At 47.3% G+C, this 246,378-nt stretch overlaps 8 protein-coding genes, 1 non-coding gene and 1 pseudogene across 20 annotated transcripts; 6 read left to right on the plus strand and 4 right to left on the minus strand.

Annotated features, from left to right (window-relative positions):
• Window positions 1-9,508: 9,508 nt before the first annotated feature.
• LOC103299570 (histone H1.8) lies at window positions 9,509-17,138 on the minus strand. The gene is made up of 5 exons (XM_028127685.2): window positions 17,039-17,138; window positions 13,146-13,405; window positions 11,307-11,547; window positions 10,184-10,248; window positions 9,509-9,850 (listed from the first exon to the last, which is right to left on the minus strand). Exons 1-5 carry the CDS (start codon window positions 17,136-17,138, stop codon window positions 9,599-9,601), a joined length of 918 nt encoding a protein of 305 aa, XP_027983486.2. The 3' UTR covers window positions 9,509-9,598.
• A 6,287-nt stretch (window positions 17,139-23,425) lies between these two features.
• Window positions 23,426-29,708, minus strand: RHO (rhodopsin). The gene is made up of 5 exons (XM_008152292.3): window positions 29,348-29,708; window positions 27,558-27,726; window positions 26,081-26,246; window positions 25,735-25,974; window positions 23,426-24,897 (listed from the first exon to the last, which is right to left on the minus strand). The coding sequence occupies exons 1-5, from the start codon at window positions 29,706-29,708 to the stop codon at window positions 24,787-24,789; spliced, it is 1,047 nt and encodes a 348-aa protein (XP_008150514.1). The 3' UTR covers window positions 23,426-24,786.
• Window positions 27,694-109,635, minus strand: IFT122 (intraflagellar transport 122). 3 transcript variants are annotated; one of them, XR_008558854.1, is made up of 31 exons: window positions 109,578-109,635; window positions 97,108-97,174; window positions 94,842-94,926; window positions 89,459-89,537; window positions 86,743-86,819; window positions 84,045-84,111; window positions 82,812-82,958; window positions 81,614-81,790; window positions 79,618-79,693; window positions 77,582-77,773; window positions 77,282-77,420; window positions 75,878-76,080; window positions 74,622-74,759; window positions 73,132-73,296; window positions 70,852-71,049; window positions 65,638-65,778; window positions 60,926-60,979; window positions 57,933-58,094; window positions 53,704-53,870; window positions 50,835-51,006; window positions 49,198-49,300; window positions 47,130-47,270; window positions 45,888-45,982; window positions 43,130-43,230; window positions 41,021-41,186; window positions 40,029-40,140; window positions 39,243-39,368; window positions 38,211-38,290; window positions 37,717-37,881; window positions 37,106-37,262; window positions 27,694-27,726 (listed from the first exon to the last, which is right to left on the minus strand). XR_008558854.1 is itself a non-coding variant. In XM_008152287.3 (30 exons), the coding sequence occupies exons 1-30, from the start codon at window positions 109,616-109,618 to the stop codon at window positions 37,173-37,175; spliced, it is 3,726 nt and encodes a 1,241-aa protein (XP_008150509.2). In that variant the 5' UTR covers window positions 109,619-109,635; the 3' UTR covers window positions 36,817-37,172. The 3 variants fall into 3 exon arrangements, 1 of the variants encoding a protein (XP_008150509.2); XR_008558853.1 differs by lacking the exon at window positions 27,694-27,726 and adding an exon at window positions 36,817-36,936; XM_008152287.3 differs by lacking the exon at window positions 27,694-27,726 and having other exon boundaries at window positions 36,817-37,262.
• A 327-nt stretch (window positions 109,636-109,962) lies between these two features.
• MBD4 (methyl-CpG binding domain 4, DNA glycosylase) lies at window positions 109,963-119,869 on the plus strand. Its single transcript, XM_054729640.1, has 8 exons — window positions 109,963-110,202; window positions 111,895-112,115; window positions 112,543-113,393; window positions 116,015-116,089; window positions 116,166-116,300; window positions 117,734-117,883; window positions 118,357-118,460; window positions 119,558-119,869. The coding sequence occupies exons 1-8, from the start codon at window positions 110,110-110,112 to the stop codon at window positions 119,633-119,635; spliced, it is 1,707 nt and encodes a 568-aa protein (XP_054585615.1). The 5' UTR covers window positions 109,963-110,109; the 3' UTR covers window positions 119,636-119,869.
• A 3,839-nt stretch (window positions 119,870-123,708) lies between these two features.
• On the plus strand, window positions 123,709-150,214 carry EFCAB12 (EF-hand calcium binding domain 12). The gene is made up of 9 exons (XM_054729794.1): window positions 123,709-123,856; window positions 130,750-131,210; window positions 132,490-132,672; window positions 135,941-136,097; window positions 139,567-139,763; window positions 142,239-142,452; window positions 145,758-145,914; window positions 148,322-148,369; window positions 149,701-150,214. Exons 1-9 carry the CDS (start codon window positions 123,793-123,795, stop codon window positions 150,014-150,016), a joined length of 1,797 nt encoding a protein of 598 aa, XP_054585769.1. The 5' UTR covers window positions 123,709-123,792; the 3' UTR covers window positions 150,017-150,214.
• A 2,360-nt stretch (window positions 150,215-152,574) lies between these two features.
• On the plus strand, window positions 152,575-157,481 carry RPL32 (ribosomal protein L32). Of its 5 annotated transcripts, none has more exons than XM_008152272.3 (4): window positions 152,575-152,679; window positions 153,873-153,973; window positions 154,568-154,749; window positions 157,300-157,481. In XM_008152272.3, exons 2-4 carry the CDS (start codon window positions 153,878-153,880, stop codon window positions 157,427-157,429), a joined length of 408 nt encoding a protein of 135 aa, XP_008150494.1. In that variant the 5' UTR covers window positions 152,575-152,679; window positions 153,873-153,877; the 3' UTR covers window positions 157,430-157,481. The 5 variants fall into 5 exon arrangements, with proteins under 5 accessions (XP_008150494.1, XP_027983429.1, XP_054585687.1 ...); XM_028127628.2 differs by having other exon boundaries at window positions 152,636-152,679; window positions 153,854-153,973; XM_054729712.1 differs by lacking the exon at window positions 152,575-152,679 and adding an exon at window positions 152,761-152,838.
• On the plus strand, window positions 153,721-153,810 carry MIR2683 (microRNA mir-2683). The gene has a single exon (NR_129044.2). It is a non-coding gene; the product is annotated as a microRNA mir-2683 (primary transcript).
• A 1,152-nt stretch (window positions 157,482-158,633) lies between the features above and the next one.
• Window positions 158,634-184,038, minus strand: CAND2 (cullin associated and neddylation dissociated 2 (putative)). Of its 3 annotated transcripts, none has more exons than XM_054729870.1 (15): window positions 183,931-184,038; window positions 178,829-178,972; window positions 176,955-177,109; window positions 176,206-176,329; window positions 173,937-174,202; window positions 172,173-172,278; window positions 171,851-171,993; window positions 169,695-169,987; window positions 168,739-168,880; window positions 166,912-168,414; window positions 165,306-165,401; window positions 163,807-163,976; window positions 163,370-163,534; window positions 161,122-161,229; window positions 158,634-159,166 (listed from the first exon to the last, which is right to left on the minus strand). In XM_054729870.1, exons 1-15 carry the CDS (start codon window positions 183,996-183,998, stop codon window positions 158,939-158,941), a joined length of 3,711 nt encoding a protein of 1,236 aa, XP_054585845.1. In that variant the 5' UTR covers window positions 183,999-184,038; the 3' UTR covers window positions 158,634-158,938. The 3 variants fall into 3 exon arrangements, with proteins under 3 accessions (XP_054585845.1, XP_054585843.1, XP_054585844.1); XM_054729868.1 differs by having other exon boundaries at window positions 169,695-169,983; window positions 171,847-171,993; window positions 183,931-184,014; XM_054729869.1 differs by lacking the exons at window positions 176,206-176,329; window positions 176,955-177,109 and having other exon boundaries at window positions 163,807-163,904; window positions 183,931-184,014.
• A 4,917-nt stretch (window positions 184,039-188,955) lies between these two features.
• TMEM40 (transmembrane protein 40) lies at window positions 188,956-218,646 on the plus strand. Of its 4 annotated transcripts, none has more exons than XM_054729871.1 (12): window positions 188,956-189,090; window positions 204,969-205,049; window positions 205,647-205,784; window positions 208,623-208,712; window positions 209,844-209,897; window positions 212,735-212,770; window positions 213,148-213,180; window positions 213,551-213,601; window positions 216,508-216,579; window positions 216,667-216,741; window positions 217,248-217,310; window positions 218,043-218,646. In XM_054729871.1, exons 2-12 carry the CDS (start codon window positions 204,977-204,979, stop codon window positions 218,060-218,062), a joined length of 705 nt encoding a protein of 234 aa, XP_054585846.1. In that variant the 5' UTR covers window positions 188,956-189,090; window positions 204,969-204,976; the 3' UTR covers window positions 218,063-218,646. The 4 variants fall into 4 exon arrangements, with proteins under 4 accessions (XP_054585846.1, XP_027983381.2, XP_027983388.2 ...); XM_028127580.2 differs by lacking the exon at window positions 188,956-189,090 and adding an exon at window positions 189,101-189,243; XM_028127587.2 differs by lacking the exons at window positions 188,956-189,090; window positions 208,623-208,712 and adding an exon at window positions 189,101-189,243.
• LOC103299549 (ATP-dependent RNA helicase DDX54-like) lies at window positions 191,065-194,855 on the plus strand (annotated as a pseudogene).
• Window positions 218,647-246,378: the final 27,732 nt, after the last annotated feature.

Raw genomic sequence — 246,378 nt, forward strand, 5'->3', positions numbered from 1 at the left:
CAATACAGGAGCACCCAAATACATAAAAAAAAACTTCTGGAGGATATCAAGGGAGAGATTGACAGCAATACAATCATAGTAGGGGACTTTAATACCCCACTATCACCATTGGACAAATCCTCTAAACAAAAAAAATCAGCAAAGAAAGATCAATCCTAAGTGACTCACTAGATCAGATGGAATTATTTGACATCTTCAGAACATTTTACCCCAAAGCCACAGAATATACATTATTCTCAAGTGCACATGGGTCATTTTCAAAGATAGGCCATATATTAGGTCACAGGCAAAGTCTCTTCAAATTCAAGAAGATAGAAATCATATCAAGCATCTTCTCAGATCACAGTGGCATAAAACTGGAAATCAACTACAATAAATACAATCCAAAAAAATCAAACACCTGGAGACTAAGTAGCATGCTATTAAACAATGACTGGGTTACCAGAGAGATCAAAGAAGAAATAAAAAACATCATGGCAACAAACGACAATGAAAACACAACAATCCAAAATCTATGAGACACAGCAAAAGCAGTCTTGAGAGGGAAGTTCATAGCTCTACAAGCCTACTGCAAAAAACAAGAAACAATGTTAACAATGTTAACCCTATAACTCAAAAAGTTAGAGAGCAACAAGAAAAGCCCAGTGTAAGCAGAAGGAAGGAAATAATAAAGATCAGAGCTGAGATAAATGACATAGAGACCAAAAAAACAATACAAAAGATCAACAAAACCAAGAGCTGGTTCTTCGAAAGGATAAACAAGATTGATGAACCTCTAGCCAGGCTCACCAAGAAGCAAAGAGAGAGGACCCAAATAAACAAAATCAGAAATGAAAGAGGAGAAATAACAGCAGACACCACAGAAATACAAAGGATTGTTAGAAAAATACTATGAACAACACTATTCCAACAAACTGGACAACCTGGAGGAAATGGACATATTCCTAGAAAAGTACAACCTTCCAAAACTCAATCAGGAAGAATCTAAACATCTCAATAGGCCAAGAACTATGGAAGAAATTGAAGCAGTCATCAAAAAGCTTCCAGCAAACAAAAGTGGCGGACCATATGGCTTCACAGGGGAGTTTTACCAAACATTCAAGGAAGAACTAAAACCTATCCTCCTCAGACTATTCCAAAAAATTCAAGAGGAAGGAACACTTCCAAGCTCATTCTATGAAGCCAGCATCACCCTAATACCAAAACCAGATAAAGACAACACAATGAAAGAGAATCACAGGTCAATATCCCTCATGAACATAGATGCCAAAATCCTCAACAAAATTCTGGCAAATCAGATCCAGTAGTACATCAGAAAGATCATACACTATGACCAAGTAGGATTTATACCAGGGATGCAAGGATGGTACAATATCTGCAAATCAATAAACATGATACATCACATAAACAAATTGAGAGATAAAAATCACATAGTCATATCAATTGATGCAGAAAAAGCATTTGACAAAATCCAACACCCTTTCTTGATAAAAACTCCCAGCAAGGTGGGAATAGAAGGATCATACCTCAACATAATAAAAGCCATATATGACAAACCCACAGCCAACATCATACTCAATGGGCAAAAACTAAAACCATTTCCCCTAAGAACAGGAACAAGACAGGGATGCCCACTCTCACCACTCCTGCTCGACATAGTACTGGAAGTATTAGCCATTGCGATTAGACAAGAAGAAGAAATAAAAGGCATCCAAATTGGAAAAGAAGAAGTAAAACTGTCCTTATTTGCAAATGACATGATATTGTACATAAAAACCCTAAAGACTCCATCAAAAAATTATTAGACTTAATAAATGAATTCGGCAATGTAGCAGGATACAAAATTAATGCCAAGAAATCTATGGCATTTCTATACACCAATAGTGAACTTTCAGAAAGAAAGACTAAAAAAGCAATCCCATTTACCATCACACCAAAAAAAATTAAGATACCTAGGAATAAACTTAACTAAGGAGGTAAAAGACCTATACGCGGAAAACTACAGGACACTGAAAAAAGAGATAGATACCAAAGAAGACATAAACAGATGGAAGAACATACCATGTTCATGGATTGGTAGAATCAACATCATTAAAATGTCCATACTACCCAAAGCAATCTATAGATTCAATGCACTCCCCATTAAAATACCAATGGTATATTTCACAGACCCAGAAAGAACTCTGCAAAAATTCATCTAGAATAAAAAAAAAGACCCCGAATAGCCACAGCAATCCTGAGAAAGAAGAACAAAGTAGGTGGGATCTCAATACCAGATTTCAAGCTGTATTACAAAGCCACTGTTCTCAAAACAGCCTGGTATTGGCACAAGAACAGACATATAGACCAATGGAATAGAATAGAGAACCCAGATATCGACCCAAACCACTATGCTCAATTAATATTTGACAAAGGAGGTATGAACACACAATGGAGTCAAGACAGTCTCTTCAATAAATGGTGTTGGGAAAATTGGACAGATACATGCAAAACAATGAAACTAGACCACCAACTTTAACATACACAAAAATAAACTCAAAACGGATGGATTTAAACATTAGACAGGAAACCATAAAAATACTAGAGGAATCCACAGGCAGTGAAATCTCAGACATATGCCGAAGCAATTTCTTCACCGATACTGCTCCTCGGGCAATGGAAACTAAAGAGAAAATAAACAAATGGGACTACAACAAAATAAAAAGCTTTTGCACAGCAAAAGAAACAAAACAACAAGAAAGCCCACTGTATGGGAGAACATATTTGCCAATGTTATCACCGATAAAGGTTTAATCTCCAACATTTACAGGGAACCCATACAACATAACAAAAGGAAGATAAACGATCCAATAAAAAAATGGGCAACGGACCTAAATAGATACTTTTCGAAAGAGAGAAGGAAGGCCAAGAGACATATGAAAACATGCTCAAAGTCACTAATTATCAGAGAGATGCAAATCAAAACGATAATGCAGTACCATCTCACACCTGTCAGAATGGCTATCATAAACAAATCAACAAACGACAAGTGCTGGAAAGGATGTGGAGAAAAAGGAACCCTTGTGCCCTGCTGGTGGGAATGCAGACTGGTGCAGCCACTGTGGAGAACAGTATGGAGTTTCCTCAAAACACTAAAAATGGAACTTCCATTTGACCCAGTAGTCCCACTTCTAGGAATGTATCCTAAGAAACTAGAAACACCAATCAGAAAGGATATATGCACCCCTATGTTCATAGCAGCACAATTTATAATAGCTAAGATTTGGAAATAGCCTAAGTGCCCATCAGCAGATGAGTGGATTAGAAAACTATGGTACATCTACACAATGGAATACTATGCTGCTGTAAAAAAGAAGGAATTCTTACCATTTGCAGCAGCATGGATGGAACTGGAGAGCATTATGCTAAGTGAAATAAGCCAGGCAATGAAAGAAAAATACCACATGATCTCACTCATTTATGAAAAATAAAGAACATTATAACCTGATGAACAAAAAGATAGATACAGAGGCAGTGAAGCATCAAACAGACTGTCAAATTACAGCGGGAAGGCTGGGGAGTGTTGGGGAGTGGGGGGGAAGAGATCAACTGAAGGACTTGTTTGCGTGCATATAAGCACAACCAATGGACACAAGACACTGCGGGGGTGGGGATGAGGGCATGTGCCAGGGGGTAGGGGAGGCTGGGGGAAGGTCAATGGGGAAACAAAGGAGACATATGTACTACTATATATAATACTTTAAACAATAAAATAAAATTTTAAAAATAAAATAAAATGATTTGTTCCAACTATGAAAAAAATCTTAGAATGATATTTGAAATAGGTATGCTCTGAGTTCTGTCAACACAATAAACATTCAAACCTGTAAAAAAAAAAAAGAAAGAAAATTGGACATACACATGCAAAAAAATGAAACTAGACCACCAACTTATACATACACAAGAATAAACTCAAAATAGATAAAAGACTTAAATGTAAATCATGAAATCATAAAAATCTTAGAAGAAACCATAGGCAGCAAAAATCTCAGACATCTCTCATAGCAATATGTTTACAGATACATCTCCTAGGGCAATGGAAACTAAGGAGAAAATAAACAATGGGACTACATCAAAATAAAAAGCTTCTGCACAGCAAAAGAAACCATCAACAAAATGAGAAGGGAGTCCACTCTATGGGAGAACATATTTGGCAATGAGACATCTGATAAAGGTTTAATATCCAAAATATATAAGGAACTCATACAACTTAACAAAAGGAAGACAAACAATCCAATTTAAAAATGGGCAAAAGGACCTAAATAGACACTTCTCCAAAGCAGACATACAGATGGCCAAGAGACATATGAAAACATGCTCATAGTCACTGATCATCAGAGAGATGCAAATTAAAATGTCAATGAGGTATCACCTCACATCTGTCAGAATGGCTATCATCAACAAATCAACAAATGACAACTGCTGGCGAGGATGTGGAGAAAAGGGAACCCTAGTACACTGCTGGTGGGAATGCAGACTGGTGCAGCCATTATGGAAAACAGTATGGAGTTTCCTCAAAAAAATTAAACATGGAACTGCCATTTGACCCAGTGATCCCACTTCTAGGAATATGAAACCTGAAACACCAATCAGAAAGAATGTATGCACCCCTGTGTTCATAGCAGCATAATAACAGCCCAAGTGCCCATCAGTAGATGAGTGGATAAAAAAGCTGTGGTACATTTACACCATGGAATACAATGCAGCAGTAAAAAAGAAGGATCTCTTACCCTTGAGACAGCATGCAGGGACTTGGAGAGTATTATGCTAAGTGAAATAAGCCAGTCAGAGAAAGATAAGTAGCACATATCTCACTTATATGTGGAATCTAATGAACAAAATAAACTGATTAACAAAATACACCCAGAGACATAGAAGGATAGAACAGACTGTGGAATCTCAGAGGGAAAGTGGAGGAGGGTGGGTGGGAAGAGATCAACCAAATTACTTGTTTGCAAGTATGCATAACCCATAGACCCAGACAATAGGGTGGTGAAGGCCTGGGTGGGGGAGGGGGTGAGCTAGAAGGGGTCAGTGGGGGGAGGGACATATGTAATACTTTCAACAATAAAGATTTGATTTAAAAATAAAAAAGGATTATAGCCCTAGCTGGTGAGTTCAGTGGTTAGAGCATTCACCCATGCACCAAGGGCACATGCCTGGGATCAATCCTCAACCCTGGTTTGGGTGCATGCGGGAGACAACCCATCAATTTTCCTCTCTCACATCAATATTTCTCTCTCTCTCATCAATGGCTCCCCACCCCCTCCTGCCCTCCCGTTCACTCTCCCTTTCAATCAATTGGGGGGGGGGGAATCCTTGGGTGAGGATTCATACAAATAAATAAATAATCCTATCTAATAAAGAGGGAATATGCTAATTGACCCTCACGCAGTTGCAAAGATGGCGGCACCCACAGCCAATAAGGAGGGAATATGCTAATTGACTGTCCCACCCTCAAAGATGGCGGCACCCACAGCCAATAAGGAGGGAATATGCTAATTGACTGCCCCACCCCCAAAGATGGCGGCACCCACAGCCAATAAGGAGGGAATATGCTAATTGCCCTGCCCTCAAAGATGGCAGCTCCCACAGCCAATAAGGAAAAAATATGCTAATTGACTGCCACGCCCTCAAAGATGGCGGCACCCACAGCCAATAAGGAGGGAATTGCTAATTGACTGCCATGCCCTCAAAGATGGTGGTGCCCACAGCCACAAGATGGCAGCGCCCAGTCTCCTCAGCCCCCCAGCTGCCCAGGGCCGGCCTGAGGCACAAGCAAGCCTCAGATGGTGGCTGCCCAGCCACCCAGAGCTGCCCAAGGCTCAGGTAACTAGGGCCAGCCAAGGCTTGCACTGCTGGCAGTGGCAGCAGCAGTGGTGTGATGGGGCGTCGCCTTCCCCTGATCACCGGGTCTCCTCCCACCCCTGAAGGCTCCCAGACTGTGAGAGGGGGCAGGCTGTGCTGAGGGACCCCTCTCCAGTGCATGGATTTTCATGCACCAGGTCTGTAGTTTTAAATAAAGTAAAATAAAAAGGATTATACACCATGGCCAAGTGGGATGCAAGGATGGTTCAACACCAGTAAATCAATCAATCAATCAACATGATACATCACATTAACAAAATAAAACAATCATATGATCATAGGTGCAGAAAAAGCATTGGACAAAGTTCAACATTCTTTTATGATAAAAACTCTCAACAAAGTGGGTATAGGAGGAATATGTCTCAACTTAATACTGTATATGACAAACTCACTAATATCACACTCAAAGGTGAAAAGCTGAAAGCTCTTCTTCTAAGATCAGGTACAAGACAAGGGTGCCCACTATCTCCTCTTCTGTTCAACATGGTATTGGAAGTCCCAGGCACAGCAATTGAACAAGAAATAAAAGGCATTTAAATCAGAAAGGAAGAAGTAAAACACTAATTATTTGCAGATAACATGATACCACATATAAAAACCCTAAAGGCCACCAAAAAACTGTTAGAACAAATAAATGAATTCAGTAAAGTTGCAGGATACCAAACCAATATGCAGATCAGTATTTGCTGCATTTCTATACACCAATAATAAATTATCAAAAGGAGAAATTAAGAAAACCATCCCATTTATTAGTACAATTGTATCAGAAGCACAAAATACCTAGGAATAAATTTAACCAAAGAGGTGAAAGACCTATACTCTGAAAAGAATAAGACATTGAAAAAAGAAACTAAAGAAGATACAAATAAATGGAAGGATCTATTTTGTTCGTGGTTTAGAATGATTATTGTTTAAATGTCCTCATTATCTAAAGCAATCAATATACAGATTCAATGCCATCCCTATTAAAATATCAATGGCATTCTTCTCAGAATTAGAATCCTAAAATTCATATGAAACCACAAAAGACCCCAAATAGCTGAAGAAATCTTGAAGAAGAACAAAATAAAAGGTATCCCATGACCTGATATCAAACTATATTACATAGCTACAATAACCAAAACAGCATGGTACCTTGGGGTGATAGACACACAATACAACATACAGATGATGTACTATAGAGTTGTATACCTAAAACCTGTATAATTTTATTAACCAATGTCACCACAATTAATTAAATAATAAAAAACAGCATGGGCCCTAGCCGGTTTGGCTCAGTGGATAGAGCGTCGGCCTGTGGAGTGCCGGTTCCCAGGTTTGATTCCCGTCAAGGGCACATGCCTAGGTTGCAGGTTAGGTCCCTGGTAGGGGGCATGCAGGAGGCAGCCGATCAATGACTCTCATCATTGATGTTTCTCTCTCTCTCTCTCCTCCCTTCCTCTCAGACATCAATAAAAATATATTTAAAACAACAACAACAAAAAAAAAAAAACCCAGCATGGAACTTGCATAAAAACAGATATATTATGAAATAGAATAGAGAGCCCAGAAATAAATCCTTGTTTATATGGTCAATTAATCTGTGACAAAGGAGGCAAGGATATACAATGGAGTCAAGACAGTTTCTTCGATAAGTGGTGCTAGGAAAACAGCAAATACATGCAAAAAATGAAAGTGAACCACTTTCTTCCACTATATACGAAAATAAACTAAAAATGGGTTAAAGACTTAAATGTAAGACCTGAAACTATGAACCTCCTAGAAGAAAACACAGGCAGTAAGCTCTGACGTCTCCTTTAGCAGTATCTTTGTGGAGATGTCTCCTTGGGCAAGGGCAACAACAACAGAAAAAACAAACAATAGCTCTATATCAAACTAAAAGTTTTGGAACAGAAAAGGAAAGCATCGACACAGTGAAAAGACAACCTACTAAACTGGATAAGATACTTGCAAATAATATAGTACATCCAATAAAGGGTTTGTATCCAAAATAGATAAAGAACTCATACAACTTAACGCCAAAACCCCCCAAACAATCCAATTAAAAACTCGGCAGAGGACCTGAATAGACATTTCTCCATCGAGGACGGAGAGCTAGCCAATAGACATACAAAAAGATGGGCACCATCACTAATTATCAGGGAAATGCACATTAAAACCACAATGAGATATCCATCACCTCACACCTGTCAGAATGGCTATCATCAATACGTCAACAAATGAGTGATGGTGAGGAGAAAAGGGAACCCTCGTACCCTGCTGGTGGGATTGTATATTGATGCAGCCACTATGAAAAAATCGGTATGGTGATTCCTTAAAGACCTTAAAAATACGGGTGCAATGTGACCCAGCAATTCCACTTGTGGGTATTTATCCGAAGGAAAAACAACACTAATTCAAAAAGATGTCTGCACCCCTATCCTATGTTCATTGCCAACATTCTTTACAGTAGCCAAGATATGGAAGCCGCCTAGGGGTCCATCGATAAGACGAAAGGATAAAGAAGATGTGGTACATATACACAATGGAATATTACTCAGCCATAAAACAGAATGAAATCTTACCATTTATGACAACACGGATGGGCCTAGAGGGTATTGTGCTAAGTGAAATAAGTCAGAGAACGACAAATACTGTATGATTTCACTTAGATGTGGAATCTAAAAACAAACAAACAAACCCCCACACAAATGACTAAACAAAACAGAAACAGACCCATAGATACCGAGGACAAGCTGATGGATGCCAAAGGGGAATGGGGTGAGGGAATGGGGATTTAAACAAACACACAGGAAGTAGAAGCTTCCAGTGTCCTAAGGCCTGGGCCCTTACTGTCAATGTCCACGGTGCCATATCGGTCAAGCAATCACCGAGCCCAGAGTCAAGGGCCAGGACACGGCCTCTACCTCTCCCTGGGAAGAGTGCCACAGCCATTCTTAAAGCGCCCCAGGCTTCACGTCCCATTGCTGCTCCTCCTTCTCCTCCTCCGTGGGCTGCAGCCACACCGGCCTCCCCGCAGCTCCTGAGGCCTGCTCAGCAAGTTCCCACCTCAGGGCCTCACACCTTCTCTTCCTTCTGCTGATAGAGTGGTGGCGCTCAGTAACTAGTTGTGGAATGGTCTCTAACTCCTCTCAGCCGCTCTCCTCTCTCCTCTTCACAGCCAGAGGGCCTTTTCTAAACATACACACCATCGTTTCCCCTGCCTATGACCTCCCTGGCTCCCCACGACCCCTGAGAGAAGGTCTACCTTCCCCAGTCTGCATGCCCACTCCACCCCCATGCTGCTCTCAAAGCCACAAATCTCCCTCTTCCCCCCACACCACAGGCTGGGGCCCTCTCCCTGCAATGCCCTTCCTCTCATCTGTCTGGCTACTCCTGCTCATCCTTTAAGACCAAAAGCTGCCTCCTCCAGGCAGCAGTCCCAGATCTCAGGCTGTGTTAAAACACCTCTGCTGTGCTCTCAGATCCCTGCACCAGCCCTTTCCATTGTACGGTCTGTCTCCCCCCAGGGCGGGAGCTTCTACCTGGGCCCTGGCCCTGAATGGCCAGATCCTTAGGCCTCAGCCTTCTTCCACACCAATTTGTGAGGGAGAAAAAAAAATTCTTTATTGATAAATAGGTTACAGTAAAATAAAGTGATGTTTTTTGGGGGAATAAAAACTCTGAGTCTTAGTGTCTCTCCACCCCGCCTCTAGCTCTTGGCCTCTGCCTTCACACTGGTCTCTTGGGATGAGGAGGCCGTGGTAGGCATGCCAGGCCTTCTGGGGCCCCTGGGGACCTCCGTCTTCCTCTTCAGTGGCCCAGGCACCACCTTGGACTCGCTGTCCTTAGGAGCAGCCGCAGCTTTGGCTTTCGACCCTTTCCTGGCACCCTGGGCAGTGGCCTCTTTAAGGACCTTGTTCCCCGTCTTCTTTTTGGCTGGGGAAGTCACACCGCTTTCACTCTGTAAGAGAGCAAACCCAGGAGCAAGGCAACCAGGCTGGTGGGGCGGGGCACACAGCTCGGAGCCGCCAGCGCGCACGCGCGGTTGAAATCCCAGCTCTGGGTGGCTTTGGCCAAGAGACCTCACCTCTCTGAGACTCCGTCTCTTTCCTGTGAAATAGGGATGGTGGTCCTCGGGGCGCTGGCGGGCCCGGCAGGAGGGCAGACTGCCCTGGGCTTTGTAGGAAAACAAGTGACCCCCTTCCCCAGCTGACTTCCAGGGGCTGGGGAGGGGCCCGAACTCTGGCCTGTGCAGGGGGCAGACCCAGAGCAGGGGGGCCACACAGGCACCTACCTTGGGGACGGTGGGTTTAGAAGTCTGAGTCCCAGCTTTGGCGTTCCTGGGGGCCTTGGCGTCTGCTGGAAAGTGGGGAGAGTATGTGGGAAGGAGCCCTCCCAGGAGGAGCTGCTGGTGGGCAGGAAGGCTCAGGGGCCCCAGAGCCCTGGTCCTGCCCGGGCCCCACTCCTCACTCTGCCACTGACTGACTTGGGGCAAGTGGCTGAGCCTCACTCAGCGCCTGGCTGCCCTGGTCTGCAAACTGGGAATGGCAGCATCTCCCTAAGGCAGGGGTCCTCACACTTTTTAAACAGGGGGCCAGTTCACTGTCCCTCAGACCGTTGGAGGGCCGGACTATAGTTTTAAAAAAAACAAACTATGAACAAATTCCTATGCACACTGCTAAGTCAGCTGCTAAGCAGGACAGGCAGCGGCGGCAAAAACACCCGGCGGGCCGGATAAATGTCCTCGGCGGATCGCATGTGGCCCGCGGGCCGTAGTTTGAGGACCCCTGCCCTAAGGCATCGTCGGAGAACGAACTGGACCGTGGGTGACCATCCCCCACTCTCAGCCTTGCCCCCTCTTGCCTCTTTCCCTTGCTCTGACCCCAATGCTCTGTGCCCACCCACAACCAAGGGCCTAACAGGCTTATCAGCCTCTAGTCTTCAGTCCATCTCCCACGTGGCGGCCGAGATACACTTAAAATACCTCAGCCCCTAGCTGCTCCCGGTTCAGAGTCTTTCCATGGCTCCTCATGGTTCTCCAGATCAAGTCCAGACTCCGGGCTGCCCTTCCCAGCCTCCCCCTGCTGCTGCCCCTCTATGCCGCTCTCCCCCCGAATTGCAGACAGAACCATTTTCACTTCTTCAAGTGCTTTACCTTCTTCATGTCTCCAGGCCTTTGCATAGGCTGCTCTTCTGCCTAGGACACCTGCTCCAGGGAGCCTTCCCTGACTCCTCTTAGGGATGAGTCAGGCTCCTCCCCCCACCCCCCAATCAGCTTCCATGACTTCCGTGTGTCCAGGTGGAGCCTGATGCTCAGGGTGCACGTGCCAGATAGGAAATCTCCTCCCCAGAGCCAGCGCCTCCACCCTGACATCCAGTGGCTGCCCACACCCTCCTCTCGCCTCTCACACACCTACCTGAGCTGTCCTTTTTGCCTTTGACCTTTAACTTCCCATGGGGCCCGCTGGCACCAGGAGGGGCCTTTGTGGCCTTGTCTGCCTGTTGGGGGGCCTTCCTGGCCTTGCCCCCTCTTGCCTCTTCGCCCTTGGTCTGGCCATCTTTCTTGGGGGCCTCCTCCTTGGCCTCCCTAGGTCTCCGGGGGGCCGACACGGTGGCTGTCTTTCTGGGCTTGATTTTTTTTTTTTGCTTGGGAACTAACTGGCGGAGGAGAGAATGGGGTGGGGTTGAGAGCGGAGGTTCTGGGGGCTCGTGTCCCTACTCCCAACGTGAAGCTCAGGGAAGAAGGCCCCCTTCAAAAAGAGGGGAGACGAAGGAGGTGGTCAGGGCACGGGGAGAAGACACACAACCGCCTGCCGCCAGGAGCGCATTCAGGCCTCTCTTTGCCCTGAGTCTCCCATTCTCACCCAAGCTGCCCTGCCTGCTTCCTGGGTGCCCCCTCCCCCCAATCTGGAAGCGTCAAAGCCAGGCTACTGGGAGCAAGTGATGCACACTGAGCCCCGACTCCATCCTGAGAGGCTAAGCTGTGAACCTCCTTTGGCATCCTCCCTGCCCAAGTGGTCCATGACTCGCCCTCCCTCTCCCCAACAAAGCCTGCCCCATCGCACACTGCCACGTCTCCAAACTCCCCACCTCGCCCGCTATGCCCGCCCGTGGAACATGGACTTCACGGCTCCCCCAGCCCTCCCAGCTGTGCATCTTGGCAGAGTCTTCTCGGCCCCAACTCCCTTCAGTCTTCCCATCTTTACAAGGGAGCCATCGGAGAGCGTGCGCGCATCAGGGGGTGCAAGGGCCCCTGGCAAAAATGTGGTCCTTGCCTTCTAGAGTCTACTTGTGACGATGCTGCCCCCTAACCCCCAGCCTCCTGGCTCCCCAGTTCCCACCCAGACCAGAAACAACCCCCACTCCCAGCACACTACGCATCCCCACCTCGGAGTGCCCTAGGCCCCTCCCACCCCCTCAGCCCACTTTCCGGATTAGCTCCTAGGCCCTGCAGCCTAGCCCAGCCACTAGTACCCCAGCACCCCTCTCTTCCTCCTCATCCATCCCACCCTAGCACCGGGTCTTGCCATGGCTGTCCAAGCTCTGGCCCACGTCCGGGTGTTCTACAGGGATGGGACTTCCTGTGCTCAGCCACCATTACCACAGGGACTGGAACGCAGCAGGCTGAGAACGTTCCATGGCAACTGTCAGAGCAACTGCTCCCTGCTGGGGCGCAGCAAGGACCAGGCAGACCCATGCCTGGGTCCCTGAGATTTCCCTGGTGGCAGCTGGCAGGCATGGTGCTGGGGTTCAATTTTGTGACCAATCTGACCCCCTCTGGAACCCTCCCCTTTGAAAGGGGAGGATGTGGTGCTCAGGCAGGTGCCAGCCTCGGTCTGGAGCCAGAGAGCATGGGGGGTAAACCTGACCCTGCGACCTGGGGCCCAAGGTGGGGCTGCCTCGTCGGTGGTGAGGGAGTTCCAGGAAAGGGTCATGGGCAGAAGGGAACACACCTGACAGGGATGAAGGTGGACGCAGCGGGGTGGCCAGAGCTGTGTGGGGGCTCCGACGGGGCTCACACACCAGCCCTCCTGGAGAAGAGGGGAGTCCCCAAGAACACACAGGAAAAAGGAGAGAAGACAGGGAGACAGGGGAACCGGCAGGGAGCAGCACACAGAGGTCAGGAAGAGAGAGCTGGAGCTGAAGCTTAAACCCTGGCCGGCACACAGAGGTCAGGAAGAGAGAGCTGGAGCTGAAGCTTAAACCCTGGCCGAGTCTCCGTCACCCTGTGGCTCCCCCGCCCCCAGCAGGCTCACTTTGAAGCTGCCAGTGGCCCCCCTGGCCCTGGAGTTGACGGGCCTGATGAGGAGGCCGCGCTGCATGCCGGTGTCCAGGGCCCGCTTCAGCAGGTACTTGAGCCGGATGGCGTCCACCGTAGGGTACTTCTGCAGGATGTACACCTTGATGGCCATCACCGAGGTGCCCTGGCGCTGCTCGCCCGCCTGCAGCGCCTCCAGCACCATGCGCAGCATGGGGGGGTTGCGGCGTGGTGGTGGGACGGCATGCTGGCGCGGGCCTGCGGGTGGACAGCAGGACATCACCCAGAGCCAAAACCACCTTCAGGCCCAATGGACCATCAGCATGGCTGGTGAAGCCCACACCAGGCACCAGCCAGGCCCCACGGTGGGCGGGCAAAGGGCCTAGGGGATCCAATGTACCCCCAGTGAATGCCTGTGGGCACCCCAAAGACAGGGCACACTGCTTGGCCGGCGCTGTCTCCTAGGCCCGTCATGGGACTGGGCACACACCGTGGAGGCTCGTGGAAAGCGTGAAATGTTCCTTTTAAAAAAACAACCCAACAAACAAAATGGGTCCAGAGACAGGAAACATGCAATAGACTGACGAACCTCAAAGAAAAGTGGGGGGAAGAGATTAACCAAAGAACTTATATGCATATATGCGTAACCCATGGACACAGACAACAGTGTGGTGAAGGCCTGGGAGGGGCTGGGAGTGGGGAGGAGGGGGGTCAGTGGGGGGGAAATAGGGGACGTCTGTAATACTTCCAACAACAGAGATAACTTTATAAGCAAATAAACAAACAACCCGAAACCGGGTCAAGTGTCTAGATCTAACTGCAGCCAGGGCGCCCAGGGCTCTGTGGAAGGGCCACCGGATGAGGTCAGCAAAACCAGGCTGCGAGGACCTCTGCCGGACACCAAGCCCCGCTTCGTCTGCACGTCCACCAGGAGGAAGACAGAAAGGGGGAGTGGCCCCCAGAGATGAGATTCTGGAGAAACCTTTCAACCAAATGCCAGGTGGGGTCCTTGCTCGGACTCGGAACATGATTCAGACGAGCCAGCGGGGGAAAGGCAAGGCAACTAGCTAAACGTGAATACCGGGAATATTTGATGACGTTAAGGATGATATTGTTCCGGGTATGCTAATGGTATTGGAATTATTTTGTAAGAGGTTCTTATTTTTTAAAGATACTGGTGTTTACAGATGAAATGGTGGCTCTGGCACTTGCCTCGAAATAGCCCCGTACACGAAACAAGAGTGGCCATCCACTAATGACTATTGAGGTTGGATGATGGGTGCTGGAGGTGGGATTGGGGTGGGGGTGGGGGGGGTCACTCTACCACTCTACTTTTATGTTCATTTGAAAGTTTTCATAATAAAAAAGTTACAAAAGAATTCCACTGCTAAATATATACCCGAGAGAAATGAAAACATATGTCCACACAAACATTTTTACACACAATGTTCATAGCGGCGGTATTTATAATCGCACAAAAGTAGAAACAACGCACATGTCCATAAACTAATGGGTGGGTAAACAAAATGGATAAAGTGGAATATCACCCAGCCGAAAGGAGGAGTGAAGTGCTTCCGTGAACACACTATGCCGAGTGAAAGAAGTCAGTCACACAAAAACCACAGTGTAGCACTTCATGCATGTGAGCTGTTCTGAATGGGCAAATCACAGGAACAGAAAGAAGATGAGTGATTGCCAGGTGAGGGGGTGGATGGGAGCAACTGCTATGGGTGCAGGTTTTCTTTCCAGGTGATGAAAACATTCTAAAATCGACTGTGGAAATGGACCCACAGCTGTGCATATACGAAAAGCCACCGTACACTTTAAATGGGTGAACTGGGTGGTGTGTGAATCATTGACATATCTCGGTAAGCTTTTACAAAGAAAAGTTGCAAAAAGAATAGGATCAAGGGCTGAGCAGGGAGAACGTGTGAGAAGTTGTCGGTCACTATAAGGCACATAAAAGTGGTTTAAATGGGGGGTCAATTGGGGGGAAAGGAGACGTGTAATACTTTAAACAATAATTTTAAAAAGTGGTTTAAATAGAAATTCTGATTTAAATATTAGGTGATTAGGAATGTTACTTTCTAATCAACTTGCAAAAATTAAAGACCTCAGAAAGGAATCAATTGGCTAAAATATATATATTTTAAAAACACATTTTAAAGTAGGAAAAAAAAACCTCTAGATCATGAGCAAGATTGTAGAGACCTAATCCATCTGGACCACTGCTGTCTCCTGGCCGGGAAGAGCCCAGTGTCTGGGAATATTCGCTTTGGGGCCAGAGCCTGTGAATTGGTGGAGTCCTGGGTCAGTCACCCAGGCCTTGGGAGCTTTACCCTCCCCTCTGGGCCTCAGTCTTCCCATCTGGACCGCGGGAATGGGGCCTTTAAGGAGGCCGAAGCCCTCCCGGCTGCAGTGTTCGACGGTTTCCAACAGGGTCCTCAGCCTGGCCTGGGCTGACACATGCCTTAGTGTCCCCTCTCCTGCCTCTCCCAAACCATGCCCAGCCCAGGGAGCCACGTCCAAGTCTCCTCCCTCCCAGACCTCCAGCGGGATTCAGCTCCTCATTTGGCAGCTATTCAATACAGCAATGTTCAGAATCACACCTCCCCCACACCTGGCCTCGACTTTTCCCTCCAGGAACGGCACCTCCCCCCATACCTCCCATACACCCAACAAGAACCCAGGGACACCCTGGACCTCCCCTCCCCTTCACCACCATTTCCACTCCCCGCCTCCCCCCCCTCCATTCTGGCCTCTCCTCTCCCTCACCCCCCCCCCCCCCCCACCGCCCTACCTTAGGGCCCTTGCCTCCTTCCTGCTGCCTTATTTCCCTGCCAACCCCTTCTCCTCACTGCATCTCACATCCCTCACCTGCACATTACCTTCAGTCTAAGGGACTGACTCACTGACCACAGCCGCGTCTGATTGGCCCCACCCACCCTCACAGGTGTTCTCCCCATCTCTGCCCCTAGCCAGAGGGAAAACTTGCAACTCCCCAAATGCTCCACCAGCACCCCCACCTCCGGGCCTTTGCCTACGTTCCTTCAGTGTGGACGGCCCTCCTCCTTAGTCACCCAGGCAGCTTTCGCTCATCCTTTAAGGCTCAAACGGCACTGTGGTTTGAACACCTGCCCTGGCCTCCCAGCCGGAGGGAGCAGCTCTTCCCTGTGCTCTCGCGGCACCTGGAACCCCCTCTCCTCCAAAGGAGCCTTTGCAAACACTCAGGGAGATTCCCCTGCCTCACCCTCTCTCCTCTGGGTGAGACTGACCCTCCCTCCGGGGGTCACCTCCTCCAGGGGTCACCTCCTCCGGGGGTCACCTCCTCCAGGGTGCAGGGGTGCCCTCCCAGCGGAGTTAGGTGACCTCCCTGGGCTCCTGCAGCCCTCTGGGTCCCCACAATTAATATGCATGCCACATCATCCAACGGCATCGATTAACGAGGCAGGTTTGCCCGTCAGACTGGGAGCTACTGTAGGGAATGAACTAGGTCTGTCTCCGTGGACCCCGTACCCTGAGAAACCCCGAAGCGTTGTTTGTTGAAAACTGAGATTCAGCCCTAAATCCACAGCCCAGCCCTGCATCAAACACTCGCTTCTCCCGCCCCTTCCACTAGCTGCAGAGGGCTGCCAGCGCTCCCCTGGGAAGAAATGGGCTCCAGCTGGGGAGGCCTGCTCTGCCCGCTTCCCCTGAGCCCGGCAGCCTCAGCTCTCAGGTCCTGCCTGGCTCCTGCCACCGCTGGCAGCTGACAAAGGGGCAGTTGAACTCAGCGGCCTCTATGGTGGGTGCTGGGGCCAGGCTGGAGAGGAGGAGGGGGTGGGGGACGGTTTGGGACACCCAGGGAATGGTCTTGCTGGAAAGAGGGGGGAGCTGCCTCCCTTTGCTCACCTGGCTTTAGAGCCCCAGACCACCCGGAGGTGGAGGTCATGGAGGTCAGCGAGGCCGAGGAGATCAAGGTGTCACTGGAGGCCAAGCTCCCGGGAGCCATTGCGAGGCTGGCACAGACGCAGAGATGAGGCCGCCTGCCCGCCTGCTTGTCTTATACACCAGTGGCCTGGCCCCGTGACTCCAATTAGCCCCTGATTGGGCTGGGAGGCTCTGAGATCCTGATTGGGGCAGGGGGGCTAGCATGGGGCACTGTAACCCTGCCTAGGGCATGACACCCCAGCTTAGTCATCCACCCCGTGTGAAGTTGGAGGAGTTATTGGCTTCTCTGAGTGTCAGCCCCCCTGGTGAAATGATGGGGGCTGAGAGCCTTGTTCCCTCCTGCACCCTCTGCCCACCAGGGGCTGGAGACGCTGATGGGGAATTGGGCACAGCTGGGTTGTGTAGGCGAGGCCCTCCGATCCTACCGCCCAGGTGTCCCACCCTGTTCCCTGGCTGCTGCTTGCCTCGGTTTCTCAAGAAATAGCAGTTGGAGGCCAACGAATGGGGTTTGCCTGAAGCAGACACACCTAGGTCAACCTGTGGCCACTCTTATTTTTAAAATTTATTTTATTTTTTTGAGAGAGTGTAAGGGAGGAGGAGAAAAAGAGAGAAATATCGATGTGAGAGAGACACAGCAATTGGTTGCCTCCTGCACACATCCAGAAGGGGCAAGGACCAAAGTATAGAACTGAACCCAAGACCCTTCAGTCCATGGGCCAACGCTCTAACCACTGAGAAACCAGTGGGGGCCTTTATTTTTTTTAAGAAAGAAATCTTTCCCCAGCTGGTGTTGCTCAGTGGTTGGTCACCCACCCATGAACCAAGAGGTCACCAGTTCGATTCCCAGTCAGGGCACATGCCTGGGTTATGGGCTCTATTCCCGGCAGGGGACGGGGGTGCAGGAGGCAGCCGATTGATATTTCACTCTCATCGATGTTTCTATCTCTCTATCCCTCTCCCTTCCTCTCTCTAAAATCAATAAAGACATTTTTTTTAAATAGAAGGAAATTTTTATGGAATTAAAGAGCAATTTTAAAATAAAATTGCTTTCTAATCAACTTGTAATTTTAAAATAAAATTGCTTAGCAAAAGTCTATAAAAATTAACAATGGCCATTGGGAAAGTGGACAAAAATATAAAAAATATAAACAGGCAATTCACAAAATGATTTATAAACACAGGGAAATACCCTCAACCTCCTTGGCATTCTGGAAAATTCAAATTGAAACAATGATATTATTTTCCCATAAAAATGACAAAAATTGAAGACAAAGTGTTGGCAAAGAGGCAGGGAGCTGGATGCAGAGGCTCTCGCTGCCCCTGCCAGGGGTGTAAATTGGGGTGCAGCCAACTTTGAAAAGGTTTTCCCTTAAGCCCAGCAACTCCCCTTCTCCTAGAAGTGCATTAGTTAGGGGAAAAAAAAGTGAAATAGAACTAACTTCCAAGTGAATCACTTGGGGCCTGGCTAAATTACTCCCTTACTGTAGAATACTCTGCAGCCACTTAAAGTGATGAGCTGGGTTACAACAAAGATGAGGTTGTATTTCTCACCCAGTAGAATAACAAATATTTAAATGGCTATCAACGCTGAGTGCCCAGGACACGAAGAAAGGCGTAACCATTAGGAGGGTAAGTCGGAGCCGCTTTAGAAAGCAATTTGGTAGCATTTAACATAACTAAGGATGGACTCCTGCCACATCCCACCCTGTCACTCTAGGTATAAATCAAATAAATTCTTACGTTCTACACAAGGGTGCTTACTGCAATCTTAGCAAAACTTCAAAGCAGCCTCAATGCCCACCAGGAGGACGGTGGAACAGTACAGAGCAGTGAAATGAAGGCGCCAGAATATATCTGAGGAATATACTCTTCACTTCTAAGACAGAACTCTGTGTGTGTGTGTGTGTGTGTGTGTGTGTGTGTGTGTGTGTTAAAGGCACAAAAGGTTTGAAAGAATTTATACTAAGGTAATAGCAGGGATTACCTCTGAGGAGGGCATAGGATTCGGATGGAATGGGTTTAAAAGAGATTTAAAATTTTATCTATATATATAGTCTATTTTTGGAATTTTCCCAGGGGACTCTCCATTGCCAGGAGGCAGCAGTGGTCATCAAAGTGCCCTATAGTGAAATCAGATGTCACTCCCCTGTCTAGCACTCCTCATGGCTCCCCACTGCCCGGGTTGAACGTTTGACCTCTTCAGTCTGGCTTTTGGAGCCTTCTTGCCCCACAGACCTGCCACACAGTTGCTCTTGGAATGGGCTAGGTGCTGAGATCTGGGTTTTGCTCTGTGTTTCCTCCATGTGTCTGTGTTAGATTGATGTAGAAGGGACCCCAATTTTTCACCCCTGCCCATATAATTTGCAATGTGACTCTGCAGGTCCTCCCGTACTCCTTAAATCTGTGCTAGCCTTTGTGACTTTCTTTGACCAATAGAATGTGGTGGAAGTGATGTTATGCTCATCCCACTGGCATATGAACAAGCCCTGGCCAGCTTGATGGATGCAGAGAAGCTCATACACCTATCACCCAGCCAACTAATCAACCCTCCAATTAATCACACATACTTGAATCTGCCTAGTGGAGATTAACTAAGCTTGGTCTGGGCAAGCAGAACTGCCCAGCTGACCCACAGAGTTGCAAGCAGCAATACATGGTGTGTTGTTTTAAGCCATGTGGCTTAGGAGCTGTTTGTCATGCAGCATAAGCTAACTGATACAATCTGCCTAGAAGAATCTTCCTTACCCCGACCTACCTTCTCTGGACTGATTTCTACTCATCCTTTTGGCCTCAGTGTAGATGCCACTTCCTCAGAAAAGCCCTCCCCGACTCCCTTGTAGGTTATGGGCCCCTCCTCTGGTTGCCCAGCAGTCCCTGAACTTGCTGTCTGGGAGCCTCCAGCATCCTGAGTTACAACTCTGCCTTACCTGTCTCCTGCACTAGCCCTTGAGCTTGGTGGGGGAGGGGGGTATTGAAGGGGAGGGAACAGGGCTATGTCTGTCTTGTTCCTGGTGGTATCCTTGGTACCCAGCACAGCGCCTGGCACACAGTAGGTGCTCAGCACCCATTGTTGTAGAAGCCCCGGTGTCAGAGCCCAGTTTTGGCTCCGTGCAGGAAGGCTGAAAACCAGGTGTGGGAACCATGCTAGAACATTAGATACAAGTATGAGGCAAAGAGGCATATGGAAGCTGGCGCAAACGGGGGCAGCAGTTTTGATCACATTGTGGGGAATTTCCAAGAATTGAGAAATAGAAAAAGACTCAGCAATACAAACATTCCCACAAGCTTAATCCGAAACCCTGCTCCCGGTCTGTGCCAGGATAGAGGTTTGCATTTGGAGGGAAGAAGTTCTAAAATGTGCTGCGTGATCTAAAAATTCTCCTAGAGGATTGCCTTTTACAGGAAATGATCACTGTGAGGATCAGCCTGCGGAGAGGAGCGGCGGCGTGGTGTACTGATATGACTCCTTTACTGAGGCTTGCACGGAGTTTAAGTTTTGCCGAAAATATTTTTAGCATCTTGGAGCATTGAACAGGGTCCACCTGCACGAGAGCTTCTGAAGGTTACAGCTCTCAACTTTCTGAAGTAGTGACAGGGTGTCTGTTTTGTGTAACTCTAGATTCTGTAGCGTCAGGATATCTGTGACTTTAGGTCAATAAATGCACAGAGGGCAGCGTAGAAATAAAAGTAGCTGCCAAGTTCAATATCTATGTTAATATTTTATAGCCACTACTTTATTTACACATGAAGAAGCAGAAGTTCAGAGAGGACCTGTGCCAGATCTCCCCGAGTCCAGGCCCTGAGCTGCAACCTGGAAGCTCTGTGTCCGGTAAGAAACCAGCTGTGGCTCCAAAGTAACAGTGGCTCAGACAAGAAGCCATGAGACCATTTCTCACAAAGCTCCTGGAGAATACATTGTGCGGGGCTGGAGGGCAGCCTGGGAGACCTTGTCTTGAGGCTCTGCTGGTCTCTGCCCACAGATTCTACCTCCTGATCCGAGAGCGCTGCTGCCACTCTGGTCATCATGACCACACTCCTGCCTTCAGACAGGAAAGGAAGGAAGGGAGTGGGGGATGCCTCAACTCTCTGAAATGTAAGACCCAGGGATTACAAACATCACTTCCGATTATGCTCCATTGGCCAGACCTGATGTCATGCCACTGCAGGTGCGAGGGAAGCTGGGAGATGCAGCCTGGTGCTGGGTGGCCAGGTGCCAGCTAGAACTTGGGTGATATTACTAAGAGAAAGGAAGGGAATGAATATTGAAGCCGTTAGCTCTTGCTTCCCTTTTCCTGAGGCCCCTCCATTATTTTAATCTCTTCAATGCCTATCCCGACCACCGCAGGGGCTGCTCCTTTGAACTTGGTTTACGTCTCTGGGAAGGGAACTCACATTTATTGAATGTCTAGTATGCACGGCATCTTTTATATCAATAATCTCATTTGTCCCTTTAGACAAATCTACCAACTGGGACAATTCTCCCCTTTAAAGCTGAGGGGTCTGAGGCCTAGTGAGGTTCAGAGACTTGGTCCAAAGTCACACTGCTGGAAAGGACACCCACCATCTCCCTGGGGGAACCTTGGGGTGTCAGGAATGCACATCTCTACTGGGGACAGGGGGACCGGCTGCCATTAGGCCCTGCTGCCTCGGGGGCTGGGGTGGGGTTCATACAATCTCTTCCCGGAGGCAGGATCAGGGATGAGAGGGCTCTGTGGCCCTGAGGCTGGCCAGGTCACAGCCCAGGGACTTGGTCCCTCCGATCCATCTCTGGAGCCCCTGGCACGTCCTGGCCTAGGATCCGCTTCCTTAGATTGGGTTGAGTGGAGACGTGATTGTATACAACAGGCGTTCCATAAACCTGTGGGCTGCAAGGAGCCTAGAGATGAGGTGGATAATACCCTCCTCTCAGGCTAAGTCAGCAGCTCTTTGCCTTCCTATGCAAGTGCCCCATACATAGCTGTCAAATCAGTTGTAAATTAAAGAAATAAAGAGGCTTTCCTCTCTACCAGGAAAAACCACAGAATGTTCTGGTTTTAGAGTAATTTTTTCCTCTGGATGTGAGGCTGAGACAAACATACCACTCTTCAGAATAAGTGAAGTGGGGTGGGGGAATAAGGGGAAAGGGCAGCCTGTAAGACAAGGCAGCTGAAATGCCACTGTCCCTCCCACTGCCATGCCTGGCCCAACACAGCACCTGACACGGAGAGTAACCTGCAGGTCCAACCATGGGAACCTTCTTTCTTGTGTCCCAGTGTGGGAAGGGGGCCTGATCTAGCCAAATATCAGTGACTCCGAGTCCATCCTCTTTGGGCCGCTGTCTCTCTGCCCACCCTGCCTCCCACCCTCTTCCTTCTGGTACCAGACCCCCAGGTTTCCTTTGGGCACCTTTCTGTTCCCTTTCTCAGACCATCTGGTTTATGTGGGGTTAATATTGGGCTGCAGGGGCAATCAGGTGACCTAGGCTTGGCCAATGAGGGCCTTACCTGGGGAATTCGCTGGAACTGGTGGGAAAGAGAAGCCCACTTTCTGCAGGGCTTGCTGGGCCTGAAACAACTGGCTGCCATTTCTTCCCACCTCTTGGAACAGTCAGCCTATGCATGAAGCCAACGCAGAGAAAAGTGTAGCCAGAAGAGACACAGGAGCCCGATAACATAATCTGAGCAACTGTCTGCAGCTGTTCCTAAAGCCCCGGGCTTTTCGTGTATGGCAACCAATAATTTTTCCCTTTACTTTCAGCCCTAACGGGAATTTCTGGTCACTTGCAGCCAAAAGAATCCTGACTGACATCACCCAAGGAGACAGAGTAAAGAGGGACAAGGACAGAGGTCCCAACTATTACCTGCCCCAGCCCCACCATGGCACTAAGACTCTCTCCATCTCAGGCTCCTGCCACCCTTTCCCTCCTTGGAGGATGAGGGTAACTCTTGGGAGCAATATCTCCATCCTGTTTCCCTTGCAGATGGAGTGCCCAGCAAAGTGAACTCTGAGCTGAGTCCCCAATAATGTCAATAGTCTCCCACAGTGCAGACTGGCCACTGTAGTCTATTATCTCATCTAATCCCCTCAAGGTCTGTTTTAACATCCTCTTTTGCAGACAAAAAGGCTCGGAGAGGTGACGAAACTTGCTTGCAGTTTCACAGGTCACCTGGGTCTCTGTGACTCCAAAGTTGGGACTTTTCCCATTCGTGGGATGGCTCCCTCCATCCTCACCCAGCCCCCACACCCCTAGGAGGCTCTGCTGATTGCCCAATCCAGGCATCCCGGGTCAGGGACCAGGTGGATGCTGCCCAGTTTCAATCCATCCTGCAGAAAAAACCACCACCATTAACACCAAGTACAGGAGCTGAGCTTTTAATGCCCCAATTTGCCTTAGTCTCCAGGCAGGGTTGGGGAGAGATAGAGCTTCCAGCTTTGGTTATGCGAAGAAGGAGGGGTCAGTTCCTGAGGCAGCTCAATTCTGATGCCCCAGCTTCACAGCAAGGACTCTCCAGAATGGAGAATGGACAGGAGCTGCCAAAGATGGGCTCATCAGGAAGGGAGTTGGAATCTGGGACCTGTGAACGGCCCCAGGGAAGGTGGCCCAAACAAATGTCCCACTCTTTGTTTCTCAGCTCTTCAAGACAAGGGTGACATCGGAGACTCAGCTCCTTATTAAATGTGGGCAGGTGAGCATGGCTTCTAGAAGCTCCATCCTGGCCCAGATATGCCGTGGCCCGAGGGCTGGGTGGGAGAGCACGTGGTTGCCAGAGCTGAGAGAAAGGCCTGTCTCTTCACAGGCTGCACTGGGGAGGGGAGGCACTGGGGCTGGGGCTCCAGGCCAGAGGTTAGACTCCGGACCTTGGTCCCAGACTCCAGTCCGATGTTGTTTCATCAGGTCTGATGACTGCATTCTACATTCACTCAACTGTCCCTACCTCCAGCCCAACCCCCAAATGTGGTCTGGCCTTGACGCCTGGCTAATTTTTAAAAAAAAACCTGCGGAAGCTGGATACTGGGGGTCTGTCCAATCTCAAAATGGTCACTATGAAGAGGAAATGATAATAGCAATTAATTAATTACATTAATTGGTGTCATTCATAACGTTAACTACAATCTGTACAGCTCCTTTACAAAGTGCTTTAATACACACACACACACACACACACACACACACACACACACACACCTCATTTGATCTTCACAGCAGCCATGAATGGCAGGACCAGGGACTCGGGATTCCCATTTTACAGGGAAAGAAGGTGAGGCCCAGGGAGGAAAACAACTGCTCAAGGTCGTCAGCCATGGAACTGCTGCTGCTGAGGTGGTTTTCAGAGGATAGATATACTCTCCCTGCCCGTCCATCTCTGCATTCATTCCCCCATTCATTCCTTCCTCCCTCCATCTAGCGTTTATTTAGCACCTACTGTGTGCCCCACTCTGTGCTAGATACTTCTCCCTAAGCTGGGACACGTTTCCAGACAGCAAGAGTTCTTCTGTTCCTGAGAGATGAGTTGTGGGGAGGAGGGGTACGATCCCACTGGCCCCTGGGAACTCAGGACTCCAGATCAAGCCGTCCTCGTGATGAGTGGAGAGCCTCGTTAATTTTTTTTTAACTCATGGAGCCTGTGAGACCTGGTCTGACAGGCACAGATCCTGGTGGGGCAGCTGTTGCGGGGGGTGGGTGGGGGACGGGAGACTCCTACAGTCGGCAGCAGAGTCCTTGGCAGGGCTTAGGCTGGTGCCACCTGGCTGGTCTCCGTCTTGGAGGCAGTGGTGGATGCTTCGTCATCACCCAGTGGGCTCTTGCCACAGCAGAGGGTGGTGAGCATGCAGTTCCGGAACTGGAAGGCAAGGGGCATGAGTCAGAGTCAGGGTCCATCCACTCAAAGTGTGTGTAGCAAGCTGGTGTGGTTGGCAAGATTTGCCTATAAACCCTTCCCGCTCTGCCCCTCACAGCCTTCACTCCCGGGTCAGATCTGGCTCTCTGGAGGGGATTTACTAAACATATGTGACCCCACCCAGAGATGCCGGGGACTAAACGCAAGGGGTCTTTGTCACTAATGACATTCCGTGATGCCCTCTGTGTGCCAAGGGCTGTCTGTAAATTATCTCATTTAACTCAAGAGTTTGAAATTTTGCCCCTTCTATGGATGAAAAGCCCGAAGCCCAGAGAACGGAAGTGACGCAGTGCCCAAGGTCACACAGCTAGAAAACAGCAGAGCTGGGACTTGGATCCAATATGCCTGACTCGAGGGCACGTTTTCCCCACTGGATCATGGATTCTGCAGAGAAACCACTGGCCTATGTTAAAGGACCACTTTATCCTTCTATCCCTCAGAATAAGACTTTTTAGCTCTTTTTTTTCTCCTTGATGGAGACTGGTACCATCCCATTCTCAGGCTTGGGATTTTGAGCACTTTACTTTTAAAGCGGGCCTTCACCACCATCTGCCGTGAGCCAGCCCCAGAATCACCCGGAGGACTTGTTCGAAATGCAGGTCGGGGTGGGGCCCAGGAGCCTGCATTTCTCCGAGACGCCTCTGATGCCCTGAGGGAGACCAACGCCCAGTCCAGGTTTGCAGATGGGAAGACTGAGACCCAGTCAAGGGTGTGGCTTGTCTTGCACAGGCAGTGCCTGCGGCTTGGGGACCCGGACCCTCCTGCCCCGCCCCCTGGCACCTGCTTGTTCATCATGATATAGATGACCGGGTTGTAGATGGAGGATGACTTGGCAAAGAATGCCGGGATGGTCATGAAGATAGGGCCAAAGTTAGAGCCCTGGTGGGTAAAGATGTAGAATGCCACGCTGGCATAGGGCAGCCAACAGATCAGGAACGCAACGACCATGATGATGACCATGCGCGTGACTTCCTTCTCGGCCTTCTGGGTGGTGGCTGACTCCTGCTGCTGGGCAGCGGCCTGCAGGGACACAGGGCCCGGTGTGCAGACTGCAGCAACTCTGGGCCAGGGGCCGGGCTCCACCCTCTCAGTGCGTGTGTCCCCAGCACCCAGCACTGGACCGTACCTCCTTCACGGTGAAGACCAGCTGCCCGTAGCAGAAGAAGATGACAACCATGGGGATGGTGAAGTGGACCACGAACATGTAGATGACGAAGGACTCGTTGTTGACCTCCGGTTTGAGCGTGTAGTAGTCAATCCCACACGAGCACTGCATGCCCTCTGGGATGTACCTGATGGCCGGTGGAGAACGGGACAGGAGGGGGCATAATGGAGACCCACATATGAGGAACTTGGGAACAGGTGCCAGCTGACCGGAGTGACCTGCCGTGGCTGGCCTTGCTCTGGGCCTCACTTTCCCTCTCTGTAAAATGGAGATAATAAAATGTCTGCTTGGCTGTGTCTATGAGAATCAAATCAATTGAGAGAAGGGACTCAAATGCGCCGTGTGAAAACAGTGTTGTTTCACTGTTTGTTTGGTGGCTGTGTTATTGGAGCACGACCCAGTCTCCTGCCCGTCTCTCCCCTGGCTTGTGCATACCACTGGCCTGTGCAGGGTTTCTCCCCGGACCCGCCGCCCCATAGCGGCCCAGGCCTCAGGCTATGCAAGGCAGAGGTTGGTGGGGAGAAGGGAAATACTCCTCTCCTCTGTATTTGAGATAGTTTGTACAACCCGGGGTCTTACTGAATAACAGGATGAGAGTATTTGCTAGCCCAAAGATGGGCAAACAGGGTCACTAAGAGATACTTGCACAAAAGAGGAGAGGGAGAATGAGGGGCCTCTGGGGCATGTGGTTAGAAATTTTTTCAGTGATTCTAGAGGACGGTGATATTGCACCGACCTCAAAAAACATGGTGTGTCTCTTGGCTGTGCTCACGAGGATGTAACTGGACCAGACTGGACCAGACAAAGAGGCTGGAGCGGGGGTGGGCTTGAATTCAGCAATGGGCAGAAAATGACCTCAGATTAGGGGTCATGATTGGACTGGGAGCCCTGCAGGGAGCTTTTATAGAGTCTGAGGAGGAAAGGGAAGAGGGGATTTCCTGGAAGCAGGGGAACATGAAGCCTCTGGACACGCAAAGTCACCAGTCAAGTTTCCCAAACTGCCTCCCCTTTTCCACATCTCTCATCTCAGCCCCATTTGGAGACAATGACCTGCAGACAGCACAGGACCCGGGTCCCAGGGGTTACAGTGTCACCACCTGCACTAGGAAGGCTCAGCCCCCCCAGGTGCTGAGGCCCAAGGTCAAAGGAAGCTGCCCACAGGGCACTGGACCAAAGAGGATTGGAATGTGGCCCGGGCTTAGTTGAGGATTAGGGGCAGAGCCAAGGTGAAGGGCTGGACTTTTTGGGTTCTCCTTCAGATGGGGACTCAGGAGGTGGAACCAGCCCCATAGCAACATTAGGGTCTGATCCTTTTTCCCTCTGCCCTAAACCCCAGTCCCAGAAAGTTACCAGCTCAGTGCCTGGAACCAGACAGCCCCAGGGTTGCGTGTGCCTGGGAGACCCCTGGAGACCCGGCCCTCCTGCCCAGTGCCATTACCTGGACCAGCCGGCTAGTGGGGGTGCAGCGCAGGCCAGTGCCATGACCCACGTGAAGGCGAGGCCCATGATGGCGTGGTTCTCCCCAAAGCGGAAGTTGCTCATGGGCTTGCATACCACCACGTACCGCTCGATGGCCAGGACCACCAAGGACCACAGGGCAACTTCACCTGCAAGGCAGTCAGCTGTCGGTCAGCATGCTGGACTCCACTATCTAAGGAGGAAGCTAGGAAGGCAACCTGGGGTAGGCTAGGATGAGGCCTCAGGGTGGAGCGGGGTCAGACATGGAGAACTGGGAGGGGTGCAGGGCAGAGGGACTGGTATGCCGGGCGAGTGGAGTAACTCTTAGTTTAGTTCAGTTAGAGCTCTGGGCTCATGAGGGACACAGAAATCAGATTAGGGAGCAGGGGTGGACTGGAAGCCCTGCAGGGAGTTTTCACAGGAGAATGTGTCCTTCATGGGCAACAGGCCGAGTCCCTGTTGAGAGGCGTCGCAGAGGCAGGGGAACCTTCCTCCCTCCAGAGCAGGGGCCCCTCCCCTCTAGGAAAACAAAATAACCTGGGCATGTGCGACCCTCTCTCAGGAGCCAGGAAGATGAATGATGTTTGGCTCAGAGGACTAAGGAGGAAGATGGAGTTCAGACATCATGCTGCACACCACCACAGAAATTCAGGAAGGAGGGTCATAGAATTTATCAACCAAACTGGGCCATTTCTGAGAGTGAAAGGGAACACTATTGTAAACTGGGACTGACCCTGCAGAGAAGTGTCTGCCTGCCTTGCCCCTGCCTTCGGGCCTGAGACCGAATGATCTGTGGTCACTGAAGTTGACACCCAGTGACAGCCAGAGATTCGGGGGAATAGGGCCGAGGCAGCAACCTGGACACAACAGGGCGAGAGAAGACAGGCAGCAGAGCATCCTTGTGGTTGGTGTTATGTCCCAGGGGCAGGGGCAGGGGCAGGGTCGGGGACGTTCCTGGATCTGAGCCAGGAGACCTAGGGTCTCTGGTCACTGCCCTGCACATCCTTAAATGAGTCTTCCCCTCTCCATGCCTCAGTTTTCTCATCTGCTAAATGGGATCTATTGTCTCTGCAGCACTCCTGTCAGTTTTCCAATCAAACAAACTTTTAAAAGCACCTTCCAAAGCTACAGACCACACAGGTCTCATGCCTCCTCTGGGAGGAGGGTTTTTCGGAAGCAGATGAGCTCAACACAAAAAGCATTCGTGCGTGGCAGAGAGGCTGGAGGTGGGTTGGGGAGGGACTCAGCCCATGGCTCAGCGCAGGTAAAGTCCAATGGCTGGAGGACTGAGAATCTGCGTCCCACCCTGAGCTGGGAGCCCTGAGCACAGGGACCTATCTTGTCCATCTCTCTCCCCAATGCCTGGCATGGGTCTGACCCAGGGCGTCGCTTCTGAGGGGAACTGAATGTGCTTGCGGGGCCCACAGAAGTGGGCTTGGAGCACAGCTTTGCCCCTGCTGCAAAGTGACTGCTGCCGAGACGTGACCCCTGCAAGGCCCTTGACTTCTCACACTGTTTCCTCGCTGTAAAGCAAGACAATGGCACCACTCCAAGTGAGATTAAACAGTGCTCAATGCTTGCCTTTCCCATTCGGCAGCCTAGCTCACCATCACCGAAGTGTTTGTTGATTAAGTGAGAACTTTAGATGATGCCAATGATTGCAGAGGGCAGAAGGCCTCTTAACCCCCATCTCTAAGCCTGGAACTGTCCCCAGACACCTCCATACCCCTGGCTCCTGTACCCCCTGCCCATCCGCACCACAACTCATACCGCCCAGCGTGGCAAAGAAGCCCTCCAAATTGCATCCCGTGGCCCCGAAGACAAAGTATCCATGCATAGAGGTGTAGAGGGTGGTGGTGAAGCCTCCAAAGACCATGAAGAGGTTGGCCACGGCCAGATTGAGCAGGATGTAGTTGAGAGGCGTGCGCAGCTTCTTGTGCTGGACGGTGACATAGAGCGTGAGGAAGTTGATGGGGAATCCGAGCACGATCAGCAGAAACATGTAGGCAGCCAGCATGGAGAACTGCCAGGGCTCGGCCAGGTAGTACTGCGGGTACTCGAAGGGGCTGCGCACCACGCCCGTCTTGTTGGAGAAGGGCACATAGAAGTTGGGGCCCTCTGTGCCGTTCATGGCGGAGGTCCCTGTGGCTGCCCCGTGGGCAGCTCTGACCCAAGAATGCTGCGGGGGCCTGAGCTTGGCCACACAGGGCTCTGGCTGGACAACTCCAGGTCCTGACCCCCCCAGGCCCTTATAAAGTGACCTCCCCTCCCTAAGCTCCTGGCTGAATCAGCACCTGGGAGATTGAGGGCGTTATTAATCATATTAATCCTGGAGTAGGTGCTCACTAACTATTTGTGGAAGGGCAACGGGGGCCTAATTGGCTTCCCAAGAGGGGCCAAGGTGACTCCAGGTGGAAGCCTGGGGTTGGGGAGGGGAGGTGCTGGGGACCCTGGGGAAGCACAGGATGCCTGTCCCCACTCTTCTGCCCCAGGAATCTCTGCCCATCTCAGCCTGATGGCCTCGGCCTGACATTGGGACCTCAGACTCCCAGCCCATTCCTCTCTGGCTTGGTGTGAGCTGACCTGGTCTTCCACTGCCTGGACCGTGAGCTCCCAGTGGGCAGAGGCTCTGGTTACTCTCCCAGTCTCTCAGCCCCTCACTCAGCCCCTGTACTCCTTCCCCACCCAATCACCTCCTGGCCCATCCAGGTGCTGGACACACACTAGCCCATCTTGCCAGATTTTGAGCTTCATGAGGGCAGAGGTCACATCCTGCCAAATGCGCAGCCTGGCATAGCCCAGGAGCTCAATTGAATGGGAATTCACTCACTCACTTGTTTATTTGTGTGCAGGTCACTGGGGAAATACAGATCGAGAAAGAAGGAGCTTACAGGCTGAGGAGGACTCTGATGTGGGAAGAACAGACCCCAGCCCAGAGAGGGGAGGTGCCTGCTTTGCAGAGGCGTCCAGGGAGGTGATATCACGTTTGGGTCTTTGAGGGAGGGGAGCACTTTGCCAAGTTGGGAGATAGCACACACTGAAGACAAAGGCTAGGCAGAGGCCTGAGGCACATCTGGGCTGTGGCTGCACATGGGCTGGGGCCAGTTCTGATACCAAGCTGAGGAACCTGGCTTTATCTGGAGGGCAGTGGGCAGTGGCTTGGGCAGATCTCAGGGACACAAAGGTGACACGAATGCCCCCATAGAAGGATCGGAGGGAGTCGAGATGGAGAAGGGAAGGGCTTGAAGCAGGAAGGGACAAAGGCTCTCAGGGATGCTGAAGCAAGGCCTTGCATCCAGGAGGCAGACCGTGTACCAAGCCCTGTGCTGGGCACCAGATCATTGCCGTGAGCGAGGCAGGTGCAGTCCTGGCCTCCTGGGGACTCCAGTGTGAAGGGGAGGCAGACCCTGGAAACAGGACTGGTTGGATACCGTGGCACACGGGCATGTCCGGGGATTCTGGTCAGCCTGGGCTAGGACAGTGGGCTTCGGATACCATGGAACCCCACAAGGGTGGATCCTGAAATAGCAGGATGAGTTTTGGGGCCAAATGGAGGCCTGATATTGACAGGCTCCCCTCACCTGTGACAGGAATGCGATGACACCTCCTAGGAATAAAGGGGGTAGCTGGGAGTGCCTGGCATGCAGGGTGCTTGTCCAGCCACAAATGTGCATCGACCAAGTTGCTTGGTTCTGGGAGACACAGTGGACAAGGAGGACCAAGCCGCTGCCTGCAGGAAGCATTTCATTACAAACAAGTAATGAAGCAAAATATATAGGAAAAGTTCAGATCATGATCCACTCTAAGACACTGTTATCTAGAGCAGCCCAGGGAAAGTCTCGGAGAAGGTGAAGTTTGAGCTGAGAACTCAGTGATGGAAGGAGCCAACCCTGCCAAGATCTGGGGGCTGGGGATGTTTAGGCAGAGGAAACAGCAAGTGCAAAGGCCCTGTGGCTGGAAATTGAAGGCCAGCGGGGAAGTGTCCCTGTCTCTGAGACTTCTATCCCTGAGCTTTCTGACATCCAGTCTCTCTTCCTACCTGGGCTTCCTAGACCTGTCTGCTAAAAAAAAAGTGCCCCCCTTCCCTCAAGCCCACCTGGGGCTCCAGACCCCTGCCTATCCAGGCAGTGTCAGACCCTGCACTCGAAGGGCTGATGAAATGTGTGTTGGTGGAATGAACAGAGGGTGGCATGGCAGGGTGGGTGGAGTGTGACCTCTTGTAGTTTAAGGCGCTTGGCCCAGTGATTAGGCCCAACGCTAATGAGGTCAAGGTGGAGGGTTTGATTCTGACACAGCCTGGCCCCTGGTAGGAGGAGCCCTGGATTCCCTGAGTCAACACCAGCCCCCATACAGCCCCACCCTGGCAGGGCTGAGCCCGCGACCTCAGCACCTTCCTGTCCCTTCCTATGCTTATGACAGCCTGGAAGCTTCTAATTCATGTTCTGTTCATGTGCTTTTGGTCCATCTCCCAGGCTGTCATGTGGGCGGGGTCTCTCCTCACCACAGGGACCTCAGAGCCCAGACTGGTGCCCAGCATGTGGCAGGAGCAGAATCATTTTCCTGGAACTAGAAAGAGCTGGGGTTCCTGTCTGTGTTGTTCACTGATGTGTCCCCAGGGTCTGGCACAGAGTAGGTGCTCAACAACCATTTGTGAAAAGAGTGAATGTATCTACAGTAGTTACCTCAGGAAGTACTTGCCCTCTCTAAGTCTCAGGTTCCTCCTCTGTAAGGGTTTAACAATCCCACCCTCACAGGGCGAGGTGAAGGGGAATTAAAGGCCATCACTGAGGTGATGGTGCTCTGTATTCCATAAGGCATGGCAAAGAATTAAAAAAAAAAACACTAAACAAAAACCACACACACACAAAATGCTCTTTGTTCAGAGCCACGGGCTCAGGGGGTGAGCTGAAAGGTCACTAGAAGTCACTTACCCTGACCCAGCAGTGAGTTGCCCAGGTCATGTGACAAAGCAGTGACAACCCCAGCTATAACCTGCCTGGCACAGACAGCTCACAGGAAAGATCTGCCAGTCCTTTACACCATGGTATAAATTACCAAAAAAAGGTTGTACTGAGTAGTGAAAAGGGGGCAGCAGTGGTGGCCCTGAGGGCAGGGGATGTCACTGGCTCTGTGTCACCAGGGGAGCCTGGGAAGTTCACTTCCTCCCCTCGGTTTGCTGAATTCCAAAGACATGGAAACCTCAGGGATCCACACCTGACTACAGGGTAAGCCTGAGCTGCTTTCTTCCCCACCAGGGCCTGCATCATGGCCCTTCGGACCTCACAACTTAGGCTTCATGATCCTCCCTCGTTGGGCACGGCCCCTTTATACCGACCCTTTCATCCAGACTGAGGCTCTGCAGCCACACAGCCAGGGTGCAGCCCCATCTCCTTCCTTCCCTGTGCCTATTTCCTACTCTGGTGCCTGCCAGTAATCAGTGAGTGTTGGAAAAAGTGTGATTCTCTTCTGAATCTCACTCAGGTCTCAGCTCATAGCTCACATCCTTGGAGAGCCCCCATACCCCAAGTGTACAAACCAGGTCCCATCCCACCCCACCCCCCATTTGTTTTCTATTCACTACTTATCACTATCAGCAACAGTCCTATTTGTCTTCTCACTGACTCTCTCTAGAACACAGGGTTGCTGCATTCTGAGATTACAGTCCAGAGTACATGCTCAATAAAAATATTTGTTGAATAAGTGAACAACTACTCCTGGCCCCTGTGGGGAGGCCTCAATCCCCTCTGAACACTGAGGAAACAGGCTCAGAGAGTTGAGGTTCCTCAGCAGAGCTGGAATTGAACCTGGGCCATCTAGCCCAGCGGTCGCCAACCGGTGGTCCGCGGGCCACTGTTGGTCCGTGAGGTCTGAAAGGTTGGTGACAGCTGATCGAACCCCTCAGCCAGAGCTCTTTTGTCTCTGTGCCAGGCAGTCGGAGAGGGTCACAGAGCACACCAGTGGCCGAGCCTGAGTGTGGTGACTTTCTGAGCCACTGCCCCTTTGGTCTCTCTCAGCCAGGCTGAGAACAAGCTGTGAGGAGCTGTAAGTGGTGGGAACGGGGGCCTGGGGTTGGCTGTCTCAGAAGACAGACGCAGCCACCTCAAGGCTTCCCAGCCCTGCCCCTCTGGGAGCCCAGGAGCAGGGCTTCACTGGGGCATGGATTAGGGTTTAGCTGGAGGGGCACAAATAGCTCCTGAGCCTCTGCATCAAGGTGCTGCTTGATCAGCAGCAGCTTCCTCTTCCTTCCTGCTTCCCCTCACTGGCTTAGTCCCACCTGACTGTGTCACCAGGCTGGGTGAGGCTTTAGACTGAGCTGAGAATGTCAAGGGGGAAGAAGGGAAGGGACAAACTGACTCTCCTCCTCTTCCTTCCTCTTTCCCTCCCATCTCCTCTTCCTTCTTCCTCCCTCTCTCTCTCTTTTCCTCCTACCCCAACATTTGCCAAACACCTCTGGGCACCAGGGCTGGGTGCTCGGGACACTGATATGAGTCCCACATGGTCCCTGCCCTCAGGGAGCTCCTGGTCTCAGGCGGCAGCAAACAAGGCAAAAACTAATAACCATGAGAGGTGGGAATTTGTTCTCAGCCTCAAGTGGGGGCTCAGAGTAGCAAGATGTGGACCAGGAGGGAGCCAGAGAGACCCCCCAACCTAGACAGCCAAGGCCAAGGGAGGCAAGGTCCGGCTGGTGTGAAGATGCTGAGGCCCCAGGATGCGTGGCAGGGGAAGGGAGGACTAGGAGTTGGGTGCTAGCTGGCTGGCAGCAGGGGGCACTGATAATTGCAAGCAGGGGAGAGGTGTCATCAGGTTCCCATTTTAGGAAGATGTTCTGGAGTCTGGGTGGAGGAATATCAGGGAGTACTAGGATAACAGCCTGGCCCAGGGTGAGCCCCTCACCCAGTGGTAGCCTCCTACTTGTTCCAAGGGCAGGGCTGGCACAAGTAGGAGGTCACCTGGTATTTGCAGTTGGCAGCAACCTTAGAGAAGGGGCACCTGTTCACCTATTTGAGAGTCACAAGAGGCTCCTGGCTTTGGTAGCATTGCTGGGGATAGATGGAGACACCCAGCTGGTTGAGGCCGGGCTAGAGCCAGGTCCACTTAAAGTCTGGCCTGGGGCTCTTTCTGGGCCACCCATTGCACCCCTTCCCCACTTTCTCCTTTCAATATGGGGCCCTAGCTGGTTTGGCTCAGTAGAGAGAGCGTCAGCCTGCGGACTGAAGGGTCCCAGGTTCGATTCAGGTCAAGGGCACATGCCTGGGTTGCAGGCTTGATCCCTAGTAGGGGACGTACAGGAGGCAGCCAATCAATGATTCTCCCTCATTATTGATGTTTCTCTTTCCCTCTCCCGTCCTCTCTGATATCAATATAGATATATTTTTTTAAAAAGAGAGAGAATATGGGAACAATGTTGAGGACTGGAGACAAGCGGTCAAGACAAAGTCGTAAGCTCAACCTCTTCCAAGCTGTGCAGCCTCTGGCAGACACTCCTCCCCCTCCAGGCCTCAGTCTCCTCTTAATGAAATGGGCACCTCAGGAACCCTGTGAGGCCTCTCTCATCTTAGTATGTGAGGGGTTGTCAGGGTCAACGATGGAGACTGAGGCCTGAACCTCAGTGTCAGAGCTGGAGGGGGCACTTTTGTACACATCAGGAAACTGAGCCTTGGAGAGAAAATTGGACCTGGTCAAGACCCCTCCAGGTTGGGAAAGGAGAGCAGTTAAAACAGAGTGCTTACATGTAAAGGCTGGGTGTGAATGCTGTCTTGGCTCAATAAATATTCCTTAAGTGAAAGAAAACATTACTGAACCTCAGTTTCGTCATCAGTAAAAGGAGAATCCTTAGAGGTTAGTAAGGATTAAATAAGATGATGCGTGGAAAGTGCTTAGCACAGGGACTGACACTCAGTAAGCACTTGATTTAATGGGAGTTACAGTGATTGTTTCTCAGACTCAGGCCTCCAAAGCTCAGCTTTGTGGCAGCAGGACCTGGCACGGCAGACACGTGTTATTCAGCTGAGAGGATGCATGCTAAAGTCTCAGTCTGGGCCCCCTCCCTCTCCCTTCAGCCATGGACCATCTGATCTGACACTGTGATTGACACCTGCCTGTTGGGTGGTTGAGGCTGTTTTCTTCCTCTCCCCTCTTTTTCCCAGCTATATGCAAATGATTTCAGTTCAAGTAATGCGCTAATGGAAATCCTAATGCATTAATAAATGTTTAGTGAGAGAGAGCATGCATGATCATAAGTAATTACACACTCAACGGAGGAGTTCTGTTGGCACAATTGTCTGGCTCCTTTTCTTCATTTTCCTCCATTATCTCCAAAGAGAGATGCAGAGGGAGGCAGGGAGGAAGGGTGGGGCAGGGGTCCAGCTCCTGCACTCACCCCTTGCTGGCCTCTGCAGCTGCTCCCCTCTTCATCCCTCCAATGGGGACCAGTGTTGTGCTCTGTATCAATATCTAATCAAGAGGGTGGTTTTCGACATGTTCCCTTTCTCCTGCTGTCAGGACTTTACAGGATGTGCTTGCTCACTCTCTCCTGGGCAGGCAGAGTGGAAGGTGAAGGGAGTGGGGCCTCCAGGATGGACAGCTCAAGGACTTCCCATCAGGGCGGGGTGAGCTCCGTGGGTCCCAGCATCTCCAACCATCCCCGTGGCTGTATAATGGAAATCATAACCCTTCCTCACAGAGATGCTGTGAGAACTGAGACAACATATGAAACACACCTGGCACAGAAAAAGTCCCCTGTAAGTATCAGCTCTCCCTCCCCAGCTTCCCATCTGCTACCCACCCATGCCCTTGAGCTATAAATCGGACATTGTTGATGCTCAGGGGAAGGGACCTTAGTGGGATCTCAAGTGGAACCCACTCGCTTTAGGACCTGGATGGAGGGAAGGGAAAAGCCTCAGGTTGGGTTGGAGCCCATGTGGGGCTGGGGGAAAGGTGGTGGAGGGGGCCTGGCCCCAGCTGGGAAGTATAACCTCCAGGGAGGGCCCTCTTTGCCATCTTCTTTGGAGCCAGGTATCTTATTTTCTTGTCAAGATGGAGCCCCATTAAACCAAAATATATGAATAAATAAACCCTGTTCCCCTACTCACTACCATATTGCCATTTCGATTAGATTAAATTTTAAAAGAACACAAATATAATGTTCCTCTTGGATCAAATTAGAAACAGGTGCACTTTTGCATAAGGAAATTAAATTGCAGACAATATGAAGATTTGCTAAAATGCAGACACTGATGAAAATAAGTAGCCCCTTTATTTGTAATTATTGAGGCAATCTGTTTGCAAAGTGTACATGTTAATGGTCTGACAGATCTCTGGACTCCAGCAGGCTGCCATGAACAACTCAGAAAACTGTGCTGAAAGTAACAGATTTTTTTTTTAGAAAATATATGTACATTCTCTTATCCATCTCCTGGTGCTATTTACAAGGTATGAAATGCCATAAATAGGAATTCCGTGGTTACACAAGGCCCCTCCCTAAAATATAAACTTCATCTGGGCAGAACACACATTCTAACAATTTACCTCTTTCTTCTTTCTACTGCCAACTACAAGGTGGCCCAAAGGGAATGGGTGGTCCCCAGGGTGCAGGTCACGGGCTGGGGTCGTCAATATGTCTCCGGCAGTAGGGGCAGTGGGTGTGCTGAAGTACCAGCAGCTCATAGTCCTCCGAGTGGAACATCTGAGGAGAGACGGCCGTGACTCTGGGCAGCCGCTCTAGGTGTGCATCAGCCCTGAGCCTGGCAAAGACTGTTGCCCTTCCATGGGAAGTGGCTTGGCAGTGCGTCAGGTTAGAACACCTTTGTCCAAGGACTGGGAGGAAGGGGTAGGGTCTGTGGCCCCATTTTTTCTAAATGAAGTTCAAAGGTGAATCACACTTTCCCGGCCCTCCCGGATTAAGGGTACATGCAGACAGCCCAGGGTTAGGGCATGATTGTTCCTGACAGCACACGGGATGCAACCCAAAGGAGGGAGGACAGCTGAGTCTCTTCTCCCAACTAGGCCTTGGTTGCTCAGAGATCACTTACACTCCTCCCAGATGCCCGGCCTCCCCAAGGGGAAATTTGGGAAATGGAAAAGCAACAGAAAGAAGAAACTGGACACCATACATGAGCTGCAGGCAGTGGGCATAGTACCTGGAAGCAGGAGGGACACATGGTGATGGAGGCGTCAGGCAGAAATGAGCGGAAGTATTGCCACTGCAGGGGCGGGGGCCAGCGCTTGATAAGGACTTCCCGACGACTCATGGAACGCAGCACCGACCGATTCACTACCACGGGCACGAACTCCGAGCCACCTTGCTGCAGGGCAGGTAGGAAGCAAGGGGGCACTGGTGCCCTCAGTCACAGTAACACATTTATGTGGGCCATGATCCCAGAATCTTTGGGAGTGGCCAGGAAGGACCCCAGAGATTTCCCCTGCCAAGTACCTTGACAGAACCCTGCCAGGTCATGTAGCCCCTGTTGGCCATCTCTACTGACAGAAAGCCCACCACCTCCCCGTCCCTGGCAGCCCTGACAGGAAGTAGTTCTCCCTCACACCAAGGAATGTATACAGAAGAGACCTAAGACCACCCTCCCAATAGGCTTTGCTGGCTTCAGCAGCCTATCACTCAAAGAGGCACCCTCACCTCAAAACTCAGCTTTGCCGTGAATGGGTCATCATCTCCCATGGAATTCATGGTCTCGTCCAGTCTCAGAGTCTGGGAATCTGGAGGAGTCTGGTCAAGGATAGAACCTGAGGCCGAATAGGAAACAGGTCCCACCCTCCACCCAACATGCTGAGACTCACAGGAGCTCCATCCAGGCCTCATGTGTCTCCCTACAGCTCTGGGGAAGAGCGGCAGGGTTGGCGAGACAGGTTTCCAGATGGAGAAATGTAGGAAACACAGACCTGGTCAGGCCCCCATGCTCAGGTGGGAAAGGAGGAAAAATGGCTCTGCTGCCCCACAGGGACCATGCCATGGCTCACATGGGCCTGCCAGCCAGCAGCACCATGTGAACAGAGGCCTGAGGGCCTGCTGTGTGTGGCTGTAGAAATGATGGGCCAGCAAACTGGTATTTCTTAAAGAAACATTCAGCAGTAGCCGGGTGGTTTGCAGGCCATATTTCTGAGATGGCCTTGAAGGTCATGTTTCATGGAGAAGGGGGTGAGAGCTCCTGCAGATCCTGAGGCTGGACAGATTAGGCTGAAGGTCCCCAGGGAGCTGCCACCTCTGCCAGGAGGAGCTGATGTGAGGCCAGGGCAGCGGGACTCGCACGTGAAAGGCCCCCCAGACTGGAGGCTGCTGGTGCTGAGTCAGGTACAGGATGTGGCCTCACACAGCAGCAATAATCCAGCCTAAGCAGATGTATATGTGCAGAGGACTGGTGTGTGATCATAGTTTCTGTCTCCCTTCTTGAGCTCTCCTCTGTCTTCTGCTTTTCAAAATGTGGTTCATGGCCCAGTGGCATTGGCATTACCTGGAAGCTTGTAGAAACACAGGCCCCAGGTGAGGCCTGTTCATGCCGCCATGTGGGCCTCTCCACTCACTCAGCAATTGCCTGCCATGTCCTTGTCCTACCTGGCCCAGCCGTCCTCCAAGGCCCTCTTGCCTTCTCCTCACACCCAGGCCCTGAGCTCAGCTGGCACACACAGGGGTCAAGCCCGATGCCCAGGATACTGTTGCCCGTGATCTCCTGCCATTTGTTCTCACGCTTGTGTCTTGGTGCCTCCAGGTCAATGAGGGAGACAGCTTCTTCATCAGTGATCCCCTCCTCTAGGTAGAACTCGACCAGGTGCAGCACCTCTGGAAGACACAGGGCACGGGGAGGAGCTGGGGGATGGCACCCTGTGGAAAGCTGGGGGCTGGATACTCTCACCAGGCAGTATGAGAGAGGTGGGAGGACCACAGTTTCTTCCTCACCCAGCAGCAGGCTTCTCTGAAATCAAGTAGACAAGCTGAGCAGCAGGGACACTCCTCCTGCCTGCCCAATGTCCGGGAGCAGGGGTGTGGTGTGGTGGTGGGGGGGGGTGTCTGTGTGTATGGGGATAAGAACTGGGCCTTTAGTCCCTCCTTCTTCCCCCCAATAGCTGGATGGGCTCCTCTCTGAGGGAAGAGGCAAGGCCTCTGCCCAGCTACTGGGAAGGGGCTTCTGATCCTATGTCAACATAGAAGGAACTGGGACTTGAGAGTCCATCTCAGCCTCCGAGACCAAATGCCCGACCAGCAGCCTCTATTCCTGGGGCTTTTATGTTACGCAAAGCCTGACACAGGTTCTGAGGAATGGGTGCTTCAGGTTTGCGCAGCACTGTGCGTCCTGTCTCTGGGAACCCTGACTGACTCTAAGTGTCAGGCAGGGTGGCTGTCACACTGTCCCCAATTTACAAATCAGGACACATGTGACCAACAAGAAGTGGACTGAGCCCAGCCATTCACTGGTACCCCTTCCACATGTGCCAGACTCACCATAGGAAGAGGCAGAGAAGACGAAGGGCTGGCGGCAATTGATGCAAACATTGCCCAGGTTGTTTAGCAACGGGTTGTTGGTAGAACAGCGGTAGCACAAGGGCACCAGCTCCTGCAAAAAAACAAGCACCACGGACTGGGCCTAGCTGCTAAGAGGAAAGGCCACCTGGGTGGGTGGGGGCCCTGGGCCTGGGGCTCTGTGCTATGTGAAGCAGAGTAAGAGCCTACAGAGACACTGGAGGCCTCGTCATTTGGGGCCTGGACACTTCCTTCACAGGCAGGACTCAGCAGCTCTGTTCTCCCGGCAGGAATGCCAATAACCATGGCCACATTCACCGGCCACTTACTATGATCCAGGTACTGTGCTAAGCATATCACCCACACTGGCTCTTTCACCCTTAGAGCCACTATGGGAAAGCTATTATGTGTGCCCCTATTTGATAGAGAAGGAAACCCAGGCTTAGAAAGATTGAGACATAGCTAGGAAATGGTGGGGCTTGGATCTGAAGCCATGTCTATCTGATGCCAGTCTCTACTATGAGCTTAAAGAGGGGATTGTGAAAGAGACAGTAGTTAGCTGGGTTGGAGGAAAGAGGGCTGGGCATAGACATGGGGTGGATTTACTGAAGAGCAATAACCTGGTTCCAGAAGGAAGGTGGGCTAGGACTTGGGCTCCTAGGATGAGGTGAAGGCAGAGCCACCTGGTCATGGAGGTGTGGAGGGAGGCTAGAGACAGAGGAGGGCCACAGCAGAAATGGAGCCTCGAGAGGGCTAGGAAGAAGATGGGGCACGGCTGTGGGATTCAGGGGAGCTGAGGGTTGCAACTGGAGCACAAAGGGCTGAGTGGAGAACAGAGGGACAGAGAGGAAAGAGCAGGAGTTGGCAAGCCAGGGCTTAGGCAGGGGAAGGGACACAAACACCTGAGCGCATGCGTCAGAAGATGTCCAAAGATGCTGCAAAAGAGAAGGAGCCTGAGGGGGCTGTGCCCTCACCTCGTTGTCATGGAAGGGTTTGGAGCGGACGGTCAGGCTGTCCAGCTCAATGGACTTCTGGAACCTGGCAGGGACATAGAGGCTCCGCAGCTGGTCATAGGCGTGCCGGGCCAGTTTGTAGGCACCCAGGGCCCTGCTTTGCTTGGCCAGAGTGAAGAGTGTTCTCCTGTCAATTACAGGGTTAAGGACAACAAAGCCTGGGGCCTGAGAGTTGGCACCGCCTACCCTCAGAATGAGCCCAGTGCCAGAACATAGCTCATGCTGGTGCCAGGAGGGCACCAGCAGGAGCTTGAGGAGTACTTTGTTCTTTTATGGGATGTAAGTGTATTTCTCAGATATCAAGGCCCAGAGATTTTTTTCAGAGATAAAGACAGTGCAGTTTCCATTATTTTAACCTTGCTTAGGTTCTCTGGGCCTGCTTTGGCTCATCTTGTACCCTGACGAGGACAAAATGGCTCTCCCCACCTTGCCAGCCTGTCAGCCAAGCCCTCCTACTCCAGTCCTGCCATGTAGAACCTGGTCCCAGACTGCCTGAGGAGCTGCCCTCAGGTCCAGCTTACAGAGGCCACTGGGTGCAGCACACTTCTCTCTGCCTCCCCTCCCCAAGGGCCAGGGTGATTTCTGAGTGGCAGCCTCCCTTGCTCTCTGCGGCCTTCCTCTGAGCTCCTCAGACTGAGGCTGACAAGACTGTGTTCAATCTCAGGTTAGCTCAAATGTTGGATAAACTCAGACCCAGCCTGACCTTCTTCCCCAGACCACCTGTGAACACCTTAACCCACTTCCCCAGCCAGTCCCATGCCTCCTCCCCACTCTCCTACCCCTGACGTTCCTGCTCCCCACACCCCAAGTGTGGCTCCTTCCACTCCAGCAGTTATATGGCGTAAGTTTCCTTGTCTGTGTCTTCACTGTGACTCCTCAAAGTCTGGGACTGTCTGGAGCTATTCCCAGGTCCCCAATGAACAGCACAGGGTGAAGCTCAGGGCAGGGCTTCAACAAACTCTGCTGACGTGAATGGAGTTGCTGGAATGGGTGCAAGTGCTCAGACCCAAGCAGGTGTGTCCTTGGCCAGGCATTTGCATGGGGTTTCCGTCACTGAGGCAAGGCTTGATTTGTGGGAGTTTCTTCTGAAATGTAAATGTTGGGCCTTGAACCCTTTAGAAACACCTGATTAGCACCTCTGAGTCCTCTCCTGGGAGGGCTTTTTCTTTATAGAAGGAATGCCCTGTTGGAGCTGGAAAGGGGCTGAGAGAATGGCGAGATTTCCAACAGGAGGGGATATTTATGTCCTTTATGACTTTCTGGACCTTAAAGATTTTAGTCATTCATTGCCTAGTAGTTTCTGGAAGCATAGGCCCTCTGCCTCTTCTCTGCTGATATCCCTCCCTGTGGCTTGCACCAGCCAGAGGAGGGAGGAGGCCCCAAGGCCACTGCCTCTCCAGCCTGGCTCCCTAGGGCTTCAGCAGGCTTCAGCTCCTTTGGCACATCATGCTCACTTCACCACCTGGCCTTTCCATGTGCTAGATACTCTCCTGGAACATCTATTCTACTGTCATCCCTGGTTACCTCAGCCTGTAGGATGAATATCACCTCCTCCAGGCAGTCTTCCTTGGCCAAGACCCCAGCTGCATTCCACCCTTGGAAACAGCATGCATCCCACTGAACCAGGCCCTGACAGGTTCCACCTCTCCCACTAGACGGCAGCTTTGTTGCCTACTGCCTGGCAAGGGGCTTGGGTCACAACAGGTGCTCCATCCACCGGCCTCCCTAGGGAAGTGTCTAAAATTCCAAACCCAAAGGCCTGGTGCTTCCTATATTGCAGTCACATCCACATTTGTGGGTTCCGGGAGGGTCTGGAGCGTGTGCTGGCTGGAGACTCAGTGCTGGGTCTAGCACAGAGAACCCTGTAAACTAATCTCTTGGCACTAGCCCCTCGGCTTCCCTGGCTGGGCCTCTTCTACAGCAAACAGCAGCGGCTGGGCAAGCTTTCTGCCTTCCCTGAGGGCTGCTGGAGAGAGGGAAGCTTCTGCCAGCAAAGTGCTCTGGAAAGAACTTCTCAGGGCCATTAGACAAGAGGGGTGGGACAGAGGGTGGGGGTAAGAGAGAGGATACACTTTAGAGATGCCCAAGGGGGTGTCCTTGGTCAGGCTGTGCAGCAGGAACCTGGAGATGTTGAAGAGGGTTTCAGGACGATGGGAACTGAACGGCTCCTCCTACAGTAAGAAAAGTAAACAGGGATTGAATTCCTCAAATGAGCCACTGCTGGGCCAGGCTGAAAAGCAGATGCCAATAATTCTAAGATACTTTAGTAAATGAGCAGATCTGCTTAATGAGCACCTACTGTGTGCAGGGCATTTTATAGCTACTGTCTTACATGGTCTTTAACGCAGTCCTGTGAGGGATGTATTTTCATTCATCCTCACTGTACTAACAAGCAAACCAAGGCCCAGGGAGATGATCTGCCGAGGTCACCCGGCTAGAAAGGAGCAGAGCTGGGATTCAAACCCAGATCTGATTCCAAAGCCCAAGCATGTCTCCCGAGTGGCACTGCTTCTGGGGTACGTAATGATTCTATTTCCCTGAGCTCAAGCTATCTCAAATTAGCTCAAAAAGTGAAGATATTTATGCAATTTAGGACATGACCATGCTATAAACCTGCAGGGAAGTAGTTAACCCACAGCATAAAATCGCAGACCTCTGCTCTGCTCTCCAACAGCGGCCTGCCCGTTCACTGCCCACCAATACGCACATGTGGTGGAGCCCCTCAGCTGCGCATCCCTGTGCCCCGCACCTGGCATGGGCCCTAAAAGATGAGGCACTCAACACACATTAACTGAATGAAGACCTAGGGGCTGCCAGAAGCTCAGAACAGCAGACCAGAGGGAATTTTCTATCAGAAAGGGTCCATAAAAAGTTAAGAATACCACTTTGAAGGAATCTGGCACAGTGTGTGCAAATTGAGACTGCTTTAGATGAGAATGCCTAATTCAGGCCAGTTACCCCTCCCCTCTCAAGCGCTTAAATGGCAATAAACTGACATTTCCTTAAAGGTCTTGCTAGACCACTCTCATCATGGAGCCATCAGGACTTAGGCCCTAATTGGTCTAAATTCACTAGGACTCACTTTACACCACTTCAGTTCAGAGCCCAGCATTCTCTCTCCAGTTCTCACTTAAATGTCTATAGGCTCTGTTAGTTCCAAGAACCCAAGAAAACCTGAGACTGCATCCTTTTCTGGGTGACAGCCAGGGAGAAGCCTGCCTCTGGTTACACTGCACTAGGTGTGGAAGCTAAGAAATGTCCCAGAAAAAACAGGGGTTGGGGGAGTTCCTCAGGATTAGCACCTCTCCTCTGGGAAGGAAGCCATTATGCCAGGAAAGGTCTGCTGCTTCCCTTCCCAGTCTGCTCGGCATCAGAGCTGCTCTGCTGGGACCTGACTGCCAAACCTTAAAATACCACCTACCTCCATGCCTTTGTACATGCTGTGACCTCGGCCAGGAATGCTCTTCCTCCTCCTCTGCACTTGCCCCATCCTTACTTACCTCCCTCCTCTGGGCTTCACCTTCTCCAGGAAATCCCTTGAGGGAACTTTACTACAACTTCTTGTTACTAGACTATGAACTCCTCAGAGACAGGGACAATGTGTTGTTCACCACTATGTCCCGAGGCCTCAGAACAGGGCCTGTCACACAGTAGGAATTTATTGAATGAAGGAATGGCCTAATGAAGAAGCCTCAACTGGAGTGCACGCCAAGGTCCCCAGCTGGTATGAAGTTCCACAGCTCACAGATGTGCATACGTCCTGCACACAGGCTCAGCTGTTACGGAGAAGACACACCCCGTGCTCATGCCCCGAGGTGTAGAGGAAGAAGAAGAGCAAAAAGAAAGAGCTGGGCTCAAAGTGACTCAGGCAAACTGATACTGAGCTGGGGCCTTGACTTTTGAGCCTAAGTTGAGTTTGGGGTCAACTTTCCACCTGGGCACCTCTTTGCCCCTCTTTTGTGCTAAACTCTTGACACATTATTTCCCTCTGGGGAAAGTCTGGCAAGAAAGACTCTTCTGATAGGCTCTGCCTGAGCCAGCTGTCAAGCCTGCATCTCATCTCCTCCCCACTCCAGGGGCAGTGGTCTCAAGGGACCTCGTCTGCCCTTGCAGTCCTTTCAGAGCCCCTCGTCTCAGGTGCTCACCTGGAAAGAAGCCACTTCCCTGATTTCAGAGAGGAAGGGAGAGGAAGAGAGAGATAGAAACATCAATGATGATAGAGAATCATTGATTGGCTGCCTCCTGTACGTTCCACACTGGGAATGGAGCCCACAACCCAGGCATATGCCCTTACCAGGAATTGAACTGTGACCTGCTGGTTCATAGGTCGACGCTCAACCACTGAGCCATGCCGGCCTGGCAACCCTCATGTTTTATAGAGAAGGAAACTGAAGGCCATAGAGGGAAAGTAAATTGCTCAAGGTCACATAGCAAGCCAGTTGCAGAGCTAGGGAGGGACCTCAGGCCTTTGTTAGAACTGGGCCTTCACCCATCTAGGAGAGAGCCCCATGGACTGTTCACCCCTCATCATTTTAGACAGCCCTTTGTCTGGCTAACCTAGGGTCTGTCCGAGTCATCCAAACCTGAAGCAAGCAACTAGAAAGGCCCAATTTAGCTCTGGCTGACTAATTCAGAAGCCCGAAGCTTGATACATGTCAAACAAGCAGCCAATCAAAGAAAATCAAAGTTCCACACTTTGTTTCTCAGGAGAAGAGCAGGATTTCTCAGCAGGTCACCCTGCCCAGTGGGTTTACTTAAGACAAGTCCAGTGCCCCTATCTCAGTAGGCAGTGCCCCTAGCTTAGGCACCCATTTCCGGGCCATCTTACCGTGTACCGGTGAATGGCATGGTAGCAGTGGTACAGCTCAGCCAAGTGCTGGAAGTGGTGAAACTTGCTGAGCATCATGTCCTTCTGGGCAGGATCTTCGGTGTGCAGTGGGAGGGGAGAAGGGGAAGAAGGAGAAGGCGTGTCAAACCAGTTTAGAAGGAAGAGCTAGGCAATGGCACTGTTGCCAGTTGCCAGTTCTCCCCCAACACCAGGACTACGCCGGGAAGAGTGGCAAAGAGGTGCAATGAATGGAAAAGGTGCTCTGCTTAGAAGCTGGGGCCATCCCAAGACAAGGCAGAGCACTGTCTCAGTGTGGCAGAGCACATGGCCAGGGAAAGTCTGTGGATATTTCTCGCAGGTTCTCCCAGAGCCCACACTATACTCTCTCAGGTCATTCCACTGAAAGAGCACCAGCTAGGGCAAGAGCGTGATCACTGGCCCTCAGACATACCAGAGGAGCCTGGCAGGGAGGGTGGGCAAGGGCCAATTTTATTCATGCTCACCTCAAGCCTCTTTCCACTGTGCTGTTCCTTATTAAAATCACAGACCACTGGCCAGAACAGAAAAATACCAACCTACACCCCGGCTTGACAGTTATCAAACTGTAACCATGGCTTCTGTGAGGCTCACAGCAGCCTTAGGAAGGAAGGGCAGGATTACCCCCTTGCTAGAGACAGGACATATAGCTGAGGAAGGAATTGTGACTGGTTAGGAGTCACCTAGCTGCCTCCAATTCCAGTGTTTTTCCCATTCCTGAATACTGGCCTCGGTCTAGTAGAGAACTCCCTCAGTGGGAAGTCTTGTGAATGAAAGCAACATTGAAACTATTTTTCTGCTTGGGATGAGTGAGAATCTGGAGTGTGTTATTGTAAAGTGATCTCTTCTTCATCTTTTCATTTAATTAAAAACATTTTTAAAACTGGAGCTCACCCAGGTCCAGTTATGGGCTCCCAGGTAGCTGGGGAGAGACATGTTCTGAATTAGCAACACAGGGTATGACCCCCCCCCCCCCCCCCCCCCCCGCATCTGTAACCCCAGGATGGTCCTCATACCATCTTTAAGCTTATGGGCAAACTGGAAAAAGATGACACATCAGATTAGGGCACTGCAAGGCAGGGTTACGGACAATACACCCAATAAACAAGCCCAAGGCTTTAATTAAAACGTCCCAGCTCTTTCGATGTTTATCTTGGTGCCAGAGCGGGGCTGGGGAAAACAAGGGCCTGGCTGTTGTTTACTTACCTTGAGCTATATTGAGGCACTGCATGGACAGCATCCAGTAATAATAGGCAGCATCATTAAATCTGTTTTCTACCACAGCGTTGTTTGAGAGCTGCTCCAACACTCTGACCGCTTCCCCCTGCCGCCCGGCCTTGTGGAACGCTGGAGGGGCACAAAAACACATACAATTCAGGGCATTGGAGGGAATTTTGCAGGGTTTGCAAGGGGCTGCTGAGAAGTAGGACATTCATCAGAGCATCTGCAGCACTTCGTTGCTGGGATGCGCCTCTCAGGCCGAAGGCTATAAATAACCTAGGCTATATCTTGAAAAAAACTACAGTGAGATATGCTCCCTTTTGGCTGGGAAAAGGCAACCAACTTTGTAAAGGCATGGCAGCAAGAAAAACTTGAGGGACCAAATTGCAGGGCAAAGTCTAAAGATAAAACTGTTCTTCATCAGTGAGGTTTTGCCCCTATCCCACTCCAGGGGAAAGCCTTGTGATTTCTGAGGTGACACTAACAGGACCTGACACTTGAATGGGTTTGGTGGTTTAAAAAGTGCTTTTGTTGCTGATTACTTCACTGGGTCATCACAACAGACTTATGAAGACTTTTTTTAATGGGCTCTGCAAGGTGGAGGTAAAGCAGCATGCCAAGGTCACAGAACCAAGCGCAACTCAAGTCCTCGGTCAGTCTTCGACTGAGTGCTTTTTGATGACAACCTTGAAAAAATTTTGGCTTGGTTCTATCAACCAAACATTTGTGAAAATAAGCCAAAAAAATCTCTAAATTGTTCCTATTCTATTTAAGAGAAATCTCTTGTACATACTGTACAAGAGGGCTGCCAGGGAAGCACTTCTAGTTGTGACACTTGCCCACATATGGGCTCTCAGATTATCCAAATCCTCAGCTTCAGAGAAGGAAAAGGTCTGGCCTTTGTTCCATTCTCATCTGCAATCTCTCCTCTGAGTACCAAGTTACTATGGCGATGGATTCTTGGAAGGGCAGACACAGACAGATGGATAGGTTGATATGTTTTGCCCAAACATGCAGATACTTTAACAACTGGGTTCTCTGGAAAAGCTGACGCAGTAGAGAAGACGCTGTCTTTCAAAGGGGGCTTTACCAAGCTGAGGAGATTCAACAGGGAGACATTTGTTCCAAAACGTGTCCGGAGGTGGCAACCATATAGACGTGTAAATGAGATGCTATGGAATAGGACACACCCAACTTCAATTAGAAGACTTCCCGAAGAGGCAGCAAAACCTAGCAGAAGAATCGGGTTCCCCAGTCAGCCCGCCAGATCTAGTCCAATTCGGGCTTTGTCGCTCTCTGGCTTTGTGACTTTGCAGGGCACAGCTAGTTTCTGTGTCTCTGCAGGGCTGCTGCCGAGATTCAAGGTTATGTAGTTATATGCCCAGCCAGTGCCTGACATAGAAGGAAACCATATTTTTAAATTATTACTACCAATTAAAGTTCTATACTCTCTTTCACTTCTATTTCAGATACTGCCATACCTAGTATGCAGCCTACTTTACCTGTGGAAATGCTGAGAAGCTGAGGATACCCCATTTATCTGAGCCAGAAATAGAACCCATTTCCATCCATGGCAGGGGAAAGTGTCAGGTGAGACTGTGCCAGACACTGTGCGAATCCTCTCATTTTGTCCTCGCCCCAACCTGGCTTGAATTCTTTCTCTGTCACTTCCTTGCTGTGACACTTCAGGCAAAATCCCTGTACCACTTCCAACCTCAGTTTTCTCATCTACAAAACGGCACCTACATCATAGGGCTTGTGAGGATTAAATGGGAAGATACATTTGAGTGCATGGTGTTTTGCTCAGAGAGGAGATAGGACCTGTGTAAGGTCCGAAGGCAGGTGAGTGATGGACCCAAATGTGTCTGACTCCAGAGCCCATGTTCTTTCCCACTGCGCCCCAGTCTTACATCACTAAACACATCACATGCCCAGATAAAGTCGTACATCTTTGTAGTCTACAAAGGGAGGGGCTTGGAAGCCTTCCTGAAATGTGTATCTGGGCAGTGCCTTCTCTTGCTCCTTCTACAAGGTGCCAGTCTGTGTCACCTACCTTTTTGGGCTTCCTCAAAACGATCGTTCTCTGCCAACCACTGAGCGTAGGGCATGTAGATGTCTTCTTTAAACTCAGGATGCTTCTCGCCCAGAGCAAAAGCCTGGAGGAAGGAACCAATGCATTTGTAATAAAAGAGGCCCTGCAGCCCCCTTGAAAACATGGCACTTGGCTGAATCCATCAGGGATGTCATATTTTGCCAGCTTGACAACTCAGAGGGGGAGAGTGCTTTCCCCCCACAACCCCCAGAACTGCAAAAACAAATCAGCTCTTTGAAAACAAAGGCAATTAACAGCTATATGCAAGCGACTGGATTCAATAACAACAGTCTGTTTCTGGACCACAGAAGCAGCACAGAATCGGAAACATTTTATTTTGAGGGTTTGCGTGGGCTCCTGTACTGCTGCAAACAGATTTCTTTTAATTGCAGGCGACACCTAAGGAAACAGAATTGACATTATCATCATCCTGTGTATTAGCTGTCAAAGATGATGATGGACTGGTGCTGTATGGGACCTGGTGACTGCTTCATCTAAGTCGCAGAACCACCTGTCAGGCAGGAGAATTGGAAATGAGTCACAGGGGAAAGTATGTGGAAACAGGGAGAAAGTTTGCCTGATACACAGCCAGGACTGAGTCGTTCCAAGATGTTGTAATTTATGCTGCCTGAGAAATCTCCTGATAAACTTATCTTGAAACGCCATTATTACCTCTGTCCCTGGCTCCACCTTTTCTCATAAGTGACCATGTCACCTCACCAAATGGAGCCACTCAGAGGGCAGACAGGAGTGAGACAACTCATACCCAGAAAAGTCCTACACTCTGGCTCTGTAAACTAGAACATGGTGGGCAGGGTAAGGACCAAGGGTGCAGTCTCTAATACTTTCATGGGTGAATTTCAATCCAGGACACAGGTAGCCAGTGAGCTAGAGGGTGAGTTCAAGATACAGAGGGGGCAGCACATCACTGCTTCTGCATCCTCATCCCAGTCAGCTTCCTATTGGCCTGGCTAATTCTTCTCACCTGCCTTTCATGCAAGAGGAGCCTAGGTCTTTAACCCTTTGCACTCGCTTGCTTTTTTCTCGATTCCTGCTACCGATGCTAATCGTGTCGAGTCACACTCGACATCCGAGTGCAAAAGGTTAAGTGGGGCCAGGTAGGCAAGAAGGAGGAGGAGGAACTGACCTCTGAAATGGCTCTGGCAACCTGCACCTGGAAAGTATGGGTGACCTTTTCTGCCACCCAGTAGGTTTTAAATGTCACACAGGTGTCTCTCCATGTCAGACATGTGTCAGCCTGTGGTGCTGGTCAGAGACAGCTCAGACCAACAGCAGGCAATGGGGGCTGCCACACTAACTCTCACACGCCCAGTCTCTATCACAGGGCTGGTACAGAGCCAGCAGTCCATAAAGATGCTCTGAATGAATAAATGAGCAAACAAATGGAAAGCTAGTATCAAAAGGCCCGCCAAAATACTCTGGCTTGGAGAATTCAAGGTTAAGTCTCCTGACTGCCAGGCTAATAATGTTCATTCTCACAATGAGGGCAGCTGCTTTCCATCTAAACCCCAAAAAGTCCCCTGTGGCCCAGGGCTCAGACAGGACCCCCTAACCCATGAAGCATATGACACTCTCACCTCATCCCAGTGCTGGGTCTCCACATGAAGCTGAACCAAGGACTTCAGGTCACCAATCTTCAGGTAGGTCTCGGCAGCATAGCCAGGGTTATCCAGCTTCTTGAAGTAATGAGCGCACATCAGCAGGGGCTCCCGCTCAGCCTTGTCCAGCTTGCGGGCAATGTCAATTAACCTGGAAAGGCAGGCACACAGGGATGGACTCCTGTGAAAGGAGCCTGAGGCAAGGAAGCGGATCTTCTTGAGGGCAGGCTCCATATCACTTCATGTTGATGTCCAGTGCTCAATATAGTATCACGGCCCCTGGTGCTTGAGGGGGTTATTAAATGAGTGAATACACACCCAGAAACAGTGCCCAGTGACAGGGAGAGGTTGCCTGCTAAAGGACACTGCTCCCCCATCCCCTGTCCCCCCATCATGAGCCTTTCATAGGAGTTACTAATCTATCCAGCAGGAGCATAGGGAGAGAAACGAGCATCTACTGATCACCTACTGTATCAAGAACAGTGCCATGAGTTTTCACATGTGTGATCTCATTGAATCTCCACCACCCTAAGAGGTGGTACTGTTTTCCCATTTTACAGATGGGTAGACTACAGGCTAGGGAGGAAGGTGAAGCAACCTGACCAAAACTCTGCAGCCAGGAAGTGGCAAAGGGCTCTTCCCACCACTGTTTTGAGAATTCTCATGGGAAAGTAGAGGCAGAGGCATGAAAATTCTTCAGTGACAGAATCTCTAGAGGAAGAGGCTTGTGTGGGGCCTGCTCTGAGCTCTGGAAAAGAGGTCTGCAGGAAATCCTGACTGTGCCTCTCTTCCTGGCCAGGGTGCCATCCATTAGTGAGGGGCCACAGGGACCACTTGCTCAACACTTCTTCCCAGTAGTGACTGGCTCTCCCACTGCTTGTGGAGACGTAGGGGCTGAATGAAATGTGCTTGTTCCCTCTGGTCAGGCCAGGATTTAGGGTAAAACCAGCTTTCCCAGGGGAAATGGGTCCTACCCAGCTTGCTCTTTGTGAGAAAGAAAGGGGAAGCAGCTGTGACAGATCCCTGTTTCAGAGACAGGCAAGCTCAGGGAGGCCTGTCAATCTGTACTTAGAATAATAATGGATCTAAAAATAACACTGCTCAGGGGAGAAACAACACATTTTAGGGAAAGGTGGCACAGGCAACCCCTTAGAGCTCCCTAGCCCCACCCGTCAAACCAAATGTCCCCGGAGGAGAGGCACCTTTTACAGCCAGACCTGGAAAAGGGCAGAACATGCTGAATGTCTCTTTCCTGAAATAATCCAAGTCTCCTCAAGGTAACCCTAGTACATATCAGTTGCAAAAGAAAGTGACATGAAAAACTAGAGGGAGAGAGGGACTTAAATCTGCCTGGCTCTCTCCTGTACCATCCCTTTTGTAAAAAGAATAATTTTGGGGGTGAGGGGAATCTGTGCCTCTTTCTTCAAGAAACTTTATTCTTGGACACACGTCAACCACATAGTGGGGTTCATAGGGATGATCTCGTTATTTACCAGCCCCTCTCCCTCCCCAGGTTCTATCTATGAACTACAGTGTGGCTTCCAGAACAACCAACAGTTTTTAAAGTTCAGACTCACCTGACCTCAGAAACTGCTCCCTCACCTGCTTTCCCTTAACAGCCATGGCAGTGTGTGCACATATATGTACACATGAGTATACACATGTATGTACACACATGCACGTGTATGAGAATGAGGCCCACTTTTTCTGACCTTCCCCTGGAGGTCTGATGCTCTAAGAGTCCCAAGACTGAATCCATCCCCTTTCCAGCAGCCCCACCCAAGCCTGTTCCTCTTCTGTTCTCTACCTTGGCAAGTGGCATTACTGACTACCAGTCCCAGATCTCAGAATCAGCCTACAATTCCCTTGCCTGGCCCCACCCCCAACACCCCTAATTCAGTTGGGTCTTGTCAGTTCTGCCTACTCCATGCCTCTCATTCATTCCCTCAGCCAGCATATTTCTCCCTGGCCTACTACAGTGACCACTTATCTGGTCTCTCTTCCTCTGGTTTTCCCTCCACTCTACACCCACTGCCTGAGTGGGCTCCTGACAGACCAGTTCTGATCAGGGGTCCTCACTACTTACTGACAAATCTAAATGCCTCAGTCTGGCACCCAAGGCCCTCCCAGAGTGGCCAGCACAGATCCTTCTGCCCACAGCCAGCTGTCCTTCACTCTCCCGCTCCTACACCTTTTATTCTGATCACAGCCAACCCATTGTGCTGTGCTTCTGGCCTGCACATCCTGCCCCTTCCTCCTATCTCTGCCTCTTGAAATTCGTCCAAGATCCTTCATGCAAAGACTACTCCTAGGAGAAGACATCCATGGTTCCTCCTATGAGAATTCATGTCTCCTTCCCTGATATGCTAGCAAGTTTTCTTCTCGTTTTCAGTTCCTACCATTATAGGTATTATGGGCATTGAAGTCAGCCAAATAAGTTTGAATGAAGCTCAGCTCCACAATTTCCCAGTTATTTGGTCCCTGAGCCTCGGTTTCCTCATTTGGAAGAGGGGCATGGAAACACCCACGCTTAGGGTGTCAGTGAGAACCAAATGTCTGCAAGGTATTACAGCGCCTGGCTCGTAGGGAAAGCTCAGGGAAGGGCAATTCCAATGCTTGCGTGTCTCCTCCTCCTCACTCCCTTCTATTCTTTCCCCCAGAAATTTGCTAAGCTCCTCAAAGACAGAAAATGCCTTATCCAATCTCTGTGTCTCAAAAACCTAATCACTATCACATTCGAATTAAATCTTTAGAGAAACACTATTTTTTTCCTTGTCAGTCAAAACCAAGAGCTAACAAGATACAACATGCTGCCAAATGCTTCTTGGGGCAGGGACTGAAAACCTACATGTCAATCCAGCCATGGTCACCGCTGATCTCTATGGCCTTGACATGCTCTCCAGCTGAGATGTACATCTCCACAGCGGCTTTGGGCTCATTGATGTTTCTAGCCCAGTCAGCCTGTTTGGTGATTAGCATCTTTGTTTCTTTGGGGTCTCCAGATCCAAGGAAATCCTGAGGAAGCACAACAAACAAAAACACTCTGAATTAGAACTTCCTGCTGCCAGCATTACATCAGGCTGCTGAAAGCTGGAGCAAGGAAGGGCTTGTTTGGCTGAAGCAGGCGATCAGGATGCAAGTGTGAGCCCATCCCTACAGAGCTGACTGAGGGGCAGTCCCAGGTGTCCGGGAGGAGTGCTCACAGGCAGCCCCACAGGTGCCTCTGGCGGGTACTGGGACAGTGTCAAGGACTATGGCCTTCAATGTTTCCTGTCCTGCCCACTAACGCATATTTGTTCTCTAGCTAAACAACTCTTTCCGGACTCTTTGCAGTACTGTACACAAACTCTGAAGTGTGGCAAACTTATAAGGTTTCTCTCTCTCTCTCTCTCTCTCTCTCTCTCTCTCTCTCTCTCTCTCTCTCTTTCCGTGTGTGTTTGATATATGTGTGACTACTTCAATATAGTGACTCTACAACCTGGTTGCACAATTTCAAATATTCTAACTTACAATCTCTATTTAGATAATAGGGAGAATGCCACATGCCCCAGAGTGAGGCTGAGCATAGTCCCCTAAACTTAAACAGACAAAATGATTTAGAGTCTAGAATAGCCCCTTTGTGCCCTCCTCCCCATCACCACACACAGGAAGTACTATTCACATCAGTTTTCTGATTCTATTCATGTTCTGTTGCCTGAACTTAGGGCATCTCCCATTGGCTTTGCCCCCAGGTGTTTGCCTAGGGCAGATAAGGAGTACAAATGTTACTGGTTAATTACTTCTCAACTGGACAGTATCAATTGTCTGGAGAACAGGTCTGCTGGGGGCTAAGGGGGCTCTGAGGCAGGGGAAGAGGCCTGGAGAGAATCCGTGAAGGAAGAGAGGCCTGTGGATTTGCAGGCTCACAGGGTCAAGTCTCAGGGCCTATGTGCCTTCTACCACAACAGGGGGCCTCTAAAGGGCCATGCCCAGCTTCCCTAGGTTGGCCCTAGGATGCATGAGAAACAGCCTCAGAAAATCACCTCTTTTCAGGATACAGTTACCTAAAATACATACGTGGGTGTTTGCCATAGTTGAGGTTTGGTGCTGACATTTTAAAAGGTGGGGCTTTTCAAAAAAGGAAATTGAGAGCTCTGAGCGCCCAGATCTGCATAACTAGTAAGAAGCGGTTTGTCTTAGGAATAATGTACCCTGCAGAGAGTGCACTGTCAACCTCACAAAGTCTAAAAAAAGCACTCCTTTCCCCACGATTAGCACTCACTTGTCAGGAAAGTACAGTCAATGTATGCTAAAATCCTACTTGAACAATTAGCTCTATTTTTTTCTCCATTTGCTTTCAGGGTAATTGTGTAGCCCCTAAAATAATATATTAGATTGGCCTAAGACAACCAACTGTTTTAAAAGGGGGAAAGAGCACCATTATTCTGACGCTGGGGGTCCAATAAAAGATAGGCTAACCTCACTGGCCTTTGGTCCTTCTGGAGTTCACAGAGGAGAAGGGGTTTGGAAAGCAGCTACTATCTGAAGATGCCTAGTTTGGGCCACTACAGACATAGTCTTTACTCTTGGCAACTACTGCAGTGTGTACTCTTTATGCCAATGCAAAGCTGGAAACTCTGCTAACCTGGTTGGTTAAATGAGGTTAGCAGCTGGGGAAAACAGGTAAAGAGAACAGAAAACAGGTAAAGAGAACAGAAAAAGTGAGTACTCAGTGGACTCAGGGTGACTATAGTAAGAAGGTTCAGAGACCAAAAGCAAACCATAAATTTGGATCATCAATAAGGAGACCAGCCAGGGACACAGTTCATAAGCTTAAAGGGACCTCCTCTAGCCCAACAGGCCAGTCCCAAGAGATCTGACCTAATTGAAGCTGACTCTAACTGGTTCCTTGAAGGATCAACAAACTGGGTTTTCAAAGTTTCTTTGGTTTCATGAAGCTAATCTACACATTATCTGGGGCCATGGCAAAGACTCTGCCCTGGAGTGGACAGAAAGAGGCTGTGCTGAGTGATGAATGAGACTAAACAGTGTTCTCATGCTTGGTGATTTTGATAAGGACACACTACATAAGAGTTAAGAGCATTATAATTCCCTTTATCACCATATAAACATGTCACTTATCCGGAAAGCATATAATTTATTTGTACATGGGAATGTAATTTAAAAATTTTCTGAAAACCAGATTGAATCTTGGGAAGCAATTTTCAAATAAACAAAAACATGCCATGTTAATAAGTACTGTATCCCTCCCCACCCCAGACATAATGTGTATATACACACTTTCTCAAATTCAAACTACTGGGGGGTGGGGGAGGGGAGGGATTGAAACAGAACCAACCTACTTGGAATTGTGACCAAAAACTACAACCAAAAACAACCCCCAGAGTATTTACCTTCATAGAGAAGCAGACCAGATGGAGTGTGTAAATAGGCTGCATTTCTGGGTGGGAGACTGTGGATGCACGAAGCCCACCCAAAGTGTGAGGAGGAGCCTCGGTATAGGAGCAGGAGGGGGGCTGACCAGGGAGAGGTCTGAAGAACAGCCACTCTGTGGTCAGGGTTGGCCCATCTCATTTTCCTAACCTTTCTACAGCTTGGCCTTGGTAAAGGGTTTTCTCAGACATTATTTTGTGCAATTCTCAGAACTAAGCTGAGATGCAACTGTCACCTCCAAGAAGAAAATGGAGGCTTAGCAAAGGGAAAAGCCTGGACACCAAGGTGAGAAAGCACTGTCTGCTACACCACAGCTGCTTGCTGGAAGGTTCCAGAAGTTCTGAAGAACACCGAGAGCCAGCTCTCCTAATGCTTAAATTCCACCTCTAGGATTCAATCCTTTAGTTTAAGGTTTTGGCCTTGGTTTAGATATTGTTATCCCCAGAAAGAGACACACTGATTTAGGTGTTCTCGGTATGAATGCAGTGTTAAATTGTGTGTCTCTGTGTGTGTAGTGGCAGTATGGGGGGTTAAAAAAGTTGAAAACGGCAAAGTGGGGGAACCTGAAGCATTTGGATATGAGGGATAGAGTGAAGGAACCACCACCAAGGTGAAGAGACAGGCTGGGGACCAGGTGTTTGTCCACCTACTGATGACCAGAAACACCTGGGCCAGATCACAGTGACCCAGACATAACCTTTGGCTCCAGAAACTCATACATAGTGGAAGATAAAAGAGTGCAGCCTTAAAGAAAAGAGCAGGAAAAAACGGGGATGATTTTTCACCTTGAACTTGTGAGCTAGATAATTTTCATTAATAGCCACTAATTGGTTATGGCTGATGACTCACTAACATTCTGAAGCTCCTGACACTACCGGGAAAGGCAGGTTAACAAAGGCACCTCCATGGAAGGAAGAGCCTGATTGCTCTATGTGCCCAAGGCTCTTTTCACCTTGCATTAGGCTATACTGCAAGTGTCCTGAAGGTCTGGGCTCCTCAATGGTACTCATGCTCACACAAGCCATGAGAAGCCTGCTCCAGGAAGATCTCCCTCATGTATCCACATCTGTTGGGCCCCTCCAAATGCAAGGGGAAATCTCTACTGTCAACCATGCAGATGATGTGGGAGCCATGCTGTACCAGCCCAGGTGAAGGCACACCATGCTAGCACCAGAGGGCAGGGGTTTTGTCAATGTCTCCAAGGCCCAGTGCAAATGCCAGTACCAGACAGACAGCAGGCGTTGAGGGAACCTTGGCTGGGGTAAATCACACTCTGCTATATGTAGAACCATTCATGCCTGAGGACACTGCTTCTTGGTGGCTTCCAATAAAGTTTTGGGAGAAGTTGTGAGAGAGAGCCCTGACCCTGAATGAAGGGGCACTGCTGGTTCATCTAGCTCTGTCATTGTCAAAGGTCTGAACTGTCATATTCTGTTCCTTTGATGTCACCCGGAGGGTCAGTTTTAGGTCAGCCTCAACCAGTCGCCACTGATGGTTCCTTTGCTTACCCGTTTGCCCACACTCTTTCTGAGGCCATTGCTGTTTTCTGTCTGCACTGCCTCTTGGGGCCAAACAACTGGACACACGGTGTCAGGACACTGGTGGGTTCCACCTGGCAGCGTGGGCCAGGATATGGGGAATTACCTTGGCATACTCAAACATGCGGAGGTCAGTGTACATGTCGAGTGCGAGGTTCTCGTGTCCACTCCTCTTGTACAGTTTGGCGGCCTCGTGGAACTTCCCCTGGTAGGCAAACACATCTGCCAGAAACAGGTCATTGTTGGTCTCTCCCTGCTTCTTCCTCTCCTGGAAAAATTAGAAGCACAGGAAATGGCCTCTGCAGCCATGGCAGGAAGCAGCCTTTACAAAGGTTAGATGTTGCTATTTCAAGTTAAGCCCCTGGGCCTTCCTACTGGAATCTACACTTGGCTCCTGGGTTGTTGTATCTCTCACCTAGGTTTCTGGTGGGAATGCTTGACAACAAAAGCAGACCTCTCCCCCACTATGAGTGAAGGTCAAAAGAGATGCAAACTTCTATTTGTTTAATAGAAATTCCTCAGGGCTGCTTTCTTATACATTCTTCCAAGGAAATAACTACTTAGGATGGTGTGTACTGCCCATTCTTTGGAGACCTCCAAGCTCCCAAGATCTCTCAAGTCCCCAGGCTTGATTTGGCTGAATTGTGACTCATGATGATGGTAGACAAGGAGAAAGTTTAGGGTTTCTTCCCCAGAATAAAACCAACAAAATAAAAATATAATTAGTCTCACTATGTCCCTGTCTCTAAAGTGAAGGTGAGCACTCGTTAGGTACTTCCCATATGGACCCAAGGGTGGGCGGTGCTACCCAAGTGTCACACTGAGGGAAGCTGAGATTCAGAAGAGTGGCAGATCGAGGGCATACAGAGCTGGCATTTGGACTCGGTCTGTCTGACTCTAGATGCTCTTTGTACCACAGAAACAAGTGATGTTCTCCAACACTCTGCTATGTGTTTACACACACACACACACACACACACACACACACACACAGTAGTACAGTAGTGCTGAGGATGGAGAGAAATAACTGCGCACTCCTTTCTCCTGTGTTAGGGAACATTCATTAGTTTGCAGCTTAAGTATTTGTAAACACTCAATAGCACCCAATCGCTCATCCCCCGCAGTTTCCTTTTGCTTGTTTTCTAGCAAGTGTATCACAGTAGAAGAAGAGACATTGAGTCAAACTCCCAGACAAGCTGGTGAAAGTTTTAACAGCTGGAGGCAACATCCTTCCCCACTGACAGAATTAATTTAAAAAAACAAAAAGAAACTACACATTTTAGGATAACCAACCAAATAAACTAACCCCTAATTGTAGGAAATGATTAAAATCTTGCAGTGAGATAAAGAAATAGGTTTTTACTAGGCATGGCATTTAGGCCATATCCATTCTAGATCACAGAATATCACCATGATCAAGAAATATGGTTTACGAATGTTCACTACGTGTAGTCACATGGGCAGATTCTCTTCCTCCTGTTATCAGTACAGTTACATCTCACCTATCCGAAAGGAGCCTAGTAAGGACCCTTGGTTCTCTGGAATAATACCAAATGCAAGCACCTAAGACCTCAGAGCAGCTAAAATGGATCCTCACTCAGTGGTACTTGACTCTTTCTCATGAGACAATTCTTACAAGTTTCCTTTAACCGATGGTCTTAGGCTCTACAGCAGCGGTTCTCAACCTGTGGGTCGCCTAAGACCATCAGAAAACACAGATATTTACATTACGATTCATAACAGTAGCAAAATTACAGTTATGAAGTAGCAATGAAAATAATTTTATGGTTGGGGGTCACCACAGCATGAGGAACTGTATTAAAGGGTCGCGGCATTAGAAAGGTTGAGAACCACTGGTCTAGAGTAAAGACAGTTTGGGAAATAGAACTGGCTTTGAATTCTAACTGAACTTTTGTCTGTGGACCCTTGGGACATGACCTAGCCTTTCTTAGCCTTTGTGTCCTTATTTATCCAATAGGTATACTAGTAAAAACAATGTCTGACTGAGTTGTGAGGATTTAAAATTGCATACACATCAATCATGATCATGCGGTGGCAGAGCAGGCATTCAGTAAATGGCAACAATTGTCAGGGTTAGCAGGTCTCTTCCACTCAGCTCTGCCCACTGGGATCAGCACAGGCTTGGCCCACAACAGGTGTTTATTATGCTAAACTGAATCAAAGGGACAAGACATTTGCTGATTTCCTCACTGCTTCCATATGGAAATTCAAATTTATCTCACATTCCCATAGCCTCACAATAAATCTGTTCCGAGAAAAATATGTATGCCTTTTTACAGACACCCAGCAAATGGTGCTCGTAGAACCAGCCTCTTTCCCCCTCTCTGGTTTGGTTGATGAGGCTGGTTTTCTTAGCTAGGAATGGTGAGCTAGAGGGAGGGCTCCAGAGCCTTTGGGTGCCCAGTTCAGACCTCCCTTCCCAGGACCCAATGCTATGAGTGGGATGTAGATCATATGCATTTGGGAAACGCCTCCTACATTGGCATGTTATTGAAGCCCTAGAGCAGGGGTGGGGAACCTTTTTTTCTGCCAAGGGCCATTTGGATATTTATAACATCATTCTCAGGCCATACAAAATTATCAGCCTAAAAATTAGCCTGCTATATTTGGTCAAACATTTAATTAACTCACCCCTAATGCCTTGGCAGGGCCAGACCAAATGATTTTGCAGGCCTTATATGGCTGGATGTTTCCCACCCCTGCCCTAGAGGATGGTAACCAGTTAACAATCACTGCAAGGATGAAAAACAGTTACTGAAAATCTATGTAATCCTCCCAGCAACCCTGCAAGGTAGGTCTCCTCCCATCTTACAGAAAAGAAACCAAAGCTCAGAGAGCTTAGGAATCCATCTACCTCTCCTACCTACCCAGTAACAGACTGCACTCCTTGCCCCCAGGTGCTGTCTCCCCCCACCACATGGCATTCTGTACACCAAAGGCAATGCTGTGGCCCTAATACTCAGACACCAGCAGGCTCTGTTCACATGTCCTCAAGGCTTTTTCCTCTTGAAGAGCTGCTTGTAAACCACTGACAGCAAGTCTGTGCTTTCTTGAGAATAAAGAACACTTCATCTTTACCTCAATGCTGTTGATGAGCTCTAAATATCGGAGGTCTCGTACTCTGATGAAGGCCTACAGAGGAAGAAATAAAATAATAAAATCAGCTGCTTTCTGGGCTTCAAAAGTGGGTGATTGGCTGGGGGTGGGAAGTCAAGCTTTAGAAAGTGAGCCAATAAGGAGGGAAAAGAAGCAAGCATTGATTAATCACTGAGTGTTCAGGAGGGTTCTACCACCCATTGAGGCTCAGCTTTATCCCTGGGATTAGTCCATACAAAGAAGCCCTGGTTGCATCAATCACTTTGGGATTAGGTGAAACAAAACTATAATACTGCAGTCTGAGATGGTGCCTGCTTAGAGAAACCTCTGCAAAATGGAAGAACAAGCCAGTCTGACACTCTGAGGCAGTGGCATCTGAGTGGGAGTGGGAAAGACGTACTGATTCAGGAGAGACTGCACGTACATCTTGGTAACTTGGACAGAAAACAGGAGACAGCTATGCTTACCAACAGTGCATAAACACAGGGCATCCAGAGCCTACAGTACCACCATGAAGGAAGAAAAGGAAGAGAAATTTGAGAAGGAATAAAGATGGTTTCTAGAAGGAAGGGGGAGGTAGGGAATGAATCACTCCCAAGTCCCTGGAAGGCAAACTCTTGCGTAAATCCTAAACGTGTAGCTCTTGCCTTGGACTCACAGTAAAGCCAGAGACTTTAACCCATGGGAAGTTTCCAGGCATCCATCTTCATGCAGACTGAAGCCTCTTTAGTTGCTTTCAGATTCTGCATGGGGTTTAGAGGAGCATGACCCACCATGTCAGGCTGATCTTCATGTGGCTTTGCTGTCAACATTCACACTCAGCTGTGCTTCTTTACATTGTCCCATTTGAAATGGGCTGACACACACCTAGAAGAGGCAGCAGGTCCAGGATGCCTTAGAATATGAAATGCGGAACAATACTCCTGGCTACTTGTAGCCTCTACTTAGCTGCATGACATCCTCCATCTTAAAAAGACTTGTGGAAATGAGCAAGTCACCCAGCCTCTGGCTGCCCACAGATGACCACAATGTACTGTCAACTTTTCGGCCCACAGGACCAAGCATCCTGTTGGGTTGGGGACCGAGAGGTGAATATAATTTGGCTCCTGTCCCCCTTCCCAATTCGGGGGTTCATATTCTAAAGGGGGGGGAAGGCAGATTAAATAGATCAATAAATCTCCCTGAGCTAAGAGCTATACAAGATGAACTAGATGCCCTGGAGAACAGAGATTCACTGTCTAAGCATGGGCAATAGCAGGAGGCAGGATTAAGTAAAGCATCACAGTAGACCCTGGCAAATGGGTATTCCTGAAAGGGTAAGGCAGTTATCACATGAGCAAATGGATGGAGAGCTAAGAGCACCTGTATTCTTAACTGGAGGTCTTATATTAGTAAGCCATCTTTGAGGTCTGGGCTTCCTTAAAGCAACACAAAGGGAAACCTGGAATGCCTGGCAAGTAGCAGGGAGGTAAGGAGGAGCTTTCTAGGTCTCAGGCCTAGCTTGCTTTCTAGTTGGGAGGCCCTGGACCTACTTCTTCCCCACCACTGAGAGGAATCTGTTTCTGAGTTCCTTCGGCCCTAACATTCTGCAGTGTCAGGGGTGCCCTGGTCGGAGTGGTCAGAATCACAAGGCCTGTGAATAACCTCAGGGGAAGGAAATGTGGGAACAGAAAAGCTTTGCAGTTCTGCTCAGGGCAGAGGTTCTGGGTGCTAAATAGCTCTCCTCTGCCATCTAGTGGGGACAGCAGTCTATCACCGGAATCATTCACCTCCAAGGGTGCCTGAGTGACTTGGCAAAACAGAAAAGAAAGGCTGGGGATTAGGAATTTGGGTAAAGTGATCAAGTTATAGTCTATGGTCAAAATCTATGGCTTTAATACAATAACTCCTATTCTCAGGAGTGTTGGGGGCGGGGTGTGATACAGATTGGGGGCAGGTATTAAGCAAATGGGAGTTCATTCCAGTTTAGTTTTCATCCATTCATACATTTGCTGAGCACTTAACACAGTTTTAGGCACTTCTGTCTAATTTCATTCCACGATGAAAATAAATAAAACATATTCTAGGAATCCTTTGTTATTCTTCATCCCTCCTGGCATTTCAAGGTGAGGCAGGAGAGGGAAGCTCCCTCCATGGAAATATTTCCTCCCTCTGGAGTCTTAAAGCCCTCTACTACTACCACTTTTATGACACAGTAGATCCAAAGCTATAATATACTAGAGGCCCAGTGCATGAAAATTCATGCACGGGAGGGGGGTCTCTCAGCCCTGTCTGCCCCCTCTCACAGTCTGGAAGCCCTCAGGGGCGGGAGGCAACCCGGTGATCAGGGGAAGGTGATGCCCCATCACACCTCTGCTGCTGCTGCCACTGCTGGCAGCACAAGCCTCCACTGGCCCTGGTTACCTGAGCCTCAGGCGGCCCTGGGTGGCTGGGCAGCTGCCATCCAAGGCTTGCCTGCACCTCGGGCCAGCTCTGGGTGGCTGGGCAGGCAATATCTGAGGCTTGCCTGTGCCTCGAGCCGGCCCTGAGTGGCTGGGGGGCTGAGGGGACTGGGGGACTCCGGAGGCAGGCGCCCCAGTGGCGCTGAGAGGACTGGGCACCGCCATCTTGTGGCTGTGGGTGCCACCATCTTTGAGGACATGGCAGTCAATTAGTATATTCCCTCCTTATTGGCTGTGGGCACCGCCATCTTTGCAACGGCATGAGGGTCAATTAGCATATTCCCTCTTTATTAGATAGGATATGATTATTATGTAATTACTAGAGGCCCAGTGCATGAAATCGTGCATGGGTGGGATCCCTCAGGGTGGCCTGCGGGGATCGGACCAAAACCCGCAGTCCAACGCTGCCTGCAGCTCCTACTTGCTGCTCCCGCTCATGTCTGCCCCACTGTGCCTGCCTCGGGCTCACGCCCAATCAGTCCTGATCAGGAGAGGTTCACACTGCAACAGCAGCAGCACATGCCAGTCATGAGCCCTGTGTCTGGCACCCTCCAGAGGGGAGTTGCCTGCAGGATCGGGCTGAAACTGGCTCTCAACATCCTCGAGGGGTCCTGGATTATGAGAGGGTGTAGGGCAGGCCAAGGGAGGGCAGGACAAGGGGCCCTTCCGGTGCACAATCAGGGCCAGGGAAGGACTGCGGGAGGGCTCCAGGGCATGTTGGGGGCCCGCCCCCCTCCCCCCCTCCCGGTCTCGCCCAGTCCCGATCGGGGCGACTGGGGCTGATTGGGGCCAATCAGGGCCAGCCGGCCAGCCGGGGAGGGATCACGGGAGGGCTCCAGGGTGTGTCTGGCTCATTTCACTCAGTCCCAATTGGCCAGACCCCAGCAGTAAGCTAACCTACCAGTTGGAGCATCTGCCCCCCTGGTGGTCAGTGCATATCATAGCAACTGGTCAACCAGTCAACTATCTGCCCCCTGGTGTTCAGTGTACGTCATAGCAAGCAGTTGAGCGGCCTTAGCATATCATTAGCATATTGCACTTTGATTGGTTGAACAGTCAACTGGTCACTGGACAACCAAACACTTAGCATATTAGGCTTTTATTATATAGGATAATTGTACTTGCTTTAATAACAGCTAGCATTTGTACAAACATTGCTAGTTTTAGAATCCTTTTTACAATGTGACAGTTAACCCTTTGCACTCGCTTGCTTTTTTCTCGATTCCTTTATTCTAATGCTAACCGTGTCGAGTCACAAAAGGTTAAGGCTGATGACACTGTGTCAGGCAGGGATGGCAGTTAGTGTCTTCACCCTCCCCACTGTAGAAAAGACTGAGGCTGAGAGAAATGGCTTGCCAAGGGTCTTCCAGCCTGCACATGGCCAAGCTGGTTCTCAACCAGGCTTCTGAACCCTAGTCTGGTCACGGTCCACTCTCTTTTCATGCTTAGAAGTCTTGACCTAGCATGGAGATGGCATCACATACTTCTGCAATTTCTTCCCTTTCAGCTCAATAGTATACACAAAATGAGTATCTGATTAATTGGCTATGGGAAAATAGAGACAGAAGGGAGACGTGGGGGAGAGAGTTGAAGGCCATTCCTTTCCCCCACACCTCAGGAGACATAGCTGGGTTCTTCCTAATAATGTGTGTCAAATGTTTTCAGCTATTTCTGTTATTTTAATAGACTGAGCCAGGACATGACACTATGAATCAAGGTCATGAATTATGCCATGAAGGTATGTGGGGAGTGACATTGCTGTCAGAATCAGAGAGCTCGACCATCTTGTCTAACATACTTAGCAGTGTGCCAAGAAAAACAGTATTGTGTAATAAATTACCTAATACCAATAAGTGCTTATGCCAATAACAAAAGCTACCATTTATGGAGTGCCTAGTATGTGCCAGGCTTTTAGCTAGGTGCTTTACATAAATGATAGCTAATAAGAGTGACAGCTAGAATCTATCAGATGCTTCTCCTGTGTCAAGCTTTATAGGCATTATCACATTAGATCCTTATAACTTTTGAAGATGGGGCGTATCATCACCCTAATTTTACCAATGAGCAACCTTAGGAAGGCTGTTACCTGCTCAGGCTTATGGTTAGAAGGTGGCTGAGCCAGGTCAGTCTAATTCCAGCACCCACTGCAGTATGCTTTTGCCTCTCCCTATGTCACCTGGAATGGACCCTCTTCTGCCTCCTCAAAGGACCCTCCAAGGACCAGATTCTTGCTCATTCTGACTAGATGCTTACCTTCTTTGCTGTTTCAAACTCTAATCCTTCTAAAGCTTCCATGGCCAGCTCACGCCAATCAATGTCTGTCACACCCAAGCAAGCAATCTGGTAGGCTTCTTTGAACATTTTCCTCTCCAGGTACTGGTACATGGGAGCAGACTGCAGGATTGAAGGAAAGAAGATTATTTTCAAAGCAAGGGAAAGAGATTCATACAAAGCCTGACTCCATATGTGTGCATTGACTTAATTACAAAAGCCTGCAGAGCAATGCTGCAATGGTTAATCAGTACCCTTTTCAGCCACACCCCAGTTCACCCTACATGCCTTCCACTCTGCCACCTCCTTTCATAGCTGAGCCATGCTCAGCAGCACAAACCTCTTGCCCATCCTCCCCTCCTCCACCGGCTTTCCCCACCTCCAGACCTGTCTCTCTACAGATTTCTCCATCATCTGGAATGCCTTTGCCCCTCTTCACCCTCTGGAAAGTATCGATTTGGCTTTCGAGACCCTGTTCAAGTGTCACTTCTTCTGGAAAGTCTTCACTGACCCTTCAAGTAATATCGTGAATGGTTCCTAATAACTTCTATTTGTAGGCTTTTGGATCTGTCCCAACAGTCCTGTGCCATAGGTATTATCACTCCTGGATTATAGCCTGAGACTGAAACTCAGGGAGGGCAACTGATTTGTCTAAGGGCACATACTAGTAGTGGCATATAGAAGATCTTGGGGCTGGAGCCTGGATGACCTCTTGGGTATGTGTGTGTATGTGTCTGTATACATGAGAACAAGTCTGAGTTGGGCCTGAGTGTCTTTCATAACTAAAGGCCCTCCCTTGTTTTAGGCCAGTCAGTGGGCTGAGGGAACTGCGTCTTTCCTTCTGGATTCCTAGGCAGTGGAAATCAATCAGTCAGTACCTCTGTGCTAATGGTTCCCAAATGTGGAGCTGAAAGTGCTGTTTTCTCCATTTGAGGCCTTAATCTTTGAAATTTCCTGTCCCATTTTTTGGCTTTAGCGTTGAAGGAAATTTCTTTTTAAGCCATTCCATCCTCTCACAGCAAGATGTGCCTGCTGCTGAGCACTCATCTTTCCTACTGTACCCTCCCTTCAGGTGGCAGTAGGGTATGGACACAGGAACAGTTGAGCTAGAACCCAGGCCTAGCTCAGCCACATCCTAGATGTGTGAATTTTGGGGTCAATTAACTTCTGTTTAGCTCACAGGCTACCATGGACAAACAAGAGAAGTACTTTGAAAATTGATAAAGTGCTGGGCAAAAAATGAGCATGCTCATTGCATCCATAGTATTTTCTCAGCACCAGCTCCTCCCCTTCTCACAAATCCTCCAGACTTGTATCCACCCCCAACGTTCCCTGTTTGAAATACCCTCGCTGTTCCTCTCTGCCTTTCCAAACCTTTCAGGGCTCAGATCAAGTGTCACCACCACCTGGAAGCTTTCTCAAACTCCCCATTCACAATGAGCTTTCCTTTCTGAACTCCTTTAGTGAGCACCTTCTGTTCCAATTTAGTTCTGTTTTGTAATGTTTAATATTTTAAGACTGTTGTTAATAATAAATAACAATAATAATAATAATAATAATAATAATAATAGGATTTGGACCAGACAAAACCTGAAAGAGGGATATATTTAACCTCATTGCACAGAAAACAAAAAGTGAACGGAGTTGCTCAAGGTCACAGCTAGTGTCAGAAAGCCAGTACTCCTTTCCCTAAACTCCTCTCCCTTTCACCATGCTGAAAGCCCCATGAGGGTTGGGCTTGCCTGGGAGGCACAATCTGAGAGTGGGAGTTTTAAAAATACCCTAACTGAACAAATGCCCTCTGAGCTCTATTTTATCTTGCTATCGCATTCCAAGCATGAAGTCACCACCCGCCCTGAGAAGCCCGACTAGGGCCTGCCGCCCTACTTGGCAGCCCTGACAAACCATTTCTTGCACAAGATGATGTAAATTTCGAAAGGAAACCAGAAATCCCCAGAGTGGGTCTGATGCTTTCTCCCTCCCCGCTAGGCCAAAACCACAGGATGGCTGGAGGCAGAAACGACAGATAAATAGCCTTTGTTTTGAGGCTGCCTTTCCTAACCCTTGGCAGTTCTGACCTGCTGCATCAGCAGGATGGCCTTGGTGCAGCCATTGGGGAGGGGGGAATCTGGCTTCTGAATCTTTAGAGCTTGACAGAGGAAGTCCCGGGCTGCCCCTCCAGCTCCTCTTGTCCCGCCAAAGTCAGGAGCAGCAAACTGCGTTTATCTTGAGGTCAGCATGGCAGTCTTGGTAGAAAAAACTTTCAATCAGCCTAGCATGTTTGGCATGATTGAGGAAGACTGTGTTTCTGATGGAAGTGGTGCATGAGTTTGGGATGGGGAGCAGATGAGGACTGCAAGGAAACAGTCCACAGGGGCTGTTCTTACCCCTCTTTCTGCTGCCACTTCCACCCACTTCTCTCCCTTCTTTCTCCGGTTTCTTTCTCTTTCCTTTTCCTCGGTCTGAATTCCACTAATATTTATTGAATAACTGCTCTGTGTTAGGTACTAATAATCCCTGCATCAATGAGTAACATCATCAACTATGAGGAAGAAATGAAGTCCAGTTCCACCCTTTACAAGAAGCCAAGCCAGGGCAAGGTGTGTGGAGGGAATATAGATTAATGTAGCCTAGCTGAAAGGCAATCTGGAAACATGTCTAAAAATCTTTCAAATGTAGCATAATTAGCCCTTGGCCCAGCAATTTCACTTCTAGGAATTTATATCAAGGAGCTAAGATGGGATAGGTGCAAAGACTTAGCTATTTATAAGAGCAAAAAGCTGCAAACAGCACAAATTTCTAACTACAGGGACTGGGTTCAGTAAGTTGTGGAAGATCAGGACAAAAAATAATCACTAAAAAGAGTACGGGGTGGAGGTGAGGCAGCAGGGAGGAAGGTGTGGCCATAACAAAAGGTAAGCCCAACACCAGGATCTCATGCACTGTTGGTGTGAATGTACCAACCTATACAGGTGATAAATTTGTACTGCAGCATTGCAAAACTGTTACCAGTGAGGGAAGCTGGGCAAATTGTACAAAGTATCTCTGTATGATATCTTACAATTATATTTGAATCTACAATCATTTTAGCTAGAGAAGGACATTTATTAACATGGAGCCATGTTTCTAGTATATTACAGAGTGCTAGTTGATAGCCAACAATTCATACAAAGTGATGGGTCTGCAATATGTAAATGTTAGGTTAAATCAGAAGATGGAGATAAAGGAAGGTAATTAAGTCTCTTATTTATAGTCCACATTCAGTAAAATAAGTGCAGTAAATCTGAGGTTTCATCTACAGGAGCAATATTTATAGATAATAAAAGTCAAAACAACATTATTCACAGTACGATTCCTCTTTTTAAATTTTATATATAACTAGAGGCCCGGTGCACGAAATTCATGCACGGGGGGGGATGTCCCTCAGCCCAGCCTGCACCCTCTCCAATCTGGGACATCCCTCTCACAATCTAGGACTGCTGGCTCCCAACCGCTCGCCCGCCTCGGCCTGATTGCCCCTAACCGCTTCTGTCTGCCAGCCTGATCACCCCCTAACTGCTTCCCGGCTGGCCCGATTGCCCTTAACTGTGCTCCCCTGCTGTCCTGGTCACCCCTAACTGCCCTCCCCTGCCAGTCTGGTCGCCACTAACTGCCCTCCCCTGCCAGCCTTGTTGCCCCCAACTGCCCTCCCCTGCAGGCCTGGTCCCCCCCGCAACTGCCCTCCCCTACAGGCCTGGTCACCCCCAACTACCCTCCCCTGCAGGCCTGGTCCCCCCCAACTGCCCTCCCCTGCAGGCCTGCCCCCCCAATTGCCCTCCCCTGCAGGCCTGGACCCCCCCAACTGCCCTCTCCTGCAGGCTTGGGTTCCCCCCCCAGTTGTCTTCCCCTGCAGGCTTGGTCCCCCCAATTGCCCTCCCCTGCAGGCCTGGTCTCTCCCAACTGCCCTCCTCTGCTGGCCTGGTCACCCCTAACTGCCCTCCCTGCTGGCCTGATTGCCCCCAACTGTCCTCCCCTGCAGGCCTGGTCCCCCCCAACTGCCCTCCCCTGCAGGCCTGGTCCCCCCCAATTGCCCTCCCCTGAAGGCCCGGGTCCCTCCCAACTGCCCTCCCTTGCTGGCCTGGTCTCCCCAAACTACCCTCCTCTGCTGGCCTGGTCACCCCCAACTGCCCTCCTCTGCTGGCCTGGTCACCCCTAACTGCCCTCTTCTGCTGGCCTGGTCACCCCTAACTGCCCACAACTGCCCTCCCCTGCAGGCTATCTTGTGGTGGCCATCTTGTGTCCACATGGGGCAGCCATCTTTGATCACATGGGGGTGGCCATCTTGTGTCTTGGAGTGATGGTCAATTTGCATATTACTCTTTTATTAGATAGGACTAGAGGCCCAGTGCACGAAATTTGTGCATGGGTAGGGTCCCTAGGCCTGGCCGGCGATCAGGGCCAATCTGTGGGGCGACCGGTGGGGCGATCAGGGGACCCCTGCTGGCACCCGCCTTGGCTGGCCTGGGGCCTGTGGCTGGGGGCAGCTTCTGCATTGAGCATCTGCACCTTGGTGGTCAGTATGCATCATAGTGACCAGTCATTCCATCGATCGTTCTGCCATTCGGTCGATTGAATATTAGGCTTTTATTATATAGGATCTTATACTCCTAATTATATATATTATGCATACATTACACATAAAAATAGAAAAGGTCTGGGTGGATATTTTCCAAAACGTTTAAGAGTGATTCTCTCTTCAGGGTGGGATTCTGAGGGCTAGTCTCCTTGGTGCTTATCTTTATTTTATGACAGTTCTGCAGTGGGAATGGCTTACATTCCCACCTCCCATTGCTATTCTGGCCTCCTACTAGTGTGAGGGACTTGTGCAGATAGTCCCATGCTCCCTTTTTGGCTCACTGACCTCAGCTCCCACACCCCATTCCACCTATATTATCTTTCTCTCACACACACCATCCCCTTCATATGCCTGTGCATACACCCTGCTGGACTCCCAGCTTTGCTGGCTTACTCTACTCTGCCCCAAGCACAGCTCTCAGTAAAACACAACTCTGTCTTCTGGTAGACAACCCTGCATACCCCTCCCTGTCCCTACTAGGAATTGGGGATCAACTAGGAAGTGGGGATCAGAAAGAATGGAGGTTCAGTGATGCTGAGCTTTTTTGCTACTACTGAGAGCTGACAGACATCCCAGGTTACCTGTGGCACCTCCACAGCTGATATGGAGAAGGCATGCAGGCAGAAGATCTTGGAACCATTGTAGCCTACCACAAAGCCCTGCAGCTTCTGCTGGTGCACAGGGAAGGTGCTAGCTTTGATGTTGAGGTAGCCTCCTCCCGAGAAGCAGAGCATGTCCTCACACTGGGTGTTCCAGGCCACACTGTTGGCATTCGGTTCCTGAGGGACAGGGATGGTGAGAACACTGTAACTATCATCCTAGGCTTTGGCACAATTCCTACATTCAGTCAAGTTCTCTTTTTAAAGCCTGAATCACATTAAATTGCTAACAGTGGGCTAGAGGGAAAGGGAAGAAAAGGGGATTGGAAGAAATGGATAGGGGGATAGAGGCAAGCACTCCTATGCACTTTTGTATGTTGGAATTTTTGAATAAGCAAGCATTACTTTTGAATAAAAATTATTATTCCCAAATATTAATCATTACATAAAAAGTGAGAAAATCAGCAAAGTAGATTCTACTTCTGTATGGAAGAATGTTTAAAGGAATATATTCCAAAGAATTAATAGTAGTTGTCTTTCAGTGGGTGCTTTAATATTTTCTGTTTTTTATTTGCCTGAAATTTTCTTTTGGTTATGAATATTTATTTTTTTATAATAAGAAAAAGAACAGTGAGCTATTTTAAAATTAAAACATAATATATTGTCTCTAAATTTATAATCTGCACACTACAAAAATACAATCACCCTGGGAGGTACTCCCTTGTCCCACCTCCTCTCAAAGATTTCTGCTCAGCTCTAGAGACTCAGGGACCAGCAGAAGTTCATATCTTTCTGCCTAGAATATTTAACAATGTCTAAATCTTTTATAAAGAGCATAGATTATTTTTATAATGAGAAAGAAAACATACAGCTATTTGCATTTGCAGGGGTTGGGGCAGTGGAGAGAAGAAAAAATAGCTGGGAATGTTTATGACCCCTAGCAAGGGCTGAGAATTACCTTTCCCAGCCTACTACAGAAAACCCTCAGTGGGGACAGGGAAGGACACACACCTTTCCACCCCTATATGGCTCTAGGCTGGACACAGATTCACACCTGGGAACTGCTAACCTACCTACAGGGGGTTGTGTTGAGGCTGGGGAGATGAGAAGTAACACTGAAGGCCCTATCTTGTGGCAGGCACTATGGTGTCTTACTTAGTCCTGTAGCAATCCTATGAGGGGGAATTTATTAGTTCTATTTTAGAGGTAAGGAGAAATTGAGACTCAGAGAGGTTCACTAACTTGCTTGAGAGATGAAGGCAGAGCTGGATCCCAGATCTGTCTGAAGGCAAAGCTTATGCTCTTTCTTTCCCCTAAATCACTCTGCCTCCCCAGTTATGAGTGAAATGTTATCAACTGGGAGTCACCGGGGCTAGTGGTAGCCAGGTACCTCCTTTCAAATGACCGAGGTAGCTCCCTACCGCAGCACCCTTCCACCCTGCTGATTCTATCGCTGAGGACAGGGAGGAGACATCAATCTACCCATTATACTGGGAAACCTTTGGTGGTTGAGAAAGCCAATCAGGGGAGGTTTTAGCTTTGGGGGAACTCACTTCAGGCAAATAGGCCCTGACCACTTACAAAGCCCTAAAGAGGCAAAGAGCAGCACCAAGTCCACTAGAAAGCCAACCAGGCACTGGGCATAGAGCCTTTGGGCTCTCTTCTCCGATGACATACTTCCTCCAGCCACAGGATCAAATGATGTGTAAACAACGCCTATCCGCAGAACAGTTCACATTTTGCTGGCTGTTCTAGCATCCTTGTGAAATAGCAGGGAGGGCTTCCCCCATGTCTCCCCTTCCTTCAGATGGCAAAACTCATCCTGTTTCCTTACTGTGTCTTAGATCATTCAAAGATGCAGGCAGCTTCCAGGAGGTGAGCAGCAGACTTTTTCAAAATAATCATCATCACTTTAACCCATACACTGATAGCCTGCAACATGCCACACTTAGATTTATTATTATTCATTTACTGCTCTCAGTAATCTTGTAAGAAAATGTTACTTGCCTATCTTACTTGCAACAAAACCAAAGTTCAGAGAGACTCACTCTGCTCCTGCAGCTTATGTGTGGGAGGGGCTGGCTGTGTCTGGGGCCTCTTAAGACTCTGCACCCCTGCTTAGACCCTACACCCTTACACCTCACTGCTCCTTCCAGAGACCCACCTGGAAGCCAGAGCATAAGCACCTCCTATAAGGGCTGGGAAGCTAGAGGAGGGTCTCTAATAACAGGATCATGTCCTGGACACTCCCTGGGACTTCACCTGAAAAAGCAACTCCTTGGTGTGAATGTCATAGACCAAGCATGTATCGTTTTCATCCACCACGGCCAGCTTTTTTCGGGAGGCGCTCATGTCTAAGCAGCGCACGGCTGTGGCCTGTTTCAGTAGGACAATGGCAAAGAGATTGTCCACGAAGATCTTCAGAATCTGGCAAAATTTCAGAGAAAAAGTGTAAGTTACCATGGCAACAAGACCCTGGAATACTGCCAGGCTGTTGGAACCCATGTGTTCTAAAAAAACAACTCCCACTAACTTCACTAGAGGCTCTGTGTAGAGAAAAGGACTCATCAAAAGAAAGGGATCAGGGCTTATCCTTAGGAGAACAGAGTGTAGTTCATCTGAGGTCACCAAAGTAATGACATGTTGGCCCCAAGACATGACAAACTTACTTGAAAGTCTGCTTGACTGGGGATTTGTTAATGACATTACCCAACTGCAGGGTTAGGAAACACAATTCAGCAGAGGTCTGAGTAACTAACACAGGAAGAGGCTACTGTAAACATTGACAAGACATCTGGTATAACCACTGCAAAATGATGATGATGATGATGATGATGATGATGATGATGGTAAAAGCAATCAGTCATTGACTATTTTTGATAGTTCTGTAAAATATTATCATTTGTAAAACCTGAGCCTCAGAGAGGTAAAGTCATCTGCATAGAGTCACACAGCTAGTGAGTAGCTAAACACAAACATGACCCCAGGTCAACCTACCTCCAAAGTCCATGCCTTCAGGCCTCACACTGGAAGTGACATTGTGACAAAAAACACATTCCTCCCCTTTGGTATTGCTATTCTATGGTCCCTGCTAACGCATACTCCATACTCCCATCCTCAGGAAAGGCCTGATAAACCTCCACCACAAGCCAGCCATCTGCTAGACAGCTTGGCTCTCAGGCTAATGCAGTTACATTTTTACTTTCAAATTTCCATGAAGCCCACTTAGAACTTTTCTTATTTTGAGCAAAGAACACATACAGAAAACTGTTCAACTTTGTATAACCTAGATTTTCCACATCTATTTGAACAAAGGGCCCATTTTTCTTATAATATCTAGTAATAGCCTACAGACCAGTACCTTCTAGGACACAAGCTAGAACACACTGCCTTAATCCATTCACTGCTCTAAGAGGGATCTGACCTAAGGAATGATCTCTGCCTCCCTCTCTACCAAGCTACAGAAACTGCTCCTCTAACAAATCTCCCACCATCTGGGTGACTTTTAAGCCCACTAATCTACTCAACTCTTGGCCCAGGGGTGCCGTGCCAACTCTGCCAGAAGGGGCATGCTATGAGTCTGAGGACCTTCTTTGGCCTGAGGCTATCCTTATAAAAGGTAGCTCTAATGTGCCCATGAAGGGAAGAAGCCTTTCTTGCCCTGAAAACCTATCTCAGGGTCATAACTTGACTGTTTGCCTGCATCTGCATGCAGATAGTCAGACTGATGGACAACCCGAAAGAGCACTCACCTGTCCATTCTTCAGGCCCACCAACAGACCTTCCCTTCCTGGAGGGCCACCAATCACCTTGATGTAGCGAATGAGAGATTCCATCTGCCACTCACGCTCTTTCACTCCACTGAAGGACAGGCACTGCAGCCGTTTCTCCTAGAAAGCAATCCCCCTACCTCTGCATGGGTATTCAACAGAGAAAGTGTTCCCTAGCCCTCCAAAGGAGGTCTTCCTGCCTCTGAGGGATGAAAAACACTTTATATTCAGGATCTATCTAACCTAGTCCCCATGACTGGTATCGTTAATCCTTCATGAAAGTCTTCCCATGGCCTGACCGGTTTGGCTCAGAGGATTGAGCATCGGCCTGCGGACTGAGGGGTCCCAGGTTCGATTACAGTCAAGGGCATATAGCTGGGTTGGGGGCACAACCCCAGTGGGAGGTGTGCAGGAGGCAGCTGATCGATGTTTCTCTCTCATCGATGTTTCTAACTCTCTCTCCCTCTCCCTTCCTCTCTGTAAAAAATCAATAAAATATATTTTTTTAAAAAAGAAAGTCTTCCCATGGATCCTTGCTCAGCCTCAGATCTTCCGTGCAGACTCTAAGCAGCCAAAAGCACACCTGTTTGCCACTTCTATACTATAAACCTGTGGTACCCCTAAACTGCTTAAAGTTCTAAACTTTTAGAGATGTTTTAATAATATTTTATATCTATAGTGATTCCTAAAGGAATCCATTTTATCACTTCCAATAGGCCTAGTTTCATGAAACAAAATCCACCTCTACTTCCAAGAAAGATGCTGGGTTGGCCTTCTCTCAAAGTCTTTCCAAACTTCTCTTGGCATTGACCTAGACATTTTCTAGGAAGCTCTAAGTTGAGAAATTTTTTTCTGTGGGGAAAAAAAATCTATCAGAAAGTAAAAACTCCCTTTACTGTTTTGAATTAAAATACATTGTTTTTTTGTTTAACTGAAGGATATAATAAATTTTTATGTGTATATGTTTACCAAAAAAAATCAATCTTCATTTTGTGGGATATCAATTTAGGCTTTAAGTCATTAAAATATACATAATCCCAGTATAACGAAGTACTTTGCAATACAAAAAAGAAGTTGTCTCCTGTTTGTGGCCCATGACTTTCTAGTAGAATCTGACCATATAGATGTCAACAAAATAAAAGCAATAACCAATTCCTAGTGACCAAAAAACCCTGAGTTGGGTACCTTCTCCTCGGAGGAAGCATAAGGTGGATTCAGTCTGAGCTGCTGCTGCTTACCTGGCAGAGGATGATGTGATCAGAGCACACCACCAGGAGGTTGCATTCAAACTTTTTGACAATCTTCTCCTTTACCCGGTAACGCATGTCTGATGAATCATCTGAATACAACTCATAGATGAGGATTTTTTCTGGCAGTTGGATAGCTAATCGATTTTTGTAGATGGCAATTTTCTTGACAAGCTCTTTGCATTTAATCCGAACTGTCAAAGGAAAAAAAATCCAGTTCTAGTAAGAGGTCGTTAAGTAAGGTAGAAGGCAGAGAAATGAAAAGCTATCATTTACTTAATGCTACTGGCAATTAAAGGAGACACTCTCATCAAAAAATCTTTAGAGTACAATGTACAATCAGCTCTGCTAAACACTGGGATCCAAAGTCTTATATAATCTTTATGATCCAAAGCTTACAACTGAGTATGGAAAATGAAATGCTTAATGCTACCATTACTTGCTGAACATAAATCTAAACTCCTCTGCATGGCACTAACGGCCCCTGATGATCAGGAGCCCACCTGAGTGACTGCCCACAACTCTGGTCATTCTCCAAACACCACCCTTGACAACAGTGAGCCATGTGTAGTTTATGAGGTACACTACACTCTCACACTCATTATGGACCAGGCAGAGAAAATGTCTCCAGAAGGGATGCTTCCGGTGCTACACCCTCACCATCACTGTTGGAATCTTTAAATGGAGGTGCTCCCAGATGGGGACCAAAGAATGTCTGTCATCTGAATCTGCAAGACAACTCCCAACCAGAATCCCTACGCACAGGCATCTGGCAGTGTGCAGTGTCATGTATATCTGGATATGAATATACTTGGAACAAGTGGATTCTTAGCCTTTTTAACCAGCCCACCCCCTTAGGTGGATAGAAGAAAAGACTGAGTTTGGACTGAACTGCACTAGGCCTGGAACCCTGATCTGACTGAGCTTGTGGTAACCCACTGACTCTGCTTAACCCTGGGGCAAGGACCTGACAGAAGGCAAGTTGAGATGTAGCTGAGGGAGAAGTACCCCAGAAGTGCCTCTGACCAGAAAGAATGCAGGTCCACAAAGACCCATGCAGGTCAGCCACCATGGCTCTCACTTGTTATACATTATCCTCCCTTAGTTAGGGAGTACATGTTCCCCTGGAATTATCTGCAAAATTTTGTGTGTCTGTGTGGTATTTTTTGAGAAAGGGTTTCTTGCTTTCATTAGATTCTCAAAAACATCTACATTCTCCCCTTGCCCTACCTCCTCACAAAAAAAAAAAAAAAAAAAAAAAAAAAAAGCAAGAACCACTGGTCCAACAGGTTTCCAAAAGACCAAGGAGAAATATTTCCTACCATTTCACTTCCCTGTCAGCAGTCCTCTCCACCTACACCTCTCCCCAGTATTTAGAGGGTAGAGGGACTCTACCTTTCTGCTCAGTGATCAGGTGCTGCACGATGACATCAGTCATGCTATCCCTGTATGCATACCGGTCCTTATAGAGCCCATGGACAGTGCTGAAAATAAGCTGGTAGAAGGAAATGGTGCCATCCTGGCAGCCTACCACCTGCAGGGAAAGAGAGGTGTCAATTCCCAGCTCTCTGTGGAGAAAGAGTCTACCTTCCCATTTGTCAGGAACAAACATCAATGATTTGACTGGCTAAGCAGGCCTGATGTTCAGTTCCTACTCAGACAATGGCCCAATAAAAATGAACTCCCTCTTCTTACCACATAGTTGGAATCGGGCTTCACTTTACAAGTCCACACCCAGGAGTTCTGCTCCCCAACAGTCCCGAGCCGCACTCCATCCTTGGTGAAAAGGGATACTTGCTTGTCTGACCCTCCCAGTAAAATGTACTCCCCTTTAGTAAAGTAGCTGATGCAGCAGGGGTCAAAATTCAGTGACTGATCCTTCCCAATCTGAGGAAAGAGAACATACACTAAAGGAAAAAACAACTTCTGAATCCTGAAACTCAACAAATGTTAGTTATTATTACTATTATTATTATTATTATTAAGCCAGATCCTTTTAAATATCAAAAACACTTAAAATGCCAAAAATACACAAATTATACCTAAGCCTAACGTAAGATTTACTTCATCATCCCATATTTAATTCTAAATCTTCCCAGAATTAAAAGATACTTAGACAAGAAAACAATTTTACTGTTCCAAATAAGTTGAGGGGTACTTTCTCAGAAGACTGAGGTTGCTTATTAGTCCAAAACTCTGGGCCACAACATGAACACGATATTTCCCATGGCCCTGACTTCCATATCGAGCTTTTTTTTATTGTCACTATAGCAACAAGACCCCATTCCCACCTAGGATAGTGTGGTTATTTGTTCTAGGAAACTTCTAATACCAGCCTCAGTGCCAGGTACACAGTAGATGTGCCAATAAATATTTATTAAATGATTATGGACATACATTAAGTGGATGAATACTAGTAGATAGGACCAGGGAAACTGGATGCTAGATAATTTAAATGATGGTTCTGAGAAAACAGCCATAGGAAACTGAGAAAATTCTTTATTATCTACAACCTTTATTTTTACTTGACTACAAAAGAAATGAGCAATGGTAAGATGAGGCAGAAGAAATGGCTCCACAGTTAGGCTAAACATACCTAAAACCCCACTTCTAGCATGATATGTTTTGAGAAATAAAGATGCTGTTAAGCAAAAGGCTCCATTGAAATGGCTGTATTTCTCATTTGCTTGGCTGTGGTAGTAAGCCATCCCACCACCTTCACTCTAATCCTCAATGTCTCCAGTCTCCTAACAGATTTCCTACCACTAGGCTCTCTTTATTCTAATCCACCCTCCATAGAAATAAGGAATTCTCTGAAACAAGAATCTGACCCAAGTCACTCCCTACCTAAATCTATGGCTCCGTAATACTCACAGAATACGATGTTCAAACTCCATGTTCACACTACAATCTTGTCTCATCTTCCTTTCTAGCACCATCTTCTCTCCACAAATCTTAGGACCCAGTCACCCTGAACAACTCACTGTTCCCTGAGTTGTCATCTATTTTCATTTCTCCCTGCTTTTTCAGATGCTATTTTCTCTGCCTGAAACACCATTCCCAATGCCCTCTGCCTAGCAAACTCCTGCTTATCCTGCTCAAAGTCACCTCTACAAAATCTCCGATCTCCACCAAGCAGTGATGTCACCCTCGTTTGCGTCCCTATAGCTATCTATCGGTACAGCTCTCTATCATGCCATGTATCACTACACTGGGACTGCTGGCTATCAAGTACGTCCCCACCAGCCTGTGAACTCTGGCAGAGCAGAAGCATTAACTTACAAAGCTCAATGTCAGCGGCTCCTAACACAGGTGAAGGGCTGGCCTAAATGGGTGCTTATAAATGTGGGTAGGATGGAGAAAGCAAATATAGAAGGCAGGGTCATGACCAAGATCAAGGCTTTACAGTCAGACCAATCTGGGTTTTTATCCCATTTGCAACCATTTACTAGCAGTGTGAAACCTCAGGCATAGTATTTGCTTCACTGCTCTGAGTCTTACCTACTCATTTCTAAAAAGTTGATAATCACAGGGCTTTATTAGACTTAAATCAGATAAAGGATGCACAGCCTAGAGCACAGTGTCTGGCTGGTATCACAGCAAATAACTCAATAAATAGAAACAAACAATAAAAAGTTATAATTACTAATAATACAACCTCAGAAAGTGAAAAACTACTATAGGCATGACTGTAACTGCATCTCCCACTGGGTCTGTACAGAGCTACATACCTGTTTTCCACTTAGTTGGTAGAAGGAAAGTTTCTGCCCCCAATCAGCTACAGCCAGGATGTCATTACGTTCCTCTCTAATCAACAGAAGACAAAAGAGGTTATGGGGGGCCGTGGTCTGCTGATGAGTTAGCCCTAAGGGTTTAACAAACAGGAAAAAGAAAGCCCTGGCCAACCTGTCAGATTGCCAAATGTTGTACAGTAGTACTGAGATTAAGTTGTAACATGGGCCAACCCATCAATCAGCCCAATAGGATGAGGGGTAGCAAGGCTCGATTCAACCTTCCTGGGATCTATTATTTCCCTAAATGCCCTACCATGAGCTTGTGGTACCAGTGAAGCTAAAACCCTCATTTCAAAGCTTCATGTGGAGCAACTATAAGAAAGGGCAAGGCTGCAGACTCAAGAGTGCTTTATTCTTAGGTACACACAGTATAGGGAGATAGCAGAGAAATGTCTTTTGCAGTGGGAAGGCATGGATTGTCTGACTTTTTTAATAGACAGAGGAAAACTTGCTTGCTCTTCTTGAAGAGGGAAAATTAATACCTAAATTAGGTTCTCTCACAGTTGGGGTAAAATGGTGTCTGACTGGATATTATAAAAATAAAAGTAATGGGCTCTCTAATGATCAACAACTGTCTTTGAAACTGGGTCCCTATCAGGATCAGTGACTTGGGACCAGGACTGTAGGACCAGCACACAGGAGAAACTGAGGCTGGGGATCAGGCTACTTAGGAATCTAGTTTAAGAGTTTAATCCCTGCCTTTGAGGCCTGGCCTTAACCACCTAATGTTGCCTCCTCTTTGTTTATTAGGTCCAGTTTTCCTGAACCCAAACCCTTGTGGTCAACGGGCAGCACCATTATATATGCAGGCCAGGAATGGTGCAACCTTATCTGCAAAACTCAGCCAAGAGTGCAAAGTGGTAAATACCACGGGCACTAATTCACAACTAAGGGGGGGAAAGACAAAGACCAAGAGCGATGTTAACAGGAAGGGACCTGCAGGTAAACTTGGTGTGACTGGCACTGAAGTCCAAACACAGTCTAGGAGGCCAGCCTGCAGTGAGCCCTTCTGGGCATGCCATATATGCCTATCAACTGGCTTCAAGCCCCATGACCGAATTGGTGGTTTTCAACCTCTTTTTTTCATTTCCCACCCCCCCTGGCAGTGGGTCTCTACCAAAACAAAATTCATGTTAAGTAATAAAAAGGATTACTCTGTTTGAAGCACAGATGGGACCAGAAGCCCACCTCTCCCTCCTTTCCTCAACCCCCCACCTCCCACCTCCTTCTTCTAAAGAACCACAGGTACCACAGAACAGTTTGGAAAGTTCCAAGCCAGACTATGTTTACCCAATCAGAAAATCCTGGCTATCCCAGCTTTTCCATTCCAGAAAGAAAGAATGCCTGGACAGCCAGGATTTGGGTCATGAGGATTATGGGTAAGTTGAAGGCTTCTTCTCTGATATGTGCTCTAGGAAATGCAAGGTAAGGTATAGTGTAGGAATAGGCTAAGAAAGGTGTCCAATAATAGAGGAAAGTATTAAATGAATTATGGTACATCCACACAGGGGCATACTATGCAGACATTCAAAATCATGTTTTCAAAGGACTTCTAATGTTACTAGAAAGAGTTCACTCTGTGATGTTAAGTGGAAAAATAGAAAGTAGGATGTGATTTAGTAAATTATATGAACACATTGAGGGGAAATACAATCAAATGCTAACAGTGGTTTCCTCAAAGGATAGGGTTTTACAGAGGAGTTGAACTCTTTCCTTTAGACTTTTCAGTATTTCCTGAAGTCTCTCAAAGGATGATTTTACAATCCACACACAAGTTTTAAAAGGGTGTGTTTCCCCCGTATTGGAGGAGCTTTCACCAACATCGACCTCAAACCCTCTTAGAAAAGAGTTTAGAGCAGCATCTGCCCCATCAGGTCTGCTCCGGGGTCTTGTCCCTTTTAAGGAGGGTTCTCGCTCCTCGGGACACACTCACAAGTTGTCGTCCCTGAGACTGTCGTCCTCTTCCTCTGGCTCTTCCTCCTCTGCCTCACTACCCTGACTACTGTACACTGCTGACTTCAGAGTGGAAGGAATTTCCTGAAAATATCTGTTGACAATGACTTCCTCGGCATCCTCGTTCTCTCTGTTCATCCAGAAACTCTCCCATCGGCTGTAGACAATAAGTGGTTGTTCACAATCACAATGCCTAGAACTACACTAAAGCCATAATTTCAAAACCTGTCAAGGAGCCCCTGAACCCTGCCGGAAGAGGACAGCAACCAGGTACACTGGGCATCCTGCTTCTCATGAATTAAAAATGGTACCCTGAAGCCACAAAGTCATCTGTGGCCACAAAATCTAACAGCAGGAACTTGGGGGTAGGCTAATGGCCTTTGAAGGCATTAGACATGCATGGTACAGCTCTGGGCTGGACAAAATTATTCAGGAAGAAGAAGAATAATCTGGTGTAGAAAGGCAGTGAAATTACACAATCTTCTAAATCAAGTAGGCACCACCTGTAAAGTGACATTGGGCTTGTAAACAATTAAGTCCTTTAATTTACCTTCAGAGGACTCTGTGAAAGATATTGGTGGTTTATTATTATAAGATTACATAAAGAGCATATAAAGGTATTAGCCCACCCTCAAAGTCACATTGGCATAGAAAGAAAAATGTGTGTAAGGTTTGAGAAAGTAAATGCCAATTGTTTGTGGGACTGTAGAATTTGGGGACACTTATAGACTTAATTAGGCTTTTTGGGGCAAGGGTAACAAAATGACTCATGAAAAAGCTATTTATTATTGGGTGGGCACATTTTCTGCCCAACTTGGAGAAAATAACTGAAAAAGAAAAAAGACCAAAATAAAGCCACAGCAAAGAGGTGAGCTATTAATTCATAAGAAAATGGCCCTCTGTGTCGTGTGTGTGTGTGTGTGTGTGTGTGTGCGCACGCGCGCGCACACACACACACACACACACACTTTGAGATGGCCTAGATAGCTCATCTGCTTAGCTAAATTTCTGGGATTCATTCCAAAACACAAGATGGGCTCTTTAAAAATTTCATTCAAATGGAACAGGTTCCAAAACATATCAGTCAAGTGGGCTGAGAAGCCTCTGAATGCATGGAGAGCCCTTACGGGGAGAGAAAGAAACAGTGTGCTCTAGAAAGAGGAGAGCTGTAAGAGCACCTTGAAGGGTTCCAGCAGATGGACCATATCGGGGAGAGGGAGCCCCCAGGCCGCTCGATCTTCACTTTTTCCTCGCCATTTTTGTTCCGTAGGCTGATGATTCCATTGAACATTCCCAGAGCCAGGTACTGACCATCATTTGTCCAGCTGTTCACACAACCAGCAAAGGGCACAGGGAGAGGGAAAGGAACACACAGAAAGTAAAAACCAGTGAGGATGTGTGGGATGGGAATGGGGGGATGAGGTCAAATATGTGATACCTTAATCAATAAAGAAATTAAAAAAAAATAAAAAATAAAAACCAGTGAGGATGATGCCTTGGTTGATGTAGAATCTGATGAGGCAGCAATGGTTAGGCTCATCTTGGTGATGATGTAAAAATTAGAGGACCAGACTTAAAATCCCATTTATTTCTGGGATCAACAGATAGATTTGAAGACAGGAGCCCCTTTTTCTGAGTTCTCACAGCTCTCTGTCCAGTCCTCCATGACAGCCCTTAGCTTGTGCCTGCATTGCTGCTGGGTCAGCCTCCATTCCCCACTCACCATTTCAACACATTCCCACTTTAAGAACACATTAAGAACAAAATCTATGTCTTGGTGTATTCTAGGCCTCTAGAACAGGTGCTTAACAGATGTTGGATGAAAGGAAGGCTACACTCAGAGCTGAACAACAAGAATAGCTACCATTTATAGAGTGTCTTCTCTATGCCAGGCTCTGTGCTGTACGCTTTTAGACTCTTTAGTTTGTGTGCATTTCACAACAGCCCTATCAAATCAGTATTTTTACCCAGTAATGTCAGATGAGGAACCCGAGGCTCCAGCTCAGAGAGATTTTGTAACTTTCCTAAGGTTACTGAGCCTGTCAGTCATCCATCTGGATACTAATCCAGGTCTAACATCAAAGCCTATGCTTTCTCCGGTGCGCATGCCACCTGGCAAGGACTATCTTGCATCTCCAGATAGTCTCCACTGAGGACAGCTGTAGGCTGAGGAGGTTTGTAACTAGATAACTGCATGAAAGCAATTTATAGTTTTCTTTTGCTTGATGGTCAACGGCAGGTACAAGTCCTTCCTACCAAGAAGACCAGAAAAGAAGACAAGAGGAAATACAGGGGCCCAAACCAACTAGCTAACACAGACTTTCTCTACTATATGAATTTCCTGGATTTTGAGAGTCTGTTTAGACAAGAAGGGAACATGAAGTCTACCTTCAGAGCTGTCTCTAACTCACCTACAGCAGGTGATCTTGCTGCTGGATTTGTGCTTGGAGACAGACTTCTGTTCAGGAGACCACAAGCCTTCAATGAAAAATAATATTTAAAAGAGACAGATTGGTGGGAATATTACTCAGCAATAAAAGAGGAACAAAAACTGATACACAGACAACTAAGAGGATCTCTGGAGCTTTATGGCCAATCTTTAAGCCAATTTTAAAAGGTCACACACTGTTGATCCAACTTGATAAATTCTTGAAATGACAAAATTACATAGAAATGGAGAAGAGATTAATAGTTACCAGGTACCAGATGTTAGGGATAATAGGAAGTGTAAGGGAGTAGATGATAAGGAGTATCTCTATGGTGGTGAGAAACCCAGCTTCCTGGGTTTGATGTTATATAACAGTTACATAAGATATATCCATGGGGAAACTGGATGAAGAGTGCATAAGACTTCACCATTATCTTTGCAACTTACTATGAATCTATAATTATAAGACAAAAGAAAAAGGAAGATGGATTGGTGAATTTATAGCCAACTCTTCAGGGGTTTTACTCAGAGAAATGGCAACTTCAGTGTAAATAACTGTTACATTGCAACCAGAGTACAACTTAGCATTTTATTATATAGGAATGATGATTTCTGGGGACCTATTATATAGGAATGATGATTTCTGGGAACCTCATTTCCACTCCCAGGCCTCACCCACATGAACATGACCCTATACAAGCTGTGTCTTGTCCATGGCACATTGGTCACCTTCGGCTTGCTCCCTCCTGCCCCAGATGCTCTGGCTTAGGGTCCCACAACAGGCAAATTCTACCCTTTGCCTGAGCCATATGGCATAACCAAGTAAGTAAATATAGTGTGAAAAAATATTTATATAGCAAGGTGTAACATCAAACAAATTATTTTTACCCTTTCCCCTGACCCAGAATGCCTCCCCAAACATTTCCAACTAGCATATTATCTGTGCTCCACTGAGCCTGCCCGGAAGTCCCCCCTCCTGGGCCTTTCTCAGAAGTGCTTACATGACTCAAGTCCAATCCCTGATCCCACCACTTACTTGCTGGGTAACCAGTAACTGCTTGCTCTAAGCCCCAATTCTTTTTTCATCTTTGGAGTGAGAATGAGAATAATAACCTGACCTAAAGGGTTATCATAGAGCTCAAACAGGAATTAATTTTTTTATCCTTAGCACAGTACCTAGCACACCAAAAGCATTCAGTAAGTACTGTTATTACTCACTATTACATTTTTACAAATTCTACCTCCCCTCCTACCCAACTACAAATTCTTTGAGGGCAGGGATTCTATTTTGTCTTCTTACTCCCAAAAGTAAGCACATTGACCAGATCCTCACATGGAGAAAATGCTCTATTTTATTAATGAATAACAGTCTTTCGCCCTTTTATTTATACACTAAAGGCTTGGTGCACAAATTCCTGCACGGGTGGAGTCCCTCGGGTGGCCTGTGGGAATCAGGTCCCAGCTTGCGCCCCCAGCCTTGCATCCCCACAGCCCCACTTGGCAACCCGCCTTGGCCTGGTGCTGCCCCCTCACTTGCTTCACTATCCCACCTGTGGGGCAGTCAATCGGGGCCGGGGACCCCCCTGCCCGGCTCCTTCAGCGCCTGGAAGCCGGGCGGCGGCCCCGCCCCCTGCCACCACCGCTGGTCACCATCTGCGGAGCAATCAATGGGGCTCACACCTGCCTTGGCCTGGCACCACCCACTCACCTGCTCCATCATCCCACCATGGTCCCACTCTTGTCAGGGCCCATCGGGGCCAGCAGCACCTCCACTGCCGCTGCTGGTTACCCACCATGTTCCACACCGCCCCCTGGTGGTCAACGCACATCATTGCAAGCGGTTGAACTCCCGGTCAAACAACGGCCCGAGGGGACAATGTGCATATTAGGCTTTTATTATATAGGAAGATTCTCTCTTTTAAACCTCAGAACTTTTATCAGTGATATAAATTGTAGAAACATGTTCATCTAGATAAGGAAAGTCAAACACTGACAGGAATTAAGACTCTGAGTTCTTGGTAATGGCTGATCTATTGTACCTACTATCTCTTAGCACAAAAAACAGAATTGATGAGCTGAAAGCCAGAAGTGACCTTGAGTAGAGATAACCTTCAAGCCTCTGCTCTGCTTACTTTCCCTCCCTGTCTCAATGGACACTACACTGACCCCTCCTCTGTGCCAGCACTATACCAGTGCTGAGGCCAGGGTGAAATGCCTCAAAGCATTCAACCCCTCAGGGAGGACAGCTATAGCCACCACACCAGTAGCAGTGGTGAGACACTGCGCAAGAAGCACAGTTAAAATGGTGAAGAATTTCACACATACACAGATGTTGAAGGACACAAAGGTGGGGACAACTGAACTGTCTGTGAGGCACGGAGGCTTCCCAGGGGTGAAAACACTAAGTTATACCCTTGCTCTCCATTCTCCGTTTTCCTTCCCTGGGGCCTTTCTTGCTGTTTCTCAGATTTCTCACCAGACTCAGTGTCATCATTCACTCTCTTGGTTTCTACACAATTTAAAGAATAACTATTGTTTCCCCACCCTTGACCACCCCGCCAGACAATTAAGGAAGAGAAACATCATAACTCTCTTGGGACAAAATCACCACCTTCTGGAGAGATTTCAGTATTTTCTGCTCAAATCTGCAGTTATTCCAGGACAAGGTATCAGGAACCTACCAAAATCATTAGAGGAACAAGATGCAAGTTGGTGGGTGGCAGGATTGTAGGAGACAGACTGGATAGAATCGTTGTGCCTGGGAAGTAAACAATTATAGATTATTATGCAGCACACTGCAAATGCTTTGATGGCTACAACTGAAAATTGAAATGATGAACCCACAGTCTGACTACACATCACAAGCTCTTATGCAAGTGACCAACAAAAAAGCATAGGAATTAATTCTCCGCCTAGATTGTCCCTCACCCCGTTTTTATTTCTTAAATATTACCCACTCATCAGCTTAATGCCACCTCCACCAGGACTAGTGTGCTGGACACCTCTGCTTTGTGAGCTGATACAACAATGATGTAAAGCACTTAGTTTAGTGCCAGCTGCATAAGAAGTGCTTTATTAATGGCTGTTATTCTCATTGTTTTGTGAAGGCCTGGAAATATAAGATAGATTTGCAGTGAAGATATTTCAAGCTAAGTCCGGCCGGCGTGGTTAAGTGTCAATCTACGAACCACTAGGTCACATTTTGATTCCCGGTCAGGGCATGTGCCCAGGGTTGCAGGCTCGATCCCCATTGATGTTTCTATCTCTCTCTCCCTCTCTGAAATCAATAAAAATATGTGTTTTTTTTAAAAAAAGCCCTAACTGGTTTGGCTCAGTGGCTAGAGCATTGGCCTGCAGACTGAAGGGTTCCAGGTTCGATTCCAGTCAAGGGCACATGCCCTAGTTGTGGGGTTGATCCCCAGTAGGGGGCGTGCAGGAGACAGCCAATCAATGATTCTCTCTCATTATTGATGTTTCTATCTTTCTCTCCCTCTCCTTTCCTTTCTGAAATAAATAAAAAGATATTTGCCAAAACCGGGTTGGCTCTGTGGATAGAGCGTCAGCCTACGGACTGAAAGGTCCCAGGTTCGATTCTGGTCAAGGGCATGTACCTTGGTTGCGTGCACATCCCCAGTAGGGGGCGTGCAGGAGGCAGCTGGTCGATGTTTCTCTCTCATCGATGTTTCTAGCTCTCTGTCCCTCTCCCTTCCTCTCTGTAAAAAATCAATAAAATATATTTTAAAAAAATAAAAATAAAAAGATATTTCAGGCTAAGATCTGAAAATATGGCAAATCCTTAGACAATAATGAAACCTAAGTGAGTCATGTACCACACATGGCATCTCAGCCCCAGTTTTACTCCTTACTTCCGGGTAACAGTTTACTCACAATTTCACTCATTCATTGGTTAATTCATTCAAAAGTTGTTTGGTGATTTGTACACCCATATTCATAGAAGCATTATTCAAAATAGCCAAGAGGTAGAAGCAACCCAAGTGTCCACTGACAACATATAAATGGATAAAGAAAACTGGTCTATACATACACTAGAATATTATTCAGTCTTAAAAAGGAAGAGAATTCTGCCTGGCTGGTGTGGCTCAGTTGGTTGAGTGTTGTCCTGGGCAAGAAAAATCTTGCTCGTTCAATTCCTGGTCAGAGAACATACCTGGGTTGCAGGTTGGAATCCGGTCAGGGCAAGTACAGAAGGCAAGTGATCAATGTTTTTCTCTCTCATATCGACGTTCTTCTCTCTCTCCCTTCCTCTCTCTAAGCATGTGCTCCGGTGAGGATTTAAAAAAAAGAAAGAGAATTTTGACACATGCTACGACATGTGTCAACCTTAAGGATATTATGCTAAGTTAAATAAACCAACCACAAAAGGATAAATACTGTATTATTCCACTTACATGAGGTCCCTAAAATAGTAAAATTCATAGAGAAAAGTAGAATGGTGGATGCTAAGTGCTGGGGAAAAGGAAGGGGAGTTGTTTAATGTGTATGGAGTTTTAGTTTTGCAAAACGAAAAGAGTTCTAGAGATTGGTTGCTCAACATCATGTATATACTTAACACTACCGAACTGTACACTTAAAAATGTTTCAGAAAGCCCGGCTGGTGTGGCTCAGAGGTTGAGTGTAGGCCCATGAACCGGAGGTGACAGTTTGATTCCTGGTCAGGACACATGCCCGGGTTTCAGGCTCGATCCCCAGTGGGGTATGTGCAGGAGATGGCCGATCAATGATTCTCTCATCATTGATGTTTCTATTTCTCTCTCCCTTCCTCTCTGAAATCAATAAAAAAATATTTTTAAAAAATTATTTCTTGAGTACCTAATACATATATCAGGGACACAGGGTGAACAAAAACAGATGCATCAATCACAAGATAAATGTAAAACTACAACTGTGAGAAATGCCATCAAGGAACCTGACCAGGTCTAGAGGGGCAGGAAAGGTTTCACAGAAGAAACATCATTTGAATCTGAGAGCTTCAGGGTGAGTAGTATTAACTAGGGGAACAAGAAAGACTATGAGCAGAGCCTCTGCAGTGAGATAAGCCTGGAGCATTCCAACCCCAAGTTTCTGGCTGTTGCCACTGGGTGGATGTGAGGCCATTCCCTGAGATGCAAGAGGAAAAGCTGGGACAGGGTAGAATCTGTGGTGTCAGATTCACTAAACTTAGCTATATGAAAACAAAGCCCAGTGCTGACCAAACTAGTAATGCTCAAGAAATGTTCATTCACTTATCTTCCTATACCACCACATAACTCCGTAACTTCAAGTTTAATTGCAGAGAAAGAAGTTCTTCCTTATATCTTTCCTAAGGTGCTTTTGCTATAGTTGCTCTATAAGGTAAGAGTCAAAATAATAATACTGTACATCTAAATTGTTACTTACGTGTACTTCAAAATGCCTTCTAATTTTGACGTCCAGATAATAACGCTTTTGTCAGCTGATCCAGAAGCAAAGCGCTTGCCTAAAAGTATTTTTAAAAAGAAAATTCTCACATTTATTTTGAACCAACATTTCCCAGAATATTTCTTAGAAAACTGGTTCTTTTAAAGTCTCTAATAAGTGCCAGCTGCTTCTCTACTCCTTCTTCTTATCAGTACTGGGCAGCATCAGTATTGGAGTCAGGAAGTTTGGGTTCAGATCCTGGTCTGTCTGGCACCGAGTAAACAAAGATGTATTGAGAGTCTACTATATTCTAGGAATCATGTTCTGTGCTAAGGATTAAGTAGTGATTAAAGCACACATAATCGCTACCTTCACAGAGTAGTGGGAAAAGCAAGCATTAAATTAATCCAATACAACTACAATATGGTAACAAAAGAAATATGAAAGAGAATAACTTGGGGTACCTAATTTAAATGAGGGAAGTCTTCTCTGAGGATGAGATCCTTCAGTTGAGACCTAAAGGTTGAGCAAACCTTAGCCAGGTGCAAAGAGAGGAGAAAGCGCCACCCACATAGATAGAACAGATGGGCAAAGATGAGGAAGGAAAAGCCTGGCATGTCTAAGGGGCTGAAAGACAGCCAGCATGAACTCCAAGGGCAAGGGGTAAGGAGGATAGGGGAGGGATCTCTAGGAGCTTCAGGGCCACAATTGAGATCTTTCTCTTTATCCCAAAGAAAGGCTTTAAGCAAAAGAGTGACAGATGAGATTTTCATTTTCACACTACTGGACTTTACAAAAGAATGGATTGGAGAGAGGCAACATATAACAAGTAATTACTTATTAATTACATTGCTACAAGTTTGCGAGTGCTTAGAAGTGGAGCAGGGCATCGTGGCAGCAAACAACAGGGAGCCTTCACCTACTCCAATGAAAGATGATTAAGAGGTAAGCACAGGCTAGATTCTGTACACCTAGTTAAGGATGCTTAGACTTATTCTTAGGGCAACTGGAAGTTGATCTTGGCAAAGTCACTGTTCTCTGAGCCTCAATGTCCTCATCTGAAACATAAGGGATAATCACAATATCTTCTTCAGAGATTCTCTGTGGGGGTCAACTCAGATAATATCTGTAAAGCACCTTTCACAGTAGCTGAAACAGTAGATATTAGGGTGAGCCGTATGACATTGCTGCAAATACTAAATAATAGAAGCTGCTTTCATATGTGATTACTTCTGTCACTCCTCTCCCATCCAGGCAGGCAGTAGGTGATGAAGAGTATGGACTACAGGCTAAGAGTCTGAGCTGGAATTTCCAGTGATGTCACTTATCAGTTACACACCTTTGTATTATGGTTGTTCATGAAATACTTATTAAAACTTAAGCGAGCCGAAGCCGGTTTGGCTCAGTGGATGGAGCGTCGGCCTGCGGACTGAGGGGTCCCGGGTTCGATTCCGGTCAGGGGCGTGTGCCTTGGTTGCGGGCACATCCCCAGTGGGGAGTTGTGCAGGAGGCAGCTGAATCGGTGTTTCTCTCTCATCAATGTTTCTAACTATCCCTCTTCCTCTCCTTTCCTCTCTGTAAAAAATCAATAAAATATATTTAAAAAAAAAAAAAAACTTAAGCGAACCCTGGCCAGTGTTTCCCAGTGATTAGAGCGTTGGCCCATACACCAAAGGGTTGTGGGTTTGATTCCCAGTCAAGGGCACATACTTGGGTTGCAGGTTGAATCCCTGGCCCTGGTCAGGAGGTGTGCTGGAAACAACCAATCGAAGTGTCTCTCTCACATCAATGTTTCTCTCCCCCTCCCCCACCCCCCACCGCTTCCCTGCCTTCCACTCTCTCTAAAAATCAATGAAAAAATATCTTCAGGTGAGGGTTAACAACAACAACAAACTTAAGTGAGCCCTAGCCAGTTTGGCTCAGTGGATAGAGCGTCGGCCTGCGGATTGAAGGGTCCCGGGTTCGATTCTAGGCAAAGGCACATGCCTGAATTGCAGGCTTGATCCCATTGTGGGGCGTGCAGGAGGTAGCCTATCAATGATTCTCTCTCATCATTGATGTTTCTACTGGTATCTCTCTCTCCCTCTCCCTTCCTCTCTGAAATCAATAAATACATATATTTAAAAAAAAAAAAAACTTAAGTGAAAAATCAGAAACAAGCAGATTTAAAGAGCAAAACCATGATTCTGGGTATCTCCATTTCCAGGGCAAAGGGAAAAAGACGAGTTGAGAGAAATTAAAAGACTTCTTAATCACTGTATAAGTGTCATGAAGAGGCAGCATGATATACCAGAAAGAACAAGGGCTCTGCAGTTGGAAGACCTGGGTGGGGCACTACCTGTAATCGTTCCAAGCCTGTTTTCTCATCTGTCAGAGAAGCTGAGAATCCCTTTCCTGTTTCAGAGGACCATTGGGAGGATCAAATGCGATAATGTGTGTGATGGGACTCTGCAAAGTGCTGACAAATGCCACTGATGACAGATCATACTCTGAAATCATCAAGGGCCTTAACAGTGTTGCAGGCCCAAGAGCCCCAAGGCTTATAAACTCCAGAGGCGCCACAGGTCTCCTAAAGGTATTACTCTGAACTTGAACTCAAAAACACATAAAAAAACATGACTGCCATGGCATAGCACACTTAACTAAAAGGCAAGAAATTAGTGTTTTCTTTGCCACTAACACTTGTTGCATGACCTTAGCAAGTGACTTGACTTCTCTAGGTTTTTATGTAGGTCTAAAATTAGGAGATTGAGCCTGGCTAGCGTAGCTCAGTGGTTGAGTGTCGACCTATGAACCAGAAGGTCACGGTTCAATTCCCAGTCAGAGCACATGCCCAGGTTGCAGGCTCTATCCCCAGTAGGAGGTGTGGAGGAGGCAGCCAATCAATTCTTTCTTATCACTGATGTTTCTATCTCTCTCTACCTCATCCTTCCTCTCTGAAATCAATAAAAATATATTAAAAAAATAAAATAAATTGAGGTGATTGGGCTAGATCAGATTAAAGTTGTATGCACAAAATTGTATGTATATATAAAGTATGTGCATTTTCTAGAAAGGGGTCTATAGCTTTTATTTGGATCCTCAGAGAGGACAATCAAAAGAAGTTAAAAGCCTGGAGCCTGAATGATCTCAAAGATTTGTTCAAACACTATAACACTCTGATTCTGTGGCTTCTCAGCAGTGGTCACAGAATGTTATCTTCCATATTATATTCATTTGACACATGTGAAAATTGAGAATCAGAGAGATTCAATAATCATCTCAAACCCAGAGCTTTTGGGGTTGGAATGTGAAGCCATCTCATTCCAAAACCTGTGTTCTTTCTACTAATCCCATGTTGTGGGTAGCATGGATTTATTTTTAACTCTCAAAATCAATTTCATGTACCCATTCTCTGACCACCACCTCTCTTTCTCACCAAACCTGGTACCCCAACTCCAATAATCTTTAAACCCCACCAGAACCTACCACCTATCTACTGTCCTCTCACCCCTCATTACTCAGCTGAGGTCAATGTATATAATCACTCCTTTTCATACATCTTCCATTCCTTTACCCTCTTACTTTATTTTCAGAGATGCTTATAAATCCACTACTCAGTTAAATCCAATTCTCCACCACCTTCACCCTTGCATCTATGCAGCTCAAAGTGGTGGAGAAAAAGACAATCAAACCAACTGATCTCACTTGCAAGTCATGATCACCAGCTTCAAGTGGGCCCTTCCTGTCACTGGGGGTCTCTCACCCTACCTCCTGGGTCCATTTTACATTTTTTCCTTTCTCCTTAACTCTCTCACACCTCCTTTCCTCACTCTCAGTTGATGTTGCTTCCTATTTCACTGAAAGAATGGAAGAGAATTTCCATTAGAAACCTACCACCACATGCCCCTCCCTGCCAGCATCTGCAGTGACATCCTCTACCTTCCACCATGCTCCATCTAACCCATCTTCTCTTGCCCACTGGATGCTCTGTCCTGGCAATGCCCTCTCCTCTCTCTTATAGCACCAACTTTTCTCAAGTTCAACATGTCCAAAACCGAACTCCTGATCTCCCACTGTACGTTTCTCTACCTGCAGCCTATCTTAGTGGAGGGCAACGCCATCCTTCCAGTCTCTCAGGTCAAAAACCTTGAAATCAGCCCTGGCCAGTGTGGCTCCCTTGGTTGGGCGTTGTCCTGTGCACCAAAAGGTTGTGGTTTGATTCATGGTCAGGGCATATGGGGTTGTGGGCTTGATCCCGGAAGGGGGCGTACAGGAGGCAGCTGATCGATATTATACTGTTACACTCTCACATTGATGTTTCTCTCTTCTCTCTTCCTCTCTCTCTAAAAATCAATAAACTATTATTTTAAAACAAATGAACAAACAAAACAAAAAATCGTGAAGTCCCCCTTGACTCCTTTCCTCATACCCCACATCTGAAGGCAATCCTATTGGCTCCACCTTCAAACTATATCCAGAATCTGACCACTTCTCACCACTTCCTCTGCTCCCAGAGGTCTGAACCCCCATCACCAGTGTTATAAAACTTGCCTGGATAATGCTTCCTCACGCTCATCTCCCTGCCCCAACCCTCACTCCTTGCAGGCTGTTTCAGCAACTAGAGAGATCTTTCTAAAATACAAGTCAGATCATATCTCTCCTCTGCTCAGAACTCTTAATCATTTCCTATTTTCACTGAGCATCAAAGCCAAAGTACTTATGACAGCCAACATGATCTGGCCACCCAGTGTCGGTTATCTTTCTACCCTCATTCCCTACTGCTCCGCCTGATTCTCACTTCCTCAGCCCCTGAAAGGCACACTCCCACCTGAGAGCCTTTACAATGGCTCTACCCTCTGCAAGGAACTCTCTTCCTTCTCCCAGATGCCCACCATCAGAATCTCACTGCCTCCCCACCTTCAAGTCTTTGCTCACCTGTGCCTGACTCAGTAAGTCTACCTCACTACCCTATTCAATACTATACTCAATCATTGTCCCACCCACCACTTTCAATCCCCTTATTCTGACCTACTTTTTCTTCTTCCTTAACACTTATCTTCCAGCACACTATTTAATTTACTTATGTTTATTATATATCATCCCTCATACTCCCCCTTCTTCCCTCCCCTCCCCCATAGGTATAAACCCCATAAGGGCAGGGGCCTTTGTCTGTTTTGTTCTCTTAAGTATCTCAAGCAGCTAGAACAGTGCCTGGCACATAGCTAGCCCTCAATAAAACTCGTTGAATAGAATGATTGAAATGAAGTCTATGAGACTTAACTATCTTCTGAAACTGCAAGCTGTACTTCAGCTTACTAAAAAGAATTAAAGAGTGACTAAGGAGAAAAATGAAAAGCTATGAGACCATTACAGAGCCTATAAACCAAGAGCAGCCTCTTACCATCCTTCGCATATGCCACACAGTACACAGTATCTTTGTGTCCCTTTAGGGACTGAAGTAAGGTGCCATCAGAGGTGTCATAAACCTGGCATAAAAAGGGACAAAAGTACACATTATCCACATGGCATTCATTAGTTAGAATTCCTACAGGCTGCTGCTGCTATTTTTGTTTTTATAATGTGGACTAAAGGGGCCACATGCTAACCTAACAAGCTAACCTGAGTTTGGCAGTCTTGCAAACTCAAAGACCTAAAGTAACCACAAAGGATGGTTTGAAATTAAACTTTAACTAAAAGTAGTTATGGTGGGCAGTCACCTCCTAGGCCGGTATCTTCACTGACATGGTCAACTTTTTCCTTAACTGAGCCTATCTGTCTTTTTGAATCTATAACATCCTTGAAATGTCTGGGTAACTTGTAATTTCCCTTTTTCCGGACTCCTTGGGGTACAACCTAATGTGCCTGGGTGCCAGGACAGATACCACAAATTCCTTCATTGTTATTGTTATGTTAATTGTTGACTGTTACCTATCCTGCACCCACCTAAGTATGTGTCTATCATTTTATTTTTTTATCCAATCCCAGGGTCCCCCCTCTTTGCTTTCTCCTGCCTCTCTAATCTGTCACCAATGGATTTCATGTTACCCCCACCTATGTCCCTTCCTTTGATTTGCAATGTATAAAAATTGATGAGAGCCAAAACCGGTTTGGCTTAGCGGATAGAGCATGGGCCTGCGGACTGAAGGGTCCCAGGTTTGATTCCGGTTAGGGGCATGTACTTTGGTTGCGGGCACATCCCCAGTAGGCGGTGTGCAGGAGGCAGCTGATCGATGTTTCTCTCTCATCAATGTTTCTAACTCTCTATTCCTCTCCCTTCCTCTCTGTAAAAAATCAATAAAACATATTTTTAAAAAATTGATGAGAAACCACCATTCTCTGGAGCATTATCCCAATCTGTTGAGATACTGCTTCCCAGGCAATTGTCGACAGTTTGGCTCAAATAAACTTATAAAAATTCTTTACAGGTTTGAATGTTTTTACGTTAACAATAACAAAACATTCTCCAATATTCTAAATGTGTATCAAGTAAAAATTGCACTGAGAAACCAGAAAGAATGTGACTTAATACTGTGAAACCCAAGAAGTAGAGGTCCTGATTCTATGCATTTTATTACCAGGAACATACTGTTAATCCTCAAGAAACAAAAATTTACTCTGTGGAACTTCTCCACAAACTTCACTCATTCTTATGTGAATTTGAATATATTACCAATCAAAGTAGACCCTCTCAAATAAAGCCAGCACATAGAAAGAACCACCCACAACATGATTAAATCTTAGAGGATGTTTCATATTTGCTACCAAGAATTTGAAAGTCACAGACCTGAACTCTGGGTTTGCATATCACAGGGAGTGTCATAAAATTCAGCTGTAATGTGGATTTAGGATATTTTACAGCTGTGTAAGATCTATTAATATGTGGAGATTTAAAAAATGCATCTAAGAAACCAAGGCAAACCCCTCCAAAAACAATTAGTGTTGGAGAAAATAAACTACGGGGGGACAAAAAACCTAAGAGGATTTAGACTGTTTACCCTGAGAAAAGAAGTCTGCAGAACAATTTAACCATGACTTTAAGATTATGTAGTTACCATAAAAGAATGGAGATCAGTCAGTCTGCATATTTAGAGACAACAGAGCAAGAGGAAGTCGACTTACGCAGAAGGAAGGAGACATCATACAAAGGTTCTTAGGTCAAACATAAAAAGTTCTCTGAAAATTACTTTTATACACTGGGATAGATTCCAGAGGGGGCTTATATTCTTTGAAAATATGAAAAATAGCTCAACATCCATATGGAGTTGTTTAGGTAGGCCAATGCCTAAAAGTTGGGGTCAGACTATCTGGCTTCTCATAGAGGGAGTCCCTTCAATCCTGTTGCTTGAATTTTTCAGGGGGACAAAATGTGAACTGACACCAGCCCAATTTCAAAGGCATTTTGATTAATTGTTTTCAACCTTCCATGGATGTCTCAAAGTAAAAAAGGAAAGATTAATGACTCCAAAGGAGGTATTGTTCACAAGTTCCTATCTGATAGACAGTTTACTTACCTGTTTCAAATAGCCCATTTCCTTCCTTATTAAAAAGTAATGACTGGTTTTTCTGCCCGTGCCTTTTTTATCTCAAAAAAAGGCGAGGTCTGTCAAATTTCAGGGTACTTACAAGAAGGAAAGGGGGGGAAAAAGGAAACCCAGACAAAATCCTACCAGTAATCTGTTTCCTGCAGCCAAAATCAGTTGGGTTCCATCAGGCTTAAATGCGAGGTCATATATACTAAACAGGAGAAAAGACAAGACAAAAGGACAATTAGGAACCAAAATGATGAAGTCTGCTAATGGCCAGGAAAGCAAACTTTATTTTATAACCGCCCTGACTGATATGGCTCCTCGGCTTGGTTGGGCATTGTCCTATGCACTGAAAGATTGCTGGTTCAATTCCCAGTCAGGGCACATGCCTGAGTTTTGGGCTCAATTCCAGGTAGGGGGCATGCAGGAGGCAGCCAATGGATGTTCTACTCTCAATGGATGTTTCCCTCTGCCTCTTCCTCTCCCTTCCTCTCTCTCTAAAAAGCAATTTAAAAAAATTTTTTTAAATACCATAACTATTTCCAATTAATCAGACACTGAATGCCTCTGCTAGGCACTAACAGATACAAGATGCATAAAACATAATCCCTCTCTGCCTTTAAAGAAATTACCAGTGGGAAGGGGTGACTCAGACACATTCACAAAGAACTACTACATGTCATCAATTCTAAAGCATACATTTCCACATCTTAACATCTCTGAAGTTGGAATGTGTCTTATAACTGACTAGAGGCCTGGTGCATGGATTCATGCATGGGTGAAAACAGCCCGATCCCCACAGGCCAGGCCAATGGATCCCACCATTGCACAAATCCGTGCACCGGGCCTCCAGTATGCATATAAGATCTTTGGTTAATCTCTTCCTGCCCTTCCTCCTCCCCGCTTCCCTCTGAGATTCATCAGCCTGTTCCATGTTTCCATGCCTGTGTGTTGAGTGTCTGCCCCCTGGTGGCCATTGCGCATCATAGCTACCAATTGAACGGTCAAACAGTCAGATGGTCGCTTAGGCTTTTATATGTATAGACTAGAGGCCCAGTGCACGAAATTCATGCATGTCCCTCAGCCCAGCCTGAACCCTCTCCAATCTGGGACCCCTCGAGGGATGTCCGACTGCAACGGGCAGTCGGACATCCCTCTCACAATCCAGGACTGCTGGCTCCCAACTGCTCGCCTGCCTGCCTTCCTGATTTCCCCTAACTGCTTCTGCCTGCCATCCTGATCACCCCCTAACCACTCCAATGCCAGCCTGATTGATGTCTAACTGCTCCCCTGCCAGCCTGTTTGCCCCCAACTTCCCTCCTCTGCCGGCCTGGTCACCCCTAACTGCCCTCCCCTGCAGGGTTGATCACCTCCAACTGCCCTCCCTTGCAGGCCTGGTGCCTCCCAACTGCCCTCCCCTGCTGGCCATCTTGTGGTGGCCATCTTGTGTCCACATGGGGGCAGGATCTTTGACCACATGAGGGCAGCCATATTGTGTGTTGGAGTGATGGTCAATCTTTTATTAGATAGGATAGAGGCCTGGTGCATGGGTGGGGGCCAGCTGGTTTGCCCTGAAGGGTGTCCCGGATCAGGGTGGGGGTTCCCTTGGGGCATGGGGCAGCCTGAGAGAGGGGCCTGTGGTGGTTTGCAGGCCAGCCATGGCCCCTGGCAACCCAAGCAGAGGCCCTGGTATCTGGAATTTATTTAACTTCTACAATTGAAACTTTGTAGCCTGAAGTGGAGCCAAGCCTCCTGCTCGCTCCGTGGCCAGCAGCCGTTTCTGTTGGGGTTTGTGTATATCTTCTATAATTGAAACTTTGTAGCCTTAAGCGGAGGCCTGGGCCAGCCAGGGTGTGCGGAAAGCGGGGGGCAACCCTAGCCTCCTGCTCCTTCCAGCTCCGTGGCTGCCGCCATTTCTGTTTGGATTTGTTTACCTTCTATAGTTGAAACTTTGTAGCCTTGAGTGGAGGCTTAGGCCGGGAAGGGCAGGCACAAAGCTTGGCTTCATCCGTTGCCTGGGAAACCCAAGCCTTCCTCCTGCTCTCTGTGGCTGAGCCATCTTGGTTGGGTTTATTTGCATACTCGCTCTGATTGGCTGGTGGGTGTGGCTTGTGCGTGTAGCAGAGTGATGGTTAATTTGCATATTGCTCTTTTATTTGGTAGGATGTTGTGTCAGTTTAACTGGCAGCATTTTTTGTTTTTTTTAGTGGTATGTAAAATAATGGTATTTTAAAATCAATGACCTCTTAGATTAGATGAAATTCAGAGTAATACTGTGATAAAGGCTTTAGGAGAAATAAACCCATGCCTTTCTAGTCAATTAATATTTGACAAAGGAGGCAAGAACATAAAATGGGATAAAGACAGTCTTCAATAAATAGTGTTGGGAAAAATGAACAGATGCATACAAAAAAAAATGAAACTAGACCATCTTCTTACACCATACACAAGAATAAACTCAAAATGGTTTAAAGATTTAAATGTAAGACTAGAAACCATAAAAATCCTAGAAGAAAACATAGGCAGTAAAATCTCATAGCAATATTTTTTCTGATATATCATGCCTCAGGCAAGAGAAACAAAAGAAAAATAAACAAATGGGACTACATCACACTAAAAGTTATTGCACAGCAAAGAAAACCATCCTCAAATGAAAAGAAAATCCACTAAATGGAAGAACATATTCGCCAATGATACATCTGATAAGTGATTAATATCCAAAATATACAAAGAACTTATACAACTCAACACCAAAAAAACAAACAATCCAATTAAAAAATGGGCGAAGGACCTGAATTGACTCTTCTCCAAAGGAGACATACAGATAGCCAATAGACATATGAAAAGACTAGAGACCCAATGAACAAATTCATGCAAGGGGCTCGGCCCTCGCAGCCCCGGCTGCCTCTTGGCCCCGCGGCCCCGCCCCCCACCCACTGGTTGTTCTGGAAGGTCGTTCAGCCATCTGGTCTAATTAGCATATTAGCTCTTTATTATATAGGATGGTCAATGTCACTGTCCATCAGAGAAATGCAAATTAAAACCACAATGAAATATCACTTCACACATGTCAGAATGTCTATAATCAATAAATCAACAAACAATAAGTATTGGTGAGGATGTGGAGAAAAGGGAACCCTCATGCACTCTTGGTGGGAATGCAGGTTGGTGCAACCACTGTGAAAAGCAGTATGGCCGAAACTGGTTTGGCTCAGTGGATAGAGCGTCGGCCTGCGGACTCAAGGGTCCCGGGTTCGATTCCGGTCAAGGGCATATACCTTGGTTGCAGGCACATCCCCAGTGGGGGGTGTGCAGGAGGCAGCTGATCGATGTTTCTCTCTCATCGATGTTTCTAACTCTCTATCCCTCTCTCTTCCTTTCTGTAAAAAATCAATAAAATATATTTTTTTAAAAAAAGCAGTATGGAGTTTCCTCAAAAAATTAAAAATGAAACTGCCTTATGACCTAGCAATTCCATTTCTGGGAATATATCCAAAGAAACCAGAAACACTATATGCACCCCTATGTTCATTGCAGTGCTATTTACCATAGCCAAGATTTGGAAGCAGCCCAAGTGCCCATCAGTAGATGAGTGGATTAAAAAGCTGTGGTACATTTGCACAATGGAATACTACTTGGTCATAAAAAAAGAAGGAAATTTTAACTTTTGCAACAGCATGGATGGACCTGGAGATTATTATGCTAAGTGAAATAAGCCAGTCAGAGAAAGACAAATATAATGATTTCACTTATATGTGGAATATAATGAACAAAATAAACAAACAAAATAGAAACAGACTCATAAATACAAAGAACAGACTGACAGCTGTCAGAGCAGAGGGGAGTTGAGGGTCTGGGTGAAATAGGTGAAGGGATTAAGCAAAAACAAAACAAAACAAAACAAAAACACACCAAAACTCATATACACAGACAATAATATGGTGATTACCAGAGTGAAAGGAGGGTGGGGGCAGGTAGGAGAGGGTAAAGGGGGGATAAATGGTGATGGAAGTAGACTTGACTTTGGATAGTGAACACACAATATACAGATGATGTATTATAGAGCTGTACACTTGAACCCTATATAATTTTATTAACCAGTGTCACTCCAATAAATTCAACAACAAAAAACTTTAAAGGATTTAGGAGATACATTAGAACATATACTATAGGATTTAGAGGGGAAAGGCACAGTATTCTGATTTGGAAAGAGGATCAGGAAAAGATTCATGAAGAAAACTATTTTTAAAAGGTAGGGTTTTTGAGACACACAGAGATTGGGTAGGTGCAGCATTTCAGGCAGAGAACAAAAACAAAGACGTGAAGGGGGCATATTAAGTAATCAAATTTGACTGAAACACTTGGCTATGTGCAAGGCAGTAGGGAGAGAAGACTAGAAAAATAGGCAGGAGCCATATTACAAAGATTCTTGAATGCCCCAGAGCAGTGGTTCTCAACCTTTCTAATGCCGCGACCCTTTAATACAGTTTCTCATGTTGTGGTGACCCCCAACCATAAAATTATTTTCGTTGCTACTTCATAACTGTAAGTTTGCTACTGTTATGAATCGTAATGTAAATATCTGTGTTTTCCGACGGTCTTAGGCTCTACAGCAGCAGTTCTCAACCTATGGGTCACGAGCCTAAGACCATCGGAAAACACAGATATTTACATTATGATTCGTAAAGTAGCAAAATTACAGTTATGAAGTAGCAATGAAAATAATTTTATGGTTGGGGGTCACCACAACATGAGGAACTGTATTAAAGGGTCGCGGCATTAGGAAGATTGAGAACCACTGCCTCAGAGGATTTCATTGGTTCAGATGACTGCCAAGACAGCCTATTATAAAAGTTTAGCATGAGATAAATTTATCTGGTACCTGTCAGTAATCTAAAAATATACACCCCTGGTAGCAGTACTTGGAACATTTGCCACAGAGAGACCCCATGCTGAGCTCTTCAAACGTTTTATTTTATTTCATTCTCACAACAATTTTCTGAGGTAGGAATTATCACTTGATTTTCCAGTTGAGGACACCATGGCTCAGAGAAGTCAAGTACCTCCCACAACATCACAGGATCAGCAAGTGAAAGGGCCAGGATTTCAATTCAGGTCTGACTCTAGAGTCTGTGCTATACTGCCTGCCTTTCACTCTCTCGATATATTGTCAAGTATGACAAATCTCTATTACCCTTAATGTTTTAATAATGACAGTGGCTAATATTTATTGAGCACATTTACTTATTAAGTATAATTTAAATCCTTTACATGTATTAACTAAACTTAGTCCTCACAACCTTACACCTATTTTGCAGATGAGAAAATTAAGACACAGAGAAGTTAAATAATCTGTCCAAAAATAAATTGTTACTGATTGGAGGTGGAGCCAGAATTCAAATCCAGGCAGTCTGGCTCCAAAGCCCAGGTTGTAACCATTATGCTTTGTGGCATTCATTATCATTTTATTAGCATATGCCATAGCTGACAAAATAATTAGCAAAGGGGTTTCCATGCTTCATCACAGATTTTTTAAAAAGACATTATCTCAGTGCATTTACATGTGGAATTCACAAAGTATTAATAAAGGCTCTGTAGACTGCAGAAGCTTCTTTTTTTCTTTTTTAAAATTTTTTAATTGATTTTAGAGAGAGGAAGGGTGAGAGGGAGAGAGAGATCAATTTGTTGTTCCACTTATTTATGCATTCATTGGTTGCTTCTTGTATGTGCCCTGACTGGGGATCGAACCCACAACCTTGGTGTATCGGGACGCTTTAACCAACTGAGTTACCCAGCCAGGGCCTGCAGAAGCTTCTTAAAGGAAAAATAACTCTTCACATATATTCAACAGTTAAGAGCTATTAAAGAGTGTAAACCACCCTAACCGGTTTGGCTCAGTGGATAGAGCGTCAGTCTGTGGACTCAAGGGTTCCAGGTTCAATTCCGGTCAAGAGCATGTACCTTGGTTGCAGGCACATCCCCAGTAGGAGGTGTGCAGGAGGCAGCTGATTGATGTTTCTTTCTCATTGATGTTTCTAACTCTCTCTCCCTCTCACTTCCTCTCTGTAAAAAAATCAATATTTATTTTTTTTTAAAAAAGAGTGCAAACTTATATTACCTCATTTGATCCTATGATAACTCTAGAGGCCCGGTGCATGAAGTTCGTGCATGGGTAGGGTCCCTAGGCCTGGCCAGTGATCAGGGCCAATCAGGTTCCCCGCCTCCTCCTTCCCTCGCCGCTCACATCCGCTGCCACCCATCCCAGGTTCCCTGTCCCAGCCCAGGGACCCGGCCCCAATCAGGTGTCTGCTGCCTGGTGGTCAGTGCACATCATAGCAACTGGTCGTTCCAGTCATTCCACCATAACGGTCACTTAGGCTTTTATATATATAGACTAGTGGCCCGGTGCACGAAAAAAGGGAATTAATTAGAGGAAATATTTTAATATTGCTATTTGCCCTTTCTCTATAATAAAAGTGTCAGAGATAAAAGAAAATTAGTAAAATGTATATGAAAATTTCCCTCCTGTCAGAGTCTGGGGTGCGCTGTGGGACCTAGAGTTAATTCCCTGCCCACCACCTGCACGCACTTTAAAAATTCAGGAGACCCAGACCCGGCCGGCCCCACCTGCATTGGGTGAGACCCAGATGGGGCCAGCCTCACCCCTGTCAAGCCCCTCCAGGCGAGGGGGACAGCCTCAGGTCCCCCAGCCTGGTGCCAGGTGGAGGGGCGCAGCCTCAGGTCTCCTGGCCAGGCACCAGGATGGGGGGCATGGCTTGAGGTCCCCGTTAAGCCCCGTGGGGCAGGGGGAATGAGGAAACTAAAGAAGAAAGGCAAGTCATGTGTCTGCTGCCCCACAGCTGGCTGATGGAGAAGCTGGAACAAGGGTGATTGTTACACCCTTTCCAGTTGGGCTTTCCTCTTGATAAAAGCAAAGGCAGACCCTGAGTTCAGTTTCCTCACTGTTACATGGTAACAGACTGGGTCTTCCTGTTTCTCAGGCTTTCTTTCTCTGCTTCTAGGGAAAAATGTACTTGGTGCATTTCACACTGAGGAGAAGTGGGGCGATACAGTGAAAAGTAAAGAGGAGCTGGGCCCAGAAGAGCTGACCTTTTCTGAGCTTTTGTCCTCACCTACAAAACAAAATAGAGAACTGTGTATAGGCAAGCCTTGTGCAAAGCATCTGCCATCTGCGGGTTGTATGATGAGGTATTAGATTTTGGAGGAGGTCTGCACCTCTCTTTTATAGTAAAACATAGGATATGTGGCTCCCTTTCTGCCTTGTATATATCTGAGTTCCTCAAAGTGGCTCCTGTATGGCCTCTTCTTCTTAAGGATCATTTTGGATTGAATTATCAGAAAATCATTTCTGAGTATTTCATTTGGGTCAAGCCTTAAATTATCTTCCCTCAGATGTGAAAACTCATTTTCTCTGAATTTCTTGAAATTTGTCTTCCTAAAGTATAACATACATGTCTGATTTACCCCAACCTAAATTCTTACTGTGCTGTACAATCCAATTTAACTCTGAATTATATAATCTTCCACATTTTACATTGTTTCAGATACTATCTCATGTCCTCTGCATTAGAGTTATATGCAATTTGAGGGGAATGACCCTCTTTTATACATTTGTGGACCCACATGCATGGCCTTGTCCTAGATACATAATGAGTAAAATCGACAAACTGACATTTTATCTTGAACCCCTTGGCCTTTAATTATATCATGAAATCACTCAGAAACTCAGAATTGGACAAGACCCTAGACCAGTGATGGTGAACCTATGACACGCGTGTCAGCACTGACATGTGTAGCCATTTCTGATGACACGCGGCCGCTAAGGCGGCCACATGCCGAGGATGAAACATTTGCTGCTCCTGAGGATGAAACATTTGCGAAATAATGTGTTTTCCTCAAAGTGACACACTACCGAGTTATGCTCAGTTTTTTGGCGAAGTCTGACACACCAAGCTCAAAAGGTTGCCCATCACTGCCCTAGACCTTGTCATGTAGTCTAACTCCCCTGCCAGGTCAGGAATTCCCTATAGATGGTCATCAGCCTCTGCTTGAACACTTCCAGGGCTGGGGAGCTCACCCTTCTATAGGCAGTCTATTATCCTGCAGGATGTCCCTCTTTCCCACCCCATCCCCTTTTATGAAAAAGATACATCATCAGATTCCATTGCAGAGAGAAAGAGGATGAGTCCTGCAACTTGTCTTCAGCCAACCCTATGCCTACCTCACTATAAACTGAAGCCCCAAGGAGCCTCTCTAAATCTTGCACAATCTGACCCAACCCGACTTACTTGCTTTGGTATCTTAGGCAAAATTATATCACCTTGTTAAGTCTCAGTTTCTTCATCTGCAAATGGGATAACAATTCCAACCTCCCAAGTTGTTGTGTATGTTAAAGAAGGTAACGCATGTAAAAACAGTCTGGCTTACAGCAAGAACTAAGCAAATACTAGCTGGTATGAATTAACTCCAGTAAATACTAGGTTATAACAGATGCTGGCCTGCCTAGAATAAGGTGGGCTAGCCAAATAAGGCATCATAGTAGAGCATTGCTTTTAAGGAAGAAAATGAGGGAGTTCAGAGAGTTACATAGCAATTGGGAAGGGCCTTTGGATAGGAAAATGGAGTGTTTAGCTGAACTGAAAAGCATAAATTTAAATATTAGGAATCGAGGGTGGAGAGTAAGTATGGCCACCAGTTAAGTGCACAATTTGATTGGAAGGAAACTGGAAGTCACTGAAGGTTTATGAGAAGTAGAGTAACAGATCACAGTAATATGACTCAAAAAAGAATTCCTGCTAATATTGAAGGTTAGACTGAAAGTAAAAGATCAGAGAGGAGACAGCAGCTGGTTTAGTTGTGAAGAACTTGTCTTTGACATCTGGGATTTTTTGAGTTCTACTATCTATCTCTTACAGTTTTTTGTTTTGTTTTGTCTCATTTTGGGCTATCAGCTGGCATATGCAGCTGTCATCAGGATTGCTGGTGACATACTCTAGTAGGTTGTTTCAAACCTGTAATGGGCCAAAACTGAAATAACCAATCTTAATTCATCATTCATTCACTCACTTACACATTCATTATTATATCTATCCATCTATTCATCAAATAGTCACAACCACCACTGATTTATTTGACTAGGCTCTGGAATAATCTGTAAATGAATAAAACATAGCTGGTGTCTTTAAAGGTTTTATAGACTGTGAGATAAATAGAATCACAAATAACTCTTATATTAGACCAGTAACTTTCAATCTTTTTCATCTCATAGCACACATAAACTAATTACTAAAATTCTGCGGCACACCAAATATATTTTTTGTCAATCTGACAAAAAAACACACACACACACACAAAAGGTCATTCACACCAGACGGCTATTATTGTGTTGATTCTTGTCATTTTTTTATATGACAACCTAAGGGAAAAGAGGTCAGACCCTGTGGGCCAAAGGGTCTTGGGTTCTATTCCTGGTCAAGGGCATGTACCTAGGTTGCAGGTTCAATCCCCGGCCCCGAACAGGGTGCGTGCAGGAGGCAACGAGTCGATGTCTCTCTTTCTCTCTCTCTCTTCCTCTCTCCTTTTCACTCTCTCTAAAAATTAATGGAGCTCTGCTGGCGTGGCTCAGTGGTTGAGCATCCATCTATGAACCAGGAGGTCACAGTTCAATTCCCAGTCAAGGCTCATGCCTGGGTTGCGGGATCAATTCCCAGTGTGGGGACATGCAGAAGGCAGCTGACTGATGATTCTCTCTCATCATTGATGTTTCTATCTCTCCCTTCCTTTCTGAAATCAATAAAAAAATATATATTTTTAAAAATCAATGGAAAATATATTCTCAGATGAGGATTAAAAAGAAAATAAGAGGTCAGTGCCCCTGACTAAATTGTCAGGAATTGCATGCTTTAAAAATTCTTGTAGCACATCGGTTGCAAAATCACTGCACTAGACAGATTCTAAGTACGAAAGAGGAATGAACAAAATTCTATGACAGGGGTTGAAAACTGGGAGCAAATAGGGCTGAATTAGAATAGAAAATGTTTTGTTTGCCCCACAGGTTTTGTTTTGTTTTGTTAAGATTAGATTCCAATCTATAAAAATTAGGACAGTTTGCATAAAAACCTAGATTCCTCGTGTCTGGTGAAAATCCTAAGTTCTGAGCACAGTAGGCCAATTCCTGCATGGTGGTATTTGGCCAGAGCTGTCCCTTTTAGGCAGAGCATGAGCTCTCTAGTTTGCCACACTCTTTGTCACTCGCTATTACTCTCTGACATCAAAGCCAAATGTTCAGTTGTCAGATATCATTATCTTGTGCTGTGGGTACTTTTATAATAGAATTAAGAGAAAAGTAAAAAGGGCCGAAACCGGTTTGGCTCAGTGGATAGCGTCGGCCTGCGGACTGAAGGGTCCCAGGTTCGATTCCGGTCAAGGGCATGTGCCTTGGTTGCGGGCACATCCCCAGTAAGGGGGTGTGCAGGAGGCAGCTGATCAATGTTTCTAACTCTCTATCTCTCTCCCTTCCTCTCTGTAAAAAAATCAATAAAATATATATTTTTTTAAAAATAGAGAAAAGTAAAAAGGAATTTTTTAAAACTCAAATCTCTATTAAAAGTAGAAGTGATAAGCTATGTGTTTCAAGGGGGTTGTAGAATAGAATACTCTTAAGGAAAAGACAATTCCTTGTATGTAAGAGGTGCATAAACATCTCCCATTTATGTTGCCTGTCTGACTCCTGTAGGCATTTGAGTTTGCAGACCCTATAATACAAAGAAAAATTAATGTAGTGGACAAAAGCATTAGCTTTGGAATGAAGAAGACCTGAGCTTGGATGCTGGCTCCAGGACTTAACTCTCTGTGTGACCTTGGCAAATTATTTACCCTCTCTGTGCTTTAGTATCCTCACATGTAAAATAGAGGTAATTATAGTACCTACATCAGAGGGTTGTTGTAAGCTGACAATGAGATCAAAGATATGATGTTCTTAGCCAGTGCCTGGCACATGGTGTTAGCTATTACTAGTGCAAAGTACAGAACAGAGCAATCATCAAGATGTTTAAGGGTTTCAATGTGAGGAGATGAGAAAAGAAGGCATGCTTACGCCACACAGAAAGGCCTAAGAAAAGACTGAGAGGGAATGGCAAATATCTTGTGTCAAGGGCCAAAACAGAGGCTTCACAATGAAGCTGAAAAGATCATTTATGTGAAGATTTTAAAACTCAGCTGAGAACTATCCAATAAGTCAGTATTTACCAAAATGTGTCATTGTGTGCTGAATTTAGGTGATAAAAATGGAATAGGGCAGTGGTTGGCAAACTGTGGCTCGAGAGCCATATGCGGCTCTTTGGCCGCTTGAGTGTGGCTCTTCCACAAAATACCATGTGCGGGCGCGCATGTACAGTGCGATTGAAACTTCGTGTCCCAGGCGCAGAAGTCGGTTTTCGGCCTGGGGAGTCTATTTTGAAGAAGTGGCGTTAGAACACTCAAGGGGCCAAAGAGCAGCGTGTGGCTCGCGAGCCGCGGTTTGCCGACCACTGGAATAGGGCATTAAATAAGAGAATCACAAGGTGAGATTGTCATTCTCTTTTGATTCTCTTTCAAACTTTCGAATTAAGCACAGGGGAACGTCTGGGTTTGATGCTATTCATCTCAAGCACCTCTCTGACCATACTTGCTAAATCTCCAGTTCTAGAGACAGTAGACCTCAGGCTTAAAGGCTCCATAGCAACAGTATCTAGCTACAACTCACCAGCAGTTCTGTTTCTCCTTGCTTTAAGTTTTTTTTTTTTTAATCCTCACTGGCGATATGCTTTTTAAAAATATATGTATTTTTTATTGATTTCAGAGAGAGGGAGAGATAGAAACATCAATGAGAGAGAAACACAGATTCGCTGCCTCATGCACGCCCTCTACTGGGGATGGAGCTCTCAACCTGGGCATGTGCCATGAGTGGGACTCCATCCTGCGACCTTCTGGTGCATAGGACCACCCTCAACCAACTGAGGAGAGAGAGAAAACAAGAGAGAGAAACATCCATCGGTTGCCTCCTGTAGGCACCCCAACCGGGAATCGAACCCGCAACCTAGGTATGTGCCTAACTGAAATCAAACCTTCAACTTTTTTTTGGCGCAACAGAAGCTCCAACCGACTGAGCAATTCGGCCAGGGCTCCTTGCTTAGGTTTTTACAGTTATCTTATTATAGCAAGTGATATTTATTATTTAGGCGAACATATGAGAGACCATTTAGAGAAAAACATCAAGTAAATAAGAGTATGGGTAATATGTGGGTAAGGCAAATAAGTTGGAGAAACATGTCATGGATGTAAAAGGAGCCCAGGGCGTAATGTGCATAACGGAGTGACAGGACCAAATTGTGAGATGTGTACATTCCTCTGCCCCTTCTCCAAGCCTCAGCTTCTCCATCTGCAAAGGGGTGGGGGAGAGACCTCGCAGCCACCCCACTCCCGGGGTTCAGCGCCCTCAGCCTAGGCCGCCGGCCCGTTGCCCCTGGCAACCACAGGAGTTCACGCAAAGGCTCCCGCCATCCCCGCCGGGGCTGGGCCTCCCGTTCCTCCCGGAATGCCCCGCTCCTCACCACTGTTCGGCTTTATCTCTCCACGTCAATACGGCCCTCATCGCGCCTTCCCTCACGCCTCGGGCCCCTCCTCCCCGCCTCAGCAACTCGGCCCTCGCCGCCCGCCACTTCGGCTACCTGAGTTACCGTTGGCAACGCACATGCGCAGTGAGCTACGCGCGCGCATTAGAGTGTTCCAAGTGCGCATGTCTGAAAAGGAGGGCCAGTACCGGAGCAAAAGCGGGGAAGGAACTGGAGCCTAGCAGGCGTCTGCGCAACTGGGGCGCGCTCGATTGGTCAGAATGGGCGGGGGGCGGTGCGTCTTCCTCGACAAAGGACTTGATTGGCCGAGCGGTGGAAATAGCTGAGGCAGAGTGGGCGGCCAGAAAGCGGCGATGGAGTTTGACAGATTTTTAGCGCCCTCAGCTTTAGGTTTCAGCCTAGCGTTCTGAGCCGAAGACATTTTCACATCTTACTCGGCTCCACGCCCCTGGGCGTCGCACCCTGTTGGCCCGTTGGTGCAGCCGGAGTCCGCTGGACGGGCACGGCTGGGATGGAGAGTCCGAGCCGGGGAGACCGTGGAGCTGCCCCCTTCGTCACCTCTAGTGAGAGCCCAGACCCAGACCGGCCGTGTGACCTCCGGCAAGTCCTTGTCCCCTTTCGGGTCTCAGTTTCACCCCTTGTAAAGTGGGAGCGGGGGAATAAAAGTGGGTGGGCCTTCCTAGAGTCCACAGAGACCTCGAGGCTCAAGGGTTACTTACTAGGAATGAAGGCTGGAACTGAGTACTGTTCTGGTGGGGTCAGCCCTGGGGTGCTCCCGACTTTCTCACCCAAAATGACGAGAGCTGGGAGGAGCGGGAAGTTGGTACAAGGAGACGTCTGCTTGAGTAGAAGGATCCTAGGAAGGAGAGGTCATGTTAAGCAGCCAAGAGCGCCCCCAAAAATGGGTCCTATGAGAAGTAACAGAGGAAGCTACAGTCATGTATTGAGTACTTGTATATGTGCAATCTGGGGCTAAAGTGAGTTACTTTTCTTTGAAAATGTAATCCTCAGAATTACCTTAAAAGGTATCTCCTTTTTACAGATGAGGAAAGGAGACTGAGAGTAACTTGTAAATGTCAGAGCTGGGATTTGAACCCAGTATGTTGACTTTGTACTCCCTTCACCAGATTTCAGTTTCCTTATCTCTAAAATTGTGAACTATATAATTTCTCAAGATCGACCGAGCTTCCCAAAATTATATGGCCCCAACTTACGTCAGAAGACTTTGATTCTAATTTTTTTAAAATATATTTTATTGATTTTTTACAGAGAGGAAGGGAGAGGGACAGAGAGCTAGAAACATCGATGAGAGAGAAACATCGACCAGCTGCCTCCTGCACACCCCCCACCGGGGATGTGCCCGCAACCAATGTACTTGCCCTTGACTGGAATCGAACCTGGGACCCTTCAGTCCGCAGACCGACGCTCTATCCACTGAGCCAAACCGGTTTCGGCTGATTCTAATTTTCGTTAGTCACTAGCTCTTTGGTTTCCCTATTTCTAGAAAAGAAGTTGTATTAGACATCATTATACCCATTCAGTTTTTGAAATGTGTGATTTAGTGATTAGGATATACTCTACTGAAGTTTTTCAATAATAGTACAGGGGCAGTAATATTAGATTTAGTAGACCTGGGTTCTGATATCAGCTCTGCAAATAACTTAATCTTCCAGTCACTCAATTTTATCAATAAAATTAGAGTAATCTTTATCCAACCTACCTCATAAGATTATGAGGATCAAGAATGAAAGAGATTTGAAAAATCTGTGTCATAAATTACCTTTTGGTAAGAAATCTGATGAAAGTGATACTCACCCCAAGAAAAATGCATGTATATATAGCATTTTTACCTCACTTATTTGGGGAAGAGGAGGGTTCTTCACTGACTCATTTAAGCAGGTCTGTTGATCCTAGGTTGAGCTCAGCATTTGGTTCACACTTTTAAAATTATACCAGTGTCATCAGAAGTCTTTATAATAGCCCTATTGAATGATTAATTTTAAAAAGTTTCTAGCAAATAGCTTGAGCTTTTCATTGTGTAGAGATTTGCAACCCATGTTGGAGATAGGAAGACAGTGGATGGCAGAAGGATATTCCCATAGCATAAAACTGGTCCATACTGATTTTAATCTCTCCCATAATCCAAATCCTCACCACTGTTCGGCTTTATCTGTCCACATCAATACGGCCCGAATCTCAACATGTGGTTCCTGCTCTGTCATGGATTTAAATTGAATAAGCAGAATAAAATCAATTTTAAATAAGCTAATCATTTATACTTTGTTTTTTCAGCAAGGAAAATGTTCTGGGATCAGAAAGAGTAGAAGATGAAAAACAAATGGTGACAAGCAGCAGCAGTGAGTGTAATCCGTTGCTGCAAGAACCCATTGCTTCTGCTCAGTGTGGTGGTGCTGAAATGACAGAATGCCTTAAGTCTGTCCCGTGTGGATGGGAAAGAGTTGTGAAGCAAAGGTTATCTGGAAAAACAGCCGGGAGATATGATGTATATTTTATCAGGTGAGCATGCAAAGTGGTAAAGATAGTGCAGCAAAATAATTTTGTTTAAACAGGTAGTGGGAATGCATAGCAGGTATCTTGACTTTTTTCTATGATTACCATAAAACCATTATGGATTCTATTCCTTCAGTGTCACTGGTTAGTTTTATCAAGTGATTTAGGGACAAGTACATACATTTTCTCCTACTGTGAATGGTTAATGATAAAGTGGCACTTAAGTTATATTTGTAAAATTATTTTATAGTATCATATTCCTCCTCATAGAGGAAACTACTTAAAAATACCATTTTATCACTCTTTTTATTTTAAATGACAAATATCCCTGGCAACATTTGGAAATTATTAATTAAGCATCTGAAATGTGGTCTGATTCTTTTTAAAAGTCACTTTTATTTACTATCAATGTTTCCTTTCATATCATTTTTAGCCCACAAGGACTGAAGTTCAGATCCAAAAGTTCACTTGCTAATTATCTTCACAAAAATGAAGAGACGTCTCTTAAACCAGAGGATTTTGATTTTACTGTACTGTCTAAAAGGGGCATCAAGTCAAAATATAAAGACTGCAGCACGGCAGCTCCGACATCCCAACCGCAGAGGGAAAGTAGCATTTCAAACCGGACCCTCAGGACAAGAAGCAGGTGGAAAGAAGATGAGTTTCCTCTGCCAAGTGGTAGTTGGGAATCCCAAGACAGCAGGGAGCTACCTAACTTTACGTCCATGCCTTTGCTTTTGAAAGAAGGTGACGGTGTTAATGATGTTGACTCCAGAAAGGTTAGAAAGTCCAAAGAGAAGAGGACTACTTTGAAAGGAATTCAAATTATGAAAACTAAAACAGGATGCCTGAAGAGTTTTCCAGTTCCTGTTCAAAGTAACAGAAAAAGAGAATCTGTGCATGATAAGGCAGAAGCTGAAAGTGAACCTGTTGCACAAGAAAGTCAGCTTGATAGAACTTTATGCATTTCTGATTCCAGAGCAAGCAACAAGACCATCAATGTGACCAATGAAGAAAAGAGACTTGTAAAAGAAAAATCATTGCGTTCAGGATCAAATTTTAGTTTTGAACAAATAACTTCTGGCATCATAAACAAATTATGTTCGACCAAAGAAGCAGAACACAGGTGTGAGAATACCTTTTTAGAATCTGAGGAAATAACAAAAGTAGAAGTTGGGGAAAGGAAGGAACATTTGCATATTGACAATTTAGAATGTGGCTCTGAAATGGACAACAACTGCTCACAAACTGAGAAAGATTCCACTTCTGTTAAAATATGTCAAGGTACTCAGTGCATTTAAAATGCTATTTAAAATGTGATGAGGCAGTTTATATTCCTGGATACTGTATTTCATGCCTGTAACCAGTTAAGATGTGGGAGTAGAATGAAGAAGTAGGGCCAAAAATCAGATACATTCTACCAATTGATCCTAGTACCTTGTCTAACTGATCTTCAAACCCCTTCCTATGGCAGAGGGAATTAGCTGGCTTGATGCCCCTAGTAAAAGAGAACTGTGCCATTAACAGCTGCTAACATCTCTCCCTGGTGCAGCAGCTCGGACTCTGAACAGTGCTTTCCCTCCTTCCCATCTTTCCAGCCAGTAATCTTACAACTAGAGGGAAATGAAAAGGCTTCACATGAAAAAGGTTTGGGGAAGGCTCCTTTAATATATAAACTGGTTGAGAATACTTATTACAGATGTGTGACTTCCAATTCAATTTTGTATATATCATAGTCATTTTCATCATCTATGATGATGTAATGCTTCTCTAAACTGTTTTAGAGCTCTAAATAATTCAAAACTGTACTTACATAGTTCATCTATTATTCGTAATATAGTTTAGAGCTGAGGACTTTTGCCTTTATAATACCTCAGTGAATAAGAAATAAAAAGGAGACCATTTGAGCACCCTGATATTAGTTATTCATTATGCCATTACGGCATAATGAATAACTCCTTTAAAGAACAAAAGTAATTTTACTTAAACCCTGCAGGAGACAGCCTGGACAAATTGGTGGAGCAGGGGATTAGACTTTATTCCTGCTGTCAGGCTCACTCATGATTTTATGTCTTTGCTATACCTGGAATTTTTCCACCTTTAACAGAAGGTGGCCAAATATACCTAGGACCTGCTTAAGAATTCTTCACGTCTGTTCTTTAAAGACTTTGAGCTTCTTAAACTCTTAAGGTTTATGTAGGTTTATTGCTAGTATAATGGAAAAATTAAATATTAAAAACATTCTTTTGCAATTCCAATAGAAGTATCTATTTATCCTATACATAAAGTCTAGTTCTCAATATAAGTTGAAGTACCCTTAGGTCAGTGGTCGGCAAACTCATTAGTCAACAGAGCCAAATATCAACAGTACAACGATTGAAATTTCTTTTGAGAGCCAAATTTTTTCAACTTAACTTCTTCTAATACCACTTCTTCAAAATAGACTCGCCCAGGCCATGGTATTTTGTGGAAGAGCCACACTCAAGGGCCCAAAGAGCCGTATGTGGCTCGCGAGAGAGCCACACTCAAGGGCCCAAAGAGCCGCATGTGGCTCTACTTAAGCCAGTAGTAAAGACTCTCCCACTGGCTTAAGTAGAAATTCCCCAGTCTCCAGTAATAAAGGAGGCTAGTTATTAATTATTTACAGAAACCCATAAAAAATTATCAAATAGCTAGTAAGCTCAGTTTCCTTTGTTCTAACTTTTTTTTTTTTTAACTTTCTACTAGGTTTTACCTATTTAAACTAGAAAGGCAAAAAACCCTAAACTAATTATCTGGAAACTGGGATACTTGGCCCAGTCTCCAGTTAGTCCCACTATCATTTTGCAATGGTTGCTTAATTTCTAAGTCTTACTTCCATCATCTGTAAAATGGAGGTAATAACCCTTACTAGTGCTGTTTTTCATATCAAGAATATTGTAAAGTAAAATGAGAAGTGAAAAAGATGGCTTCACGCTATGCTAATAAAAGGTATTATTAACTGACATTCAAATTTAAAGGATATGGCTAAAGGGAGTATTAAATGTGATGATTTTTTGAAACGGGAAGCCTGATAACACTTGTCAAATAGTCTTTGGTAAATTAACTGAACTTCCCAGTAGATAGTGGTCTTAGGTTTTTCTACAGGTTCTGTTTTGTCTATATCCCCCCCCTTTTTTTTTGGCAAGTGTAAAAATGTTCACTGCAGAATTTTTAGAAAATTGAAGAAGAAAAATTATCATTCAGAAACAACCATTATACCATTTTGGTTTATTTTAGTCTAATCTCTGTAAATATATGTATATATATATATATATAGATATATATATATGTATATATGTATATGTATATATACATATACTGTATATGTAAGTGTGTGTGTGTGTGTATACTTTTTAAAATTTAATTGGGGTCACATGTAGAATATTGCTTTTTTTACCTGAAAGTTAAAGATGTAAGAAAATCTTCATGACATATTCTCAAAAATATTTTAATGACAACATTGTACAAAAGTGTCATAATTTAAAATATTCTATATTATTTCCAATGTATCAATACTATGAACTCTGATCATAAGTTATAGAGAACTAATGTAACAGAGTCGTTAAAGGCCTGAACTCAGGAGTCAGACTACCTGGATTTGAATTTCAACTCTACTACTTACTTAACCTTGGGCAAGTTATTCAGCTTCTCTGTACCTCAATTTCCATATCTATAGAGTGGAGATTAAATAGTCCTTTAACTCATAGGTCATTTGTAGGATTAAATTGATTAATTTTTGTAAAGTGTTTAGCATACTGCCTGGCAAACACCTAATGCTTTATAATAGTAGTTTTTATTATTGTTGTTGTTATTATTTGCATACCTGAATATTTTTTTAGGCTAAACCATAGATTCTACAACCAATGTTCACTCTTCCTTTTCAGAAGACACCATCCCACGGACACAAGTAGAGAAAAGGAAAACAAGCCTATATTTTTCCAGCAAATATAACAAAGAAGGTATCCTTTCCTAATCAGAAAATCAGATTTTAAATCTATTTCAGATATTCAACTCTGATGCATTGTGTTTGTTCAGCTCTTAGCCCCCCACGTCGCAAAGCCTTTAAGAAGTGGACACCTCCTCGGTCACCTTTTAATCTTGTCCAAGAAACACTTTTTCACGATCCATGGAAGCTCCTCATAGCGACTATATTTCTCAATCGTACCTCAGGTTTGTGGATTATTTTAATCTGTACCTTATTAGAGACAGTATGATGAGAAAGAGCAGTGAATTGATTGGAAAGCCTATGTTCAAGTTTGATTTTGAGTCTGTGTGAACTCAGGTAAAAGCCTTCCCCTTTCAGCCCTCAAGCTCTTCACCCATGAGAATGTTAGACTAGCCTTTATAGCACTAAGGAGCAGATTTTCATTTATTTTTTACTTTCAGATTAGTTTTGGTCATCAATGAAAATCAATTACATAACATCCCTCCACCCTTAGACATGTATAAAAGCATTTTTTCATTGAATGCTTTCTTTAATGTCATTGACACCGTCTGTTCTATATGTCTTACACTATCTGATGCTTTGATTATGTAAAAACTAATACAGGTGTGGGCAAAAGTAGGTTTACAAATAACTCATACAATAATCCTTATATGATAAAAGCCTAATATGCAAATTGTCCCCTCTGGCAGTCGTTGAACCAGGAGTTCGACCACTTGCTATGACATGCGCTGACCACCAGGGGGTGGTGCGGAACATGGCAGGTGTCGGTGATGTGGAGCCCAGGCAGGGGCTGCGACCTCTCACCAGCTACCTAGGTGCAGGGGTGATGGGAATGGAGGTGTGGTGAGAATGCAGGGTGTCCACCAAGCTTGATCTCACTCCCCCTGCTACCTTCCAGCGGAACGCCAGGGCTCACGCACACACCCGGGAAGCCCCCTGTGCTCATGTACTGGGCGCCCACAAGGAACCCGCCCCGCACCCATGCAGCATCTTCCAAGTGAGCCAGGCCACAGCCTCCAGGACCACAGGCTGGTCAGCCTCCCCGTGGGTTCACTCAGGAGCCTGTCTGCGACGCTGGCCAGGAGAGAGCACGAGAGAGCGCACTGCCTGCCCGGTTTCTGTGCGGCACCACTGGGCAGCCCAGAGGCCCATGCTGCGCCCCGGCCTGTGGCATCCAGCCGCACTCACCGCATCTCTGCATGGGGATTCGGGCACCATGACTCAGGCAGAGGGAGGCGCATGGGGGGTTGGGGGCCCAGGTGCTGCCCAGGGCCCAGAGGTCAGCTGGGATCTGCCCTTCTATGCCAGATGCTTGCACTCCCGGCCAGGCCTAGGGACCGCATCCGTGCATGAATTTTGTGCACTGGGTCTCTAGTTAATAAATAATAATACAAGAAAAAAACTCTGTTTCTCATACAACTACTTGTGCCCACCCCTGTATTATGTAGGGTCAGGTTTCAGCATAATCTGGACTGTTAACCAAATAGATTATTGGTGTTGGTTTTTCACTCTCAAAGTGGTTATTGGTTTAGGTAATGACTTCTCAATAATGGTATAAAAAGAAAAGGCTCTATATGAGATTTCTAGTTGAGGAAGTACCTGAACATAAATTAGCCCATCTGGAGGCTTGTAATCACATAGTTATCTTTACATCCAGGTAAAATGGCAATTCCTGTGCTTTGGGAGTTTCTGGAGAAGTATCCTTCAGCTGAGGTAGCAAGAACTGCAGACTGGAGAGATGTGTCAGAACTTCTTAAACCTATTGGTCTCTATGAACTTCGAGCAAAAACCATTATCAAGTTCTCAGGTAATACCCATATACCCAAAGGAAAAACATAAACTGTGCCTCTATAAGAAAGCCACACCTTAAACTTTTATGTCCACGGATGCTACATTAATAGAAGTCATTCAGCTCAAGCACCAAAGGCATTTAAAAACAGTTCACTTACCCCAAACCACAGTCACCCATCAACCCATGCAATAAATCTTTGCCCAGCCATGTGAGCATAATTAGAGGAAGAAGTCATTGAAGCAGAAAGCCCTCAGGACAATACCTCTTTGAGTTAGCACAAAATAATAATGGTCAGTAAGTGGCAGATGAGATATTCAGACAGAGATGCTTCAGGAACTCAGGAGAAAGAGCAATCACAACTGGGGTTGTTAGGAAAGGTTCTTCCCTGCCCCTTTCTGCTATTCTCCCATCCAGTCCTCCATTACCACACATTTGGGGGAAGTGTCTTTCTAGAGGCTGGTCTGATATGTGGGCTATTGTATTCTCAGATGAGTATCTGACGAAGCAGTGGAGATATCCGATTGAGCTTCATGGGATTGGCAAATACGGCAATGACTCCTACCGAATTTTTTGCATCAATGAGTGGAAGCAGGTGAGGCCTACTGGCAGCTAGAACATCTCTTGTTTCTGAGACAAAATAAGTCCACTATATGGCTAAAACTATTTCTTGGACAGACATGCTATTATAGTCACAAACAATTTTGTTACAAACTTGAGGGGCAGTAGGTGGCATCCAGTTATTGGCAGCAAGGAGAGGATCCATAGACACTCCCAAGTCCATAAAGACTCCTTGGTGTGACCTCTGACTGACCTCCAACAGTTTGTCATTTGGCCCTGTTCCTGTCATTACATTCATGTAATGTTTCTAAGCCTGATGTAGTTTTCTTCCTGTCACAATCCTATGAGTCTTTAAAAGGAAAGCAGGCAGGTTTGAGCTTGGAATGCTACTAGGGTTTCTCCTAATAGTCTCAAACTATTTTTGTGGTAACTGGATCCTACTTCAGCTGCCCATTCTATTTAGTTTGCCTAGCACAGTGGTCGGCAAACTCATTAGTCAACAGAGCCAAATATCAACAGTACAACGATTGAAATTTCTTTTGAGAGCCAAATTTTTTAAACTTCTTCTAATGCCACTTCTTCAAAATAGACTTGCCCAGGCTGTGGTATTTTGTGGAAGAGCCACACTCAAGGGCCAAAGAGCCGCATGTGGCTCGCGAGCCGCGGTTTGCTGACCACTGGCCTAGCACATGGGCATCTGGGTGTGTACTGCTGGTAACCACTGCCAGGTAGCCTGCTACATTGCCCTCTTAGTCTGTGATCAGCTAGTAGGTCTGTCTGCCCAAGCCCAACCCTGCTCCATCATTTATTGTGACCTGAGCAATTCCTTTAACTCTGAGTCAATAACCTCCTACTGGAAAATGGTATATTATTCCTTGGTTATGGTATCACTACTTCATGCCCCAGGTTCTGGTGAAGATCAGTACTAAATTGGAAAGTACTTTATATACTGTAAAGTATTACCTTAATGTAAGGTATCATTTTAAACATTTGTGAATCCATTTAGGTTAAAGGTTATAATTTCCAGGTATATTATCATAATGTATGTTCTCCCACCATATCTTTAAAAAATCAATTTTATAAATGTATTTCTGACTAACTTACATAAGGCCTCTGTCTCATTTCTTACAGGTGCACCCTGAAGACCATAAGTTAAATAAATATCATGACTGGCTTTGGGAAAATCATGAAAAATTAAGTCTGTCTTAAAAACTCTGTGATGTTTTAAAACTCACTTTTTATATATCGCTTTGACTCTTCAGAGCTCCATTAAGCCAACCAACTACGTTTCTAGGTATATAGGTTTTAATCGGCCCAATTAGAAACCTAATTCTTAATGTGTGTGTGTGTCACTGGTAGATCTTTACTACTGAACATGCTGTAACATGTTTTGAGATTTCTTTAAAAAATAAATTGTGATTTGACAACAATCCTAAAAATGTATATGACTTTTCCAATAGTGAAATGTGATTTGAAGATGAAAAATAATTTTCTAAACTATCAATAATACAAAGCAAATTTCTTTCCACCTTGCTTGAGGAAAGATTAGACTTTCTATAAAAATGATATTATACAGCCGAAACCGGTTTGGCTCAATGGATAGAGCGTCGGTCTGCGGACTGAAAGGTCCCAGGTTCGATTCCGGTCAAGGGCATATACATTGGCTGAGGGCACATCCCTGGTAGGGGGTGTGCAGGAGGCAGCTGGTCGATGATTCTCTCTCATCGATGTTTCTAGCTCTCTATCCCTCTCTCTTCCTCTCTGTAAAAAATCAATAAAATATATTTAAAAAAAATGATATTATACAATTGTTATATCAAGAAGTAATGAGCCCTAGCTGGTTTTGCTCAGTGGATAGAGCATCAGCCTGTGGACTGAAGGGTCCTGGGTTCGATTCTGGTCAAGGGCACATGCCCGCGTTGTGGGCTTGATCCCCAGTAGGGGGCGGGCAGGAGGCAGCCGATCAATGATTCTCTCTCATCATTGATGTTTCCATCTCTCCCCCTCTCCTTTCCTTTCTGAAATCAATAAAAAATATATTAAAAAAAAAAAGGAATGAAAAAGCTGGGTAGCTCATTTGGTTAGAGTGTTATCCCAATATGTCAAGGTTATGGATTCTATCCCTAGTCAGGGCACATACAAGAATCAACCAATGAGTGCACAGATTGCATAGGTGAATGGAACAGGGAATCGATCAGTTTCTCTCTCCCTTTCTCTCTTTCTCACTCTCTCTCTCCCTCCCTCCCTCCTCTCCTCCCTTCTTTCTCTCTCTCTAAAATAAGTATTTTTAAAATGAAGTAATCAAAGAGTTTGTAGCCAAACATGTAAAAAAATAATACAGTATGTATAGGCAGTTAATTTAAAAAATACATTTACTGCCCTTGCCGGTGTGGCTCAGTTGGTTGGGTGTTGCCTTGTGCACCCAAAGGTTGCCAGTTTGATTTCTGGTCAGGGCACATGCCCAAGTTGCAGATTCTATCCCTGGTGGTATACAGGAGGCAGCTGATCATGTTATACTCTCACATGAATGTTTCTCCCTCTCCCTCTCTCTGTGAAATATCAATAAACTATTCAAAACATAATAAATGTTTACTAAAAACAGCTAACCCCCCAAAAGAAAAATAAGATTCTTTTGTCATCATGTGTTGGCATTTAGGAATTGGAGATTTGACCCCGGCATTAATTTGACAACCTGATGTGAATATCTGCCCATAGCTCTATTTCGGAGTACCAGCTTGTAGCTCATACTTTCATCCCTTTGTGGAACTCAAGCATTACCCATCTTTCATCTTCCAGCTGGAGGACAGGACCTTTTAAATTTTATGTCATTTTTAATACAGGTTTTATAATGTTATAGCTAAATATGGAAACATTTGCTTATGAAAGAACTCACCAGCCCTATCCGGTTTGGCTCAGTGGATAGAGCATTGGCCTGCGGACTGAAGGGTCCCAGGTTCGATTCCCGTCAAGGGCATATGCCTTGGTTGCGGGCACATCCCCAGTGGGGCGTGTGCAGGGGGCAGCTGATCCATGTTTCTCTCTCATTGATGTTTCTAACTCTCTATCCCTCTCCCTTCCTCTCTGTAAAAAATTAATTTAAAAAAAAAGAACTCACCAAACAAAATAATCCTATTAGCAAGTCTCAATGACCAAGTGCCATTTTAAGGTATGATTTGAAAATTAAATAGATCGAATAAATGAAAAATAAAGAAATTGTTAAGGAAACTACCTTTGTTGTCAGATGATGTGTGAATAAAATCAGAATGCAGTGTGTTGCAGGGCTAGTCAGTTGTTTCCATTTTAGTGAGCAAGTTTGTCTCTTGAGGAATAGATTTTGACCAGAGAACAGGAAAACTGGCCACACACACACACCAAAGGCAAACATCACCTTCATAACTCCCCATAACATTTTTTATTTAATAAATACCAAAGTAGCATTCACCAAGGCAAAGCTCTGTGCTAGGGAGGGGTACAAAGTTGAAAAGGCTCTGTAGATGCCCTAACAGGGAAAGAGAAAGGCACACACAATAATTAAGGGGAACAAAAGGGGTAAGGTGTAGAGACAAGATGCCCAAATACTGCAGCTAAGAGAGTAGAGAGGCCTCTGAAACCCTGGGCCACAGCTGGGGTTGGAGGATAGGGCAAGCTCACCAAGTTTAGGGCATCAGGTGTTTTAGGGCCTGCTGTCAAATTCCCTCCCCGAGAATATCCCTGGAGTGCCACAGCCAGGCCTGCATGTGAGGTTGCCTGACCTCTGTACCTGTTTCCTAACCTCTTTAGAATGGGATTGTGGTGCCTATGATTTTTAAGTTAGTACATGTGTTTAAATGGAGCCTTACAAAAGTGCTACATTAACACATTAAGCGCCCATTTAGTCACCAGTGACTGACACTATACTTTCCGCCCGGAAGACAAAACAGGCTGGGCGCTTAATATGTTAATGTGGCCCATAGGGATGATCTGAGTATATACCTCAGGTTGTGGAGAGTCACAAAAATAATGCACTTCAGTGAAGGTGGTACTTTACCCAGAAAAAGCACTCAAGAACATTTCCATCACCCCCCCCAAAAAAACCCTGTACCTGTTAGCAGTCAAACCCAATGCCCCCACCACTACCACCGTGGGCCTCTGGTAACCACTTATTTGCTTTCAGTGTCTATAAACTTGCCTAGTCTGGGAATTTCTTATAAATTGAATTAGAAATGGCCTTTTGTGTGTGGTTTCTTAGCACAATGTCTTCAAGATTCATCTATGTTGCCCTGGCTGGTTTGGCTACTTCATTCCTTTTTATGAGTAAACAATATTCCATTGTATGGATAGATCACATTTAGTTTATCCAGTTATTAGATGATGGGCATTTCAAATGTTTATTATGAATACTCCGGTTCTCGGATTCTGTAATTCCCAACCGTGGCATGCTGTTTTGCAGTGGCAAAGCATATAAAAAAGCTGCCTCTGTATGCCACGACTCACGTGGGTTCCTAAAACAGGGCCTGTTCTTTGGATGAGAACACTGAGATGGAAAAATGGAGACCTGCTGAAGATCCCACGGCTTACTGGAAAACCAGGGATTTATTATCACTCCAGATTCAGGGGCCACTGGGCCAAACGAAGAAATCTTGCCTTTCGCCAAACCAGGAACTCTCCACCGCTGTTTTCTAGTGCCCCTCCCCAGACGGGTGAAAATAATCTAATCCACAGGATCTCCATCCCTCGCCAGTCCGCTCCCTGCTCCCGGACGCCTCCAGTGCAAGACAGTGGCTGGCGGCGTTCAGCCAACTGGCGCGGGGACATCCGTAGTCCTGGCAACCGACTACGTTTCATGCCCTGCGAGTCTCAACTCTCTCGCAAAACTTAAAATTACTGTTTTTAGAAATCTCGACACTCGCGCGAAAGCAAGTGATCGCGTGTGCGCGCACATACACACACACACACGCGCGCGCGCGCACACACACACACACACATACACAGATCTTCCTCTCTTCAGCGCCCACAGCCAAGGACAATTCCTAAGAAAAGTTCGAGGCCTTTTTTCCTGTCGATGCTCAGTAAGCTCCCGCTCCCGGGAAGCAGTGCCGCCTCCAGGAAGCTCTCAGCCCAGGCGGACGCGCGCAAGTGTTGTGAGAGCAAGTACAGGAGGCGCAGATCTTATTGTGCCGTCCCCCTCTGGGTGAGGGGTTGCCAGGGAGTTGGGGGTGGGTCATAACACATTTCTCAGATTTCCATGCCTGGGCTGGAGGAGTGGGTCAAGTTGCCTTGGTTTAGAAAGCAGACGCCCAACCCCGTATGCCTGGGAAAGGTATCCAGGCCCAGGTTCACCCCATTTCTTCACTGGACATTAATGCGTTTGGTGACGGAGTAGAGGCATGAAGACTTTTGGCAGTAGCCTGCTGTGGGAACAGACCTTGGCACAGCACTACAATATCAGAGGTGAAAGACAGATAAAGAGATGATTACAGAACAAAGAGTGAATGCTGGGCCAGGGCCACATCCGGGAGTAAGAGGTTTGCTAAATATAGAGAGGATGGGGAGGAACAGTTGCAACGTCCTGGAAGAGATCTTTACATTGGAGCTTAATAAGGAGTTCTCCAAGTCAAAAAGGGGAGAAAAGGCAATCCAGGCCTAGGGAACAGCATGCACAGAGACCTGAGACATGGTGTCTTCGGGAAATTGCTGATAGTTTGTTGCTGGAAGTGAGAGGCAAGAGAGGTCAGAAGGGATAAGATCATGAAAGATCTTGTGAGCCGAGAGATGGAGAAGCCACTGGGAATGGTGAGACTGAATTGGCAGACTCAGAATGTTGGGAGTGGGAGGTACTGGGGGGTGAGGAAGAAAGGCCAGACCAGAGGGTACTATAGGGGCTTGGGGACTGATCCGATGAGGAACAGGAAAAGAGCAATCAAAATGATGCTCAGGCTGGTAATTAGGATGACCTGGTAGATAGAGGTGCCTTTCACAGAGATAGGGAAGCTACCGGGAGAACCAGATTAGGTAGGGACAGGGACATGGAGACAAGTTTAGTCTTAGTTGGTTGAGTTTGAGATCCTTGTAAGCCATCAAAGTGGAGATGTTTTAGGAGCAACTATATATAGAAAACTGGAGGTAATTCTAAGTCATAAGTATTGGTATGCTTGTCCTCAGCATATAGAGGGTTACAGAAACATAGAGTGAAGGAGATTGGTTTTAAAAAAGAAGAGAGCCCTAGCCAGTATGGCTAAATTGATTGGAGCATCAGAAAATCTCTGGATCAATTCCCAGTCAGGGCACATACCTATGTTGCAGGTTTGCCTTGGTTTGGGCACATATGGGAGGCAACCAATCAATGATGTGTCTCTCTCATATCAATGTTTCTCTCTCTCTCTCTCTCTCTCTCTCTCTCTCTCTCTCTCTCTCTCTCTCTCTATTTAAAAAAAAAAAGTAAGAAGAAGAAGAGAGCCTGGGTGTAAGACACCAACTTTTAAAGGGTGGATACGAAAAGAGGGGCCCAAGAACAAGTGGCCAGAGACATAGGATGAAATTTAGGAAGTGATTTGAATCCGATCCAAGGGAAAAAGGGGGAATTTTTTTTTAAGTTGAATTGTTTCCCGACACCTGAGGGGCTATCCCAGAAAAAGAGGAACAGATGTGTTTTCTGAGGCATCGGTGGGGAGGACTAGGACCAAAGGGTAGAAATTCCAGGAAAACAAATTCTAGGTCAATATAAGGAAGTCTTTTCCAGCAGGCAGAATTAGGCATTCCCAAAGTTAAGCAGGGAACTCCCTGTCACCGGAAGTATACAAAGGCAAAGTATGCCAGGGGCATTATAGAAAGAGTACCCTGCCCAGCCAGTGTGGCTAAGTAGTCACGGTTTGATTCCCGGTCAGGGCACCTGTCTGGAGTTCAGGCTCAATCCCCACCCAGTAGGGGCTCTGCAGAAGGCAGTTGATAAATGATTATCATCATTGATGTTTCTCTCCTCTCTCTCTCTCTCTCTCTCTCTCTCTCTCTCTCCTCTCCCCCTCTCTCTCTTCCTCTCTGAAATCAATAAAAATATTTTTTTAAGAAAAAGGAGTTCCCTGACCTAGATAGAAAATGGGACTGATTAGCCTCTGAGAACTTTGCTCATCAGTCTCTCGGGAACATTTTCACAGTGTCTACAGACAACTACATAGTGACCTATCTATCTATAATAATAAAAGTATAATATGCTAATTAGACCAGATGTCCTTCTGGACGAAGCTGGGGCTGTGAGGAAAGCCCAGGTCCCAGGTGCCTGCTGGTGGCTGGAGGGAAGCCAGGGTTCCAGGTGCCAGAGGGAAGCCGGTGCCAGCAGCCAGGGGAAGGAAGGCCTACTCTTGCACGATTTTCGTGCATCAGGCCTCTAGTATATATATATAAAAGCCTAAGTGACCTTTATGACCAGTCGACTTGAACAACCTGAACGACTGGCCAACCATGATGCACACTGACCACCAGGGTGCAGACGCTCAACACAGGAGCTGCCCCCTGGTGGTCAGTGCACTCCACAGTGAACCTCCCACAGCCCCTTCCTGCCCCCCCACCCCTACCAGCCAACCTCCCACGGCCCTCCCCCCCCACACCAGCCGGCCAACCTCCTGTGGTCCCTATCCCCTGCTGGCCAGCCTCCCCATAGGCCCTGATTGAGGGGCCAGCCAACCTCCTGGGGTCTCTCCCCCGGTCAGCCAGTCCCCCGATAGACCTCAATCACCGGCCAGGCCAAGGGACCCCACCCGTGCATGAATTCGTGCACTGGGCCTCTAGTTTTATTATAAGAGCCCTCCTCACTTTCTTATCAATGGGCAGAGGACCTCAAAGATCACTAGAATCCAAACTCTATGATGTAGTAGGCACACTACCTTGAAGAGGGTAGGGGTGACTTTGGGTAGGGATGACTTAGGCTGAGAACTATATGCTGAGAAGGGCTCAGCCCAGGGGGAAACTTGGGGACTTCTATGCTCTTCAGAAGGCACAGCAAATGCCAAAACTAAGAACCAAGACAGAGCTAGGAGAATTGGACAAAAAGGAAGAAGGTCAGTATAGCTGGACCAAGTTATCAAGGGAGAAGGGAGTGGGAGGAGACGAGGAAGGTGAAGGGAGCAGGGCCAGCAAGGATAGTTTTGTAGGACATTGTTAGGAGGGAGGTGTTTATTCTAAGAGCACTGAAAAGCTGTTAATAAAGCCATTGGAGGGTTTCAGATGGGGGAGTGACTCTTCTGTGGTAGAGCATGGATTTGGGGGTCTAGGGAGGGCACAAGTGGAAGTAGCGAGAGCAGTGAGGAGCATATTTTAAATGTGTCCCCATAGTCTGCAAGATAAAGTTTAAACCTTTTAACCTGGCATTCGAGATGACTCCAACTTTATTTCTCATTAACCTCCTCCTTCACACACAATGTGCTTCCAACTTGTGAAAATGTTGAGTAACCCTGAAATCCACTGCCCCGCCCGCAATGTTGTCCACACCTGTCCCTCCACCCCTTAAAACCAGACTCATTCTCAAAGGTGCATGTCATGTCCCCCGCTTCATGATGGGTCTCTCCATCTGTTTCTCCCCTAGCTGAGAGCATTTCATTACCCTCTGGCTACCCTACCTTGTTCTGTGCCAGTGCACTGCAGTTGGGCACCCAGCCTTGTTTGGATCTGCACCAGGCCAGTGCCAAGCCCTGGGTGATTCTCAGTAAAAGCTGATTCGATGAATGGCTAAATTCTCAGTAGTCCTCAGCATCTTGTCCTCAAAGAAATGATAAGTGGGTTGTTGAGAAGCACTCACTCATGTCCACATTGATGTGCACTCATTGTTTTCTGACTACAAAAGGAACACGTGGGCATTGTAAAGAGACTTTAACAAATGTATTGCATGTTCATTTTGTGTCAGACTGGACACTGGGAACGCATGGGAACCAAGACACAGTCCTTGTCACTGAGAAACTCGCAGGCTGTTGGGAAGGAAAAACTCAGAACACATCTTGATCCAGAAAAATATGGTCAATGCAATGATGGAGCTAAGCATGGGGGCTGTGGCAAACAAGAGGGGACATGAGGAAGGAGTTGGAAAGGCTTCAGGGGATGATGATGATTGAGCTACTCTGGAAGTATCAGTACAAAATAATCAAGTGAAACAGGGACAAGAGAAGAGCATTCCAGAGGGAGGAAACAGCATGGTTTTGGGGGGAGTAGGAAGGGGTACCTGAGGAACCACAGTCAAATACAGTTTGAATATAAATATACTAGAGGCCCAGTGCACAAAATTCATGCACGGGCGTGTGTGTCTCTCAGCCCAGCCTGAACCCTCTCCAATCTAGGACTCCTCGAGGGATGTCCGACTGCCCGTTCAGGCCCTATCCTACCGGGATCAGGCCTAAACAAGCAGTCAGACATCCCTCTCACAATCCAGGAGTGCTGGCTCCCAACTACTCGCCTGCCTGCCTTCCTGATTGCCCTTAACCATTTCTGCCTGCCAGCCTGATCACCCCCTAACCACTCCCCTGCCAGCCTGATTGCCCCTAACTGCCCTCTCCTGCAGGCCTGGTCACCCCTAACAGCCCTCCCCTGCAGGCCTGGTCACCCCTAACTGCCCTCCCCTGCAGACCTGGTCCTCCTCAACTGCCCTCCCCTGCAGGCTTGGGTCCCCCCAAATGCCCTTCCCTGCAGGCCCGGTCGCCCCCAACTTCCCTCCTCTGCCAGCCTGGTCACCCCTAACTGCCCTCCCCTGCATTCTTTTTTTTTTTTTTTTTGTAATATATTTTTATTGATTTTTTACAGAGAGGAAGATAGAGGGATAGAGAGTTAGAAACATCGATCAGCTGCCTCCTGCACACCCCCTACTGGGGATGTGCCCGCAACCAAGGTACATGCCCTTGACCGGAATCGAACCTGGGACCCTTGAATCCGCAGGCCGACGCTCTATCCACTGAGCCAAACCAGTTTCGGCCCTCCCCTGCATTCTTGATCGCCTCCAACTGCCCTCCACTGCTGGCCATCTTGTGGTGGCCATCTTGTGTCCACATGGGGGCAGGATCTTTGACCACATAGGGGCAGCCATCTTGTGTGTTGGAGTGATGGTCAATTTGCATATTACTCTTTTATTAGATAGGATGGTGAGGCAGAATGAACAAGTGAAGGAGAAATTAGAGAGGCTGGTAGGGCTGGGTTGGACAGGTGGGATCAGGTTTAAAAGATTGAACTTTATTCTGGGAGCTAATTGGCAGTAATGGAAGGGTTGTAGGCAGAGGAGTTTTGGTTTTAGAAGAAAAATCATAGTAACAATGTTTTTGATAATGCTATATCTCTTCTGAATTTTAGAACACTCCCATATGCATTTGATCTTCAAAACTGCTTTGGGAGATACCTAGAGCAGAGTTTATATCATTTTAGGCATAAAAGAATAGAGACTTGGCAGAAATCAGTGACAACCTGGGATAATGGCTAAGAGCACAGCTCTGGGGCCAGGCAAACCAGAGTTCATGTCCTAGCTCTGCTACTTATCATCTGTGTGATGTTGGGCCTCTCTGCGCCTTAGTGTCCTTATCTGTAAAATGAGTATACAGCCAACCTGTTAGGTCTGTCCATTTGTCATTCACTCATTCACCAAATACTTACGGAGCTCCCACTTGGCACTGTGGACGTGCTGGAGCTCAAGAGGTGAGGGAGCAAGAGAGATGAGGTCCTGGTTCACAATCTATTAAAACAACAACAACATCAACCAATTGAACCAGGAGTTTCAAACACAAAGGTCTGCCTGAACAAGACACATTAAAAAGAATTGATCTGCGTGTGAGACAACAGGGAATGGTGGAGACCATGGCAAGCTGGAGAGGGCATGCCCTAGCCCAGTGATGGGCAACCTTTTGAGCTTGGTGTGTCAAACTTCGCCAAAAAACTGAGCATAACTCGGGTAGTGTGTCACTTTGAGGAAAAAACATTATTCGCAAATGTTTCATCCTCGGCATGCGGCCGCCTCAGCGGCCGCATGTCATCAGAAATGGCTACGTGTGTCAGTGCTGACACGCGTGTCATAGGTTCGCCATCACTGCCCTAGCCTAAAGTAACTCAAATTGGAAAATTTTAAAGAATGTCAAGGAAAAGAAGACCCCAAGCTCATTAAGCATGAGGGCTGCCAGTGCAACCCTTCATTTACATACTTGTGATAAGTGGTCTGAAGGAAAAGTATGGGTTGTGTTATGCAGAGATAACATGAGGAAATACGAGAGCCTGGGAGCCGGAGAGGTAACATGTGGTCTGAGATCTGGAGGATGAGGAGGAGTGAAGAGGGGATGGATGGGGGAAGGAGAATTCCTGGCATAGGGAACAGCATGTGCAAAATCCTTGGGCAGGAAGAAGCTTAGATCATTCAGGGATCATTCATAGAAGCCAAGGTCTCTGGGACATAGGAAGGAAAGCTGAGCAAATAATGAGGCAGGAAAGGCTGGCAGAGAAGGGTCATGGGATCTTACTTTGGAAAGTCATGGAAGGGTTTCAAAATGGGCAAAGGATGAGTACATAACAAAATAAAGGCATGCTACTGTGAACAAAGCAACTGCAAAACAGACTGATTCCAAACATCTCCACCACTCAGTAAGTAGGTGCCATCCCCAGTTTACACATGAAGAAATTGAGACACAGAGAGGCTAAGGGACTTACCCTTAGATCATGTTGCCAGAAGTGGCAGGGCCAGGACCCAGACCGGAGCATTCTGGCTTCAAGGCCTCTGCTCTTAACAGCACTATGCTGCTTTGGATGACCAGAGCAGGTAAGAATGGCATTTGAAAAAGATCATTCTGATTGCCAATTAGGAGTACTAGGGAGTGGAGTAAGGGTAGAATCTAAGCCCTAGCCAGTTTGGTTCAATGGATAGAACGTCGGCCTGTGGACCAAAGGGTCCCAGGTTTGATTCCGGTCAAGGGCACTTACCTTGGTTGAAGCTCCCCCGCAGCTTGGGCTCTTGTTGGGCCTCGTGCAGGAGGCAACCAATCAATGTGTTTCTCTCATAACGATGTTTCTCCCTCTTTCCCTCTCTCTTCCACTCTCCCTAAAAATCAGTGGAAAAATATCCTTGGGTGAGGATTAACAACAACAACAAAGAGTAGAATCTGAGACAATTAAATAAGAGAAAGCTCACAAAGCTTGGTGCCTTAGCTTGGTGTCTGTGCTGGGAGTGCCTGGTCACATTTCATGTAATTGTCTTTGTCATTATAGGAAGACAAGGATAAAGCTGGGCCTGGAACCCAGGTGCCCGGGGCCCAACCTGGTGCTAAAGAGTTTTTCTTTCCTGACTCCTTTAGTCCTCTTCCTGAAAGGAACTCACGTTTTAACCATCTTCCCCCAAGGATTCCGCCACTCTCAGATCTTGGATGGTGATGAAAATGCCAGCAGGGTTCACGTCTTCAACCCTGAACTGCCCATTGCCCACTGCTTCAAGCAGTTCAAGCAGAAGGACTTCCATCTGCCTCGAAGCCGCCGGCGGATCATCATCTTGCCTCAAAAGAAAGATGCAACCACCGTGGATCCAACACCACAGCCCCAGGCTCCCTCACAAATCACACAAATCATCCCCAGCTTCAAAGCCCCGGAAGCCAGGGACATCCAAGAGCCCCCGGAGGATGTGAGAACCTGGATGAGCCAGAGGTTGAAATTTCGGCAGGAACTGGAGTCATTTGGCAACATAAACAAGTGGCTGCGGAACAAGTCCATCCTCACGCCTTCAGAGTCCAAGATCTTACACATGACCCACAAGGAGCATCCTGTGGCCCCCTTGATGGCCCACTTTATTCCTACCGGCCCCACCAAGGTGAGCAGCCCCATTTGCCAGATGAGGGTATGAGAGGCAGGATGGGGATCGTCCACCCCATTTCACAGGGCAGCAAACAGAAGTCCTTAAACAGAGGCGCATTAGTTATCTATTGCTGGGTAACAAATACCCCAAAATGACTTAAAGCAGCAATGGCTTATTTTCTCACTCTTTCTGCGAGTCAGGACTCTGGGAGAAGCTTAGCTTGGTGGCTCTCGCTCAGAGTCTTTTCATCTCGAGATGCTGGTGGGGGCCACAGACATCTGAAGCTTGACTAGGGTGAGAGGATCCGCTTCGAAGCCGTTTGCTTACATGGCTGTTGGCAGGACACCTCAGTGCCTAGCCACATGGACCTCTCCATCGGGCTGCCTGAGTGTCCTCACCACATGGCAGCGGCCTCCCCCAGCGTGAATGGGCCAAGAGAAAATAAGGAGGAGGCTGCACTGCCTTCTATAACCTGTCTCAGGAGGTCTCAGTTTCAGCAGCTTCGCACAGTTACCTCTCTATTTGTCAGAAGCAAGTCACTAAGTATTGCCTCCACTGAGGGGAGGGGAATTAGCCTCCATCTCAGAGGGGAAGAGAGTTGAAGAATTTGGGGCTATATTTTAAAACCACCCCAGGAGAGAGAATGACTTCACAGTTTGCTACAGGCCATGAATAGATGTAGGTCCCAAACCTCCTGGAGCACAGAGGAGCTGTAAGCGAGGGAACAGGAAGGCCCTTTGGAAACTGTCAGAAAAAAAAAGAAAAAAAAAGGAAACTGTCAGGTGCTGCAGCAAGATAAGGGAGTATTATTTCTAAATGTTCCCAGTCACCTGGAATTGGAGGAGGAGGAGGATTTGGACAGGTAGAGAAAGAAGGAAAGGCATTTACTTAGGCAGAAGGCCCAGCTGGAGCAAAGGCCGGGAGGTGGGAGATCGAGCTCCAACCAGGAGCACATATTTTGGTGCCCTGAGAGCCCAGTGGGATTATAATACTGACTGGTCTGACCAGAGAGACGTGGATAAGGATAAAATTTTAGTTCTCATATTGTTCACGCCTCTTGTTTCTGATGGGAAATTGAGGCCCAGCAAAGCAAAGTCTCCCAGGAGTTCTGTGGCAGAATGTAATTGTCCTGCGGTTGCCTGAATCTAGTGTCCAATGCCCTTCATCTTGCTGTCTGTTTAGAGCTGCTCGGCCTCTCCCTCTCCCATTTCTCCCTAACTCTGGGGATCATGTTTCATTGGCCTGTCTCCCCTGAACTCTCCCTTCTGTCCCACTTGCTTGCCTCGTTCAAAAGAAAATCCTCCGACACGACCACCAACGGTTGCCCAAGCTCCGACTGCCCAAGCCCTCTGCCCTGTTGGCCTTGTACTCCTACCTGCGCAGCCGCAATCTGAAGATCCTGGATATATTTGCCAAAGTGGACCAGAGCAATAACCAGACGATCTCCAGGGAGATGTTCACAATGGCTCTGAAGGTGGTAAGTACCTCCCATGCTCCCTCTAGTGCAAACTCAAACTATCAGTCTTATCACTTGTAAAGCCAGATGGGAAAATGCGGTTTAACCTGCAGCCACATCAAACCCCTAAAACCACCCCTGCCCTGGTATGACCTTGAAAGTCTGAGTGGAAAGTCTGCAGAGCTGGCCCCATAATCAGCCAGCTGCTCATCAGACCCCTGAATTGAGCACTAAGATTGCTGGGCCTTCAGTCCTGCCTCTAGAACCTTCTAGAGCTTTTCCAACTGTCACTGGCATATGAATCACATAGAATCACAAAGTCTTATGAAAATGCAGCTTCTATTTGACCCAGGAATCCCACTTCTAGGACTATATCCCAAGAAACCAGAAACACCAATCAGAAAGGATATATGCACCCCTATGTTTATAGCAGCACAATTTATAATAGCTAAGATTTGGAAACTGCCTAAGTGCCCATCAGCAGATAAGTGGATTAAAAACTGTGGTACATCTACACAATGGAATACTATGCTGCTTTAAAAAAGAAGGAACTTTTACCATTTGCAACAGCATGGATGGAACTGGAGAGCATTATGCTAAGCAAAATAAGCCAGTCGGAGAAAAATATCACATGAACTCACTCATATGTGGGATATAATGATCAACATAATTTGATGAATAAAAATAGATCCAGAGACAAATGGCAGGGGAGGTGTGTGTGTGTGTGGGGGGGGCGGGGGGTTAGAGAGCAACCAGAGGACTTGCATGCATATTAGCATAATCAATGGACACAGACACTGGGGCGGTAGGGGCTTTCCCGGGGTGGGAATGGCTGCGGGGGTGGGGGAGAGGGTGTCAATTGGGGAAAAAGAAGACATATGTAAAACTTTAGATCAAAAAAAATTACAAAAAGAAAAAAAAATGCAGCTTCTAACTCAGTATCTCTGTGTAGCTCCCAGTGATGCCCTTGGTACTGGACCACAATTTCACTGGCTATTCAAAATGTAAATTAATTTTAAGTAAAATTAAAAGTCCAGTCCCTCAGTCACACCAGCTACATTTTGAGTTCTCAATAGTCGCATGTGGCAAGCAGTTCCTCTACTGTAACACACAGATCGAGAGCATTTCCATCATTATAGAAGATTCTTTTGGTTGTGCAGGGGCCTGCTAACTATGGCCCCGGAGTCAAATCCAGACTGCTTCCTGTTTTTGTAAGTAAAGTGCTATTGGAACACAGCCACACTCATTCATCTACGGATTGTCAGGGCTGCTTTCATGCTATGACGGCAGAGTTGAGTGGTTATGACAGAGACCATATGGCTCATGGAGCCTAAATATTTACTATCTGGCACTTTATAGAAAAAGTTTGCTGAATTAAGTTTTTATATACTTCAAATACAAGGTACCTTATAAAATAACTAGAGGCCGGTGCACGAAATTCGTGCACGGAGGGGCGTTGTCCCTCAGCCCAGCCTGTACCCTCTCCAATATGGGACCCCTTGAGGGATGACTGCTGGCTCCCAACTGCTTGCCTGCCTGCCTTCCTGATTGCCCCTAACAGCTTCTGCCTGCCAGCCTGATCACCCCCTAACCACTCTGCTGCCAGCCTGTTTGCCCCCAACTTCCCTCCTCTGCCGGCCTGGTCACCCCTAACTGCCCTCTCCTGCAGGGTTGATCACCTCCAACTGCCCTCCCTTGCAGGCTTGGTCCCTCTCAACTGCCCTCCCTTGCATGCAGGGTGCCTCCCAACTGCCCTCTCCTGCTGGCCATCTTGTGGTGGCCATCTTGTGTCCACATGGGGGCAGGATCTTTGACCACATTGGGGCAGCTATATTGTGTGTTGCAGTGATGATCAATCTGCATATTACTCTTTTATTAGATAGGATAGAGGCCTGGTACAGGGGTGGGGGCCAGCTGGTTTGCCCTGAAGGGCGTCCCGGATCAGGTGGGGGTTCCCTTGGGGTGTGGGGCGGCCTGAGTGAGGGGCCTGTGGTGGTTTGCAGGCCAGCAACGCCCCCTGGCAACCCAAGTGGAGGCCCTGGTATCTGGAATTTGTTTTCCTTCTACAATTGAAACTTTATAGCCTGGAGCGGAGCCAAGCCTGGGGCTCCCTCCGAGGCCAGCAGCCATTTGTGTTGGGGTTATAATTGAAACTTTGTTGCCTTAAGCGGGTGGGCCCGGCCAAGGTGTGCGGAAAGCTTTGCTTCCCCTGTTGCCGGCGGCAACCCTGGCCTGCTCTCTCAAGCTCCATTCTGCCGCCATTTGTTTGAATTTGTTTACCTTCTATAATTGAAACTTTGTAGCTTGAGTGGAGGCTTAGGCCTGGCAAGGGCAGGCAGAAAGCTTGGCTTCCTCTGTTACCTAGGAAACCTTGCTCTCTGTGGCTGTAGCCATCTTGGTTTGGGTTAATTTGCATACTCGCTCTGATTGGATGGTGGGTGTGGCTTGTGGGCATGGCTTGTGGGTGTGTCGGAGGTATGGTCAATTTGCATATTTGTCTATTATTAGATAGGCTTCTAGAAAGCTGATGCCACACCTTTTATGATTTTAAATCATCACAGTTTTCACATCATCATTTTATGACATGTACTTATCTGAACATTTCAAAGCATTAAAAACAAAAAGATAAATTGTTTTTAATCATCACCAAGATAACAAAACATGAAATCTTTTCATACTTGGAGAGTTCTGATCTGCTTTATAAAAAGCTCAATAACAATGACTGCTAGCTAAAGAAGCTGAAGAACAAAATTATATTCCTTTTAAAATGTTTCTTCTTGAATATTTGTTATGGCTGGCAAGCACTGTGCTCCTACAAAGTTGCTCATTCCTTAAAAGAGTAATATGTATCGTATTTTTTATCCTATTTACCTTCAGTTAAGGGAGGCTTATGTGTCCCTCATGGGCAAGGATGATAGACATGTGAAATCCTTCTTCAAATCTATCGTGGGAAAGCTGGCATTGGGAAGTCAGGTGGGAGCCCAGAGTAAGACATAAGAGATACTGCAAAGAAAGATGATGGCATATCTGGACTGGGTTTTGAAGAAGGGATACAAGTTTTTCAGGCTTTGAAAGGGAAGCATCTGAGTAATGGCAAGGGTGAGAAATTGCGGGGTGTGTTCGCAGCCAGGAAAGAGCTCTGAGCTCTTGTGGCAGAGACCTTGGAGCTGGGAATGGCTGTGGATAAAACCAGACTAAAAGGTAGGGCCAGGCTGACAAGGCCTTGGCCATTCTGATAGGATATGTGGATCGGAGCCTGTCCAATTTGGGGCTTCTCTTCTCTCTTCAGCTTGAAGTCCCTCTGGAAAACCAGGAGGTAGAGGATATTGTGATCTACCTCAGCTCTCTGGGGAAGCACAACAGCATCACCATGGACAACCTGACCAACACCTACAAGCAGTGGTCCTTGGCCCAGCAGAAAAGCATGCTGACAACTGCAAAGGATTGTACGTATCCACCCCCACCCCCGTGCCTTCACTTCCCCAATCTTGGAGCAAGCCTGGTAGAGGCAGCCTTGGCTCATTTCCTGAGTGTGTTCTCCAACTTTGGCTTACTGTAGGTAGGCCAAGCCTCTGGAATTTCCAGGCCCAGAGGTCAAATAAGGAGTAGATATTTTCTGGAGTGCCAAGCTACCTTGTCCATTAAAAGCTGGATGAGGCCCAGTCCTTTTTAAGGGATGATTCTCAAAGGGTGGTTTCAGCCTACCAAAGCCCATTTGATAGGCTGAGAACCCAATGCCAAGCCTTTCTATTTGTATGTGGGTCCAAGGCCTTCTTACTACTAATCTGCACCTTGTTGATAAAAAGCTAACTAAATTCAGAAACCAGAATTAGCACATGTTTAGAGTCTACTTTGGCATTCTACTATCTGGACTGGGTTTTGAAGAAGGGATACAAGTTTTTCTCAGGTTGTGCACAGCTCGGGTTCCATTTGCCAAGCCATGTGCTTCTAGAGCCACATCTGCCCAGACACACAGAGACAAGTTAGAAACGTACTTGCCATAGCTCTGGATATGAATTTACAACACAAAGATGCATCATGCTTCTTTATAACTTAGTTATTGAAAAAAAAATTGAACAGCTACAGATTATATTAAAGCCCTCCTTTAACCATCACTCACCATTCCAGAGCCCTCCCCAAATATAACCACATCTTCTTTTTCTAAATTATGCAAATCTTGCTTTGCCCCCACCTGCCAGGTTGGCAGGAACTTAATTTCAGACATATTTGAGGAGGAGAAGCTCCTAGTTTTCCCCAAGGTCATGTAAGGATGCTAGATGGGTAGTGGAAGGGGTTCCTTGCATAGGTGAAGATTTAAGCAGCGCCTCTGGAGTTCCCAGTCACTCTGAGCTGGGTGCTCAGTGTCCTCACTGGCTGGTTCTTTTGAGGACAGCAGGCAGCTCCTTAGAGCAGGGGTCCTCAAACTACGGCCCGTGGGCCACATGCAGCCCGCTGAGGACATTTATCCGGCCCACCTGGTGTTTTTGCCGCCGCTGCCGGTCCTGCTTAGCAGCCGACTTAGCAATGTGCATAGGAATTTTTTCATAGTTGTTTTTTTTAAACTATAGTCTGGCCTTCCAACGGTCTGAGGGACAGTGAACTGGCGCCCTGTTAAAAAAGTTTGAGGACCCCTGCCTTAGATCATCCATTCCTCAGTCCCCTGGAGTGTCACAGCACAGCATGCAGATTTCTGACCTCTAGTCTCAACAAGCCACTGGGAAGAGGCACCTTCACTCCCAGGCAGAGTCCCAGGGAACCTGAGCTCCCCCATAGTTGCCTCCTGGGTGTCACCACCCCCACAGTAGTAATCTCTCGCACCTTTCATGTCCAGCACACCCTCAGGATCGCCTTGAGTTGGGAGTGCTTTCTAACCCTTGCTCTTTTAGCTTTTTCGTTATAAATCACCAAAGCTAATTGTTTTCCACCTAGTGGGCTGCAAGCCATTGAGTGAATGACCCCAGTATGCCGTGATACATATTTGCAGCAAAGGTATTTGGGGCCTATTATTTACCAACAAGAGGCCCAGTGCACAATATTCGTGCACTCGGGGCAGGGGTGGTCCCTCAGCCTGGCCTGCGCCCTCTCGCAGTCTAGGAGCCCTTGGGGGATGTCCGACTGATGGCATAGGCCCAATCTGTCAGTTGGATATCCTTAGCACTGCTGCAGAGGCGGAAGAGGCTCCCAATGTGAACCCAGCTTTCAGCTGAGTGGTACTCCCCCTGTGAGAGCGCACTGACCACCAGGGGGCAGCTCCTGTGTTGAGCAGGATCGGCCGAAACCAGCTCTCCGACATCCCCTGAGGGGACCCAGATTGCAAGAGGGTGCAGGCCAGGCCGAGGGTCCCTACAGGTGCATGATCAGGACCAGGGAGGAACATGGTAAGTTGGTCAGCCAAGGAGGGAATGCAGGAGGGCTCCAGGGCATGTCCAGCCAATCTTGCTCAGTCCCAATCAGCCAGACCTCAGCAGCAAGTTAACCTACCAGTCAAGAGTGTCTGTCCCCTGGTGGTCAGTGCGAGTGGTTGAGCAGCCTTAGCATATCATTAGCATATTACACTTTGATCGGTTGAACAGATGACTGGATGACCAGACACTTAGCATATTAGGCTTTTATTATATAGGATAAGTAGACTTGAGGCCAAGCAACAGGTATTTGCTTAAACGGTGCTAAACGGTGCTATCACAGTTGTCATAGCAGAGTTCTTTTTCTCTGGAGAGCTGCAGTAATTAGGGTAAGCAGACTTGGGAGTCTCTTGCTTTGCCTAAAGGGGCAGCAGGGGCAAGAGTCTAGGCCCTTGGCTCACAAGAGAGAAAGAAGATGATAGCATCTGGGGGCACCCTCTGTAAGCTGGGTAGCTTTACCTACAGCATTAGCTCAATTTATCTTTTAAGTCCCTGGATGACAGGGCTACTATTCATGCTTTTCAAGGAAGAAGCTAAAGCTCAGAGAAGCTGACCACCTGTCCACTTTCTCCAAACCAGAAGGTGGTAGGGCCTGGATTTCAGCCAGGAATGATGCAGGCCTAAACCAGGGCAGGGGCAATACTATGCTCTCATTCATTTAGATCTTTGTTGAACACCTACTATATGCTAGACTCTTCTAGGAACTGGGGAGATAGCAGTGAAAAAGCCAACACCCCTGCCTTCAATGAGTTTCCATGTAAAGGTTAACCAAGATGATGTTCAGTAGTGATTAATGCTTTGAAGATGATAGTGTGTGTGTGTGTGTGTGTGTGTGTGTGTGTGTGTGTGTGTGTGTGTGTGGAGGAGGGGTGGGGGGCCAGGGAGGGCCTCTCTGAAAAGCAGCCATCAGAGCTGACACTTGAGTGACTGACTGATGAGGAGCCAGCCTGGGAAAGGGCATCCTGGGCAGATACAACTGTAAAGGCAAAGTCCCTGAGACAGGAAAATCTTCAGGGGACAGAAAGAAATGGGGGGCTGGGTTGGAGTAAGTGAGGATTGAGCAGTAGATGGGTCAAGTGGACAAGGTAGATGGTTAGCTGAGGCCAAATCCTGCCAGGCCTTGCAGATCAAGGAGAGAATTCTGGGTTCTAGTGTAAGTGCTGTGTAAAGACAGGAGAGAGTTCTAAGCAGGGGAATGAAGGGATGTGATTTATATCTTTTAAAGGTCCTGTTCGCTGTTTGGTGAAAACAGGATGCTAGAGAATAAGAACAGAAACAGGAAGGCTGAGGCCGTGGTACAGGTGAAGAAGGAGCCTTCTTGTACCAGGGAGGCCATAGTGGAGATGGAGGGATGGGGCACCTTCAAGGTGGATCTCAGATGGCACTGACTGAACACATGGAATATGAGCAGAGGGATGTTCTGGCGCTTGCATGGTGACATTGGTTAACTGCTTGATGGATTCCATGGCTGGGCACCCTCTCAGTCCCTCCTTCCTTTGTCTCTTCTCTCCAGCCTATTTTAGGTATTCTAAGCTCAGAGCTTTGTCACAGCAGCTGTCCAAGAAGCAGGTGAATTTCGCCCCAAAAGCTCCCAAGATGGACCAGCTGACTGTGCCTACGGTTAACACCAAGATGGAGGCAAGGCCCTTGACCCTGGAGGAGATGGAAGATATCGGCAAGCGGTACCGGCAGAGGAAGCGGCAGGCCAAGGTACCCCAGCCAAAGTGGGAGGACATGGGGCAAATCCCCTGCACCTGCAGCATCTTCTAGCTGGTGGGACTTGGGAGCAGATGCTTTACCTTTCCGTTTACTCATCCGGATAATAAGAACAATACCTACCTCACAAGATTTCTGTGAAAATGAAATGAGATAATGTTTCTGAAAGTATCAGGTTCCTCTCCTCCCATTCTTTATTGTTGTTGTTGTTAATCCTCACCTGAGGATACTTTTTCCATTACTTTTCAGAGAGAGTGGAAGAGAGGGAGGTGGAGGGAAGAGAGAGAAATACTGATGTGAGAGAGACACATCAACTGGTTGCCTCCCCATGTGCCCCAATGGGGGCAGGGAGAGAACCCAAAACCCAGGTATGTGTCCTTGACAAGAAATCAAATCCAAGACCTTTTGATGCCCAGACTGGCACTATAACCACTGAGCACACTGGCTAGGACCTTTTTTTAGATAGATTTTTAAAGATTTGGTTTTTTTATTGATTTCCAAGAGAGGGAGGGAGAGGGAGCTAGAAACATCAATGATGAGAGCAAATCATCATTGGCTGCCTCCTGCATGCCCCCTATTGGGGACTGAGCCTGAAACCTGGGCATGTGCCCTGACTTGGAATCGAAACACCACCCCCTGGTTCATGGGTCAACGCTGAACCACTGAGTAACACCAGCGGGGCCCATTCTTTTTTTTTTTTTTAGATTTTTTTATTGATTTTTAGAGAGAGAGAAAAATATTGATGTGAAAGTGGGACATCGATCATCTGCCTCCTGCAAACCCCCTGATGGGGATCAAGCCTGAAACCCGGGCATGTGTTCTGACCAGGAATCTAATCAGCAAGCCTTCAGTGCATGGAATGATGCCCAACCAACTGAGCCACACTGGCCAGGGTCCCTCCTCCAATTCTTTAATTATGACATTGCATCCTGAGACCAGGCCTGTGTGTTCATCACAGTGGGAATCCAAGAGCCTGGCATGGGGTGTGGCACTGAGTAGGCCCTCCACATATACATGGCCAGTAATGGAAGGAAGAATTGATTTCCTGAATTAATTCAGCCAATGAATATTCATTGAGAGCCTGTGATGTACCAGACACTCTTTCGCATGCTGCAGACAACAAAACAGCCCCTCAAGAAGCTGCCAGTCTAGGAAGTCTAGCCAGGGAGGCAGACAATCCTATCTAATAAAGAGGGAATATGCAAATTGACCATCATGCCATCACAAAGATGGCGGCACCCATAGCCACAAGATGGCGGCGCCCAGTCCCCTCTGCCCCGCCGGAGTCCTCCAGTCCTTTCAGCCCTGCCGGGGGTGGGGGGTGGTGGCAGGCACGCGGTGCAGCTGGACCCACCCTCAGCCCCCCAGCCGCCCAGGGCTGGCCCGAGGCATAGGCAAGCCTCAGATATCAGCTGCCCGTTCACCCAGGGTGGGCCCGAGGCACAGGCAAGCCTCGGATGTCGGCTTCCCAGCCGCCCAGGGCCGCCTGAGGCTCAGGTAACCAGGGTCGGCCGAAGCTTGCGCTGCCGCCAGTGGCAGCAGCAGAGGTGTGACGGGGGCATCACCTTCCCCTGATCGCCAGGTCACCTCCCGCCCCTGAGGGCTCCTGGACTGTGAGAGGGGGCAGGCCGGGCTGAGGGAACCCCCACCTCCAGTGCATGAATTTTCATGCACCATGCCTCTAGTATTAATATAATACTATACATGTATACATATTTTAGTGTCATTTACATAATAAAATGTTAGGTATTGGTAAATGCTATACCAACTAAGATATGATTCAATTGCATGACAAGAAAACCCAAAATGTTAGAGCAGTGAGTGGCAAACTTTCCCAGGGCCAGATAATAAATGTTTTAGGCTTTTGGGGCCCTATTGTCTCTGTCGCAACAAGTCAGCTCTGCCACTGGAGCACAAGAGCAGCCACAGACCACATCTAAACAAATGAGTGCAGCTGTGTTTCAATAAAACTTTATTTCTAAAAACACGTGGTGGCCCAGATTTGGCCTGTAAGATGTGCTTTACTGATTCTGGCTTTAGAAGTTTTAAAAAGATAGATTTTTCTTTTTTTGTAAATAAATAAATAAAAAGGCCAAAAGTGGCTACACACTGCCCAGGCCTCTTCTACCTTGTTCTGCCATCCCCAAAGTCACAGGTGGCTGCACGTAATTTAAATTCTCATGTATGCAATGTTTCAATAGGACACATGTGGGGCATTTGCACTGTACCCTACTGTATATATTATATCATCATGTGTGCACATCTGTATAACGGCCGCATGTGCTGACCATGTGTGATTTTTCTCCCCAGCTACTGACTTCAAAACCTGAACTTGGGTCCCACTGTGCATTCTTTGCCATTGCCCCTCATGGTGACCTTGTGTAGAAACATATAGATTGTCAGCCTTCAGGCCAGGAGGAAAGAGGCAAGGTGAAGGGAAGTGTGTGCCAACTACTTTTCTCTTTGCAGCTCACAATCCCCTCCATCCAGTACACGGAGCAGTGCCGCCTGGTGCGCAGTGGGAATAAGTATTTTGACAACCACTGCCTCCCGTCCACCATCCCCGGGGAGTTGGGCAAGCTCATCAACCTGTACCGAAGGGACACCTTTCTGGTCTACCTGAAGTGCCAGAAGGTCTGTCAGAACTATGGCCTCCCGCTGACGGAGGACATCCTCGAGAAAGGTAAGGGCCTCGGTGGCTGGCCCCAGAAAGATGCCTCAGATGTTCACCTGAGGTTTGTCCCTCCCCAGATGACATGCACCCAGTCAAGCTGCTGTAACCTGTGGTGGGGGCACTGCTGTTAGACAGGAGTTTTAGAATCCTGTAGCTCCACAAGTTCTATAAGCCTGGAGGTCTGGGCTCCCCGACTGAGCTTGGGGAGCTGGCATTCTAGAGGACAGGAGTTCCGAGCAAGGGAGCCCTGAAGTTGAGCATAAAGGAACAATCTCAATTTCCAAGAGGGAGATTTGATAGAAGTGACAACTGCTGTGCTGTATTGGGTGTTTCCAACACAACCTCCCTAGCCAGGCCCCTTATTTGGTCCTTCTGCGGCACTGAGGTAGGAATGCACCAGGCAGGAGTCAGGTTCTGCTGAGGCCCTTTGCTCCCTGCTCCGACAACGAGACTCAACACTGAGATTTCCATACTGGTTCCACCCCGTGCTTAGGGGGAGAATTGTGTTTTCATACATCCAAACAGACCTGAACCCTCCACGTCTCCGAGTAGGACGTGTGCTTCTGAGAGATACTTCCATGATAACCACAGAGCAATGCTGGCACCCCAAACTGATGATTTTGTAAATTTAATGGGCAGGTTCCTCTCTGTGCTTAAAAAAAAACATGAACAGCAAGCTGCATGAGGGCAGAGGTTTTCCCATAGGAACTTTGCAGAAGCTGTGACCATACTGGGAACTGGAAAATGAGGTTGACAGAGAAAGGGCACACAGAGAGACTTACCCAAGAACAAGAGTTAACAGTCACACCCTGGCTGGGTAGCTCAGTTGGGTAGAGCGTCGTCCCCATTCACCAAGGTCGGGGGTTTGTTCTCCGGTCAGGGCATATATAGGAGGCAGCCAATGAACGCACAAATAGATGGAGCAGCAGGTCCATCTCTCTCTCTCTCTCTCTCTCTCTCTCTCTCTCTCTCTCTCTCTCTCTCTCTCAGTTCCTGTCAGCAGACATCAAGCAACTACTGATTCTCTCCACTGCTGGCTTTTGCTAGCTCCCGGGTCTGTGAGCTTCCCCTGTTGCCAGGATCTCACATTCAGGGGTACATAGGAGCATCTGTGGGTGGGCTGCCTCTTGCCTTTGATTGACCTAGATGAAAAAGACTCTAGTTCCATCTGTGACTAGAGCCGCTGTGGGGACGGTGGGAAGAAAGAAGGAAAGGAGGGGAAGAACAGCTCAGCCTGTTTTGCTCTTAGATGGGATTTCTAGAATACTAGACCGAGGTGCACAGGTCCCACTGTCCTGGCCACTATCTGTTGGCTATCTTTATGGAAGGGGCCTGCTCTGCTATCGACAGAGAAGCACAAGCACCACGATTTCTGAGTCTGTTAGAGTAGAACGTGGTGAGCTCAGCCTCCAGGTCTCACACTCGTGGGCCAGGATTCTAGAACACTGAGGCATTTTCCCTCTCCCCAGTGAATATAGCTTCATTGTTTTTTCCCCCCCTCTTATTTTATAAATACTTGCCCACTTAAATTTTTTTGAAAACATAAAAATAAAAATCCCACTCCAGCCTGAGTTGACCACCATTAATATTTTAGTGATTGTCCTTTCACAAACTTATTTTTCTTTTCCATTTACACAAAATTATTTATGTAAATCTATTCTAAAAATCATGTATGCATTTTTAAAACCCTATATACCTTTTTTTTTTGGTAAGAGAACATTTATTGGGTAAATTACAGAGGTAGAAAAAGTAATTCCTAGAAGAAACGGGCTTAGCAAGCAAGTTATAGAGGTAAAGGAAGGGCCCTTAGACCTTGGAAGTGAGGAAGCTAGTGGTAAGGTGTCTGGGGCCGGGCTGGGGAGAGGGAGAAGGGAAAGGTGAGAGTATGCTCCCTGGAGGGAGAGCACCCTATATACCTTTTTAAAGTGCTGGTGCTACATATCCCCTTCCCTCTTCTCCTTTCTCACCTGCACATCCCTGCCCTGCCCACAAATAACCAACATTAATAACCAGGAGTGTAACCTTCCACTCATTTTTCTAGTACTTGAGGTCTTTGGGTGTTATTAACTTTTTTTAAAATTATTGATTTTAGGGAAAGAGAGAGAGAGAGAGAGGGAGAAAGAGAGAGAGAGAGGGAGAGAGAGAGAGAGAGAGAGACATCGATTTGTTGCTCCACTTATTTATGCATTCATTGGTTACTTCTTTTTTTTTTAAATATATTTTATTGTTTTTTTTACAGAGAGGAAGGGAGAGGGATAGAGAGTTAGAAACATCGATGAGAGAGAAACAAGCTGCCTCCTGCACACCCCCTACTGGGGATGTGCCCACAACCAAGGTACATGCCCTTGACCGGAATCGAACCTGGGACCCTTGAGTCCGCAGGCCGACGCTCTATCCACTGAGCCAAACCGGTCAGGGCATTGGTTACTTCTTGTATGTGTCCTGACTGGGTATAGAACCAAAAACCTTGGCATATGGGGATGATGTTCTAAATAACTGAGCTACATACTAGGCCAGGGCCCCGGTGTTACCATCTTAGGACAAGCACTGCTCCATGTTTGCAGGAAGATGTAGACTCTGGCCTAGTGTTTTTAATGTACTGCACTTCTTAGAAGAGCCTCCCAAGGTTATCTGTGAGACTAACTCCAGGTAAGGAGAAAACTGCCATCAACTAGGTCTAAGTAAACCTAGTGAAGCCTCAGGTAAATTCTCCACACACACCTCTTCCTGGCACTCCTGACAAGGACACCCCTGTACAGTGTGCAGCCTCATGCTCTATCCTAATTACACCCCAGCCCCGGGGCCATTGCCAACCTGGTTACTAACTCCCTTAACTCTAGTCCAGTTAGCAGTATTTTACCAACTCCATTTTCTGATCTTGCACTAGTTACAGGCATACCTTGGAGATATTGCATGTTCCGTTCCAGACCACTATGATAGAAGCAAGTATCCCAATAGAGCAAGTCATAATCTTTTTACTGGTAAAGGGTTTTGCTTTCCATTTGTAAAAAAAAAAAAAAAAAAAAAAAGTACCACCTGTGAAGTGAAATAAAGCAAAATGCAATAAAACCAGGTATGCCTATATATGTCACGTCATGGTTGGAGGGTAAGAGACCCTCTGCACTATTTTTGCAATTTACTTTTAATCTATAATCATTTAAAATTTAAAAGTTAAACCATGTATATAAGAAAAATATTTTTAAACAAAAATGTGACTTTTATTATTTTTTTTAAAGCCCTTCTCTGCCCCAAAACCTCAGGTGTGTGGGGTGGGGTACTGGGCTGACAGGCCATGTTTCTCTTGCTGCTCACAGCCCTGCTGTACCCAGGGGACAAGATCATTTTCCAGAAGGACCAGGTGCGCCCCATCCGGCAGCCAGGAGGCTACTACTCGGACCTCCTCCCTGGCCCGACTCCAGCCCTGCTCAAGTCCCTGGGCTCCAAAGAGTCTGTGGCTAAGAAGACCGACAAGCTGAGTATCAGATCCCCCACCTCCCACCCCACCCCCCGCCTTTCCCCTTTCCCTTTGCCTCCTGCCTTGCTGCTGTCCGTCAGCTACAGAAGCTGGGATGCTGACTTACTTGGGATGTCATATTGTACCAGTGTCTCTGTCCTAACCCTGTATGTCCAACCGAGTCATCAAGCCTGACTAGTCCCCAGTGTCCCCTCCCCCCCCCCCCCCCCCCCGGCATATGTCTGAGGTCTACAGCCACCTCACCTCACTCCCACACAGCTACCATCCTGGCCGCATCCTACGTGATCTCACGCTCTCGGGAAAAGATGAAAAAGAGAGCCTTCCTAGAGAATCGGGAGGCCCCTCGCCAATTATGGGCCCAGTGTCATGAGTGCTGCGGAGCACAGCCCCTTCCCCTGCCCCACCTTCTCTGGCAAGAAGGGGCTTACAGCTCCTGGGAGGAGAAAAGAACTCTGCACTGGGTACTGTCTGACTCTCAGGTTAACTTGAGTCCTCTCTAAAAAAAATATCCTCCTTGACCCCCCAGAAGTACGCCCACACCTTTCTTCCCTCTCAGGCGTGCATCTCCTAAACACTAAGAGTCCCCACGAGACTCACAACCAGGGAGCACTGGGTAGTGGCAGTTCGTCCCGGGCTAATGCCCTGAATCTGTCTCCAAGGCCCTTTCTCTGACTTCCCAGTCAGCCAAAGCAGTCCCACGTAGGCGCTCTCCTGTTGCTTCTTACTAGTGTATCCTAAGGCCTTCCTTGTTTCACTGTCTCCGGCTTTAATAAATATACTCTCCAAAGAAAAGAAAAAGACAATCTCCTTCTTTGGAAGGAGGTGAAACTTGGCAGGTGATGAGCCAGCTACCATGGTGACTGCAGATTGGAGAATAAGCAGAATCCTGCAGAGGGATGGGGCCAGCATGGGAGAAGGAGGGTTCAGATGACTGGATACCATGAGGGGGGAGGGGCCTAGGACCTACCCATACTCTGGATGCGTGCTAGCTGCCCACTGGGGTGGTATGGACAGAAGGGCTGGGGTGGGATGCCGCAGAGCTGAGTGGCAATCAGACAAATTACTTCATTCTCTGAGCATCAGCATCTTCATCTGTAAAATGGGCATAATAGCTCCTACTATATACAATATACAATGAGGACAAGAGAAAAAATTCATGTAAACTTCTTAGCATGATGTTTGGCAGATAGTTGATTACTCAAGCAATGACTGCTGTTGTCAGGATGTTTTCAAGTGCAAGAGTGGCCTCGGCCTGCAGGTGGGCCCTGTCCACAACTCTGGTTGGGAAGAACTAAGCATGAGCCAGGCAGGGAGTAGTGGCCTAGAAGGCCCTTTCTGATCCTGAACCGAAAACCTAGGAAGTGGGTGGGAACTTGAGAACAGGACTCTTGTCCATGCTTAGGTAGGCCACACGTATAAAGGATAAAGAAAGGTTACCGCCCTGACCGGTTTGGCTCAGTGGATAGAGCGTCGGCCTGCGGACTCAAGGGTCCCAGGTCCGATTCCAGTCAAGGGCATGTACCTTGGTTGCAGGCACATCCCCAGTAGGAGGTGTGCAAGAGGAAGCTGATCGATGTTTCTCTCTATCCCTCTCCCTTCCTCTCTGTAAAAAATCAATAAAAAATATATATATTTTAATATATTTTATTGATTTTTTACAGAAAGGAAGGGAGAGGGATAGAAAGCTAGAAACATCGATGAGAGAGAAGCATCGATCAGCTGCCTCCTGCACACTCCCCACTGGGGATGTGCCCGCAACCAAGGCACATGCCCTTGACCGAAATCGAACCCGGGACCTTTCAGTTCGCAGGCCGACGCACTATCCACTGAGCCAAACCGGTTTTGACAAAATATATATTTTTTTAAAAAAAGAAAGGTTACCTAGGGCAGGGATGGGCATTGAGTTGGTGTTGCTACTTAGACTGTATTGTGTAAGATTCTGAGGCCAAATGCAGGCTTGCTGGGAAAGAGTGCTGTGGTTGATTAGTGATATCTGCCAGGCCCAACGTTTGGAGAGTTGGTGTTTACCATCCTTATCTCCAAGGCTGGATTCAGCTGTGGCAGGGAAAGTGGAAGCTGGGGGCCCAGAAATGATTCAGATTATAGAGCATCTCTCATAACTAATCTCCATTCTGGAAAATTAGAAAACTGAGGTTCTAAAAGGGGAAGTGACTTACCCAGAGTCACCCAGCCAGCTGGCTGACCCAAGCCCACTATATATTCCACTGGAGTATGGGAGGACAGAGTTAGGGCCCCAATCCAAATAGAAAAATATTCTCATTTCAAAGCTCTGGTTTAGATTCAGGGATGGACCCATCCTGAGGCCTCCAACTTACTCTCTGAGACCCCACAAACCTGGATTTCCCCTCTCCTGACTAGATACCTCTCTCTCTTATCCACTAGGAAACAGCCAAAGGAAATGAACTTTAAAGAGTTTGAGAAATTCACCAGGTCTGTACAAATCATCTAACTCTGGATGGGGGCGGAGGGGGGTAGATGGGAGGAGGTCTATCCTCAATTTGTGGAGGTGCCTGGGACTCTTCATGTTGTATGGTGCTCTTAGCACAGCATCTGGGGCTCAGTGCCTAGGAGCTGAGAGGCAGGAAAACAACTTCAGTGCCAGGAAGACTTTGGGTGCTTTCCATGTGTTAACTCATTTCAATCCTCTCAACAACCCTGTGAAGTTACTTTTTACAGACCCAATTTACAGAAGAGGAAACTGAGATACAGAAAATTTCTTATTAAAGTCACACATCTGTTAAAGTGGTGGAGCAGGGATTTGTGAGAAATGGCTCACCTGTCCAAATTTCAAATGACGGACTAGGAAACAGACGCATGGCAAAAATGAGACTTTTAATAACACTCTCGAGAGTGCCCATTTTACAGGATCACACATGAGGCAAGGAACATCGCCTATTTATTTAGACCTCCTCCAGTTCCTCATTGGCTGAGGACTATTTGGTCACCTATTTCCTAATACGTCACCTAGGTCTTGCTGTCTCCCATTGGGTTATTTAAAAAAAAAAGGAGGGGGTGGGCCTGGGGCCTTCTCTAGTTGCCTCCACCTCCCTTTGTCTAGGGCAGTGGTCAGCAAACTCATTAGTCAACAGAGCCAAATATCAACAGTAAAACTATTGAAATTTCTTTTGAGAGCCGAAAACCGACTTCTGCGCATGGGCCACGAAGTTTCAATCGCACTGTACGTGCGCGCCCGCACGTGGCATTTTGTGGAAGAGCCACACTCAAGGGGCCAAAGAGCCGCATGTGGCTCGCGAGCCGCGGTTTGCCGACCACTGGTCTAGGGGAATCATCCTAGGACATGTGCTATCGGCCACATAAACAGCTCTCATCCTCTCTCCCCACCCCCACATCCTGTTTGCTCTGGGGAAATTCAGTAATGGCCGGGCCAGATGCTGTTTCTTTTCTATGAAGATAAATCAGAGGCATGTTTCTTACACATTCAACCCAGCTACACTGGCTCCGGAGGCTGTACTCTTAGGACCATATTAAAATGTTTCTAGAGAATAGATAATATACTGTACCTATGATTTTAGAGGCAGCAGACTGGAGTCAAGCCTACACTCTGCTGCTTGTCAGTGTGGAGAAATGACATCTTCTCTAGGCCTCTGGGTCCTTACTGGTAAGGTAGACAGGGTAACAGAAGCATGAAATGCAATGCTGCACCTCCTCTATGGCCACAGTTGGTTTGCTCTGCTGAGGAGCTCCAGCCCTGCCCTGTCCACCACCATGACAACCTTCCTTGTGTCTTCTCATTTTTCCAGGAAGCTGAAGGAGAAGACGCCCCATGGTCCACAGCATACCCACCCCAATTTCTTCTGGCCGGGTCACCTCCTGGACAAACTGCAGCTCTACCTGCCCTCTGTGACTGTGGACCGGAGCCTGATGCTATTCAGTTGTGTCCAACAGCGGCCCCCAGCTTACTCAGTCACCTGTCACTCCTACCTGCAACGGCCCATTAGAAACAGGGACTACATGACCTGTGCTTATTACGATGCCTCCAAGGTCTACTACATCAACCAGAGTGGCCCAGGTGATGTCAAACCCAGCCATCCTGGGGCTGGACACCAGTGCAGCTAGCAGCCCAGAGCCACAGACACCAGGAGTGTCAAAGAGCCAAACAGAAGAAATCATTTCAGTGGGATGGCCTGGGGCTAGCTGTCTCCAGAGTAAAGTGTCCAGGGTCTCAGAGGCAGATGTGTCCAGAGAAAGATGTGCAGTTTTGGGGTGTTTCCCTGCCCTTTTGAAATAAACCAGATTGGAGTTTTTCTCATGTCACCTGTGATCCACCTGATGTGATTTCTTGCTCAGAAGCTGTGGCGAGGAGGGTGTTTGGAAAAGTTGGGGTCCTGAGCCTGAGGTAATACAACAGGCACACTCCCTGAGATATTGATGGGATGCCTGCCTGGCACCTCCAGCCTCTGATCCTGGGATCTCAGTGTCCAGGAGGAAGCAGCAGGCAGTGTGGGGAGCCCTGTGCCTTCCTCTGAGAAACACCATGTCTCTCATCCCCCCAAAAAACTAAGCCATTGGATTACTTCTTCCAAATCTCCCGAGTCTTTTGCAATTGTCTGATTAACCCATCTGATGCTGTCAAAACCTTTTCCATTATATGGGCAGCTAGTTAAAAAAAAAATTTTTTTTTTTTTTTATTGATTTCAGAGAGAAAGGGAGAGGGGGAGAGAGAGAGATGGAAACATTAATGATGATAGAGAATCACTGATTGGCAGCCTCCTGAATGCTCTCTACTGGGTATCAAGCCCCCAACTCAGACATACTCCCTTGTTACAGAAGACTGGAGAAAAATCAAGCAATGCTTAGAGAAATGGAGTTACACTTTATTATTATCACGTGCGGGCCCAGAGAAAAATGTCTTTCAAATTCTGAGCAACAACATGTAGGAAGTTGTCCCTTTTTATATCTTTTTCAGTCCTTTGTCTCCCAAATATGGGGTTTTCCGGTCCCCTTTGCAAGTTCTTAAAGAGCCCTATGTGCTGAGGCTTTGAGACCTCAACTAAAGGCCTGGCCTGGCGCCAGCACTGATAACTTCGTCTGGGGAAGGTTTATGGCCTCTCTAAAGTGGGAGTAAACAGGTCTTGCAGGACCAGACAATTAAAGAGGCAGCGACTAGATTCAGATTGCTAGCCCCCCCAAAATGTCTTCCCCCCCCATCACCCTGACCACATGACCGGGAATCGAACAGTGTCCTCCTGGTTCATAGGTAGATACAGGCAGCTATTAACACAGTGCTCCTGTGCTCTGCATCCCATGTGACTCCCCACAGACCACAGGATAAGCAGGATTCATGAGGTGTGACTCACAAAGGGGTTTTAGTCTCAACTCTGTTTGCCAAATATGTGACCGGGAACGACACATTTGACTTCACATTTCACAATTCACTTCTTTGGGTCTCAAACTCCTCTTCCCTTCACAATCAAAATCTCATGACGGCGTTGGCAACACTCGCTCTCCTCTCTTCTTACTTCTCATTCAGTTAAGAACACATCCAGTTTAGCCTCTGTCTCCATCTGGCCCCTGGAATTACTCCTATCAAGATCACTAATGAGCCGAAACTGGTTTGGCTCAGTGGATAGAGCGTCGGCCTGCGGACTGAAGGGTCCCAGGTTCGATTCCGGTCAAGGGCATGTACATTGGTTGCGGGCACATCCCCCGTAGGGGGTGTGCAAGAGGCAGCTGATGGATGTTTCTCTCTCATCGATGTCTCTAGCTCTCTGTCCCTCTCCTTTCCTCTCTGTAAAAAATCAATAAAATATATATAAAAAAAAAAAAAAGATCACTAATGACATCAGTATTGTGGGATCCAGGGACATTTTTTTTTCTTCTGAAATTTGATTTTTGCACTAATCTTTTTTTAAAAAAATATTTTTTAATTTATTCCAGAGAGGAAGGGAGAGAGAGAAACATCATGATGAGAGAGAATCATTGATCGGCTGCCTCCTGCACGCCCCCTATTGGGGATCGAGCCCACAACCTGGGCATATGCCCTTGACTGGAATCGAACCCGTACCCTTCAGTCCACGGGCCAACGCTCTATCCACTGAGCCAAACCAGCTAGGGCTCACATTAATCTTAAAACCAAACACTAAACAAACCAAGAATAACAATAAAAAACTTGGCCGTTTTAGCCTCATGGTTAGAAGTGTGGATTTTGTCAAACCCCCAAATTTCACTTTCTACATATGTAAAATAATACATTTACTTCGTAGAATTGTGGAAAGGATAGTAAATCCCATAGAATGATAGCTATTTTACGTAGTCTCATTGTTTTTTACAATAACTCACGTGAGAGCATATTATGAAGTCTTTGTTTTGCTTCCTCCTGGCCAACAAGAGGCGCGCTTTGGAGCAGAAGAAACCAGGCGGGGGGGTGGGGGGGGACGAAGCTGGAGGCGGAAGAGCAGCTTCAACTTCTGGCGGAAGTGGGTGCCCCCCGTCAGGTCTTAGAAGCTCAGAAAGAATTCCAAATATTCTACGTAGTCCCAACAGCAGGTCAGAACATTTTTCAGTACTACTCCTAGACCTTAATGTCTACTAAAACACAGGTAACCTTCAACTTTTTTTCAGTGTTATTTCTCTGACGTTTACTTTTGAACGACCAGGAGCCGGAAGTGCTCTCCTTTTCCCTGCCAGGACCCAGAGGTCAAGTCCCATCAGGCCTCGCGCGGCACCTTCCCCTCTCTTCCTCGGCGCTGCCTGCGGAGGTGGCAGCCATCTCCTACTCGGTGAGTTTTAATCGTCCGCCATCTGTGTCTCCGCGTTGTCCATCAGGCCCAATCGCTCCCTGGTGAGGAGGCTTGTCCTTCCGAGTGGTCGTCTCATTGGGTGTTATCCTTGTCGCCTGGCTGATGCGCCCACAGGGATACAACGAAGTGACCCAGCCGGTGTGTTGGAGGTTGGCTTACCAGGGCGGCCGCTTGGGGACATTCTGAGCTGCGGGCAGCTTGTTTGAGCCGTGGGGGAGCGGGGCGCCGATTGAAACCAAACTGAGCGGGTCCCTGTTGGGCGTGGAGCGATCCGGGGTTTGCAGCCTCACTGGCCAGGGCCCGAGTCGTTAGGTTACTTCAGTAGATCAGCGATATCCGCCCATGTGTTAAAGAGACAAAAGCCTTATTTCTGTTGCCCGACGCGCCCTTCCCCACAGTGTCTGGCCCTGGGGTTACTGCTGCGGCGGAACTGCCAAAAAGAAAGAAAGAAACCGAGTTGGCGTGTCGACTCGCTCAGTTACCAAAAATTCGGTTATCGGGCCAGGATCGCTGGGAATTTGTAACTGTGTCGTTGTCTTTGAGGAAATCAATGGGAGAGGGCAGTGCATTTGCTACCTACTGTGTGCGAGCAAATTGAGGACACCTTGAGGAAGGTAACTTTTGAGTTGATCTCCAGGTAGGATGGCGTTTCCAAGGCCCAGGGGCGTTTTAGAAGTTCACCTAGAGGTTTCTCTTTACAAAACGTCTGCCCTAGTCTGGGCACGGCACGCGTTCAACGTGCATTAGTATCTCCGATTTTAACAGGTGAGAAAACAGATTCCAGTTCATGTAGTTTGTCAAATGCCGGCATAACCAAAAGGAAACGGGACCAGCTGGGGGTTGGGACACGGTGGCGTAGGATTTGCTGCCCCTTTGCCAGCTGAGAACGTTTGGGGGCCAGTTTGTTTTAAGTCAGCCATTGGGATTCTTTCTTGGCTTTGAGTGGGCGAGGTGACTCCTAACCTCCCAGGACCGCGTCTGGCGAGTGGCTAATATTCTGCCAGCTTCGGAGACGGGAGGGAAAACAGGCCTGGCAGAGATACCCATTCCATTCCCTGCTTGCTCGGTAGCTGGTGATTGGAAGGCACTCTGCAACAGTGCTGAAGCCCTGGGCAAGGAAAGCCTCTTTTTCAGGGCTGTTCTTTGTTTCAAGGTACCTGTCTCTTTTAAAGGCGCCATGGCTGCCCTCAGACCCCTCGTGAAACCCAAGATTGTCAAAAAGAGGACCAAGAAGTTCATCCGGCACCAGTCAGACCGATATGTCAAAATTAAGGTATGTGGTCTTGGGTTGGAAGTGGAAGTGTGTGTTGGGGTGAAGAAAAGGGTTCCTAAATCAGCTATTGGGTTTCTGACCATCTTTGGCAAATGAGTCAACAAGTCTGGTTGGTGGAAGAGCTCACTGTAGAAACCTAGGCATTTATTGGAACTCGGCCTCTTGGAGTGTAAATTGGAATTTAGGTGACATGACGCACTTGGCTGTTTTGAGGCTTCTATCATTTCAGGTGGCCTGGATGGTATGAGGGATAATGATCCTTATTTTATAGATGAGAAAACTTAACTCTTGAGGGCAATGTGGGAGCCCATTCTCTTCATCGTAACTGTACACAATCGCCTCATGTTCCATTGGTGTGTAATATGCTTTTCCTTTACTTAGGAGGAGTGTGGATGTGGGTCCATACTCCTGGTGTGCAGATACAGGAGCCCTTTATTTTTTCACTAAAAAGTATATTTAAAAAAACAAAACAGTGAAATCCTATAACCCAAAGACTACTACTGTTATTTTTCATTTGGTCCCCTTTTTTCTTCCAAAAGGAAGAGTTGGCAGTCTGCATAGACACTAACCCACCTACGTGTTGTTGTTTTTCAGCGGAACTGGCGGAAACCCAGAGGCATTGACAATAGGGTGCGTAGAAGATTCAAGGGCCAGATCTTGATGCCCAACATTGGTTATGGGAGCAACAAGAAAACAAAGCACATGCTGCCCAGTGGCTTTCGGAAGTTTCTGGTACATAACGTCAAGGAGCTTGAAGTGCTGCTGATGTGCAATAAGTGAGTTGGATCCCCCCCCTCTGGGTTCAGGTGCCAGAAGTGTGCATCTGAGCATTTTTGGTAGGGACTCTAGACCTTTCAAAATGCATGTGGAGTTGTATATTCTTTCAGGAGCTTAGTGAATGCTTCTTGGGGACTTTAAAATGCTTTTGGGGGAAATGTGAGGGAGGTCATGATGGCTTGTCCTGAAAAGTGTAGAGACTCAAAAAGAAGGACTTGAATTAACACTGCAAACACTGCTGTGTCATGTGGGCAGTCATTTCCAGAACGTTGCTTTATTTATGTGAGGGGTAGCCTCAGACCTAAGGAGCACTTAAACTGTGGCCACAGGTATCTTCAGAATGGTGGAGTGCTGTCTGATGTAGAGAGAGTGTGATCAGAGGTAGAGGAAAGGAAGACTACAGGCAGAGGGCACTTAAACAGTATATAGATTCGAGAGTGAATTGAGGAGTCACAACACTGCTTTCTCATTGTTTTAAGAAAGACACTTGGTGGGTGAGCTCTGTGTGAGACTTTGGTTTGCTTAGGACTGTGGTCGGCAAACTGCGGCTCTCGAGCCACATGCGGCTCTTTGGCCCCTTGAGTGTGGCTCTTCCACAAAATACCACAGCCTGGCCGAAACCGGTTTGGCTCAGTGGATAGAGCGTCGGCCTGCGGACTGAAGGGTCCCGGGTTCGATTCCGGTTAAGGGCATGTGCCTTGGTTGCGGGCACATCCCCAGTAGGGGATGTGCAGGAGGCAGCTGGTCGATGTTTCTCCCTCATCGACGTTTCTAGCTCTCTCTCCCTCTCCCTTCCTCCCTGTAAAAATCAATAAAATATATTTAAAAATATATATATACCACAGCCTGGGCGAGTCTATTTTGAAGAAGTGGCATTAGAAGAAGTTTAATTTTAAAAAATTTGGCTCTCAAAAGAAATTTCAATCATTGTACTGTTGATATTTGGCTCTGTTGACTAATGAGTTTGCCGACCACTGGCTTAGGAAAAATCTAGGACAGTGGGTTGAGAAAATAATGTTGATGGGAAGACACAGGTAATAAAAATGAGTGAAACCATTTTTAAAAAATAATTCTTTATTGTTGAAAGTATTACTTCCCCTTTTTCCCCATTGTCTCCTTCCAGCTTGCCCCTGCCACCCTTCAGCACCCTATTGTTTGTGTCCATGGGTTATGCATATATGCATAGAAGGGCTTTGTGAAACCTTATTTGGTTGAGTTTCTAGGTTGGAGATTTAACCAGGCAGGGGAATACTGGAAATTTTCTTTAGAAAAGATGAGCATAGGGATTAATAATGGTGGAGGCCCAATCTAATACCTGTTGTGTAGCAAAAAATGAATGTAGTGCAAATGTTGCAGTATCAGGAACCATGATTTTTAATCCACAAGTTTCATTTCTGGACATTTATCCTTAAATAATTAAAATGCAGGGAAATTTTATAAGCTGATCATTGCAACAGTAAATGAACAATTTGTAAATATAATACATATATTTTAAAATGTCACATATGGAAAATGCCCAAGCACCAGGGAAAGTATTTAAATATGTACAGTGTGATTATTAAATACATATGGATAAGGACCTGGTGAGTTTTTGAAAAAATGGGGGGGGGGGCAAAAGTGTAATATAACTTAAGTCTTCTTGAAAACAAAGATTATAGAAACATTTTTAAATGTAGCTACTTTGCAATTGAGTAGACTCCTTTATATAAAACAAAAAAATTCTTTTTTCTGCTTGTCTCACTGTTAACCTATTTTCTTACAGGGTTTTTAAAAAGAACTGTACATACTCATTGCCTTATTTAATCACTCCTTAGTCTTCCAGAGGTAGTGTCTTTTCTTAATCCACCTTTTATGGCTTCAGATCACCTCCTTACTGAAATTTGTTCATTAGCCTAATTTGTTATATGTTTAGCTGTGAGGAATAGATGAGACCAGTTCCTGGTATACACATGATCAGGAAATGTTAGGTATTGCTACTCACTGGGTGGCTTGAGCCAATGTTACTTTCAACTTGAATTTTATCTGCAGCAAACAAGTAAAATATTTATGGTCTGGATCAAGGAGTTCCCTTGGATTAATTACACTGTTGGAATCTGCTCTGCTACTTGCAGTTCCAAAACTTTTCAGGGGCAAGTCCAAGCTCCCTGAGACTTCCCTGAGTTGGGCAGTTTGGCCAGAAAGACTGAGGGAGAATCTCAACCTGGGGTCTGGGGCTGAGCCATCCAGGCCCTGTTCATTATTGCATATGTGATTTGGAAATTCACTTCTACCTCTTGTCTGTAAAATGGAGGGGATAACCTGTATTACGGTTTCTGTGAGGATTAAATAAGGGGGTAGTGAGAGTGCTTTTTGTCGCAGCTTTGAGAGCTTTGCTAGTACTGTGGAATTTGGGGTGTGCAGGTGTCGTCATTCAGCAACCATTTACCAGCACCCTCTCTGCCCAGTGCTGTGGCTCTGGAGGTGAAGTTACCACAGCTGTTGCCTTCCCAGTGGAACACACAATGTTCTGGGCTGGCTTGCTCCTTACCTACTTATGGATTCTCTTCCAGATCTTACTGTGCTGAGATTGCTCACAACGTCTCCTCAAAGAACCGCAAAGCCATTGTGGAAAGAGCAGCCCAGCTGGCCATCAGAGTCACCAATCCCAATGCCAGGCTGCGCAGCGAAGAAAATGAATAGACAGATTGTGTACACATTGTATTTGTGTTAATAAAATCATAAAATTCTGCCATCTGGCATTTCTGCCCTTGGTTTTACTCTCCAGTTTCTTTGACAGCTTGTCAGAGATTGTTCTTTTGCCTATTAATGCTCTGAAATCTGCCATTTGGAAGGATACTCAGTGCTTCACAGGCACTGGTCTTAGGTGCCCAGACCAGCCTTGGTCAGCTCCAGTTAGGTCTGGGGAAGACTTGGCCCTCAGACCAAGGTAGGTTCTGAGACTTCATTGAAGGACCTTGCAGCTTGGAGCAAGCTGTTCTTAGTCTCACTTTTTGTAAAGTTGAATAAATTGTTCTGTGGTTCTTGTGGAGATTGAGAAAATGCATGCAAAGGATCCAGGTAAAGGTCTTCATTAAATTCTTGTTCGGTGTTGAAATAGCACCATACAGCTTCTGTCCAAAAATACAATACAGGGTGACACCCTCTATTAGCCATGCCTGGATGTAAGGCTCACTCTGAGTAGATAAATGTCTTACAGGTTGACTGCTTCCTGTTCAAAACCTAGTATGAAACATTTGTGAAATAAATATTGGTCATTTTCATGATGTCTTTCAATTGACTTGGGACATGTACTGATAAATGGTGTGACTACTGACGAAGAATTGTGCAGAGAAAATTGTAGCTTAGGATCTCCTTTATTAACCTATTTTCTGATAGCACAGAAAATTCTTTGGCCTGTCGCATAATTCTATAAGAAAATTTCTAAAAAGGACACATTCAAAACCTTAGGAGGACAAACCAACTGGTTATGCCTAGGTGGGGTGACATGAAAGATGGTTTGTACTTAGTAGTGCTTTGCTGTTTACCAGTTTATTTCATAAAGTTTTGAAATTAGAAAAACACATTAGGTGTAATTCACTACCCACACACTTCCCCCTGCAAGAAAACCTTTCTGATTTATAACTGCCTATTGGAATCTCTTTTTTTATTCTAAAATGAATAACTCAAAAGTATCTTGAGTTTTTAAGATGCCCAGCCAAAGCACTAATTCTTGGTATTATCAATTTAATCAAATGAATTGTAAAATGAGAATGGTGTGACATACGGGGCACTAGTGGGAAGAAAGGCCAGCCTGCTGCCTCCTAACCTCACAGCTGTGAGCACAAGAGTAAAGACAAGTATTTTGTGAAGCATGAAAGAACTAGATCAGTGTGAGAACTAGATCAGTGTGAAGTCGCATCAACCTTGTGATGTGAATTCACACTGAGAAATTCCACCACGGTGCTGTGAATGGCTGTCCTGTGTTAAAGGGCCCAACTGTTGGCAGCCTTAAGCTCCAGGTTGGGGAACCTATGAGTTAGGGTCCCCGGAGAAGGCACTGTAAACCCCAAAGAGGAATAGGAGGGCCCCCAGGGAGATGAAAGTAGGGGTAAAGGCCAGTGGCCTTTGGTGGTGGGAGAGGCTGAGACCTCAGGCCTGGGTGGGCCCCCTTCTCTCGAGGAAGGGGCCCATCTAGGGAGTGGGCTAAGACTAGCTGAGCTCCATTGAATCTGTGTTGGGGGCTGAAGCAGAATCCTTCTGGATGCTCTCAAAGAGGGTGGCAAGTTCGGGGTTGGATCTGATTTGGGCAGAGAAATCAGCCATGATGGGGCTTTTCCCCACTTCTGGGATGGTCAGCAAGGCGGCCACTGCTCTCATGGCAGAGCGCTTCAGTTCATCTTGCTTCTCAAACTCCTGCTTCACAGAACCAGCTTTGACCTAAAGTGGGAAACAACAATGAGCCATCCTTTATTGAACCTGTCCTTGCACCACAGTCTGGCTTCCTCTCCACCACCTATGGCACTCTCCCTTGCTTCACAATCTATGGTTGCAGCCTCCTGAGGGGTCCCTCCACCTCTGGGCTTTCTCATTCAAATCAGCTTCAAAGTCACCCAAAGGGCCTCTGAGTAGCCAATCTAAATTACCTTTATTTTTTATAATAAATCCAAGGTGATAATTCGTGCAAAATGTTCAGTTACCTCATCCCCACCCTCTCCCATTTAGAGAATCTTAGAAATTCTCCTATGCTTATGGAATAAAGGCCCTCCATGACAACCCAGACAACACTAGTCTCTTCCCCCTCAAAATCTAATGGTTAAGAGCTTGGTATGGGGTTGGACAGTCCTGGGTTCAAATGGCTCTGCCCGGTGAGAGCTGTGACTTCAGGTAGAAATTTTTGTCCCTCACTTCCCCAACTATAAATAAGAGCCTCCTCTTATAGGGCTGCTATGAGGATTAACCTTTTGCACTCGGATGTCGAGTATGACTCAACACGGTTAGCATTAGAATAAAGGAATAGAGAAAAAAGCAAGCGAGTGCAAAGGGTTAAAGGACCTTGCAGGCCCACACCCTTCTCTGAAACCCGTAATGCCAAATGTGCTTTTGAAATTAAGGAATTTGAGGGGTTTTAGAAAGGTGATAGTATGCAGATAATCAGGCAATAGTCTGATACAATACCCTGTAATCAAATACACTAGTATTTCCCCCACTAAGTTTAGGAAAAATGTAAGAATATTATGAATATCACAAAGAGGGAAATAAGGTCATAAACAGCCTGGTGCCCGTTAAAGTTCAGTTTTGGTGCCAAACAAGTTACTATAATCTTTTAGTTTCCAGAGCTTTGTAGGATTCAGAATTGTGGATGCGGGATTGGGGACCTGGATGTGACAAGCTCTCATCACTGTGCTCGACAAATGGCATCCCCTGAGCAACCAGACGGAGTGGCTTTCGTGCAGGCCTCAGATGAAAGTGAGTGAAGGGTGTCCTGACCCTGCGATGCCATTTGCAGCTCCTTCCTGTGACCTGGATTTTCCTCCATGCAGTACGGTTCAAAGTACACCAGAGATATTCGGCCACAGAGACTGTCAAGAGTTCAGTAGGCCTGCAGTACCACTGTTTTCCTTGACTTCATACTAAGTATATGTTAAGGATAGAAATTTGCAAGGCAGGTTTCTATTAATAAGTTACCAATTTTATCTGTTTTATCCACATAAAAAATTTCTTTTGAAAAGGTGTTACTACTTGGAAATTACTGCTGTATGGGTGTCTCTCCTCGTTAAGCTCCAATCTAAAATACTCTGCCCTCTTTGTGATTAAGTCTTTTGCTCTTCCAAAACCCAAATTAGCTCTTCACTCAATAGGTATTTTTACTGGGTAATTTACCCTCTAAGTGTGCCAGGCTCTGTTCTCAACACTGCAGCTTTCCATGAGACCTTTTGCCCCGGATCCCTACACTGGACCCTTGAGGCACTCCAGTCTAGCAGCAACTCTGCCCCATACTAATCAATCAGTCAACAAATTATTTCTGTCTAAGAGTGCCTCAGTTTCCCAATTCGGATGTGAGAAGAGGGAGCCCATCATGTTCAATGCTGTGTCCCTAGTACCTTGCACAAGGCCTGACACACAGGAAATATTTAATGAATGACAGAGACAGAGCTGGGTTTGAATCCTAGCTCTGCAATTTACTAGCTGTGTAGCCTCAGCCAACAACTTGGCCTCTCCGAGCCTCTGTTCCCTGTGTACACAATGGTAAGAATAAGAAGTAATAAGAACTACTTCATAGGATGACAATGATTAAAATAAGCCCTTCCCACACCACCTGTACCTTAGGAGGTTCTTGGTAAACGGTAACTGAACTATCAGCAGGGGGCCTACAGGGCTGGACAGGGGCTTACTTTGGCAATACAGGTGGCCCTGAGTGGCTCAATGAGCCGGTCCACCCTCTGCAGGACGGGCACAGGACACAGGGTAGCCAATCGTGCGAGCATGATGAAGGTCAGCATCTGCCCAGGAGGAAGGAGACAGTACTTGGTGAGATGGCCCAGGACCAAAAGAAGCAGGCCCTAGGGAAGAGCCAAGACTGGGCCCAACACCTGGAGCTCAAGTCCAAACTTGAGCACTAATTCCCACTCACACCCCTGCCAGTGTCTGGTAACACCAACTATGCCAACTATACTTGATTGTCCTGAAGAGAATCAGATCAGAAGAGGCACCAGGTGCGGGGGCGGGGGGCTGGGGGTGGGGAGTGCAATTCTCAAGCTCAAATACTAACTGGGCCAGGCAGGTACTGTTCATGTGTGAAGGGGGCCAGATGGGAACTGGGAAGGAGTAAGGAGTCTACACTCCAGACAGCAGCTACTAAGCTCCACCCTATTGTGGCTAGATGGGAATGTGGCCCAGACTTGACAGACTGTTTTCAAAAGAAACCCTGATTTTCATGTAAATCTCTCAATTTTTAAACGTTGGCACCTGATTTAAACAAAAACTATGTGAGCCAGCCCTGGTCAGGTAGCTCAGTTGGTTAGAGTGCTGTTCTGAGACACCAAGGTTGTAGGTTCAATCCCTGGTCAGGGACAAGAGTCAATCAATGAATGCACAAACAAGTGGACCAACAAATCAATCTCTCCCCCCGCCCCGCCGCCCACCCCCTAGACCGTCCTCCACATGGTTCAGGAACCCTCTCTCTAAAATCAATCAATAAATAGAAAGTAACAACTTTATGAGCCAATTAACATGCCTACAGGCCTGGATTCAGCATGCAGGAGAATAATGATGACCTCTTGAAAATGTTAAAATCCTCACAAACGATACACAATATAAAGGGAGGTTGTTTGGAAATCAATATGTCCTGTCCATCCCCACCAGCTATCTACCCTGCCCTCCACATGCCCCACAGCAAAAGAAGAAGACTGGGGCAGAACAGCAAAAAGCTATGACCCAGGGCTCCTCCACTTCCTGCCTTGTGCCCTTGAACTAGCCAGGTCTCTGGTTTCTCCCCTGCAAACTGGGCATCTAAACTCACTCTCCAAAGGTTAATGAGAAGGCTTGATGAGATAACGGTAGGTTGTTCAATAGATGTCTCACCCACCCTCCTCAGGACCAAAAGGGGCTGGATAGGAAATATGAATTTCAAACGACCACCCTTTATACTGTGTATCATTTACAGGGACTTTACCATTTTCAAAAGCGGTCACCATTACTCTCCAGGCTGAATCCAGGTCTGTAGATGTATTTAGCTGGCTCACACAATTTTTTTGTTTATTTTTGGATTTTTTAAATCATCCCAAAGTTTGTGCTAATGCCCAGGCTCTGTCCTGTGCTCCCTGGAGGTCAGGCAAGAAGGGCATTGGCCAGAATGGGAAAGAAGAACAGAAAGACTTGCTCAAGCATGGGAAAAACCCATTAAAATGAACTCACTTTTATCACGCAGTGGGTCTTGGCCATCTTTCACATCAGTACACAGAGAACTAGCTCACTCTTTAATGTGGCTAGGATTCCATGACTGGAGGTACCCAGTTTATGGAACCAGTTCTCTGTAAGTGGACATTTAGATAGCTGCCAGATTTTCCCAATTACCAGAAATCAGTGAAGAAAAATCTTAAACATAAAACTCTGAACATGTGCAGGAATCAGTCCAGAAGCTCATGGACATGGGAAGGCTGGGTCAAAGGGTATGTCTGAGACTTATAAATTGTTCTAGTTATTGCCAAACCATCCAAAGAGCTTGCCAGTGTAGACTCCCACCAAAGGTGTTTGAGACATGGGTTCTTTTTTTAAAAAATATATTTTTATTGATTTCAGAGAGGGAGGAAAAGGGAAAGAGATAGAAAGATCAATAATGAGAGAGAATCACTGATCGGCTGCTTCCTGCATGCCCCCTACTGGGGATCAAGCCTGCAACCTGGGTATGTGCCTTTGACCAGAATTGAACCCAGGACCCTTCAGTCCGCAAGCCAATGCTCTATCCACTGAGCTAAACCAGCTAGAGTGAGACATGGGTTCTTATCAGGAAAAAACAATACAGCTATTTTCATGGGGGTTACTGGGGTAGGAAGTGAGGGACAAACAAGCAGTGGGCCCAGTGGTGCCTGGCTGTCCCGTGGGTATGGGGTGGGCACGGTTCTGGCAGGGGCCTTATCCTACCCGGATATCATAGTGGTCCTTCAGGCCATCCTCCACATGGTTCAGGAACTCGCAGATGACCAGCTGGCCCAGACAGCTCTCGAGCAGTGAGTACATGCACTCGAAGGCTGCCTTCCGCACATCCAGCCCATCATCCACTGTGTGCTTAAAGGGCCCCATCTCCACCTGCAGGAGGGAAGGATGTGACCCCAGAGTATAGGAACACCTCCCCGAGTTCCTGCTGCATACCCCACTTCTGTTGCTCATTTTACCTGTGAGGAGAAACTGAGGCTCAGAGTGGATTAAGTTGCCCTCGCAGGGTCACACAGCTGGGAAGTGGAGGGTCCAGACTTGACCTAGGCCATGGAGCCTCGTCATCTGATGAGCTGGACCCTAATCCTCAGCATAGCCCCACCAGTCAGTCCCAAAGCTCCCGCTCAGTCCTCCCCCAGCCTCACCTCTCGGATAAGGTCTCGGCGGATCTTTGTCTCCCGGTAGAGGAGGGGGAGGATGTCATTCAGCAGGTCCCGGACCAACGAGGGCTTATTGTGCACGGCTGAGTTGAAGAAAGTCAGAGTGGCCCTGCGCACGTTCAGGTCTGGGTCCTGCAGACTCTTCATGAACTCTCCTGGTGGCAGAAAAATGAGAGGGGATGTGAGAGCTGGCACAGCCAAGACACAAACCATCTCTACCCCCAAGTCAGTTACCGGGTCCATGTGAGTCATGCATACCTGGCTGAATGGGGGTGAACATGTTCTGAGCATCTACTTTGCACAACAGCCTTCAAAGTCCAGATAAGAATGTGGACTCAAGTCTGGCCTGGGTTCAAATCTAAATTCTACCACTTCCTAATTCTGGGGCCTTGGAGAGCTTCGATATCCTCATCTGTAAAATGGGGATAATAGCAGTATCTATTCTGTAGCAATGTGTTTATGACTTAAAATGTGGTAGTATATAAAGCACATAGCAGAGGCCCTGGCACAAGGCAAAAATCCTACAAATATTAACCTGATATTATTATAGATGAGGCGCCTGAAGATCAGAGAGGTGAATAAACTTACACCAAGTCATACTTTACTGAGTATATCTTTTGTATAGTTTAGACTTCTTAATAACTGTGTTAATGTTTTATATATTCAATAAGTAAATAAAATCAAGAACTGGTGCCGGCCTATGTGCCTCAGTGGTTGAGCATCGACCCCTGAATCATGAGGTCACCAGTTCAATTTACGGTCAGGGCATATGCTCAGGTTGTGGGCTCAGTCCCCAGTAGGGGGCGTGCAGGAGGCAGCCAATCAGTGATTCTCTCTCATCATTGATGTTTCTATCTCTTTCTCCCTCTTCCTTCCTCTCTGAAATCAATAAAAGTATATTTAAATATATATATAAAACAACAACAACAAATACCCATAGGCTTGGAGCTCTGAAGAAGTGAGCCTGGTCCTGCAGAGGCTCCAAGGAAGGAGGACTAAGCCTCCTCCCAACGAAGGCTCCTTGAGCTCCTCAGGCCAGAAGGTCCCTCTGACAGGGACAAGTCAGGGATCCACTCTCCCTTGCCATGGTGCAGCCCTGCCCAGCTCGGTGCCCACTGAAGCCAAAGTGTTAGAGAGGTTGGTAGTTTTCCTCTTCTAAGAGCTTGTGTGGTCATGGAGCACTTTCTCCCTCAATTATACTACATGGAGTCTCCAAAACCTTAGAACTGCAGATTTTCATGTCCCCATTTTACAGATAAGGAAACTGAGGCTCAGAGGTGAGAAGGGGCATGTTGGGTTCACTCAGCAACTCAGTGGCAGCAAAGGGGGTTTGAACCCAGGCCCTGCTGCTGTCATGATGATGAGGTGGTCTCCTGGTCTCCAACTCCCTTCAGTTAATGTGTAAAAAAAAAAAATTCAGCTAAAGCTCAAGGGCTGTGTAGGGGACTGAATGGGGCTGGAGACAGAGGGGATGCTCTACTCACCAATGAAACTCTTTAGGAGGGGGTCAATGGGGTGGGGCTGGTCCAAGATGAGGAACTTGACCGCTGTGATGACAGTGCTCCGGGTGTTCGGCTGACCTGCAGGACAAAGGGCAGTGGCTTGATGAGGGGCAGGGCCAATCCTGGATACCCACAGGTCAGAAGATGCCAAGACTCTCCTCTGCTTCCATGGAAGACAAAAATATACCTCTCCCCACCTGAAACTCCCCAAAATCTTTGGGAAAGTCAATGCTACCATTTCCCTTGGCAGCCTAGAATCTTCCTGATTCTTCCTGCTGCGGCTGAGAGAGTAAAACTGTCAGTTTGTAGGTAACCACATTGCCAGATACAGAGAACCAAGAACTCAAGAGCAGCCCAGCCGGTGTGGCTCAGCAGCTGAGTGTCGATCCAGGAACCGAGAGGTCTTGGGTTTGATTCCCAGTCAGGGGTCAGGGCACATGCCCGGGGTTTCCGGCTCAATCCCCAGTAGGGGGCGTGCAGGAGGCAGCCAATCAATGATGTTTCTCTCTCATTGATGTTTCTACCTCTCTATCCCTCTCCCTTCCTCTCTGAAATCAATAAAAATATATTTATATATATATTTTAAAGGAAGGCAAGTGGGATGGAGACTAGTGTAAGGGGCTTACAGGGATAGGCAACTGGGAAGTCCCGTGAACCCACTAGAAGCAGGCCACCAGTTTGGCTCTGGGCTTTCTTTTCGGAAACCAGTGGTAAAAAGGACATGGGACTGGTTAGCTGGTTCAACAGAATGCATGAGGCAGAAACAAACCAGAGCTTAGAAAAGGCAGGGCTGCTCCTCATCCTGAGACTCGCCTCTCAAGGGTCCTTGTGAAGAGCCCTGTGAGTGTAACAGGGAATGTCCTCAGGGAATGCTCTTCCTGTTCACACAGGGGTGAGGGCTACCCAGCTGCTCTTATCAACCCAGCAAGGGCTTAACAGAACCACCAACATAGCAACAGCAGCAGGTAGCAGTGTGGATTAGGTACCACAACACTATACAAAGCACTCTGCCTACCTTATGTGACATGATACTCCCAGTGACCCTATCGGGGACCAGCTGACCAGCTCCAGGCCTGGAGGCCTTTCGTCCTCAGGGGCCCAAAGAGCCCCACAGGTACACCCATCTGCTTTCTTCCTCCCTGAGCTATGGAACACCCTGATGTTTTCCCCTGATCTGACCACCCAGAACCTGCCCCCTGGCTCCTGCCCGGCCCTCCCCAAACCCCAGGGCATGGCATCCAATCTCAGTCTACATTTCCATTTGCTCCTGACTCAAGCTAGCCCCAAAAAGCTGCACTCGCAGCTGCAGTGCCTCGCCCCTCGGAGAACTGCTTTTATTAACCCTCGCCTGGAACATGAGGGTGCTGTCCACACCAAGGATTATGAAAGTGGCATCATGAAATGTTTATGTTGAAGATCAAGGACTCAGTCTCCTCCATTCCAGAGATCTCACGGGAGGAGGCCTGTAAGTCTCAGGAAACAGTAACGACTCCTCTGCCTTTAGCTCACACACAAGACACTAGCTCACTTTGTGTGGCATGCTCAGAAGCTCAGGGGCAAACTGCCCACCAGTGATCTGGGCGCATACCTGCAGCAAGTTGCTTCCGGAGTCGGGGCAGAAGGAATGGCGGGTTCACGAGAACAAGCTTCCCGATGCACTCAGCCACTACCCCCCGGGTGCCCTCCTCGGCCCCCTCGCAGCGCTGGAACAGCAGGGCCCAGATGTCCTCGGCGTAGGGCTTTAGGCTCTCAGGCTGGGCAGCCCCCAGGGCCTCCCTGAGCGACTGCAGCAGCAGGTACTGCCGCCTGGGCTCGGCCTCTATCTGTCCCAGCAGGAAGGGCAAAAAATCGGGCAGGTTCCCAGCGCCCACACGGCCCAGTGCATAGGAGGCTGCAGCCCTCACGTCCTCACTGGGTGACCCTAAGGCTTCCAGGAGCACAGCCTTCAGCTCCCGCTGGGGGCCGGGCCCGGCCACCTGGCCCACCTCAGCCAGCGACAAGAAGGCCAGGACCTTGACCCCCGTGCTGGAGTTGGGTGACCTGGCATCGCAGACCAGGCGGTTTGCTGTGCCTGCTGCCTCCTGGGGACAGGCAGCTGTGAGGGCTGCCACACATCGAGCCAGAGAATGGAACACCTGCTTGTGCAGGCCCGGCCCACTGTCCACAGCCTGGTCGTAAACAGGTGCAGTGAGCAGGCCCATGAGCTTGGCGTAGTTCACACACGGGGGCCGGGTCCCCACCAGAGCCTGCAAGAAGCCTTGGGCAGCTGCCAGCACACCTGCTGGCAACAGGGGCGAACGCAGCAACTGCAGCAGCTCTGAGAGCACGGGGCCACTGACCTCAGCCAAAGAGGCTGGCTGGGCCTGGGTCACTGTGGTTAGAAAGTCTACAGCCAGCTGGGCCACATGCATGTCACTCTCGCTGACCAGGGCAGGCAGCTCCGCCAACACAACCCGAACAGCAGAGGGAGGGAGGCTGAGTCCCTGGCGCTGGGCCAGGGCGTCCAGGGCAGCCAGCGTGGCCAGCCGTAGCGCCCGTTGGTTCTTGCGCAGGAATGAGGCCAGGATGGGCAGTGACTCGGCCAGGATGGGCTGCAGGTCAAGCTGCAGCGGGGACCGAGCCACGAGCGTCAGGGCCTTGACAGCAGGCAGCCGGGTGATCTCATTCCGCAGGCGGTCCAGGAGGAGCGATAGCGATGGCTGCAGGTCATCCCCCAGGCGGTCACCCAGGTGGCCCACGAGGTGGCCCATGCAGGAGATGGCCCGCTCCTTCACCTCCTGGTCCAGGTCGGTGGCACGGAGCCGTGCCAGGGTGGCTGCAGACATCTCTCCAACATATGGCTCGGGGTCCAGCATCCGAGGCCTGTCCAGGGGCCACAGGGCCCGCACCAGCTCCTGTAGCACCAGCAGGGCCTCGGCTGCGATCTTGTAGAAAGGGTCAGACACACAGGCCATTACCGGAGGCAGGAGGGTGGGCAGGTGCGGATGGAAGGCCTCAGCAGGCTCTGTGCCCAGCAGCCCCTGCAGGAACGCCAGAGCATCCATCCGGATGGTGGAGGAGTTAGAGCGGTCCGCCAGTGAGAAGACGATGCCTGCAGGATGGGGGGCAAAAATTATGGGCCACAGACCCTGACCCAACACAGTCCTCCCTGGGTGCGAGGGTGGAACACCCGCAGGAGTTTGAGCTGGATGGCTCTGATGCAGCAGATTCTCAGAGGCCAGGGTTCGGCTGGGGCCAGGGCTGAGGGACACAAGGCCATCTGAAGCCAGGATGTAGGGCCCGCACTCCAGCCTTGTTCTCACTGCTGGCAATGGGGAACCACTGTATGTTGCTAAATAGGGGCACCCTCAAGGATTGGGGGCCGGATTCTGGAAGAGGCCCAGGACAGCAGATACCAGGTTCCAGTCCATCCTACCTGCTACCAGCACAGGCATGTGCTCTGCCAGGCTGCCAGGGAGGATGCCCGCCAGCTCAGTGAGGAGGCTGAAGCATCCCTGGCGGACCCTGACACTCCGATCTTTCAGCTGCCGTTGTAGGGCCTTGATCACAAGGGGCACCTGTGGGCAAGTGAGGGGACGTCAGTGACCACCCGGGGAGCTTCCACACCCCCAACTCCTGAGGGGCTTTGCTGGGTGCCCATTGGGGACCCCAGCATGGAGAGGATCGCTCCATCCCAACCTTTCCATCACTTGCCCTGTACCAGACACCTGATTCTATACTCAGACCTTCTGAAGCAGGTACTACAGCTCGGCCCACTTTACCGATCGAGAAGTAGGTACGGAGAGATTAAGTAACTTGCTCAAAATGACACAGGCAAGTCTGGCTCTCACCCCTACACCCCAAGGGCCCATTCTCTTCCCCAGCTGGGTTCTCCCCAGAGGAGCTCATCTGCTCCCCAAGCTCCAGATGCCAGCACACAATGACACCCGATCTACACTGTCAACACCAGACGTGAGCGCCGACTGCCCCCCTGATGTCTCCACTTGAACATCCGAGAATCTTGGACATAAATGTCCGGAACAGAACTCTGGACATCGCCCTCTTCATGTTCTGCCACCTCGGGGAACGGCACTCCATGCTTCAGCCGGAGCCTAGCACTCACATGCCACCTCCCTGCCCCTTCCTCCACATCCAATCTATCAGCAAGACCCCAAAACTGAGGGGTCCAAGGGCAGGGCTTTTATTGGTCCTGTTCCCCACTGTGCGCCAGCCTGACGCACAGAGCCGGGCACACAGTGGGTGCTCAATATGCACACGCCAGTGGATGGATGGATGGTGGGGTGTGTGGATGGATGGAAGGGTTGTGAGGAGGTGGGAGGGTAAGTTGTGAGTGAGGGGGTGGGAGGGGGAGAGCGGTGAAGGTGTGCCCACCTGTTCTCGCAGCATGTGGAGGCTGCCGCCAGTCTGGGTAGGCTCCTCCACGGCCTCCACCCATCCCTTCGGGGGCCGCGTTTGCCGAAGCAGCGTGACGTAGGCCGCGAAGACATCAGCCTTGACGTTCTCCTCACGCTCCCTGAAGCGGCGGATGAGCGCTGGCGCCAAGGTGCAGTGGAAGTTGGGTAGCAGGTCAGGCCGAGAGCTGATCAAGGCTGCCATGCACTTGGCTGCTGCCCGACGCACCTTCCAGCTCATGTCATCATCGTCACTGTACTCGTCCTCACTCTCTGGGGCAGGAACCAGACACCCATGGAGCCCTGCACTCTGTGGCAGATGGACAGGGAGCTGCCTGCCCCACCCAGGTGGAGAGGTGAAGAGGGAGCCAAGCCCGGGTTTCACCTTTTGATGATCACTACTTACACACTACAGGGGAGGGCAAAAGTAGGGTTTACAGTTGTGAGTCCATGAAACACAGAGTGTATTCTTGTATTATTGTTTATTAATTACTGTATTTTCCATATGAACAACTGTAAACCTACTTTTGCCTACCCCTGTAATAGGCATGTTACCTACCATTGAATGAACACCTACTGTGTGCTGGGGATGGCACCAAGCACGTCAAATCCACAAACTCATTTTAGCCTCACAACGACCTTGTGAGATGGGGATTACTTTCCCATTGTAGAGATGAGAAAATTGGGGCTCAAAGGGAAGCGGCTGGCCCCAAGTTACATGAGCAGGGAAATAGCTGGAATTAAACCAAAGTTCTCCTCCTGCCTCCATATTCCTCCCTATTGTGACTACACCAGGGAAAAACCTGACTTCCACGTCTTTAATGAGGACCTAGAGAATCCATTTGGGGCACAGAACCCATCCTTTGGTTTCAGGACTGGCTGTGTGATGTTTCATTTATGGGGATTCCAGAAGGAAGAGGTAAAATAGGGCCTCCTTTTGCATTGCCCACCCCACCCTGCCCCAGCCAGGGTCCTGATTGCCTGGCTTCCAAGCAAGAAATGCTCTGTTTGTGTGGCTTCCTACAAACAGCTCCCCTGAGAGGCCAGAGCCCACACAGTGCCTTGAACCCCATTTTATAGATGAACCCCATTTATCTAGAATAAAGATCAGAGACAGTGAGAGACTCTCCTGAGGGCACACAGCTCGGGAACAGGATAGCTGAGATTCATGCCCACGAGGCCCACCCACCTATAACACCTGTGGAGACACCCAAGGCTCAGAGGCCACAGTATTCTTACCCACACTGCTCTGCTGACGACTCAGCTCTCAGAGCTGGCATCTGGACAAGCCAGCTTGTCCCACGGGATGGTCCCATGGGTGCATCCTGGCAGCTTAGCAGATGTCCCTTCTGAAGGACCATTATTTGTTACCTCCACCCTATGCCACCCATGAAGAAATATCCACAGCTCCCTGTTACTGGCAAAAAAAATGCCCGATCTCCCTGGCTTGGTATTCGAGGCCCCAACATGACTGTCCAGTCTTGTCTCCCACCATCCCATCTCATTCCAAGTACCCCATCAGACCCCAAATCCCTGGCCTCCATGGATGGCCTGCTTTGAGAACACCAGGGGCACCCATCTGGGTGACGAACTGGATCACAGACACAGAAGGAAAGTAGCCACTGAGTTCATTCCCCATCCAGATGTCATTCTACCATCCGAGCTTCACTCTGCTGGGTTAAAGGATTATCTCTTGGAAGCCATGACTAAAAGGGCAGCAATGCAGGGAAGTCTGACAGACATGGCTCCAAGTCCCAGCTATGCCACTTCCTAGCTGTGTTACCTCAGAGCTGTGCTATCTCAGGCAAATCACTCCTCACAGTCTCAGTTTCCTTGTCTAAAATACAGGGCTAATAATAAACACCTGGTTTTCTAGGGTCCCTGTAAGGAACCTGAAATAAGAGAGTGCTTGGGACACCGGCAGATGCTCAATAAACGTTAGTGATTGCTACTACCCTTACTGTGCAGTCAGAAAGGATGGGGACAGTGGGGAATCCAGATTGTGGAAGGCAGGGCTGGAGCCTGAGGAACAGCTGGGACCAGGATAAGGGCACTAACTGTGGCCCATCTTTGGCTGGGGAAGGGGGTCCCAGGAGGGCTGCACTCCTTTCCACCCTCCTCAAGCGGGTCACCCACCTTGCTCACTGAATTCACTATCCTCTGTCTCCATCTGCTCCTCATCCCCGTCACTGTCATAGTTATAGTTGGGGTCATGTTTCATGTACTGGAGGCACAGGCTGGTTACATTGGGCACGTGAGGGCCCATCTCCTTGGGGCACCTGTGGGGTGGGAGAGGGAGGCTTTGGTGGACCCGGGCAGGACAGGGTAGGCAGTGGGGCCCGGGGATGAGTCCTGAGATCTTACTGCTCTGAGGCCAGCATCCTGCCCCCAACCCTGCCCCACCAACTTCCCGAAGAAACTCTGGGGCCCCCATCTCCCAGCATCCCACGGCACCTACCTCCTCAGGAAGGCTTCAAAGGCCTGGAGGCAGGACTCCCGGAGCTCATCATCGTCCAGGTTGCAGAACTCCTCCACCAGAGGCACCACGCGGTCCAGGTGGGCCCCTGTAAGGCCAGGTGGGCCCCTGTAAGGCCAGGTGGGTCCCTGAGGACAGGCCAGCCCCTCTCCCAGGCTCTCCTAGCCCCCAGCACTCAGTCTGTCCCTGCGCCTGCATCCTCAAACTCAACTCTCAGAGGCTTCAGAGTCGAGCAGATGTGGGTTCTAGCTCTGACTTTGCCACCTATGAGTTCTGGGAGCCTGGGCATGTCACAGCACTTCTCTGACCTTGGTCTACTCATCTTCACAGCAGAGATAACAATGCCTACCAGATAGGGATTTTGTGAAGATTAATACGATGCAGATAAAGAGCTTCGCCCAGGTCCTGGCACAGAGCAGGCGCTCAGTAAGTAGCACCTGTTGCTGAAATGATTACATGTCCTTGCCTTATTTCCTGTACTAGGTTGTAGCCCTGGATGGAGAAAGGGGAGAAGCAGGTACTGCCCTTAGAGACCAGACAAGAGGGGCCCTTGCCTGATCCCTGGGCTTTAGAGGGTCCCCCTTAGCCTTTCTCCAGCGACACCCTTCCCCACTTTCCTGCCCCCCCCTCCCACCCGACCCTGAACCTTTGTCTGGGTCCTGTGCAGGCCTCTTTCCCGGGTCCATGCTCCCAAGAGTGGCCAAGGGGTGGCTGCGATTTGTCGTGAGAGGGTGGAGAAGAAGAAGGGCGGGAGTAGACAGAGTGTGGACTGCGGGCTGGGGTCCCCAGGTGTGCAGAAGGCCGCGCTCCGGGAGAGAGCCAGAGGGAAGGGAGGGGCAGACCACGGCTAACTCTACCCACACTGACTTTTTCTAGCCCGGAACTCCAAGGCGTTTGGGAATAAATTCAAACCTGATTGCAGGATTCCACTTCCATAAAATTAATTTATGGTCACAGAAAACAGATCGGTGGTTGCGGGGGTGGGGGCGGGGGAGGCGCCTAAGGAAGAGATGGACTACAGAGGAGGGCACAGGAAACGGTCGGGAGTAATGGGAATGTTCTGCATCTTGACTGTGGTAGTTCCATGGCTGGACACACTGAAGGGTGCACCTAAACAGTGTGCTTTATTGTATGTATATTCTCCCAATAAAAACTTGAAGAATTCACACCTGGCTTACAGGTTGTTATGAAGGTATATTTGTCGAAATGAGAAGATAGAAATATTTTTACTTTTTAAATCTTTAGTACATGTGCTGCCAAAGCGAGCACTTGTTTATTTTTAAAACATTTTATTTGGCCGAAACCCGTTTGGCTCAGTGGATAGAGCGTCGGCCTGCGGACTGAAGGGTCCCAGGTTCGATTCCGTTCAAGGGCATGTACCTTGGTTGCGGGCACATCCCCAGTAGGGGGTGTGCAAGAGGCAGCTGATGGATGTTTCTCTCTCATTGATGTTTCTAACTCTCTATCCCTCTCTCTTTCTCTCTGTAAAAAATCAATAAAATATATTTTTTAAAAAATAAAACATTTTATTTGCCAGTAAGTTTGGTGACATGGTTTATAATGATCTGAGGCTCAGAAGCAGATGGCTCTCAGGGCTCCCACTCTCCCCTTCCAAATGACGAACCCCGCCCCCTTCTAGAGGTGGCCCGCCCCAGGCCCCGCCCCCTCAGCCTGGGGCCCGGCTCCGTTCCCCAGCACCTACTCGCCTGGACCCCGCCTCCTTGTCCAGGAACCCAGCTCCCTTACCCAGGCGGTGGCCGGCCTGGCGGCCTACGCTGCCCAAACACTGGATCAGGGTGCGGATGGCAGCGGGGCTGGCGGGTGCGCGTGGGCCCGGCAGCCGGTCCAGCAGGTGGTCGGCGAGCTCGACGAAGAGGTCGGTGCTGCAGGCAGCCGCCAGGTGGCCCAGGGCCCCGACAGCTCGCTTGCGCACGGCCAGGCGTGGACTGCTCAGCTGAGGCAGGAGACAGTGCAGGAGGCTGGCGTGGAAGGCACCGAGTGGGGGGCCCAGCCTGGGGAGCCGGAAGGGGCGTCAGGCGGGCCCACTGGGTGAGCACCCTGAGCCAGGCGCCTCATCACTCCCCATCCTCTCCTGGCCGGCTCCCAGGAATTTAACAGCCCAATTGCCCTTGTTAAATGGAAAGGCACCCTGCAACTGTGTGGTGTGATTATTTATTATTATTACGTAAAGAAAGCAGAGAGGGGAAGGGACTTTCTCAAGGCTACCCAGCCAAGAAATGCAAGGCCAGAACTTGAACCCAGCTGTCCCGGCTCCCGGCTTGGGAAGAAGGCACAATGGTAATAGGTATTGGGGGGGGGGGGGGGGGGGGGGCGCGCTACAGTGAGGCTGTCCTGATTTCCTGGGAGTCCGGGCCTGGCCTCAGTGTCCATCCCCCACACACAGACCAGAGCAGTCTAAAACCTACTCCTCTGCTTATCTCCCTCAATCTCTTTTATGGCTCCCCAGTGCCCTCCGAAAAAGCTGAGCTCTGAGCTCAAGGCAAGAGGCAACACAAGAGAACGGTTTTTATGCAGGTAGAAGGCAGCCCCTGCCCGCCTTCGCAGCTTCTGTCCTCCCCTTTAGACCACGCTTGTGCATTTTCTGTCCTCAGACCTTTTCTGCTTTCACTCTGCACTAACACATGGACCTCACCCTCCCATACCGCTCCATCCAGCCCAGACCTCTCGTCTGGGTTCCATTTATTTATGTGTTTACCTATGTGATAGGGCCTGTGCTGGGGGCTCAGGTGAGCAAGACAGAGTCTGCCTTTAGAACCTGTCCTATGACGTTTCCAGGTGAGTGGGGGCCTCCCAGGTACCTCAACTTCAACATGCCCCAAGGTGAATCCATCGCCTTCTTCCCCGCACCTGTTCCTGCTCCCAGAGGGCATCCACCACAGCAATGGCCCTGGGTCTGTGCCCCGAGGTAGTAAAGCCAGACCCCTGGGCATCATTCTTGAGTCTCTCTCTCACCCACTCCAAGCCCTGTGGCGTCTACTTCCAAAATACAACCTGAATTCACCTGCCTTGCAGAGGCCTCCAAACCAGTCTCCCTACCTGTCCCACCCCCTTCCATCTACCGTGCTCACTGGAAATAGGATGATCCGTCTAAAACTCACAAATACGCACATGGCATTCCTCAGCCCCTGCCATCAGACCCTCCACGGGCTCCTTACACCCTCAGTATGATTGTTACCTCACCCACCTCCAGCTCCTGCCCAGCCCGCAGGCCTCATCTCTCCACATCGCCCTCTCCAGCCCATGAATGCCTGGCATAACCCCTGGGACCTCAAGTCTTCTCCTGCCTCTGCTCTCTGGGCCAAGCGCAGTCTCCTCCTCCAGTGTTCCCCTGGTGCCCGCCCAGGCCTAGCCAAGTCCTGCCCATTCTTGAAGGCTTATCTACCAAGACTCTCTCTAGGAAGGGTCCCCACCCTCCAACTGGGTTAGGGTCTCCTCCTCTGAGCTCCTACAAGCCCTGCTCTTACCCTTACTGGGGTTCTTACTCTACTCACAGTTGATGTGTCTGTGAGCTCCTTTCTAGGAAGGACCAAGACTGAGCCACGCCACATTCGCAGAACTAGTCCAGCACCTGACATTTCTCTGGCCACAAAGTAGGTGCTCCAATCTTGGGAGGTTGAATGAATGAATGCTTAAAAATGTTCAGTACAATTTAAAAGAAAGGCCCAGCTGTATTAGCTCAAAAGAAGAAAGAAAGGAAAAGAAGGGGGTGAGGAAGAGGAACACACCTGGGCTTCAGCTATGGAGAGACCTGAGTTCAAATCCTAGGTTCTGCCATTTACCGAGAGTGTGACTTCGGGCAGGCCACCACACCTCTCACAGCCTATAAAATTGTGACAAACGAGTTCTCCTTTGCAGGACTGCAGGGCTGATTAAGGAGCCCTGAGCACAGGGCCTGGAGTGCAGAAGGTGCTGGCTCTGTGGATTTAAATCCTTCCCTGGCCCCTTTGCTCCCCCTCCTACCCCGATCCTTCTTGCCCGGGGTGGCCTCCTGCACCTGCTCAGCATGTCAGAGAGGATGTCCAGGGCTTCCAGCTGCACGGCCACGTCCTCCTGCTGGGCAATGGCACTGGTGAGCTGGCCGGTAATCTTCCGGCACACGTTGGTGGCCAGGCCGGAGCCTGCACAGAGCACAAGATGGGCATGGTGAGTTGCAGAGCTGGCCTCTACCTCTGGTCAGCCTTTGATCTGCTGACCCAGGAAATCCAGGGCCTGCGTGGTCCCATGCTTGACCCAAAGTCCTAACCGAACTTAAGGTGACACTCAGGGAGCTAGAATGGATGGCCAACCTGCCAAACCTGCCAACTGGTTCACCCCATACCCAACCCCTCCTTCCACCAGGGTGAAGGGAAAAGTTAAGCATTTCCTTTCCTGGACTCCCTTACTGCTAGGAGGGGCCAGATGACCCCATTCTGGGGGGGTTAGGGAAACACATGTTTTTTCTTATAAAGGGCAAGAGACTTGGACAGAGACTCAACCCGGTCCTACTTGAGCTGCTAAATGAGTTGCTGCAAAAATGGAACTGCTGATCCTCTACTTTTTTAAGATGCCACGAGTTACATTTTGTAACTTGCAGCTAAAAGCATTCCTGACACAGAGCCATGAACTTTAGATAGGGATCTGAATTCTCTGCCACCGACTAGCTGGTTGACCTTACATAAGTCCCTTCACCTCTCTGAGCCTCAGTTTCTTTAACCACAAACTAGGACAAATAATTATAGTACCTAGTTCCTGGGGCCTGGGTACCTGTGGCTGCAGGGGGTAACTCCGACAGGACAGTCTTGAGGCCGATGCCAGCAATATCACGGAGCTGCTCCTTGTCTGACCGCATGTTGGCACAGAGAGCATCCACGATGGTCTCCACCTGGTACTCCTTCACTTTGCCCACCAGAGGACCCAAGCTGACAGGGAGGGAACGAGGGGGTTCAAAAGCCCCAGGCTCAGCCTTATGTTCCCTCAAGCCAAGTCACTGTCCAACTCCACTGGGACCCCAAGAGCTGCTTTGCAATTCTTCTCCCCGTAATTTTTGCACTATTTTAATATACCATAAAATTTCCAACAATGTAATTATCAGGTAAACCGAAGGAAGATTGTACTTTGTTTTCTGGAAAACTTTACAAGGAGATAGTCACCATTTCAGAAAAACGTGTCACTAAGAGCAGTGCCACTTGTAGTATATCTGAGTCCCCAACATCCTCACCTTCCCGTGAGTCTGGGCACTCACAGTGAGCCTGGCTGAGGTGCGGGCTTCTTGCGATTTCATTATCACTCTGCTGTCAAGCCCGAGCACTTACTGAAACACATACTATTTTACTATGAGCCACATTCCTTCTATTTCTCCTTTATGTTACAGTTGAGGGCATGATATACACTGAGTGGCCAGATTATTATGATCTCTAAACGCATAATAATCTGGCCACTCAGTGTATATTCTATATAATAAAAGACTAATATGCAAATTGTCCCCTCGACCAGGAGTTCGACCAGTAGGCAGGCGGGCCAACCGCCCATGTCCCCCCCCCTGGCCAGGCTAGCTGGACCTCACCCATGCATAAATTCATGCACCAGGCCTCTAATATATATTTATATATATACTGAGTGGCCAGATTATTTATATATATTTATATATATACTGAGTGGCATTCAGAGATCATAATAATCTGGCCACTCAGTGTATACTGCTTTGAAATGGTGTAGAGGCAGGTTATAATATGTGTGAATTTCACTTCATGAGAGGAAAAGGGTACTTCAGACTACCTGCTGTCAAAAGGGGATGTTGGTTGTGCTGGTGGGAAACCACAGTCCACCCTCTCTCTGTTCCATACCACACACCTGACCATGCCACGGTCCTGCATAAAACTCTTTACTGAATTCCCTTTGCTCTTTGAATCAAGTTGAAATTAATTCACATGGCCCAGAATGCCTGGGCCCAGCTCACAGAGTACTGTTAAAGAGGCAGTGCCCCAATCCTCTGTTGACTATTGACCCCCGCCATTCTTCAGTGTCTGGCCCACCCGTTCCCGCCCCCACACACACACGTCCTGTGCATACTTGAGGACCACCGCCTCATGGTGCCAAGAGCAAAGGCTTTTGGGGCCATCATGTCCCTTCAGCTCTCACCACTCTGGTGCACGCCAGCCTGACCTTCCAGTGCCAGCACCTGCATCTGTGCCTGAGCACTTTCTCTGGCTGGAGGTGCCAGGGAATGCATTACTCTCCACCCTACCCCAGGAGTAGCCCTCAGTCAAGGACTGACAGAGAGCTGGCACGTGGGAACACTCTAAGGGCCCCCCCTCTGCTTGTCCACAGCAGTAACTTGCTTGATAACACAGGCTTTATTGGCTTTCTCCCTTCCCTGCCTCACGTCCCCATTCCTGGGATTTTCCTGGGATCACCCCTCAAATAAACTTACAATTGAATCCTTGTTGCTGGGTCTACTTCTGGGGGAACCCAGACCAAGTCACTGTCCAACTCCACTGGGACTCCAAGAGCTGCTTAGCAATTCTTCTCTCAGAGACTGTACCCCAAAGGGGCAGCAGGGACCCCTGGGGAGCTCCCCGACTAGGGGAGCATAGCCAGAGGGTGCCTCCCTGTCCCCCACCCCCAAGGCCGACACTCACCACTTGACTGCCAGGTTCTGCACCTCCCCATTCTTGTCCTCTAGGAGCTTAAGCAGCATCTTCACCACCTTGCGCTCACTGTCCTCGTCCAGCTGGATGGAGTCCTTCTGCAGCTCTGACATCAGGTCGCTGGTGGCCATGAACCTGGGCAGGGAGGGGCAGAGGAGGGTTTTCAAGCAGCTCCTGGGCCCCAGTGATTTGGGACGTTCTTAGGGTTCTCCCAGAAGCAGACCTTGATTCAAGGGAAAGCAGGTGATCCAGGCTGTGGACACAGTCAGAGGACCCGTGTGAGAGAGACACCAACTGCACATTGGGGCCGACCCGGAGTGGCAGAGCAGAGCACACTAGCTAAATGCTTAGGGTCTCAAGGTCGGAGGCTCTTGCTTCTGCCATTTAAACAAATGTGAACTTGGACAAACCACTTCACACTGCTGAGCCTTGGTTTACCTGTCTGAAAAACGGGGATGAGAAGAGGATTTGCCTCATGGGGTCGTATGGAAGATAAAATGAGACAATGCATGTGATGTGCTTAGCACTCAGTGAGAACTCAGTCCATAAACACTCAGTAAGTGGCACTACTGCCCTTGTTGTAAAGACACAGTACATCATTCACGTCTCATTCACGCTAGAAAGTTGAACAGACACCTTTCAACAAAGTCAGGTGTCAGCAAGAAGCTTCTCCACCAGACAGGTGGAAGGGGCTACCCCTGCCCACTTCCACTTCAGTCCCTGCCCTTAGACCAGTGGCTCTCAAACTGCAGCCAGCGTGAGAACCACCTGCAGGGCTGCCTAACACCGCTGGGCCCCACCCCCAGGGTTTCTGAACCAGTAGGTCTGAGCTGGGGCATTTCTAACAAGTTCCTGGATGATGTTGAGGGGCAGGGACCACACTCTGAGAATCACTACCCTTGGCCATGCTGATGGGCCTGAGCATGTCTTAGACACTGATGTCAGCAGCTGACCAATCCCCAGCTGTGGCTCCTGACCTAGGTGGTCATCAGAGTCCAGGGCTACCCACCCCCAGATGGGCAGATCCGTGTGGCCTGATGCCCTGTTCAGGGCATTTGACCATGCAGTGGCAGATTGAGCTGCAAAGTCATGGAGAGTTGGGCTGCAGGGGGCACTGTGGAGCACCACTCCTGCCAGGATTCAGAAAGGAGGGCAGAGTCTCAAACTGGCAGCCCTCAGCTGTGTCCACCTTGCAAATGTTTGGGAGAGTTGACATAAATGTAATGATTTCCAGATTCTCTTGAAAACAGAATATTTGAACACAACTGGGCCTACTGTCCCTGGTGACAATAACTGGCTCTAGTCAAGTCATGGCTGCCCTCTTCAGGTGGGACACACACACACTCCAGGCCACCAGGTTCCCGTCAGGCCCACTCCACCTGCTCACAGGCTCTTTCAGGCCCTGGAGAGTGGACATTAGAGGAGAAAGCAGGACAGAGCAGCAAGGAGAGATGCCAAGAAGTCGGGATCAAAGAGCGGTGGCCCCAGGAAGCTTCCAGCTTTTGCTGACCCACCAGGCCACCCCACCTCCTCACACCAGCCTTGCTTTCTGGCTTGAGCCAGTCAACCAAAAGCCTCCTTGCCCTCCCCCCCGCCCGCCCCTCCTGCAAAACTGGTCACAGCCCGCCTCATTTTTGCAGGCACAGACCTGCTGCTGGATGTCATGATGGCCCACACCATCCTGTTACCAGGAGGACACCTGTCGATGTCACCGCTGTTTATTTTTAATAGTTGGGATAAGCCTCAAGCTGCTGAGAGAAGGAAGGAGTGGCAGGGCCGACTGTGCCCACCTCTGGGCCTGGCCATCACAGGAGAAGCAGCCAAGATAAGGTGAAGGGAGAGGCTTGGGTCTGAGCCAGGCCAAGGCCTGGGTGAGGCACATGCACTCCTAGGTCTGTCCAGCTGAAGGGACATTCTCAGAAGGCAGGCAGGGTCTCTAAGCTGCATTGCTGCTGCAGTCCATGGAGAGCCAGCTCAGCCTGGCAACCAAGGGATGTGCTCCTTTGCCCAAGACGGGCCTTCTGTCCCTTCTTTCTCCTCCACCCGCTAAAAGCCTATTCATCTGCCAAGGGCCCAGCTCAAATCAGCCTCAGGGATGACTCCTCTGCCCACCTGCCCTCCCCCCCTTACCCACACTCTCTCAGCGCACCTGGTTCCTCTGGACAGGACCCCTCAGAGAACTGCGCCCCTCCATCAGGCACTTCTCACACTACCCTGCACACTTGGTCACCAATGTGTCTCCCCCATTAAATGAGGAACTCGCAGGGACGTGTCAGTTTCATCTCTGGGACTCCAGGCCCAGCAAAGAACAGGTCCAAAGAGGGCCTGGGGGGGGGGGGGGAGGAGGTTGGCAAAATGAAGGCAGGAAGGGAGGAAGGTTAGATAGAGTCAGCCTCTAACAGGGCTCAACGCCGAACAGCTGTGTGAAAACCTGAACTCAGAAATCAACCCTTCTGAACTATGCCTCAGCATTGCAGACACCCTCACCCCAGTTCCTGGAAACACGTAGCTCTCTGAGAAAGAAAGCTCCACTGTGTACACGTATGTGGTGGTGATAGTGGGGTGTACAGGAAAGTGTTTGACTTGGTAGACAAGAGCTTGAGCACCAGCGTTTGGCTTTAAGTGAATACACTGGTCTTGTCACTTATCAACTGGGTGACCCTGAGCAACTGACTCCTCTCTGAGTCCCGCTTTTTCCATCTAAAATATGAGAATTTTCTTTGGCCTACTTCATAACATCCTTGGGAGGTGTGAAGAGGGCAATGAGTTCTTAGCAGACGAGGAATCTAGGCTCAGAGAGGTTGCAGGAACTGCCCAGTGTCACACAGCAAGTTGGGAGGAAAATCAGCCCCACTAGTCAGCTCCCCTGGCTCCTCAACCGATACCATTGTGTTTTCAAGAAATGATGTGGGAATTCCTGCCAGACTCCCCCAGTTTACCCATTTCCCTGTTAGAGTCAGAGTGGGAACGGGGCAGCCTCCTGCCCACAGAGTGGGGGCCCCGGAATAACAGGGATCAAAGACTTCCTCCACCCTGCCTGGGACCTCCATTTGCAGTCACTGCTTGCCTCCAGGATCCAGAGGACACAGTCTCAGTTTCATTCCAGAGAAACCTTAGAGGAGACTCAGCTGAAACACTCAGCCACATGGGTGCCTGGACAGCTGGTCAGCAGGACCCAGCCTCTCCGGTATTTGGACTTTAAAAATAGACACCATCCTCTTATGCCCGAGTCGTTTTAAATGTTCTCAGGGCCAATGGCAGAGCAGGCTGAAAGGGCTCCTTAGGCTCTAGGTGGCAGGACCAACCCCTCCTGGAGACGAGACCTAAGGTTCTAGAAACAGTGGCACAAATCCCCTCAGCCGTGTGACCGCAGGCAAGTCCCTTCACCTCTGTAAGCCTTTGGAGAACAGGAAGAGCAATCATTATCGCCCAGGTGGACAGGTGGACGGATGAGATGACACTGCAGAGCACAGCAAGGAGCCTGGGACACAGAAAATACCCACTGAGCACTGACTGGGTACAAAGAACAGGCTCTGGGACGGAAAAAAAGGAAGCTCACAGTTTGGTGGTCCAGGAGCCCTGGGTCTCCCAAGGCTGAGATGTGACCTGGCAGAAACATGGGCAGAAGTGTGGGAGCTCAGAGGAGGTGCCTAAACCTGCCTGGGTGTCAGGAGGCATCCCAAACAGGTGACAACTGAGTAGGAGCTAGCCAGGTGAAGGGGGGAAATGAGGACGGGGACTAGAACTTCCAGGTAAAGGCCCAGACTGGGGGGAGAGCATGGCAGATTTCTGATAATGCACCAAATCATGGGTCCATTTGTTAAGTGCTTACCTGGTGCCAGCCACGAATCTAAACATTCCACATGCATTAACTCATTTCATCCTCACACCAACCCTCTGAGGTGGGTTCTATTAATATCCGCATTTATAGAAAGAGAAGCTGAGGTTCATGACGGGTTAAGCAGCCTGTCCATGGTCACACAGCCAGGAAATGGTTGGGGCCAGGATCTAGAGCCAGAACTGTGGCTCAAAGGCTCTACTAAAGCTATATCAGAGGCTCTTGAGGGGTGTGGAGGAACGGGTTTCCGGAGAGGGCAGAGGGGTCAATTCCCTCACCAGTCAGGCGGCTGGAATCAGAGGGCCTGTTAAGATCTCAGCCTCTGTGTTTTGGTCCTCCAGTCCTCCACTTCCTAGCTCTGTGACTGCACCTAGGCCCTTCATGCCTCTGGACCTCGGTTTTCCTATCTGTAGAATGGGGATAAAGTGACAGAATGTTCAACAAGTGGGTGCAGCTATATTGGTCTCTGCAGGCTCCTTTCAGCTCAGAGGGTCCAGAATTGGCTGTGTGACCATGGGACACACATCCCTTCACCTCCCTGGACCTCAGTCTCACCCATTCCCCCAGGTTGAGGGGGTTGGACCAGAGGTTTCCTCCATTCTTTTCAGCTCTGTTCCTGTGTGGCTCCGTGATGCTGGCGGAAGGAGGAAGAAGAGGAGTGGGCACACAAAACCCAGAATCCTCCACCCTAACCATCATCTATCTGTGCCTGCAAAGCCACTCTTCCTTCAAGCTGTGTCAAAGAAAACCAGGGAAGGGAGGGGTGAGATGGGAAAGGGGGCCCTGATGTGCAGGGAGAAAGCCTGGAGTGATATGGGGAAGAGCGAAGAGGGAGGGTGCTGAGGTTATCCGTGCAAAAGTCAACCCCAGAGTGTGATCCCGGGAAGGGGCCGGGTTCCAATGCCGGAAAGAACAGGCAGCGCTCGGGACCCTCGCTTCACTGTGGGAGCATCAAATGCGGGCGGAGACGGGGGCTGGGCACCTATGCAGAGGCAGGGTGCAGAGGGGGGCTGGGGCTTGGATGGGGGACAGGGGCAGGGACTGAGGTTTGCACGGCGGGAGGTGAAGCAGAGATGAGAGTCACCCTCCGGTGGGGGCGTCGAGGCGGGAGAGGTGTGGGCTTCACCCCGGGGATGGGAGTGGGGTGCGGGGGAGGCAGGGGCTGCGGGGCCTGGGGGCGGGCCGGCGCTTCGGGAGCGGAGGAAGACCGAGGGTTCCGCGGAGGCGGGGCGGCGGGGCGGGCCGCGGGGCGCACCTGAAGTCCTTGTCGCTGGACGTCATCTTCTCCAGGAGGCTGGAGATGTGGAAGGCGGCGGTGCTCATGGTGGCTGCGCGCCGCTGGCGGCCGGCGGGAGGGAAGATGGCGGCGCGGGCGCCCCCCCCCGCCCCGCCTCGCCGCCCGGCTGCGCTCACCGGACAGAAATAGCAGCCCCCGCCCCGCCCCGCGGGCTGGAGCTCCGGCCTCGGCCGCCGCCGCCGCTGCAGGAGGCAGAGCGGGGTCCGTGAGGGGCTCCGCAGTCCCGGCCAGCAGCGGCTTGCATTCTCCCAGCGACGGGGAGGTCACTACTTATCACGGGACGACGCCTCCCTGTGATTCCTGTGGGCCCCGGCGTTTCCCTCTGGGCCCCTCGACCCGGCTCGGTGGCCTAGGCATGGTGTCACAGTCTTAGGTTGGAAGCCTAGTTCTGCCAGTCCCCGTGCTGTGTAGCCGTGGCCAAGTTACTGTGCTTCTCTGAGCCTCGGCTTTCTCCTCTAAGCGTTCAGGGAACAGGAGCTGCTGTTTGCAGGTCAAGCCACCCAGAGCCCTCCCACCCTACCCCACTCCTCATGCTGGTCTGTCCCAGAGCCAGAGAGGGTCTGAAAAGTGCTGCCTGCCACCCCCACCCCTCAGGCCGTCAGGATCCCTTCCTTCATTGCATAGCGGTGCAGCTGAGACCCAGGGAGGCAAAGGGAGCTGCTAAGGGTCACCCGCCTGGGATGGAATTCGGACTGACCCCAGAACCCTTAATACCTTGGGCAACAATTCTCCCATGAAGCTGCCCACAGTTAGATACAAGCTGTGTGGACGGATCTGTAGGAGGACAAGGAGAGCCCTCTCCAAACAGCCAGGAGGCCGCTGGTTCTTGGGAAAGGGAGTATAGCTCGTGCTTTGGAGCAAGACTATCCTGGGTTCCAGTCCCTGCTAGGCTGCGTCCTGGTGGTGTGGCCTGGGGATAACACGACAACCACTGAGCCGCGCCCGCCAGGCTGTAATGTCTTTCTTTAACAGGGGTAAGTCTTGCTCTCATTATCTACAATATACTTACTTACATTTACTTCAGTCCTAGTATTCTAAGTGTTGACACCAACTGTGTGATTTTTTTCCCTCTCATACCAAGCAATTCTGGCACTAACCACCCATAGTGAGCACAGCCTCCAAATGTTAAGGGCTTATTTCCGTGACACTTCCTCCGTTTCCGATGCCAATGGCAAGTCGAGGCCTCCCACGGTTCTGACTGACCCACTATGAATCGAGGGCTCCCGTGGCCTCCTCCTCGGGTTCAATCATTAGCTAGAAAGGCTCACAAAACGTAGGAACAAGTTTACTTATGTTTGTTGGTTTATTATATTGATATAAAGGATAGAAATGAACAGCCAGATGAAGTGCTACATAGGGGGAGCTTCTGAAAGGTCCCCAAGTACATGGGCTTCTGTCCCCATGGAGTTGGGGTACACCACCTTCCTGGCACACTAACCGGGAAGCTCTCTGAACCCCACCGATTAGGGATTATTATGGAGGCCTCATCACCTAGGCATGACTGAATAGTAGCTCAGTCTCCAGCCTCTCTCCCCTCCCAGAGGCTGAAAGTTCCAAGTTTCTAATCACAGCTTGGTCTTTCTGGTGACCATCCCCATCCTGGAGCTTTCCAAGAGCTCACTAAGAGTTGACTCATTAGAACAAAAGAGGCTTCCATCACCCAGAACATGTCAAGGGATTTAGGAGCTCTGTGTAAGGTGATCTTATCACCTCCATCAACTAATGGAATTACAAGCGTCTTTGTCAGGACCTGGGTACTCATAGTAGGTGCACATTCTTTCCCCCTTATACCTACTGTGCATAATTCTCAGACAGAGGAGGTCATTGGGGAGTTTCCATCAGCCGGAGGGATCCCATGGCCCCATCACAAGAATGCCAAGGGGTAGTGAGGGCTAACTGTCCAGGCACTGACCTGAGCACTTTGTACAAATAATTTCACCATGGGTAGGAGCTGCCTTCTCCTCATGTTTATATGGATGTGGAGACTGTGTCTGAGCTGTCCGGTGTTCCCAGAGTGCATGTGCTTGCTGAGTCAGGTGGGCCTCAGGCTGGTAGTTCTGGAATGCAGGGAAGCCGGATGCCACGCTCAGCTGCTGAGCTGGCTCCCCCGGGGCTGTCAGCTGTGCCCACAGGACAGTGGGAGGTTGTCTCATGAATCAACGCCTCCCCCCTCACATGCTCTCTCTCTATCTCTCTCTCTGTTTCTCTCTCTCTCTCTACCTCTCTCTCTCTCTCTCTCTCACACACACACACACACACACACACACACACACACACACACGGCAGTGGGGTCACCTTGGGATGAAGTTGAGCTGGGGCCTCCCTTATACATCTGGCAGCTCTGTCATGGTCCTGGAGCTCTGCCTGTGGCACAGATAGGAAATGCCCTGAGTCTGTGCCTCCGTCCTGTGCCAAGTTCACAAACAACCAGGTGCTGCAGGAGGTAAATTCTACATTTGCTCAGAGAGGGGAAGTACCTCAACTTGGAACTAGAAGGCCAGCAAAAGGCAGTGGCTATTTTTTTTTTTTTTTTGAGCACCTACTCTGTGTCAGTCATTCCCATATGGTAGGAATATTATTTAGTCCAGTGGTTCTTAAACTTGAGTAGGCATCAGCATCACCTTGGGGGCTTGTCAAATTACAAATGGTGGGTCCCACCTCCAGAGTTTGTGATTCAGTAGGACTGAGATGAGACCTGAGAATTTGCTTTTCTAAAAGGTGCTGTTGATGCTGCTGGTCCAGGGACCATATTTTGAGAATAATTAGTTCGAATTCCTTTTCCCTGCTTAATGATGGTCTTCAAGTTTCTTCTTACATACCTCCAGGACAGAGGTCTAATTGCCTGTTCTGTCAACCTATTTCTACATAGTTCTTACTGTGAAGATATGGATTGTGTGTGTGTGCTTATGTTGAGATAAAAACTAACTCTATCAGCTCTTCTTTGTGGCCCCTTCTTTCTGCCTCTAGACTATGCTGTCATCACAAAGGAGCAATTTGGGGGGAGTAGAGACTTGCAATTAGAACAAGGGTCTCCCTCACCCCCACAGCCCACTGACCACCAAGCCCTGTCCATTTTACCCTCTAACTCAATGCTGTCCAACAGAAATACACTATGAGTTCTATGTGCCTATGAAAAATTTTTAATTTTCCAGTAGCTACTTTAAAAATAGCAAAAAGAAGCAGGTGAAACTTTAATAATATATCTTATTTAACCCAGTATATCCAAAATAAGCTATTGTACATATTTAATTTTCATGCCACGTCTTGGAAATCCAGTGTGTGTTTTAACCACACAGCACATCTCAATTCCGGCCAGCCACATCTCAAAGGCTCCATAACCAGCCACATGTGGCTGGTGGCTTCAGACAGTGCAGGACCCTGACCCTGTCCCCTGCCATGGCTCATGCTCACCGGATGCCTACTTTTCACAGCTTCCCCACCAACCCAAAGTAAGGTAGCCAAATTGTTGTCTAAAACATAAATTTGATCGTGTCTGTTTTGCGTGGCTCCCCATCACTCTCAGCATAACATCCAGCTTCTTTGGCCTGACTTCGGAAGCCCTGCCTCTGTCACTCTCTCTTCTCCTCCCCTCAAGCTCCCCACGCCCCTGCTCTCCCACTGCACTGAACCATTCGCAGATCCTCAGTCCAGCAATGTCTCTTATCTCTAGCATTTCTGGTTGTGCACATGGTTCCCTCTGCCTAGAATGCCTTTGGAACGCTTGTTGGGCTACCCTTTCAGGTCACTTATTTGTTCAACAAAAGGTATTGAGCACCTGCTATGTGTCAGACACTGTCCTGGATCCTGGAACAAACAAATACACAACAAGGAAGTATGCATAACAAGAAAATATACCGTACGTCAGGTGGTGAACAATAAGGCAGGATGAGAGGGAAGGTGGTGCTGGCAGTTACTACTTCACTCAGGGTGGCCAGGGAAGAAGGTGACATTTGAGTAGAGACCTGAAATGTGAAGAAAGCAGCCAGGTGGCTGTCTGGGGAAGGCATTCTAGGTAGAGGGAATGCCCGGTGCAAAGGCCCTGAGGAGGGCGTCTAACTGGAGTGTTTGGAGCACGTTCCAGTGTGGCTGGGGCAGAGTGAGAGAGGAAGTCACAGAAATCAAGATCGGAGAGAGCAAGAGGCGGGTTGTAGATCATGCAGGGCTGTGAAAGAACTTGAGTTTTATTCTGAGTGAGGGGGAGCCCTGGGAGGGTGCTGGGCAGAGGAGGTACATGATCTGAGGTGGGTTTTAATTGGATTATTTTGGTTGCTGTCATGACAACCGGCGGTGGGCTGAGGTCAGGAGCAGAGAGACTAGCAATTGTATTGTCTGGACCAGGGTGGTTGCCATTGAGAAAAGGGGCCAAATTCGGGATATGTCGAAGGTGAGGCCGCCTCCAAGATTTTGGCCTGAGCTTAGAATCTGGATGACTCCTCTTCTAGGAAGCCCTGGGAACCCTCAGCTCCTGGGGCCTGGCCCTCATGGGGCCTGTCAGGGCCTGTCTCCCTCTGGCCTGGGTGCTTGCTCCCCAGGGCAGTGTGGGACTTGCTTACTGTCCTGCTTTTAGAGTGTCTGATTAGTGAGTGAGAGGCAGAGGCAGGCTGAGCTGGGGTTAGTCCCGGCCTTATCTGCGAGAGGTTGGTCCCCACCCCTCAGGACTTGCGTTTTCCCACCTGCACAGGCAGTGAATGTTCTAGCCTTTGCCCAATTTCGTCACCAGGAGAGGGCACTGCCAGTCTGCTCACAGGAATCCCCAGCCCCTTGAGTGTCGCTCCCCCCCTACGCACACACCTGCTGTCTGCCCAACCTCACCCTTTCCAGGAGCATCAGGTTGGTCCACATGGCTGGGCCCTGAGTCAGCCTCACCAATGCAGGTGAAGGGGGGACTTGGGAGATGCCCCACCTCCTCCCTGCCCAGAGGTTAGCACAGCCAAGGGTGGTGCAACTTCCCCTCATCACTTCCCCCTGGAGACAGAGGGCATGGCCATGGCGCAGGGGTCGGGTCTCTTGGGCGTGGTTGCCCCATCTGCTGCTCCTGGGGTGTCATAGGGAAGAGGCAAATCAGTCAGGAAGGCCTGCTGGCTGATAGCACTGGCAGGAAGGAATGCACTTCGCTGAGTGAGTATGGCCCAGGGACACGTCATGCCCCGCCCCCTGTCCGTCATGGGGGTGTGGCAGGGCCTCTCCTGCCGTCCTTTTCCCCTGCCCAGCCTGGCATCAGCACAGTCCACACACAGCGCACCTTGTACCTGGCAGGCCTCGGGACAGCAGGTAATGGGACATGGGGCAGGGTGAGGGGTTATATTTTCATTGGCTCTTCGACACGGCTGAAGTTTTGTGGTTTCTAGGTGGACCTGGTTTTGAATTCCAGCTCTGTGTCTTCCTAGCTGGGTGAGCACTCAGCTTCCATCTCTGGGAAAATCAGGGGAGGATGGCAAATACCACCACCACCCCATCACCCCCCAGGTCACTTTGAGGCTTCAGCTGGGCATAGCTGATGGCACTGCCTGATTCTGTCACGAACTTGCTTCGGGACCTTCAGAAAACCCCTTGATCTCTCTGAGCCGCCTGTTTCCCCAGTTGTGAAATGAAGGGTCTGACTAGATACCTCTGCCCTGTGGGACCAAATAGCTTCGGAGGGTGAGGTGTTGTCCCCTCAAACCTCCCAGCCTCTGAGCCTTGACCAACAAGTGGAGGACAGGACACCCTCCTGTCCCAGCACCACCCTCCCCTCTGCCCCCAGGCTGTCATCCCGAATCAGGCGAGCCACCTCTGCTCAGAGCATCCCAGCTTCTCTCCTCAGAGGCAGCATGTGGGACTCGAGTCAGTGTATTTTTCTTTCAAGGGGGGACAAGAAAGATGATATAGGGTCTCTTGCCTGTTGTGTTAGTTTTGTTTAGAAACTGCGAGAAAAGTTGAGTCAGGAACGTGTGTTGGGGAAGCTGTATTGAGTGAAGTGTGGCATGTCCTGTTTGGGATCCAAACTCAGCAGATCAGTAAATAATGAGACTCCCTCTGCCTCTGTCTCATGAATCAAGACAAATTCCTAGAATTCAGGCTAGTGTAGGCATGTAAGACTCTGGGCACCTGCGCCTCGCAGGCCCTCGAAAAGCCACCACACTGCTCCCCACCAGGACCACGCTGGGTACTGCCCTGCCAGAGGCCCTATTTTACTTTCACAACAATCTTATGTGTGAAGCCCTCTTTTAAAATTTTTTTTTTTAAAAAAGAAAGAATAAAAACTTTATTGAGCTATCATTCACATGCCATAAAATTCACCCCTTTAAAGTGTACAATTCTGTGATTTTTAGTATATTCACAGAGTAGTGCAACCATCACTGCTATCTAGCTTAGAACATTTTTTTTCACCCCCAAAATAACCCCATACCCTTTGGCAGTCACTCCTCATTCCCCTTTGCCCCGGCAAGCACTAATCTGCTCGCTTTATGGATTTGCTTATTCTAGACATTTTATAGAAATGGAATCATACAGTAGATGATCCTTTCTGACTGGCTTCTCTCACTGAGCATAATGTTTTCAAGGTTTATACATGTTGTGGCATGTGTCAGCACTTCTTCCTCTTTATGGCTGAATAATATTGTATTGTATGATTATATCACATTTTGTTTATCCATTCATCAGTCGTTGGACATTTGGGTTGTTTCCACCGTTTGGCTATTATGAATAATGCTTCTGTGAATATTCATGTACAAATCTTTGTGTGGACATAAATTTTCAATATATATCTAGGAGTGGAATTGCTTGGTCATATGATAAATCTATGTTTAACATTTTGAGAAACTGACACATTGTTTTCCAAAGCGGCTGTACTATTTGACAATCCCACCAACCATTTTATAAAGGCTCCAATTTTCCACATCATCGCCAACACTTACGTTTCTTATCTCAGCCATCCTAATGAGCATGTAGTGGTATCTCATCGTGGTTTGGATTTGCATTTCCCTAGTGACTAATGGTGTCCAGCATCTTTCAATGCGCTATTGGCTATCTGTATATCTTTTTCAGAAAAATATCTAGTCAAACCCTTTGACTCTTTTAAAATTGAGCTCTTTTTATTGTTGAGTTGTAGTCATGCTCATGATTCCAGAAGATTCTGAGGCTCTGAGAATGGATGTGACTTTCCTGAGGTCTTCACAGTCAGCGACGGGTAGAGGTGGGAACTGAATCCAGGTCTGCCTGACATTCAAGAGCCAGCAAGCTCTTTCTGTGCACTGTGCACCGAATACCTCCCTTCTGGTTTTTGTTGTTGCCAATTGTGTGTGTGTGTGTGTGTGTGTGTGTGTGCACGCGCGCGCGCACGCACGCACGCGGGCGCATGTGTGTGTGTGGGGGGGGGGTGAGTGAAGAAGAGAGAGGAAACAGAAAGACAGAGAAACTTAGATGACAGGATGAGAAAGAGGAAACTGGACTGGCTCCCACCTTGGGGAGTCAGAGCCAGGGAAAACCTTTTAAGACTGCTTCTTCCCATTAATTGTCAAACATCTGGGGAGGCCTCACACAGATTTATTGAGTGGCACACTCCCACCTAGTTTTTCTTGGTCCCTAAATCTGAAATAAATATTCCAACCAGGGAATATCCTCCCTAGTGTCTAGCTGGGTCTAAGGATCTGGAGCAGTAGTTGTCACACTTTCTGATTGTGAAAGATGCTTTAGGAACTCCCAATCCTATATAATAAAAGGCTAATATGCAAATCCACCCAACGCAGAAGGACTATCTGGCCCCGCCCCCCCCAGGCTGAGGCCGCTCCAGCAGGTGAGCTGCGCCCACATCTACAGCGCCCTGGACCAGACAGCCCACAAGATCAACCTGGCCAAGTTCACCCACGCCAAGTGCTCCACCCTCATGGTGACTGACCTGGCGGGCCGGGGCCTGGACATCCTGCTACTGGACAATGACATCAACTTCAGCTTCCCGGCAGAGGGCAAGCTCTTCCTGCACCACGTGGGTGGTGTGGCCGGGGGTGGCACAACCTACTCCTTGGTGGCCCCAGATGAGGTCCCCTACCTGCTGGATCTGCACCTCTTCCTGGGCTATGCCCTCACCCTCGCCCGCCCCCACAAGGAGCCCCGAGGTGCGGGCGGCCTGGACGGCGTGCTGAGCCGGGTGCCACAGAGCATGGTGGACGCTGAGGCCTGCGGAACACCCTGGAGGCATCGCTGGAGCAGCGGGGCCTGGGCCAAGTGGCCCACAACGCCCAGCAGCAGCATGTGCGCCCTCACCAGAGTCCATCAAACGGGCCAAAGAGCTGGACCCCACGGGGCTGGGCCTGCACCCCCTCTTCAGCTCGAGCTTCGAGGAGGAGGAGCTGTAGTGGCTGAGGCTGGTGGACAGCATCAAGCAGTACCAAGCAGGTGACCATATTTGAGATCAACGCCTCCAGCCGGGACCAGAGCAGCCAGGTGATGCGGGCCAAGCGGCAGAAGGACTGCAAGGCCATCGCCAGCTTCCAGCAGGGCCGGCAGGAGCCAGGAGCAGCAGGAGGTTCCTGGTTGGCCCAGCCCTGAGCTGCCCAGCACAGCAGGTGGAGCAGGAGGAGGAGGAGGAAGGGGAAGGGGAGGGGGAGGGGGAGGAGGCAGCAGGAGAGAGCGTGGAGGACGTCTTCGCAGAGGTCGTGGCCGCAAACAGCAGCAGCCAGGACCTGAGCAGGGAGCCAAGCGGCGGAAGGAGGAGGCCCGGCCGCTGGACCAGGATTTCTATGTCTCCTATGGGCCCAAGGACTTCCGATGAATGGGGCCTGAGCGTTGGAGGGGACAGGGGCGCCTTTGAGCAGCAGGTGGCTGGCGCTGTCCTGGACCTGATGGGGGACGAGGCCCAGATCCTGACCAGGGGCCGTTGGCAGCCCAAGTGGGACCGGAAGAAGAAGCGGTTTGTGGGACAGTGAGGACAGGAGGACAAGAAGATCAAGACAGAAAGTGGTTGCTACATCAGCAGCTCCTACAAGCGGGACCTCTACCAGAAGTGGGAGCAGAAACAGAAAATCGCCACACGCTCAACGCCTGAGCCCCAGCCGGGTGACGCTATTTCGCCCTATTGGGTCGGGGCATGTGCAGGAGGCAACCAATTGATGTTTCTTTCTCACATCCATGTTTCTCTCTCTGTCTCTCGCCTTCCCTTCTACTCTAAAAATCAATGAAAAATGTTCTCAGGCGAGGATTAACAAAAAAATATATATATATATATATATATATATATATGTGTGTGTGTGTGTGTGTGTGCGTACATATACACATATACAAAAATACACGAATATGTATGTGTGTACATATACACATATACAAAAATACACGAAAATATATATATATATGTATATATATATGTGTGTGTTTGCATATATATACACATATACAAAAATACACGAATATGGGAGGTCTGGGGGGCGGGGCCCCACAGGTGCATGAATTTCATGCACCGGGCCTCTAGTATATACATATTTATAGATTTAGAAATTATATACAAGTACTGTGGACCATTAGCTAACGTCTCAATATATACTCGGAGTGAATTTTCTCACTGATGATAGTGATGGAAGTTCATGTCTCAAATAGTTTTTTTTCTTATTATTATTATTTCAGTAAGCAATTATACATGAGAGAGATCCCATTCATTGTTGTTTTCAACGTGATCATGTGGCTGATGAAGGACTTGAACTGCCGGGGGGCGGGGGGCGCGGGTCTGTCTCCCACATTTCCTGCTGCTTGCTTGTACTTCCTAGATTAGAGTTATCTCCATTCAAGGTTCCTTTGCAGGGACTCTTTGAAGCCACTTGTCCATGCTATGGGGGCTGAGTCAGTCAAAGCTATATTGTTTGATCCTCAAATCCACCCAACCCGGCACTAGTACACCGAAATATGTCAAAACAGGCTGAATGTAGAAAACGGAAAATGTGGCCATAGCAGACCTGTCTGTATTGTTGAGCTCCCCACTGGCCTCTGGGGACATGACATTTGATGTCTGACACATGGCAGAGGGTGCACATCAGAGTTGAACAATGTACTATTAACTATTTTTAGTTAAAAGTTAAGTAGAGGTAGATGAACTAATATTTTCCTCCTGTACTTTGGAAATTATTATTTTAGAGATTAATAGGTTCTGAGCTAAGGACATCTAAGACAACCTCTGCCATTCCTCAGCTTGCCACCTCTCATGGTTGGCACTCATGACCACCCCAAAATAGATGTCATTTTAAGAAAATTCCTTTTGTATATTGAGCTGGCACTCGTCCTGCTGGCTCCCCAAGGTCCTGGCCCCTCCCTCTGGGCTCACAACCCCGCCTGTCCCCCTGTCCTGAAGGAGTCCTGCAGAGAGTTGGGGATAATGACCAGGTCTGTCCATGCAATGCTCATCCCTAGGCTGAGCATCCCGCTCCACCAGCCACATCCCTTAGGTGTTGTCTCTATACCCCGCCCCCCACATTCTCTGGATTCTCTCTGTTTGTCCAGATATTACTTCATGCACAACCCAGTATTGAGCTCAGGATGGAGATGGTGGGATGTGGGTCACCTTCTTAACTGTAGACTCCGTGCTTCTATTAATATGACCTAAGGCTGTATTAGCTTTGCTTTGTAGCTCTATCACCTTGTTGGCTTATACTGCACTTTAACAAACATTGGTGGTGTACCTGCTATGTGCTAAATACTAAGTTAGATGTTTGTGTTAAAATTTACTTACCTTTCAGAGTGTCTTTTAACACTCCTAGGTCTTTCTGTGTGAACAACCTTCAAACTGGGCCCACCCATCCTCTTGCTGCACAAACTTGACTTTGTCCCTTTGCACCCTTTTGTTTCACTCCTCAGGGGGCAACCCGAGGCCCTGGCTGCATCCTTGGATGTTCTGTGGCTACAAGGTTCACCCAGAGTCATGACAGGTCCATCTGGCTGATGGTCAGCTGGGCGGTGTGGGTTGTTTTGTCTCTGTTAAACTGCCTGGACACACTTGGGACAAAATGGCAGAGGAAGTGGAAACTGGCATCTTCCTTCTTTCCCTCATGCTTGGACTTCAGCCTTAGATCTGAGTTTATATGCAGACTCCTTGCTGTGTGGTCTTGGGCAAGTCTCTTTTCCTTTCTGGGGCTCAGCTTTGATCTCCTGGCTGCAACTCTGTAGAATTCTAGCTTGGAGAAGAGAGACTGCCAAACCTGGAGAACTGGTGGAGAGAGGGGGAGGGGTAAGGTGAGTCTGGAACTGGAACGGGGAGGGTGCTGAAGAAGAAGGGCTGTGATCTTCTAAAGAGAAGAGGGAGATGCTAAAGAAACTTTGCCAGCTTAACATTATTTTTCTTTTTGAAATGGTTGGGGATTTTTGTGTGTGTGTGTTTTAATTTTTTTAATTAATCCTCACCAGAGGATATTTTTCCATTGATTTTCAGAGAGACTGGAAGGGAAGGAGAGATACAGAGAGGAACATCGATGTGAGAGAGACCCATCGATTGGTTGCCTTCAGCACACACCCTGACCAAGGCCAGGGATCGAGCCTGCAACCCACATATGTGCCCTTGACCGGAATCAAACCCGGGACTCTTCAGTCTTCGGACCAATGCTCTATCCACTGAGCCAAACCGACCAGGGCCTAACATTATTTGTCTAAACTCTTAAATTCAGTACTTTATGACTATTTTTTAAATTAAAAATTTTAAATTTCACGTTGTTTTTTTATTTTTCAATACACTTGATATTCAATATTATATGAGTATCAGGTATATAGTACAAAGTGATCCCACCATAAGTCTAGTACCCCTCTTACACCATACAGCTATTACAATATTTTTGACTATACTAGTAGCCCATTTGCAGGAAGAATCCTGCAAGCGGCCGCTGCCGCCGCCATTGTGGCCCCCACTCCTGCACCCGAGAGCCGCTGCCTCCCGCCCTGCTCCACCCCGCCCCGCCCCGCCCGGGCTTTCCCTCTGGCAGCCACCTTGCTTTCAGCTTTTCCTCCCTCTTCCTTCTAAGTTGTCTTCAGTCTTCACTCCTCCCTCCCTTAGCGTATGCAAATTAACCGCCATCTTTGTTGGGTAATTTGCATACTTGCCCTGATTGGATGGTGGGCGTGGCTTTGTCTGGTGGGCGTGGCTTGGGCGTGGCAAAGGTGCAGTCAATTTGCATATTACTATTTTATTAGGTAGGATTCCCTATGCTGTACTTTATAGCCCTATGACTATTTTATAACTGCCAATTTGTATTTCTTAATCCTTTCCCCTTTTTTACCCATTCCCCTAATCCCCTTCCATCTGGAAACCATCAGTTTGTTCTCTGTATCCATCAGTCTGTTTTTGTTTTGTTTGTTCATTTATTGTGTTTTTCAGATTTCACATATAAGTGAAATTATAGAGTATTTGTCTTTCTCTGTCTGCTTTATTTCACTTAGCATAATATCTTCTAAGTCCATCCATGTTGTTGCAAATGGTAACATTTCACTTTTTTTATGACCGAGTAATATTCCATCAAATATATTACCACATCTTCTTTATCTAATCATCTATTGATGGACACTTAAATTGCTTCTATATCTTGGCTATTGTATATAAAACATCCTTCTTTGTCTCTTGTTAGCCTTTGTTTTAAATTCTACTTTGTCTGATATAAGTATTGCTACCCCAACTTTTTTTTTCATTATTATTTTCATTAAGTATTTTTTCAATCCCTTTACTTTTAGTTATTTATATTTTCAATTACAGTTTACTTTGTTGTTGTTGTTAATTATCACCTGAGGATATTTTTTCCATTGCTTTTTAGAGAGAGTGGGAATGAGGGAGAGAGGGGGAGAAAAAGAGAGGAAAAACATTGATGTAGGCGGGGAGCAAACCTGAAACCCAGGAATCAAATCTGAGACCCTACTGTGCACAGGCCAATGCTCTACCACGGAGCTACACTGGCCAGGGCTACAGTTTATTTTCAATATTATTTTGTGTTGGTTTCAGGTGTACAGAATAGTAGTTAGGTAATTATAAACTCTATAAAGTGTTCCACCTGATATTTTCAGTACCTCCCTGGCACCATACATAGTTACTGTAATGTTCTTAACTATATTCCCTAGCCTGTACTTTACATCCCCATGACTATTTTGTAATTTCCAATTTGCCCATATTTTTACTTTTAGTCCATGTGTCTTTTGATCTGAAGTGGGTCACTCATAGGCAGTATATACATATATGGGTCTTGTTTTCTTCCCCATTCAGCCACCCTATTTCTTTTTATTGGAGCATTTAATTCATTTACATTTAAAGTAATTATTATTTTTTTAATTATATTTTATTGATTTTTTACAGAGAGGAAGGGAGAGGGATAGAGAGTTAGAACCATCGATGAGAGAGAAACATCGATCAGCTGCCTCCTGCACACCCCCTACTGGGGATGTGCCCACAACCAAGGTACATGCCCTTGACCTGGAATCGAACCTGGGACCATTCAGTCCCTAGGCCGACACTCTAGCCACTGAGCCAAACCAGTTTTTGGCTTAAAGTAATTATTGATAGGTATGTAGTTGTTACCATTTTATTCATTTTTTTTTTCTTCTTTGTCCTAAAGAAATCCCTTTAGCATTTCCTGTAATACTGGTGTGGTTGAATACCTTTAGCTTTTTCTTGTCTGGGAAGGTCTTTATCTGTCCTTGGACTCCAAAGGATAGCCTTGCTGGGTAGAGTAATCTTGATTGTAGGTCTTTGCTTTTCATCACTTTGAATATTTGGTGCCAATCCCTTCTGGCCTGCAAAGTTTCTATTGAGAAATTAGCTGGCAGTCTTATGGGAGCGCCTTTGTACATAACTAGCTGCTCTCTCTTTGCTACTTTCATGATTCTCTCTTTGTTTTTAACCTTTGGTATTTTAGTTATGATGTGTCTTGGGGTGGGCCTCTGGGTTCATTTTGTTTGGGACTTTCTGCACTTCATGGACTTGTGTGTCTATTTCTTTCATCAGGCTAAATAAGTTTTCAGACATTATTTCTTCAAATAGGTTTTCAATCCCTTGCTCCCTGTCTTCTCCTTCTGGTAATCCCTTGATGCAAATATTATTTTGCTTGATGTTTTCCCAGAGGTCCCTAAAACTATCCTCATTTTTGGGGTTCTTTCTCTTTTTGCTGTTCCAATTGGGTGTTTTCAACTACCTGTCTTTTGAATCTCTGATTCACTTCTCTGCTTTATCTAATCTGCTCTTGATTCCCTCTAATGCAGTCTTCATTCCAGTTACTATATTCTTCATTTCTGACTGGTTCTTTTTTATGGTTTCTATCTCTTTGTATAAGTTCTCACTGAGGTCAGAGTGTGCCATGGGAGAACTTGACCTGACATCCTTGGCTTTGAAGATGGGAGAAGGGGCCACAAGCCAAAGGATGTGGGTGACATCTAGAAGCTGGAAAAGGCAAGGAAAATGAAGGATAAGAAGGGGGAGGCGGAGGAGAAGAGGAAGGAGAAGAAATAAAACAGCAGCAAGGAAACGGGTTTTCCCTCAGAGCCTCTAGAAAGGAAGGCAGCCCTGCCAATACCTTGTTTTTAGCTCAGTGGGCCCAATGTTGGACTTCTAACCTACAAAACTGTGAGATGCTAAGTTTGCGTTGTTGTTTTAAGCCTCCAAGTTTGTGGGAATTTGTTACAGAAACAATAGAAAACTTGTGGGAAGCTCTAAGATGGCCTTTGTTCTCAGCAAAGGTACGCGTCTCTAGGGCAAGATCTTGTGGACAACTGCTGCTTGGGTAGTTACAGGGAGGGGGATGATAGGACAGTGGAAGTCCTCGATCCAGCCTGGAGTTGAGATGCAAAATGGAGGGTCTCAGGGGCTCTGCCCAAGTCTTGCCCTAGAGGCTAGAGTGAAATCTGTGGACCCCTCTGCCCCAGACCTGCTTTGCTCCACCTAGAATCTCAGAGCCTTCCCACGTATTTGTCTCAACCAACATGCTTTGTTTGAAAGTAACAGAAACCACCTCAAGCTATCAAAAAAGGACTTTCTTGGAAGGATATGGGGTCTCGCAGAAGAGAGGGAATTGCTAAGGAACCAAACTGCAGAGCAGACAGTGGCCAGGAACTGAAATGAGAGGAACAGCCTCTTCAGGGATCTGTCTCAGGGCAGACCAAAGCCAGCTGACCTTGGGTTTTGTGTCACACATGTCACAAGTCAGCTTCCTGGGAGGGAGAGGCTGATGATCTAACCTGGGTGAAGGGCAGGGACCCCTCCAGAATTTCCATATCAAAGGAGCATGGGAAGGGGACACAATCCATTTGGGGGATGCTGGTCCTGGATCTGTGTCTGCCTGACCAGTCGATGTTTGAGATTAGGGTGCATGCTTGTTTGGGAGGTGTGGGAAACGGGAGGAGATTATTGAGGCCTCTAACTTGACTCTTTGGTGTAATTGCCAGAAGAAAGGAGCTTCGATGTCCAGTGGGCAAAACCAGCAAGCCCCCCTCTCTGTCAGCTCTGTTCCCCTCCCAGCTATTTCTGCTTCCTGTGTCCCCAACCCTAGTTCCTCCCCTGGGCTTGTTGAACTGAACTGGCCCTGCATTCGTGGCCCTTAGGAACGTCTCTCACAGTTCACCTGCAGGAACCGTTGGCCATTAGCCTGGCATTCAAGGCCCAGGACTATTTCCCCAGCCTCAGGGGGTTCCTACCCTTTCAACTGCCCACTGCCCCCACCCCCTCCACTGAATCTTTCTCCCACTCTGCCTTTTTGCCACCTGTTGAAATCTAACTCAATCGTAGTGGCCTCAGCCCCCTCCTCCAGGGAGAGATACCAGGGAAAGATAAGCAGCCCTTGAATCAAGAGACAGTGTTCTGGAGCCAGCCTTGCCCCTGAGTTGTTATGTGACCTTGTGCAAGTTCCTCCATTTCTAGACCTCAGTTTCCCCATTTGTAAAATAGGACAATAACCCCCACCCTTCCTGCCTCCCTCCTGATTAGTATGAGGACTATGTGAGCTGGGCAGGAAAAGGGCTGTGAGGCTGTCTCCTACGATCCCTCCCCCTCTGGGCCCAGGCCCTTGTGACAGCAGGAACTTGGGAAATCTGGGCTGAATTGAAGGGGGAAATCCAGTTTAGCAAGACCTGTAGGTGCAGAGGACCTGGCACCACCAGTGACTCAGCAGGGCTGGGCTTTTGGAGAAAAGTGTTAGAAAATGAGTCTTATTTCCTTGTAGGATCAGCCTCAAATGTGGGGCCACCTGAGATGCTTCTAACCAGGGCTAGGGATGGGGGTTCTCTGTCAGGGTAGGGGTCATCTGTAAGCTGGGAGACCTGGGACAAGGCACTTTGTCAATCTAAACCTAAGGTTTTCCTGCACACAATAAATGAGACTTGCACGAATGAAATTAGATCGCAGGGAACCTGCCATGTTTCTTTTCCTCTTCCTGCTTTCTTCTGTCTTCACTTCTCTGTCAACTGTCTATGGTTGTCCTTCTGGGCTCAAAGTCACATGCACTGAACTTGAGTTTTTGGAAGCCCCTCCCAGCAATCCCTCTATCAGGGCCTGATGTTCCACCACTAGCCCTCTGTCCTTTGTGTTAAGCATTGCCTTGCGCACTGATCCTTGAGTTTTAATTCATAAAAATTCTGTGCCTTTGCCGGTGTGGCTCAATTGGTTGAGCGTCGTCCCGTGCACTGAAAGGCCGCCGGTTTGATTTCCAGTCAGGGCACACACCCAAGTTGTGGATTCGATCCCTGGTCAAAGATGTTTCTCTCTTTCTCCCCCTCTCCCTTCCTCTCGCTCTAAAAACCAATAAGACATATTTTAAAATATATGTCTACAAATTCTATGTATCCTTTCTCATAGCAGAAATAAGGGTGAAGGAAGGGTGGGGCAAGGATAGTTCCCACCATGTCCCCTCTCCCGATGGATCAGTGGTGCTGAAGAACTGCCCCAGGAAGTGAGCTTGGTTATGAGGACACTTCCACCAGAGGCTAAATATAAGCCAAGTCAGCATCACTTGTATAACACCTAGTGGCTTCTTTCCTGGTACAAATGACAGGGGCCTGGGAACAGGTGCCAGCATTCGTCCTTCCAGCCCTCAACATGGACTGAACAAATACTGTTGCTCAGCCACTTACTAGCTACATGGCTCTGGGGAAGTTTCTTAGTGTCTCTCTGCCTCAGTGTTCTTAACCTATAAAATGGGCACAACCATGGTGAGCCCTCCTAGGGTTGTAGTGAGGAATACAAGTTAACACATGTAGCATGCTTAGATCATGGCCTGGCAGATAGTAAACATGTATTGTTATTGTCATCATCATCATCATCATCATCATTTTTGGTTTCTGTCAGGCCCTGTGCAGAGTTCGGTGACACATAAATAAATCAGCCTCAGTCTCTAACCTTGGCGGGGTTCATGATCCAGTAGAAGAGACACACCCTGGGTGTGTCAGACCCTCTGCTGAGCCCTGGGCACAGATCTGAAGGTGGCTAGGAATGGTGGCTCCCAGAGTTATGCAACAAGATGCCCTACCTTGAAGAGGAGTCTGGTATAAGGCTAAGTTGATTATGGCTCGAGAATGATGTGCTGGGGGATGCAATGGGGGTGTTCTCTGGGCCTCCTCCAAATTCCATTCTTCTTTAAAGATGCTTCCTGCCAACTGTTTCCCATGTGGTCCATGGCCCCCTGCCTCTGTGCCTTTGCACATTGTTCCCTTTGGCCCTTCCAACTCACCCCCAGCATCGCCTCCATCAGGAACTTTCCTTGACTGACTCTAATCTGATTTGGCCCCTAGGTTCCAACAGCCCCCAGGTCTGCCTTGAAATTCCTTGAGGAAAGTGCTGCAACTTGTTCACCACTGTTTCCCCAGTGCTAGCATATAGTAGGTGCTCAATTAATGTAGGAATGTGTTTCTGTCGGAATTGTATTCAGCTACAAATAACAAAAGTCCTTACTATAGAGGCTTCAGCAAAATGAGGTTTATTTGTTTCAAATAACAAGAAAGCAAGCAGCTGTGAGCAAGGGCTCGGTTTGCATTGGCTTTTCCTCAAGGTCACAAGATGGCCCCTGTAGCTCCTGCCATCACAGCCATGTTCAGGGATGGAAGGAGAGGCAAGACATAGCACCAGCCCTGTCGCCCTCTTTTTTAAGAGGAACTAAGCCATTCCTGAACACCAACGAATTTCTGCTAACTTTTCATTCGTGAAAATTGGGTCACATGGCCATCCTCGGCTCTGAGAAAGACTGGAAAAATGAATATCTAACTGGAGCTGGGAGAACAAAATTGCAGCTTTGTTAGCAAGAAGTCCAAGGGTGGTGGGGGAAGAAGGGTTAATGGAGTGGGGGTCAGAAGGGAGAGTTCTGGTCAGGCAACTAGCACGAGCCTTCATGAAGGAGGCGTTATTTGAGCTGTGCCTAGAAGGTCAGATACAATTTTGACAATAGGAAAAATGGCATAGATAGGAGTCTGGAGGCCTGAAAATGCTGTGTGTAGCCAGGCACTGCCAAGTGACAGCTAGAGCAGGAAAGAGATGGGACCGGGTTGGTGAACTTTCGGTGTATTTGGCATCAGCCGGAAGCTCTCTTTCCCCCATAGGTGCTCTAAATCTCTTCCTCCACTCTACCTGAAATTCCACATTAGAGATGACCTCAGCTCATGGCCATGTACTGGGCACCTGCCATGAACAAAGAGTTCTTTTCAAAACATAGATATGCCCTGGAGGCGTATGGTTATCATTCATTCATTCCTGAATGTTAATCGATTTTATTGGCTAGTGATTTCCTAATGTTTAGCTGAATTCTGCCCTGCAAGATGGGAATTTTTATTCTAGAAAGAGGGTAATAGGAGATGGGGGTGAGCAGGGATGGGGCTGGGGCTGGACACTGACTGTCCGAGGGTAACAAGAGGCCTGAAGAGGAGGGAACTCACGTCTTCTGAGGCCTCTGAGGGCAGGCACTGGCCATCTTTCCTCCCTAAGCCTCTGCCATCACTAGTTCACAGTTGTGATAAATAGAACATAGAGAAGGGAACTGCTCTACCTGAGGTCATCCCACGCACAGGTGACAGAGTGGAGTTGGACCCAGGTCAGACTGACCCCAAAGCACATGCTCCTGTCACTGTACAAATACTGTCTTTTTGCTCCCACCAGGCTCCTCTGTCTTAATAATAATCATCTCTTACCGAAACCGATTTGGCTCAGTGGATGAAGCGTCGGCCTGCGGACTGGGGGGTCCCGGGTTCGGTTCCAGTCCGGGGCATGTACATTGGTTGCGGGCACATCCCCAGTGTGGGGGGTGCGGGAGGCGGCTGGTCGATGTTTCTCTCTCATCTATGTTTCTGGCTCTCTATCCCTCTCCCTTCCTCTCTGTAAAAAATCAATAAAAATATGTTTAAAAAATAATAATCATCATCTCAGCTAGCGTTTATTCAACACTTGCTCTGTACCAAGCATTGTTCTAAGTGTTTCACGTGTTTTAGCTCATGCTCTTTGCACAACAATACTATGAAGGAAGCACTGTTATTGTCCCCATTTTATAGATGAGGAACCTGAGGCACAGCAAGAGGTTCAGTAACATGCGCAGCTCCCACAGCTGGAAGGGTCAGGATTCAAACCCAGCTGGTCCAGCTTCGAGGCAAAGGGAAAGACATTGCCTTGCCAAGGTCTTGTGGTGGGTTAAGAGTAGATCCTCTGGCCTGGCTGGCATGACTCAGTGGTTGAGCATCGACCTGTGAACCAAGCAGTCACGGTTCAATTCCGTGGTCAGGGCACATGCCTGGGTTGTGGGCTCGATCCCCCAGTGTGGGACATGCAGGCGGCAACTGATCAATGATTCTCTCTCATCATTGATGTTTCCATCTCTCTCTCTCTCCCTTCCTCACTGAAATAAATTAAAAACAAAATTATTTTTAAAGGGTAGATTCTCTGCTAAAACAAAAACAACCCAAACTCATAGACACAGAGAACAGATAGGTGGTTGCTAGAGGTGGAGGTGGGCAAAGATTTAAATATCCATTGTCTAGAAACTACAATTCAAATATGAGGACCAATTAATCCCATTTCCTACCTGACTGGTTTGTGATCAGGCTCAGATGGAATTATAGACACATAGCCCTTTGGAAAACCGTTAAGTGCTATTGTACTAATATAAGGTAGTATGTTACATTTTTAAAAAAATATATTTTATTGATTTTTCACAGAGAGGAAGGGAGAGGGATAGAGAGTCAGAAACATCGATGAGAGAGAAACATCGATCAGCTGCCTCCTGCACAACCCCCACGGGGGATGTGCCTGCAACCAAGGTTCATGCCCTTGACCGGAATCAAACCTGGGACCCTTCAGTCCACAGGCCGACGCTTTATCCACTGAGCCAAACTGGTCAGGGCGTATGTTACATTTTTAAGTAATGAAAAATTATTGATTATTTTATTATGACAATAGCACTACTGTTAAAAATTTAAAAGATGCAAAGTAAAAATAAGAAACTAAAAATATGCATGATAACAGCACCCAGAGAGAACCACGATTTGTATTTTGATATCGCTCCAGCAACTACTGACTGATGGTCATGCTTGTTTATTTGGATCCCCACCCATGCCCTCCAACTACCCAACAGGATTATTTTGAAGCAAGTCCAAGACATAATATAATTTTATTATAAACATTTCAGTATTTATCTCTAAACTTAGGGATACTTTAAATAAATATAACCTCAATATAAACATCACACCTAAAAATTACTAGCGGAGGATGTTCGTAATGGGGAAGCTATGCATGTATGGAGATGGGAGGTATATGGGAAATCTCTGTACCTTCCACTCAGTTTTACTGTGAACTTAAAACTGCTCTAAATACTAAAGTCTATTTTTTAAAAGTAAGTTTTTATATTGTCAAAAGATTATCATTATCCAAATTTCCCTAATTGTATCTTTCTTTTTTTGTAAGTTGTTTCTCTTATACCTTTTTAAATTGAGTGTTTTTCCTTTTCTTGTTTATTTGTCAAGCTCTCTCTGCATTAAGGATATTAACTACTTACTATTGATTACTAATTACAAGTGATATTAATTACTTGTTATTGTTATTCCTCCAGGGAAGGCAATGGAGACTTCAGGATCCTCCTCCCAGACTCCAGACCACAGTCAAGTCCACGGAAATACAGAAGATGTAGACTGTATGTTTGCCTTCTCTGATCCCCTGGGCAAAGCCTCATGGGAGGTGGAGTCCAGCAATGGGTAGAACAGAGGAAGATGCTGCTTAGCTCATGTGATACAATGGCTCAAGGCACAGTTGAAACCTCCAAAGAAGTAGTGATTTTACACACATGCACACACACACATATGTGCTTGGTCCAGCCTGTCCTCCAGCACTTTCAAGCTGTGGGAGCCCTCAGCTGCTCCCCAACTCTCTAAGAGTCTCTGTGGGCTTGGGCTGGCACTAGGGAGAGCCCCAGAATAGGAGATAGGAAGATAGGGCTTAATCTGATCCCACCTGCCCTGACATTTACAGAGAATCTTCAACTGGCAACTGCTTATACAGTCTAGTGGTCTCAGAGCAGGACAGGGGCCTTAGAAGCCCCTGTCTGGGCTCCATGCTTAGAGAAAGTTCTGCCTTGGGCCTTCTTAGAACCCTGAGGCCTCTGGGAAGAGTGTCCTGGAGAAACCAGCCCCTCCTGGCTCCCCAAGTCTAGAGAGACCCCTGAGGAGGCCTTGGTGGTCCCTGGGGTGGGACAGGCGGGAAACACTCATCCTTGCCGATGTGTTCCTCCCAGATGGAGAGACCGATGTCCACAAGCAAGACAGGGAGGCTGGACTCTTTCCTCAAAAACAATATAAGAGAGACAAGTCTTCTTCCTCCTCCTCTTCGTCTTCCTCCTCCTCCTCTTCATCATCGTCCTCCTCTGCTTCAGGTACAGCAAAGATTTAAATATACACACACAGAATCTTATATTATTCAAGAAAACCTTTACATGGGAAAACCGTGCCCCACAATCTCCCACACTGATACTTCAATTCTATTTTTTCCACATTCCCTTCCAGAGCCCGCCTATCTGTACACACAACTTGTATACAGTTATAGATAATCGTATAGACAATTTTGTTCATGGTTTAACATTTTTTGCTGTCTTCTCCTCTGCGTTTTGCCCTGCTGTTCTGTCATGTCTTTGCAGCTATTTCTCATGCCTCCCGAATAACCCCTCAAGTGGCTGCATCTCATGTACAGTAACATTTAGGTTTCCTAGGGACGGTCTGGTGTCAGAGTCAGTGCACCCGTCCGTAACGCAGCCTGCCCGGGTTCAAATCCTTCCTTGGCCACTAACTAGCTATGTGTCCTTGGATAAATTGCTTAACCCTGCCGAAACCGGTTTGGCTCAGTGGATAGAGCGTCGGCCTGCGGACTCAAGGGTCCCAGGTTCGATTCCGGTCAAGGGCATGTACCTTGATTGCGGGCACATCCCCAGTAGGGGGTGTGCAAGAGGCAGCTGATCGATGTTTCTAACTCTCTATCCCTCTCTCTTCCTCTCTGTAAAAAATCAATAAAAAAAAAAAAAATTGCTTAACCCTGTATGCCTTGAGGTCCTAATCTCTAAAATAGGGATGGTAAAAAAAAGTTGTTACCTCATAGGTAGGTAACATTTTTCACATGTGTAACGTCTTAGCACCTAGCACATCGTAAAAGCTCAAAAAGGAACTATTATTAAGATCCACCCCACCTTACCACCAATTTATCCCATTCATGAGCATCCTTGCTCAAAAGCTTTTGCTTTTATTTATTTATCCATTTATTTGTTTTTAAATTGTGGGTCATGGTGTTTGATTATATAGTTATTTACAGTTTGCATAATATATCTATTAGAAACTTTTGATCTGTAGGATTAGGTTTAAGTAAATTAAAAACTTTTGGGTTTGAAATGGTTCCTTAAAAATGCGTGGGCTGCGCCCCACCTCGCTGCTTGTGCCTCCCTTGTAGCCCCATCTTCCCCTCACGCTGGAGTGGAAATTCCACACCCTTTTTCTCCCACAGACCACCATTGCTTTTGCTTTCTTAATATTTCATACAAATCATGTCCTAAGTATTGCTTCCCCACAAGTACTTTAGTGGGTTTAGAGAAATAAGTGTCTCTATTTGGGACTGGATTACAAATTGTCGCGTTATTCTCTAATAAACAGCAGAATGTTCTTTCACTTTTATTCTTTTGATTCAAAATGTAAGGCTGAGTTTATAGCAGCAACAATATCATAGCGAGCATGTGTTGATGCTACTGACCTATGTGCCAGCTACTGTTCCGAGCACTGTAATAACTCAATTCTCATAGCAATCCATTAAGGGAGGTACTATTATTGTTACCATTTTACAGATGAGGAAACTGAGGCACAGGCTAGCTTCCCTGTTGTAAGAGGGCTCAGTAACCTGGGATTCCCTAGAGGTCTTTCTGGGCCTGAGGAGCCTAAGGATTAGCTCTGGTCTATTCCTCCTCAACCAGAGCCCTGATCTGTTGCACATAGTGGGCCTGGGTCTGAGATTTAATTTGATGAATGCAATGTGAGGCTACATTTTTAAAAATGTTTGCAAAGCCCTGGCACCCTAGACGTATGTCCTCATGTTGCAAATGAAGAGACTGAGGCTTAAGGCCACAAAATCCGTGCTTATTTCAGCTGACAGAAGAGAGAGAATGGTTAGTGGGTCCAGTGGGTTTGTGCGTAGCCAGGCTCCTCCTGGGTCTGGAAAGGAAACCATCGCCCTTATGAAAAGTGCACAAACCCACCCACTAAGCGCTTTAGCTCTGGAAGAAGGGCTTCCAGGGACTCTTGCCAGGGGGACTCTGTCCCTGTGTTTCTCCTTTGTGGTGGGAGGGGACAGTCTGTGTTCTGATTCTGGTTGCCCCTTAGGGGGTGCTGCTCCCACACTAATGTCCCTCAAGTGTGGCCATAAAGCACTTCCCTCCTGTCTCCACAGCACACGTGGGATTGGCTGTGGTTAGCAAAACTGAACACTAGGAGAAAACAACAGGCAAACTAACGCAGAAGCACACAGGGACAGACTGATGTTTAGGATCCTGGTGTCTGATCCACAGTGACCGGCCTGCTGCTGGGAGTCAGACCAGGCCCATCCTTCAGGCTCAGATCGTGACCTCAAGGCCCCAAGCCCCATCGTCTCACTGTAGCCCCCAGTCTTCCTCCAGGCCCAGGACCCTCACTGATAGTCATGCACCAGCACTGTTCTCCCTACATCTTTTTGTTCTTAATGTAACCTGTTATTTTTTAACTAAATTTTTTATTGTGAAAGGTTACCCATAGGCACATTTTTAAAAAATATTTTTTTATTGATTTCAGAGAGGAAGGGAGAGGGAGAGAGAGATAGAAACATCAATGATGAGAGAGAATCACTGATTGGCTGCCTCCTGCACGCCCCACACTGGGGACCGACCCACAACCCTGACCAGGAATCGAATCGTGACCTCCTAGTTCATAGGTCAACGCTCAACCACTGAGCCACACCAGCCGGGCACGTATAGACACATTGTACAAAATGTGGAACATGTAAAGATACAGAAAGAAGAAGAAAAAAAAGTCATCCTTTGCTCTGTCTCCCAGAGATAATCACTAAACACAATGTTAAGTCTGTTTTTCCCGGACCACACTCCTCACAAAAACTGAATTCTGAGAATGAATGAATAACAGAACAAGTGTATTCTAGGCTCCTTCCAGGCCGAGGTTCTCCTACAGCTTGTGTTTGTTCCCTGCAGAGAGCAGTGATGAGGACCAGCACCCCAGAAAACCCAGAAAACATCGGCAGAGTCGGGGGGCTGGACACTCCCACAGGGGCGGCTCACCGGGTAGGCGACAGGCCTTAACCATTTCTCCTTTTCCCACGCGGCTCCCTGTTGAGTTTCTCCCTGGGCCTGAGCATGTCTGTGTGAAGATGTTCCTGGCAGCATTGTTTATAGTAGGGCAACAATGGAAACAACCTAATGCCCACCAACTGCAGGATAGGCCAGTGATGCCACACCCTGTCCCGGTTAGAGCTCTCTGTTCTTTATATCGCTCTGAAGTAAAAAAGAAAGATATCAAATCATATCATCAGTTTGATCTCATATACACTTTGTGCAATTTCACCCATATGTGGCTATCAACAAGACTGGAAGGAAAAATACCCAAATGCTCATAGTGGTTATCTCTGGGTAGTTAAATTATGGGTGATTTTTATTTTCTCTTGTTTGAACTATTCTATAGTATAAATATTTGACATGAGCATGTTTTATTTTTAACAACAGGAAAAAAAAAACTTTTGCAAAAAAAAAAACTTAAAAAAAGATAAATTTCAGCCCAAATGGATCATGGGAAGAAAAGAGCATGGGGGAAAAGAGCCTGGATGAATGCCTAGTACAAATCCTGGCACACAGGAGGTGTCTAATAAATGCTGCCCATGAAGCTGGAGTTGAGCTCTGGATTCTGTTTCTGGAGATAAAAACGATTAGGATTGTGGGCTATGGTGATAGACCTGAGTTTGAACCCTGGACTTGTCACTGACTATGTGAACTTCAGGAAATACCTGTGAGCCTCAGTTTCCTATCTGTAAAATGGGGGAGGAAAAGGGACTAATACCTCCTTCATAGGATTTCCAGGAGGATCAAATGAACTATTCAATATGAAGTACTTCATACAGTGTTGGTACATTTATGAAGTGCTCAGTAAATAGCAACTGTTACTACTGACTTTGAACAAGGCCTCTCAGACCTCCAATTCTTTCTTAATAAATGAACACAGTCACCTCTGGGTGTGCTAGGGAAGTGGGGGCATACAACAGAGAAAAGGGGAGGCACTTGGTAGGCTGTCTTGCCTCTTGACTACCGCCCTGCTTACCCCCAGCACAAGACTTTTTAAGGCCGCATGCAGGTGCAAGACAGAAGCTGCCCTGGGATGCCGCTCCTGGGAAGAACGGACTAATGGGGTTTGTCTCTACCCAGGTGCTGAGCATGGGGAGCCTGGCCTTTTGAAGGATGAGCTTCAACTCTACGGAGGTAATTGATTGTCCAGTGACTTTGGAAAAAACAGAATTAGACAAACGACAGGAGGGCCTAGGGCAGTGATGGTGAACCTATGACACGCGTGTCAGAACTGACACGTGTAGCCATTTCTGATGACACGCGGCCGCTGAGGCGGCCGCAAGCCGAGGATGAAACATTTGCGAAATAATGTTTTTTCCTCAAAGTGACACACTACCCGAGTTATGCTCAGTTTTTTGGCGAAGTTTGACACACCAAGCTCAAAAGGTTGCCCATCACTGGCCTAGGGGTTTGCTGGGCAGAAACGAGATCATGTGTATTTCATGAGCTAACACGTTGTGGGCAGATGCAGAAAATGTGGTAAGGTGAGTGGTTATAACGTTGGCAGATGGAGATGGAGCAAGCATTCTGCACCGTGGTGACACTGTCCTGGGCTCTCTTCTGAACTATAGCCTTGACTTGACCAATCTCCCAACCTTTCTGGGCCTCCGCTTCCCAACCAGCAAAATGAGACGTGATCAGTACTCTCTCGTGGAACACTTGGCTGTTTAAGCCGGCAAGAGAAGATTAAAAATCTGAACTCTACAAGACTCATTTTATGGAATAATTGTCTCTGAGCACCGTGATTATTACAGCAAGATCTAAGTATTATGGCCATTTGCTTCATAGAACTCTGATGAAATGGGGGAATTTATAGGAATGAACCCGTTTGCCAAAAAGCCTGACTAATGCACATGGCCAGATAAGAAAACCTCCTTAACTTTGTTTCACCCAACATTTCCATGATCCACGTCGTGTTCTAACTCCTGATAATGACCCAAGAAAAACATCAGGAAACACTTACTTTTATATTCGAAGAAATGCAAATGAAATATCTTGATGTTCTGCAGCAAGATATTACCAATGACTGCTTCTGGGTGGTAGCATTGTGGGCAGCCTTTACGCTGTTCATTTGTTTATCTGAAATTTGTATTTATTTTGAAACAAAAACAAGTATTATTTAGGTTTTTTTAAAAATGCTTTTAATTACCCAATTATGAAAGAAAGATTTCATTGGGTGTGAAATGAGAGAAACTGATATTTAAGTATATTTTAAAATATTTTTTTTCTCATCATGAAAGTAATTCATATTTACTGTAGCTCATGTAGATATTGTTATGTATTTGTGAATTCTTTCCTCCCCATACTCCCACCCCAAGGCACTGGAGGTCCTCAGTAAATTACACGGTTGGAGTCTCATTTCGTGGCTTTCTTGGTACATTCTCTGTACCCTTGGTGCTGGTCACTCTTGGGTCACTTGTAGATAGGGTTCTCATTTGCATGTTCACCCTAAGGACAGCTGAGTGTGCTGAATGTTTATTGCCATGTGCTGAGTGCCCCCTTCTGGTGTCTGTGTCCTGGGGCTGACCTCAAAGACAGGAAGTATACAGGAGTGGGGGCTCTCGGTGGTGGTGGTGATGGTGGTGGTGAGGTGGTGGTGGTGGAGGAGGAGGAGGAGGAAGTGGTTACAAGTCTTTTTCTGACTCTTAGCTTGGCGCTTTTTTTCCAAATTAACAGGAATTGCTCCTGAAGTGGAGATAGCATGGAAGGAAGAACAAGCAAAATCATCAGGGCACCAACACAGACTCCCTTCTTAGTACCTTATTAAAAGTCCTACCTGCCCTTGAGGGGAAGAAGGTGATGGGCTAGGAGAGAGGTCACCAGAAACTAGAATAGGCACCAAGAACTAGAAGGCGAATGGGTGGGAAGGTCACCCCAGACCAGATTAATGGTGAGGCTGCAACTCAGGGCCGGTACGTAGGGCTCAGCTCACCCACACAAGGGGTTTGACACTCGGGGTTGTGGGGGTGGAGCTGGGGCTCCCATGTACAACCCAGCACAGCTCCCAGGAGTTCGGGGCCAGGCGGGGCTGGGGCCTTGTGGCTAGGTGTCATCAGCTAGATCTAGATCACCATGAACAGGCATAGGTTGCAAACTGGTGACTCCTGTGTGTGCAGATGTGTTTTATCTGGCTCACGGAGTGTTTTTCTTTTTCTTTTTTTTCTACAAACCCTTGTGTCGAGGGCTGACTTTCATTGGTTGAGGCAAGGGAGCTGCTCTGCTACATACAAAGCTCATAGAGTGTTGTGTGTGTGTGTTTGTGTGTGTGTGTGTGTGTGTGTGTGTGTTTTAAATATATTTTATTGATTTTTTACAGAGAGGAAGGGAGAGGAATAGAGAGTTAGAAACATTGATGAGAGAGAAACATCGATCAGCTGCCTCCCGCACACCCCCTACTGGGGATGGGCCCACAACCAAGGTACATGCCCTTGACCAGAATCAAACCCAGGACCTTTCAGTCCGCAGGCCGCTCTATCCACTGAGCCAAACCGGTTTCGGCTCATAGAGTGTTTTTAAAAATTATTATTAATACATTTCATCAATTCTGCAACCCACCTTTTTTTCACATTTGAACATATCTGAAATCAGAGTGCATCATAAAATCACTGGTAACTTGCAATGATAATTAGCAGTGGTTTTCCTTACATAGTAACATAGAAAAAAAGTCATGTCTCACAAACTCTCTGATTTGCTAAAATACAAGAGTTGCCAACCTTTTTTTAATAATAAAAAAGTTTATGTAAAAACTCGGATTTCTGGCTTCTCCCGGGAAGGTGGAAGACCCGTAACACTGGGCAGGCATTCCTGCAGCGGCTGCAGCGGCTGCAGAGGCTGGTGGGTGGTGACTGTCCCTTTAGGTGGAATAGGAACCCTCCAGCTCGCTCCAGTCCCCACTTAGCCCACTCAGATCAAGTGGCAAGTCTCTGGATGCGGATAACGGGTCTGTGACCGTGGCTTTTCCTTCTGTGCAGGGGCTCCTGGGGAGGTGGTGCCCTCTGGAGAATCAGGTGAGTGCCTAGTTTCGGGAGAGGGTTTGTCGGTGCTGGTGTTGAATGAGGTCTGGGCATTGCCAGCTGTTATCAGGGTTCATGGCTGTGAGACAGGGACTCCAGGTCCACTTGGGAGCCTGGGGCTCTGACTGGGGCTCAGCAAGCAAGCAACAGGGCTGGCTGTGGCATGAGGCAGGGAGCCAGTGGCGATTAGAAAGGAGGTCCAAAAGAGGCAACGCAGTTATAACCAGAGATGGATTGATAGAAAGAGCTCCTGGGGGTGGACAACTTGACAGGAGCGTTTTCACAGGCCACCGATGGCCTTCCCCAGGGGGCAGGCCGCTGTTCCGGACCCAGGCTGGGCTGGGCACTAACGCTGAGTTTCTAACTTCCAGGGCTCCGAAGGAGAGGCTCAGACCCAGCAAGTGGTAAGTACTCCAGCCCCAAGAGGGGAGCGGAGGGCGGCCTGAATTCCAGGGGGTGGGATGAGATCACAGCCATCCTGGGAAGGCGGGTCAGTCCCGGCAGGGATGCCATCACCAGCCAGAGTGTCTCCCAACCATTCAGGAAGGGGACCTCCAAGGTCAGGGGAAATGGAACAGAGCATGGACTCAGGCCTGTGGAGGCAGGAGGGGTCAGTGGGGGTCCCAGGGACAGCCTTCCCCACCTTCACATCTTGGCCCTGATGGGTCTTGCAGGGAGTGTCCTCTGACTCAGGAAAAAGAAGCCTGGAGAGCGATTCTCAGTGAGGCAGGAAAGAGAAAACTCAACGTTAAACACTAATTTCTTGTTCCTAAGGAGAAATGGAGGAGGTGTCTCAGTTAAGAAGACTGAATATAAAGAAAGATGGTAAGGAAATTAATGTTCCAAAGCTGCTTCTGCTTGTCCAGATTTCTATGGGTAGAAAGTCAGCTGGTGGCCCAGAACAACAGTAATCATAGCCCACTCCTGTCGTGTGCCCTGCAATTTGCAGACTCCCCAGCTTCAAATCACCTTGAGAAGGTGGTACCATGATTCCCATTTTGCAGATATGGAACCTGAGGCTCAGGAATGGGGAGTGGCCTTATAACTAGTGCGTGGAATGACCCGAGCTTTAACCCTGGACTTAAGCTCTTTCTGCTGTAAGTGGAGTTCCTGGGATGATAAATGCCCTCCAGACATGGCCGGGCTGAGGAAGCTGTGAGTTTAGGTTAGACAAGTTCTAGAGAAGGGGTGATGAGAACCAGAGGGGCCTCCTCCATTCCAGGCCTGGAATCTGGGGGCGCTTCAGGGAGGAGGAGAAGTGTGGGAAGGGAGACCATGATTTTTTATTAAATAAATGGCAGTTGCTCTAGAAACATTTTGAGTTGTTGCAAAAGCCCTCCTTCAGGGAGTGGAGACGTGGGTCCACGCCCCCTGCTCTGCCTTTGTCCACCGAGATGACCAGAGCATCTGTTTAATTTTCCCGGGCTAAAAGACAAGCCTTGTCAGACTAAAACTGGGATTCCCTAAGTGCAGACCATGTCTGAGTTGCTCCAGGACATGCATTGTACCCCAAAGTGAGAAGGAGAGTCCCCTTTCCACTCTCTTTCTTAGAGTATGGTCGGAGACCCCATGCCACTAACACTGCCCTGTCCCTGTTCATGGCCCATCAGACACACAGAGCAGTCTGTCCCTGTGAGCAGAGCCTTCTGCAGGCAGAGGGCTGCTAGAACGCCGCCATCTTGTTTCGTGTGCCGTGTGTGTGTGTGTGTGTGTGTGTGTGTGTGTGTGTGTGTGTTCTACACTCAGCAAAATCTGGTAGTTTGGGGCATTTTGAACTGTCCGTTCAAAGAACTGTTCCACAAAACAAAGTATTACCATTTGTCTTATGCTTATTTTGACTTTTTTGATGAAGTAATAATTATGGTTCTTGTAAGTGAACAATACTGCTATTTTTGCTATTTTCTTTAGAGGAGCAGAGCTATAAGTATATTTGGTAACATTTATGTTGAACTTTAAGATGTCCCTGACTTTCTGAATGAAATGTAGGTGTTTATTTTGTTAAGTTGAGATATAATTGACATACAACATTATATTCATTTCAGATGTACTTGCCCCCTCCGCCCCCCCCAAAGGGTAAACTGACTTCAGAGCAAAGAATGTCCTAGAAATACTCATTTTAATTTTTCCCCAGGAAAATAAAACCAGAAATACCCTTCTCCCCTTCCATTCATTTGCCTTCAAAATGCTCCTTGCCAGCAGTGACATGAAATATCACACTGCCTTTACCATTTACAAACTTTCCCATACAAGACCCCCATCTGTCCTATCAGTGACATAGAGATTGCTCTCCTCAATATATCGGTGAGAACACTGAGGCTCAGAAAGGTCAGGTCGCTGGTCCAAAGCTTCAGAGCACGTCAGTGGCTCCACGGGACTAAACTAAGACACATTCCTGGCAGCCTCAACACCCACTCAGGAAGCCTGCCTCATTCCAGGCAACCGTCTCTGCATTGTCTTCTCTTTTTCCTTTTCCTTTCTTTCTTCTTGAAATCTTTGTTTGCATCTCTTGTAATCACAGCCCCTGGAGCGGGTCAAAGCCCCTGTGTTCTCTCCTCTGACAATTCACACGGTGCCCGGCAAAGTGCAGGGGGGCCTCTTTCACAGACCACCCCTGAATCCCTCCAGCCTCTCAGCCCCCGCCCCCCTCCTACATTCTCTTCCGAACATTCCACGCCTGCATTTCCATTTCTGGGCACTGGGCCCACAGCATGTCACAGCGGTTCATGTGTCGTGATGTTTGGTACAGCATAGGTGGTAACAGCAAACATCTGACATCAATAACTTCATCGGTGGGGGGACTAGTTAAATAAACTAGAGTGACTTCATGCCATGGAACCCTATACAGCCATCAAAAAGAACAGGGCAGATCTATTTATGCTCTGAGATGGAAAGATGGCCCTGCTCTATCAATGAGAGGAAAAGAGCAAATTATAGAGCAGCAGGTATACACATTGATCCTGCTTCTTCTTCTTCTTCTTTTTTTAATGTGCTTGTACATATATGTGCCTGGAAAGGTTTTGGCAATCACCACTCAGTTTTAAGGAGTAGGATTTAGGGAGGGAGAATGGGGCAATGTGAAACTTTTAAACTTGAAACATTTGCATATCTTTACAGTTGTCTATACATTCATTCCACAAATAAAGTGTCAGCAGCTCTGCCTGCCTGTGCTGCTTTGGTCAATGGGCAAAATCTCCACCCACCACCCCGTGGAGGGGGACAGAGAATAAACACGGGAATGAAAACATAACCAGCTGAGTGGTGATAAGTGTTAGAAAAATAATAAAGTGAGATAAAGGCTGGAAAGGGTGGGGCTTGGGGTGCTGTTTTAGTTGGGCTGGTCAGGAGACGTGTCTGAATAAAAGCTACACTTCAGCAGAGACAGGAATACTTTCAGTAATTAACCTAGCGGGCGAGCTCCGTGGTTAGAGCATTGGCCTGCGCACTGGAGGGTCTCTGATTCAATTCCCGGTCAAGGACACCTAGTTGGGTTGCAGGTCTGATCCCCACCCCCAGTCAGGGCGTGTTCAGGAGGCAACCAATCAATGTGTCTCTCTCACATTGATGTTTCTCTTTCTCTCTCTCTCCCGCTCCTTTCCTCCCTCCCCCTCTCCTTTCCACTTTGTCTGAAATCAATGGGAAAAAATATCCTCACTCCTTGGGTGAGAATTAAAAAAAAAAAAAGAGGGAGAAAGAAGCAAATAGTAAATTCCCCACCTCCTCTGCCTTTACAGATGAGTTTTTCCACTTCGTCCTCCTCTGCTTTGCAATTGGGGCCTTGCTGGTGTGTTATCACTATTACGCAGGTGAGTGGGGGCTGTGGGAAGCCGTTGCTGGGGGGCTGGGGGTTCAGACCTGCAGGCTAACCGTTCCCTCCCTGACTGTCCTTGCAGACTGGTTCATGTCCCTTGGGGTTGGCCTGCTCACCTTCGCCTCCCTGGAGACCGTTGGCATCTACTTCGGTCTGGGTAAGCATCCCCCGGCCCCCCTCCCAGACTCTTAGAGGCTGGTGGCTGGACCAGCCACAGATGCTTGCCAAGGGCCAGAAAGCCACGACCTAAGCACTTTTTAAAGATTTTTCTTGTGCTCATGTTTTCCTCCCCACCGCTTCCAAGGTCAATGTGAGGTCTTTGGCAAAACTCTGTGGAAAAATGGGCAGCTCTGTAAAAATGCAACAAAAACAGGCTGAAAGTGGCAAACAAACAGAATCAGGCAGATGCTGAAAACAAGTTCGTTAATGGGGTTGGGTACTGCATTCTCCATTTCCTGGAACTGTTATTGCTGTTCGTGGCTGTTGTTTTTAATAATAACCCTAGTACTATTATCTAAGCATAACCTGCTGCCTGAAATTCCACCATGAGAGCCTTGTTTGTGTGGCTGAAGCCTTGGTCCAAGCGTGGGCGGGAGGAGGCCTGACCCCAGATCCCCTGAGGAGGCACAAAGCTCAGTCACCTTTCTCTTCCTGTCTGGGCAGTGTACCGGATCCACAGAGTCCTGCAAGGCTTCATCCCCCTCTTTCAGAAGCTCAGGCTGATCGGTAACTTGTATATTCTTCCTAAGTTCACTTTCTCTCTCTCCACCGGGGCCTTCTGTTGCCAATGAGGTTTAGCATATAGGAAAGAGCACAGGGCCTGGGTTCAATTCCTGCCTCTTCCAATTTACCAGCTCTGTTAGCCTCAGTTTCCTCAACTGAAAAATGGGTGTAATAACGCCTACCGCCCAGGCTGAAGATCATGTGAGGAAGGGATGCAGCAGTCCCTAAGTGTGAAACTCTGTAGTAAAGTGAAGGGAGTCTGGGTGTTCTGTCCTAGAACATTTCCCCAAACTCTATCTTCTCCGTGATTTTATTTGCTTTATAGCACTGGGGGTGGGGGTGGGCTTTACTTATTTTGCATTTGTCTGATGAAAATGAGGTTCAGAGAGGTAAAGTGACTTGCCCAGGGTCACACAGCTAGCATGGCCGGGCTGAGCTAAAGGAGATCCTCTTTGATGACCAGCAGCTCTGTGTCTACTATTGAGTCTCAAAACTCAGAGGCCGGGGTGGGGGGGTGGGTTGTGTGTCTCGGGGCTGAGGATTTCCATCTTCTTTAAACCACTTAATTCATAAAGGGGAAATTCATTGCAATGGCTGTGGATCATGGAGACCCATGGCTTCTGGGGTGACTCCATTATTCCAGCTGTGACGGGTCTTAGGCATCTGGGGTGATGGTGGGAATGAGGCCTGACGGTCTTCAGAATCCCATGCCATCCTGTGGGCTTTTTCTTCCAGGGTTCAGGAGGACTGACTGAGGCCAGTGCCAGGCGGGCAGCCAGGCCCAGCCCTCGTGTGACCAGCGTGGCATCCCAAGCACAGAGCGGCGTTCTGGGAGACACGTGGGCAGGCCAGGCTAGAGCAATCAAGAGAGCTCTTTTCCTTCCACACGGTCTGAACACTGGCACCAGCCCTGGCAGAGGAATCCTTTGGGCAGTGTTGGCATGCAATCCAGCTGCCAGGATGGAAGGCAGAGGGAGGGTGAGGGAACTGAACCCTTCATGGTACCCGGATCAGCAGGAAGATTCTGGGACGTCGCTGCTCTCAGGAAGCAGTAGGAGACTCCTGGGCCCTGCAAGCTGTAATCTGTCAGGGCTCTGGTTTCTTTCGAACCCCAGGCTATCCTGGTGTGCTCTCAGTTCCTACAGAGCCACCGCAGGACAGACTTACAGTCCACTGTCGCAAGACATGGCACCACCATGTCAGGTCCCCTGGGTAAACCTGATGCGGGCGAGCTATGGGGGACGAAACCACAGCATCTGGGCTCCATCACCTAGTGCCAGCCCTGCAGCCCTGGACTCCGTCAAGATTCAAATAAACGTTTTCTTCCTTGTACTAAAAAGAGTCAGTGACATATTTCGTTGGCTTTCTTGAGTTCAAGAATACATTTGGGGGTCTTCTTTGACCCTGTCCTATGGAGTAAATCATAAAAGTAAAGCCTCTCGTTTTAGGTCCAAGACTTCAATTGCACACGGGAGACAGGGTTTTGCAAACATTTTTATAAAGAAGATCTGGGGGCTGTTAGGCACTCTCATCTCAACAAAATCCATTGTAAATTTTGGTTGAATTCATGGAGGCACAGAGTCTAGATTGAAGGAGGTGATAGTAAGGTCCTGCTTTACACTGCCAGGCCACACCAAAAGCATGTGTTCAGTTCTAGATTTATAGATTAAGAACAACAGTGACAAACTGAGAACACACAGAAGAGACCAGAGTGGAAATATAAAGAATGAGGAAACAAGAACTCTTCAACTTGCAGAAGAGAAAAGTGGGTGCCTTCATGGAACTCACAGACTCTGGAGGACACTTTCTCAAGTGGTTATGATGTTCTAAGTACAGCCACATACATTATCTGGCTTAATTCTCACAGCAGCCATGAGATGTGTGAATCATCCCCATTTTGCAGATGGAAAAACAGAGACTCAAAAAGGTTTCATAACTTGCTCAAGTTCCTGCAGGAAATAAGTGTCAGAGCTGCCAGTTTTTCCCAGTGATTCCCAGACTTTGGGATTCTTAGAGTTGTAGGATAGTTTTTTAAAGTGAGAGAGGGATGGGGGGCATGGGCAGGGTGGGAGAAGTCAATGGGGGGGAAAAGGGGACATATGTAATACTTTCAACAATAAAGATTTAAGCAAAATAAAAGTGAGAGAGCTGCCAACTCTTCACCTTGCCAGCTGAGAACAATAAAAATAACCAAAAAGAAGTCAACCATAAGCATCATTTTATTAAAGAAAGGACAGGTTTACATAAAAAGAAAAAAGCAGGGAAATGATCATCAGAAACAAAATGGCGTTTAAAATGAATAAACTAAGGTTTATGAAAATCTAACCGTGAGTCCTTTTCCCTGAAATCACTGTGGTCTGATGACAATTTTGTCTTTTGGAAACCACGAGTCTAGAGAATTCCAGCCCAGCTCTCACACCTCAAGGGATGAAAGCCTTACTACCTCCCAAAGCAACTCCGACTACAAGAATGTTTTACTCTTGTTCTAAGATACCTCTGTCAATGAAGCTTAGGGCATTCTTTCAGAAGACTAGCTGGCTGGCGCTCTGACCACGGAGAAAACCGGCCAGGGCAAGAAATGTTCTTGATCGTCATGGCTGTGGTGATCTCAGCACTCAGCTCTCTCCTTGGCCCTGACATCCACGCCTGTTGCACAGTCCTCCAGTTGTGTTCCTCTTCGTGAAGATTGTTTTGGCTGTTCTGGGTCCCTTGCATTTTCATACAAGTTTCAGGATCTACTTGTCACCTTCTGTGAAGAAGCTAATGAGAGTGCTGATGGGACTGCATCTTTTACATTTTCATTAGAAAAAAAATAGTCCCGGATCTCAGCTGTAAATCAACCACAGTTAATATTTGGATTGTTTTCTGTGAGTCTTTTTAGTGTGTGAACTCATTTATGTTTATTTTGGGCCCGTTTTTTCTTATACATAGAATAGGCACTTTTCCATTACTACACACTCTCCATACACATCCTTTCCAGCCACTCTATATTTCGTGCTTTACACAACAATCCTTCTATACTTAGTAATAATATCAATGGCTAACGTTTGTTCAGTACTTCTTCCATGCTGGGTATGGAGCTAAGCACTTTGCACACATCATGTCATTTGATCCTCATCGAAACCTTGTGAGGTAGCATCTGTCATGATCCCCATTTTACAGAGGCGAAAACTAAGACAGGGAATGTTAGTTTCTGAGGTTTTGATTCCAAGCAATTGTGTATAACTTACTTTCTTCTAAAGGGAGCCTGGAATGCACAGATCAGACAGTTATCAAATGTATAAATAGCATGCAAAGGTTCATAACAGAAATATGAAGTTGCTGACTGAAGGACAGTGTAGTTAGCCTTTCCTGTCCTGGCCTCGGTTTCCCCATCTGTATAGTGGGGAACACAGCAGTGCCCGATTCACAGTGCTATGGAGAGGATTAATGAGATGACTGCATCAAGCCAGTCTCTGGCACATAGCAGATGCTCAGTAAGCAGAAGCTACTTGATTAGAGTAGGGACACACATCAGATACCTTACAGTCAAGCAGGCAAAGTCAGCCAGATGTTGAATAATGGGGAGTGGAGGAGAGGGGACCAGGAGAAGTGAAGTCTAACCAAAGAGGGCAGCTGTTACCCAGCTGAGTGGTACCAGCCAGAGCCATCCAGGAAAACAGAAGCGCACCAGGTATTTTAACAGAAAGATCTAATATAGGGAATGTGTTAAAAGGTATAGGAGGACTGAGAAGGCAAAAGGGGACCACTGAGGTTTCACAGAGCCTCACAGAAGGAATCAGTTACCACCTAGGGCTGGGGGACAAAGGGAAGGTTAGAACCAATAAGAGGGCCCTGCAGAGCTGGGACCCAGGCCCCTGAGGAGGGGCACTGCCTGTGGGTGCCCGTGTCTCTGAAGGGGGCCCTGATGAGGCTGGTGCTAGGAGTGCAGGACCAATGGTGTCAGACCTTCAATTTCTCAAAAGTATAAAACCCAGATTTTTTTTTTTTAAATATATTTTATTGATTTTTTACAGAGAGGAAGAGAGAGGGATAGACAGTTAGAAACATCGATGAGAGAGAAACATCGATCAGCTGCCTCTTGCACACCCCCTGCTGGGGATGTGCCCGCAGCCATGGTACATGCCCTTGACCGGAATCAAACCTGGGACCCTTGAGTCCGCAGGCCGACGCTCTATCCACTGAGCCAAACCGGTTTCGGCCAGATTTTTTTTTAATGCTCACCCAAGGATGTGTTTTCTTTTTTTTTTTTTAGAGAGAGAGAGAGAGAGAGAGATGGATCGGTTGTCTCCCATACACACCCCAACTGCAGATTGAACCTGTGACCTAGGTAAGTGCCCTGACCAGGAATTGTACCCACAACCTTTTGGTTCACAGAATAACACTCCACTCAGCCAGGGAAAACCCATATGTATATTTTTAATGTTGGCAACTAATTTTAAAAAATTTTCAAACTCCTCAAAAATTAAAAATAGCTTATATTTTTATCATATGATCCAGCAAGTCTACTTCAGGATATAGACCTAGGAGAATTGAAAGCTGGAACTCAAAGGCCCTGGCTAGATAGTTCAATTGATTAGAGGATCGTCCCAATATGCCAAGGTTGCAGGTTCAATCCCCAGTCAGGGCACATATAGGAATTAACCAATAAATGCATAAATACGTGGAACAACAAACCAATGTTTCTCTTTTCTCTCTATCCCTTCCTTTCTCTCTAAAATCAATTTTTTAAAAAGTAAAAAAAAAAAAAAAAAGAGGCAGGAACTTAAAGAAATGTTTGCACGCCTGTGTTTAGAGCAGTGAGTGTGATTCACAATAGCCAAAACGTGAAAGCAACCCAAGTGCCCACTGATGAATTAATGCGGTCTATACACAAAATGTGGTCCATACACACAATTGAATATTATTCCACCATAAAAAGAAAGGAAATTCTGACACATGCTACCACATGGATGAACCTGAGGACATTATACTAAGTAAAATAAGCCAATCACAAAAGGACAAATACTATATGATTCCACTTAGATGAGGTCCCTGGAGCAGTCAGGTTCCTTAGACACAGAAAGTAGAATGGTGGTTGCCAGGGGCTGGGGGGAGAAGGGGATGGGGAGTTCATGGTAAATGGGTACAGAATTTTACTTGGGAAGATGAAAAGGTTCTGGAGATGGATGTGGTGATGGTTGTACAACAATGTGAAAGTACTTAATACCATTGAACTGGACGTTTAAAAACAGTTAAGGTGGTATATTTTATGTTATGTGTATTTTACCACAATTTTAAAAATATTCCAGCCTTGGCCGGTGTGTATCAGTGGTTAGAGCATTGGCCCTCGCACCAAAGGGTATTGGGTTTGAGTCCCAGTCAAGGGCACGTTCCTGAGTTGAGGCAGGCAACCAACTCCCAATCATGTTTCTTCCTTTCTCTCTCTCTCTCTCTGTCTCTCCTCCTTTCCCTCCCTCTCTTCCCCTCTCTCTAAAAAAAAAAAAAAACAATGGAAAAATATCCTCGGGTGTGGGTTAAATAAATAAATAAATAAACTTCAAATAATCTGTGGTCAAGCAAAACTGGATCTGGCCTGCAGGCTATCAGCTTCGTGTGCACTGGGGGCCCTCTGTAGTGTTAAGTTGGAGACAGGAGCTGGAAGAGCTACTGAGAATGGGAGAGGAAGCCAGGACAACAAAAAGGACACAATCTTTTCCATTCCCCTTCCCCAAGGTTTGGCAGCCCGACTGAACTGTGGGGACATGAGTTCAATCCCAGTCCTGCTGCTGGTAACCGGCCTCTCGGGGGTCCCAGTTGTCAAAGAAGGGGTTTAAGTGGGTCACGTGGTAGGAGCCCCTTGTGGCCTGGGAGAAAGTCCCACGTGCTCCAGATCTCCGCAGAGGGTCTGTCTCCCCATGGGGCCCTGGCCCCTAGTACTGCCCGGGAACCCTGTCACTGCTCCTCTGCCCAGCCAGAGCTCAAGGCCAGTGCCAGCTCAGGGTCTGGTTACATCTCAGATGTCAAGTGGATTCCTGGACACGTTGGAGCCCCAGTCCAACATGTGTTCTAAAAATAAAGTGTTGAATCCTGATCCCAGGAAGGCAGGGTTGCAAAGTAGAAGGGGGAGGTGGAAAGGGCTTGGTTGGGGTAGGGGGGACCTTCTATCTCTGACCTCTCTGGACTCTGCATTGGATTTCAGCTTCAATCACGGTGGGGACTGGAAGGGGGGATGAGCGTATTCTGAGGCCACACAAAGCCAGCTTGCGCTGGGAGGAAAGGCGAGAAGCCTGAGAAGACTGTGGCCGTTGTTTGTCCCGTTCTCCTGACACAGCCCCCGGAATCCTCTGCCTACCACAGAGTACCTCGTCCTGGACCAGAGAGAGAGCCAGGCTCTGCTGCTGACAGGCCCTGGGGAGCTGGGGAAAGCACTTGACATTGAGCTAGGCTTGGGTGGGGACGTGTAGGAAGGGCTTTCCAGGTAGCGGGCACAGCAGAGGCAAAGGCATGGAGGAAGGAGAGAGGATACATGTCAATGGAGCAGCAGGTAGTCAGTCCAGGGTGGCAGGCATATAAGCTGCACATTGGAGTGAGGATTAGTGGGAAATCGAGCACACGGGTAAATTGTCCCCTTTCCTCCAGCAGAACCCTGAGAACTGGGATATGGAGCTGGGACTGGAGCCTGAAGACACTGGGGAGCCATGGGAGGGGTTTAGGCGGAGGAATAGCATCGTGAGATCTCATTTTAGAAAGATCACTCTTGTAGCCTGGTGGGGGCTTAAGGAGCATAAAAATGGGCCTCACTGACCTCTGACTATAAGGGGTTGTAATTGACAAAGGGCTGCTGTGCTGGTGTTTGCACCAAAGGCCAGGCTTCCCATGGGATGCTCCCAGTCTGACTTAGCACAAGAGGGATAGTAAGGCAGGCCCATTCCTGGGACACACAGGATTCCCCAACACCTGCCAGACCTTCCTTAGACAACCTGGCAGACTAGATATTTCCACCCACCCTTCCTTCCCTCTCTTCTTCACCTGAGGCTAGAGTTACATCAGAGTCTGACGGCAGCATTATTCATAGTAGCTAAAACATGGAAACAGCCCAAGTGTCCATCAACTGATGAATGCATGAGTCAACAAAATGTGCTCTATCCGTACAATGGAATATTATTCAGCCATAAAAAAAAAAAGAATGAAATTCTGACGCATGCTACAACAAAGGTGAACCTTAAGGACATTATGTTAAGTGAAATAAACCAGTCATAAAAGGACACATATTGTACCATTCCACTTATATGAGATCCTAGAAGAGGTAAATTCATTGAGACAGAAGGTATAAGAGAAGTTATCAGGGGCTGGGGTAGGGTGGCATGGAGGTTATTGCTTAAGGGATACAGAGTTTCTGTTTTGAGTGATGAGAAAGTTCTGGAAATGGATAATGGTGATGATTATAAGATGTTGTAAACTTACATAATGCCACTGAATTATATACTTTCAATGATTAAATGGTAAATCTTATGTTATCTATTTTACCACAATAAAAAAAAAAGTTTGGAAAACAAAACCTGTACCCAATGGATCTGGGGAGGGTTGACCCCACCTCTGCTCTAGGGTGGGTTCTGACAGGCATTCAGCATATTCCAGTCACATGATCTTGACTTTTCTTCAGTTATAGAGGACATGATTGGGACAACTGGCAAAATCTGAATAAGGTCTGCAGATAAAATATTAATGTGTCACTATTAAGACATTATTAATGTAGCAAAGATGTGTTTTTTTTTAATTTATTTGTATTGATTTCAGAGAGGAAGGGAGAGGGAGAGAGAGATAGAAACATCAATAATGGGAGAGAATCATTCATCGGCTTCCGCCTGCATGCCCTACATTGGGGATCGAGCCCACAGCCTGGGAATGTGCCCTGACCAGGAATTGAACTGTGACCTCCTGGTTCATAGGTTGACACTCAACCACTGAGCCACACCAACTGGGCAATTTCCTGGTTTTGATAATTGTACTGTGTCTATGTAAGAGAATGTCCTTGTTTTTAGTAAACACATACTGAAACATTTAGGGTAAAGAGCCATCATGTCTGCAACTTACTTTCAAATTCAGGAAAAAAAGGTACTTACAGAGAGCAGGATAAAATAAATGTGGCAATATATTAACATTTGGGAATCTGGTGTAAGGGTTGTAGGACTTTTTTTTGTTCTATTCTTACAACTTTTTAAGATAAATCTAAAATACTTTTCAATTACAGTTGATATACAATATTATATTAGTTTCAGGTATACAGCATAGTGATTAGACATTTATATAACTTATGAAGTGATCACCCCAATATCTTGCAAATTTTCTGTAAGTCTGAAATTATGTCAAATAAAAAGTTTTTTAAAAATCTGTTCACCATAATAGCTACTGAAATCAGAGATTAGCCAAAAGCAGAAACTAGAGGTTTTTACTACAAACACAAACAACCCAAAAGAAAAGGACAAACATTTTGAATAACAGGAAATCCAACCGGATTTGAAAACATGAAAATGTGCTTGATCTCATTAATTATCAGGAAATAAAAATTTAAATGTCAATGAAATACCAGATTGGTGACAATTAGTGCCTGACAATACCAACTGTAGCCCCTTGGAGCAGTAGGAATAAACATCGGATGCTGGGTGGGAACATTTATTTGTTCAACCACTTCACAAAGTTGTTTGGCATTGTCTAGTAAAGCTAGAGATACACATTCTGTGGCCTGGCATTTTTATCCTTAGATACACAACCTGGAGAAATGCATGCATATATGCAGCCAATCATGTACAGAAAAGTGCATAGCAGCACCGTTCAAAATAGTCCCAAGCTAGAAACAGCACAAATTTCCATCAACAGGAGGATGCATAAACTGTGGTACAGTCGTATGTGGAATGTTACGGAGCAATGAAAATGAATACACGACATCTGTAGGCACCAACTTGGATGAAGCTTACAAACACGACATTGAGTAAAAACAAATGGCTTCTTAAAAATATAAAGTGCCACGACAGACAAAACCAACGCTCTATTTTTAAGGGTACATATACAGGTAATAAAACCACGAAGTAAAGCGATAAAGGAATAACCAAAGCGTTGGGAGAGCGTTTCTCTGTAGAGAGGGAGTGTGATGTGGGGGAGGGTACTGGCCGTGCTCTATTTATTTACCCTGGAGGTTACTTTTATAACTATTTTTCAAGCTGTATGTATATCTTGGATATTTTTCTGTATATTATATTCCACAACAAAAAATGATTGAAATCAAGTATTAAAAACAAAAAGTAATCTTTGCTCTTTGCTCAACTGAAGGTGCTATTACAGGCATGGACACAAGAAGGCGCTCTAACCAATGAGCCTCGGCGAAGCGAGGTTTCCTAGCAACAGAAAAAACACCAAGGAGAAAACTTCCTGAGAGTGGTTAACTGAAGCATTCTGGCTCCTGCACCTGCCAGGTCAGCATGAGGTCAGCTTCTGGCACCTGGAGCGTTTCTTTTGGGTCTAAGAACGCCCTTGACCTTTCCTGATAAGTGGGGCTCTTCTTCCAAACGCAAGCTCAAGCTCAGAGACGGGGAGGCTGCACGCTGGAATCCCTGAGCTTGCTTTTCCCGCTGGTGTCAGATAATGACACCCTCAGGCTTTGATGGAGGCCTTCTCTGTGAAACTCCAAACACGTCTATTGTTTCCTTCAAAACACGGAGGTATTAAGAAGGGACTTTTCTCACAGCTTTCTAAGGCACCAGGTCACCCACAAAAAATAAGGCCTTCAGGAGTTGAGATGTGGAGGAAGTTTTCTGAATTGTTGACAAAACAGAATTTCAATTAAAAAAACAAAACAAAACTTTTATAGGTATATTTGAGGCTAAATGGGTCCAGTAATGATAATAAATACATGCAAAATACAGCTTTCCCAGACTTTATATCACTTGACTTCACAATTATTCTGGTATCGCTCTATTTTGTAGATGAGGAAACTGAGATGTTAAATGGTGAGATGATGTTAAATGGTGAAAAGTCCAGAGCTTTTCTCCCAAACCAATTTACAAAAGAATAAATATGAACTATTAATTTATTTTTAAAGGTGAGAAGCTGTTAATTGTCTCTAATTTTTAAAAAAGAAAATTAAAACAACAGGGAGATAACTTATTTTCTCCATTAAGTTAGCAAAACTATTTAAAATTATATTACCTCACACTCAGAAGACTGTTTGGAAACTGGCAGTCTTGTACAATGCTAGTGGCAACTGAAACTGGTAATGGCTCTTTGGGAGAGCGGTCTGGCAATACCAAGCAGGAACCTTAAAAATATTTCTGTCCTTTTATCTAGCAACCACACTTCTGAGAACCTATCTGAAGGACTTTGAAATTTGAGAAAAGTGTATGTGTAAATATTGGTGGCAGTATTATTTATAATGGCAAAAAATTGAAAACACAGGGGAACAGTTAGGTGACTAAGGAAACAACCTTTTAAGTCTTTCTATGTGTCACACATTGATTTCTCACCAAAAAATGATGGACATTTAGGCTGTTTTTCTATGAGCATTCTTTTTTAAAAAAAATATATTTCATTGATTTTTTACAGAGAGGAAGGGAGAGGGAGAGAGAGTTAGAAACATCGATCAGCTGCCTCCTGCACACCCCCCACTGGGGATGTGCCCGCAACCAAGGTACATGCCCTTGACCGGAATCGAACCTGGGACCCTTGAGTCCGCAGACCGATGCTCTATCCACTGTCTATGAGCATTCTTGTAGCTAAATATTTGGTGCGTTTTAAATTATGAATTGCATGAATAATTAAGATAGTCATCATTATTAATTCATTATCTTAATTATTAAAGTTATTAGGATTAAGGTTCCGATTCCAGAAATAAAATTGTTGGGTCAAAAGACCTGTGTGTTTTTCAAGCTTTTAATATATATTGTCAAATTACCACCTTAGAATCTAATGTTTGCCCCATGCTATGCATATGCATCATCTCATTTAACCTTCAAAATTCATTCATTCATTCAGCATATATTCACCAAATGCTCCTTCGTGCCAGCTGTGTTAGGGACTCAAATAAACAAGACACAGCAATCCTATGAGGTATATACTGTTATTAATTCCATGACACGGGTGAGGAAACTGAGACCCATGAAATATCTTGTCTATTGAGAGTAGCTGTACCTGAGAGCAGCTTCATCCTTTGCACAAGAAAGTTACTGTTGGCTCTAGGAGGCCTCATGCTCTATTGTTCCACGTGAAAAGCCACATTTTAACCTTGGGTGGCAGCTCTTTCCTCTTTCTTTTTCCATCACGATCCTGGAAAAAATCAAATGGGGAAACATCCTGGCATATAGCTTAGAAAATAAAGCTCATCCAAAAGCTGCCAGGAATAAAAGCTAACGAAACTTTCTCAACTGAATGTGACACCCCACTCTTAAGAAATTAGGTAGAGCTGGTCCTCTTTGATCCCAAAGTTAGTTACTACGAAAACTTCCAGCAAAAAGCATGATAGAAGTTTGGGGACATGGAACAATTCATTCAGATCGTTTTTCACCTTCCTAAATTAGTTCTAATTACAATTATTGTTTGGATAGCTTAGTGGTTAAATGCAAAAGCTTGTGGATTAAACAGATGTGACAACTTGAACAGTTATTTTACAATAAATATACTATTTTAGTGACTCTCTAAGCTTTAGTTTCCTCATCTGCAAAATGGGTCCAGGAATACTTTCTTCTGAGATCTCTGTGGAAGACCTAAAGGATTCAGGGGTAGCAGTCACCATCTATCCCCCCTTTAATTCACTGATCCGACCCAGGCAAAAACGAGATGGTGGACTACTCCAAACTCACCCAAATAGTACCCCCCAGTGCAGCTGCTGCGTTGGATGTGGTAGCTTTTCCAGACAGATTAAGAAAGCTTCAAGATAATAGTATCCAACCATCGGTCCGAAATACATTCTTTTCCATCCCTAATAACAACCAGAAACAGCTCACTTTTATGTGGGGGCCGACAACAATACACGCTTATGATCCACCTCAAGGCTATAACTCTCCTGGCCTCTGTCATTACAGATTCTGAATGAATTGAAACATCTGGACATTCTGCAAAACATCATATTGGTCCGCTTTATTAATGAGATAGTTACTAGGACTAGAGAACAAGCCATGGTTTTGGAGAGCAGGAGATAAAACCCTACAAGAATTCAAGGGCTCCAGAGGATGGTCTATTAATCCTATTGTAAAGGGCTCACCACATCGGTGTAGATTTTGGGGGGTGAGTGATCTGAGGTATGCTGGAATATGCTGGAACAAGCCCTGCAAAGTGAAGGACATGTGATTGCATCTTGTACCTCCTACCAGGGGTAGACCTCTGCAGGCTGGAGTCAGCATATTTTATACTTGGGAATACTGATCCATCCTATTTTCTGAGTGACATGGAAGGCTGCCAGCTCTCAGCAGATTCTGGGCAGAAAAGAGCTCTGCAGTAGATCCAGACTGTGCTGCAAACAGCTTTGCCTCTTGGGCCATATGGCCTGAAAGGGTCTGTGGTATTAGAGGTACCTGTGGTGAGAAAAGATGCCATGCTTTTATAGCAAGCCCCAGTGAGATTACTACAATCTACTAGTAGAGCAAGGCCGTTCAATCTACAGCAAGGAATTATCACCTTTTGAGAAGCTCCTCCTGGGTTGGGCCTTGGAAGATATGAAGCACCTGGCTATGGAACATTAAGTGACTCTATCGCCAAAACAGCCCATCATACGCTGGTATCTGTCAGACCTACCAAGTCATAAGGTCAAATGGGCTCAACAGCAACCCAAATTAAGGTGGTACATATGCCCGGCTGGCATGGTTCAGTGGTTGAGTGTCGACCTATGAACCAGGAGGTCACAGTTCGATTCCTAGTCAGGGCACATGCCTAGGTTGTGGGATCCATCCCTAGTGTAGAGTGTGTAGGAGGCAGCCAAACAATGAGTCTTTCTCATTATTAATGTTTCTATCTCTCTCTCCCTCTCCCTCTCCCTTCCTCTCTGAAATCAATAAAAAAAAATTTATATTTTAAAAAGATGGTACATCTGGGACCAGGCACAAGTAGGGCAGAAGACACAAGTAAGCTGCACAAGCAGATGACCTAAACCCCCATGTCATCCACCGATGTTGCACTAACACCTCTCCTTCATCTCACTCCTATGGCTGCATGGGGCTTCTTTATGGCTAGCTGACAAGGATGGAAAATGCCAACCTTGATTCACAGATGGGTCTGTTTGGTAGGGGGGCAAAAGCTGAAAATGGAATACAGCTTCACTATAGCCTCACTCAGAAGTGACCTTTAAAGACAGTAATGAGATGGAATCTTCCCACAGGCAAGGCTTTGGGCAATGCATATAGGCATCCACTTTGTAGACAAGTGGCCTAAGATAAGAATAAATACAGACTTATGGGCAGTGGCATCGATTGGTTGACTCCTGCATGTGCCATGAGTGGGGCTGGGGATCGAATCTGCAACCCAGGTCTTGACCAGGAATAGAGTCTGCAACCCTTTGGTGCACTGGTTGACGCCCTAACCATTGAGCACACCGGCCAGGGCTGAAACATCTATTTTAGGTATGAGTTTGCCTTTCCTGGCTACTAGTGCTCAGCCATTCTAAAGACTTGCAGAGTGTCTGATCTGATGACATTTGACCTCAGATAGCATCACTTTAGAGACCAAGGGGCTCATTTCATAGCAAAGGAGGTACAGTAGTGGGTGCATGATCATGGCATCTACTGGACTTATGACATGCTGCATTGCATTGCTCAGAAGCCACTGGCCTTTGGAGGACTTTAAACTCTGCAGGCCTGTGGAGCTAAAACCTACATCTAAGCCAAACTGGGCAAAGAGAGAGCAAATTTTGGGTTTCTCCCAGCCTCAGCCCAGGAGTATCTTCTCAATTCTACCCCACAGACCTGTAAGAAGCAAGTACTTCACAATTCTTTAGTTCTTAATTTTTTCTGACTTGTGTCCTTTCTCTCTTCTACACATGCAACAAATTCTGCCTGAAAGCTATTGTACCGCTATGCTCTCTTGAGTACTCTTGGCCAAAAGCTGCTGCCCAAGACCTCCCTGGCCTGCCTAGAGGCTTTCTTGGTCAATGCTTGGCAGGGCTCCAGCCTTCTTGGGCCAAAGGCTCTGTCATTCCTTCCCTTGCCCAAACATCAGAGCCGATCCAAGACTCATAGGCAAGGAATCCCGGTACGAGATAGGCTCAGATTCCATTTCTGTTCTTCTCCCAGGTGGCTTTTACCTCTTGCCAATCTAACAATCTCTAGAAAACCCTATTCTACACCCAAAAAGTGTGATCAGCAGAACACTGAAAAAAAAAATGATAAGTTTCTTCTCAACAACAACCACTTTCCTATAGTCTCCTAACTGTACTTGGTTTTCCCTAGAAGTGGCGATGAGGACATGTTGGTGGTGCCTACTGCGTTCAGGCCACCCTAGAGCAGGCTCTAAGACGCCTATGCCTCTGGCTGCCCTAACTTCTCCTCGGTTAAGACCTTGTTCTCACAGGCAGCGAAGGCAATCACAGGTGAGGGAAACAGGGACCTGAAAACCTTCCCTTCCCCCTCATAACCCACCCTCGCCCTCACTGTTCTGCAGATGCTGTCATGATTGAAGTTTGCATATTAAAGATTTCTTATATTTAAAATATTTGGTAGGTCTAAAAATAAAAAGCACTTTAGCTAGAAAAAAGAGATGCAACCGAGGCACCAACTGGGAAATGTCTGTGTGAACGAAGCATCACCTTCCAGGGTGCTTCATTCCAGCACTATTCACCCTAGACCAGCAACCATGAGCGAGTGCTGTCTACAAAAAGGAGAATACAGGCATACCTCAGAGATACTGAAGTTCGTTTCCAGACCATGGCAATAGAGTGAGTATCACAATAAAATGAGTCACATGAATTTTTGGTTTCCTGGTGCATGTTATGTTTACACTATATTGTAATCTGTAAAGTGTGCAATAGCATTGTGTCTAAAAAAGCAACGTACATACCTTAATTAAAAATACTTCATTGTTGGCCTGGCCAGTGTGTTCAGTGGTTAGAGTATTGGCCTGCTCACCAAAGGGTAGTGAGTTCGATTCCCGGTCAAGGGCACATACCTGGGTTGCAGGGTCAATCCCTGGCCTGGTCAGGGCACATTCAGGAGGCAACCAATTAATGTGTCTCTCTTACATCAATGTCTCTCTCTCTCTTTCCCCTTCCTTCCTTCCACTCTATCTAAAATGAATGGGAAAATACCCTCGGATGAGGATTAACAACAACAAAATATTAATCATCCTATGAGCCTCAGCGAGTCATAATCTTTTTGCTGGTGGAGAGTCTTACCTTCAATATGTAAAAAATGCAATATGTATCTGCAAAGCGCGATTAAGAGAAGCACAATAAGCCGAAACCGGTTTGGCTCAGTGGATAGAGCCTCGGCCTGCAAACTGAAAGGTCTCAGGTTCGATTCCGGTCAAGGGCATGCACCTTGGTTGTGGGCACATCCCCAGTAGGGGGTGTGCAAGAGGCAGCTGATCGATGTTTCTCTCTCATCGATGTTTCTAACTCTCTATCCCTCTCTCTTCCTCTCTGTAAAAAAATCAATAAAATATATTTAAAAAAAAAAAAAAAAAAGAGAGAAGCACAATAAAACGAGGTAAGCTTGGAAATGGATCTGGGAATAGGGGGTAGAAGTAAGAGTGACTCCTCTCCACCATACTCCCAGTGAGCCTCTGGGAGAATTTGGGCTTCCCGCCCCCACAACTCTAGACTCTGTAGGTCTCAGAGGTCTCGGTTGACAGCAGGCAATGCTTCCACTAGGAGACACAAGAGTCCCATTATCCTTTAAGCTATTGTTGCTACCTGATCTCTTGAAGTTCCTCGTGCCAAGAGACTAGCAGGCAAAAAGCGGAGTCACCCTCCTGGCAGGTAAATTGACCATGACATCAGAGAAGGCAGGGCCCTGGCTGTTACACAACAGGACAGGGAAGAACACATCTGACCCAGCAGGTGACCTACTCCAGTGTTTCTTTGTTCTTGTCTGACCCATTTTGAGGGTAAGTAGACAGATACAGCAACCATGACTAAGACAAGCATGGTGACCAGGGTCTCAGATCCCTGAGAGATGGAGGTCTGGGCCATCTTGCTAGATAAGCCACCTAGACCAGCAGAGGTGCTAGCCAAGCAGTAGGGTTTAGAGGGGGTAGTAGAGGAGGGAGATAATGAGTCGGCCAGCTGTTGCGTGAGAGCTGTAGCTCATTCCACTAACCTTTTAAAGTTTATGCAGGGAAAAAAAAAATGGATCAGAATTCAGGAGGACCTGTTTTCAGATGGCATTAACTTATTTTACCAAGCAGGAGATTCAAATGCTACAGAACTGTGGTGAATGCACTCCCCAGCTGCCAGGAGTCTTGCCTTCTAATAGATGGGGCTGCTTTGTCCAAGGTTATGACCCCTCTTTTGGGGCAGCCTCGGGCAATGACTGCTTAATAGAGGGGTACAAATGCCTGGCCCCTTTCCATCATTTCAGGACCACTCTGAAGGGCCATCCTGTTTTAAGAGCTCCAGGTGACTGAGGGCTCTGCTACAATGCCATGGCAGTTCATCTTCTCCCTTTGTGGAATTCTGCTCTTCTCACTCCCTGGCAAGTGTTGCTCCTGAGAGTGCTGCCCATGAAATCTCCTGCCTGCAAACCTCCTCCTCAGAGTTTGTTTCCCAGGGAACCTCGCCCAAAACACTGTGCACATCCTCAACCACACTAGTTAACGTCAAAGCATTTCCCAAGAAGGTTGTACCAACTTAGACATTCCTACCAACAATGCATGAGAGTTCCATTTGCTTAACATCCTTGCCAAATCCTGGCATTGTTAGGCTTTTTATTTTTAGCCAATCTGGTGGGTGTGAAATGGAATCCCATTGTGGTTTGGGTTTACATTTCCCTGATGACTAATGAGGCTGAGCACCTTTTCATGGGGGTTTCTGGCCATTCGGTGTCACTCTTTGGGAACAGCCCCAGCTCCTTTGCCAGTTCGTGTCACAGACCCACTCGTAAGAGAATACGTGCAGGGTTAAGCCCAAGTAGAATTTAAATGGCTTTCCTGAAGGCCACCAATCTCAATGAATCCTTTGGTCCTTTTCTAACCTGACCCAGGAGCAGAGGGAGATTTGGTGGACCACTCTCTCCTCCCATTACCTTCTTTTCTTGGCTTTCTCCGCAATGCACAGTCCTCTACCTCTCTAGCTGCCCTTCTCTGTCTCCTTGGCAGCCTTACCCTCCTGCAAAGGCGCAGCTGTTAAAGGTTGGGCTCCTCAAGTCTCAGTCCTTGGTGTTCTTTTCCTCTTCCTCTGATGTTCTCTCTGGGCAAGCTCACGTGTACTCTCAACTACGGTTGCCATAGTTATACACTGAGGATTCCCACATTCCTCTCCTTTGGCACTTCCACATGACGTCTCCAAGCTCCAGCTCAAGCTATCCAAAGTGGAAATCATGACTCTCCCTCTGCTGGGAAGTTTTCCCTGAGCCGAGAGACCAGGGAAAGAGGCTGACAACTCCAGTATTACATCAAGAGTTTATTAAGGGAACTATGTAATGTATGTAACCAGGCTTGTCTTGGGCAGCAGGGAGATGACACATGGCAGGTGCTGAAGGGTTATATAGGACAGGGGAGGATGGATAGAAGTCCTGGGGCGTGACCCACCTCAGATGAGGGGAAAACACCTTACATACTTGCCCACAGCAGAACCAGAGCCTATTCCAGGAACCAGCACATCTGGGGCATAGGGGAGGTTAGTCAGACACTCTCAGAGGAAATTTATGGGAAGCAATCTCTGTTCTGGCTTGAATCTAACTGGATTTAGCTCCAGGGTCTAGCAGCAGTCACATCATTGAACACATAGGTGCTATTATTGTTGCATCACAAATCAGCCAGCTGGACAAGATGCCTTAATGAGCCAATTAGTTAGGAGTCATCTTTATTGCGCGCAGGTTCAGAGCAGATTACCTCTGTCAAATTCTGAACACCCAAAGGAGGAAGCATTCTCTTTTTATATATATTTTAGGTCCTTGTGTAAGTTCTTTTTACAGACAACGTGTAACCTTGAGTACATCTCATATCTAACACACACCTGTAACCTTGAGTATCATATCTACTAGAGGCCTGGTGCACAAAATTCATGCACGGGGGCAGGAGGGTGTCCCTCAGCCCAGCCTGCACCCTCTAAAATCTGGGACCCCTCGAGGGATGTCCGACTGCCCTAAACGGGCAGTCGGACATCCCTCTCACAATCCAGGACTGCTGGCTCCCAACTGCTCGCCTGCCTGCCAGCCTGATCACCCCATAACCACTCCCATGCCAACCTGATTGATGTCTAACTGCTCCCCTGCCAACCTGTTTGCCCCCAACTTCCCTCCTCTGCCTGGCCTGGTCACCCCTAACTGCCCTCCCCTGCAGGGTTGATCGCCTCCAACTGCCCTCCCTTGCAGGCCTGGTGCCTCCCAACTGCCCTCCCCTGCTGGCCATCTTGTGGTGGCCATATTGTGTCCACATGGGGGCAGGATCTTTGACCACATGGGGGCATCCATATTGTGTGTTGGAGTGATGGTCAATCTGCATATTACTCTTTTATTAGATAGAATAGAGGCCTGATGCACGGGTGGGGGCCAGCTGGTTTGCCCTGAAGGGTGTCCCGGGTCAGGGTGGGGGTTCCCTTGGGGTGTGGGGCAGCCTGAGTGAGGGGCCTGTGGTGGTTTGAAGGCCAGCCACGCCCCCTGGTGACCCAAGAGGAGGCCCTGGTATCTGGAATTTATTTACCTTCTACAATTGAAACTTTGTATCCTGGAGCGGAGCCAAGCCTCCTGCTCCCTCTGTGGCCAGCAGCCATTTCTGTTTGGATTTGTTTACCTTCTATAATTTAAACTTTGTAGCCTTGAGTGGAGGCTTAGGCCGGCCAGGGCAGGGGAAAGCTTGGCTTCTTCTATCACCTTGGAAACCCAAGCCTCCCTCCTACTTTCTCCGTGGCTGTAGCCATCTTGGTTGGGTTAATTTGAATACTCGCTCTGATTGGCTGGTGGGCGTGGCTTGTGGGTATAGCAGAGTTAGGGTCAATTTGCATATTACTCTTTTATTAGGTAGGATACAGGCACCTGGCATCAATATCAGCGTATTAGTTAGATGGCTAGCTTGCAAGGTCAGACAATTAAGTTTATCTTTTCTAATCAAGAAAAAAAACAAAGTTATTTCACAGTCTAAAAATAACAGAGTTGACCTACAGAATAAGAGACTAAGAATAACAGAGTAGTTCAAACAGCAGTTTCAAACAGCAGTTTTCCAAAGGAGGGATTACTATGCTTCATTATTGGCCTCTCTTCCATGGGTGAGGAAACAGAGGCACAGAAATGATAAATGACTTACCCAAGGCCACACAGCTAGGAAGTGGCAGTGATAGGATTTAAACTCGGGTGGCCTGTAACCACTACACCACACTGCCCCTGCCAGAAACACTAAGTGCTTTCCTCTGTTTACTTTCCTCAAACTAGTGTTTGGTTTCTGATAATAAAATGATACATGCTCATAAAAAATATACAGAAAAGTTTAAAGAAGCTAATAAAAAATGTTTCAGATGTCCAGCATATTGGGTCATCTCCACAGACACACAGAAATGTATGTCATACAAAATGAGATAATATGCATAGTAATAAAAACCAACAACCATGAGAGAATGATCTAGGGCTCACACTTGGGAGCCATTCAGTCTGGGTTTAGACCTCCTAGCTCAGTGGTCGGCAAACTGCGGCTCACGAGCCGCGGTTTGCAGCTCTGTTGACTAATGAGTTTGCCGACCACTGCGTAAGGCATTACCCTTACCTAGAAGTTTTGACTTCAGGTTAAAGACATTAGTACATTATTAAAATGTTTAAGTGTTTTTCCCTAAGGCAGTGGTCGGCAAACTCATTAGTCAACAGAGCGGCAAACCGCATGTGGCAGTTTGCCGACCACTGTCCTAGCTCATCCTCTGCCTGTGTGATCCTGGGCAGTTCACCTAAGTTTCAGTGTTGCCTTCTGTAAAATGGGACTAATGGTAGTCCAACCTCGTAGAACAGGCCGTAAAATTCAGTGAGATGATACCTACAGGAGAAATGCGCAGTACGGTGCCTGGCATCATCCAGTGAGCACTCAAAACATTTTAGCTAAAATGATGATTATTCATGACTTATGTATGCACCTGAGGTCAGTGAGCCTCCAGCCCAAGGAAGATCTGAATTCTGGCCACCAAGAGAGAAGCAAAGGGTGACGGCTGTAAACAGTCTGAAAGCTGAGGTGAGGCCCCTTATGTAACCCTGACTGCGGCCAGCGGTCCAGGAGCAGTTTAGAAAGTGAGGTTCCCCGGGGAGCCAAGATGTGGACTGTGGACTGAGGTTTGGGGTAAAGGCTGGCGATGCTACTGGAGTGAAGACCAAACAGAACCGCCCTCCCATGGGAAGGATTCTCTCCTGTGTGCTGAGTGTAATGTTCTTCCGGTGATGAAATTTGCCCTGCAGTCTCCTCCCTCCAAATAAATAGGTGTTGCTATTCTGAGCAGAGGCCTGCGATAAAAATACTTGCTTTGCTTTGGAGAGTTTTTTTTTTGTTGTTGTTTGTTTTTTTTTTAAGCCATGAAAATAACAGGGCAGTAGGCTGTCTATTTTAGGTTGGGGCCTTTGGCTCGCTTTCAAAGTCACGGCCCAAATGAGATCTATTTAGAAACAGGTCACTGCACACTTTGCACGCGTGGATCGTCCGGTAGAACAAGCCTGGATGCACTCTGGGGCCTGTTCCTGAGGGGCAGCGCTGGAGGGAATTTCGGGCCATTGTTTATGCCCGAATGTAAATAGGAGCCCTGGCTTCTTTCCCTGGGCCTCAGAGCAACGCCCGCGCCCGCGCCCCCGCCCCACCACCACACCCACCCCTTCCACCTCCGCTCCCCCCGCCACCACCTCCCGCTCCAGAGTTCTTGGGAGGCGGAGCCCGCCGGTCTGGTCTCTCTCCACTTTAAGAATCCTGGGTCAGGGTGGGGCTGGGGTATGGAAAATGCTCCCCACCTTCTCTATAAATCACCAGGGCATGCTGTAGCGTCAGAACTAAGCAGGAGCTCTGGTTGGGCTGAGTTTTTCCATCCTGAGTGGACCAAAGGGTGCCTGGACTGAGGAAGGCAATCTGGAGAGGATGGTCTGAGACAGAGTGGAAAGAACTTGTGCAGACTTGAGTTTGAATGTTGGCCGTGGCCCTCGCTAGCTGTGTGATCTTGGGGAGGCAACTTCACCTCTCTGATCCCTTGTTTTCTTAGTGAAATGGAGACAATAAAGCAAACCTTACAAGACTATGGGGAGGATTGAATAAGGTATTTTTTTAAAGCATCTAGCACATAATAAAGTGGCCATCGGTCTGGAAGAATAGAGGAATTTTTAGAAAAAAATGGTTTATTGATAATATATAATAAAATTCTCTATATTTCCAGACTTTAGGATCACCCTGTGGTAATAATAATTGCTAGTACTTATATGGTACATACCATGTCCCAGGCACTGTTCTAAAGGTTTTACATATATCAACTCTTTAATTCTTCATAACAATCCTACATCATTCCCATTTTACAGATGAGAAAACTGAGGCTCAAAAGTTAAATGACTTACCCAAGGCCACCTGGGTAGTAAGTGGCAGAACCAAGAATTAAACCTAGGCAGTTAACCATTATACTATAGTTAACTATTTTGCTATAGTTGCTTTTTCTAATATAGCTGATGTCTTGACACTCAGATGATGCTAAATGGTAAAATAATGACAATGACAATTATGATGGTCACAGAGTCCCAACATTGCAAAAGGCTCTTAAGAGGTCACCCAGTGACTGTGGTCTTAACCTTCTGCCTTTCTCAATCAAGAATACTCCAAAAAAATAAAATAAAATAATACTGCAAAAATACTTGGGAGGGAGTTAGCAAATTGACTTTGTCCAATCTGATAGGTGAAAAGTGGGCTCTCAGTGTGATTTCCCTTATTATGATGGTGGCTATCTCTTAACATGTTTGATTTATTTGCATGTTTGTTTTTGTGAATTGTCTTTTCATATCCTTTGGTTATTATTATTTTTTAAATTGATTTCAGAGAGGAAGGGAGAGGGAGAGAGAGATAGAAACATCAATGATGAGAGAGAATCATGGATCAGCTGCCTCCTGCACACCCCACACTGGGCACCGAGCCCACAACCTGGGCATGTGCCCTTGACCGGGAATCGAACCTGGGACCTTTCAGTCCGCAGGCCGATGCTCTATCCACTGAGCCAAACCAGCTAGGGCTCCTTTGGTTATTTTTAATTGGGCACTTGGTCTTTTCTTATTGATTTTTGGAGCACCCTTATTATAGAAACCAATCCTTTGACTATGAATTGAACCAAAAATATTGTTTCCCAGTGTGCCACCTGGCCTTGGATTTTACTTTAAGGTATTTATTACCATGCAGAAAGTTGACTTTTATGTGCTTGAATTTATCAACCCTTTTTTCTTTTACAGCTTCTGTCATTTGTATCACACTTAGAAATGCCTCCCCTGCACTGAAAAAGTTTGTTTAAACTTTCACATGTTTTCCTCTAGCGTGCATATGGTTTCATTTTTTACGTTTAAATTTTCACTCTTTGCATTTCATTTTGGTGTAATTAGCAAATTAGATGTAGAACTCCCCCCCTCCCTTTTTTTTCTAGGTGCTAGGAAAACAGCACTTTGGGTCCCATTCTTCTACATTCCTGGTACCTCCAAGTTTAGCATGGGATCATTTCTGTCCAGTTCTCCTTGGTTCCAATTTATTTATTTATTTATTTATTTTTATTTATTTATTTATTTATTGTAATCCTCACCTGAGAATATTTTTTCCATTGCCTTTTTAAAAATTTTTTAAGAGAGTGGAAGGGACGAAGGGGGGAGAGAGAGAAGGAGAAAAGAGAGAGAGAGAGAGAGAGAAACACTGATGTGAGACACATTGGTTGGTTGCTTCCCACAGGAGTTCTGAGTGGGTTCCATCCAGTCCCATTCAGGGTGTTTATGGGAGGCAACCAATAAATGTTTCCCTCTTGCACGAATGTTTCTCTCTTTCTCTCTCTATCCCTCTCTCTTCCTGTCTCTCTAAAATCAATACAAACATACTTTTTAAAGTTATAGGATAAATCATAAAGAAAATCATTAAGAGGGGAAGGAGTGGGTGGAGGCGAAAGAGGGTATGGGGGATAAATGGTGATGGAAAAAAATTAAATTTAATTAAATTTTTAAAAATAAAAGAAAAACATCAAAATACAGACAAAAGACTTCCATGGCTTAAAAACATCCAAAACTACCACAACAATAATTATAACTACAAAATCACCAAAAATAAATAAAACAGTTTCAAAATAGAAAGGTAAACAAAAGACTAGGAACACACACTTGCAATCAGTACGTAAGACATTAACTGCTTTCTCATAAAAATTAATTCACACAGATTGATAAGAAAAAAATGCCAATAGCCCAGTAGTCAAAGCTCATGCACAGATAGGTCAAAAAGTAGGGAACATATATGTGGGAAAATATTCACCTGCACAATTAATCAAAGAGATACAACTTAAAGCAGTAATAAAGTACTTTTATTCTTTTTCTAATAACCAGCAGAAAAAAGTTATAATATTTTGTGCTGACAAAGGGGTAGTGAAACTGGCAATCTCAAATGCCACCAGTGGCAGCACCCTTTTGGAAAACAAGTTGGCAATATAGATCAAGGGCAGTAAAAATGTTTATTTCAGTAGATTCAGTGATTCTACTTCTGGGACTCTGTTCTAGAGTAATAATCTGAAGTATTAAAGCTATTTGGAAAGATAGAGAAAGGAGACACGTATTAGATCCCTAATAGGTACCATGCTCTTTACATATCTTATCTCAAATTCTCTCAATAATCTCATGAGGTCTATATTCTTTGCTCCATTTACAGATAAGAAAACCCAGGCTCTGTGAGGTTAGGCCTCAGTCCAAGGCCACATGGCTTATAAGTTACAGAACTGGCCTTTGACCTGAGCTGATCCGGTTCTAAAGCCACTGGGCTCTCAGCTCCCCTTGGCTGCTTGGGAGTCAGAGCCCTGGCCCCTCCTTCGGGCCAGCTCACCCACCTGACGAGTGTGGGAGGTGGGGGCAGGAGGTTAGGAGGTGGTTTGCTTTGAAATGTCTCTAAGGTTTCTGTAAGCTCTGAGCTTTTGTGAATCTATTGCTGTAAGTAAACCTCAGGAAGGATAAACACAGAAATGAATAAGAATTGTGCAGAAAATATTAGACACATTTCATTTCCCCCTTCAGCTTTGTGAGTTTCAGCCAAGACTAATCTTTGTTTTGGATTTTCATTTTGGGAATATTGATGTTTTCTTAATTAAAATTAGCTACTTACTATGTTTCAGTGCCTATTTATTTATTGAACAAATATATTGTAATGGTTAAAAGTGCAGGTTCTATATATGTGAGCTTATTATATTAAAAACAAGTAGCTATTTTTTTAATTAAAGGGTAGGGTTGAACTGTTTGAATTGGATCCAGAGCTCAGGCATGTTAGCTGTGTGTCCTTGCCTTAGTTCCCTCATCTGTTGACGATGTTCTCTGTCTCACAGCATTGTTATGTGAATCAATCATATGATTTACTACTTACTATACTAGTAGGCCTTATGGCGTTAGGCCTGATATAGTTATTAGCTCTCAATCACTGTTATCGATTTTTGTTAATATTAACTTTATTACTATGCTAACCAACTTGCTTTGGAGTGGTTTGGTTTCTGAAAATGTTTTCTAACAGAAAACATTGCTTTTCCTGGTAGAGCAAATGTGGACAGGACCCCAACATTATTAGAGAGAATCTGAGGAGGAAGATAAAACCTAAATTGCCCAGAACAATAATGAGGGAATGAACTAACAATCTATATAATTTTAAATGTGCAAACCATATCTGAGGCTGAGAAAAGGGCTGCACAGATTAATACTCATCTGGTGTCAGAAGCTTCTAGCTAAGGTTGACCTCTTGTATCATCTTTAAGTCTTTCCCTTCTAGAGAGGTAGGTGAAGGGGTACAAACTTAAGCTGAATCCCAGAGGATCCCATCCACACCTACTGAACATACAAAGCTCCTCAATTCTCACCTACTCAAAGTTATGTGGCCAGTATCTATTTGTAAAGGGTGCAAACATTGTTAATTATAAGAATACCCAAATTCTCACAACATAGTTAACCTTAGTCTGGTGAAGGTGGCCAGTTGGCCTTCCCAATACCAAACTCTGAGAATCCACAAGAGCCTCAGAAGCTGGGGAGGGGGAGAGGCTGAGGGTGTGGAGGGGGAAGGAGCAGGCCATCCAAGGGCACAAAGCTGCAGAAGGAAGACAAAGACATTGGGAAGATGTCTCCTTGGGGCCTGGAACACTTCAGGTCAAAGACACTCTCCCTCTGCAAGTGTGTGCATAGCTTCCCAGTGATTTCCATATTCTACAATCTCTCTCTTCAGAAGAAGGAAAGAATGACCTTCACTTAATGTCAATGTTGCCAGAGAGGACATCAACAGGTGATCATTGGAACATCTATTAGGACTCTATTACAAGTGATAGAAAAACTAACTCGATGGTTTTAGGTTTAAAAAAAGGAATGTAATGCTACATGGAACTGAAAAGCCTGGGTCTGGCTGGTTGTAGGTCTGGCTGGTCTTAGTGCTCAACAGATGCCAGCAGGACCCTGCATGACTTCAGGCTCAGCAATCATTGTGTAAAGGTAGCTGAGGTGACCCCAGCCTTCCCTTCTCCCAAGGTTCAAGTTCAGGGGAAAAGGTCAGAAGACATCTGGGGGTTCCCTCAAAAATCCTGAGATTCACTTTGATTGGACCCAGTTGGGTATGTGTTCATCCCTGAACCAATTACAGTGATCAGGGGCATGTGCAATTTTGATGGGCCAGGCCTGAGTCACATGCTCTGTGTAACACTAAGACCTGTATAGATTATTATGTTTGAGTTCCTTGCATATAGTTATTCTTCATTTGTCTGCAAACAACCCCCCCTCTACACACTACACACACACACACACACACACACACACACACACACACACACACACACTGAGGGGCGGGGGGACTGTGCTTGGCATCTCTTCATCCACAGTGGCTAGATCAGTGCCGGGCTCCTAGCATACAGTACATACTTAGTAAATGGCCATTGAAATAAACTGAATTGTAGATAATGGAGTATGAACTGGAGAACTGAGATGATTGTCCATATGACTTAGGCAAAACAAAGCAACACAAGCACACTTTTGGCTTTGATTATCAGGCTTTCTTTCTCCTTTTGGAATCATCCAACCCAAGCCAATGAAGGACACTACCTGTTTTAGACTCCAGATAGTGGTGACAATGAAATAACCTGAAATCAAAGTTTTAGTCATCCAATAAGTCTTGTTTCATCAGAATTTACCTCAAAGTTAGAATCACAGTTTCTCTTCTGCCTTAGCTAATTGTGAAATAAGTATATATTAAGCACCACCTGCATGCTCAGTTCTACATGCTGGGGGATCATGGTGGTAGAATATTACAAAAATAAATCATGAGGCCCTCATTTCAGAGATTGAGGCCAGAAATTTTTATTTATTGATTTGAGAGAGAGAGAAACATTAATTTGTTGCTTCACTCTTCCATGTACCCACTGGTTGACTCTTGCATGTGCCCCTACTGGGTATCGTACCCACAACCCTGGCAAATCGGGACAATGCTCCAACCAACTGCACTACCAGGCCAGGGACATGCCTAGCATATTTTTATTTTTTTAAAATATATTTTTATTAATTTCAGAGAGGAAGGGAGAGAGAGAGATAGAAACATTAATGATGAGAGAGAATCATTATCAGCTGCCTCCTGCACGCCCCACACTGGAGACCGAGGCCCCAACCCAGGCATGTGCCCTTGACCAGAACTGAACCCGGGACCCTTCAGTCCACAGGCCAACGCTCTATCCACTGAGCCAAACCAGCCTGGGCCTGGTATATTTTTTAAAATGTAGAATGCCAAAGCAGATATTTAAAATGGTGATTATATATTTTAAATGCTTATATTCAACAAATTAATTTTTTAAAATCATAATCCCATTATAACCATCCTACCAGGGATGGAACTGGCAACCTGGGCATGTGCCCTGATTGACACTCAACCAGGCTGATTGTACTTTTCAAAGATAGCTGCGATAATATGTCCCACCCATATGAGTTTCTCTAACCTTGACAGTTCCCCATCAAGAGACGGAATCTGTTTTCCCTGCCCTTGAACCTGGGTGGGCTTGTGACTGTTTCAACCAGGAGAGTACGGTGCACCTTCTGCATTGTTTGCTAGTGCTCTGAGTTGCCCTGTAAGAATTCTGACTACCCTGAGGCCGCCATGCTGGAAAGGCTAGGTGGAGGTGCTCCATCAGATGGTCCCAGCTAATTCTCTCTCTCTCTCTCTCTCTCTCTCTCTCTCTCTCTCTCTCTCTCTCTCACACACACACACACACACACACACACACACACACACACCCCTTTCAGCCACCCCCACGGAGGTGCCAGGCATAGGGGTAAAGAAACCATCTTGGCAGTGGACACTCCAGCCCCAGCCATTGAAGTCCTTTCTCCTGAGGCCCCAGCCATCCTGGGGCAAGCCGTCACTGATAGGACCTGTCCGCATTCTGAACCCAGGCAATCTGTGAGCATTATAAAATAGTTGATGTTTTATACCCCTGAGTTTGTGGTGACTTGTTACGCAACAATGGGCTATTGGAGTAATGGTCTACCACAGACAGTGGGATCCGGTGACAAGGCTCCATGTTAAAACTGTATGCTGGGTGGTTTCTCCTTTTACTAGTATTCTCATTAGTGTACCTCTGTAACCTTGTTTGGGGAGAGCTGGCAAATTTTAAGACCCTTCGGGGGCCATATAACCTTCCTGGCCTCTCTCCAGAATCAGCTACATAATTTCTGAGCCCATTGCAAACTGAAAATGTGGGGCCCCTCGTTCATGAAGCGATGAGAGAGAAACATCGATCAGCTGCCTCCTGCACACCCCCCACTGGGGATGTGCCTGCAACCAAGGTACATGCCCTTGACTGGAATCGAACCTGAGACCTTTCAGTCCGAAGGCCAACGCTCTATCCACTGAGCCAAACCGGTTTCGGCTGTCACAATGTTTTGTGTTTGCTATTTAATGTTGGGTTCCCTGAGGTGCAGGGATCTTCACACGGTGAGTGCAGACTCCAATAAGGCCCAGGTTGCCTGCTGGCTGTAGGGTCTTTCCCAGGGCTGCTGGATGGGCGTAGAGGCCGGGAGGCTGGGCAGGACTTGGCACGCAGGTTGCAGGTGGAGGGAAGTGTCAGAAAGGAAGGGGAGTAGGGAGCTGACCAGAACCCCTGGGAGGCAGGAGGCAGGCGGCAGGACCACGTGTGAGCAGAGGTTCCAAAGCCCCTATTTGCATGCTCCATTGTCCCATCAGACTTCACTTACCCAAACACAAATTCAGAGATAAAATTATCAAGAATTTTAAGATGGAGACCACAGATCATTAAAACCCAAGCTTTGGGCCTTCTGAGTGCAGGCAGGGGTCTGCCCTGCTCTGCTTCTCACCAACACAAGATGCCTTAATAAGGGTCTCAGCCTCACCAAAGCCCCGTGACAGGTGTTATTATCCCCATTTCACAGATAAGACAACCTTTCAGACAGGTGTATTAGCTTGTTGGCCTGACCCGAGCTACACAGCCAATAGGAAGAGTAGCTGGAAATTCAGCCTGCCCTGGCCTGTATGGCTCCGTTGATTTGGCATCATCCTGGCCACCAAGGGGTTGCTAGTTTGATCCCTGGGCCTGGGTTGTGGGCTCCATCCCTGGTGGGGTGCGTGGAGGAGGCCTATTTCTGGTCTATTTCAATGTGTTGCTCTCACATTGATGTTTCTCTCTCTCACTCTCCCTTCTTCTCTCTCTTAAAATCAATTAAAAGGAAATTTAATGTCTGATTCCAGTTGACACAATGAGAGACTGAGA

This window comes from Eptesicus fuscus, chromosome 18 (assembly GCF_027574615.1).
Source record: "Eptesicus fuscus isolate TK198812 chromosome 18, DD_ASM_mEF_20220401, whole genome shotgun sequence".
NCBI lineage: Eukaryota > Metazoa > Chordata > Mammalia > Chiroptera > Vespertilionidae > Eptesicus > Eptesicus fuscus.

Excerpts from the sequence above, each read along its gene's own strand:
- LOC103299570 (XM_028127685.2), bottom strand. The coding sequence starts at position 17,138 with ATGGCTCCCGGGAGCTTGGCCTCCAGTGACACCTTGATCTCCTCGGCC. Across the intron at positions 13,406-17,038 it reads GTCTGGGGCTCTAAAGCCAG|GCCCGCGCCAGCATGCCGTC; the intron begins GTGAGCAAAGGG and ends GTCCACCCGCAG. Across the intron at positions 9,851-10,183 it reads CTAAACCCACCGTCCCCAAG|AGTGAAAGCGGTGTGACTTC; the intron begins GTAGGTGCCTGT and ends GCTCTCTTACAG.
- RHO (XM_008152292.3), bottom strand. The coding sequence starts at position 29,708 with ATGAACGGCACAGAGGGCCCCAACTTCTATGTGCCCTTCTCCAACAAG. Across the intron at positions 25,975-26,080 it reads TGGTCTTCACCGTGAAGGAG|GCCGCTGCCCAGCAGCAGGA; the intron begins GTACGGTCCAGT and ends GTGTCCCTGCAG. Across the intron at positions 24,898-25,734 it reads ATATCATGATGAACAAGCAG|TTCCGGAACTGCATGCTCAC; the intron begins GTGCCAGGGGGC and ends CTTGCCTTCCAG.
- IFT122 (XM_008152287.3), bottom strand. The coding sequence starts at position 109,618 with ATGAGGGCCGTATTGACGTGGAGAGATAAAGCCGAACAGTG. Across the intron at positions 86,820-89,458 it reads GAAGGCATTTTGAAGTACAC|GCACAACGATTCTATCCAGT; the intron begins GTAAGTAACAAT and ends TTTACTTCCCAG. Across the intron at positions 58,095-60,925 it reads AGCTCATCAACAGCATTGAG|GAGAGGAAGAAGCAGGGAGA; the intron begins GTAAAGATGAAG and ends TAATTTTTCCAG.
- MBD4 (XM_054729640.1), top strand. The coding sequence starts at position 110,110 with ATGGAGAGTCCGAGCCGGGGAGACCGTGGAGCTGCCCCCTTCGTCACC. Across the intron at positions 113,394-116,014 it reads TTCTGTTAAAATATGTCAAG|AAGACACCATCCCACGGACA; the intron begins GTACTCAGTGCA and ends CTTCCTTTTCAG. Across the intron at positions 117,884-118,356 it reads AACCATTATCAAGTTCTCAG|ATGAGTATCTGACGAAGCAG; the intron begins GTAATACCCATA and ends TTGTATTCTCAG.
- EFCAB12 (XM_054729794.1), top strand. The coding sequence starts at position 123,793 with ATGAAGACTTTTGGCAGTAGCCTGCTGTGGGAACAGACCTTGGCACAG. Across the intron at positions 123,857-130,749 it reads ACAGCACTACAATATCAGAG|GATTCCGCCACTCTCAGATC; the intron begins GTGAAAGACAGA and ends TCTTCCCCCAAG. Across the intron at positions 132,673-135,940 it reads TCACAATGGCTCTGAAGGTG|CTTGAAGTCCCTCTGGAAAA; the intron begins GTAAGTACCTCC and ends TTCTCTCTTCAG.
- RPL32 (XM_008152272.3), top strand. The coding sequence starts at position 153,878 with ATGGCTGCCCTCAGACCCCTCGTGAAACCCAAGATTGTCAAAAAGAGG. Across the intron at positions 153,974-154,567 it reads ACCGATATGTCAAAATTAAG|CGGAACTGGCGGAAACCCAG; the intron begins GTATGTGGTCTT and ends GTTGTTTTTCAG. Across the intron at positions 154,750-157,299 it reads GTGCTGCTGATGTGCAATAA|ATCTTACTGTGCTGAGATTG; the intron begins GTGAGTTGGATC and ends ATTCTCTTCCAG.
- CAND2 (XM_054729870.1), bottom strand. The coding sequence starts at position 183,998 with ATGAGCACCGCCGCCTTCCACATCTCCAGCCTCCTGGAGAAGATGACG. Across the intron at positions 168,881-169,694 it reads TCCACATGCTGCGAGAACAG|GTGCCCCTTGTGATCAAGGC; the intron begins GTGGGCACACCT and ends ACTTGCCCACAG. Across the intron at positions 159,167-161,121 it reads GGGCCACCTGTATTGCCAAA|GTCAAAGCTGGTTCTGTGAA; the intron begins GTAAGCCCCTGT and ends TTCCCACTTTAG.
- TMEM40 (XM_054729871.1), top strand. The coding sequence starts at position 204,977 with ATGGAGACTTCAGGATCCTCCTCCCAGACTCCAGACCACAGTCAAGTC. Across the intron at positions 213,602-216,507 it reads ACTGAATATAAAGAAAGATG|ATGAGTTTTTCCACTTCGTC; the intron begins GTAAGGAAATTA and ends CTGCCTTTACAG. Across the intron at positions 216,742-217,247 it reads TGGCATCTACTTCGGTCTGG|TGTACCGGATCCACAGAGTC; the intron begins GTAAGCATCCCC and ends CTGTCTGGGCAG.